This window comes from Oncorhynchus keta, chromosome 37 (assembly GCF_023373465.1).
Source record: "Oncorhynchus keta strain PuntledgeMale-10-30-2019 chromosome 37, Oket_V2, whole genome shotgun sequence".
Taxonomy (NCBI): Eukaryota; Metazoa; Chordata; class Actinopteri; order Salmoniformes; family Salmonidae; genus Oncorhynchus; species Oncorhynchus keta.
Window position 1 is genome coordinate 11,022,826 of NC_068457.1, and position 288,358 is coordinate 11,311,183.

The following is a 288,358-nucleotide window of genomic DNA, read 5'->3' on the forward strand; positions in this document are numbered from 1 at the left end:
ATGCTGTTGTATCTAACAAAAAAATACAATCTGCAATGTTTGAATTTCTAACTTTAATTACTGAACAAGTCCTTTCATTAAATCATGGCAGCTTTGCGAAACCATGTATAGCTTCGCGAAATGTTAGGCTTAACATGAGAAAAAGAATCACCAAATTGGCCTGCCATTAAAATATTGATCCAATAGTTAAAGTACGCACTCACTGCTGTACGCACTCACTACTGTACGCACTCACTGCTGTACGCGCTCACTACTGTACGCACTCACTACTGTACGCGCTCACTGCTGTACGCACTCACTACTGTACGCACTCACTGCTGTACGCACTCACTACTGTACGCACTCACTGCTGTACGCACTCACTGCTGTACGCACTCACTACTGTACGCACTCACTACTGTACGCACTCACTGCTGTACGCACTCACTACTGTACGCACTCACTGCTGTACGCACTCACTGCTGTACGCACTCACTACTGTACGCACTCACTACTGTACGCACTCACTGCTGTACGCACTCACTACTGTACGCACTCACTGCTGTACGCACTCACTGCTGTACGCACTCACTGCTGTAAGTCTCTCTGGATAAGAGCGTCTGCTAATTGACAATAATGTAAATGTAAAATGCCTAAAGCAAAGACTATAGGCTATACATGCCCTGGTACCACAGAAAGACCATCATCGATGCAAGTCTGGCTGACGCATTCCACATTATTTTTTTTATGGAGGTTGTGGGGGTCTAACCTTGTGCGGGGAGGAGGGGTCAAGAAAACTGTGTTACACCAAAACTAGTGCACTAGGTAGGGAGTAGGATGGGTGCCGTTTGGGACGTAACCCCAGAGCCTCGGAGTGGGTTGTATGTGGAATGGGCTGATTACTCCCCTGTCCCTAGTCCCTAGCATTATGAGAGAAATGATGCAGCTGACACCAGTAACGGATGAAGCTGTATTGATGAGACCTGCATGCAGATAGGAGGGTGAAGCAGGGGAAAGAGCAGGGCAGTTTGCTATAGGGGGCCTTTTCTTCCTCACCACTTATCCGCAGATTGCTATCTGTGCAATGCATGTGTGAACGCTTCACCATGGCATTGTCATGAAGAAATATTTTGAGGAATGACCTGGAATGATCTACGATGAATCGAGGCAAACAGGAGATTCGGGGCTGTTTTAAGTAAAGCAGTTAGTACATGTTGATGTTGACAAAGGCCAGGAGAACACGAGAGTGCGTACTGCTTGAACGTCTGAACCATGGCACAAACCGTTGTGCTGTAAGTGAAGCTGCCGTTTTGGAATGGGGCGTGCAGTCGGTCTATGTAGGAACGGAGGGCCGCGCTAGCGTTATTCTGGAGCTGTGAATGCCTGCAGCTGTAGAGGAAGTTGTGGCGTGTCGAAGGGAGTGTGTCTCTGTGATGTCCAGCATCTGTGCCCTTGAATTAAATTCAGCTGTTTTGAATAAGATGCACACACACTTAGAACACGCGTGAGGGTACCATGTCACCATAATACCCATGGACTGTTCAATTGTTCTTGTTGGCCGGCCCAGGCTCCCTGCACCTACAATTGTTACTTTGACTGAGTTCTGTGGGCTGCCAGAGTAGGCTGTAACTCTGTTGATATTGGATAAGGGGAGAGTGTAATTCTGTCCAGTACTTAGTTCATTTCTGGCCTGTAGTTTCAGGTTGGGTTTAGAGGCAGCTCCACTGTCAAGTCAGACCGACCCCGTGGCACACTGACCAACCAAGCAGGGAGCGGAGTCCATACGCTCACCCTCCTAGTGTGTCCACTTCGGATCGTCATCACAGCCCTTCATGTGAACTCTGTCTGTTACAGTGCATTCTCAACAGGATAGAGTACTTACTGAATTATCCTACTGTGGCGTGGGGCTATTCAGTGCTGTGTTGTCAGAGGTTGGGCTCTAATAGAAAGCGCTTGCTAACTAAAAATGTGAGTAGTTCAAGAGTTCCATCTAGCGGTTGTTTGATGCTACTACGTGATCTGTTGATGTGTCCACTGTTACCACAGCCGGAGGACTGCAAAGTCTTGGCAGTTTGAACTGTACAGGAGGTTTACATACTGTTTTAATTGCTTTTTCAGATCACTGGATCCACCAAGTACACCCAGAGCGCTCAGCAGGTATAAACCAGGTGGGTGACCCGTTTTGTCATTTGATTCCATGTTCGGGCCCAGGGCCGGCCTGCTCTTTAGGCAGGATTAGGCGGATGCCTATGGCAGGATTTTCTGAGTTAAACTGACCAGGACGCACCTCCATCAACACATAATTCTGCCCCCAAAACAATGACAAATTCTCTCAACCAGTGTCACTTGGGCTTTTTAGGTGAGCGCTGATGCCGCCCTGTGATAAGCAGTGTCCGCTTTGTCAAAGTCAGGGACGCAACATATTTATCTTGTCCATTCCCAGCGTGCCTCTCCAGAGTGCTGTCGGGGAGATGCATCGCTGCTCCTAACAACGTTCCATCAACAACAACAAAAAATGTAACATAAATCATGTGGAAAATAAAGCAAAGAGTATGTGGCCTTTTCTGTAGCCAACAGGCTGGAGATGAAATGGAAGACAATGTGATGAGACGGAAACGTCTACATCGTGTAGGTTTCTCAGATCAAATCGCCTAACCTACATGGCGCCCAATCAAATATAAAATGCGCGGACATGTTGACAAACAGTATATCCTAAAAACAGGACAGGTCAAAGTGAAATGGACAATATGGAATGGACAAGCAGGCTACTCACAACCGCTGTCCAGGAGTTTGGACCCCATGGGCTTAATTGTCATGATCAGTGGTTTCAAGTTTTGTATCCGTACCTTTTTAACAAGCTGATCACAGTGAAAATGTGAAAAATCCTGCTACATTTCCCGCTGTGTAAACACATTGCAAATAGGTTAATGTAGCTGATTTTCAGAGCTTTAATAGCCAAATTGATCAGGTCACAGGAATCAGGACTAATAAAGCCAAGGCAACGGCCTGTTTTACAAACGGTGGGCCTACCACATGGATGGGCATTCATAAAATGCCATTGTGGCCAACATGGTAGACTACACTCTGTCTTTTAAATGTCTTTTTTTAATCCTGACCCGATCGGCCGTCCATTTTTGTCTTCTTTTTTTGGTGTTTTACAAAAGGTTAGGCCTCCCACATAGATGGGCATTCCTAAAATTCAATTTCAGGCGACACCGTAGGCTATACCTCAGTAAGCACGGACTGACACTGATGTCATTTTTTTGTCCTGTCCGGATTTCTTTTTTTGGTGCATTCCAGACCGGCCTTGATTTGCACGTCCAAGGACGTTGGTTTTTGGTCCGGTCCGGATCAGATCTGAACCCAATCATAGGCGTCTATTTTTGGTTCAGATTTTGTCCGGTCTGGACCAGTCTTGATTTGGCTCAAACACATGTATATAAATGACGTCTTTTCAACTTCATTCAGAACTGAAAATTAACCTGATTTCAATGCCCCGAAAAATACGTATTTTCACCTTTAATTCAGAACCTAAAGTGAACCTGACTTCCAACATCTAGAAAAATACATATTTTAGGTGTCTTTTCAAAGTAATCATTTTTCTTCCTAGGACTATTCTAGTAGGGGCTGCAGTTTTTTTTGCCATGCTAGGGTGGCAAAACGGCTAGGACCGGCCATGCTCAGGCCACATATCTGTTGTCATTTTCTCTATGGATTAACACAATAGCCATTTAAATATATATATATATATAAATACAAAATGGATAATAAAAAAAGTGTTTGTGTCCCGACTTTGGCATTGTATAGCCAACCTATATAGAGAAATATTTTGTTTACAAGCAAATGTCATGTTAAGTCATACATACGTGTGCATGCTTGAGCAGCTAACCGATCACTGCAACTGTACATAGTCCATCGGTAAATAGCCCACCCATTTGACCTACCTCATTCCCATACTGTTTTTATTTATTTACTTTTCTACTCTTTTGCACACCAGTATCTCTACCTGCACATGACCATCTGATCATTTATCACTCCAGTGTTAATCTGCTAAATTGTAATTATTTGCCTACCTCCTCATGCCTTTTGCACACAATGTATATAGACTCTTTTTTTACTTTTTTTCTACTGTGTTATTGACTTGTTTATTATTTACTCCATGTGTAACTCTGTGTTGTTGTCTGTTCACACTGCTTTGCTTTATCTTGGCCAGGTCGCAGTTGTAAATGAGAACTTGTTCTCAACTAGCCTACCTGGTTAAATAAAGGTTAAATAAAATTAAAAAAATGCTAGCATCATAAATCCCTGTAGCAGAGTAGCTATACACTGATGTCGGGACCTTGACAAAACTTAGCAGTGAGTGAATGATTGCCATGTAAAGACATAAGACTGATTAGCTATGCTCAACAAGTATATTCTTCTTCTGGCTTTTTCTAGCTCTATTTGAGATATTTTACCTTGCCTCGCTGGTTTGCTAGGTAACCAATTATCCGTAGACATCTGCAATGTGGGGCGGCAGGTAGCCTAGTGGTTAGAGCGTTGGGCCTGTAACCAAAAGGATACTAGATCGAATCCCAGAGCTGACAAGGTAAAAATCTGTCGTTCTGCCCCTGAACAAGGCAGTTAACCCACTGTTCCTAGGCCGTAATTGTAAATAAGAATTTGATCTTTAACTGACTTGCCTAGTTAAGTAAAAAATGTTGCAGAGGATGGCCATCTTATTACGTGTTTGTTAACCCTTTAGACTTGTGGGAATTGGATGGGAATACATTGACATGTTTCTTACAGAAGAAATATGAAATGCATAAGCATGCACGCAATAGAAAGGGAATCGTTTGGGAGATTACGGGGAAATGAATAGAGCAAAGTTGAGGACCCACATGAGACCGAGTCCGAACGTTACACTGTCGATTTGATGTGCGTTTTACATTTGCTGTACTTTTTGCCACATTTGTTGATAACAAAGTCCGAAAATACTCTGGATACATTCAGTAACATGATGAGAATATCCCTGGAAAATGAGGGGTCGGTGCAACATAAGACAAACAAACGACAAGGGTTTGAGTGAGAGGACTAAGGGTTTTAGTTAGAGGTGGCCACACGCTTCTCCAAAGTGTGCCCGTGTAATTTCATTGCCCTTTTATGACTCAAAGAATAGTCTTTGGGTGCTTTTTTGAGGTCTCCTAGCTGTGCCGTGGAGGAACTAGAGCAAGCACACTTGTACAGTAGATGTTTTGTTAGGAACACAACCCTGCACCCCCCCATCACACATTTACTTTTGTTGTTTACGCAATCGAGAAAACGGCCCATTACAAATCGCAATCTGGGTCAGTTGGGCATCATCTGTGTAACGGTTTTCCTCCTCTTCTGAGGAGGAGTAGGAAGGATCGGACCAATATGCAGCGTGGTAAGTGTTCGTCATTTTATAAAACTGAACTGAACACTACAATACAAAAAGAACAACCGAAACAGTTCCGTCTGGTAACTAATACAAAGACAGAAAACAACTACCCACCAACCATAGTGAGAAAACAGGCTGCCTAAGTATGATTCTCAATCAGAGACAATGATAAACAGCTGCCTCTGAATGGGAACCACACCAGGCCAAACACAGAAATACAAAAACATAGAACAACACAGAATGCCCACCCCAACTCACGCCCAGACCAAAAATAGGGACATAAAAAAGGAACTCAGATCAGGACGTGACAATTTGAAAGCTTGTTCCATTGCCAACATGACTAGCTACATGATAAAATATCATCATTTTGTCCACACAGGGCATCTGAACACAAAATAAAACACATTTTGAGCTTTTGGGCGTTTTATTTTAACTTTTGTACATCTGTGGTGTTCCCGGTCAAAAATGACCGGTCATTAGAAATGAATGGGTGAGACTACAATTAGTGTATACAATTGAGTTCAGGCACATGCCCACTCATCAGATGGACACACTTTCTCTCCCAGACCCCTACATGCATGTGTGTTTGAGCACACACACACACACCTCACTCCACTTCTTGGCTTCCATGGCAACCCCCACAGAACCTTTCCCTAATAGAATCTTTCCCCCTTGGGAACCACACCTGTTGGCACTCTCACAAACAATCGCAACATTGTTTCAATAATATATAGAACTTTTCTGCAGCTCTGGTATATAACGCTTTTTTGAGGTCTTTGCTCACAATTCATTCTGTGGCAGCACAATATACTCTATGTGAGGCTCTTGATCATATCTTTGATCATGACCCTAATGAGGAGGAGAGAGTCCATGTTAAACTTTGACACAAAGTATTCTGTGATAAATAGCACAATGTGTTTCATCTGAGTATTTGTTCAAGTCAAAATAATCCACACATTATGCTTTTTTTTAAACTCAAAAACGAGTTGTATGAGCTCAGGTCAATGAGGCCTACAGGCCATAAATAGCAAATAGAAGTTCAAAACGTGTAATGTTCACAAGAACCCAAGTTGATCAAAAGATCTAACACAACATTAGGTGATAATATATGTATTACTATGGATTTATAATCAGCTATAATGGGCCGGTCATTTTGGACCGACCCCTTTAATTAACATGAAACGAACACAACAGGAGTGTTAATATACAGCATTTCCCTCAGTCAGACAACAAAACATTAGCAAAAGTTGCCCAATTAGCGAAAGGGATGGGGGCAACTTCTTGTTGCGTGCGGTGCTCAAGTTCAGAACGCCTGTCGGTCAAAACCCATACAGCGCTGTGATGCGTAGAGCCTGAGCTCTGACGTCATTTATAGCATGTTACTCTACAGCCACTGTGTTCCAATTTAGGCGCTTATTAGTGCCCAAATCTGCCATTTTCAAGCAGTATACAGGTACAAGTGTATTAACTTACGTGAGTTGCATCTGACGTTGGATGTGTCATGGTCACTTCAATGTAAAACAAGGCCCTTTCTGATTCGAAACTGCGTGCAACTTTTCATGACGCGACCAGGAAATGGGTCTATTGTGATGTTGTTCAGATGGACTTGGTTCATTTGAGGTGATACACCACTCCAAGACATGCCACAGGGGGGCAGTGTAGGCCAGAGAACCTGTATCTCATATGGCGTTGTTATTGCATACTATTAGTATGAAGATGCGAAGAATTTATTTATTTATTTGCAGGCCGTCAAATAAAAGGCACTCCTTCGATATAAAGTTATTTTTGTCGAAAATTAAAACGTGTCAGTTTGCCACTTTCATGAGGTTAGAGTAATAAATAACATGTTCAACGACTTAAGACATTGTCTATAATCTAGGTTGTGCCTTTAGATTTCGAGAAAAGGAACAGCTAAGTAAGGTAGAATCTTTTGACTTCTGAATGAGAGAACTTCCTGGTCTATAAGGTCTGTTTCGCAAACGTTCCCAGGAAGTCTTGCGATGTTGTGCCTCTGAGTTTAGAAACTCTGTGATACTATCGTCACGTTTTGGTTCCAAAATATCTGGATTGCGTTCACTGTTCACTGGGGGGAGACAGAGGTCCAGTAGTAAGTTATACCGTCTGGTATGTGTTTTCACGAGACCCACGACGCACTACTTGTGTTTTTCTTACTGTATGTATAATTAATATACAATTACAGCTAATCTCCCCCTCTTTATGAGGGTGAGGAGTTTCATAATAACCCTGGCCAGATTTAGCTGATGCCTGAATGATGGCAGACATGGACACTAAGTGGTGTGGCGCTTCTACAATACAGAGTGCTTAAGTCCCCCAGCCAGGAAGCCACTGGTGCATGTCAAGACAATAATTACCCCCAGGATTAGAGAGGTCTGGACTGGTGGAATGGAGTCTTGGGCTGCTGACACAGGGAAACGTACGCTGAGAGCCAGCTATGTGTCCATAGAGTGTGCCTGTGGAAATTAGTTTCCACCTGCCCTGAATACCTGAATGTGACACGGGGGTAACTGTGTCACCGTGACAGCAATGGGACAATATAGGTCCTTTGAATCAGTATGAATCAATGTTTCTATTTCTTAGATGGCATTTGTTGGCCATCTGAAGGTGAGCGTCATTGGATGGGGCCAGGTGTGTGTGTATGTGTGTGACTGTGACATGTGTCTCCTCAGATCACGAGGGTCCGTAAGGAGAGGGCGAGATTGGCTACCACTGGAGTGACGTTTGTTAGTTTTATGTCATTCATATAAAAGTACCGGCTGGCAAAGCTCATGACATCTGAGGGTGTGAACGACAGACAGGCGGAGGGAGGGTCTGCGCCTGGTGCCTGTACAGTACTTAGCAGAGTGAGAGAGGGTGGGGAAGTGCAGTGCCTCCTAGACTCTCTAGGCTAAAGAGAGCCTAGGGGCAACAGGGCAGCCTAGGGGGCAAAAGGACTGCCTCGGGGCAACAGGGCAGCCCTGTTAGGCATGGCTCTGTTTCTGGATGGCTCCCAGGCCATGGGGGCCGCGGGGGCCTATTACTGCTTGATCCGGAGGAGGTTCAAGAGGAGACGCAAGAAACGCTCCGAGCGCAAAGGTACTCCGCTCCAGGATGGCTCGGAGGGATAGGCTTTGTGTGTGTGTGTGGAGGGGAGTGCTCGTGTGGGCTTGTGTGTGTATCTGTAGGTCTGTGGCTTTTTTTTGTCACTGTACTTAACATTGATGGATTGGTTTATTGACTAATGCAAGGATTGCTCTGGTGTGCTTGTGTATTTGGTTACAGAGTTGTGACCAAAATACTGCGTATGTTGTCTCTGAGAATGATGCAGGCAGTTTTCAGATATTGGATACATGTCATTGAGTTTGGGATAACAATATGAGAATTCATGCATAGAAATGCACACTGCTGTGTGCTTCAAGAGCATGTTGAAAGTTTTTTTTTGAGGCAAACCTGTATTTGTAGTAGAATCGTGTTCCTTTATTTTCCACCGAAACATGAATTTGTGATGTCGTATTTGTGTTCGAAGGATCAAGAACTGTGTTAATATCACATGTAATCTTCCAAGAGTTTTCACCCTTTAAACAGAGCTATAGTTACCATACATTTAACTCTGAAGCGTACTGTCAGTGCCACTCAGACTTCACACACACTATATACCGTACACATGATGTGCTCTGTCATTTTCTATGACAGGATACAGGCTCAGTTCCGCGCCCGTTGCTTTGGGCGATGGCAATAGGCAGATATATTAACTTTCAAATTAACTTTCTGCAACGATGGGGGAACCGGTAGTCTATTGCAAGGCGAGCAGATAGGAGTTTCAATTCTGAGAGGTGTCCATGCGAAAAGCATAAAGCCTCCTTCCACTCCTGGGCTTTAATCTCTGGAGCGTGGATACAGCATGGTGATAGGCTGTTTGGTCTCTTTGCATACTGTAACGTCTCCCCGTCATACACAGTCTTTGAGATCCAAAGTTCTACTAGAGAAAGGGGAATCTGAAAGGAGATTAGGAATGTGATGGTTAAGTAAAAAATAAAAAAAAGATCTGATATGTTGATTTATTTAAAAAATAACAAAAAAATCTAATAATATTCCTGAAGTGGATGGAATATGTACACTTGTTTCTTCGTTTTTTTCCCCCCTATATAGAGTCTGGAAGGTATAGAGAGAAATAGCAATAGCGTCTCTCTGCCATGCGTCATTGGTCAAAGCCTATGGGCAAATGAATGGTAAACACAGGCTGAGATCGCATATGTTTTGTTCTATGAGATAATCTTCATCAGCGAATGTCACTTTTTGTGAATTTTTAAGCATTTATGTCATTTTTTTTAATGCACGCGAAGAACATAAAGGCTTCATAATTTATAAAGGCCACGTTAACTGACTGATATTATCTCATAGAACAAAACATATAAGATCTCCTAAACCTGTTGACTGGTATTATCTCATAGAACAAAACATATAAGATCTCCCAAGCCTGTGTTAATCCTCAGACCTAGTTTTGGCGTTTATCCCAAAACCCCAATCTTTCTCCATTAATTTCCCCCATGGTAATGGCTGAACGAACCAGAGGTAACTCATTTCTGTTTTTTTAGGAAAGGGAAAGGGAAAGGGGGATACCTAGTCAGTTGTACAACTGAATGCCTTCAACTGAAATGTGTCTTCCGGATCTCTGAATCAGAGAGGAGGGAGGGGCTGCCTTAATCGACATCCACGTCTTCGGCGCCGGGGGAACAGTGGGTCAACTGCCTTGCTCAGGGGCTGCATGCTGGCGAGCGCTGTAGACAATGTCTAACTTTATAAGAAACAAGATGAATCTAGTTTTCCCCAGTCTTCCAATGATTTCTCGAAGTGCTTTTTCGGAATCCTCAGAGCGACGTAATCTGTTGATGCATTATGAGGAAGGACGCCAATAGGGATTATTACATTGTTGCAATAATAGTCTGTCAAGAGGTAAACAATGAGCTGCCACCTTGGCATATTAATCATATGGATTAATTAAAGGGAAGTTCAGCAGAAGCTTTTAATTATTAGACACATTTAATATTCTGGCATAAAGCCGCCTCCCGTGACTGAATGAGTAAATCAAATCTATTGTAGTGGAACATTTAGTAAGTATATTTGGGACTGGAGATATTGTAGTCTCTCCGAGCATTATCTGTAATGTGCTGTGCTGCCTGCTGAAGTCATTTTTCTCATATTCTCGCTCCGTTGGGTTTAGACATGATTGTCAATGGCTGCTAATATTTCAATGGCTAAATAACTGAAGTTTACTCAGTCCCAAACCTCACATAATATTTGAATGCGGATTCCCTGTCTTCGGGAAACACTCAGAAGGCAACACAGCAATGTACTTGTCTCATTCTGTCCCGAGTATAAAATACATCAATTTGGCTGTAATCCAAGGTAAATAGTTCAAAAGTATTCCGAAGATTTTTTCCCCCACTGTTTACACCCTGCACACTGGGAAGTTATACGTAACATAATTTCCGCTGTACCTTCATGCTAATTGGTGTGCTGCGAGGTGAGGTGAAGTGTGAGTTTAATCTACTGGGGGAAGAAAGTGAACTCCAGACAAGGTAAACGGATGGATTTGCACTGTGAGGCGTACACGGCTGCTCTGCAAGACGTACCTCGCGTCCCGATGACGCTGAGGGATGTGTCTGTCTAGCCTGCCTGAGCATGAATCTCTGTCAGACCTAACAGTATCCTCTCCTCTGATAGGTGGGGGTTTGATAGTGATACTTGATAAGTGGCTCTGCTGTATCCAGATATTTCTGCTCTCCTGTGAGCCCTAAGATAGCTGCGTTCCGTTTTAGGTATATGATTTAATGAACATATGTTGTATTTTGGCTTTGGTACCACCGCCACTATAATCAGTGGTGTAGCGGTGCCTGGAGGAAGTGGTTATAGCCCAATGTTGAACACAAAACAAAAAAATCTATCGGCCCACCCAGCGAAGGAAAGTGTGAAAAATTGTGTGAGAAACGGTGACATACACTAAATGACCTAAATGGATAAATCCCGTATTGGTCTCTAACAGTCAGGCCAACCCAAGCTGTACCGTGCAAATAGGCTAATAGTAGGTCTATTATTGAAATAGATAAACGAGGCTGTTAAATGAGAAATTGCACAGGTTTCGCACTTTTTTTAATAGAAAAACAACACAATCGGATGTTCAAAGTCCACACCAATGCTTAAACCACATCAGGAGGACCTTTGAGGTCTATGAAATGTAGATTTTTTTTGTGTGCAGTTACCCTTTAATTGAAGTGTGCAGGCACCTAGCACTGTTTGGTTAGCGAAAACACTGTTGCACATTAGATAGAGTTTGCAAAACAATTGGCCACTGGATTAATGCAAATAATCATTATATCATTCTGCCAGGTAGGCATAGTCTACTTTGCAGTTGACATTTAATTGAGCAGGTTTTTAGGAAACCATTTTCATCTACCAGAAGACGGTTAGCGTCGCTGTTTTTCCTGTTCCTTAATTGTTTGAAACCTGGACGTTTTACTTCATGTTATTTTATAAAGACGTCTTACCTTACGTGAAAGTAGCCTATAGCCAAAATCCCACCGTCGAAATGTGGAAGCAATTATTTTTTATAAAGACTTCCTCATTTGCATTCTCCTGTTCTATTCGTTTTCTTTACACTTCCTTTCATTGTCTAGCAGGCATTAACCAAGACATATTAGTGACCCATGATCGTTGTTGCATCTTTAGATCTACATTCTCTCTACATTTCTAATTGATATTTCCATCTCTGTCCATGAAACCACTTGCGTGTGCATTTTAGAATGCGTTTTCTGCAAATTGCGTTTAGGAACATTTCTGCGCAAGCCTACTGCCGCGTGCACATTGCTGCGCTGAAAATGTGAAGAAATAATAGTTGATCAACATTTTAAGCTAAACCTTCTGATCTGCTCCATCAGCCTTGTTAATTGATATGGCGTATACCTCCGCTACACTACTATGACAGGCATCATGGGGATTAAGAAGTGAGCATACACAATGCCCACTGAAAAATAAATGGGTATACCTGCGTTTACCCTCCACTACACCGCTAGCTATAATGTTACATCAAGCTGACCCTCTCAAACAGGGGCCACCTCTGCCTCCCCATCCCCCTCCTCGCCCCTCTCCTGGGTAGTCGGCCTGTCTGTCAACGTTACCTCCAGACCTGGTTAAATCAGGAGCCGTGAGGTATGAAATTCAACATCTTCCCCTTCCCCTCTCTCTCCATTCCCTCCCTTCTCTCCCAGAGATAGAGGAGCACCTGGCCCGGCCTTGACGGCAGCGGCAGCGGGGGAAGACATCGATAGTCATCTGTTGTGAGCTACGGGGGTAGTGGTGCGGAGAGAATGGCTGGGGATGAGAAGAGAGCGGCAGAGCTAGGAACCTGGAATCTCTAATCTGTCGTAAAAATGGTGTGCCTCCTCAATGTACGGTGTGGGAGAGAGTACAAAATCACCTGCCTGAGTCTATGAAGGTAGCTGACTACATGTGACACAGTTGGACCGTTACATGAAGGGCATTTGCACAGTAGCAATTTTCAGCACTGGAGGCCAGGGACCAAAGGGCAACCTGTGATGGCGTTAAATGGATTTGATCTGACTGGCTGTCAGCCAGCTGGATAGGAAGGAAGAGGGGCTGCTTGGGTGGGTGGGTTCAGGACTCGGGGCGGCTAGACGAATTTAACAGTAATTTTGGCTTCCAGTCTAACGTGGTACTCCCAGAAAGATCAAATAATATACACTTGTGATAATGATTGTGTGTTCTGCCTTTGTCCTCATCATACCTGCAGACCAGAGGCTGGGAGAGATAAGCCTTATACCTGGTTTACCCTTGAGCATGACAGTGACAGGCCCCACTGCACTGCCTAGCCCCGCAGAGGGAACACTGAGAGGTGATAGAATAGTGTACGTTTGTGCCTGCGTGCGTGAGTTAGAGAGAGAGAGAGAGATGACCGAATACTGTGTATGAATGCCAGGCTGTCATCAGCGTAGATCTGAAGACTTCGCTTCCGTTGGAGAAGACCCACAGGGGGGCTGACCCTTGACCCTAGCCCGTTTAAGTGACACTGATTAGCGTGTGGAATATGTACAGCGTCCCTGTCGCCCACTGCGCCATCATAAAGATTGCATTGGTTCCTTTGGGGAAAATGGTAAAGGGACTGCAGCCACATAATGTCCTTGAAGACCAGGGGAGATTTTATTAGCTGTGCAGCAATGGCAGCACTGACCTATATTACCCAGGGCTAGCATTTACAATAAAATGGACTGGACTCACCCTTACTAAGAACGTTGGGGGGAAAAAATCTAAAATGCATTCCAGGTGACTACCTCATGAAGCTGGTTGAGAGAATGCCAAGAGTGTGCAAAGCTGTTATGAAGTCAAAGGTTGGCTACTTTGAAGAATCTTGAAGAACATTTTTTTGGTTACTACATGATTCCATATGTGTTATTTCATAGTTTTGACGTCTTCACTATTATTCTACCATGTAGAAAATAGTCAAAATAAAGAAAAACCCTTGAATGAGTCGGTGTGTCCTTACTTTTGTCTGGTACTGTATATCAGACAGATTGATATATACTGTAATGCTTTTTGATTTATTGCAATTCAGTATCAGCCCATTTCATGGTTTTGATAGGTATACTTTCTTCATTTGAGATTTTCATGTGATTTCGCCCTAAATGTCACATTTCCATCGACTACTGCAACAGTTCAGTGATTTTTTTCCATTGGGACTTTCAGGCTAATAGCCACACCATTTGTAACTGACAAACTGAAAAAGGTCAACCAATAAGGTTTGGTTGAATTTGCTTGGTAAAATTTCTTCAAATGGCCTTGGTGTTCAAGGCAATATTATGTTCCAATATGATTTACCCGATTGCATTTTAAGGTCAATAATTGTGGGATTTTAATGTCATTGTTAAATCTTCATTTAGCTCCCTCAGTTTGTACACTATTGCTGATGAAGAAAATAAAAGGAAAAGCTATGAACTAGCCTACTGCTCAGTTCCCTCTCGATCTGGTAGTTTATTGTGATTTGTTTTATAACCAATGAGGTACTATGTACTCTGATGATTTGATCTTCTAGTTTGATATATCTTATTTTTTTTAATTTATTTTACTAGGCAAATCAGTTAAGAACAAATTCTTATTTTCAATGACGGCCTAGGAACATTGGGTTAACTGCCTGTTCAGGGGCAGAACGACAGATTTGTACCTTGTCAGCTCGGGGATTCGAACTTGCAACCTTTTGGTTACTAGTCCAACGCTCTAACCACTAGGCTACCCTGCCGCCCCAATGTTATGTTTGGATTGTCTCTAACAACCAGTTATAGGAAGGCAAATAAAAAGTAGTGAGGTACAGACAGCTCCCGAGTGGCACAGCATTCTCAGGCACTGCATCTCAGTGCTAGAGGCGTCACTACAGTCCCTGGTTAAATTCCAGGCTGTAATACAACCGGCTGTGATTGGGAGACCTTAGGGCGGCGCACGATTGGCCCAGCGTCGTTAGGGTTTGGCCGGGGTAGGCCGTCATTGTAAATAAGAATTTGTTCATAACTGACTTGCCTAGTTAAGGTTAAATAAAAAAATGTAAAAAACAGAGTGCTCCCTCTGTCCGTTCCTTTCAGCTCTCACTTGCCTCTGTTTCCCTTCCACCATCCCATCACCTCTCCACGGCACATTGATAAGTCACGCCTGTGGCTTGACGGGGCCTGGTCGAGGGTCCTGTCCAGCGTGCCTAAAAAATGATATTTCACGGCGAGAAAATGGAGGGTGTGAGAGACATACGCCGCGCCGCCTCTGCTGCTTCCAATGTTCAAGGAAGCATTTGTGCTGGAAGGCACCAACACCTTATTTCTCCCAAGTCCGCCCAAACCCAGTGGATCGATCCATCTGCGTTAGGCCGCTGAGGGGTGGCTCTGATAGTTGGTTTCAGCATACCCCTCCAGCTATAGTACTATTCCACTTCTAGAACCAGAACTTTCCCCAACTTCCGTTGATCAATGTCTCCTCATGGGTTGTCTGGTTAGCGCTGACACCTCTGGCTGGTGTCTCCCGTCATCATCATCATCATGAGTTCAGCATTGTTTTCCTCTCTGATGGGATTTGAGTCGGTGGTTTATTGAGGGTATTACCAGCTCTTGACAAGGGTTGGTGATGGTCGACTACTGATTGAGAGCACGGTACCAGGTGGTGAAATACATATTGTGGTGAACTTCACCGTAAATGCACATCATAACATTACATTTAAAATTTTCTCTCCCCCAAAATTAGAATGGTTCTTTTTGATCACCAGAAAGTGTGGAATGGGTTTATCCTATCATATCAGGGGACAACACCTCAGATATGATGGGAAATCATTTTTACATTTCCATAATAATAATATTCTGATTTTCTCTTATTTTCATAGGTGTCATCAGCAAAGCAATGACAGAAGGTATGTAGGGTGCTCATGTTGTCTAGTTTTATGCTACTTTAATCCACTTTTAATACGGTCCTGCCATTTCACAGCACGCGCGTGTGCTCACGTGCAAGCCTGCTTGTGTGTACTGTACAGTATACTATGAGTACATGACATGATTTGCAAGATATGTTCCGCCTGTGTAACTGTGTGCGGTGGTGCGTGAATGTCTATGTATGTCTGAGACAAGAGTGTGCATTCTTTGAGGGCGAACGACATCGGGAGACATTGTTAACTAGTTGAAGGTCTCAGGGGTCCAGGCTGTGTGAGATACTGTCTGTTTCTCCATAGGATGTGAATGACAGGCTTCAGACAGATCTATGTATCAGACATACAGCTCCAGACTCTCCTGGACTCCCTATAAAACACATGTCTACACCACGCAGACAGCATACGCTGCTATAGATACGGTACTGCAGAACCACATATTTTTGATGGTGGACCAGCAATGTAAATATGGCTGTGGCAATCCTTTATGGCTTTCACACATTGGTCCTTAGGATGAAATAGGGTGCTCGCATTGATTTGCTAAGATCGCGGGTTGATATTCATAGTCCTAAGATTCCCAACATTGATAACTTGGGGAGAGTGACTGTGATTAACAACAAGCTCAAATGTGTTGATGCTGCATATCCTTGTAAACTCATGCTAGCTAAAGTTCTCACGAGAAAACCTCAATCATGTTTTTAAATGTGAAACCTTTTAACATGAATGGCTAACAGAGTCTACACAGGCTGTGGATACAATCCAGTGTTGATATCTGTGAGCTTTGACAGTGAACAGAATGCCACTCCAAATCCTTGACGTCTATCTCCCTACTTCCCTTTTCTTCAAACGTGTGTACACAAACTCACTCACAGATAACTACTTTTGTTGACATTTTCTCATTCCGCCCCAGCTAATTTCTGTCGCCCATTATCTTGGTAAGCGAATGGCAACCTAAAGCCTCGGTCTCCGTCAATCCAGCACACAAAGCAAGCAGCCGGCATTTCCAGCAAAGGCGCCAGGGCTCGGCGGCCTGATAACATTGTCAGCGCTAATGTTCGGGAGGAAGGAGTTGAGTGGCGGCGGGGGTACAAGGCCACTTCTTGTCACGCAGAGAGACGAGATTACACTGTTCAGGCTGAGAGAGAGGCTGGTTTGGTTAACACAAAAGCCGGCTCTGATCTTCGTACAACCAAAGCAGCTTAACAACAAGGCTTTCTTGGTTCTACTTGGTTCACTTATGTGATTTACTTACTATGATGTGCACCATTCACTGTTGTGTGTGTATAAATCTTGTGTGTCCTCCTCCTAAGACTGTCTAAAACCAGGCTCGTAGAAAAAACCCTGGGAAAGCTGACTGCCATAAAGAATATTAGTAGGCATATGGTTAACAAAAGCCCTGTGTATGTAGCACTGTGCAATACTGTGTCAAAGAAAGGAAGTTAAAGACCCTCTTCTCAGCCCTGTCCACCAGCTCCTAGCACTAAGAGCAGCATTCATAATCATGCTGATTTCCTTTCCTGGAATGTGCATTAACTACCCTGCTCATTCTGGTTGTTGTTGTTCCTCTTCATGGAATATTAGCTCAGCTATGGCGCCTAGTAGACTATAGCTATGTATGTGGCCTAGGGGTAATATGGCAACAGGCACATTACCACACCATGTGCTTACTGCTATGGTTCTGGCCAATTCAGTGGCCTGCTGTGCTGAGAGCTGTGCAGCACTAGTGCTGTCCATGGTGCTGACAAAGAGCTACTCAACAAAAAAAGAAGTGTCCCTTTTTTAGGACCCTGTCTTTCAAAGATAATTCGTAAAAATCCAAATAACTTCACAGATCTTCATTGATTTTGACCCCCCTCCCTGTTCAGGGACACATTATTCAATTTCAGTTAATCACACGTCTGTGGAACTTGTTCAGTTGTTGAATCTTGTTATGTTCATATAAATATTTACACATATTTGTATGACAGTGAGAGGACGTTTCTTTTTTTGCTGAGTTTATATTCCTCATGAAACCTGTACTGGAGGCTATGGCAGCTACGGCCGCTACCCTTTCTTTAATACCCATCTGGCTCCCTGCGCCTGGCCATTATGACTCTGACACATGTTGAGCCAACAGCCACGCAGTTGCCTCCAGCACCATGTTAGTGGAATAGGATGTGGTGCAGCTGGGTGGCTGTAAGGGGTCTGGATAGATGATGCCATTATAGCAAGATTGGATATCACTAGCTACAGACACCTTGGTTCAGTGAGAGCTCATTTTGGCGCCGACACATGCTTCATCACTCAGCTAAACTGATCTGTTCATGCAGGGCCAAGGCAATATGAACCATCATAGACCTGGTACTTCATTTAGTATTTGTCCACTTGAAAGTGAGAGCAAAACAAACAAAGATGACATTTAGACAACGTAACGAGTAAGACTGTAACTTAACCCAGACCTCCATTAATCTTCAGAGATGCAAATATGACACTTCCTGTCCCTTGACCTCTGACCCCTGTCATGGAAATGCCAGCAATTTATCCACAAGGCCACTCTCCAGGAAGTGACCGCTCAGTCCCCCCCCACAGCCAGGAAAGCAAGGTCCCTAATCTGTAGCCAAGAGTGTTGCAGTAAAAACCAGCCCGTCAACGTTCGTTTCAGCCCAGGAAGAAGCGTTGATAATTATCTGGTAATTCATTCATTATTTAATTTCCTGCACGGTGGATGACATGTAGAGTGACAGTTTGAGGATTAACCTAACGTGAATAACAGCAGGGTTGCGTCCCTTATCGTCCTGGAATGCGAACGCTGCTGTCTCACGGTGAGAGCTACAGTTTACGACTGGGGGGGGTGCAGGGGAGGTGATGGCTCTCTGACAGGCAGTCAGGAAGGGGGAGGCAAAAGGGGTATAGGAAGAAATGTGAGCGATGTCATTTAATAGCTTCGACTCAATAAAGGTGGCAGTTGCGGAAGCGCTGTCTAAATGAATGGTTTCTATTATCTACTATTATCTCCTCTGCTTTCATGTTGACTACAACAACAAACTTGCCGTTTGCTCCCAAATAGTATTGTCTTTTCTCATTGTCATTGGATGAGAAAAGTTGTTAAAAAGCAAAAACTTTTCCGTTTGACATTTTATGTATTCTATATCTAGTGGTGTCAGCACCCTCTCCTTCTTGAAAGTGTCATTACGGAAGTGATATGGATTTTTGTATTCCTCAATCACTCTGCCTGTAGTGGCTGGCCTGATTGGATAGATTCAGCAGGATGCTTTTCTGTGGGAATGCTTATCAGATGCATCCGCTTCAAAGCAAACGGCACCAAAGGAATGCTTCTGCGGCAATCACAGATCATCTCCATTCAACTCCCTCCATTTTCCCTCGTCTGCGGGAGGACTTTGCAATTGGTTGCTTTTGAGAGAGAGGACACCAATTATACTGTCCCGGTCTACGTGAAGTATTTATATCAAAATATTATTGTTTCTATTTGAAACCCTCAATCATTTATTCCCCCCCCCCCCCTATTTACCATAGTCCTTCAAGGGTCTCTCCCCTCTCTTCTGAAAAATAACTATGCGGAAAACACTGAGAGTTTCTGTAACACGCCAATGCAATTGGTTTATCCCCTCAGTGTTCCTATGAAGTTACTGCATCTCATTCTGTCGACTACTCTTCCCTCTACAGAGGTGCTATGTTGTTATCGCCACACCACAGACCATTGGGAGGGGGAGGGGGGGGGGGGGCAGAATACAAATCTAACACCCTATTTAATCCCACAGGGAGGAATAGAGAGCACAGACTACTATCTTTCCACATTTCTTGGCTTTGGTCAAGATAGATTGTGGAGATGAGTATTGGGAAAACGACAGTATGCCCAATACAAATACAGCTAGTATTGACTAATGTATAAACTGTAGATTCAATCACTAGTTAATTATATGGTTTCCTCGGGCAAATGAATATATGCAACAGCTTCCTTAGAGCTCTGTGACTGTAGGGTTGATTGGCTGGAGAAATGTCCTGTGCAAAATGGAACAGTGGAGAAAGATTAGCTTGAGGCTGTTTTTCTGTTTTTACAATTATTATATTGATTTACTCTCTGTCCTTTCTGCTCCCTCTCTCCCTGACTTTTCGCTCTGTCTGTTTGTGGGTTGATATAGTATCGGAGCTTAACACCATGAACTGTAGTTTCCTCCCGGTGGCAAGGGTATATCGCTCAGCCCGTTGCTTCCTACAGTTGCTGTCACCGTCATGCTCATTTGTTCTGGTTACACTTAACTTTACGCTCGGTAGGTTATTTTCAGACATCCGACACTCCATTTCCATCAGTGTGTTGCAATCTTATATGCTGCAGCATTGATACTGTATGTTTAACATGGACGGGTTTTTTTTTTCATGGCTGTCTGGGGAAATATAATTGAGGTATTATATTTCTGTAGACTTCCTGTGTATTCTCAAATGAACCACATAGGCTACTGTACTGTAGAGTGCGTGAACTGCAGCATTTTCCAGAAGTGCTAGTTCAGGGCTTCCCAAACTTTTTTGACCCACGACCCCATTTTCATATCAAAATGTTGTTGCGACCCCACCAAGTAATGTAGTCAACAACTAATGTTGACTTTTTAAAATTTAAATTTGGGCTATGGCAGTTTATTACAAATCAGCCTGACAGTACTTTTGACAGTATTTCAATCTGAAGGAAGTATAGTTTCAAGCGACTGAAATGCAACAGGAAGGTATTGAAAAGTTCAGAAGGTCGTCATGCCATAATTTTGTATGATCTTCTGTGTAGGAAAGAATGCACCCCCTGTCTGATTTGGTGTCTGGTCTTGTCCATTCTGAGTCCTTGTACAGCTTGTAGAGGGAAACAGAAGACACATACTTGTTCTGAGAGTCTTATCTTTCAGTGACGGGGGTCATACTATTTCCAAGCTTAAAACGCTTTCAAAGATAGAACCACATTTGTAGGAAGAAAACAGAAAATGCTCTGTTTATTACAACCATGTCTACAACCACACCAAGCGTGATTTAATTGATTTGATTTCAGTATGGGAAACGCTGAGCTAGTTGAAACCGAGGGCTAATGGGACAGATATTAAAGTCACAAAAGTCTGCCCAGACCAATATGGTCTGTCGGCATGGACCGGATTAGTCCAGATGCTGAATATGTACAGTACCAGTCAAAAGTTTGGACACACCAACTCATTCCAGGATTTTTCTTTATTTTTACTATTTTCTACATAGTATAATTGTATAGATATCAAAACTATGAAATAACACGTATGGAATTATGTAGTAACCAAAAAAGTGTTAAACACTTGGCTTTGCTTCATCTTGGCCAGGTCGCAGTTGTAAATGAGAACTTGTTCTCAACTGGCCTACCTGGTTAAATAAAGGTGAAATATATATATATATTTTTTTAAATAAAACATCTAAATATATTTGATATTTGAGATTCTTCAAAGTAGCCACCACCCTTTGCCTTGATGACAGCTTTGCACACTCTTGGCATTCTCTCAACCAGCTTCATGATGAATGCTTTTACAACAGTCTTGAAGGAGTATGCTGAGCACTTGTTGGCTGCTTTTCCTTCGCTCTGCGGTCCAACTCATCCCAAACCATCTCAATTGGGTTGAGCTGACATAGCTTGAGTGGATCTGAAGTGAAGAATGGGAGAAACTCCAATCAACAGATGTGCCAAGCTTGTAGCGTCATACCCAAGAAGACTCAAGGCTGTAATCGCTGCCAAAGCTGCTTCAACAAAGTACTGAGTAAAGGGTCTGAATACTTATGTTAATGTGATATTTAAGTTTTTATTTTTAATACATTTGCACACAAAAAATTGAAAAACCTGTTTTTGCTATGTCATTATGGGATATTGTGTGTAGATTGATAAGGGAAAAAACAAATTCAATCAATTTCAGAATAAGTCCGGAACGTAACAAAATGTGGAAAAAAAGTCAATTGGTCTGAATACTTTCCGAATGCTCTGTCTGTCTGTCTGTCCTACAGGTCGAGCTGGTGTGAAGCAGCCCCGTAACCAGCCAAGGTTCTTCACCATGGAGGGAGATGAAGAAGAGCGCATGAGTGAGTCGTCGTCGTCGTCGTCCCCCCCACCCCCACACTAGCTGTTATGCTTGTGAAGTGCTTTTAGACACTTATAATGTAATATCCCTAGTAGTGCAAAACTATTTACTTGGTTATATGCTTTCAAATTGAATACTGTTAGCAATAACACAACATTATTGGGAACGGAATCCAGAATTGTAGGCCTATAATGTATTACATCTCCTCTCCCTGATTTGTTTGTGTCGGATTGACCTTGAGGAAGTGTCATCAGACTGTGTTTCCTGGCTCAGGAGGGTAGGATCAGAGTTTAATCTCCCATTCAGGGGGAGATGAGGGGATATCTCCTGCGTTATTTCAGACCATTTTAAGAGACGGATTCTAAGCTTGACCCCCTGCTCCTCTTCTCAAAGCTTCTAAAACCCCACAGAGTACCCTCCTCTAGTTTTCTGAGAGCAGTTATAGTTCAGCCTTAAACTGGCTGCAACAAACCTGGGAGGGTTATTGAGGAAAATATTCTCTTTCTATAGTCAAAATACAGGGTTTGGCAAAAACAACAACAACAACAACAACTTCCAAGCTCAAGGTACAGAGAGAGAGAGATGGGCTGTATGTATCTATGCCCACAGTATGGAGCAGATGTTGAATTCATTCAGCGCATTGCTTTGGCTGGCAGTGCTTTGCCCCAGGACTGTCACATAGATCCCATTACACACTTGACAGTTATGATGTTAGGACATGTTATGTGTTAGGACAGCCCTAATCCTCCCGCTTCCCTGTTACACCAAACCCAACCCAGACGGGAGCTCACTTGGATTACTGTGTCGGTCAGGGACTTCCTCGCTGCACAGCACACAGGGAGGGTTGTTGGCAGGCCGACGGGCATACATTGCCAAGGTTACTCAAGGGCTTTCTGTGTGTGTGTGTGTGTGTGTGTGTGTCAGAACTGAGCATGGTTGGCGACGGACAGTGTTGTCATGGCATGGTCAATCACAACGCTCTGTTGTTCAATAATCTCTCTTTCCCAACAGGGTTGTAATCACAACTCCACTCCTGTTACGCTGGGCGCTAAGCAGCATTGTGTTTTTTACACTGTTTATATTTTCTCCTGCATGCTTGTTATTTTCTTTACCGCTATATACTCTGTACACTTTTGTTTTAGAAAATGATGATATACAGCTTGGTCCAGAGCTAAATTATAATGAAAATAAAATGGTTATTTGAATACGTTTTTGACTGCGGTGGAGCATGAAAATCCCAGAAAACACTTGTTTGTTTGTCTCCATTTTGGGGTGGCGGCGATATCCTTATGGTGTCCCTCTTCTTTCCAAGCCTCTTGTCGCTACCTTCTTCTCTGCTCCTGCATTTTGTACAAGGATGTATTTTATCCCTGAGCGCCGAAAGGAGTAACCTATCGAGCTTTTGCTGGAGGATGTTATAAATGAAAATTTACACCAAGTTCCATCAGCTTTATAATCAGGACGTGGCGATATGTGTTCCCTCAACCCCAGCTACATCTAATTTATTGACACCATGATAAATACAAGCCGTACAGTTAAATTGGTCATGCAGTCCTTCACAGGACGTGTTTCTAGAAGTTTTGAGAGCCAGGTCTTTAATAACACAGATGAGTAGATAATCAGGAGCCAGATGACAACACTGAAATGTTTAGACGTTTTGGTGGGGTTACTTTTGTATTTACACTGCCTAGGTCTTTGGTAGTGCTTATTCTGAAAAATACACGAATAAATCAAATCTTAAGATTTTCTTCAGAAGTCAGTCCTTTCATTAAGTGTTATTCAGCTCCCCCTTTGATTGTATTGAAGGTTTTGTGGCGATACTAATATTACTGTGTATTTAACATAGTGTTTTCTATAAGGACTACATCTAACTCTTTGCAAATATAACATACAAAGGAACACACATCACTTGTCCAGTTACAAAGAGAGATAAAGGAATCTATAAATTTTACATTTACAAGATCCTGCAACGAAGGCGTTGTAAGTTACTCTTTCTGGGCACCGCAGGTTCCAGCAGCACCGACGTTAAGGAAAACCGCAACCTGGACAACGTGGGCTCCTCCACCAAGGAGGGGTTGGGGGGTGAGGGGGCAGCTCACCTCCCTAATGGGGGCAGTGCAGGGTGTGGAGGGGGCAGAAAGCGTCCCTTAGAAGAGGGTAATAACGGGCATCACAATAACAAGTACAGGCCCAAGAAGCGTAAGAAAATGCCCGGGCCCATTCTGCCCAAAAATGCCCTGATGCAGCTGAATGAAATCAAGCCTGGACTGCAGTACAAGCTGCTGTCTCAGACCGGTCCGGTCCACGCGCCCGTGTTCGTCATGACTGTCGAGGTCAATGGGCAGCTGTTCGAGGGCTCCGGCCCCACCAAGAAGAAGGCTAAGCTCAACTCGGCTGAGAAGGCTCTGCGGTCGTTCGTTCAGTTCCCCAACGCCTCCGAGGCGCACATGGCAATGGGTCGGACGCTAACGGTCAACACAGACTTTACCTCCGACCAGGCTGACTTCCCAGACATGTTGTTTAATGGGTTTGAGACCCCGGCCCCTCCGGAGGAGTCCTTCTATCTGGGTTCTAACGGTACCAATGGCTCGTTCAGCTCCCTGGGACTAGTAGCATACCCCCTGCTAGGGAACTCAGGTGCTACCGCCCTGAGTCAGTCCTCGTTAGGCCTACCACCCACCTCCTCCGTCCCGGCCTTCGTCTCCCCCGCTATTGCCAAGAACCCTGTCATGATCCTCAACGAACTACGACCCGGGCTGAAATACGACTTTGTGTCAGAGAGTGGAGAGAGCCACGCCAAGAACTTTGCCATGTCCGTGGTGGTGGACACGCAGACGTTCCAAGGCTCAGGCCGCAATAAGAAGCTGGCCAAGGCCCGTGCGGCGCAGGCTGCTCTCTCTGCCCTCTTTAACATGCAACTAGACCAGACACCGTCCAGACAGCCCATACCCAGAGAGGGCCTGCAACTGCACCTGCCACAGGTAAGAACTACTACTCCCAACATCACGTTCACTCGGAGATTGTTGGATGACATGCTTGTTTCATATGGTTATTTGAAAAGCTTTACTTTGAATATAAGGCACAGAATAGCACATAGTAAACTCATAACGCAGGACAAACCCCCTCTCCCCATCGAAAATCTTGTGGAGCAGTAGAACAATTGTAGTAGTATGCAGAGACTCGTCTTAACTCTATCTGGGTGGTTTAGCCCCATGAAATAAGAGAGCAATGGTCAGATATGTCAGTTTGGTTCATCCTTCATTGCAGGCAGTGTTCAGTGTTCACTTCCTATGAACTATTCTCAGTTTAATTGACTTAATGGTTTAACCAGCTCATTATAAGCCTCTGACAGGGCTTAATTGAAAAGGAGACGAGGCTTTGAGACAGTGGTGCATTACAGCCTTGAACGTTCCACGTTGCATTGTGTACACTCAAATCTATTTACACGTCACTTAATCCCGTGCCCCTAATCCCTCCTGCCTGAGATAACGACTGACGAGGCAAGGTCAATTAAACTGTAATCTTAATTAACATCAGCTCCCGAATGCTATTCAAACATACCTATTGATCAGACAAGCTGCCTGTTTTTAGAACAGATCAGTCAATGAAGCGGACGGATGATTTGCGATGCAGCGTTTAAGCTCCCCGGTGTCTTGTCTGTCACTCATCCCCATCTAAACCCTGTATGTCTGATCCCTGAAGAAGTAGGCACCTCAAATCTATTATACTGCACGAGCCTGTATTCCAGTTCTGTTACCCGGGCTTCAGTTTGAGAAAGCAGTGTCTCTTAGGGGTACCCTGGATTGTCATTGCCCCTGTGATTTCTAATGTACACCTTCACGTGGAGGTTTCGGTTAGATTTTCAATTGATCATCGATCAGAGCTAATATGATGAAGCCGGAAAAAGTGATCATCATAACGTTTATACTTCCCCAGGAACTTCCCCCTCTCCTCCCTCCCCTTATCTGTGTATTGCCTTCTATTCTGTCTGGGTTTAGTCTGGTTTAAGGCCTGGGTTTTTCTTCTGATGTATCTCATGCTCTGCTTGGTGGTTATTTCAGGTTCTAGCTGATGCTGTGTCCGGTCTGGTAGTTGACAAGTTCAGTGAGCTGACGGATAACTTCACATCCCCTCACGCACGACGGAAAGTCCTAGCAGGCGTTGTCATGACAACGGGTACTGTTAGAATAACTTTATTTTACCCCCAAAAGGAACTTTTAATTTAACTTGATTGTTAATCTCTGATTCTCTGTCGAATCGAGAGAGCCCCACTGATGCTGCATGGATCACAACTGGGGGTTTCATTGGAGACTAATCACAAAAGATGTTTGTGTATTTTACATTGTGGAATTAGCTATCACTTCACGTCTCCTAGTTGATTTTATCACTTCATCATGAAACATTTATATATCATGTAAAAATATGATACACTGTATTCAGTAGACTATGTCATTTATGTACCATTGTAAACCATTTTTTGTCTCACAATCCACACATCCCACCCAGGCACCGATGTCAAGGAGGCACAAGTGATCTGTGTTACCACGGGGACCAAGTGTATAAACGGCGAGTACATGAGTGACCGCGGGCTGGCTTTGAACGACTGCCATGCTGAAATCATTGCTCGTCGTTCCCTCCTTAGGTACCTGTACGCACAGCTGGAACACTTTCTCAGGTAAGTCACTGTAACCATGGAGACTGGGTTAGTAGAAACTGACTGATCAACAACACTCAAAAAGTGACATTTTACCAGAAGAAACAAATGCCAATGTAGAGAAACGGGTTAACCTTTTCTTACCACACACCTGTCTGTCTGTCCATCTGTCTGCCATTCCATCTGTCTGCCATAGTAACAACAGAGAGGAGCAGCAGAAGTCGATGTTCACGAGGTGCGAGAACAAGCGGGGCTTCCGTCTGAAGGACAACGTGCAGTTCCACCTGTACATCAGCACGTCGCCCTGCGGAGACGCACGCATCTTCTCACCCCACGAGGCTGCCTTCGAGGGTGAGACATCTCCCTAGGCGGCTCTTCTTCGTCTTCATTTTAAGAATGCTTCTTCTTCACCATTTTTAATGCTTATTTTCTTTCCATGTCATCCACAGATCAGGGAGACAGGCACCCTAACAGGAAAGCTCGTGGTCAGCTGAGGACCAAGATAGAGTCTGGGGAGGGGACCATCCCTGTGAAAGTCAGTAACACCATCCAGACCTGGGACGGGGTACTGCAGGGAGAGAGGCTGCTCACCATGTCCTGCAGTGACAAGATCGCCAGGTCTGTGTCTGTCTTTGACACCACTCCTTGTTACTATGTTTACAGTTTAGCAACCAGTCAAACTGTCACCATACAGAAGGAGTCCAGTCATTTTCATGGAATGACGAATTTAAATGTGATATTCATAAAAACACCAACAATGTAAATCTACCATTTATGCCATTATTGTGAACGTCGTCCGACTTTTCACGAGTCAGCGATAGCCGCAGCTTGAGCGTGTCTTGAGCATGTCACACGGATAGAAGAAGCCCAGAGAACAAGCCTCGAAGAAACAATCTAAATCAACAATATTGTTCATGATTACACACCTGCAGTTTGAGCAGCTGTTACAGTTCCTAGGGCACTCCCAGCAGGGATGCCATTTCCGTGGAGATTAATCAAAGGGCTAATCACGGCTCTAGCATAATCACACCTGTAGCACTGCTCTGTTGGCAAAGTGATTGGGACTTGAGAGAGGGTAGCTAGCCTGAGGAATGCACCAATCAGAATCATTTGAATAGCATCTGACTCCAGGCAATAAAACACCCTTCATCACTAAAAGTGGAGCTTAGTGTTCGAAAAATAGGAAATGTCCAACTGAGAGGCTATTACATATTATTTTCTTCAACCCATGTTGCATTAATAGGGAGAGAAAAACAGGGCACAAGAAGACATTTTCAAATTCAACCTCTGCGTTCAGATTGATTTGAAATGTTCAGGGTAAAATCCAAAATGCCGAGATTTTTTAAACGTGGACTTGGGTCTTATCCGTATCGTGCACTCAGAAATGTCTGTGCTTTGAGGTGGTGAGACTCAAAAAGGTCATGTGACTCAAAAGCAGCGCCTCCCTTTGAACACCACCTCTCACTGCCGCCCTTCTCTCAGGTGGAACGTAGTAGGGATCCAGGGCTCTCTGATGTGTTACTTCACAGAGCCCATCTACTTCTCCAGCATTATCCTGGGAAGCTTGTACCACGCAGACCACCTCTCCAGAGCCATGTACCAGAGGATCGCTGACATTGAGGACCTGCCTCAGACGTTCAACCTCAACCGGCCACTTCTGAGCGGTAAGGGGTCTGTCTGGCTGTGGTCCTACCCATCCTACATCCTGCCCCTACTTAGTTTACCGTCAGACAACAGCCCCTGGATTGTCCTGACCACATACAGTACCAGTCAAACGGTTTGGACACACCTACTCAGTCAAGGGCTTTTCTTTATGTGTATTATTTTCTTCTACATTGTAGAATAATAGTGAAGACATCAAAACTATGAAATAACACATATGGGATCAAATAGCCCTCACACTGCCTGGAGGTGTGTTGGGTCATTGCCCTGTTGAAAAACATTTAAGTCATTTACATTTACATTTAAGTCATTTAGCAGACGCTCTTATCCAGAGCGACTTACAAATTGGTGCATACACCTTATGACATCCAGTGGAACAGCCACTTTACAATAGTGCATTTAAATCTTTTTAGGGGGGTGAGAAGGATTACTTACCCTATCCTAGGTATTCCAAATGATAGTCCCACTAAGCGCAAACCTGATGGGATGGCGTATCGCTGCAGAATGCTGTGGTAGCCCTGCTGGTTAAGTCTGCCTTGAATTCTAAATAAATAATTGACAGTGTCACCAGAAAAGCACCCCCACACCATCACATCTCCTCCATGGTTCATGGTGGGAACTATACATGCGGAGATCATCCGCTCAACTACTCTGTGTCTCACAAAGACATGGCTGTTGGAAACAAAAATCTCAAATTTGGACTCATTAGACTAAAGGACAGATTTCCACCTGTCTACTGTCCATTGCTTGTGTTTCTTGGCCCAAGCAAGTCTCTTCTCCTTTAGTAGTGGTTTCTTTGCAGCAATTTGATCATGAAGGCCTTGATTCACACAGTCTCCTCTGAACAGTTGATGTTGAGATGTGTCTGTTACTTGAACTCTGTGAAGCATTTATTTAGGCTGCAATTTCTGAGGCTGGTAACTCTAATGAACGTATCCTCTGCAGCAGTGGTAACTCTGGGTCTTCCTTTCCTGTGGCGGTCCTCATGAGAGACAGTTTCATCATAGCGCTTGATGGTTTTTGCAACTGCACTTGAAGAAACTTTCAAAGTTCTTGACATTTTCCGCATTGACTGACCTTCATCTCTTAAAGTATTGATGGACTGTCGTTTCTCTTTGCTTATTTAAGCTGTTCTTTCCATAATATGGGCTTGGTCTTTTACCAAATAGGGCTATCTTCTGTATACAACCCCTACCTTGTCACAACACAACTGATTGGCTCAAACACATTAAGAAGGAAAGAAATTCTACAAAATAACTGTGAACAAGTCACACCTGTTCATTGAAAAGTCATTCCAGGTGACTACCTCATGAAGCTGGTTGAGAGACTGTCAAGAGTGTACAAAGCTGTCATCAAGGCAAAGGGTGGCTACTTTGAAGAAGCGCAAATATAAAATTACTACATAATTCCATGTGTGTTATTTCATAGTTTTGATGTCTTCACTATTATTCTACAATGTAGAAAATAGTACAATTTAAGAAAACCCTTGAATGGGTTGGTGTTTCAAAACGTGTGACTGGTACTGTATATCTCACAAAGGAATCTTTTTATGTCACTTTCTCTTCCCTGCAGGAATAAGCAACGCAGAAGCACGGCAACCGGGTAAAGCTCCTAACTTCAGTGTGAACTGGGCTGTGGGAGACCAGGGGTTAGAGGTTATCAACGCCATGACAGGCAAGGACGACTTGGGACGGCCCTCGAGGCTCTGCAAGCACGCCCTCTACAGCCGCTGGGTGCGCCTATACTGCAAGGTAGGATACTTATTATTCCGCACAACACCTTTATATACAGTCGTGGACAGAAATTTTGAGAATGACACAAATATTAATTTTCACAAAGTTTGCTGCTTCAGTGTCTTTAGATATTTTTGTCAGATGTTACTATGGAATACTGAAGTATAATTACAAGCATTTCATAAGTGTCAAAGGCTTTTATTAACAATTACATGAAGTTGATGCAAATAATCAATATTTGCAGTGTTGACTCTTCTTTTTCAAGACCTCTGCAATCCACCCTGGCATGCTGTCAATTAACTTCTGGGCCACCTCCTGACTGATGACAGCCCATTCTTGCATAATCAATGCTTGGAGTTTGTCAGAATTTGACACAGGACTGATAGTAGCACTCACCTTGTCTTCTCCGGACAAGCTTTTTTCCCGGATGCCCCAAACAATCAGAAGGGTTTTCATCCGAGAAAATGACTTTACACCAGTCCCCAGCAGTCCAATCCCTGTACCTTTGCAGAATATCAGTCTGTCCCTGATGTTTTTCCTGGAGAGAAGTGGCTTCTTTGCTGCCCTTCTTGACACGAGGCCATCCTCCAAAAGTCTTCGCCTCACTGTGCATGCAGATGCACTCACACCTGCCTGCTGCCATTCCTGAGCAAGCTCTGTACTGGTGGTGCCCCGATCCCACAGCTGAATCAACTTTAGGAGACAGTCCTGGCGCTTGCTGGACTTTCTTGGGCGCCCGGAGGCCTTCTTCACAACAATTAAACCGCTCTCCTTTAATTTCTTAATGATCCGATAAATGGTTGATTTAGGTGCAATCTTACTGGCAGCAATATCCTTGCCTGTGAAGCCCTTTTTGTGCAAAGCAATGATGACGGCAATGATTCCAAGCACCACCCTCATTTTGAAGCTTCCACTCTGTTATTCAAACTCAATCAGCATGACAGAGTGATCTCCAGCCTTGTTCTCGTCAACCCTCACACCTGTGTTAACGAGAGAAACACTGACATGATGTCAGCTGGTCCTTTTGTGGCAGGGCTAGAGTGCAGTGGAAATGTTTTTTGGGGATTCAGTTCATTTGCATGGCAAAGAGGGACTTAGCAATTAATTGCAATTCATCTGATCCCACTTCATAACATTCTGGAGTATATGCAAATTGCCATCCTACAAACTGAGGCAGCAGACTTTGTGAAAATTAATATATGTGTCATTCTCAAAACTTTTGGCCACGACTATACTCTCAGGTGGCTGTTGCTATGCGTGGCTGGGTAGTTGAGACTTATTATGTTCCAAGAACTCAATTTAAAAGGTTTGACATCGTGTTTGTTCACTTGATTGTTGAATCACTTCTTACTGTGTTTTATTCTTGTCCAATTAAAACCTCTCTCTTCCTGCCTTTTAGCTTTCACAGACTCTGAGAATCAAAGGTGCCAAACCCAGCTTGTACCATGACGCCAAACAGGCAGCGTTGGAGTACCATGCTGCCAAGCAGACTCTGACCAAGGAATTCCACAGGGCAGGACTGGGAGCCTGGGTCAAGAAACCTATCGAACAGGACCAGTTCTCACTCCAGTCCTGAGTGGATTTAAAAAAAAATAGAAATAGAATGACTATGTTGTTCTAAAATGTGTATGGTTGTTGTCACGGGAGGAAGAGGGAGGCTCAGATGAAGATACTTCTCCTACCAGCTGTTTAGACTTGATTTGTTCTGTGTTTTGGATGATGCTCACCCAACTCTTGCGCCCTCTCCTGATCACTCCACTTTTGACCGTGAGACATTGAATTTGGTTGAATTTTGTCTGATCTGTTTTTCTCAATGACTCACTGTAAAGGCTTGTTTTCCGCGTCAACCAAATGACTGTTGTTGATGTTTTGTTAGTTTAGTGATGTTTATTCCACAACACTAGTAACCTAACACGTGACATATGACAGCTGTACAACTGGAAACCTGGGATTTTTTAAACAGATTTTGTTGATACATTTTATAAATCAGTACATGCAAAAATCAACTGAAATCAGTTGGCCATCTACAGCCAAACCTTGTCTACACTCACTGTATGTTTATGCCAAATATATAGAAGGCTTTCAAGCTCACCTCCCAGTAGTGGTCATAACAATGACTATTTTGCTGTCTTCTTCCTAAGTATTAGTGTTGTGTCCGTTCCCTCTTGTCTTGAAGGCGGATGTCCTCTCTTACACTTTTCATGCGCCGTCTTCTCTTTGTTTCTGCTGTGAGATATAAAGCATTGCACTGTCTTGAGGACGATATGTTTGTTTGTTCTTGAATAGTGATAGATACGTGTGTTTTTTGATTTTCTGAACATTTGTTTGAGAATGCTTTCTATACTGATAATGACATGTTTTTATCTAAGTCTATCTGAAGTTGGCCTAATTAACTTCTGAAAAAGATTTGATTCATGTTTCCCTTTACAGTGAATGACATAAATTATACTAAGGTACAATTTGGCCTTTTGAAATGTACATTTCTATGGAAAGATATTCTTGCAGGATGGCTCACACTCTTGTGGTTGCCAGACAGATACAGTGGACTTTATGTACTGCTTTTTATTTGAACACACAGACAACATTTTTGCTATCATCATGTGCCATTTGTTGAGAGCTTGATAATAAAAAAAACGAGCGAAATTATTTGAGCTTATATTTAGCCATGAGTGTTGAGGTGACTTGAGCTAATGTTCCTTGTCTGTCATCATAAGCCTTCTTACCTCACCAAAGATGATTTCTATTAGCTTTTTGTTTCTTTAATGTGTAATATTTGTTTGTACAAAGTTTCTGGTCACTTCATTTTGATTACTGTGTTTTATACTGCTCAATGTCATCTCTTTGGACTATTTATTTTGAAATGAATTGAAATGGATCCCTGTGTTTAATGTAGCAATTTAAAAGTATGAAACTATAGATAATTTTTGACCTGTTCTGTGTCATTTTTAACAATTAACAGGTTACCAAAAAAAAAAAATATATATATATATATATACCCAAAATGTATTTCTAACAGGCTCGGAAATGTTAATGTACAGTACTTTATCCTAGTGTACTCATTGGAATCGGACTACTCTCGTGAATAAGCCCATTTTGTCATTTTCCCCCTTCTGTATTGTCACACTTCTCATCCACATTTGGCATGTTTTCTTATTTGTTTATTTTAAAAAGAGTTGTAAGAATCCACAAGAATCAAGGCAATTGCAGTTTTTTTAAAGGGGACCAAGCACAGCTTGTGATGTTTAAAAAAAAAAAATTGGAACTGCATAAGTAGTGAATGGCTGGTTTAACCATTGTGAAGAACTTTTGATCACTCCGTCCCAACCTTTGGGTGTTATGAGGGGGTCTGCTCTACCTATGTTTGCTTTCTCTGACCAAGTTGTGAGCGTTGACTGTGAACTTTGACCGGGTCTTTTGCCGTCCTGTAATGGTTCATGCACCGTTTGATTGATGTGCCCAGTCCACTGTAGTCTCTAGAATAAGGGCCCTAATGCATGAGCTCTCGCTATAAAGCATGAGGAAAAATCAAATAAAACAAACCAGATAAACAAAAATCATACATGTAGAAAATGAGAAAAGACCTATAAATGAGAAATATAATAAATGGTAACATAGGTAGATGTTGTATATAGTTGTCTTTATTTCAAACACTATTTGCTGCCAAGTTCACTGCATTAAGTAATTTCTTATTTTATACACAAAGCAATTATATTGACAATACAATGCTTTTCAAAAAAATGCGACAGAAATGTATGGAAAGAAAAAAGTGGCATTATGATGATTTTATAGAAAATAGCGTAATAGCAATGATGCTAGGGAGCTGCTCTGTTTGCATTAAAGTAACTGTCCAGAGAAAATCCTAATTTTAAAAGCTTATATTTTGTTTGCTCATACCCAAATAATGTTGTTGACTCGTCCTTTTCTTGTAGTTGTGGACAAATAATACACTCAGTTAAACCCCATCTCAAAAAATGATTGAAATTTGCTTGGAGACTGACATCCTCCTCCTTGGCCAGGACAGGTCTTTCTGTGATTGGTCTAGCAGCTTTTTCCTCCCTCCCCCCAATTCTCTGGTGGGGAGAAGGAGTCTAAGGGAGACAGGCTCAGGAGGGTGCACAAGCAGCTGGTGTTAACAAACAGGACATAGCCTATATAACAACTATCTAGCCAGTCACTTCTATTTCAAATTTTGTAGTTTGTAAGAGTTGGCCTGCTGGCTGTTTAGAAGCCGTAAACTAGCATGCTAACTTTAGCTATCGAGATTAACTTAGCTAGCTGGCAAGCCAACAAGAAAGCAAACAAAAGTAGATCCTCATCTCGCCGTTCCCTTCTATTTTAAATCCTGTGGTTTGTAACTAAAAGTTGGATGTCAAGAGGAAACCTAGTTTGCCGTGATTGACTGATACAGTGGGGCAAAAAAAGTATTTAGTCAGCCACCAATTGTGCAAGTTCTCCCACTTAAAAAAGTTGAGAGAGGCCTGTAATTTTCATCATATGTACACTTCAACTATGACAGACAAAATGAGAAAACAAATCCAGAAAATCACATTATAGGATTTGTAATGAATTTATTTACAAATGATGGTGGAAAATAAGTATTTGGTCAATAAAAAAGTTTATCTCAATACTTTGTTATATACCCTTTGTTGGCAATGACAGAGGTCAAACGTTTTCTGTAAGTCTTCACAAGGTTTTCACACACTGTTGCTGGTATTTTGGCCCATTCCTCCATGCAGATCAAATCAAATTTATTTATATAGCCCTTCGTACATCAGCTGATATCTCAAAGTGCTGTACAGAAACCCAGCCTAAAACCCCAAACAGCAAGCAATGCAGGTGTAGAAGCACGGTGGCTAGGAAAAACTCCCTAGAAAGGCCAAAACCTAGGAAGAAACCTAGAGAGGAACCAGGCTATGTGGGGTGGCCAGTCCTCTTCTGGCTGTGCCGGGTGGAGATTATAACAGAACATGGCCAAGATGTTCAAATGTTCATAAATGACCAGCATGGTCGAATAATAACAAGGCAGAACAGTTGAAACTGGAGCAGCAGCACAGTCAGGTGGAACGGGAACAGCAAGGAGTCATCATGTCAGGTAGTCCTGGGGCACAGTCCTAGGGCTCAGGTCCTCCGAGAGAGAGAAAGAAAGAGAGAATTAGAGAGAGCATATGTGGGGTGGCCCGTCCTCTTCTGGCTGTGCCGGGTGGAGATTATAACAGAACATGGCCAAGATGTTCAAATGTTCATAAATGACCAGCATGGTCGAATAATAGTAAGGGAGAACAGTTGAAACTGGAGCAGCAGCATGGCCAGGTGGACTGGGGACAGCAAGGAGTCATCATGTCAGGTAGTCCTGGGGCAAGGTCCTAGGGCTCAGGTCAGTTGAAACTGGAGCAGCAGCATGGCCAGGTGGACTGGGGACAGCAAGGAGTCATCATGTCAGGTAGTCCTGGGGCATGGTCCTAGGGCTCAGGTCAGTTGAAACTGGAGCAGCAGCATGGCCAGGTGGACTGGGGACAGCAAGGAGTCATCATGTCAGGTAGTCCTGGGGCATGGTCCTAGGGCTCAGGTCCTCCGAGAGAGAAAGAAAGAAGGAGAGAATTAGAGAACGCACACTTAGATTCACACAGGACACCGAATAGGACAGGAGAAGTACTCCAGATATAACAAACTGACCCTAGCCCCCCGACACAAACTACTGCAGCATAAATACTGGAGGCTGAGACAGGAGGGGACAGGAGACACTGTGGCCCCATCCGAGGACAGGGCCAAACAGGAAGGATATAACCCCACCCACTTTGCCAAAGCACAGCCCCCACACCACTAGAGGGATATCTTCAACCACCAACTTACCATCCTGAGACAAGGCTGAGTATAGCCCACAAAGATCTCCGCCACGGCACAACCCAAGGGGGGGGGCGCCAACCCAGACAGGATGACCACAACAGTGAATCAACCCACTCAGGTGACGCACCCCCTGCAGGGACGGCATGAGAGAGCCCCAGTAAGCCAGTGACTCAGCCCCTGTAATAGGGTTAGAGGCAGAGAATCCCAGTGGAAAGAGGGGAACTGGCCAGGCAGAGACAGCAAGGGCGGTTCGTTGCTCCAGAGCCTTTCCGTTCACCTTCCCACTCCTGGGCCAGACTACACTCAATCATATGACCCACTGAAGAGATGAGTCTTCAGTAAAGACTTAAAGGTTGAGACCGAGTTTGCTTCTCTGACATGGGTAGGCAGACTGTTCCATAAAAATGGAGCTCTATAGGAGAAAGCCCTGCCTCCAGCTGTTTGCTTAGAAATTCTATGGACAATTAGGATGCCTGCGTCTTGTGACCGTAGCGTACGTGTAGGTATGTACGGCAGGACCAAATCAGAGAGATAGGTAGGAGCAAGCCCATGTAATGCTTTGTAGGTTAGCAGTAAAACCTTAAAAATCAGCCCTTGCTTTGACAGGAAGCCAGTGTAGAGAGGCTAGCACTGGAGTAATATGATCAAATTTTTTGGTTCTAGTCAGGATTCTAGCAGCCGTATTTAGCACTAACTGAAGTTTATTTAGTGCTTTATCCGGGTAGCCGGAAAGTAGAGCATTGCAGTAGTCTAACCTAGAAGTGACAAAAGCATGGATAAAATAAAAAAAAGCTTGAAAACAAGCCTGCAAGTTGTGACCGGAAATTACGTGAAAGAGATCTCCTCTAGAGCAGTGATGTTTTGGGGCTGTTGCTGGGCAACACGGACTTTCAACTCCCTCCAAAGATTTTCTATGGGGTTGAGATCTGGAGACTGGCTAGGCCACTCCAGGGCCTTGAAATGCTTCTTACGAAGCCACTCCTTCGTTGCCCGGGCGGTGTGTTTGGGATCATTGTCATGCTGAAAGACCCAGCCACATTTAATCTTCAAAGCCCTTGTAGATGGATGGAGGTTTTCACTCAAAATCTCACGATACATGGCAACATTCATTCTTTCCTTTACACGGATCAGTCATCCTGGTCCCTTTGCAGAAAACCCCCATGCTTCACAGTAGGTATGCTGTTCTTTGGATGCAACTCAGCAATCTTTGTCCTACAAACACGACGAGTTGAGTTTTTACCAAAAAGTTATATTTTGGTTTCATCTGACCATATGACATTCTCCCAATCTTCTTCTGGATCATCCAAATGCTATCTAGCAAACTTCAGACGGACCTGGACATGTACTGGCTTAAGCAGGGGGACACGTCTGGCACTGCAGGATTTGAGTCCACGGCGGCGTAGTGTGTTACTGATGGTAGGCTTTGTTACTTTGGTCCCAGCTCTCTGCAGGTCATTCACTAGGTCCCCCCATGTGGTACTGGCTTAAGCAGGGGGACACGTCTGGCACTGCAGGATTTGAGTCCACGGCGGCGTAGTGTGTTACTGATGGTAGGCTTTGTTACTTTGGTCCCAGCTCTCTGCAGGTCATTCACTAGGTCCCCCCATGTGGTTCTGGGATTTTTGCTCACCGTTCTTGTGATAATTTTGACCCCACGGGGTGAGATCTTGCGTGGAGCCCCAGATCGAGGGAGATTATCAGTGGTCTTGTATGTCTTCCATTTCCTAATAATTGCTCCCACAGTTGATTTCTTCAAACCAAGCTGCTTACCTATTGCAGATTCAGTCTTCCCAGCCTGGTGCAGGTCTACAATTTTGTTTCTGGTGTCCTTTGACAGCTCTTTGGTCTTGGCCACAGTGGGGTTTGGAGTGTGACTGTTTGAGGTTGTGGACAGGTGTATTTTATACTGGCAACAAGTTCAAACAGGTGCCATTAATACAGGTAACGAGTGGAGGACAGAGCAGCCTCTTAAAGAAGAAGTTACAGGTCTGTGAGAGCCAGAAATCTTGCTTGTTTGTAGGTGACCAAATACTTATTTTCCACCATAATTTGCAAATAAATTCATTAAAAATCCTACAATGTGATTTTCTGGATTTCTTTTTCTCATTTTGTCTGTCATAGTTGAAGTGTACCTATGATGAAAATTACAGGCCTCTCTCATCTTTTTAAGTGGGAGAACTTGCACAATTGCTGGCTGACTAAATACTTTTTTGCCCCACTGTATATGTAGCAGCAACTTGCAGTAGTGCCTAGAAACCACAAACAAAAATACAGGAATAGTGACAAAGCAATGGACAGAAACAACACACGCTTGTGAAATTATCAGTCTGCATTTATTGCTGTTATAGTAAAATTCCCTAGTAGCTCCATCATGTTTCCAAATCTTGAACATCCATACTAGCTATTTGCTAGGCTGCCCCATGTGGAGTTGGTAGCAAATGTTTATATCCAAGTGTATGCTCCACCCCCCCGCAACAACTAAGAGCATTGAAGTGCGAGGCTCAATTTCTCCGCTGTTTTGGTCCCGTGGCTACCACGCTGTACAGTGTACAAGCACAGATGCTGTGTGAGAGTGAAGTGTTGCATCTCGCTCATCTCAATATCTCCAGTGCTGCTCGTGGCAACGTCACTTCACTGAGTCTACTTTTAATTTTGGGTAAATATTTAATAGAAATCTGGAACGCAGGACAGAGACTAGATGTTATCTGGACAATCCCTAACACTTTCTCCACGTGAGGTGGTGCAGGGATATTACTTTGTGTCATATCAGCCTCTTGCACCTGTGCTACATGAGAGTCAGATAATCTCTGCATGGATTACTTGTCCTTTCTGCCTCAACAGGGAGCAAAACAAACAGAAAATAGAGCGAGAGAGACCTTCTCAACAATCAGGCTCTTTCCATGGCAATTCCCAAAAATTGTTTAATGGCAAATATGTTTTTTATTTTGCCCATTACAGGTAATGAATGAATGAAAATTGACAAATGAAAGAAAGATGCTGGGAAGTGGCTGTGTGTCAAGGGGAAGTGGGATTAGTGGAGAGTGCTCCTCATGCTTTCCCCACTTTCATGATTTATCTGCAAATTATGTTTCAGGAAGTTAAGTCTCTAAAAGGGGAAAATAAAACGGTTCTCCCTCCATGACCTTGACAGATGTGGCTGCTGGGAGATTTGTTGTAGCCCTCTCCTGCCTATTTCAGTTCATAGTATTGTAGAGACCGTTCTCCAAAGTCCAAAACGATACATCAAGTTATATTATTGTAAAAGACAAGGCTCTTAAGTTAACAACTGTAAATATACAGTATTATTTGGTTGTAGAATACAGTCAAAATGGAAGCTACTTTCTTGGCTTTCCAATAATATTGTGTCTATTAAATTGCATGACATTTACAATACAACATGGACCTAAACTTACGTTCATATAGCTTCAATTTATTTTTGTTATACATTGTGCACACTTTTATACCCCCCCACCCCTTTTAATAAAAAAATCCCACCCCCTGACTTGGATACAGTAGTGGTCCATCCTTTTGGACATATTTTCATTTGTCACAGCTCATTTGCCCTGACAATGACAATCAACCTCCATTACCCACCTAATGGAGCGCTGGACCCAACGTACATCCAGCATTAGTCCTTAACAGATGGTAAGGATACCGACAGAACTCTACATCAGCAGTGTTTATCCTCCCCTCCAAGCCCCAGCCCCATGCACTGCAAAATAAGACTAAACTGGAGTTCCGAACAACATTCAGTTCCTATAGTAACATTCCTAAAAGCAGAAGGACATCCTCACCAGCTGTATACCACCCAGCCCATAACCATGCTGCTGTGTTGGCCTAATGTTCATTTTGAGAGCATCTCATTCTGAACCCCAAATAGTGGTGATATAATGCTGACTTCCATACAGTACATTGGTCCAATTGGTCAGCAAAAGAGAAAGCTACAACAGAATGAACCAGTGTGCCATGCAAATAGCCTTAGAATCGATATCAGACGGCACATTACACGTTGCTTAGTTGTTTATTTCATAGAATAAGTCTCCGGAGACTCGAAGAACCGCAGAACAGAAGCTAATGCCAGGCTTTCTGCTGAGGCTGCAGAAGGAAACACATTTCTGCCATCAGGCCACACGAAACAGATGCTACTAAACTGTTTCATTTAAAATACAAGGACAGCATTAAAAGCTCTTTAGATTCATTCATTTACACAAACTGAAGATAGGCGACTTGCGTCAGAAAACAATAAACTACAATAAAAAACCTGCAACATTTAAAAAAAAAGATGATACAATCCCCAAGAATCGTTTTTTTTTTTTTACAAAGAAGGATGCCAAATTCTACGTTGCAGAGCTGACCTTGGCATGAGGTGATGTGAATGTCAGCTCTTGGCATTTGCAATCAGGAGGCAATTGTTTGGCGACATTACGTGGCATTTAACTAAATTTCAGATAACAACATGAGGTTAATTAACTAGTTCTTTGCAAAATATCTTACACTTTTAGAAGTGTAAAAGTAAATATTTAATGAAACATTGTTTTCCTCGAAATTGAAAGACATTTATTTATACGGGCCAATGTCTTCTTATATGGCTGTTGGTAATGGTGGCTATCCAATATCCAGTATCCACTTCGCTCACAGGGATAATTCTATATGAACCACCCATCTACCATGAATCATTCATCTAAGGCTGCGTTTACACAGGCAGCCCAATTCGGATCTAATTCAGATTTGTTTTGACTAATTTGTCTTTTGATCAATCAGATCAGCTCGGTTCTATTCCAGCAATAACAGAATTGGGCTGCCTGTGTAAACACAGCCTTACATCAACAGGATTCACACAAGTTCAAGGCTTAAATTTCCATTCAAATGTTCTGCTTGGTGGACTTGATGTACAGTATGGGGGGACAATGAGTAGCCATGGAGGCTCTTCAGACAGTTCTATTCCAACATGGTATAGGGAAGGGATGACCTTTCCTTGTATATTTTTTTGTACCTTTATTTAACTAGGCAAGTCAGTTAAGAACAAATTCTTATTTTCAATGACAGCCTTGGAACAGTGGGTTAACTGCCTTGTTCAGGGGCAGAACGACAGATTTTTAATTTGAAATTTTACCTTGTCAGTTTGGGGATTCAATCTTGCAACCTTTCGGTTACAAGTTCAACGCTCTAACCACTAAGCTGAATAGGTATGAACTCCAGTCTACCTTCCACAGGGAGGCAGGTGATGCCTAGAATGAATAAGGCCTACAGAAATTTTCTAGCTGAATTTGAAAGCCTGACAGCTTTCACACATACTCTAGGGATAACATATGGGATTTCTTAGATGGTTCAGCTATATTCAATAGTCTCAAGTGGCTGTTTGCTGTATCTGACCACTGTTTTTTTTCAACACCACATTGGCCAATAAGGGAGACATCAGGTAATGTAGAATATTCAACATTTTCTGCCTGATCAAAAGCCTGAAAAGAAGCAGACAGAGTCATTAAAAAAACACACCCTCTATTTAGTCACGGGCATACTGTATGGGTGATAGTGTGGCGGCTAAGATTTGCATTTTGACCTTCTTGAGACAATTACAGGTTTGCCCTTTCTCCAGTGTGGCTGTCCAGTGACGGGAGAAAGACATCAAATGCCACCAGCTTGCACCTGCTCGTGTGTAAGAGGTTGACAGATATCCTTTTAGTCTCTTTCTTACTGACAATATTATCTTAGGGCAGAGTGATTTTCAAATGTCCATAATGTGTTTTAATCTATGAAATGAAGGGTAAAATTCATACCTAGAAGTCTGTGGGGGCTGCTGAGGGGAGGACGGCTCATAATAATGGCTGGAAAAGAGCGAATGGAATGGCATCAAACCATGTGTTTGAGCAAAAATATAAATGCAACATGTAAGTGTTGGTCCCATGTTTCATGAACTGAAATAAAAAATCCCAGAAATGTTCCATACGCACAAAAAGCTTATTTCTCTCAAATTGTGTGCACAAATTTGTTAGCTCTAGGAAGAGTCTTGGTGGTTCCAATTCTTCCATTTAAGAATGATTGAGGCCACTGTGTTCTTGGGAACCTTCAATGCTGCTGAATTTTTTTGGTACCATTCCCCAGATCTGTGCCTAGACACAACCCGATTTCGGAGCTCTACGGACAATTCCTTCGACCTCATTGCTTGGTTTTTGCTCTGACATACACTGCCAAGTGTGGGACCATATATAGGCAGTTGTGTGCCTTTCCAAATCATGTCCAATCAATTGAATTTACTACAGATAGACTCCAATGAAGTTGTAGAAACATCTCAAGGATGATCAATGGAAACAGGATGCACCTGAGCTCAATTTCGAGTTTCATAGCAAAGGTTCTGAATACTTATGTAAATAAGGTATTTCAGTTTTTTTTTTAAGTATAAATTTGCTAACATGTCTAAAAACCTGTTTTCGCTTTGTCGTTATGGGGTATTGTGTGTAGATTGATGAGGGAAGAAATGTTTTTAATCCATTTTAGAATAAGGCTGTAACGTAACAAAATGTGGAAAGGGGGAAGGGGTCTGAATACTTTCCTAATGCACTCTAATTTAATGTTAAATTCTCTACCATAAGCCTCCTCCAAAGTCGTTTTAGAGAATTTGGCAGTATGTCCAACCGAAAGTGATACGGTATTGTTTCCTCAATGAGGACTTTTAGTGCAATGAGGAAAGACCGCGATTTCCCTGGGAACTTGGGTGGAGACCAGAGCAATCGATCTTAGGCTCATTGATTAAGAGCATTTAATAGATCACAGATGAACATTTTTACCCTTCCATTTGACACCACAAAATAAAGTAATCAATATGACGTTTACACATTCCTCTCACAATTCTTACCCTTTGTACGCTTGACGGATTTGAACTTTTTAACACAATTATATGAATGTTATCAATCTCTATCAACTAATACTGAATGCATGATCTTTTTAACTTTAGATGTTTTAAGATCCTCACATACTATGAACTTACTAATACTTTTTAATGTATAACAGGCTATGAGTATTTCCTTTAACCTGTCACATATGGCGTTGTGTGTGAGTGAGTGGTTTGCTGATGTCAATGTTGTGAACAGAGTGCCCCATGGCGGTGGTGGGGTTATGGTATGGGCAACGAACACAATTGCATGTTATCGATGGTAATTTGAAGGCAGAGATACCATGACAAGATTCTGAGGCCCATTGTCTCATTTCTCAAGGATCTGTACAGAATTCCTGAAAGCTGAAAATGTCACAGTTCTTTCACTGCCTGCATACTCACCAGACATGTCACCGATTGAGCAGGTTTGAGATGCTCTCGATCGAAGTGTACGACAGCGTGTTCCAGTTCCCGCCAATATCCACCAATTCGCACAGCCATTGAAGAGGAGTGGGACAACATTCCATAGGCCACAATCAACAGCTTGATCAACTCAATGCGAAAGAGATGTGTCATGCTGCATGAGGAAAATAGTGGTCACACCAGATACTGACTGGTTTTCTTATCCACGCCCCTACCTTTTTTTAAGGGATCTGTGACCAACAGATGCATATCTGTATTACCAATCATGTGAAATACATAGATTAGGGCCTAATGAATTTATTTCAATTGACTGATTTCCTTATATGAACTGCAACTCAGTCAAATCTTTGAAATTGTTGCATGTTGTGTTTATATTGTTGTCCCGTATATTTGATACCATTCCAATAATACCGCTCCAGCCATTACCACAAACCCTTCCTGTCCAATTAAGGTGCCACCAACCTCCTGTACAGACATTTATGATACACTGGTGTCATTTTGAGATTAAGTTATTTTGAGATTTATAGCAGATAGCTATATTCAACTGAAGCAAGTTTGACATATTATGACACGTTTCCCAAACTAAACTAAACTAAGAAATGTCCCTTTTTCAGGACACAGTCTTTCAAAGATCATATGTAAAAATCCAAATAACTTCACAGATCTTCATCGCTAAGGGTTTTTAACACTGTTTCCCAATGAACATGCACCTGTGGAAAGGTCGTCAAGACACTAACAGCTTACAGACGGTAGGCAATTAAGGTCACAGTTATGAAAACTTAGGACACTAAAGAGGCCTTTCTACTGACTCTGAATAACACCAAAAGAAAGATGCCCAGGATCCCTGCTCATCTGCGTGAACGTGCATTTAGGCATGCTGCAAGGAGGCATGAGGACTGCAGATGTGGCCAGGGCAATCAATTGCAATGTCCGTACTGTGAGACGCCTAAGACAGAGCTACAGGGAGACAAGACGGACAGCTGATCGTGGTGGTGGGTCCGTCATGGTCTGGGGCGGTGTCACAGCATCATCGGACTGAGCTTGTTGTCATTGCAGGCAATCTTAACACTGTGTGTTACAGGGAAGACATCCTCCTCCCTAAAGTGGTACCCATCTTGCAGGCTCATCCTGACATGACCCTCCAGCATGACAATGCCACCAGACATACTGCTCATTCTGTGTGTGATTTCCTGCAAGACAGGAATGTCAGTGTTCTGCCATGGCCAGCGAAGAGCCCAGATCTCAATTCCATTGAGCACGTCTGGGACCTGTTGGATCGGAGGGTGAGGGCTAGGGCCATTCCCCCCAGAAATGTCCAGGAACTTGCAGGTGCCTTGGTGGAAGAGTGGGGTAACATCTCACAGCAAGAACTAGCAAATCTGGTGCAGTCCCCCCCCCTTGTTCATGGATTCCATTGAGCACGTCTGGGACCTGTTGGATCCTTATTCCATTTCTGTTAGTCACATGTCTGTGGAACTTGTTCCGTTTTTTTCTCAGTTGTTGAATCTTGTTATGTTCATATAAATATTTACACATGTTAAGTTTGCTGAAAATAAACGCAGTTTTAAGTGAGAGGACGTTTCTTTTTTTGCTGAGTTTATTATGTTATATTCGACATCAGTAATTACCTGCGCAGGATGACTGCAATCAAACGATATGGAACATATGTATAAGGTTGCTATGTTACGTTAGTGGAACGCAGAAACCAAAAATGCCCATGTCTGAGACAAACCTGGATTCACCAATCAAAATCCTACATTTACTGTCCCTTACATTTTGCTTTATCTTATTGGTTGAAACGGACCACAATAAATCCCACTTTACTTCCGCGCTGTTTGTTTGAAATTTGAAACTGACATTTTTGGAGAAACCAATCATCACAACCAGCACATACATGGTAAATATGTTAAGTCCAAACGTTATTGTCGGAAAGAAGTATTCAGAATGTTTTATGAATTATATGTTTTGTTTTGCGAAACATGCAATACTTGGCTAACTAGCTATCAACGTAGATTGCTAGCTAGCTAACAGTAGATAGCTAGTCTATGTGTTCAACGTCACTGCTATCTCAGCTAGCTAGTAAACTAACCCATTTTCACCCCTGCAGGTGGAGAAGAGATGGAACAGGTATTACAACTATGTTTGTGTGTTGTCATGGTGGGCTCAAAGGGGGACCAAGTAATTTGATAACCCCATATAACGTTAGGTGTTGACTGGGGGAGGGTACAGTAGGACACAGTGTCACACACCGAGAGCCTCCTGTCAAATAGAAGATGGAGCAAGAGGAACGCTTAGAATGTAATTATCTCATCGGGAACAGACTTGGTGGTGTGTATAGCCTAAAGTGTATAACATACTGAGAAGAGTCAGCGTTAGCCAGAGAGGAGATGGATAGGAAGAACACAAAAGCTGTGTTTCATTCAAGAGACAAGACATATGTGTTTCTGTGGACCTACAGCCAGTTTCAGGTAGAGCGGAGCTCATATTATGCATTGTATGCATTTCAAAAAACAAAACAAAATGGGTACAAACTGCATCATACTCCTTTGTGTGTTGTATTGTAATGGACCGTGTGATGTGGTGGTTTTGTTGTGTGTTTGGACCTAGCAGCAGGAGCAGACAGAGTGGGATGCTGTGAACAGACTCCTCCAGCACCATGGGTTCAAGCCGGTACACTTTGCCGATCCCGTCGAGAATAAGAACCTTGCAGGTAATGGTTTAGTATGTTTTTGTATCATCTTCTTGCTGTAACATTCTGAACTGTCATATCTTAGCTAAATGTCTTAACTCACTTCTTGGATCATGTTGAACAATTCTATAAGGAGGAGTGTTAATGCTTTAGACCGCTCAACATGCTACTGTCTGTCTTGTGTTTCTGTGTGTGCAAATTATTTCATAATTATTGGCTCTAGGTGTGCATTGTCTCGTCTAAGTTAGTACTCAAACTCACCCCTCTGTGTGATGAGCCTTTCCCCAACTGGGAATCATTTGGTGCACACATTGCTCCTGTTCTGCTTATTGGCTCTCTATTTCCAGTAGGCTGCCAGCCAGGGTCTGAATGTTTCTGGCTACTTTTCTCAATGTTATTTAGTGAGGCACTGGTCATGGTACCCAAACAATATAGGTCTATAATTAAAAAGAACTAGAAGGAAAATGGACAATAAGATATTCTACTTTAATGTTTTGTCATTTTGCTCATAGATTTGGTTCTTCTGGAGAAGAAGTCTGCCCGTGACATCAGGACAATGCTGCGGACGATGCTTACAGACTCGGACAGGAGACAGACCTTGATTCAGGAGCTCATCCAGTCCAACAACCAACTTAAGTAAATAGTTATATACAGTTGAAGTTGGAAGTTTACATACACCTTAGCAAATACATTTAAACTCAGTTTTTTCACAATTCCTGACATTTAGTCATGGTAAAAATGCCCTGTCTTAGGTCAGTTAGGATCACCACTTTATTTTAAGAATGTGACATGTCACCACATTCCCAGTGGGTCAGAAGTTTAGACACTCGATTAGTATTTGGTAGCATTGCCTTTGAATTGTTTAACTTGGGTCAAACGTTTTGGGTAGCCTTCCACAAGCTTCCCACAATAAGTTGGGTGAATTTTTGCCCATTCCTCCTAACAGAGCTGGTGTAACTGAGTCGGGTTTGTAGGCCTCCTTGCTCGCACACGCTTTTTCAGTTCTGCCCACAACTTTTCTATAGGGTTGAGGTCAGGGCTTTGTGATGGCCACTCCAATACCTTGACTTTGTTGTCCTTAAGCCATTTTGCCACAACTCTGGAAATATGCTTGGGGTTGTTGTCCATTTGGAAGACCGATTTGCGACCAAGCTTTAACTTGACTGATGTCTTGAGATGTTGCTTCAATATATCCACTTAATTTTCCTACCTCATGATGCCATCTATTTTGTGAAGTGCACCAGTCCCTCCTGCAGCAAAGCACCCCCACAACATGATGCTGCCACCCTGTGCTTCACGGTTGGGATGGTGTTATTCGGCTTGCAAGCATCCACCTTTTTCCTCCAAACATATTAATAGTCATTATGGCCAAACAGTTCTATTTTTGTTTCATCAGACCAGAGGACATTTCTTCAAAAAGTACAATCTTTGTCCCCATGTGCAGTTGCAAACCGTAGTCTGGTTTTTTTATGGCGGTTTTGGAGCAGTGGCTTCTTCCTTGCTCAGCAGCCTTTCAGGTTATGTTGATATGACTGTGGATATAGATACTTTTGTACCTGTTTCCTCCAGCATCTTTACAAGGTCCTTTGCTGGTGCTCTGGGATTGATTTGCACTTTTCACACCAAAGTACATTCATTTCTAGGAGACAGAACGCGTCTCCTTCCTGAGCGTTTTGATGGCTGCGTGGTCCCATGGTGTTTATACTTGAGTACTATTGTTTGTACAGATGAACGTGATACCTTCAGGCATTTGGAAATTGCTCCCAAGGATGAATCCGGCTTGTGGAGGTCTACAATTTTTTTGAGGTCTTGGCTGATTTCTTTTGATTTTCCCATGATGTCAAGCAAAGAGGCACTGAGTTTGAAGGTAATCCTTGCAATACATCCACACCTCCAATTGACTCAAATGATGTCGATTAGCCTATCAGAAGCTTCTAAAGCCATGACATCATTTTCTGGAATTTTCCAAGCTGTTTAAAGGCACAGTCAACTTAGTGTCTGTAAACGTCTGACCCACTAGAACTGTGATACAGTGAATTAGTGAAATTATCTGTCTGTAAAGAATTGTTGGAAAAATGGTTTGTCATGCACAAAGTAGATGTCCTAACCAACTTGCCAAAACTATAGGTTGATTAACAAGACATTTGTGGAGTGGTTGAAAAACGTGTTTTAATGACACCATCCTAAGTGTATGTAAACTTCCGACTTCAACCGTAGTTATAGAATTCATATTAAATAGTTATATATTTTTAAAATCATTTGAGACACTCATAGACATGCAGAACATTGCTTTGCCAGTCAGTATGTAGGAAATCTTACTTCTTGAAGCCTAATATTTTTGAGCCCCCAATTATTTGATCCTGTTTCTCACCTCTTTAAACATTCCTCCATCACCTTGTATGATTATTAGAATAATCTCCACGTCAGAATGAAATGTTTTTGGCAAGTCTGTGGTTCATCCATCTACCTAATAATGTAGATCCATGATCATTTTTCAGCCAGCTGTTGTCACACAATAGTCTTGGTGGACATGAGTAGTAAGCCCAATACAGAGAGGGGTAAGAGGTAGACATGGGTCCGGCGTCCACCAGCTGCTCAGCCAGCAAGTGTTAACCATTGGGGCGTGACAGAGGGAGATCACCTAGCCTGAACATCAATCTATCACCATGTTAAGCCTGTCTGTCAGAGAACCTCTCTTTCGCCTGGAATTTAATCTGATATGGTATTTTTTCCCAAAACATCAGTTCGGATTCCAGGCTCCCTCACTTTAGCTTCTCTCCTGGAAAGATAATTGATGTTTTTTGCCTGTTTTTCTAGGACAGGTTATTGATATATCTGACGAATCAATATATGATCCAAGGTTGGATTTTATATTTCATATTGCCCAGTTGATCACTTGAATAATTATCTATATCCTCTTAACCATAATTTCCTGCAAAAGGTCTTCTGTTTGATATGTTCAATATGGCCCTCTTCAATTTATATTATCCAATTAAACAGGAGGGCGGCAGGTAGCTTAGCGGTTAAGTGCGTTGGGCCATTAACCGAAAAGTCGCTGGTTCAAATCCAGAGCTAACTAGGTGAAAAATCTGCCTGTGCCCTTGAGAAAGGCACTTCACCCTAATTGGTCCTGTAAGTCGCTCTGGATAACAGTGTCATAACAGTGTCTGCTAAATGACTAATGTAAATTTAGGATTACATAGAATTGAATAATCTTATGGACAATTATCTAGCATTTAGTAAGGGTTTAATTGTGTCCCAAAGGAATAGTAGCAATGCTTCAGTGTGACATTTCTGTCTTTGTGTTGCTTTACAATTATCTGTATTGTATCATAATCCATTAGACCTGCCAGCTTTAGGTAAAGTGTTGCCGGTGTTTGTTCCAGAGAGGAGGCTCAGCAGCACGTTAGCCGCGCTGCCCGTCAGTCCCAGAGGGTGACCGAGTTGGAGGGAGTTCTGGACGGGGTGAAGAGCAAGCTGCAGGACCTGGAAGACGGTTACATTGGCAAGGCCGCGCAGCAGCACAGCAAAGTGCACCAACTTCAGCAGGACAAGAGAGATGCACAGGTAGGTGGTGCCCTGGAAATAGCAGGGGCTGGTTTACCGGCAGACACAGATTAAGTCTAGTCCCAGACTAAAAAAAACGCTTTCAATGAAGATTCTCTATTCACCATGCTTTTTAGTCCAGGTTGAGGCTTAATCTGTGTCTGGGGAACTGGCCACAAGGGCTTTGTTGTTGTTTTTTTCCCAACAGCACATGGTACCCCCCGATTATACTGTAACTGTCTTGTTTGTCTTTTCTTGTTGTTTTGTTTGCCTGCTCTGCCGCTGGTAGAAACGCTGCCAGGGCCTGGAGCAGAAGCTGTCTGAGGAGAAAGATGTGACTTCCCAGCTGCAGAGGAAGCTCTACTTCACTGTGACAGAGGAAGAAAAGCGGGTTGCTAGGCAGAACCAGGTGTTTCAGCAGATCCACAAGAGATCAGCTCGGCCCAACTCACCAGTGGACCAGCAGTAAGATGAACCGCTGCTGTCGTTAAGACCATAGATTAGGATTCATAATACAGCATTTTACCCGTGCTTAACTAAATTATTATAGATTATGGCTGGAAGTTATAGGATTTAAAATACCTTTCTTTTCTATCAGGGTGTTGGATGTAATTGACATCTATGAGGCCCAAATGGAACAGCTCCGCGATGATATCAAGTAAATATTGCATAGAATCTTATTTTCAATGTTTTGCTTAGTTTTTATGACAACACCCTTTCTCACTGTAAGACTAAAGAAAAGTAGACAGATGTCCCTAACCAACCTTTACTTCTTCCCTCAGGTCCCTCAAAGGAGAGTCTGGGGGATCACAAACATCTGACCAATCGCAGAGCAGCATGAGAAGCAACACCGGGGTCTCCCCCAATCACAAAGCTCTCCTGCAGGTGACTTCCTGTACTTTTCTAACACGATGAACACCAGAACTATTCATGGTTCTGGATGACTTGTCTTGAACAGTGTAACGACTGTTCCTCTTCCCCACAGTCCATGATCATGATCTAAGTTCCGAATCTTACTTCTCCCCAATAGTCCTATCAGGAACAGTTAAAGGACACCAAAGCGCAGAGGGTGGAGCTTAGGAAAGAAATTCAGCAGTTGAAGCAAGACTTGGAATCTAGGCCCACAGTGAAAGAGCTGAAGTCATACAAAGAACAACTGAGACGCATGGACAGACTTATTCAGCGGAATAACATGAGGTGGGAAAACATTACGCAACTGTCGTCATTCTTGGATGCAACGAGCACCACAGCTTGACCTCACAGTTAACCCCTTCCTTACCTTAACCTAGAGCGCTGCCTGTCCTATTGGTAGTCATATCATCTCCTTTACCTCCACCACAGGTCTGCTCGGGAGTTTAAAGAAGAGGAGAGTGCTGCTCTGAGTAACCAGGAGGTGGCGAAGGCAAGGGCCTTGGCTGCCAGGCACGAGAAGGTACTCTGTTTATCTTCCCTTGTCTAAAGCAGGAGCGAGTATCAACTCACTTTACTTTGTTTTTGATTGACTTTGCTGGACTATTTGCCTTGCCTGACTTTCAGGTTCTGAATGACATCAGAGCGGTTTTGACTACTTCCGGGGCTCCACTGAGGCTCCATAGAGCGAGGCCATCAACCAGTCATCAGTTGTCCAACGGGGCCTCAGAGATGGTCGAGTTTGACGAACTCCTCTCATCTCTGGAGATGTGGGCTGACCAACTGGCTTCACTGAAGGTGAGAGCTGACTGACTGTCTATAAAGTGCATCTACCATGTATGCAGCCAGGTCCAATGGTCCAGTGTCAACTTGCCCTGTCACTGAAAGCCAGAGAGTTTAGGAGCTCTTCATATCTTCAACATCTCAGTTTTCTATGATATGTATGGCTAGAATAGGCTACTTTAACTGCGTACTGTTTACCATTCTCTAGTCTAGAGACCCATGTCTTTACTTGTCTCTCTGTGTGCTTAGGACCTGCACTGTGCCTTGAGTAAGTTGATGCTGAGACTGTTACCATGGCAGCCAGCAGGCGCTAATAGTCTTACGGAAAGTGTTCGAGTGGAGGACCTTATGCTATTGGTGGACACACTGCTAGAGGAGACCAACTCTGGGGAGGATAAGGTTGGTAGTCCTGGCTTACAGCAGTGGATGGAGTAACCATGGAAATTACATCTCAACTTTAGATAAGGCAAAACATTGTTTCTCGGATCATTTCTCATGTAAAATGTTTGTGATACAGCAATATTCTCAGTCTTTATGTGAAACTAACTCTAACCAGGTGTTGAGGAGCCCCACTAAGAACACTCTCCAGTCCATGGTGTCCCACTTCCAGAAGCTGTTTGATATAACCTCCCTCAGCGGGGTGTATCCACGCATGAACGAGGTCTACACCAGGCTTGGGGAGATGACCAACGCTATGAGGAACCTGAGGGACATCCTGGCCCTGGGTAGGACTGTCTACAACTCATTTTAGCTATTCTACAGCACCCTTGGGGAAAGGGGGATACCTAGTCAGTTCTACAACTGAATGCCTTTGTCCATTTATTTCCCAACCCCTCTGAATCAGAGGTGCGGGGTGCTGCCTTAATTGACATCCACGTCTTCGGCGACCAATAGCACATACTGTACTGGTCAATTCATGTTCTCCAGAACATAGACTGAACAACAATATAAATGTAATATGAAACAAGGTTTTACTGAGTTACAGTTCATGCAAGGACATCGTTCAATTGAAATAAATCCATTAGGCCTTAATCTATGAATTTCACATGACTGGGAATACAGATATGCATCTCTTGGTCACAGATGCCTTAAATGCACATGGTCTTTTATTGTCCCCAGCACAAGGTGCACCTGTGTAATGACCAGCTTCTTGATATGCCACACCTGTCAGGTGGATGGATTATCTTGGCAAAGGAGAAATGCTCACAGAGATGTAAACACATGTGAGAGAAGCTTTGAGCGTATGGAACATTTCTGGGATCTTATTTCAGCTCATGAAACCAACACTTGACATGTTGCGTTTTATATTTTTGTTCAGTGTACTTGGTTGAGGGATGTTATTCCTTTCCCACTTCTAAATTTAATTTCAGACGACAGAGCGCCCCCTAGTGAGGTGGTAAACCAGGTAGCCAGTCTAGTCAACTCCCCAGAGGCCACGGTTGGCCACGTCCTCCTGGGAACCAGTGATATTGACAGGTACCAGCAGCAAATCTCCAGAATTTATTTTGTTTTATTCTGTGTAATGTTGTCTTAATGTTATAAAATTAGCCTACTGCCTGGGGTTAAATATGTGCGCTTGTCAGTATTATTTTGAAGGTAAAGGAACATGAGGAGTTCTTCCCTGCATTCTACTTTTTGGTTCAGGAGCTGCTCCAGACTCTCGGTAAGGAGACGTTGCCATCCAATAATGCATTTTGTTTGAAATCATTTACTGATCATGTGGTTAGTACATCTATTTTGGTTGATCTTTCAGATGTTGACTGTCTGGATGACATCATGCCCGTTCTGAGGTCACTAAAGTCAAGAGCAGAGTAACACCGGTGCTTTGTAATTATGTTTTTGTGTATTTGCTGGAGTGATTTTATGGAGTTTCTTTTATTTTATTGTCCTTTTCTCCCCAATTTCATGGTATCCAATTGTTAGTAATTGCTATCTTGTCTCATTGCTACAACTCCCGTACGGGCTCGGGAGAGACGAAGGAAACACAGTGCACCTGGCGACCTGGTTAGCGTGCACTGCGCCCGGCCCGCCCCAGGAGTCGCTAATGCGTGATGAGACAAGGATATCCCTACCGTCCAATCCCTCCCTAACGGCTTGGAGTTGTACTTTTGATATGTAAATAAACAAGATTAATTAATACCTCTTCCAACATCTCTTCAATTGATTTGTACAGTTAAATAACGACATGTTACGACAAACATATGTTTTATTTTTGGTGATATAAACCCTTCACACCTAAGCACAAACGTTAGTTCATATTTGAGAGTTAAGAAAAAAGCTGTGTACAAAAATGCTTAAATTACACAAGTTATTTTCAAAGCTATCCTTTCTGAGAGGGAAAATATGTCTGGCAATTATAACGTCAATCATTCCACACACGACATACTATTTCTACGCAAAAAGAACCAAAGAAGTGTGGTTTATGGACAATATACCATGGCAAAGGAATGTTCATTGGTACGACGCAACGTGGAGTGCCTGGACACAGCCCTTAGCCGTGGTATATTGGCAATATATCCCGAGGTGCCTTGTGTCAAAACCATTTGATGTAGTGTTTAATTCAGAAAGGTCATTGAGCAGCTGCTTCATTCTTTAGCATTTGAATAAAATACAAGGTATGTGGCAGTAAGGCATACAATAAGTGTTAAAAAAAAGTAATTTCAGTGATTGGAATGTAACACATGCGTGGATATAACGTAGCTCTGGTTGATGGTGCGTGTTCCGCTAATGTAACATGTGAGGAACGTCCTGGACCAGAGTTCGGTATTACTACGCATGGAATCCATCCAGAAACTCATGAGTCTACAATAATAATGCATAGAATAAATATCAAGCTATATAATACACACTAGTGGTGAACAGCATATTTTAAAAGACATGCAAATATATATATTCTACTATCTGCAGAATTAAAGTCGAACAAGTTCAAGTCGAAACATTATCTGATATCCCATTTAAAAGTGAACACTTAAGAAAACCCGGTAACACAACTAATTCCGAGATTGGACAATTAAATACATCCTGAATGTCAATGTACTGTTGACCATCAAACAAATTGTATTTCTGTTTGGTGTGAAGTACAGTATTTTCAATGATAACCCTAACCAGACCGTGATCATTTGGCGCCCTCTAGCTGTAGAAGTGAAAAGTAAAGTAATACAAAAGGGTTACCAATATTAAAGAATTATCAATAGTCTGGCTGGAATTTAACTAACATTTGTGATTTGACTAATAAGCCAAAACAATGACGACTGTCGGTGAATGTACTCCATTTTGTATTTATTTCTCTTCTGTCTGATGGGAAGGGGTCTTTGTCCATTTTATTTCTTCACATGAACCCAGAGCTAAAGACCCAACGAAAAAGAGGAAATATAGAGTCAATAATTTAGAGATCTGTGTCACTACATCATAACACACATCTATACTCATTAACTAAGCTTTCCTATCAACTGTCAAATTAATAGTTTCCTCTTATCAAAAAAACAAACAAACTGATGTGTTCTTTATACCCTGCTTCCCTCCCTATCATCTCACTGACTTCACAGGTTTCTGAAGCAACTGTTGTGGTTTTGGTTAGTAGCCTCGTCACAAGTTAACTTAACATCCTTAGCTTCCATCTCTAGGCTCCTGTCAATCAGAAATAAAATCACACTGATGAACTAAAATGACTGTATAATGCCTGCAGTCCACACACAGTATACAATTCTGGTGAACATTTATTTTTGTTAGTCTCTGCACATACATCATGAAATTGAGAGGGGAAATAGGTTATGATTGAATTAGGATAGATGAATGTGTAAGAGAGCTTTGAACTGTCCAAAACATTTCAGCAATAAACATCTTGGAAGGGAATTAAGCAGCCGTTCTGAAACGTATTTTACAATAACATGCGTCTTACTTTTTACGGTCTTTGTCCTTCTTGAGGTTGGCGTTCGTGTTGAAGGACTGGCCTTGGAGCAGCTCGGCAGCTGTTTTCTTCTTGCTGAAGGTGTTGATCTCGTCCTCCAGAGACCTTCTCTTCTCATCCAGCTTGCTCTTCTCCTCAGAGTGCAGTCTCTTCAGCTGCTCAAACTTACCTTGCAACTGAGGGAAAACATCAAAACGTCAATTGTTTTTAATACCTCGAATTTCTAGTGCTTTTCTAAAAACCCAAAAAGACGCTTCTCACGTGGATCTCTTCAACCAAAAATACATTCATTTAATATGAAAGGTCATTGAAGATGGGTTTTCTGTGATGAACGTCTACACCTATATGTCGCTTGCTGACCTGTATAGCATGCTGTCACAGTAGGACACGGTGTGTGTGTGTGTCCAGTACCTCTCGCTCAGCTTCCTTCAGCTCAGTCTCCTTCTCCTTGACTCTCTGGACAAACATCTGCCTCATCTCCTCCTCTCTCCGCTGCAAATCTCCCAGGAACTCGTGACGCTTGGCTTCATAGGTCTCCTGCAGGCTGTAGACGCACGCGGTTTAAAACTAAATGTACAGCCTCCTCTCTCTGTATAATGTTAACATGTTTTTCCACAGACCTTTTAATCTGTGCACCTCATCTGGTTATCACAGGCCCAGAATTATGATAACCGTGCGTGGCACACCCTGCTCTCTCCATACCTGACTGGCTTGCTCTCCGGGTTTGTGTCCGTGAACCCCATCTCCTCCAGTTTGCAGCGGCGGTAGAGCTCGTAGTGGCGCGTGTGGGTCTGCTCCCTCAGGTCCTCCATGTTCACACAGATCAGCATCTCCCTCAGCTTCACAAAGTCACAGTGGTTCTCGTTCTCCACTGAAACAAGACAGACAGGCCTTTACCTCCTGGCATTTGTACTGCAGAGCCATAGACACTTCAAAGAAAGCAAGCTGTAAGCCTGAAGCCTACACGGTAAAACAGGTTTACCTACCTTGCACCACACCCCAGGGATACTGCCGAGCTTTGACCATTTTATTTCCAATCTTTACCTCCTCGGAGCTCCCCACAACAGCAAAAGGCAGGATACCCTGACATTAGCAAATAGATCATAGAAGACACAGAGTATATTTACATGCACACTAAGTCAATATTAAAGTGATTTTGGTAGTAGGTGAAGTATGGCATTAGTCATGTAAACACCTTACTCTGCTTATCTTAAAATCGAGAGTACGGTCAAAAATCAAAGAAAGCAAACGCTAGGGTTGGACGGTATACCCTTATTGCTACATGGACTGTTTTTCTTCTTCTATAACGTTATTTCAATGTTTGGTTTGTTAAAATGTGATATGCGACTCGTCTCCCTCCCTCACCAATATGTCGATGCTGTTTTCCACTTTTGCTTCTTAATATAAATCAAAATCAAACAAATGTGTATTTGTCACATTCACCAGCGTTCTATAATGACACTATTAGTTTGTGTATATTACTGTCTGCAAACAGAGTTTTCCTTTACTTAGCAAACATTCTCATTGTTAGACGCTGGCTAGCTAATAAATGTACTGAGTCAGAGCAAACATAGCCAGCTAATACACCCTGATATCAGTGCTGTTGTAGGCCTAAATCAGCATGTTTATTTATTTATTTTATTTAATATCTGAAACATGCAGTGAAGCAGCTCAACAACTACATCATACCAGTCATCCAACAGATTCCCATTCAGAGTGACACACAGAAGCATCCAGGGTCAATGCCCTGCTCAAGGGAACGATTGACAGATGTCCCACCAGGCCAAAAACCGTGAACCCGAACCCTCCAAGACCCCCCCCCCACAGTTCTCCAATAGCTGTCCCTCAACCATTCGAGACCTGTCCTACAGTCCCTCCCCAAGTAGAAAAATAAAAAATACAATCAATTCCATTCCCCACCCCCAAGAACCCCCCCAATGCACCAACAACCAAGAGAATGAACTAAAGAGAAAAAAAGACAGAAGACAGCAAACATTTTAAAACACAAAAACAACATCAAGGACAACAGCAATGCCAACTGTATATGTTTGTGTGCATGTCTGGCACTATTACATGTATGTGTGTGTTCTTGTATGTGTTTATTTGAATGAGAGTGTGTGTATATGCATGTGTACAAACACCTGCACGGCATCAGCCCCAGGCAAACCGGCATTAGTTGTAAAAACACTGCCCCCATTAAAACTGACTTTTTATTGTGTTTTATTTCGACTTTTTACATGTATCTCCTGCGCTACAACTCTAGTCCCACTTGTCTCCAATTCCACATCCCAACCCTCAGCGTCCCTCAGCCCATCCCACCTATCTCTGATGGCCCCCCTCTCCGGATTTCTACGCAACGCATATTTTTCAACTATGCTGTGATGTTTAACGTACAATTTCAATCTATCTAATCGAATAGAATCCAGATTACGAGTAGAAGACAAATATATTTACTAAGAGTATGAGTATATTAGTAATTGACTGACCCAGTTTCTCCAGATCTCCTAACAGTACTATTTCTAGGGTCAATTTTAGATCAATACTATGCATTTTCAGCCATTCCTGAACCTGAGACCTGAAACAGGCTACCTGAGGGCAATACCAAAACAAATGGTTTATTGATTCTGTATCCTCACAACAAAATCTGCAGAGCTTCGATGATTTTATGCCCCAAATAGTCTAACGTTTTGTTGGTGGCGAGAATTCTATATAATAACTTTAGTTGAAGGCACCGAAGTCTTGAATCTTGCGTTGTTTTGTATATCAACTCATACACCCTGTACCATGGAATCAGGTCATCAAAAATCTCTTCCCAACTATTTAGCAATCTGTATGGTACAGTTGTCAACATCCTGGTCCTCAAATTAAACTGGTATACTTTCCTATTTATGCTATTTTTATTCCTCCGCCAGTTTTGATCCTTTATATTGGGCAGACAGACCAGTTCCCTACCTCCTCTCGCTGCCACCTGCCTCCTCCCGCTGCCACCTGCCTCCTCCCGCTGCCACCTGCCTCCTCCCGCTGCCACCTGCCTCCTCCATTTTTTGGGGTAATGCTGTAATCAATTGGTTGTACTCTTGGATTGAGCAGACCTTCCCGTACAATTCTGATAACTCCATGAAGGACATAAATCGGCATGTTGTTTGTGCAACAGTATCGGGAAAAATGGAAGTAGGAATACTTGAAGTAGTTCTCATACAAACTTTAGAAGTCCAAACTTTTTCTAAAAAAGAACATGTCGCTGTTGTAGAACATTTATTTTTTATTGCATATCTTCTATATTGACCAAAGTCCCATCAGGTAGCCTGATTTCTGATGTATCCATGTAAACGGGATTATTAGGGAAATCGTTCTTCTTCCAAAGCATGTAAATGTTTTCATCACACTATCCATGCTCACTGAGGTGCACTGTCGAGCAGTCAAATTCACCACTGTGAGGTATGGAATTGGGCAGAGAGCCTGAAAGATGCCAATGGAATGTTAGACAACTCACATTCATGGCAGTGTTGATCTTGGAGACTGTCTCGTCGTCGGTAGGGAACTGGTAGATCTGGACACCGTTACTGACCAACTCGCTCATGATCTTGATCTTAAACTTGTGGAGCTCGCTCTTGGAGATGGTGTCTGCTTTGGCGATGACAGGAATGATGTTGACCTACAAATAAAAAATACACAGGTTGTCTTGTAAATAATACATTTTCTTTCCGAATTGACATTATTCCCTCAAGAATCAAACAGGACATATCGTTCATTTTACAAGTAGAAACAAATTCCCTTTTGTGAAAGAACAGTACTGAAAAACATACAGCTATTGGGCTCCCGAGTGACGCAGAGGTCTAAAACACTGCATCTCAGTGCAAGAGGCGTCACCACAGACCCTGGTTTGATTCCAGGATGTATCACAACCGGCCGTGATTGGGAGTCCCATAGGGCGGCGCACAATTGGCCCAGCGTCGTTAGTGTTTGGCCGGGGTAGGCTGTCATTGTAAATAAGAATTTGTTCTTATCTGACTTGTATGTTTAAAAAAAAATACTTTATTTAACTAGACAACTAAAGCACAATCAGGACAGACTTCTGTGATTGTCCAGTGGCTGAACTAAGTCAACATTCTGCTTTGTTAGGCTTGTTCAGTCCTGTCACAGTAACACAGTAATAATTACTCATCATGCAACTACCAGTTTTTAACCAACCGCCATGACACTTCCTAAACTGCCCAAATACTCCATAACACTAAATAAAATGAAAAACACCCTCTTAATTAATTCTACATTTAAACACAACAACAATTATGAAAAGAAAAAGTTCATATTCATAGACTAATGCTGTAGAACTGTGCCAGGGGAAAAAAATCGACCCCCCACCCCACCCCAAAAAAATGCAATAGTGACAGCTTCTTTTAGTTCTAGTCAGGCACCTTGCTGTCCAGTTTCTTCATGGTGACCAGGTCCAGGGACTTGAGAGAGTGTCCTGAAGGGGCGATGAAGTAGAGACAGGCATGGATACGGGAGTCGTGGTAGTTGTGGAGGGACCGCTTGATCTTCAACTCCTCCTGTAGATACGACTCGAACTGGGTGTCAATGTAGTCCACAACATGCTGGTAGCTGCCGAAGGAAACATTCAGAGAGCAGATACTCCATCAGAGTATGGTAAAACAAGTGATTCGTGGTGGATCGAAAGACAAAATAACGTGCTTTGTTTTGTCATTCAGCATCAGGGTCATATTCGGTAGGGCATAGGCTACGGTAGCAAAATGTTTACGAAACGAAACACTAAAACACAGGGTTTAAGTTATCGGACAAGTTCAGGTAGGCTGTTAGGTTTGGTGCCTAATGAATACGACCCAGGTTTATCATGACTGCACTTCTCTCACCTCTCCTGCTTGTTCATCTGGTCCCCAAAGCCCACTGTGTTGACGATGGTCAGCTTGAGTCGCACGTTGCTCTCCTGCAGGTCATAGGTCTGCGCTCGCAGCTTCACCTTGGGCTCGAAGTGAGATGACTCAAAGTTCTCAAAGTTTGTGTTGAACAGTGTGTCCATTAGGGTGGATTTTCCAATACCCGTTTCGCCTGGATAGTGGGGAGAAATACTGTTTGCTAATCTTAGTAACAACATTGCTTTGTGGGTCAAACTTTGGGTCAAACTTGAGGAAAATGAAAAATACATTTTAGACAGTTGAGGATTCTGGGCACAAGTCCAGAATAAATTAATTGAAAGGAAATGGGCCAACATTTTTTTTCCATCTAAAAAGGGGCTACTGGTCTGGTGGCTGAACTTTTAATGTAACATCACAGCGTTACTCACCAATACAGAGGATATTGAAGCAGAAACCTTGACATGTTGATTTGTTGACCAGCTGGTGAGGTAGGCTGTCGAAGCCAACATGGCCAGACAAGGACAGAGGCCGGGCATTTTTGTCCTGTTATAGGGAGACATAGCCTAACATTAGGCCAACTCAGTATATGACAATATCTGACAACAGCTTGGACTGGTTAACCTAAGTAAATAATCTTATATTCCTATGTTTTCATTGTGTGTACAGTCGTGGCCAAAAGTTTTGAAAATGACACAAATATACATTTTCAAAGTCTGCTGCCTCAGTTTGTATGATGGCAATTTGCATATACTCCAGAATGTTATGAAGAGTGATCAGATTAATTGCAATTAATTGCAAAGTCCCTCTTGAATGAACTGAATCTCAAAAAAAACATTTCCACTGCATTTCAGCCCTGCCAAAAAAGGACCAGCTGACATCATGTCAGTGATTCTCTCATTAACACAGGTGTGAGTGTAGACGAGGACAAGGCTGGAGATCAAATAACAGACTGGAAGCTTCAAAAGGAGGGTGGTGCTTGGAATAATTGTTCTTCCTCTGTCTACAATGGTTACCTGCAAGGAAACACATGCAGTCATCATTGCTTTGCACAAAAAGGGCTTCACAGGCAAGGATATTGTTGCCAGTAAGATTGCAACCTAAATCAACCATTTATCAGATCATCAAGAACTTCAAGGAGAGCGGTTCAATTGTTGTGAAGAATGCTTCAGGACGCCCAAGAAAGTCCAGCAAGCGCCAGGACCGTCTCCTAAAGTTGATTCAGCTGTGGGATCGGGGCACCACCAGTACAGAGCTTGCTCAGGAATGGCAGCAGGCAGGTGTGAGTGCATCTGCACGCACAGTGAGGCAAAGACTTTTGGAGGATGGCCTGGTGTCAAGAAGGACAGCAAAGAAGCCACTTATCTCCAGGAAAACCATCAGGGACAGACTGATATTCTGCAAAAGGTACAGGGATTGGCCTGCTGTGGACTGGGGTAAAGTCATTTTCTCTGAATTCCCTTTCCGATTGTTTGGGGCATCCGGAAAAAAGCTTGTCCGGAGAAGACAAGGTGAGCGCTACCATCAGTCCTGTGTCATGCCAACAGTAAAGCATCCTGAGACCATTCATGTGTGGGGTTGCTTCTCAGCTAAGGGAGTGGGCTCACTCACAATTTTGCCTAAGAGCACAGCCATAAATAAAGAATGGTACCAACACATTCTCCCAACCATCGAGGAACAGTTTGGTGACGAACAATGCCTTTTCCAGCATGATGGAGCACCTTGCCATAAGACAAAAGTGATAACTAAGTGGCTCGGGGAACAAAACATCGATATTTTGGGTCCATGGCCAGGAAACTCCCCAGACCTTAATCCCATTGAGAACTTGTGGTCAATCCTCAAGAGGCGGGTGGACAAACAAAACCTGGCAAATTCTGACAAACTCCAAGCATTGATTATGCAAGAATGGGCTAACATCTGTCAGGATGTGGCCCAGAAGTTAATTGACAGCATGCCAGGGCGGATTGCAAAGGTCTTGAAAACGAAGGGTCAACACTGCAAATATTGACTCTTTGCATCAACTTCATGTAATTGTCAATAAAATCCTATGACACTTATGAACTGCTTGTAGTTATACTTCAGTATTCCATAGTAACATCGGACAAAAATATCTAAAGACACGGAGACAGCAGACTTTCATTAATATTTGTGTCATTCTAAAAACTTTTGGCCAAGACTGTACACTACTTATCCATACAAGGCTACATGTTCATTTGTCTACAGTACACACAAACATCTATCTATTTATATGAATGACACTACCTGACCTGTCCATTTCTTTACTGACACAGATTGTGGATAGACGTGGAAAGGCTGGAGATGGCAGAACAGTTTCAGCAGCATACATTTGGCTAGATTTTGTAGCTAGCACACAAAGTTAACTTTCACTGGCTGCCACATCGGCAAACCGACCCATGCGTTCAGTAAAACCCTTCTTCTTAGAAACTCTGGTTGGAGCTACGTTGTTAGCCACATAGCTACCTGGATAGTGAAAAAGTTACTGAATCAGTTCCAGGTCGTCGTATTGCAATCCTGCTGTGCAGACGGTCAGATCTCACAACGCCCAGATAAGTGTTTACCTTTCAGGATTACGCAGCGCGACAGCAATAAAGTCGACCTGGAACGTAACCATGCTGACTAGCAAGCTAAACGTGTCGTAAGTTTTACAACTGTAGATATACATTATTTAGCGATTAAATTAAACACAATTACCCCCTGAGCAACATCCGACGTAGTCATCTCGGAATATAGCAGCTAATAGCTACAAATACTAACAGGCTGTAAAGAAAATAGGCTCAACTAAAAAAGTTGAAAAATCGACTATCTACGTAGCCATGAAAGGAATGTAGGCTTGCACACTTTTTTCATGGTTGGGGAGACACGAGTGACCGTTATATTTGTGTTTAACAAAATAAAGTATATATATTAAGTACTACATCTTCTGATTTTGTGGTATGTATTCAGCAAATTCTGAGTACAGAGTAGTTATTTTGAACTGCATGATTGTTAGTTACTATATAGCGACCCCCATAGAATGAATGGTATAAACCACTTTTCCGGATATTCGTTGGACATATATGGTGTGAAACTAAGTAGACATTTTGGTTCCTTGCGCGACTTTGACTGACCGACCACTAAATATAGATTCCAAAATGGCGTTTCAAGGGTCACAGTTTCCCAATGTTGTGGTTGCTATGAGGCGTGGACAGAGATACTTTTGGGGAGATGGGAAACGCCATTGGAATCTTATTAAAGCTCATTGTGTACGTTGCCCATGCATCGTCTGTGGACCACGCCGGCCCACGCGGTACATTTCTGGGACGAAGGATTGACTGGGCGTTAGCTCAAAAACACAACATTAGCATGCATTTAGTGAACAATAAGTACAACATAAGTATTTTCCGAGATTTGAGATAATTAACTTGTTCTCTGAAAGGAAAATAGGCAGGTTTCTCAACTCATACCCTGATACCCTCATACCTTGATTTTGATAAGGGATTATGAGAAGATGAGATTTGCAAGTGAACGCGATCGTTTGACATTCTGCTGTTTGGGGCGTTATGCCACGTTCAAGACAACTGGGAAAGAACGAGCTCCGACTGGGAAAATCGATTTGAACAGCCATCCAACTATGAATTCCAACTCTTCCTAGAGCTCTGACTTTCCGAATTTAAAATACAGACTTCTTTATTTGACCTCGTATTTTTCCGAGTTTCCGGGTGTTTTGAACGCTGCATTATACCACAGATAGACATTGAGCCAGATATTAAACCGGATGTATAAATGTGAAGCATCCGGTTGGCGTTTCCTGCGAGGAAGCCCAGTGACCGGCATGGTGAGAAGATGGAGTGAGATGGATTTTGGCCAACATTGTACTAATTTTCTAATCGATGAAACATTTGATCTCTATGCAGTTTTATGTTTCCAAAAATATAATCTATAACAAACAGAGTGGACTGCGTTTTGCGGACTTTACCCTTTACCCCACTTCATAGTAAGCGTTTCCTAACGAAAATATGCAAATAAATACTAGAACGTGCCATTGAGATCTCACTAGCTAGTGCATGGCTCTTCCCATCTCCTTGCTTGTTCTACCCACCATGATTAATTTCCTCCCATTGGAAACGACAGCCTCTGGTCTATCTTGGGTTAGTTATAAAAAATCTTTGGTTTTACGTTCATTCATTACCCAAGGGTGACTATCTCCTCCTTTCTCTAATGTCTCTGTAGTGGATCGCTGTGACCATAGAAATAAAACGGATAGACAGGTCTGCTTGCAAAAGTGGGTCCTTCCTTACTCAACTCTGGGTGGGGTGACAGTTCTATTAATTTCTATTCTGTATCAAAGAAGCACAAGGTCTGAGGATGATGTGATGAGACAACACCAACCAGGGCAGGTGAACATCGTATTTGTACGGGCTGATTAAACTCTAGCTAATGTATAAACATAAAAATGAATATATTTTTATTTATTTGATATGTAAGTGGTTTACCGTAGCCTTTTAATTAATTATTTGTTTTAATCAGTAATGGCGACCGAGTGCACCCAAGAAGCGGTTGTTCAATTTCTAACCGAGCGAGGAGGGAGAGTGAAAAACCAGATATTCATTGACTATTTCAAAGCTGTTTTCCCAGAAGACCCTGACCAGAAAGCAATTGTTCGGGAGAAATTCAAGGGATACGTGGACAATGTCGCATTTGTAAAGTTGGAGAATGGAGTGAAATGTGTATGTTTAAAAAAGAAGTATCGAGTTTCATTGAAGTGTACAGTGGAAAAAGGCAGCGAGTGCAATGGTAACGGGACAGGCACCTTATTGGAACAAGAGGACAGCGGTGCTGCTATATCAAAATCATATAAGAACTTGATAGAGGATTGTGCACCACAACTGCATCTGTCAGTATCATCTGCTGGGCGTGTGCACTCTTGGGAAATCACTGCAAACGAAGAGGCACAAGACATTTCACTTGGCTCAGGTTACGGAACTGACAATGCCACGAGAGCGAGACCGCCTGACATTTCTGGAATTATTTTGGAAGGTAAAATTGTAGAAAGAGCTGCGTCAACAAGGTCTGTAGTTCAAAATACTAGTTTATCAGACAATATGGGAAATGCGTTAGGCATTGGTGGTAATGCAGAGCAGGAATTGACCAAGGGGGACATTCATTGCAACCGCACGACATTGCAACCGCATGACATACCGCAAATTGCAGTGATTGAGGCGTCACCTTTACCTACATCCGCGGATGGCTCTATGTTCCCCTTACCCATACGTCCATTTCCAGCTAATGCACAGGACAGCCTGCTGTCCCGTCACCCTTCAACAGAGGACGGGGCAGACGAAAGCCAGTATTATGATTTTCAACAGAGCATATCTGGGAGTGACAGCTACACACCTAAGAGTAGCCGTAATAACTTTATTGAGCTCATGATGAACAGCTCCCTCCAGGTGCGACGCAGCATGGTGTTGAGGAACTCGGACTCCGCCTCTGTGGTTTCCTCTACTACAGACGAAGACGGTGCTTCAGTCACTCTGGACCCGTTGGAACACGAATGGATGATGTGTGCATCCGACGGCCAATGGGAGAGTCTCCACCGCCTCCTTTCCTCTGAACCGAACCTTGTCATGAAGAAGGATTTTGTGACTGGGTTCACCTGCCTGCACTGGGCCGCAAAGCAGGGCAAACAAGAGCTGCTGGCGCTTCTCGTGAACTTTGCCAAACAACACACAGTGCCCATCAACATCAACGCCCAATCAAGTGCCGGCTACACGCCCCTACACCTAGCAGCAATGCACAACCAAGTTGAGGTGGTGAAGTTACTGGTAGGAGCCTATGACGCAGACGTAGAGGCCAGAGATTACAATGGGAAAAGGGCGTGTCAGTATCTTACAAACAGTGTGGCCGTTGATATCCGTGACATCATCGGGGCGGGTGTTGGCGGCGACTCGGACTCAGAGAACACAGACTATGGGGATGGGGGACGTTGGAGGTTGTCTAAAGTTCTCCAGTCTAATCTGACGCCCCTCAAACTGCACAATCACAGCGAGGAGGACACAGGTGATGGAGTAGACCAGGCCAGACAGAAACCCTTGCTGAGGAAATCGTCCTTTAGCAAGATGAGGCCCAAACTCCAGAAGATCCGCTTCAGATCTTCACAGATAGTTCACAGCACTTCGTTCCCAGCACAATGTGAGACAGAGGAGCTTAACGGGTCCAGGAAAAGCTCATTTAAATCCAGACCCATGTCAAATCTGTTTGGCTGAGGAATAGCCCCTAAATTTACTCGACAAAGAGCAAATAAACTACTACAGTGCAGAATGACTGATGTTACAAGTGTTTGTTTTTTTGTGGCATAGGCCAAGTCTGGTGTTACACATACTTAAGGGTTTTCCTCTAGGCATTATATGAATATACTGAACTAACAGAATATGGTATTACATGATCTATTGAGTAACTGGCCAGATTGTCACCCCTGGTTAGGCTAAAAATATCTGTGATAACTCTCTTATCATTCCGAAGTAGCCAAGTAGGTCTTATTGTTCGTCTGCTTGAACCCTTAACGTACATGTAAAGCTGTCTGTAACCCACTGGGCAAAGATGTCATTTTAACGTCTTGTTTTGATTTCCATTTGGTTGAGTTGAACTCATTTGAATTCAGTGTGAAATCAACAAAAAATGACACAATGTCATTGGATTTAGGTTAAAAGTTGGGTGATTTTAAAAAGATACGATTAACTTACATTGATTACTTTTTTTCAAAGCCAATCAGTTTTCCACGTTGGTTTGATGCCTTCATATTGACTTTTTTGGGGGGTTGAAATGACTTGGGAACCAGGTTGACTCGATTTGTTTTTGCCTAGTGGGAAGTGTTTAAACGTCAAGTTATTTCACCACATGGTAGAAACAATGTCATTGATTTCACAACGCTTGGGAACAATTCTATCTTATTACTGTCAGACTGTTATTTGTTTATTCTCCCTTTTATATTTATGTTGCTTAAAGCACTTTGATTTTAAACTGTTATTGATCCAGCTTTCCTGCGGTTGATGCCATTCAGTCCACCTGAAAGACTTTGAGATGGGAATTTAGTTCCTCTTTGTGTTCAAGTGGACGATTGGAGGCCAACGAAAAGGCCTCTGGTCCTTTACGTCTGTAATCAGGGTCAGTAGAGGAGATTTGTGTCACAAGGTACGCGGTTGTAGAGTGCATGGTAGGCCGACTGTTTATAGTGATGAAAGATCAGGTTTCATAACTATTCACGTTTAAAAAGGTACATTTTTTTTGACCTGATAGCTCCTTATTTTGAGTTGTCTAAGGTTACAGTCGGCTGGTATCAAGTTGTAGGTTACCCTCTGTTCTGTTTTATATCAACAAGCTCAGGCTTGCTGACCCAGGAGAGCCTAGCTCAGCTGAGAGTGAGCAAGAGAGACTAGTGTACATTTAGTGCCTTCAGAAAGTGTTCATACTCCTTGACTTATTCCACATTTTGTTGCGTTACAGACTGAATTCAGAATTGATTAAATATATATGTGTTTCTCACCAATCTACACACAATACGCCATAATGACAATGTGAAAACATGTTTTTAGAAATGTTTGCAAATGTAATAAAAAAAAAAAAATGCATAAATATCTCAATGACAAAAGTATTCACACACCTGAGTCAATACTTTGTAGAAGCACCTTTGGCTGCTATTACAGCTGTGAGTCTTTCTGGGTAAATCTCTTAAGAGCTTTCCACACTTGGATTGTACAGCATTTGCCCATTTTTAAAAAAATGATTCAAGCTCTGTTCAAATTGGTTGTTGATCCTTGCTAGACAACCATTTTCAGGTCTTGTCATAGTTTTTCAAGTAGATTTAAGTCCAAACTGTAACTCGGCCACTCCGGAAAATTCACTGTTATCTTGGTAAGCAACTCCAGTGTAGATTTGGCCTTGTGTTTGAGATTATTGTCCTGCTGAACTGTGAATTCATCTCCCAGTGTCTGGTGGAAAACAGACTGAACCAGGCTTTCCTCTAGGATTTTGCCTTTATCCTGAAAAAATCCCAGTCCTTAATGATTACAAGCATACCCATAACATGATGCAGCCACCACTATGTCTGAAAATATGGAGAGTGGTACTCTGTAATATGTTATGTTCGAGGCAAATCCAATAACACTTTGTATTCAGGACAAAAGGTTAATTGCTTTGCAATTTTTTTTGCAGTATTACTTTAGTGCCTTGTTACAAACAGGATGCATGTTTTGTAATATTTTTATTTGGTACAGGTTTCCTTTTCACTCTGTCAATTAGGATAGTATTGTGGAGTAACTACAATGTTGTTGATCAATGCTAAGTTTTCTCCTATCACAGCCATTAAACTCTTTCACTGTTTAAAAGTCACCATTGGCCTCATGGTGAAATCCCTGAGCGGTTTCTTTCCTCTCCGGCAACTGAGTTAAGAAGGACGCCTTTATCTTTGTAGCGACTGGGTGTATTGATACACCATCTAAAGTGTAATTAATAACTTCACCATGCTCAAAGGGATATTCAACATCTGCTTTTTTATTTTTACCCATCTACCAATAGGTGCCCTCATAGCCGTGGGGAGTAAGGGTGCTGAGGGTGCTGCAGCACCCCCTGAAAAAACACTTATTTTTACTCTGCACTTTTGTTATTTGTTAATATAACTGGAGTTTATTTAAGATTTTTTTTTTTAGCAAATCATTGTCTCACATGTACTAGTCTAATTGTTTGTCTAGATTAGATTTAAGGCCTACTACATATGGCATTAACTGTTTTGGGGGAATTTAATGGTTTCTCAGTCAATGGTTTTTATTGCTGAATAGCCTACAGTAATGCTACGTAGTTTACTGATTTTGCTACTTGATTTTATTGTACAGTTTTGTATTCTTGCAAAATTAGCTCTTACCTTTTTATTATGCAATTATTATTTTTTGTTCTTTTATCAACCACCTGCTGCTAATTATGATATTCAAAGGGCTGGAACGGTATTTCTCTTGTCTGTCTGTACAATAAATTATATTATAGTCCTCTATTTGATGATCAAACAAAAGAATGTTAACATAAAAAAATCTGACATCTCACTGTCTACAATCATTTAAGATCCCATGTTCAATACTCTGTCTTCAATAATGTTTTCAAAGCTAAGTCTGTATTCTTATCATTTGGAAACGTATTCCTACATCTTTGTGTTGCTTAACAGAAATATCAAACTACTGTTAGCTCTGCCTTTACCCAACCTGATAAATAAACTGTCATACTGTCACTATTGAGATCTGTCTTGTTCTGTTTAATGCAGCAGTCTGTGACAGTAGTAACTAATGCACCGTGTCCATGGTTAGGAACATTTCTGCTCAACCAGTAGTGCACGCATGTATTTATTTACTTATACTGTGTGCAAGATGGCTTTTATGTTCTCTTAAGGGCTCTTAAACAAACATGGTTTTTATTGCCTGTGAATTTCTGTGCCCCAAAATAGGATGCCACGTTGGGTTCATTGTGGGAAATGAGTATGCCATGTTTTCATTGGTAATTGCTGTATGACTAATCTTAGGCAAATCTCAGCAGGTATTTTATTTTATTCCTTCATTGAGTAATGGAGTGGAATAGCATTGACACAACATTTTTGTTGTAAATCATTCAGTGAAATGAAACGGTACATATGGACCATCTTAGCTCCACTCTACAGAGAGATGTGTTTGTCCTTGACCGGGGCAATACATTAGTCATTACAACCTAGATGGATTGAAATTATATAATATATATACTGTACAGTGCATTCAGAAAGTTTTCAGGGCCCTTGACTCTTTCCACATTTTGTTACGTTACAACCGTATTCTAAAATCGATTTAAAAAAAATCTCTCTTCAATCTACACACAGTACCCCATAATGACAAAGTGAAAATGGGTTTTAAGAAAATTTTGCACATTTATACAAAAAGAAAAAAGAAATACCTTATTAACATAAGTATTCAGACCCTTTGCTATGAGACTCGAAATTAAGCATTGATCTTTGTGGTGTTTCTACATCTTGATTGGAGTCCACCTGTGGTAAATTCAATTGATTGAACATCATTTGGAAAGGCACACATCTGTCTATATATGGTCCCACAGATGACAGAGCATAAACCAAGGCATTGTCCGTAGAGCTCTGAGACAGGATTGTGTCGAGGCACAGATCTGGGGAAGGGTTTCAAAATATTTCTTCAGCATTGAAGGTCCCCAAGAATGCATTGGCCTCCATCATTCTTAAATGGAAGAAGTCTGGAACCACCAAGACTCTTCCTAGAGCTGGCCAATAACCCAATGGTCACTCTGACAGAGCTCCAGAGTTCCTCTGTGGAGATGGGAGAACCTTCCAGAAGGACAACCATCTCTGCAGCACTCAGCGGCCTTTATGGTAGAGTGGCCAGACGGAAGCCACGCCTCATTGAAAGGCACATGACAGCCCGCTTGGAGTTTGCCAAAAGGCACCTGAAGGAATCTCAGACCATGAGAAATAAGATTCTCTGGTCTGATGAAACCAAGATTAAACATTTTGGCTTGAATGCCAAGCGTCATGTCTGGAGGAAACCAGGCACCGCTCATCACCTGGCCAATTCCATCCCTACGGTGAAGCATGGTGGTGGTAGCATCATGCTGTGGGGATGTTTTTCAGCGGGATGGACTGGGAGACAAGTCAGAATCGAGGGAAAGATGAACGGAGCAAAGTACAGAGAGATCCTTGTTGAAAACCTGCTCGAGAGTGCTCAGGACCTTAGACTTGGGCGAAGGTTCACCTTCGAATAGGACAACGACCCTAAGTACACAGCAAAGACAACACAGGAGTGGCTTCGGGAAGTCTCTGAATGTCCTTGAGTGGCCCAGCCAGAGCCCGGACTTGAACCCCGTCGAACATCTCTGGAGAGATCTGAAAATAGCTGTGCAGCGACACTCCCCATCCAACCTGTCAGGGCTTGAGAGGATTTGCAGAGAAGAATGGGAGAAACTCCCCAAATATAGGTGTGCCAAGCTTGTAGCATCATACCCAAGATGACTCGAGGCTGTAATCACTGCCCAAAGGTGCTTCAACAAATACTGAGTAAAGGGTCTGAATACTTCTATAAATGTGCTATTTCAGTTTTTTATTTGTAATACATTTGCAAACATTTCTAAAAAACAGTTTTTGCTTTGTCATTATGGGGTATTGTGTGGATTGATGAGGGGGAAAAAACGATTTAATCAATTTTAGAATAAGGCTGTAATGAACAAAATGTGCAAAAAGTCAAGGGGTCTGAACGCACTCTATATATAAAACCATTTCAGGTTGTCAGTGATGTGCACGTCGCGGAAGTTGAAGCTTTTGACGCGCTCCACTGTGGCCCCGTCGATGTGGGGACGTGCTCTCTCTGCTGTCTCCTGTAGTTCACCATCAGCTCCTTTGTTGACTTTGAAGGAGAGGTTATTTTCCTGGCACCAATCCGCCAGGGCTCTCAGCCTTGAACTTTGGGGCTTATGGTGTATAGGGCAGCCTGACAACCTAAACCTCCTAACCAATAGGTACTGTTCATCCCTTAAAAGACAGCAAGTAGAACTTAGCTCTGCATCCCAAATGGGACCCTATTCCTTACATAGTGCACTACTTCTAACCAGAGCACTATGGGCCCTGGTCAAAAGTAGTGCACTGTGTAGGGAGTAATGTGGCATTTGGGACATATCCCAGGGGATAGAGCCCAGACAGTAGAGATAGAGTTGGAGGACATCAGAGAACACAGGGCTTTGTGGAATTGCGCACAGTTGGAGTTTGAAATTGAAACGGCTGACGTGGAATCAGAATGAGTCACCAGAGGCACTGCTCCCTTGCTATCTCTGTATTCCTCTCTCTCTCTCTCTTGCTATCTCTGTATCCCTCTCTCTCTCTCTCTTTCTCTCTCGCTATGTCTGTCTGTCAAAGGATGTTCACCTAGCTCAAGAATTATTATCTCACACAGGCCAACCAACAAGGTCAGTATGACAGTCTCTCTCCACGTATTTGTTTATGATTCAGGTTTTAAGCCATGTCTAAATTCTTCCACTGAATCCTGTCAGACTGATAAGAAGGTCTGACAGGATCCAGTAGATCTTTGATATGTTGAATGTCATTTTACTTCTGTTCAAGCCTCAGCCTGCTCATCTCCTTTGAATTACCAGTCCAATGCATTACATATATTGTTTGGGCGTTACCTTAATAGTCTACTCCACCTACATGACTCAAACCATGTGTTTTGGTTACCTCCAAATACAGACTTCCATCCAGTTTTCCATACCCTTGAAACACTCTTTACCACATAAATTGGTCCATAAGACCTCAAGGCCTTTGTTTTGCACAATCCAAGGTTACTATACTCAAGAGGTTTTTGTGACCTATTTTACAAATGAAACTGGTATTGTTGACATTTACAGTGAGATATAAATCTGACCTTGAGTTGGTGTTTTCTGAGTAAGACACTGAACTGCTCTAGCAAGTCCACAAGGTGGCACTGAATGGCAAAGCCATTCTCTCTCGCTCTCTCTGCATCTCTTGCTCTCTCTTTCCCCTCTCACTCTGTCTCTTTCTCCCCACCCCTTCTTTCCTCTCTCTCTTCCCCCTTTCACTCTCTCTCCCTCTTTCTCTCTGTCTGTCTCTCGCCACTCTTTCTCGCTGGTTAGTATCATAGATGAGATGGGAGTGTATCATAAATTCAGCGGGAGGTGTAATAAATCCTATGTGGTTTAGCCTTCACATTGTCACGGACAGTCGCTAGCTGTGTTAATGAGGACACTTAATCTGACACCGCTGGGGACTGAAATGGGATGTGGGCTACATGAATCAACCGCTCTGATGACCGTGCATCCCAAATGGCACCCTATTCCGTATATACTGCACTACTTTTGAGGGCTCTGGTCAAAAGTAGTGCACTATATGGAATAGGGTACTATCTGGGATGTTCACTGTGACCCTGACTAGACTAACTGAGCTATACCGTATATTCCCTTATTCGATTTCATCAAGTCTCTCAGATCTAAAGTAAAAAATACAATTTCATTTGTTGCCTTCTACCAACGTGTACGGCTTACCATTAGGCAGACGAGTCAATTGCCTCAGGCTACACATCATTAAGGGGCCTCGTGAGCTGGGCATAAAATAAAATAATTTCTCCACTTGAGGCTCCCCCATGCTCCACTCGAGACATAATAAAAAAAATCCCCCTCTCAATATTTTTTGTTTAAAGATAGAGATATTTTTGCATGGGCATGCCTTCCGCATCCGCGGTGGAAGGTGGTAGAGCTACAGCGGTGATTGTCAGACACAGGAGGTTGGTGGCACTTTACTTGGGGAGAATGGGCTCGTGGTAATGACTAGAGCAGAATCCGTGGAATGGTATCAAATACATCAAACACATGGTTTCCAGGTGTTTGATGCCATTCCATTTGCTCCTTCCCAGCCATTATTATGATCCATTCACCCCTCAGCAGCCTCCACGGTTGTCAAACCAGGAGATATCGCGAAAATCCGTCTTCTCACGAAAAGCGGTGGTGTTCTCTTCTCCCTTTTTCTCTCCGACACCCACAAGTGTCAACCTGGAACTGGGCCGAAAAATGAATGGATGTGAAAGGGCATTACCACGTCGAAGGTGTACAGGTAATTCCAGGGTAAAAACGATTTGCACATTTTTTTCCTGAGCGCTCTTATATCTCTCAGATATAGGACAGACACTTCAAAACATACTTCCTTTTGACTACATGTTTCACTATCTGTTTTTCCATGTATGAATCTGTTACTGAATGCGTTTCTATGGACTAATAGAAGCAAGGCCAAATTCAATGTCTCATCCAATATTTATTTTATTTTATATATATATATATATATACTTTTTTTTATACCTATAGGTGTCCTAAAATTATAAATCAAATAGCTAAGTTATCCTTGGTATGACCATCTTAAAGCAATTCCATATGTTACTTTAGTAGGAGTCTCACATTTGCCATACCTCCTAAATCACGACGCTCTCACGACTCCCTTGGAGGTTTGAATGGTACACAGGCTCCCAGCAGCAAGATTATGATTGGATGTAACTTTTTTTTTAAACTCCCCCCACACGCTCGTTGGCTCTTCGTGATATGCTCGTCATTGTTGTAAGACTAGAAAGGACACAGTTTGTACAGAGTTGGACCGTATGCTAGTTTGCAACATTGCAGAAAATGGAAGAAAACCTGAAGGAAAAACTGAACTGTGTTTCGTCAGACGTGTGCTCTATACACACATTCAACATACTACATTAACATATTTTGATGGGATTTTAATCAGTGAATTCCCGGTCATCCTCACCATAGACTGTCAAATGTACGACACTAATCTAGTGAGCACTATTGGCGCGCCGGACAAGCAAGGCATTTGATTGGTTTGGCGTGTAGCAAGGAGTTACTGATTTACACTGGGTCTACACCCTTGTTTAGCTATTTTTCTGCCATGAACGTATCCAGGCTTTCCTGTATTAGGGAAGCCTGGTTCTCGACGAGGCTAGCTTAGTAAAAACCCAGCCTCAAGGCCATTACACTCTAGGGCAGAACCCTGCTGGTGGTCCATGGGCTGAATTTGGCCCGCGGGTGATTTTATTTGACACCCCAAGTCTTCTGAGCAAAAAACAAACAAACTGGGGTCTCCCGGGTGGCGCAGTGGTGAAGGGCGCTGTACTGCAGCGCCAGCTGTGCCATCAGAGTCCCTGACGCACAATTGGCCTAGCCCGGGTTAGGGAGGGCTTGGTCGGTAGGGGTGTCCTTGTCTCATCGCGCACCAGGGACTCCTGTGGCGGGCTGGGCGCAGTGTGCGCTAGCCAAGGTGGCCAGGTGCACGGTGTTTCCTCCGGCGCATTGGTGCGGCTGGCTTCCGAGTTAGATGGCGCTGTGTTAAGAAGCAGTGCGGCTTGGTTGGGTTGAGTATCGGACTTTCAACCTTCGTCTCTCCCGAGCCCGTACTGGAGTTGTAGCGATGAGACAAGATAGTAGCTACTACAATAATTGGATACCACGAAATTGGGTAGAAAAAGGGGTAAAATTAAAACATTTAAAAAACTAAAAAATATATATATTGTAATGAAACAGGCAGGGAGCAGGTCTCGAACCATCGACCTTCGAGCCTGAGGTCCGGAGCGCTATCGACTGTGCCGCAAAAACATGCTCGTGGGGCAGAGTCGATTTCCGCGCTTATAAACCCAGGGTCGTTACACTACTCCCTCCTTTCAAAGAGCGCGTCCTCGCGACTCTACGTCTTACAGGTACGCGCTCACCGGCCAAGCACACGCACTGTCGTGGATGCAAGGTCCGATCATTTCTGACACCAATGTAATGAAACAGGCAGGGAGCAGGTCTCGAACCCTTGACCTTCGAGCCCGAGGTCCGGAGCTCTATCGACTGTGCCGCAAAAGCATGCTCGTGCGGCAAGATGACGATTTCCGCCGTTATAAACCCAGGGTCGTTACAATATATACAGTGCATTCGGAGAGTATTCAGGCCTCTTGACTCTTTCCACATTTTGTTAAGTTACAGTCTTATTCTAAAATGTATGACGTTTTTTGCCTCATCAGTACCCCATAATGCCAAAGTGAAAACAGAAGAAACAAAGTATTCAGACCATATGCTATGAGACTCGTAATTGAGCTCAGGTGCATCCTGTTTCCATTGATCATCCTTGAGATGTTTCTACAACTTGATTGGAGTGCACCTGTGGTAAATTAAATTGATTGGACACAATTTGGAAAGGCACACACCTGTCTAAGGTCCCACAGTTGACAGTGCATGTCAAATCAAAAACCAAGACATGAGGTTGAAGGAAATGTCCATAGAGCTCCGAGACAGGATTGTGTCGAGGCACAGATCTGGGGAAGGGTACCAAAAAAATGTCTGCAGCATTGATGTTCCCCAAGAACACAGTGGCCTCCATCATTCTTAAATGGAAGAAGTTTGGAACCACCAAGACTCTTCCTAGAGCTGGCCGCCTGGCCATACTGAGCAATTGGGGGGAATGGTCAGGGAGGTGACCAAGAACCCGATGGTCACTCTGACAGAGCTCCAGAGTTCCTCTGTGAAAATGGGAGAAACTTCCAGAAGGACAACCATCTCTGTAGCACTCCACCAATAAGGACTTTATGGTAGAGTGGCCAGATGAAAGTCACTCCTCAGTAAAAGGCACATGACAGCACGCTTGGAGTTTGCCAAAAGGTACCTAAGGGACTCTCAGACCATGAGAAACAAGATTCTCTAGTCTGATGAAACCAACATTGAACTCTTTGGCCTAAATGCCAAGCTTCCCGTCCCGGCCAATACCATCCCTACGGTGAAGCATGGTGGTGGCAGCATCATGCTGTAGGGATGTTTTTCAGCGGCAGGGACAGGGAGACTAGTCAGGATCGAGGGAAAGATGAATGGAGCAAAGTACAGAGAGATCCTTGATGAAAACCTGCTCCATAGTGCTCAGGGCACTCCCCATCCAACCTGACAGAGCTTAAGAGAATCTGCAGAGAATAATGGGAAAAACTCTGCAAATACAGGTGTGCCAAGCTTGTAGCATCATACCCAAGTAGACTTGAGGCTGTAATCGCTGCCAAAGGTGCTTCAACAAAGTACTGAGTAAAGGTTCTGAATACTTATGTAAATGTGATATTTCAGTTTTTTATTTGTTATACATTTGCAAACATTTCTAAAAACCTGTTTTTGCTTTGTCATTATGTGTTGTTGTGTGTAGATTAATGAGGGGAAAAACAATTTAATTAATTTTAGAATAAGGCTGTAAAACATAACAGAATGTGGAAAAAGTCAAGGGGTCTGAGTACTTTCAGAATGCAGTGTATATACAGTACCAGTCAAACGATTGGAGACACCTGCTCATTCAAGTGTTTTTCTTTATTTATACTATTTTCCACATTGTAAAATAATAGTGGAGATATCAAAATGATGAAATAACACATCTGGAATCATGTAGTAACCAAAAAAGTGTGAAACAAATCAAAATATATTTTAGATTTGAGATTCTCCCAAGTAGCCACCCATTGCCTTAATGACAGTTTGCACACTCTTGGCATTCTCTCAACCAGCTTCATGACCTTCATCACCCGGAATGTATTTCAATTAACAGGTGTGCCTTAAAAGTTCATTTGTGGAATGCCTTTCCTTCTTAATGCATTTGAGCCAATCAGATGTGTTGTGACAAGGTATGGGGTATACAGAAGATAGCCCTATTTGGTAAAAGACCAAGTCCATATGATGACATGAACAGCTCAAATAAGTAAAGAGAAATGACAGTCCATCATTACTTTAAGACATGAAGGTCAGTCAATCCGGACAATTTCAAGAATTTTGAACATTTGTTCAAGTGCAGTCACAAAAACCATCAAGCACCATGATGAAACTGGCTCTCATGAGGACCACCACAGGAAAGGAAGACCCAGAGTTACCTCTGCTGCAGTGGATAATTTCATTAGAGTTACCATCCTCAGAAATTGCAGCCCAAATAAATGCTTCACAGAGTTCAAGTAACAGACACATCTCAACAGCAACTGTTCAGAGGAGACTGCGTGAATCAGGCCTTCATGGTCAAATTGCTGAAAAGAAACCACTACTAAAGTACACCAATAATAATAAGAGACTTGCTTGGGCCAAGAAACGGGAGCAATGGGTGGAAATCTGTCCTTTGGTCTGATGAGTCCAAATGACAGATTTGTGGTTCCAACCGCCATGTCTTTGTGAGACGCAGAGTAGATGAACGGATTATCTCCGCATGTGTAGTTCCCACCGTGAAGCATGAAGGAGGAGGTGTGATGTTGAAGGGGAGCTTTGGTGGCGACACTGTCTGTGATTTATTTAGAATTCAAGGCACACTTAACCAGCATGGCTACCACAGCATTCTACAGCAATACACCATCCCATCTGGTTTGCGCTTTGTGGGACTATCATTTGTTTTTAAAAAGGAAAATGACCCAACACACCTCCAGGCGGTGTAAGGGATATTTCACCAAGAAGGAGAGTGATGGAGTGCTGCATCAGATGACCTGGCCTCCAGAATCACCTGACCTCAACCCAATTGAGATAGTTTGGGATGAGTTTGACAGCAGAGTGAAGGAAAAGCAGTCAACAAGAGCTCAGCATATGTGGGAACTCCTTAAAGACTGTTGGAAAAACATTCCAGGTGAAGCTGGTTGAGAGAACGCCAGGAGTGTGCAAAGCTGTCATCAAGGCAAAGGTTGGCTACTTTGAAGAATCTAAAAAACAAATCTAAAATATATTTAGATTTGTTTAACACTTTTGTGGTTACTACATGATTCCATATGTGTTATTTCATAGTTTTGATCTTTTCACTATTATTGTACAATGTAGAAACTAGTAAAAATAAAGAAGAAAACAATTGAATGAGTAGCCGTGTCCAAACTTTTGACTGGTACGGTCGTTGGACATATTTGTTGGACATAAAAGAATGTAAAAACACCAGCAAATCAGCTCCAAGTGATTTTAATTTTGGAAATCTGTTCCAAAGTATTCCCATGCATAACAAAGAGTTGTACAGTATGTGATCGTATACAATATTATATCCGTTTAGGCTTCTTGCGGCCAATTTATAGTTGACAAATTATTAGTAATTATGGTCCGGCCCCCTGACCATCCGCTCAAGAGAAACTCGGCCCGCGGCTGAATCTAGTTGATAGTCCCTGCTCGAGGGGGATACAATACACATTTATTTTGTAAGACAGGTGCTGCTGATAATACTGCTGATAATACTGCCATCGTCGTCAAGGCAGAGGACATGTATGTATAACCCATGTATCTGATGCTGTCTGGCCAAAAAGAGTATGGCAATGTCAGAGTATGGCATGGGTTTACATATAGTAAGACTGGGGTGCTGTTTCGCTTGCTCGGATTCTTTGTCCGGTGAGGTAGTTTCAGCCGCTTGCAAATTGACAGAAAGTCGGCGGGCGCACAGTTTGGATGATGGAATTATTTGGGATGAACGTGCGAAGGTAACCTACTCTTTTGATGTGATTTGTTTGACAATCAGATGAAAACATAATGACTCGTTGTGTTTATGGTACATTTAAAAAGGTAATATATTTTTTCAAAAAAAAATTAGGTGGGGGGAGCTCAGATTGGCCTCAAATCCAAATCACATGGGCCTCCCTGCCCATTCATCATAGTATCAATGGGGGTCATAAATGTCTAACCTAGGCTCTGTGTATGTCCATTCTGCTCAACCAGAAATGCACAATACCATATGAAATCCACAATGAGACCAATTCTGTGTCCATGTTCATTAATTATTCCGTATCATCACTGGCACAGACTTCAATACATCCTTGACTATCCGGTGCCCCCGCACATTGACTCTGTACCCAGTACCCCCTGTACTGTATATAGCCTCGCAATTGTTATTATACTGCTGCTCTTAATTATTTGTTACTTTTATTTCTTATTTAGGTATTTTTCTTAACTGCATTGTTGGTTACGGTCTTGAAAAGTAACCATTTCACTACACCTGTTGTATTCGGCGCATGTGACAAATAACATTTGATTTGATCCACCATTTACCTTACCATGACCTCCCCTTAACCTTAGTTGTGAACATAATGAACATATTGGATTATCTGTGAAATGTTCTCTGACACTGATGATTGGCAGAAACCAGAGCCACGAGAAGGACATACGCTCCTTTCCTCTAGACTTGAGAAGGTTCTGAAGCTGACTTAGGATATTAAGCCCTCAATGTGCCTGTACTGCATGTTCACTAACAGAGGGTGCTGTGGCTGTCACAGATGATGTGTACATCTATTCCCTGGATAACGACAAATCCTATTTTACAGTCTGGCCATGCCGTATTGAAATATCTGCCCGAGACACAATCCATTTCCTCTGAAAAGGCATCACAAGGGAGAGTGGTGTGTGTGTGTGTGTGTGGTGGATGGGATTTCCAAGAACAGTCTTTCAGCCACAGAATAGGCTAGACCCATTTTCTACATGAGCAGATTCATTATACTGCTATTCCTTGTTGCATTACACATCTAATTAACTTTAAATAGGCCCTCTACTCAAGTATGCTAAATTGAATCCTGAGCTGACATGGTTAAGTAAATCTCCAGTGGTTCAAGAGAACATTGCATAAATTGGAAAGAGAATGCATGTGAACGGCTGTGTCAGGATTGTTTAAATTATGGCAGAGTTTGTGTAAGTAATTGTAATAGGAAACAATGTATTGTGGATGTAATTAGTGAGGCAAGAATGCTGTTTGTGCGAGTGTGCTTGTGCAAAAATGACAGAGTTTTCTGTTTGAACTTAAACACATATATATATATATATAAAAGCATAAATGTTCATGCAAAGGCATAACTTCTTACACGATCATTGATGCAGAGGCCTCTTCTATAATGCTCTTCTTTAAACACATTGGGGCCGATTCCAACCCGAGTTAAGTGCAGGTAAATGGAATGCTTTTTTCTCTTTTTGTGCACTTGTTAATTCTGACCTTGAACTTAAGCGTGAGAACAGCATGCGTGCTATTCACCCGCTATTCGTTTTGGGTGGAGATTGAATAAATAAACGAAGGTGTGGCGGATTCCATAATAATTCCACCACCTTGGCGCACGAGGAAACCATGAATGAGGTCTAGTGAACCTACCAGTTTCAAGAGAAAAAAAGCATCCACCTAATTTTTTCCAATAGAAATAACATAATTCTCCATACCCTGTAATTTACAACTTGATAAGCGCTATCGATAAGAGCTAGGTAAATTAGTCATCTGTTTGGAGAAGGGAATTGTGAATATAAATTACACTTGTTTTTAGATCTATTTGACCGTATAATCGCTGGAGACGTGAAACCAGTCACATGGCAACAAACTGTAGCATATCAACAACAACAAACATCTTTGTCCAGTTTGAGGTGAGTAATCGCTGTTCTGACATCCAGAAGCTCTTTTCGGTCATAAGAGACGGTAGCAGGAACATTATGTACAAAACAAGTTACAAACAATGTTAAAAAAAAACTAACTAAAGAAGCACAGTTGGTTAGGAGCCTGTAAAACGGCCGCCATCTCCTCCAGCGCCATTATATGATATTATCTACTATCAGTATCAACCGTCAGTAGGCCTGTGACGTAGAAGTCCGTCACTGGCCGCGGGCAGCATTTGGTTCTTTAACGCACACACATATTCATCACTCCTCCCTGCGCCATTATAAGATAAGTTAACAATGTGGGTCGACACACAAATTAACTTCTGTCTTGGTGCATGCATTTCACACTTGTCAATGTTCATATTTGAGAGATACAATAATTATTATACTTATCAATGTTGTGGATGAGCGCCTTGTTTGTTTGTTCTGTTCCTCTCTCTCCATCTCTGTAGCTTCCGGGTAAGCTGGAAAAGGACCCGAGCTAAGGGAATTGGGTTGGCTTTATAGTGCCTGTCCCAAATGGCTCATTAATGCATATGGGCATATTGAAAGATATTGTCAGTAGTGATGTAATGTTGTAAATGTTATGTTGTGATATTGTTTAAAACCGTGTTGCAATGTATATCCTTTAGTATGTTTAGTTCATGGAAAATGTAGGTTTGTATTGTTAATTGATTAATTAATTAGGGTTATTTGTTCTGAGGGGAGGGGCTAGCCCTACAAAAGGAGCCTCTCTTTCAGTCATAGGAGGTTATTTTGGATTGAGCTGTGGATGGGGCAGCATTGTTTTTAAGCTGTCCCATAAGGTAGACGTTGATGGCAGTACTGTTGTTTTTTGTTCTGGAATTCACTTGTAAATAAACACCTTAGCACAGAAGAACTTTTGCGGTTCCGCCATCTTTTTATTTTGATAGAGGTTAGGTTATCCAGTTTAGCCTTCTGGCCTACTCTACGTGACATATGGTGGCAGTGGTGGGATGGCGTACCGCAAATCAGTGAATTCCAACAAGAGAGGTAAAGGAATGCGTACAGGATTGCGTTCTCAGCAACAGCATCAACTGTCAGAAAAGGTACCTGAAGTTGAACCGGGGTGGAATACCATGGAATCGTCTGGTGAAGAAGAGGTCAAGTATGAGAAACTAGGAGCCCGACCGCGGGGCCAAAGACAACCAGAACTGGGTGAGCTGCTGACTGAAGGAGCAGTTGGGGGACCAGAACCACACCCAACCATGGTAACCCTTTTTCAGCAACTTTTCACCTGCCTTGAGAGGAGGGACGAAGACCTCAAGCAGGAGTTACGTGGCCTACGCCAATCTATCCTCACAGCTCCCCACCAGGCGGAACTCGTCAGTGAGAGCCCAAGATTGGGTCTTCCAACACCAGGACGACAAAGGCTCGATGCAGCAGGGACTTCAACTCCACAGCAGGCACCCCAAGCAGTAATGAGGCCAGCACCAGGAGACCAGTCCAGCAGTGTTAACGTCCATCTTCCAGCATTCCTGAGGAAGGAGCCAAAGATGCCCTCATACCAGCAGGGGAGGACATTGAAAACTACCTGCTGAGGTTTGAGCGCATGGCTAAGACGTGGCAGTGGCCTGAGGTAGAGTGGGCCTGCAGGCTTGTCCCATTGCTCACGGGCAAGGCCTTAGAGGCTTACACAGCAATGGATGAGGGGCTGTCCAATGTCTACAAGGGCTTGAAGGAAGCGCTGCTGGTGAAGTTTGACATCTCACCGGAAACCTACCGTCAACGCTTCAGAGCTGCATCAACGCCATCGGGTGAGTCGCCGACAGAGACGTACCACCGCCTCAAGGGTCTCTACCGACGATGGGTTCGACCGGGGGAGAAGACACAGGACGAAATCGGGGAGGTCATCATCCTCGAGCAACTTCTACAAGTTCTACCACACGACATTTGAACCTGGGTCCGAGAGCACGAGCCCAAGGACGGGCTTATGGCGGCCAAGCTTGCACTGCAGTATCTTAATGCACGTAAAGGGGGCCCACCACAACCTGCAGCACCCGCTCCAAGGAGTCTCAGACACAAGGGGCATCAGAAACGCCAGAGATGGTGGAGGTAACTCTGGGGGTTATGTGTCTGGGAGGGAGGTAAGGGATCATGCAGTTCGCTCTGATGGGAGGGGTCTGACCTGTTTTTACTGCCGGCAGCAGGGGCACAAAGCTTCAATGTGTCCGCTACGTAAATCCAAGCTCTCAGGTTACTGTTATGTACCCAGAGAGGGGGATGGTGTTCAGAATAGACAGACTCGGGAAGGGTCATGCATGGTACCTGTAAAAGTGAATGGTAAAAGTCTTACTGCGATGATTGACACCGGCAGTTCCCTGTCATTGATCAGAAAAGGTAATGTACCTGTTAATGACATTGATTATGGTCATCAGACACTGATCCAATGTGTCCATGGTGACCAGTCACAGCAGCCCACAGCTGAGCTCTCAGTTGAGATTCAGGGTCAGAAATACCTCCTCAAAGTTGGGGTAATGGAGAAGCTACCTTTTGAGATGATTTTGGGGAGGGATGTGCCTGTACTCTCTGATCTGTTGGGAAGTGTGGGGGGTCAGCTATATGAGCAGTCAGTTTGCCAGTCTGATGTTCAGATGGCATGTTCAGTTGTCACTCGTGCCCAGGCCAAAGCTGGTTTACAACCTCTGCCTGACTTGTGTGATAGTCTGTGCGAAGGGGGAACCAAAGGGCCCAGAAAGTCACGCCGCCAGCGGCGTCTTGAGAAGTATGTGGGAACCCCTGTACCTGTTGCTGATGTGTCTGGGTTAGAGGTGCCATGGGATGTTCCACAAAATTTTGCTACACTGCAGAAGTCTGACGCAACCTTGAAATGTTTGTTTGACAAGGCCTTAGCTGGGGACAGTCAATCTTCATGTGGGGGGATTTACACAGTAGACAACCACATACTCTACCTTGGGTCAGAGGCAGATAGCAGGAAGTTGGTGGTGCCATCTACCTGTAGACCACTTGTTCTCAACCTTGCACATACAGTTCCATGGGCAGGCCATCTAGGGCAACATAAGACCTATCTTAGGCTAGGCTCCCGTTTCTTTTGGCCCTCCATGTATACTGATGTACAAAAATACTGCAAATCATGTGCCAGAAAACCAGTGCTGTCCGTAGGTCTGAACGGGCTCCTCTATGTTCACTGCCTGTTATCTCTACCCCATTCAAGAGAATTGCAATGGACATTGTTGGACCCTTGGAGAAGAGTAGTGCAGGTTACAAGTATATATTGGTGATCTGTGACTATGCCACCCGGTTCCCAGAAGCCTTCCCACTCTGTTCCATAACCACTCCAAAAATAATCAGTGCTCTTGTTCAGCTCTTCTCTCGTGTAGGAATCCCAGATGAAATCCTGACGGACCAAGGGACAAACTTCACCTCGCGACTGATGGTTCAACTCCACCGACAGCTGGGCATTAAAGGTTTGAGGACTACTCCCTACCATCCCCAAACGGATGGGCTCGTAGAGAGATTCAATCAAACGCTCAAGAACATGCTGAGGAAGTTTGTGGCTGACACTGGTAAAGACTGGGATAAGTGGTTACCCTTTCTGCTTTTTGCTTACAGGGAGAGGTGCCTCAGGCATCGACAGGTTTCTCGCCATTCAAACTCTTCTATGGATGGCCAGTGCAAGGACCACTGGACCTGCTGAAGAAGTGCTGGGAAGGTTCCCCAGTAGCTACCTCAGGACAGGGGATTGTCCAGTATGTCCTCCAGATGCGAGACAGGTTGGAACGGTACCGAGAGGAAGCTAGAGCAAACCTTCAGCAAGCCCAGAAGGCCCAGAAGAGAGGCTATGACCAGCACGCTCGCCACAGAGTTTGAGCCAGGACAGAAAGTCCTGCTCCTCCTTCCCTCGTCTACCAGCAAGCTCCTTGCGCAATGGCAAGGACCGTACCTAATCGGGAGGAAGATGGGCCCAGTGACCTACGAGGTGCTGCACCCGGACAAGGGTAAGAAGAAGCAAACCTACCATGTGAACCTTCTCAAGGCCTGGGAGGAGAAAGAGGAACTCTCCAAAGGAAAGTCCTTTCTGGTCCGCAGAGTAGAAGAGGATGAGTCGGATGGGGTCACAGAGGCATGGAAAGAACGAGCAGAAGTCATACTGGCTCACCTGGAAGAAGACAAGCAAGATGAGTTGAAGCAGCTGTTTGGCAAGTATCCGGCCCTCTTCAGTCAGAGACCAGGAAGAACCAAAGTCCTAGAACACGTCATTCGTTTGAAACCTGGCCAGAACCCTGTCCGCCAGCATCCTTACCGTGTGCCTGAGAGGCTGGTGGTAGCCCTCAAGGAAGAGGTCCACACCATGATAGAGATGGATGTTGTCGAGCCATCTTCAAGTGAATGGAGCAGCCCTATTGTCATTGTCCCAAAGAAGGATGTCTCTTTGCGCGTCTGCATGGACTTCCTTCCGTAAGGTGAATGCCATCTCCCAGTTTGATGCCTATCCCATGCCCCGCATTGACGACTTACTGGAGAGAATAGGTAGAGCTCATTACATCACCACATTGGATCTCTACAAAGGGTACTGGCAGGGTGGTACTGGAGATTCATTCCACAGTTTTCGACCATCGCTGTCCCTCTGACCAACCTCACTTCGAAGGGGGCCAGCAACCCTGTGAAGTGGACTGAGGAGTGTGAGGAAGCCTTCATGACACTGAAAAAACGACTGTGCTCATTCCCTGTTCTCCAGACCCCTGATTTTCAGAAGAGATTTCTCGTGCAGGTGGACGCTTCGGCTGTAGGAATTGGAGCTGTACTGGCCCAAGGGGAGCCAAGAGAAGAGCTTCCTGTGCTGTACCTGAGTCGGAAGCTGTTGCCCAGGGAGACCAGGTATTCTACAATCGAAAAGGAGTGCCTGGCTATAAAGTGGGCCCTAGATAGCCTCCGTTACTACCTTCTTGGGAGGGAATTTGACCTGCACACGGACCACAGAGCACTGACCTGGATCCAGACCATGAAGGACCGGAATTCTTGTGTGACCAGGTGGTATCTGGAGCTCCAGCCCTTCAGGTTCTGTGTCCGTCACAAGGCAGGAAAAGAGAACGTTACTGCGGACTACCTATCAAGGCTCCCGAACATGGTCGCTTCAGGAGAGGAGGAAGGTAATATGACGTAGAAGTCCGTCACTGGCCGCGGGCAGCATTTGGTTCTTTAACGCACACACATATTCATCACTCCTCCCTGCGCCATTATAAGATAAGTTAACAATGTGGGTCGACACACAAATTAACTTCTGTCTTGGTGCATGCATTTCACACTTGTCAATGTTCATATTTGAGAGATACAATAATTATTATACTTATCAATGTTGTGGATGAGCGCCTTGTTTGTTTGTTCTGTTCCTCTCTCTCCATCTCTGTAGCTTCCGGGTAAGCTGGAAAAGGACCCGAGCTAAGGGAATTGGGTTGGCTTTATAGTGCCTGTCCCAAATGGCTCATTAATGCATATGGGCATATTGAAAGATATTGTCAGTAGTAATGTAATGTTGTAAATGTTATGTTGTGATATTGTTTAAAACCGTGTTGCAATGTATATCCTTTAGTATGTTTAGTTCATGGAAAATGTAGGTTTGTATTGTTAATTGATGAATTAATTAGGGTTAATTGTTCTGAGGGGAGGGGCTAGCCCTACAAAAGGAGCCTCTCTTTCAGTCATAGGAGGTTATTTTGGATTGAGCTGTGGATGGGGCAGCATTGTTTTTAAGCTGTCCCATAAGGTAGATGTTGATGGCAGTACTGTTTTTTTGTTCCGGAATTCACTTGTAAATAAACACCTTTGCACAGAAGAACTTTTGCGGTTCCGCCATCTTTTTATTTTGATAGAGGTTAGGTTATCCAGTTTAGCCTTCTGGCCTACTCTACGTGACAAGGCCTAATAACCAAACATTTTCAACTGCCAATTTTCTGAATGAATCAAACCAATGTTTTCTTAATTGTGTGTGTAAAGGCTCTCCGGACCTGTTTTTTTTAATGATATTTAATTACTTTCCTAAACCTAAATAATATACAAGAGTATCTTTTTTATCTACCAATCGGTGCTAAAACAGAGACGAATATGCGTATATTTAGATGGATTTCTTTCATTGATCCCTAATTTTCTGAACCCGTTCTCTCGATATATTCTAGTGAGTCTGTCAACACAATTCTAGCTAAAAGCTACACCATATTTAAAGGGAGGGCTTTGGATAAATGCACTGAAACCACTATTCAATGAAAACTCCCATGAGAATCTGTTGGCCAGCAAGTGCGAGGGTCTTCAGCAGTTGAATTCAAATTATTCAGAGCACAAGGTAGCCACACCTGCAGAGCGTGTTACTTGTCTGAATACCAAATACTGAGAAGGGCGTAGGAAAGGCGTACATTTCCTATATCTGAATTGCCCCCCTAGTGACAGACTGTTGCCTATTGGAAACAGATCACTCATCATCACTGTCTATTAGCATTTGATCTGAGAGCTCCTCTCCCTCCTTTTTACAGAGAGGAGACAACGAGAGAGGGGACATGGGGGAGGAGCCCACCGTACAGACCACCCTATTGGTGGAATGACATGAGATTCGATGAGGAGATTATTAATTGTTGCAATACTTTCTGATTGACCTTGAAAAGCCTTGTTGGATGTCATTGTTGGGTGATAAACATTTTGAGGTCAGGGCTTAATTGTATGGCCTTGAAAATGTCATTATACCTACCTACCTAACTAACAGCATTTGTCAACATCTAATAGACCACAGGGAGGAAGAGGGTTTTGGTACACTTCATCATTGTGGAATTTAGCATTCACAGCCTGTTCAAAAGGGATGGATTCTCTTCCCATGACTCTAGGCTGTCTCCAACACAAGGATGTACTCAGTTGCCCTTTTTAAAAGGGGATTAATCATAATATAAAGTAAAGGTTCAGTCCTCAATGGATTGTACCAGTGACTCACACTATGGGCCGGAATCAGTCTGTGTCGCGGAAGATCCGCATTAAAATGTAAAGGTAATTTCCGATGCAACGTTTACTGTGCCACATTTACCGTGAATGCAGTCTCCGCAAACGCTGGAACATTGCCTTTAAATTCCAATGGAGCGATACTGATTGAATCCAGCCGTAAAACAAGTTACGGTACTGCCAGCGATGCAGCTAGCAGATTGTGCATTCTCTTTTTAAATGATGGTTATTTGATTGGGTGTTTTTCCATGACAGGAAATATAATCATTGAAGCTTTTAGCTCGAGCTCGTTTGAATAATCAGAACGGTAAGGTAGCTTCAAAACCCACAGGGATCTTTGTCCCAACTCGGCTTTATTTTCTGCTTGATTTTAATCTCACTCTTTCACAAATATGAGGAATGAATCAATAAAATGCCTGAATGAATAACACAGGGTTTAATCAGCCCTATGCTCTCACTAGGACTAACATCCACTCACACACAACAGCCATATTAATAATAATTAAACCAACAGCCACACAATACATCAGTGTCCCTTTCCTCCAGTCAAATGACATAGGGGCCTCATGGGTGGAATGTTTATATTTTTCATAATTTAATAATAAATAATTAAAAAACGCCCAAAATCCAGTGTTTCTATGTCAAATGGTTTTGTAATATTTCAGTCTTCTGTGATGTACATAAAGTGTCATATTGGGATGCAAACTCAAAATGAAATACCCTTCAACTCCATATCTGACATGGTACAGCAGTCTTCTTTTTTTAAGCCCATAATCATGTGTGTGAGGTGTATACTTCTGTTTCAAAGTAGATTTGTTTAAGACTACCAAGAACCCTGATTTAGCCCACTGCAGTGAAAGGTTAACAGGTTGAGCAACTCATGATAGAGTCACTACACTCTTTGCAGGTTAATTCAACTTAAACCTTAACTCAACCCTAAATTTATCCCTTAAACTAATCTAGCCATCTAGGATGAACAATGCATCTGGACTTTCCTTGAGCAAGAAACCTCACGGTAGAATAATAATAATATATGCCATTTAGCAGACGCTTTTATCCAAAGCGACTTACAGTCATGTGTGCATACATTCTACGTATGGGTGGTCCCGGGGATCGAACCCACTACCCTGGCGTTACAAGCGCCATGCTCTACCAACTGAGCTACAGAAGCACAGGGAAATGGAATCCCTCTCCTAACCTAACCCTAACCCTAGCTTCATGTCTACATCCTGGTTCAACCCTAACCCTAGCTTCATGTCCACATCCTGGTTTAACCCTAACCCGAGCTTCATGTCCACATCCTGGTTCAACCCTAACCCTAGCTTCATGTCCACATCCTGGTTCAACCCTAACCCTAGCTTCATGTCCACATCCTGGTTTAACCCTAACCCTAGCTTCATGTCCACATCTTGGCTCAACCCTAACCCTAGCTTCATGTCCACATGCTGGTTCAACCCTAATCCTAGCTTCATGTCCACATCCTGGTTCAACCCTAACCCTAGCTTCATGTCCACATCCTGGTTTAACCCTAACCCTAGCTTCATGTCCACATCCTGGTTCAACCCTAACCCTAGCTACCCTACCCAAAATCACTACAGTCAATGGAATACTATTCAGTACTCACTATATATCACATAGCACACATAAACATAGAAACACATCTGAACATGGGGTTAGTGATCTTGTGGCTCTAAACCTTTAGCTGTCTGCTTGAGACTGTAATAAATTGTACTGATGCAAAATAAAAGCGCTAGGAAAGGAAGCAACCTGATGCAGAGCTACGGGTCGAAGCGTCGTCTCCATAACACATGTATGGGATCACAATGACTTCCTTTTTGCTCAGACCTGATGCAATTCTTTCTTCTTAAAAATAAAGAGGAAGAAAAAGAAAAACACAAAGACCAAATAATTGACTCTTTATCCTCTGGCCATTGAGACATGGCTGTGCTGCTGAGGCCGGCCCAGTATAGTTTATAGATTCACACTGATATGACTCTCCTCTCTCAGCATGGATTTATAGAAGACAAATCCTTGTGTAACTCGTGAATAAAACATAATAAAACATTGGATTCCCCAACGTGTGTGTGTGTGTGTGTGTGTGTGTGTGGCCTACTCTACTCATGGTGCCTGAAGAGCACAGTGTTTGTTCTAAGCCGTCCTCTTTGACACACATTAGGTATGACGTGCGAGTCTGAAGAATGACAGATTGGTTTGTCAGATGCTTCGAAAAGACCGATGCCCTGCTTGCAAGCTGCAGGGGTAGTACTTCCACACAGTAACATAATACATGTCATGGCCTGTCACACACACACACAGAGACAGAGACAGAGACAGAGAGAGTCCCCGTGGTTATGAGAGTAATTGGATCCTTCTTACTTACCTTTACACAGAATGAATGTCCTTGAATGAATCATCTCCCATCATTCTGACAGTGCCTGTGTTTGACTTGAACAAGACACCCCCCCACACACACACACACTATTGTCAATATGTTGAACATGATAATACAATTTTGTCAATCATTATGCATTACTGCACATAGTAGATTTAAGATACAAGGTAAAAACAAATCGGGGATAGTAATTCATTTACAATAGATTTTTATTTAGATTTGTGTCCAATGTGGACATCCTTCTCTATGACATGAGTGAGGACAACACAGTCGCATCTAAGAACCACTCAATGACTTGAAACTCAAATGAATAACTACTTAATTACTTAGTACAGTACAACTAAAGAAAACTTGGAAAACAAGGCATCGTTCACAGTGATTGTGGTAATACAATGGACAACCGAATTACTTCAGATGAAAATGCCTTACTGAAATGTTTACACCTTGGAAGTATTATATCTAATGTTTACGGTGTTTATTATTTGTTATTCTTCTCTTACATTTTTGTTGTTGTTGGTATTTTCTTAAAACTGCATGGTTGGTTAAGGGCTTGTAAGTAAGCATTTCGCAGTAAGGTCCTGTCGTATTTGGCGCATGTGACAAATACAATTTGATTTTCATTTGGTGTCTCTTATGTCTGCCTTTTATCCAGCATTAGACTCATAACACGTGTTGTATCATAACAAAAGCAGGTGGAAGCTTGGAAGAGAGTCCTCTTCTCTTCAAACCTTCCACATTAGTATTCTAAAGAGCATGTAAGTATTGGCACTGTTGTTATTGAATAACTGTTGTCTTGGGGCATGTACAGAACTGAACCGTACACTGCTTAGGTATGCATACACACAAACAGTACTTGAACACAAAACACCTAAGACAAAACGTCAACGATATCCTGTATGAGAATTTCGACACGCACACCTACAATGGATTGTAGACACCTCGAAGAAGTTAGATAATGAAGATGTGCAGTCCCTATTAGCCATCGCAATTAAAAGGATGTCATAGCAAGTGTTTGTAATTCCAGCAGCCATCGAACACGAGCACAAATTACAGGCAGCGCCCAAGTTAGAACTCTCCACACTAGAGACATCTTATCATGAGAATCACTTACAGTAATTTAAAGATTCATAATCTAAGACTGAAAATGGCGTGTCTGAAAATACGATCCACCAACCATTAACATGTTATTACTGTTTCAGAACACAGAAGATGAGCATCATTTTGTCATCACAGTATGCCACAGACACATCAAAAATCACGACAACATTTCACAGTGAAGTGGAGATAGCAGGGCAGAACATCCCCTCTGGGCACAGTAAGTCAAACAAGGCAAAGGCATCTACTGTACTATGAGGAAGCTCGTTGTCAGTTTTTTTCCTGGATGACGACAACAACAAGGATTGGACACACGCATTAAATGAGGCAAGTGCAAATTAAGCGGGAATAAGGCTAACCAAGTTTGAGTCTCATGGTGGTCATTGTTAGCCCTTCACCAAAGCATATTTGATATGATATTTTTGATCACAGCTATGAGGCGGTACATCTACAGATATTTGGTCCAGTCCTTGATGGGAGTCAGGGGTGGACTAGGACCAGAAATGGCCTCTGGCATTATACTAACACAACATAATTTTTTCCCCTTTTGGCCCCCATTATTAGCCAGATAATGAGCATTTTGTTTAAAAAAAAAGATTTACACAGGCCCACTCGGATAAAAATGGACCAGCCCATCTGGCATTTACCCGAAATGCCAGATGGCCAGTCCGCCCCTGATGGGAGTCCAAGTACGAGAAAAAGAATGGACAGAGGGTCCAATTTTAGACAGAAAAAAAGATGGGTCTGTTTCGATGAGATATTAGTAGCTCCGATGTTGTTCTTTGTGTTCTTCAATGTTTTGTTATCTGCGATTCCAGAAGAGGGAGCTACAGTACCAAAGCTTAATACATTTGGCAGCAGAACGTGTATTGCAATATAAAAAACATCAATTCCATCACTCAATGTGCAGTTCAGCATGTGTTTAATAGAGCTTGCCGCATGGTAGAATGGGTGTCTTCAGAACTGTCGTTGCGGAGGAGGAGCTATGTTAGAAGATATGAAATGCTGAAGAGTCGATTCCAATTGCTGGTGTGTTACGCAGTACTGTGAGGACAGAGGTCAAGAGAGGACAGTTACTGTAGAGGCAACAACCAAGGTTTGTGCTGTAGCTAGATGTTGCTAAGTAATCAGGAAGCCTAAGTCCACAGGCTGTCGCTGTATGTAGTGCTGGCTGGGGCTGACTTGGGCTGTATCCCGACACTACTAAAATATGCACTTGTGCTCTCCTCCCCATGAATTTAAAAGCATTGGATTGGTGTCAGCCTAGGCTAGAGGGAGTTGCTACCATATTTCCTATACCAGTGCTTTTAAATCCATGAAGGGAAGGGAACAAGTGCACACTTGGGGCCGAAGGGAAGGCTTGAGAATTGGGACGCAGCTTGGTTGTTGTTGACGCAGCTTGGTTGTTGTTGACGCTGGAGGGAGGTGTCATGCCACTGATCTTGGCATACTTCTAAGATCATGGTTCCTGGTTCCTCCTCTAGGACTCCCGAAGACCAACCAGTGCACAGCTCTGTTTCCACAGCTCAGCCCTCACGTTGTGATCGTAAGTAATGTCAGCCGATTCAGTTCTCTCCCCGTTATAGAAGTAGCAGCCTCCGACCCCCTCCAGCTGCGAGGCAGTGGCAGCCAGGATAGAAGTAGACGCTCCCTCGGCTGGGGTCTGGAGATGACACAGAAATAACATTTTAAAAAAGAATGGACAGGCAGGGACAGGCTTGTTCTTCAGAAACATAGTGGTCCTCTGTTCCATTTTCAAAATTGTAAACTGAAGCCCAGTTCTATCAATCATTCGAACCGGCAACAACGCTTTCATAAACAGGATGGTGCCCCCTGTTCCATTTTCAAAAATGTAAAATACATTTCACAGCTGAATTGCTAAGCAGCTTCAGTTAGTTACACCTTGTCCCCAATTGCTGGAGAGGCGGCTGGGCGGACGAGATTAGAATTAGGCTATTTAGATATATGACAAACAGTTGTTACAGCAATCTAAGGCGTCTGTGAGCTCTCAGGTGAACTAACACGTCTGTCTGGCAGCAGCAGCCTGTGGTGAGTGATGTGCAGCAGGCCGGGCAGCAGCAGGCAGGTTAAGTGGAGGAGGTTAGAGAGGAGGAAGCGGAGCCAGACTGATCTATTGCAGGCCATGCCTACTGCTCTGGAAAGCCTGGAGCTTATATAAAGCGCATATGGCGGCTCCTAAATGGGCCCACTGCACTGGAGGAGAAACAAACGCCAACACAGAGCATTTAAACACTGCACTCGCTGCCCGTGGGAATCTGAATTCACGTCCCTCGTTTAAACACACAAACACAATCAACAACACATAGAGTGTGAGTGTCTTTGGAGATTGGGGACTTTGAAGAGTCAAGAAGAATTTGCTCCCCACAATATATTTGGTTCGAGAGGTGAGATTTTAGTAATCCAAATTGTTGTATGGCCAAAAACAGAGTCAATGTGATTAACACTGAGGATGTCCCTTGAATGGAAAATGTGAATGAAGACACTGGCAGACAGGCCGGCTTGATTTCCAAACAGCAGATGTGAAATAGCCCCTAATGAAATCCGTCGACAGTCCAGAAATGTGTATATAAAACGGATATTCGCCTTCGACAGCACACATACGTCTCACTTATAATATAAATATAGTACAGGAAAAGGGACGAACATTGAACGAAACAATATTTCATGCAGGTCCATATTTCTTAGGGTGATCATCACTTGTAATATGGACAAAGGATTGAGCAACCATCTGTGGCCAGTGGGCATCACATAGCTGCCCTCCATACTGCAGTGAGTTGACCAAACGAGTGCTGCAATACTAAATGCTGCAATACTTGGCAATCCAAACCTCAGTGGATATGAGACATCTTTCCAAACACACACAACCCGAACAATCAGACAGATAATGAAATATGATTCGGCGCTAGACCCCAGGTCCAAGATAAAAGCCTCCAAAAAGGAAATTATGACGGAGATAAATATCAATGTCTGACAATATCAACTCACCATCTTTGGAATATGAGTATTGAGGAAATGAAATACAGATGTTTTGCACGCTATCTTTATATTGTCACCCTTGAAATACTGTATTTTTTTTAAAACTCTTAAAGCCCAACTAGCTTAATTTCCCAGCACATTTCTCTGTGTTAAAAAGGACAGTCATCTAAATCTATTCAGCAAAAAAGCTAATTGTCTACATCCCTACTAGAATGCCATAATACAGAATGAATCTGTGAACATGCAATGTGACGTTTTAGAAGCAGATTCAAGGGTGATTTAAATAACTAGGAAATCAACAAAATTACCATTACTGCCACATGCATTTTGCTTGCAGCTAATTTGTTGTTTGCCGCTAAATTTTATAAGCAGGTTGACGTTTATTGGGACGAGTCTTGTCTTAAAGGCAGAACTGAGCGATTTCCGTAATATGGGCAAGTTGCAAAGCCAAAATTGGATTTATTGTAAAAATTCAAGAAACCAAAAAGTACATTTTTCTTCTTAATTTAAGGTTAGGGTTAGGCATTAGGTTTTAAATGATTTGATGATTTTGTGCCAGCTAGTGACCACTCTGTAGAGCTGCCTTCAGAACAAGATTCATGACGAAAAATGCTAAACTGCTAATGATAATGAGGCTTATGGCATCAAACACATGGCATTATGGCATCAAACACATGGCATTAAAAGCACCTGTAAACCATGTTTGATGCATTTGATCCCATTCCACCTATTACGCTACAGTCATTACCACGAGCCCGTCCTCCGCAATTACGGTGCCACCAACCTCCTGTGCCTCTCACTCACCTGTGGTTCGGGAATAAATTGACCACCCCATTTAACACACCATTTGATGCGACTATAATTCACATGCTTTTACTATCTCAGAACCCCAAGAATGCAATTAGAATCCTTTTTAAAACACCGGGATTCCACGGCAATATGATCAACAGAAAAAGTCATTATGAAGCCCGAGCAGTAAAAGCCTGGACCATTCCACATGTGTTGCACCTTATTAGTATTCACATCAATCACCACTGTTAAACTTTGGTCAAGCGTAGAAGCTTCACCTATTACCATATCTATCTTCGGTGCATTTTCCCCTCAAGTATGCCAAATTCCAAAGTAATTGTAAAGGTCGTTTACCGTACCCTTAACAGTCTTACAGAACTGTCAAGCATCGTTTATGTTATCCTATAGGGAAGTACAAGACAGTTTGGTGAAATACTATGACACTGTTGTTAGTTTTGAGATGGAATGTGGCCCATATCTACAGTGTATTTGATGCATTTTCCCCCCTCAGGTTCCTAACCCTTGGGTGGCCTTTAAATATTTGAATGGTCATCTAGATTAAGACTCTACTTTACCCTAAACAGCATTTTGGCAACAGGTTTCTTGGCTGCCTGGGCTGGAATACAGAGGTTGTTGTACAGGTCAGTGTCCACCATGCCTGGGTCTACTGTGTTGGATGTTACTGGGAACCCTCCTGCTGTTATCTTCTCCTGCAGATGGTACGTGAAGAGAACCAGAGCCAGTTTACTCTGAGAATAGGCACCATGCGCACTGTAGCAGGACCTGGAGGGAGGGAGAGAGAGGGATGGGGAGAGAAATGGAGAAAGAGGGAGAGGACGAGAGACCGTTTATCTCGGGTTAAGCCATGCTTTATAATACGATAATTTGGCAGTTTAGTTTGTCCAAAAAACCTAAGCGAATTAACATACATAACGTACTTATTCAGCATGTTGTCTACAACCTTGTTGTTCTCAATCCAATGCCCCCTACTAAGCTATCTGCATGACTAAACCCAATGTCTATTATACAGTGTCTGTACTGTACTGAATAGATGGACTTATTGTTAACACCATAAACACTGTTCAAAAGCAAAGCAACCTCTCTGTACAAACGCACTGTGAAGGTCATAAGAGCATCGGACTGTGAAATACCCAATCTATAATGTGTGTGTGTGTCCCCCCCCCGTTTCTTTTTCTTACAGCGTGAGATTGTTTCTAGATGGCACCGTTGCAGCTAGCCCTTGTAGCCAGCAGCATCATCCACTCATTTCTCCCAGATGTGACGAAGCCATCTGTCACATCTAAATTCGCAGGCGAGAAAGAGAGAGACACCGCTGTTCTGCCCTTGAGGCAAGGAGCCTCTCAAAACAGACTGTATAATAATGGTTTATCACACAACACTATCTGTCATCAAAACTAATAATGTTGTCCTGGTAAGAACATTTGAGAAAATGTTAGCGTTTTTAATGAGGTAAAATATTTTACGAGTATCAAAAAAAGGTTATGGGAAAGAAAAGGTTATGGGAATCAAGAGGCTTTGTCGGCCAATGAGATTCATTGGATATAGCTTGTGTCTTGAATTACTACCACAGTGGTAATGGTTTTAAATGTGCTACTTGATTGTCCATCAACCATGCCTAATACCAAAGAGATGACAATACCACGTCGGGATTTTGATTTCGAGAGATTGATTCAATTTCAGCAATCAATTGACACCTGAGAACAATGTTGGAAGCCATATCCCAAATAATCTGGGTCTGTGTTCATGAAGCGTCTCAGGGTAGGAGTGCTGGGATCATGAATACAGACGCAGGTCCTGGTCCCCTACCTGCCCTGTAGGTCTTCCATATTGAGTCTTCCAACGTAGTGTGTGGCGGAGGACATGGTGACGACACGGGAGCAGGCGTTGTGTCTCCCAGACCTCTTCAGTTTGTCCAGGAGGAGGTTTGTCAACAGGAAGTGTCCTAGATAGTTCAGACCAAAGTGCAGCTCGAAACCGTCCTCCGTCGTTCCCTCGGGAACCAGCATGACACCGGCTATGAAGGACAAGCAATATGACATTTCAATCAAAGTGCTTTACAGATACCCAGGCTAAAACCCCAAAGAGCAATGAAATGCAGAGGCAGAGGCATAGCGGCTAGAAAAAACACCCTAGAAATATTCAATCGATATGTCGACAAGATATAACAGCCGTCTATGCTGATATACTGTAACTGACACTTCTGTTGAGTGATTGTGAAAGGAGAAATACATGGTACTGCTAAGGTCGTGGGTTTGATTCTTGAAGAGATCACACATGGTACACATGCTAAAAAAAAGTATGTACTCACTGTAAGACATACAGTACAGTGAGGGCATACATTTTTTATTTGTGTAGGCCTAAATTCCTCTGGATACGTGGCATATATTCTTAATAAGTTATTATTAAAAACACTCCCTCTATAGACGCCACACCTCTAGGTGTGCTATAACACTTGCAGACGATGGTCAACAAGACCTGTCTGCAGATCAGTCTATCAGTCTATGGTCTCTCAAGCAGACACCTTCCCCTAATGCAGACTGAAACGGCTCATTACTCGAACTTAAACACCATTGACTACATGGTAATGGAGATTATAACAATTTGTTTGTCAATAACACTATTCGACACGCAATTAGATGTCTAAAGTGAAAGAGATACAAGGTGGCATTAGGCCTTGCTTTGCTTACTAAAGCATAGGGCATAGACAGAGAGAACTCACGGCGTGAAGACAACTCTACTGACAGGGGGAATTCAGGGAAATCAGAATGCTATAGGAGCCTACGTGCCAAACGGCACCCTATTCCGTATCTAGTGCAGAACTTTTGACCAGAGCCCTATGGGTCCTGGTCGAAAGTAGCACACTATACAGAGAATAGGGTGCTGTTTGGGACACATCCGGGGTCTGTGTAGCGATGACCTTTCCCTATCATTACTCTCTCAATGGGGTGGCACTAACGTCTGCACTACGTCCTTCCTTCGGCCTCTACCATCCGTTATCCATCAGCCGGGTGTGATAAGTGATGTTAGCTGCTGAGAGAATCTTGCAGACTGGTGAATTATTAATTCAGCCCGTTTGTGAGCAGAGAGTGGCTGACTGCTACCACAGCATGGAGCCCCCCAAGCCAGTCAGTACCGGAGTCTCCAAAGACCTTCTCTCAATAAAAGCTATTTTGTTCAAACAAACTGCCACGGAGGACTACACAATAGGGCTTCGCCTGAAATGGCACCATATTCCTATAGCAGAGCTCTACCTCATAGTGCTCTGGTTAAAAGTGGTACACTAAAAGGAATAGGGTGCCATTTCAGAGGCCTCCGAGGACCCGGAGACAGGAGGCTTGATTTTTCAGATGAAATAACTACGCTGTGATTCCCTTTAAAAGGTGAATGTTGTGGTATATTGAATAACGAGGTTGCTTGGTGTATACGTACCATTGTTGACAAGGACGTGAAGTGGTAGAGCCCTGGCTTTAAACCTGTGGACAAACTGCCGTACCGACTTCAGGGAACACAGGTCCAGGATCAGAAATTCCACTGTGTACAGAACACAAAACATACAAACAACATTAACACTCTTCTATGCCTAATTACAGTTGAAGTCGGAAGTTTACATACACTTAGGTTGGAGTCATTAAAACTTGTTTTTCAACCACTCCACAAATTTCTTGTTAACAAACTATAGTTTTGTCGGTTAGGACATCTACATTGTGCAAGTAATTTTTCCAACAATTGTTTACAGACAGATTATTTGACTTATTGTATCACAATTCCAGTGGGTCAGAAGTCTACATACTAAGTAGTTGAATAGTTGACTGTGCCTTTAAACAGCTTGGAAAATTCCAGACAATGATGTCATGGCTTTAGAAGGCTAATTGACATCATTTGAGTCAATTGAAGGTATACTTGTGGATGTCCTTAACGTAGGAGACTCTGCTAGCTAGCCAACAGCTAACAGCTAACAGCTAGCCAACGTCACCACACGTCTACTGATTCGAATTCAATCACCGGTCAGGGAGTATCACATTTTCATTTCATTACAGTACAACGGTTTGATTTGTTTGATCGTAGCTAGCTACATAGCTAGCTACATAGCCGTCTTTGTTTCAAAGATAATTGTGTAGTCTAGAGCGATTTCCTAGGTTAGCTAGCCAGCTATTGTCATTCTTTTAACTCAACGTAACGTAAACAACACTGCTAGCTAGCCAGCTAGCCCCGAATAGCAGCACTGTAGAAATTATTACACTCAACGGAACGACTTGATTAGTGTAGTGCCAACAACGCAGCTACTGCCAGCTAGCCTACTTTAGCAGTACTGTATCATTTTAATCATTTTAGTCAATAAGATTCTTGCTACGTAAGCTTAACTTTCTGAACATTCGAGACGTGTAGTCCACTTGTCATTCCAATTTCCTTGCATTAGCGTAGCCTTTTCTGTAGCCTGTCAACTATGTGTCTGTCTATCCCTGTTCTCTCCTCTCTGCACAGACCATACAAACGCTCCACACCGCGTGGCCGCGACCACCTAATCTGGTGGTCCCAGCGTACGACCCACGTGGAGTTCCAGGTCTCCGGTAGCCTCTGGAACTGCCGATCTGCGGCCAACAAGGCAGAGTTCATCTCAGCCTATGCCTCCCTCCAGTCCCTTGACTTCTTGGCACTGACGGAAACATGGATCACCACAGATAACACTGCTACTCCTACTGCTCTCTCCTCGTCCGCCCACGTGTTCTCGCACACCCCGAGAGCTTCTGGTCAGCGGGGTGGTGGCACCGGGATCCTCATCTCTCCCAAGTGGTCTTTCTCTCTTTCTCCCCTTACCCATCTGTCTATTGCCTCCTTTGAATTCCATGCTGTCACAGTTACCAGCCCTTTCAAGCTTAACATCCTTATCATTTATCGCCCTCCAGGTTCCCTCGGAGAGTTCATCAATGAGCTTGATGCCTTGATAAGCTCCTTTCCTGAGGACGGCTCACCTCTCACAGTTCTGGGCGACTTTAACCTCCCCACGTCTACCTTTGACTCATTCCTCTCTGCCTCCTTCTTTCCACTCCTCTCCTCTTTTGACCTCACCCTCTCACCTTCCCCCTACTCACAAGGCAGGCAATACGCTTGACCTCATCTTTACTAGATGCTGTTCTTCCACTAACCTCATTGCAACTCCCCTCCAAGTCTCCGACCACTACCTTGTATCCTTTTCCCTCTCGCTCTCATCCAACACTTCCCACACTGCCCCTACTCGGATGGTATCGCGCCGTCCCAACCTTCGCTCTCTCTCCCCGCTACTCTCTCCTCTTCCATCCTATCATCTCTTCCCTCTGCTCAAACTTTCTCCAACCTATCTCCTGATTCTGCCTCCTCAACCCTCCTCTCCTCCCTTACTGCATCCTTTGACTCTCTATGTCCCCTATCCTCCAGGCCGGCTCGGTCCTCCCCTCCCGCTCCGTGGCTCGACGACTCATTGCGAGCTCACAGAACAGGGCTCCGGGCAGCCGAGCGGAAATGGAGGAAAACTCGCCTCCCTGCGGACCTGGCATCCTTTCACTCCCTCCTCTCTACATTTTCCTCCTCTGTCTCTGCTGCTAAAGCCACTTTCTACCATTCTAAATTCCAACCACCTTCTCCTCCCTCCTGAATCCCCCCTCCCTCTCTGCAGATGACTTCGTCAACCATTTTGAAAAGAAGGTCGATGACATCCGATCCTCGTTTGCTAAGTCAAACGACACCGCTGGTTCTGCTCACACTGCCCTACCCTATGCTCTGACCTCTTTCTCCCTCTCTCTCCAGATGAAATCTTGCGTCTTGTGACGGCCGGCCGCCCAACAACCTGCCCGCTTGACCCTATCCCCTCCTCTCTTCTCCAGACCATTTCCGGAGACCTTCTCCCTTACCTCACCTCGCTCATCAACTCATCCCTGACCGCTGGCTACGTCCCTCCCGTCTTCAAGAGAGCGAGAGTTGCACCCCTTCTGAAAAAACCTACACTCGATCCCTCCGATGTCAACAACTACAGACCAGTATCCCTTCTCTCTTTTCTCTCCAAAACTCTTGAGCGTGCCGTCCTTGGCCAGCTCTACCGCTATCTCTCTCAGAATGACCTTCTTGATCCAAATCAGTCAGGTTTCAAGACTAGTCATTCAACTGAGACTGCTCTTCTCTGTATCACGGAGGCGCTCCGCACTGCTAAAGCTAACTCTCTCTCCTCTGCTCTCATCCTTCTAGACCTATCGGCTGCCTTCGATACTGTGAACCATCAGATCCTCCTCTCCACCCTCTCCGAGTTGGGCATCTCCGGCGCGGCCCACGCTTGGATTGCGTCCTACCTGACAGGTCGCTCCTACCAGGTGGCGTGGCGAGAATCTGTCTCCTCACCACGCGCTCTCACCACTGGTGTCCCCCAGGGCTCTGTTCTAGGCCCTCTCTTATTCTCGCTATACACCAAGTCACTTGGCTCTGTCATAACCTCACATGGTCTCTCCTATCATTGCTATGCAGACGACACACAATTAATCTTCTCCTTTCCCCTTCTGATGACCAGGTGGCGAATCGCATCTCTGCATGTCTGGCAGACATATCAGTGTGGATGACGGATCACCACCTCAAGCTGAACCTCAGCAAGACGGAGCTCCTCTTCCTCCCGGGGAAGGACTGCCCGTTCCATGATCTCGCCATCACGGTTGACAACTCCATTGTGTCCTCCTCCCAGAGCGCTAAGAACCTTGGCGTGATCCTGGACAACACCCTGACGTTCTCAACTAACATCAAGGCGGTGTCCCGTTCCTGTAGGTTCATGCTCTACAACATCCGCAGAGTACGACCCTGCCTCACACAGGAAGCGGCGCAGGTCCTAATCCAGGCACTTGTCATCTCCCGTCTTGATTACTGCAACTCGCTGTTGGCTGGGCTCCCTGCCTGTGCCATTAAACCCCTACAACTCATCCAGAACGCCGCAGCCCGTCTGGTGTTCAACCTTCCCAAGTTCTCTCACGTCACCCCGCTCCTCCGCTCTCTCCACTGGCTTCCAGTTGAAGCTCGCATCCGCTACAAGACCATGGTGCTCGCCACGGAGCTGTGAGGGGAACGGCACCTCAGTACCTCCAGGCTCTGATCAGGCCCTACACCCAAACAAGGGCACTGCGTTCATCCACCTCTGGCCTGCTCGCCTCCCTACCACTGAGGAAGTACAGTTCCCGCTCAGCCCAGTCAAAACTGTTCGCTGCTCTGGCCCCCAATGGTGGAACAAACTCCCTCACGACGCCAGGACAGCGGAGTCAATCAGCACCTTCCGGAGACACCTGAAACCCCACCTCTTCAAGGAATACCTAGGATAGGGTAAGTAAGGGTAAGTAATCCTTCTCACCCCCCTTCCCCCCCAACAAGATTTAGATGCAAGTGGCTGTTCCACTGGTTGTCATAAGGTGTATGCACCAATTTGTAAGTCGCTCTGGATAAGAGCGTCTGCTAAATGACTTAAATGTAAATGTAAATGGATGTATTTCAAGGCCTACCTTCAAACTCAGTGCCTCTTTGCTTGACATCATGGGAAAATCAAAAGAAATCAGCCAATCTCCACAAGTCTGGTACATCTTTGGGAGCAATTTCCAAATGCCTGAAGTTACCACGTTCATCGGTACAAACAATAATATGCAAGTATAAACACCATGGGACCACGCAGCCGTCATACCGCTCAAGAAGGAGATGCATTCTGTCTCCTAGAGATGAACGTACTTTGGTGTGAAAAGTGCAAATCAATCCCAGAACAACAGCAAAGGACCTTGTGAAGAGGCTGGAGGAAACAGGTACAAAAGTATCTATATCCACAGTAAAACGAGTCCTATATCGATATAACCTGAAAGGCCGCTCTGCTCCAAAACCGCCATAAAAAAGCCAGACTACAGTTTTCAACTGCACATGGGGAGAAAGATCGTACTTTTTGGATAAATGTCCTCTGGTCTGATGAAACAAAAATAGAACTGTTTGGCCATAATGACCATCGTTATGTTTGGAGGAAAAAGGGGGAATCTTGCAAGCAAAAGAACACCATCCCAACCGTGAAGCACAGGGGTGGCAGCATCATGTTGTGGGGGTGCTTTGCTGCAGGAGGGACTGGTGCACTTCACAAAATAGATGGCATCATGAAGCAGGACAATTATATGGATAAATTGAAGCAACATCTGAAGACATCAAGCATACTTTGAAAGTTGTGGCAAAATGGCGTAAGGACAACAAAGTCAAGGTATTGGAGTGGCCATCACAAAGCCCTGACCTCAATCCCATAGAAAATTTGTGGGCATAACTGAAAAAGCATGTGCGAGCAAGGAGGATTACAAACCTGACTCAGTTACACCAGCTCTGTCAGCAGGAATTGGCCAAAATTCACCCAATTTATTGTGGGAAGCTTGTGGAAAGCTACCCAAAACTTTTGACCCAAGTTAAACAATTTAAAGACAATGCTACCAAATACTAATTGAGTGTATGTACACTTCTGACCCACTGGGAATGTGATGAAAGAAATAAAATCTGAAATAAATCATTCTCTCTACTATTATTCTGACATTTCACATTCTTAAATAAAGTGGTGATCCTAACTGCCCTAAGACAGGGAATTTTTACAAGGATTAAATGTCAGGAATTGTGAAAAACTGTGTTTAAATGTAGTTGGCTAAGGTGTATGTAAACTTCCGACTTCAACTGTATACAGGCATCAACAAATTACAAACATTACAATTTTCCTATGCTATAATAAAACATTTTATTTAATTTTTGATTTCACCTTTATTTAACCAGGTAGGCCAGTTGAGAACAAGTTTTCATTTACAACTGCGACCTGGCCAAGATAAAGCAAAGCAGTGGGACAAAAAACAACAACACAGAGTTACACATGGAATAAACAAGAGAACAGTCAATAACAAAAGAAAAAGCTATATACAGTGTGTGCAAATGGAGTAAGGAGGTAAGGCGATAAATAGGCCATAGTAGTGAAGTAATTACAATTTAGCAAATTAACACTGGAGTGATAGATGTGCAGATGATGATGTGCAAGTAGAAATACTGGTCTGCAAAAGAGCAAAACAAGTAAATAAAAACAATATGGGGATGAGGTAGGTAGATTGGTTGGGCTATTTACCAATGGGCTGTGTACAGCTGCAGCGATCGGTGAGCTGCTCAGATAGCTGATGCTTAAAGTTAGTGAGGGAGATACAACCCTAACCCTTTAAAAACATTTTTTTATTTAACTAGGTTAAGTTTTCCAATGACGGCCGAGGAACAGTGGCTTAACTGCATTGTTCAGGGACAGAATGACAGATTTTTACCTTGTCAGCTCGGGGATTCGATCTTGGAACCTTTCGGTTACTAGTCCAACGCTCTAACCACTATAGGCTACCTTCCGCCCCAACCCTAACCCTAACATAGACGTCTGCTTAGCTACAGTAGTACTAACACTGGTCAGGACAAGACGTCCTCCTTTAATTTAGCTTTACATCAACCATTGACACACCAGTCCATAAATGGCAAGACAGATTATTGCAAAGGCTTTCAATGAGTAGAAACTTCTAAGTAAATATTATATGCATAAAGTCCTCTCTCCTCATACACATAAAGCACCCACCCTCCTTGCATGTAACATCTCAGGAATCCTAATTATGCAAATCCTAATCTTATACTTCCTTTCCCCCTGAAGGATAAACAGCTGTATGATAAGCCATGGTCTCATTCAGTAGTACACAATAAACCGTGAGACTAAAACTGAACAACGAGGTAGATTACATTATGGCAATACACTCAGTGACCTGGCATGAATTAAACATGATCTCATCTGCAGTGTAATAAAAGAGCACAAAGCACATGTAGATGTATATCCAATATGCCCTGGTATGGAAACTATAACCGACGAAACGTTACAAGAAAAGGTGGAGAGTTAATTGTGTACGCAGGAATCATTCTGATGGGCCAAATGACAGCGCGTTTATTTCCATCACCCACAGGAAGAGACAGAGTGGACAGAGTGCTTCACTGAACTTTACTCATCTGCATAACAGTGCAAGGCAAATAGATACCGTTTGTATCTTGATAACTGCTCCAACGTTTAAAAAAAAGAGAAAAAAAGGGCCACATTAAATCCTAATTAAATGAAGTCAAAGCATTTTAAAAGTCAACGCTATAATGAGACAGGAACAAGAATGTCATGACTGAAGCTCGCTCCATGGCTAGGAATTCAGGGTTTAACACAATAGTATTGAGTAATAACATTAGCCCCCCCCACACACACACGTACACGAATCAGAATGTCATATCTCTGAACCACTTGGTACAGCTTGTGGCGTCCCCGAACCAAGTGCTCAAGCACATAATTAAACAAATTACTGTCCAATAATTACTCTGCATTACACTAATCACGGGACTCTTCCCCACTGAGTGTAAAGAGTGAACAGTGTTTCAAGCATTGTTGAGCTGACGTATAAATGGCTCCATAAAATAAGAGTTGAGAAAGCTAGAGAAATCCACGATAAAAGTACATGTTCTGTTGGGAATGAGTACTACAGATTAAAAGATATTCAGCAACTCTTGGTAGGAAAATGGAAGTTTTCCTACCTTTTATTGTTAAAGTCTTTCTGTAAATGGCTTCATAAGGGTACTAGGAAAGACCCATAGGAGATGTGTGTGTGTGTGTATATACTAACAACCCATAACTGTACTGAACAAATTTGTGCAAAGCGAGGGGTCAGAGAGGTCAATTGAGGAAAGGACAGAGGACATCTCTCTGTAATAATCAGTGTGTCACAGTGAGTCAACAAAGGCCTTGCTAGCTAACGATGTCGTATCTTAAGTGGGAGATAACAAAGCATTCGCCCGGCTAATGGCTTGTATAAGGGCATCCCAAGAGACTGTGATTTACAAAGAGTAGAAATTGTCCCTTGTATGACTAACTATATGGTGGTTATATGCTTTAGAAATGATTGCAGTGGAACTCATCTAACACCGTACAGATATCCAAAACGAACGCATAATTATTCCCTTTCTCCCCCTTTCTTTCTTCTTCTCCAACACTTAAACTCTTGTAAATATCAAGCTCTTAGGATTTTACTGTGCATTTATCCTCCAAAAAATGAACATAGCCATAAAAAATGTAATAACCCAACTGAGAATGTGTGATCCCCAATAAGCTATCTCTATTCTAAATCACAGTCCAATATTGACCAATATTTGCATAGATTACAATAATTAATTGGAAAAAATACCCATGCTGTAGTAAATATTGTTCCAGTTCATCTCTAGTGCCAGAGCTTTGTCATGGTGCCAGATCTGTCATGAAGGAATGAAGGGTATCCTCCAGACTAGTCACAGTGCCAAATAGCCAGCTGGAGGGCACAGACTAGAAGGCGTCGTGCCATCTGAAAAATCAACAAAGATGTCTCATCCAAAGACGTGTTGAAATACTGAATTACATTCTCTCTCTGACCAGTTCTGACCGCTGCTGTACATAGACAAACTGACCAGCTGCTGTCCAATAACAGGACAGAGGAAAGGCAACAGGCTGGCTGCTAGTTTGACCATCCAGCGGCAACTCGGATAAGAGATTGATCATCCACAATTTCTAGGAGCTTATAGGATAGATTGACGCTGCTCAGAAAAAGGAGAAGGCGGATTGGATGGCAAATCAGCAGGATGTCCCATTGGCATGAGATTCATCTCTCACTCTCCGTTGCAGAAAGGAGGTATGGAAGTCAGGAAGTCGTTAAAGGAGATGGATGCAGCCACTGGTGTCGCAAACTAAAACGCTGGGCTGTCTATGATACTTTAAAAAAATAATGTCACCAACTTTCATTGCCGAGACCCTGCAGATGCTGTACGTTTCCAAATGACCGTAAATAACAGGTTGACTGTACAGTAGTACAGCGGTTGCGGTCCCACAGTGTTACAGCAAAACGTGTTGAATGGACAAAGGCTCAGACACGGCGACGGCAAACAGCTAAAAGCCGCGGTGTCTGTCCAATCGTTTGGCCACGTCGCGGTGTGTTATAGCATTCACCTGCTGGATTTTCAACTAGATCTGGCTGTTTTTGCTGGTTTGTAGAATCATCAGGGGAATTGACTGTTGATATTCTGGTCAATGGCACGCGGACGTCCATAGTTCTGGGCCCGGCTTCCCAAAAAACATTTTGAGGTTAAATTCATCGTTAGAACTTTGTCGGATCACCTTTAAATCTCGGCACTGTTTTACAAAACCGTGGGCACTACAGTTGCCCTTGAGAAACGCGTGTTCTGTAATGGCTGCCTCAGACCATTCGTAGAACAGACGAGTGCATTGTTTTTTTTGCCTGTCCGCATCACTTCAGACACAGAAGATCTCAGTGAACACAAAATCTACTTGTTTATCTGTCTTTCTGTGACCGCAGATAACTTCAGGAAGAATACAAATACAAAGTCGCCAATGTCTTTGCAATTGTTACAAACAAGCAAAGGATATTATGATGCTTCAAATGAAAACCGAGATAACTGTATTACAATATCCATACAGTAGGCTATATATAGGCATGTATTTAAATGATATTGAACTAAATGTAATGTTCATTCAATTTAGTTTTATTTAGCTACGCTACTGTCTGTAATGTTTGCCTCAATATATTTACCAATGTGTAGCCTAACATGTGCGCAATGATGTGCCAAATCTTGATTTAGTGTTTTGTTTAACTAGGCAAGTCAGTTAAGAACAAATTCTTATTTACAATGACGGCCTACCAAAAGGCAAAAGGCCTCCTGCGGGGACGGGGCCCTGGGTTTAAAAGTACAAATAAATTAGATAAAAACAAAACACACATCACGACAAGAGAGACAACACAACACTACATAAAGAGAGACCTAACACAACAACATAGCATGGCAGCAACACATGACAACACAGCATGGTAGCAAGACAACAACATGGTAGCAACACAGCTTAGCAGCAGCACAACATGGTAGCAACACAAAACAGGGCACAAACATTATTGGGCACAGACAACAGCGCAGGGGGCAAGAAGGTAGAGACAACCATACATCACGCAAAGCAGTCACAACTGTCAGTAAGAGTGTCCGTGATTGAGTCTTTGAATGAAAAGATTGAGATAAAACTGTCCAGTTGAAGTGTTTGTTGCAACTCGTTCCAGTCGCTAGCTGCAGCGAACTGAAAATACGAGCGACCCAGGGATGTGTGTGCTTTGGGGACCTTTAACAGAATGTGACGGGCATGACGGGTGCTGTATGTGGAGGATTAAGGCTGCAGTAGATAACTCAGATAGGGGGGAGTGGGTCCTAAGAGTGTTTTATAAATAAGAATCAACCAGGGGGTCTTGCGACGGGTACAGAGATTACCAGTTTACAGAGGAGTATAGAATGCAGTGATGTGTCCTATAAGGAGCATTGGTGGTAAATCGGATGGCCGAATGGTAATGAACATCTTATCGCTCAAGAGCACCCTTACCTGCCGATCTATAAATTACGTCTCCGTAATCTAGTATGGGTAGGTAGGTCATCTGAATCAGGGTTTGGCAGCTGGGGTGAAACAGGAGCAATTACGATAGGGGAAACCAAGTCTAGATTTAACCTTAGCCTGCAGCTGAGAAAAGGACTGTGTACCGTCTAGCCATACTCCCAAGTACTTGTATGAGGTGACTACCTCAAGCTCTAAACCCTCAGAGGTAGTAATCACACCTGTGGGGAGAGCGGCATTCTTCTTACCAAACCACATGACCTTTGTTTTGGAGGTGTTCAGAACAAGGTTAAGGGCAGAGAAAGCTTGTTGAACACTGAGAAAGCTTTGTTGAACATTTAACACAAAATCCAGGGAGGGGCCAGCTGAGTATAAGACTATCATCTGCATATAAATGGCTGAGAGAGCTTCCTACTGCCTGAGCTATGTTGTTGATGTAAATTGAGAAGAGCATGGGGCCTAGGATCGTGCCTTGGGGTACACCCTTGGTGACAGGCAGTGGCTGAGACAGCAGATGTTCTGACTTTATACACTGCACTCTTTGAGAGAGGTAGTTAGCAAACCATGCCAAAGACCCCTTAGAGACATAAATACTCCTTAGCATACAATAATGGAATAGTCAACCATATCAAAAGCATTGGCCAAGTCAATGAAAATAGCAGCACAACATTGCTTAGAATCAAGGGCAATGGTGACATCATTGAGGACCCTTAAGGCTGCAGTGAAAGCAGATTACGAAGACATCAAGAAAGCCAGTGAGATGATTATTGACAAGTTTTTCCAGCACTTTTGATAAACAGGGCAACATAGAAATAGCCCTATAACAGTTAGGATCAACTTTATCTCCCCCTTTAAATTGCTTGGTGATGATAGGGTCAGCAACCTTAACCTCTTGAACCTATAGGGGCGCTATGTCATTATTGGATTAAAAAACGTGCCCGTTTTAAGCGCAATATTTTGTCACGAAAAGATGCTCGACTATGCATATAATTGGCAGCTTTGGAAAGAAAACACTCTGACGTTTTCAAAACTGCAAAGATATGATCTGTGAGTGCCACAGAACTCATGCTACAGGCGAAACCAAGATGAAACCTCAAACAGGAAATGAGCTGAATTTTTGAGGCTCTGTTTCCCATTGTCTCCTTATATGGCTGTGAATGTGCCATGAATGAGCCTAAGCTCTCTGCCGTTCGTCCAAGATGTTTTCAGCATTGTGACGTATTTGTAGGCATATCATTGGAAGATTGGCCATAAGAGACTACATTTGCCAGGGGTCCGCCCGGTGTCCTTTGTCAAAATTGGTGTGTAATCTTCAGCTGCATGCATTTTGCCATGGGATTCAGAGGGGAAAGCACACTTCCACAAACAATATATCATCGAAGAGATATGTGAAAAACACAGTTTTTATAACTAAATTTTTGTTTTTTTTGGTAGCCAAACATGACGCAGAAAACGGACCGATTTCTCCTGCACAAATAATCTTTCAGGAAAACCTGAACATTTGCTATCTAACTGAGAGTCTCCTCATTGAAAACATCCGAAGTTCTTCAAAGGTAAATGATTTTATTTGAATGGTTTTCTGGTTTTTGTGAAAATGTTGCCTGCTGAATGCTAACGCTAAATGCTACGCTAAATGCTACGCTAGCTATCAATACTGTTACACAAATGCTTGTTTTGCTATGGTTGAGAAGCATATTTTTGAAAACCTGAGATGACAGTGTTGTTAACAAAAGGCTAAGCTTGAGAGCTAGCATATTGATTTAATTTAATTTGCGATTTTCATGAATAGTTAACGTTGCATTATGGTAATGAGCGTGAGGCTGTATTCACAATCCCGGATCCGGGATGGCTCGCCGCAAGAAGTTAAAGAAGAAAGGGACTAAACCATCTGACCCAGATGTTTTTTTTGGTTAAAGTTTAAGGAGCTCTTTTAGCACCTCAGACTCAGTGACCGTCTGCAGGGGGAAACTTTGTAGCGGGGCAGGGGGAAAAGAGGGAGGAGCATTGGGGCTAGTCGCATTAGAAGGGGTGGAAGTTGAGGAAATGTTGGACGGTCAAGGATGCATGGTTGAGTCAAAAAGAAATCCTGACTTAATGAAGTGGTGATTTAAAGAGCTCGGCTATGTGCTTCTTGTCAGTAACCACATCATCAACTTTAAGGGACACGGGCAGCTGTGAGGAGTGTTTATTCTCCAGGTCTTTTCCAGAACCGTTTTCCAGAACTTCTTGGGGTTAGACCCACAGAGAGAGAACTGCTTTTTAAAGTAACTAACTTTGGCCTTCCGGATAGCCTGATTGCACTTATTTCTCATTTGCCTGAACGAGAGTCAGTCAGCCTGAGTATGCGTGTGCCGAGCCTTTCGCCAAATGCAATTCTTGAGGTGGAGTAACTCTGCATAGATTACATAGGGTAAGCATTAGAATAAGCCGGCTAAATATTTGTTGCTATAGGTCAGGGTTCAACTAGATTTTTTCTTGAGTGGATGGCCGTAGGCCAGAACATAATTACAAATCATTTGAAGGCTACAAATTGACGGCAAGAAGCCCAAACATATATATTTGACTAAACATAATAATTTCAAACCTTGCTTACATTTGTATACCATCATGTGTCTCTCTATTATGAGTGGGAATACTTGGGAACAGATTTTCTTAATTAAAATCCCCTGGAGCCGATACATTCCATTTCTATGGGAAACCGGGCCCTGGTTGGTTTCCCCTCTTATGTAGACGTCTCTGAAGCGGTCAGTCTTGAATAGGGAACAAGGTTAAACTGTGGAGGGGGCTGAATAAATTAGGCTTAATAGGACCTGAAGCTACTGTCTCTAAACATTGTCTTGCCTGGCTGGTGATTTAGCAAACACATTCTGACAACACACAAATCTGTTCTATTGTCTCCGTATGCTGCTGATGAAGCAAGGTTAGACATTCTGGCCCTACAAAGGTCAGAGGAGAATTCCTGGTGACATGCCACACCAACATTTCCTCAACCATCCAATCTTAGACAGCAAACAAACACAGTGATATGGAGTATTATGTGTTGGGGAAATGAGGACAAACTCCGACATATAGAGCTAATAACAAACGTGCTCAGATATAGGAGAGGGCATGAAATACACATACAAAAATGAGCTCAGAAATGCATCTATATGGTAGACATTGTAATTGGCTCTCAGGCCGACTAGAACACACTATATAAGACAACCAGATATCCCTGTTCATGTAGGAACTCTTACCGTTTTGCCTCCCACATAACTTGTTAAGAGGTTTGCTAAACACTGCTTGCCTGACAGTACATGCCAGGGCTGGGCGGAGAGGGGGAGAAGAGGGGGATTCCAGGCACCAGGGGGACATTTCTTGTTTTTAATACAAACAAGCCCATTTCTCATTTCCACGTCTGTCATCATTATTCTGTGTTACCCTGGCTGACTGGAGCTGTCCTACGATCATTGTCATCTTAGCACCAGCGAGGGAGGGAAGAGAGAAGCTGCCTGCTTGGGATCAAAAGATGCTGTCTACCCTGCTCCTTTCCAAACAGCCTCTTTTTAAATCACATCTGCATGACAATGAAACTGAGACTGGTTGGCAGCAGTTCGCTTTCCTCCTCGTACTCAAACATCTCCCTCGCCTTTCCCCTGCTCCCATTCGTGTGACACGGCTTTGCTTTTATCAAAATAAATGGAAAAGGTAAATTTAAGGGAATATTTAGAGAAAACCTGCAGCCTTTAGATAATTGCCTTTGGAATGGACTTTGGCGTCCAAACCTTCTCTGACAAGGTGAAGGTGGAGTAGTTTACTCTTGCCAACGTGCACCCACATTTTTACCCAGGGAAACACAGCTAAAAGCCAGGGCACTCATGTACATAGGCCTATGTCTGAATAGCTTTACTGCCTGTGTATAGGAGCGGACCTATTTGAGAGGTAGCCTATTTATTCTGTAATGGCTGTGTGGAAACGATAGAGACAGAGCGGGAGAGAGAGGCTGTAAGGGAAATTGTTATGAGGAAATTACCTTTCCCCTCGCTGCCCTCTTCGTGGATCTTCTTCACAGCTTGCAGGCCTTCCTCTTCAGAGTTCCCAGCTGGAGGAGAGAGGAATGATGAGGGGGGAAAAAGAGGATGGAGGGAGGGATGAATGAATTGGGGTACTCTGGAGCAGCAGGTATCCTCCCCTCATCATAGAGACCAGGGAGAGCCAAGTGAAAGACTAAACCTACACTCCTGATTTGGGTTTCATTGATTAATTGAAGCAGTGACACTTACATTAATAATGATTTCCTTGCAATACCCTATTACATTTGATTGAAGAGTCAGATTTGATTAGGTTAGGAAATAACTGCCTTAGGCAGGGATGTGTTAGCAATGTTTCGAAGATTCCCTTATGGACTGTAGTGAAAATCAGTGCAACAGAAGCTACAATTGAACAAAACATGAACCTACGGATGTTAAGCACACAGGCTATATTAAACTATGTTGAATTGAGCATTTTAGAATGATTTGGGAGATTACTGAGTCATGACCAAAGGGTGTGTGTACAATACCTATAACCACATGCATGCCAAGCCTGGCCAGGTGTCTTGCAGTCTCATAACCCATTCCTCGGGCACCCCCCGTCACTATGGCAACCCTTCCATTTTGTGTGGGCAAAACTGTGTGAGGAAGAGAAAGCAAACTAAGGTCCATACGTTGCCATCGCCTTGCAATACAATGGAACATCTATGGGTTGATACAAACAGGCGTATTTATTCCATCCAGTCCAAAATATTACTGAGAACAACTCAATTACGAGCAATCAAAGCATAATTCCGCTAAGTGACTTCATTTTGTTTTGCCCATTCTAAAACACACAGTACTTCCATTTTGGGGCAATTTGTGTTGGAACAGAGAATACATTGGGTTATAATCTGCAGTTATTGAAGTGTACAGTGTGGGGTCGGACTGAAGTTGAGTGAGTCACAGGTAAATATGTCCGTAACGACCTCTAGTCCTGAAACACGCAGGGAGGTAGAACCCTTCAATATCGATGCCAAATAGATCCATTTTGCTTGACAACAGTTCCTGCCCCTGAAGATAAAACGACCTTGCGCAACAAGCACACAAAGCACAGTCTGCAGTGGCCAGACAGTTTAGCATGACTAAAATTAGAGCGGCAGTGCGTATCTATGCACTGAGGGTAATCAGGATGGTTGAGATTTCAACTCTATTACATTTCTCCCCATCAGATTTGCATCACATTTTCGAGTGGCGGCTGGTGGGTGGTTAAATGGGCAGTTCGTTGCTGATTTCCTTTCCCGAAACAACTGTTACACCGAGGAGAAGCCTATAAATGCAATTTGATACCTTAGTAGTCCCATCGAGACTCATCTGAGGAAATTGTATTGGACACATTGAACACAAAATGAACACGAGCAAGCAGAGATTCAAATGACATGGGTTATACTTTATGTTCTTCTGAGAGTTCAGTACAGATAACAAAGCTTGGCACGTCAAAAGCTTATCTCAAACGTACTGTAAAGACATCTTAAACAGTCTAAGGACTTCAAAGAGCAAAGCAAACAAGGACTCAGAAATTACTTGAACATTTGGGACATTAAAAGACATTTAGCCCTACATCAAATAGTTAATCAAATAAAATTGCAGCATGATCAGAAATAGAAAATTCACCAGATGTTACACTCACATAAATCCTTTTTACTAGTAGACAACATAAGAATATATGCTGAGGACATTTAGTTAAGTATTTCCTTTAGGATTAGGGTATTGTAACTGTTTGGTAGTGGGCAGCGGCCTGCCCAGTTATTCCATGGTCTGACCCAGAGTCCTGCTCCAGTCCCAAACCCCATTCCCCAGAGTCATCCTCAATAGGTTCAGACTCATGGCAGCGCCGTGAGTTTTCATAGAGAAACACCTGTTGGTCTACATGTGCCAGGGTGAGGTAGTTCCTCTTACCACAGAAGAAAGTCCCTGAGGAGCTGAATAGTCTGTGTGAGGGGACACTAGTGGCGGGGACACACCAGTACTTCTGGAGCACCTTAGGGAGAGTAGGGAATAAGCCCATACGGTCCGACCACCAATGGAGAGGGTCTTCGTTGAGACCCAGGAGCTTCTGGGATTTTATGTTGCTCAGCTCTTCCACGACCTGAGCGTGTAGCTCCTCTTGGTTCTCGTCATTGCCTGACTGGCAAAATATCACAGCCAAAGGGTTGCCTGCATTGCTACATGAAGGAAACGGTTTGTCAAGAGTCTGTTTTTTGTTGGGTGGCTCATCAGAAAGAAGAGCCAATTTATCTGTGACCACATTCTCATTCCTCTGTTTCTCAAGAATGGCTTTGGCCTCCTCAATGACTTTTACTCTCCACTTGGGAGCGGTCATGGGGCGACAGGAAAGGAAGACTCTTGTAACGGGGATCCAGGAAAGTGCCGACGTTGAGAAATGTTGCAATCTCAGACGTCTGCGGGTAGGTGCTGGACAACACCTTGGAGATGACCTCTTTGGCCATGCCAACCTCTTTTGTGTCCCCTTCTTTGGCCTTGAGGGTTGTGTTCAGCAGCATGCGAAGAACTGTCCTCACCATACTAAATGGTAGGATATCTACAGTCTGTTATCATGTCAGCTACCAGTTTGAAAGGTTGCAGAACTCCAATCAATCCCTCAACCATGTTCCATTCACTGTCCTTGAAACTCAGCTGATGGTTGTCACTGTCCTCCATGAGTACCACACTGATAATGGCCTGCTGCTCTTTCAGGCGCTGGAGCATAGTCAGTGTGGTCACCCAGGATCGGACCCTGTCTCTGATGAGGACACACTGGGCTAGGCCTTGCTGCCTCTGCTTCTCACACAGCAGATACATAGCCATCATGGACTGCTGGAAATAATCAAAACGGCAACGTCCCAGAAATCTGTTAACAGCTGAAAGGCCTTGTCCATCCCTCAATTTATGGTGTGGCAAAGGCAAGGCATCTGCACGGATAGATCCAGAAGAGAGCAAGCTTTCACAATGTCCAATGAACCGTTAATGGTGGCACCGTTGACTTTGTAAGTTATCCCCCATTCAACAAAGGCTTCGTACAATGGTCCGGTAATATTCTCAGCTCTGGAACTTCAAAAGTTTTCAGGCACCTGGAACTCATGGAGAAACCGGAACCTAGTCCGTTTTGGTTCAGAGTGCATGGACAGGGAGATAGTAGGTCCTGTTCTGAGTTTGGCTTTGCCAAAGGTCAGTTGAGACACCGCAGTTCACCACCCCTGCCACCTCACCCAGCACTGCACCTCGGATCTGATTGTACCTCTGTGGTAGGGCCTTCATTGCCACGTCGATTCTGCTAGGGGGCAAGTACCTTGGATCTGCAGTCCTTAAAAGGGCCTGAAACTGGATTCTTCCACCACAGATAAAGACTGAACCTATGCAGCAGGGAGCCATCCTATGAAGGGTACATCCCTTCACAGAAAAAGCTGAAGATCGCAGATGTCAGATCATTATGCCATCGGTTGATATTTTCAAATGCTGGGCTCTGCTTCAGGATGGCTCCCTACTGCATAGGTTCAGTCTTTATCTTGGAGTAGGCCGTTGCGACTGCCTCACGCATCTGCTCTGTGTTGCTCCTCACAAATTCACAGAACTCAAATGGGTGGTTCTTCTCCAGGTGGTATGAGAGATTGGAGGTGTTGCTGGAATATGCTCTTTTTTTACATTTTATATTTCAAGGAAATAGAGCCTGGGCGCGAACCCAGAGTCTCTGGTGGCACAGCTGGCGCTGCAGTACAGCGCCCTTAACCACTGCGCTACCCGGGAGGCCCGGAATATGCTCTTTTGAGCCATACATATGCGACAGAAGATCCTCTTCCAGTGTAGTATACACCCGTCTGCATCGGTGTAAAAGCCAAAATAACTCCATACTTTACTTTTTGCCTTTGGATGTGCGACCCAGTGAGGAAACAAAGTGAGGAAACACCTTTGGCCTCCATTTTGTTCCTTTGACAAATATCCTTTTAGGTGCCTTCACTAATTACTGGGTACCTAACAAAGGCAGTGAGATAAAGGTAGCGTGAGATTACAAAAGAAAACGTCAGACAGGGGCTTTTAACACATTAATTAATAGGCTATAACTACATATTTTCTTATTTGTAATTCAACCTATTCTCTGAATAAATTATTCTAAGAGCCAGTACAGAATTGAGCTTGCCTCTCCCATGCTGTGGAGGACATTGTGTATAAATCTAGGGGACACAATGCAATCTGCTTTGAGTATTGACAATTGTGTTTATCCAATCATCTCTCTAATTACTAGCCGGTCGTATCTTGATTGGGATACAAAAAATTCCCCGACTCTGTCTCTCACCATAAAGCATAGGGCCCAATTACACAAGCAAGGCTAAAACTAACTTCAGTTCAGCTTAGGCTCTAAATGACATCACTGAATTCTTAGCATGCTTTGGTATGATGGGGGTCAAGGCTAATTGGTATTTTCTATAACGAGACAATACAACATTGCTATTGTGTCAGTGCATAGGCTAGACTACAAGTTCACATGAGGAGTTCAACATTCAGACATGAGGTGAATAAGGAAAATGGGATAAAGGTCATTGATTACCCCTATCCACCCAAATGCACTATAGTTCACACAAGGCAATGAAGATATGTAGTGAGATTATCATGACATGTGATTCACCTTACAAAGAATGGTATTATGGCATACTATGAATTCTGAAAATGTGCATAGGTATATATATTTTTTAAACATTCCCATTACAGACCTAGGCTGCTCTTTTTGTAGAATCAGTGAGCATACAAACACTATACTTAAATTGAGGGTTAAAGTACCCTAGGTCTGGGTATGGGGTTGTGTGCATTTTTGAAAATAGAATGTTGATATTAATTCATATTTTGTGCTTGAAAATACTGGTTATGGAAAGCAGATCATATGTCCTAACAACAAAGGCTATAGGTACAGTAGTGGTGGACTACCACCAGACAGATCGTTATATTAATTCCTCGACAATTTGTTTAACAATGGTTGCATTTGACATTAATTCGTTAGCTAGTCAATTTCTCAGTCAATTTGGCCATTGTTGTTGAAAGCCTTCATTAGCTAGCTATGTAGTTACCGTTAACAGGCAGCTCTAGCCAGCAGCTAACGTTAAAGGCTAGGAGAAGTGATCACCACTCCTGCTGCATTCAATATCTGTAATGAATATGGGGATGAACAGAAGTCTAACCTGGTAACGTAAAAGGCTTGTTGAACAGTTGATACAGAAGAACTTTAACTCCCACTAAATACAACCTCAAAATTGGTAAAATGAAAGACAGTAGCCACATCTCTGTGGCAGGTCTCTCCGTGTGTGTCAGTCCTTGGATTCCGTGCTACTCTGCACACTTGTGCCTCGCAAAATTCCTCCTGCCCTGTGAGTGCGCTGAAGCGCGCTCCGCCCCTTGACATTAGTTTTGGCGCCTCAAATCTGCATCACGAGTAGGGCACGCAACTGGCAGGAGGCGTAGAGATGTGAGGAGAGAGAAGAAAAAAAGGCCTAATCTTATCCTCATGAATCTCATCTCACCTCACCGTGTACAGTGCGTCAAATATAATATTATCCGTAGTTTTTTTTAGACTTCTTACTTCACAAATCCAGTTATAACATTTTAGCCAGATACATTTTTATATATAATTTCAAATTAAGCATTGGCTTTGATTGTAAGGCTTTGACTAGTCGAAAATAGTTTCGTTATAGGGGAGAGTGGGGTAAATTGAGCCAAAAGGGGTAAATTGAGCCACTTGTTTCTAGAAAACCATACGCAACGTTTATAATTTGACCAAATATTAAGGAAGAGGTCATCATTTCATAGAGTTTGCGAAGGAAGAAACCTCAAGAAACCTCTAAATATTTTCTCCAAGTCAAATGAATGTATTGTGTTAGAGGTTTCATGATGCTTGTACTGTATCTAAACCCAATTAGATCATTTTAAAAGATTGTTCTATACATCAGTTGAGTTCTCTATAAGCTTCAATATGAGGTCCTAAACCTAGCATGAAAGTGCATCCTTTAAGCTGTGTGGGCTAATATGTTCAAATTGAGCCAATGGTTGAGCCAATTGCAAGCTGTGCAAATTGAAGTGTTTTCTTCCCAAGCGTAATGCAAGGCATTATCGCTGGGATGTAAGGTAATAACAGGGCCTAGCATTGGTTAAAAGTGTTTTTAAAAGTACAAAGTGTTTGTTAGGTATTAAACCTGTGTTAAAAAATGATTTAAATGCTTAAAAGTTTAAAAAGTGATTGTGTTGAATTGTTTTGGGGAAATAAAGATAGACATGGTTTTAAAAATGTAGTGGTAATATTTAATTCAGTAAAGAAATTTGTAGGCTGATTAATTTATCCTGTCCCTTCAATTTACCCCCGGGGTAAGTTGTGCCAAGAGACCACTTTCTTTGTACAAGCTATGTTTTCAAAATTGTTGTGTTTACATGAATTCTGATTATTTCCAGTGATACAAACATTCTGAAATATATGTAGATATCTTTGTTAGAAAGAATACTATGTTTCCCTTGGCGGTGTGATGCTGAGAAAAAAAGTGCTCAACTTACTATCATCTAAGGAAGGATGAATGTACATAATATTGCCTAAGGCCCAAGGGGTTGTGGCAACTCCAAGATTTAGTCTTTTGCTCAGTGCAACAAAGTCTTGAGTGAAGCAAATTACCCGGACTGATAGACCCTGTCGGTGCTTGCATTGGTGCCGAGATCATACAGGAGTCTATCAGTTTATCCCAGCTTTCCCAAACTAAGGGTCGCGACCTCATGTGGGGTTGCCTTATTTGAAAATGGGGTCGCGAGAGAAACTCTGAACTAAATGTTTTAAACATTGTGCATGGTTCATAGAACCGGGGTTACGTCAGTAACCTCTGGTAGCCGCTAGATGCAGTTGTAATAAACAGAGCGGTTTCTGTTTTCTTGATACAAATGTGTCTCTATCTTATGTTTCCCTCTACAATGCCCACAAGCCGAGCAGGACTCATTAGAACAGAGTGGACAAGACCAGGCACTAAATCAGACTGGGGGGAAAATACATGATCAATTAAAGCAGGAAGCACCTGTGACTCGGTCTACAAAATAAGTGGTCAGATGAAGCAGATGCTAAACTACAGGACTGTTTTGCTTGCACAGACTGGAACATGATCCGGGATTATTCCGATGGCACTGAGGACGTCATCCCCACAGTGACTGTACGTACATACCCCAACCAGAAGCCATGGATTACAGGCAACAACTGAGCTAAAGGGTAGAGCTGCCGCTTTCAAGGAGCGGGACTCTAACCCGGAAACGTATAAGAAATCCCACTATGCCCTCTGACGAACCATCAAACAGGCAAAGCGTCAATACAGGACGAAGATCGAATCGTACTACACCGGCTCCGATGCTCGTTGGATGTGGCAGGGCTTGAAAACTATTACAGACTACAAAGGGAAGCACAGCTGAGAGCTGTCCAGTGACACAAGCATACCAGACGAGCTAAATAACTTCTATGCTTGCTTTGAGGCAACTAACACTGAAACATGCATGAGAGCATCAGCTGTTCCGGACGACTGTGTGATCACGCTCTCCGCAGCCAATGTGAGTAAGAACTTTTAACAGGTTAAAGTTCACAAGGCCGCTTGGGCCAGATGGATTACCAGGACGTGTACTCCGAGGAAGCGCTGACCAACTGGCAAAGGTCTTCATTGACATTTTCAACCTCTCCCTGTCTGAGTCTGTAATACCAACATGTTTCAAGCAGACCACCATAGTCCCTGTGCCCAAGAACACTAAGGTAACCTGCCTAAATGACTACCGACCCGTAGCACTCACGTCTGTAGCCAGGAAATGCTTTGAAAGGCTGGTCATGGCTCACATCAACACCATTATCCCAGAAACCCTAGACCCACACCAATTTGCATACTGTACCAACAGATCCACAGATGATGCTATCTCTATTGCACTCCACACTGCCCTTTCCCACCTGGACAAAAGGAACACCTATGTGAGAATGCAATTCATTGACTACAGCTCAGCGTTCAACACCAAAGTGCCCTCAAAGTTCATCACTAAGCTAAGGACCCTGGGACTAAACACCCTAAGGGTGTGCTCAGTCCCCTCCTGTATTCCCTGTTCACTCATGACTACACGGCCAGGCATGACTCCAACACCATCCTTAAGCTTGCTGATGACACAACAGTGTTAGGCCTGATCACCGACAACGATGAGACAGCCTATAGGGAGGAGGTCAGAAACCTGACCATGTGGTGCAAGGACAACAACCTCTCCCTCAACCTGATCAAGACTATGGAGATGATTGTGGACAACAGGAAAAGGAGGACCGAGCACGCCCCCATTCTCATCGACGGGGCTGTAGTGGAGCAGCTTCAAGTTCCTTGGCGTCCACATCACCAACAAACTAACATGGTCCAAGCACACCAAGACATTCGTGAAGAGGGCACGACAAAACCTATTCCCCCTCCGGAGACTGAAAACATTTGGCATGGGTCATCAGATCCTCAAAAAGTTTTACAGCTGCACCATCGAGAGCATCCTGACAGGTTGCATCACTGCCTGGTATGGAATCTGCTCAGCCTCCGACTGCAAAGCACTACAGAGGGTAGTGCTTATGGCCCACATCACCGTGGGCCAAGCTTCCTGCCATCCAGGACCTCTATACCAGGCGGTGTCAGAGATTGTGAAATGACTCCAGCCACCCTAGGCAGATAACCCACTGTTCCCCGGGCGCCATGGATGTTGATTATGGCAGCCCCCTGCACCTCTCTGATTCAGAGGAATTGGGTTAAATGCAGAAGACACATTTCATTTGAATGCATTCAGTTGTACAGCTGACTAGGTATCCCCTTTTCCCAAATTGCATCCTATTCCCTACATAAAAACTCTGGTCAAAAGTAGTGCACTACATAGGGAATAGGGTGCCATTTTGGATGCAGTTAGTTCAGACTGCACTCTTAAAAATAAAGGTGCAACTTGGAACCAAATAAGGTTCTTGAGAGCGATGCCATAAGGAAACCATTTTAGGGTCTCTGAAGAACCATAAATGAGATGGTTCTTTGAAAAGAAAATAGAAATGGCTCGTCCCTCCAGGACCGGAATTGAATAGCCCTACTGTATGGTTTTATGCCTGACCTGCATATTTCCCAGGGTGCCTTTCAAGTTATTTTTTTTAGCAAGTGACAGAGACATAGGGATTGCATTCTTTCACATTAAGTCCTGTGGCCTTCATAAAGTGAAATCCTAAGTGAATATCTTGTCATTACAATTAAATACTTTAAAGATGCACTATGCAGAAATGGCCATTTCCTGATTGCTAAAATTCGAATAGGTTGCCTAATTTCAGTTTATGTCACAAAACAAGCAAGTATATCGTAGAGAATCATTGTACCATCTAAATCGTTGTGAAATATATTTTACACAACCAAAAATATTGTATTTTCAGCTGTTTAAAGCTGGAATACAAAACCAAAAGTGAAATACGCAAAAACAAAACATAAGTATGGGAAGCATAGAAATAGTGCACATAGAACAGATCAAAGTGGAAGAACCATTTCAGTAACAGGTGTAATAAGTCCAAGTAACATATTAGAATAGTTTAGTGTATGTTATTTATATTTGAGTAGCATAAGAATAACTAGTTAATCAATGTACATGCAAGAACATAGATATTGAAACAAAGAATTCTAAAACTCAACCAGCAATAGAGCATGCTGGGAAATATACTATATTTACAAAAGTATGTGGACACTCCTTCAAATTAGTGAATTTGGCTATTTTGCTGTCACGTGTATAAAATTTAGCACAAAGCCATGCGATCTCCATAGACAAACATTAGCAGTAGAACATCGTTACTGAAGAGCTCAGTGACTTTCAAGTTGGCACCATCATAGGATGCCACCTTTCCAACAAGTCTGTTTGTCCAATTTCTACACCACTAGAGCTACCCCAGTCAATTGAAAGTGTTGTTATTGTGACTTGGAAACATCTAGGAGCAACAACGGCTCAGACACGAAGTGGTAGGCCACAGAAGCAACGTCAGCACAACAACTGTTTGTCGCAAGCTTTATGAAATGGGTTTCCATGGCCAAGCAGCCGTGCACAAGCCTAAGATCACCATGCGCAATGTAAGTGATGTAAAGCTTGCCACCATTGGACTCTGTGGCAGTTTTAAAAGCATTCTCTGGAGTGATTAATTACTTTTCACCATCTGGCAGTCCGACGGACAAATCTGGGTTTGGTGGATGCCAGTAGAACACTACCTGCCCCAATGCATAGGGACAACTGTAATGTTTGGTTGATGTGGAATAATGGTCTAGGCCCCTTAGTTGCAGTGAAATCTTAATGCTACAACATACAATGACATTCTCGGCGATTCTGTGCTTCCAACTTTGTGGCAACAGTTTGGGGAATGTTTCAGCATAACAATGCCTCCATGGGCGGAGGTCCATACAGAAATGGTTTGTTGAGATCGATGTGGAAGAACTTGATTAGCCTGCACAGAGTCCTGACCTCCACCCAGTCGAACACCTTTGGGATGAATTGGAATGCCAAGTGCAAGCCAGGCCTAATCGCCTAATGCTCTTGTGGCTGATTGGAGGCAAGCAGCAATGTTCCAACATTTAGTGGAGGGGGGGCAACTCCATATTAATGCCCATGATTTTGGAATGAGATGTTCGACGACAAGGTGTCCATATACTTCTTGGTCCTGTAATGCATAGTTTTGGTAAAACTCAGGTTATTAACACCAACACTGGGGTCATTTTACACAACTGAGTGTTAATTTAACTCTAATTTAAATGTATGCAGGCTTCCATTTATTTCAAGAAGCTTTTAGAATTCTGAAGAACAGTAGATCCACATCAAGAACCCCACACTTAAATCAATGTTTCTTTATCCAGGCAAGATTTATCCAAGGAACCTTAAAAGCTGAGGAAAAAACATTTAAGAACCTTGTTCTTAAACGGTTCAGACTGAGTTGGATTATTAAATAATCATTGTTATTTATTAGAATAGACTACTGGGGAAGTAGGCCTAAATTATTATCCAACAATATGAATAGGTTATATGCTGAGTGTCTGTATCAAAAAGCTTTTTCTTTGAGTTCAATTCGGATATTTATAGAGATGGTTGGAATTTTGTTATAGAAATGTTATTACATCTAATGTTGAATAAACAGGACACCGTATAAGGTCAAATGAACTAAGATATCAAATCAAAGCTGTTTTAAAGGTTAGAATGTACAGGAAATTCCGCAGAATTTAAATATATTCATTGAATAAAATCAGTCCCAAAATCAGAATCAGAACCAGAATGATCCAATAGATTTTGAAGTGTTATTGATGCCTCATCATGTCTCTGAATTGTCAAAAGTGTTTTTGTTGGATGACCAGTAACCGGACATTTGCGAGGGGTATAAGGGTGACACGGATGTTTCAAAAACGTGTAGCCTGAACCTCCTTCCCGCCTTCTTTGTCACACTATAGCAGCTTTGTCACAAATATACGTTTTACTGAATTATAAAATATTATTATGACATTTGCCTAGAATGAATGCCAATAGAAATCAAGGGAAACATTTATCCTGATTTGCAATAGCCTACCTCATGCTAACACGAATGTGGCGCAACACGTTGGAGATATAATTGAATAGGCTATTCAGCCTACACGACACACATAAAAAGGAACTGCACATATTTTACTCAACATGAGCAACATATTCAAACGAATTCCATGATACCGTTGGTTAAATGATGCACCTTGAGCTCATGATCAGAGCGGTCAAGACGCGCCGGTGGACTTACCAAAGGGTCACCCTGGCGCGTCTCCGTATAAGCCAAAGTCAGGGTATCGTCTGCTTTTCTCACGACAAGCGTCAGATACCGTGGTCGCAATCCACGTCTCGGCATATATACCATAGTATTACATAAAGAATGAGTAAAATGGCAAAAATAAACAAAGCCACTAAGATCGCCTTGTTAAATGGAGACAAGAAAGAATGCATGTCAGCAGCGAAGCAAAAGAGGAGGAATAAGCGGGCTCTGTTGCTCCAGCTCTTATGAATGAAATGATGGACACGTTCTCTGCACTCTAAAGCACCCGAACTAGTCCTCCTTGGCATCTGCATTGATGCGTGCCAACTTGAAGAGTCAGACTGGCCGGCATCCGCTGGCCTGTACATTTGTCCTTAGAGATCTCAACATTCACTGAAGCAACACAAATATGATTATAAATCATTATAGATAGACTGCACTGGCCATGATTCCATAATCCTCAAATGTTGATAAACAGAGACGATTTCAAATGACAGTTCATCTTTTTTTATACTAAGGCAAACATTATTTCAAAATCGTGCTCTGTTATTCGATGTTGGATATTTCCCTAATATAGACTATGCATTACATCGATTAGGCCATAGCCTACTACACACTCTTTTACAAGACGAGAGGTTGTAGTATAGCTTCCAACTGCATTATTTCTCATTACCATTTTCACCATGGCCAGTTGCCACATTTTCTTCGCTTTTACGCGCACCGCACAAAATTGATAGGCACGTTACAAATGAAAGTGAAAACCATGACAACTCGCTAGATGGCACACTCGCCCAATTCAAATAGCCACGGTGTTATGGGAGTACCACACAGTTGGATCTGCTGAGTAGTGTTTGGGAAATGATTAAACGTACGTGTGTGCAGTTTTCTTTTATATTACACCATAAACATGCAATTGATGCAACATATCCTTTGTGTAGCCTATTACGCATATGCTGATAAAATAACGATTTCCCTTGAATAGAGACAGTTCAGATAGCGATAATTACATTAATTTTCAATCAATTGATGGGCGATAAGGCAACACGAGTAATGTAAATGTAGGCTTATGCCCCTCACTTCTCTCAGCTTGTGACCTGATGCGCGGCAAGGGTTACGCCTTTATTTTACGAAGTTACCACAGCACACCCACCCTGACTGCTCTTTCATTCTGTTGGAAAGTTGACTGCCAATCTGTAACTGGAGAACACTCGAGTGCTGCTAGACAACGAGGGGACAGCACCGCACATCGACACACCCTAAAGTTACCGATCTATTTTGACAAAGAACTCCGAGCAAAGAATTAGTTCAAATAACCATATCGATCCAGCATCGGATAATTCAGGGAAACTGTTGTTTTCTTTCCTATTCAGCAGACATGAAATCTTGCTTATGGATTGCCTTGCTTGTAACTCTTGTTATAGGGACGAAAACACAAGGTAAGGTTTTTTCCCCCCACCCAAGATACATAACTAATCCATTATTATGCCTATTATGAATAGCTATTATGATAATGATAATAATATTATGATAATGATGATCATTACTATTATTGTTGCTATTTACTTTTTAAAAACAATTGTATTTTTATTGACGGTAACGTAGGCCTATTTAAAGTTATACGTTTTGCTTAGGCCTATCCTTTGGACAAGGTACACACAGGATTGGCCTACAAGTTGTAGTAATACGATTATAGATTTAGGCAAGAAAATAGACGGGGAAACTCCATGTCTGCGTCCCCCTCCCCCATGTTATGAGTTATGTCTATTTGTGTTAGGGCACGTGCCTGTTGCATGCATTTGTTTCCCAGCTTGTTTCCCAGCTCAGTCATCTGCAGATTTTAGAGAATGACATGCAGTTACCTTAACAGAAAGGCAGTATAACACTGTTACAAAATTGTTGGCGAATACAACACTTGTGTACTTCTTGTACAGTTTTATAATCACTGCTCTCAGAAGAGGTCTGACTCATCTTAGTGTGGTAGTATATGACTCAAGGGTGTGTCTAGTCTGCTCTTCAGAATCAGGGCAGTGTCTTTGGCTCATAGGGAAGCACATGTGCTAACTGGCACAACTGGGGACAACTTTGAAAAGCAAGTGTGAAAGGCAAAGAGAGAGTGTTTTGTTTTCTCTCGCAGGTTTTAATTGCTGAAAGGTAAGGGGGTTTGCAGAACACAGCTCCCTGTACTGCATACTAACAACTCTCTCACTGAAGTGTTTCTTCTTTCAAGACACTTTCAAGCCAAGGCCCCCTCTGCCATCCTTATTTTCTTTGTAGGCTCTCTGTACTTGTGTGTCAGTTGATAAATAATACAAATCAAAAGTATCTCCAACAAATTTAGTTGGCAATACATGTTTCAGATCTTCTTTCCCACAATGCAATTTTGAAAATAATAATAAATGTTAAAAGTGTAGCGTATTTGAGGTTTTAAAAGGCTTCTGAAGCTTGTAATTTCCACTTGAGATTTCAGACTTGATTTTCCTTTACGACAAATATATCAACCCCTACAAAAATGCCAATTAATTATAATCCACATAATAATTCACATTTCCTGTTGCTGCAGGATTATTTTCCTGCTGTAGAAAACTGGCGCAAATTAAGATCCTACATCTGTAGGCCCATAAGATATTGGACTTTGAAATACTTTTCAGCCTCATAGCTCCTCTGTGAGTTATACTCAGCACCCATTGAACATAACATTCTAAATATATATCCCATCCTGTGAATGGCTGTGTCTCTTGGCTTCATATGTGAGGCTGCTCCAGGATTGGCTAGAGTTGACCACAGGCATGCAGCCCAAAACCCCTACCCAGATGGGTACGCTGTCTTCATGATGGCACATGTGATGCCTAGATTTAAAAGCCAGACTGAACTGATGAAAGACTGTTTTATATTACCCCATCATTGCCTCAAGTCCAGTACACAGTGAAAATAATTAGTACGAGTGGGTTATATTTAGTTAGTTGATCCTTCTTCTGAATGTACACTGTAAAACCATGAAACATGTGACACGATTATAACCTAAATGTCAGTGTTAAAAACTTAAACATTAGACATTTAGATTAGCCAATACGGGTTCTCATTTTAAACAAAGGCATTTAGAATGCAAGATTAAACACGATAGTCAGCTTTTTCCAGTCAGGAGAACGCATAGAGTTGAAGTCGGAGGTTTACGTACACCTTAGCCATATACATTTAAACTCAGTTTTTCACAATTCCTGACATTTAATTATAGTAGTAATTTCTTGCCTTAGGTCACCACTTCATTTCATTTTAAGAATGTGAAATGTCAGAATAATAGTAGAGAGAATTATTTATTTCAGCTTTAATTTCTTTCATCACATTCCCAGTGGGTCAGAAGTTTACATACACTCAATTAGTTTTTGGTAGCATTGCCTTTAAGTTGTTTAACTTGGGTCAAACGTTTATGGTAGCCTTCCATAAGCTTTCCACAATAAGTTGGGTGAATTTTGTTCCATTCCTCTTGACAGAGCTGGTGTAACTGAGTCAGGTTTGTAGGCCTCCTTGCTCACACACGCTTTTTCAGTTCTGCCCACAAATGTTCTATGGCAGGGGTGTCAAAGTCAAATGGACGGAGGGCCAAATAAAAAATTTAGCTACAAGCCGAGGGCCGGACTGTTCGAATGTTCATTGAAAAATTTTTAAATGACGCATATAGTCTAGTGAACCTAATTGAACCTACTGAAAACCTAACAAATATATTCCAATATGATCAGATAAATAAAGCAATATTTTCTTATGGCTCTGTCAGTAATCTTTAATTTTCAACAGACACAAAAGACAAATTTCCTTTATATAAAAATCCCCATAACATGAACATTAAATGAAAGAAACCGGTATTCAAGGCACCATCAGTAGCCTATATTTTCTATTTTAGCAAAAGTGGGCTAAATTTACTTCAAAGAAAAAAACAATAATAGCAATTTTCTATCATCCACTCAACTGAAATATTTTTAAAATATAATTGGATTGAAATACAATAAAATAAAGTGCAAAAATCTATTAATCAAAAACAACACTTTGTTTAAGGAGAAGTAACATGCAGTGAAAACAAATATTAAACTTTAACTTTTAAACTTGAACTGAGTAAAAACTCTAAATATGTGATTGCACAGTAATGTTCACTTGTTTGAGGTTGAGGGTGATACTTGGTGGTGTCCCATCTTTTCCACAAGTTCATCAATGTTCGGGGTAAGGCTCTGAGCTGAGGAAATCCTCAGAATTGAGTGGAGGTGTTCAGCAGTAAGTCGACTTCTGTGTGATGTTTTGTTCAAGTTCATCAAAGAAAACAGTTGTTCACACAGGTATGTGCTGCCAAACATAGACAACGTTTGAGCAGCCTGGATGCGCAGCTGGGGCATTGTGTCGGGAGGAAACGGGCGAACTCCGCAGCACCCACTGCCGCATATTTTGCCCTCAGTGCATCATTGCATTGGAGGTCAATCAACTCCATTTGGAGGTTTGGTGGTGAGCTTTCCACGTCAACAGCAAATGGGTTACCGAGCAGTTCCAACCTGCTTTTTTGTGCTTCAAAGTCAGCAAATCGGCGTCGAAAGTCAGCGGCAAGCATACCTATTTTATCAGCCAACTGTGCGCTCGGGAACGCACTGGTAGAGAGCTTCTCTTTCATGGTCTGGCAGCTGGGAAAGTGGCTTAAATTTTCTTTCCGCATCTGCGTCTCCCACAGAGTCAGTTTGGTTTTAAATGCCTTCACTGTACTGTACATATCAGAGATGACACGATCCCGACCCTGCAGCTGCAAGTTCATTGCATTCAGATGACTCGTAATGTCACACAGAAAAGCCATTTCACACAGAAACATTTCGTCTCGGAGTTGTGTTGTCTCTTTCCCTTTGCTGTCCAAGAACAGACAAATCTCCTCACGAAGCTCGAAACATCTTTGAAGCACCTTTCCCTGGCTTAGCCATCGCACCTCTGTGTGATAAGGCAAATCACCATGCTCCGTTTCTAACTCCGTCAGAAATGCCTTGAACTGGCGGTGATTCAAACCTTTGGCTCTGATAAAGTTAACTGTGCGCGTGATGATGCTCATTACATGCTCCATTTTCAAGGCTTTACCGCACAACGCTTCCTGGTGTATGATACAATGATAAGCTGTCAGCTCACCTGTCGCGTTTTCCTCTTGCATCTTTTCCCGTATCTTCGCCACCAGTCCGCTCCTGTGTCCACACATCGCAGGTGCTCCGTCGGTTGTCAAACCCACGAGTTTTTCCCAAGGCAGCTCCATCTCATTTACACATCTTGACACCTCTTCATACAAATCATGCCCCGTAGTTGTGCCATGCATAGGACGTAAAGCCAAAAACTCCTCTGTCACGCTTAGGCTGGAGTCCACTCCGCGGATGAAAATTGACAACTGGGCAATGTCAGAAATGTCGGTGCTCTCATCCACAGCCAAGGAATATGCAATGAAATCTTTTCCCTTTTTCACAAGCTGCTCTTTTAGATTGATGGACAACTGGTCTACTCTCTCGGCAATGGTGTTTCTGCTCAGACTCACATTTAAAAAGAGTTGCCTTTTTCTGGGCAAACTTCGTCACAAACTTTAATCATGCAGTTTTTGATGAAATCCCCTCCGTAAATGGCCGGGCTGATTTAGCGATCTCTTCTGCCAAAATAAAACTGGCCTTGACAGCAGCCTGGCCTTGTGATTTGGCTTTTTTGAACAGAGCCTGTCGAGATTTGAGGCCTCGTTTTAATTCCTCTGCCTTTTGTAGCCTTTGTTCCATGTCCATATTCTTGTTTTTGTCCGCGTGTTTCGTTTCATAATGTCGTCTCAGATTATACTCTTTCAGTACCGCCACACTTTCTCCACACAGAAGACACACAGGTTTTCCAGCTACCTCCGTGAACAAATACTCCGACTCCCACCTTGTTTGAAACCCCGGTTCTCAGTGTCCACCTTCCGTTTTGCCATTTTTGATGGGTATCTGAAAGTTAATTTTACTGTGATGCTGACAACTGCTGTGCCAATAAATATTGAAATGAAGCAGCCTACTGCTCGGTGCGTCACCGTTGCATTGTGGGAAATGTAGTATTGGTGCGTGTAAAAGATCTGCGGGCTGCCGGCTTGCTGCGGTCTGCGGGCCGGTTCTAATAATAAATCAAGATCATCCCAGGGGCCGTAAAAAACCTTCTCGCGGGCCGGATGTGGCCCGCGGGCCTTGACTCTGACATATGTGTTCTATGGGATTGAGGTCAGGGCTTTGTGATTGCCACTCCAATACCTTGACTTTGTTATCCTTAAGCCATTTTGCCACAACTTTGGAAGTATGCTTGCGGTCATTGTCCATTTTAAAGACCCATTTGTGACCAAGCTTTAACTGCCTGACTGATGTCTTGAGATGTTGCTTCAATATATCCACATATTTTTCCTCCCTCATGATGCCATCTGTTTTATGAAGTGCACCAGTCCCTCCTGCAGCAATGCACCCTCAAAACATGATGCTGCCACCCCCATGCTTCACGGTTGGGATGAGGTTCTTCGGCTTGCAATCCGCCCCCTTTTTCCTCCAAACATAACAAGTGTCATTATGGCCAAACAGTTCTATTTTTTTTTCATGAGACCAGAGGATATTTCTCAAAAAAGTACGATCTTTGTACCCATGAGCAGTTGCAAACCGTACTCTGGCTTTTTTATGGAGATTTTGGAGCAGTGGTTTCTTCCTTGCTGAGCAGCCTTTCAGGTTATGTCGATGTCGGACTCATTTTACTGTGGATATAGATACGTTTGTATCTGTTTCCTCCAGCATCTTCACAAGGTCCTTTGCTGTTGTTCTGGGATTAATTTGCACTTTTCACACCAAAGTACGTTCGTCTCTAGGAGACAGAACGTGTCTCCTTCCTGAGCGGTATGACGGCTGCGTGGTCCCATGGTGTTTATACTTGCGTACTATTGTTTGTACAGATGAATGTGGTACCCTCATGCGTTTGGAAATTGCTCTCAAGGATGAACCAGACTTGTGGAGGTCTACAATATTTTTTTCTGAGGTCTTGGCTGATTTCTTTAGATTTTTCCATGATGTCAAGCAAAGAGGCACTGAGTTTGAAGGTAGGCCTTGAAATACATCCACAGGTACACCTCCAATTGACTCAAATTATGTCAATTAGCCTATCAGAAGCTTCTAAAGCCTTGACATAATTTTCTGGAATTTTCCAAGCTGTTTAAAGGCACAGTCATTTTAGTGTATGTAAACTTCTGACCGACTGGAATTGTGATACAGTGAATTATAAGTCAAATAATCTCTGTAAACAATTGTTGGAAAAATTACTTGCACAATGTAGATGTCCTAACCGACTTGCCAGAACTATAGTTTGTCAACAAGAAATTTGTGGAGTGGTTGAAAAAAACAGTTTTAATGACTCCAACCTAACTGTATGTAAACCTCCGACTTCAACTGTATATTTGTTAATATTTTGAACACTGCTGTTTACTTTCCCATGCATTTCATCATTAGAAGTTGATGTGACTTTCCATGCCTTATTCAGATCATTGTTAGTAATGTCTGTCACCTTACTGGACATGACATTTGTTTCAAGAAATCTTTTCAATTGCATGGTTTGTTGCATTTGTTCTGCTGGAGTATTCCTGATTTACCCACTCATGTGTATTTTACCAGTATGGTCCCATGAGTCTTCTCAAGTCCCTTTGGATAGTCCAAGTATCCCCAGGGGTCCTCCTAGTACCCCTGTGGTTGGGAACCACTGGTTTAAGTTGTCTTGTTTATTAAGTCCTTCACCAAGGCAGTCATTCGGAATGTGCAGGTTGTGGGTGATACAATTTTCAGATTCTTGGATATCCTCCCGCTGTCTGGATTCTGATAGGAATTACTAATCACAACACAAACCAGCGTACTGTGACTTGCAGGTCTTATGTGGCACATAAGCCAAGATTTTCAGACTACAATGTAGAAGTTAACTAAGCTATAACTAACAGCCTTGTGAAACGTACACTGAGTGTACAAAACATTAGGAGCACCTTCCTACTATTGCGTTGCACCCCCTTTTGCCCTCAGAACAGCCTAAATGTGTTGGGGCATGGACTCTACAAGGTCTCGAAAGCATTATACAGGGATGCTGGCCCATGTTGACTCCAATGCTTCCCACAGTTGTGTCAAGTTGGCTGGATTGTCCTGGACCATTCTTGATACACACAGGAAACTGTTAAGCGTCAAAAACCCAACAGCGTTGCAGTTCACCTACTACCATACCCTGTTCAAAGGCACTTTAATATTTTATCTTGCCCATTCAACCTCTGAATGGCACACCATCCATGTCTCAATTGTTTCAAGGCTTAAAATCCCTTCTTTAACCGGTCTCCTCCCTTTCATCGACACTGACTGAAGTGGATTTAACAAGCGACATCAGTAAGGGATCATAGCTTTCACCTGGTCGGTCTATGTCATGGAAAGAACATGTGTTCCTAATGTTTTATACACTCAATGTATAGTATGTGATCATAAAGGGTTGAACTTGAATTGAAATACATTAACTTAGGCAGTCACTAGGTGAACGTTTCAGAAAATGAATTTATTGCAACAACCATGTCTCTGTCACTAACAAACACTGTCATGGGTTGGCATTTCTCACGTCCACTCGAGAGGTATGCTTGGAAATATGCAAATACGGCTTTACTCCCTACAGTGTTAAAACAACACCCCCAGTGTTTAGAGTTTAAAACCTAAACGCCTTGTGCTGAATAAACGTGTTCATGTGGTTCACAAGTGTTACAATGAATAAACATGTCCTGGTGTTTACAATCTAAACACTGTGATGTGTTTTCATCGAAATTCTAAATGCCTTGACTTGTGTTAAAAGGTGTCTCGGAAAAGTGTTAGTTTTGTTATGTGTTCAGATCCTAAACACTTGGTTTTACAGTGTCACTTGAGACCTTATTCTTATACAGTCAAAGGTTCAGACGCAGTAAGCAAATGTATTCAAACTGGGAGGCCTCTCTTTTAAGTGGGTTGGCTAATTAGGTAACTAGTTAATTAGCTAGTGTGCTAGTTCAGTCTTAGCCTGGTTAATTCCAAGGTTTTAACTACAGCCAAGGCAGAGTAGAGAAAGTAGAGTGTTCAAGGAGACAGCTCTCCGGTTTCAGCAACCTATGAGTCATTCAAACCTTCAAAACCGCAACTGACAGTAGTGGCAACAGACTGTATGCCTGGCAAGGTCTAGTTCCCTCACAACAAAACCACAACAGGCAACCAACGCAGGATGTACTACCTGCTGTTAAGTAGCACAAACACCGTCGCAATATCAAAGTCACGCACATAGCAACTGGTGGTTCCATGGAACTTTTTTTAGCACACTGTTAAAAAAGCTAGTTTGGTTAGTTGAGTAGAAAGTGGTGCTATCTAAGATGCGTAGACAGCCAGTGTTGTGGGTGTGTTGGCGTTGTCTTGGACATTGTGGCTGACCAATAGTATGTCATCTTTGTCCCACAGACTTGGATCTTTCTGATGCCTTTGATTTCGGTGAGTTTCTTGATCTTTGTTGCTGTTGTTGATAGGTAAGCCTACTGTCGATGTAGTTCATAATGATGAAACAGGCGTAATGGCTGTTCCTCACCGTGTTCAGGTGGTACATCTTCTCTGCCTATCTGTATCACTGCTCACAGCGCTGTCTGGCTCTGATCCAGTTGAATGTATATATGTTGCGTAATGCAAAGGGCTTAATTAGTTATTACTGAACAGGAGTTCATGTCCACATATAATGTAGGCCTTCTGAAAATATTTTATATATGATTAGAAATGACCATTTTAATTCGTAATACTCATAACACATGATGATCCTGTTGTTATAATACAGATTTTTTAATATATATTTTTTATATATATATATGTGACATCTCCAGCCTTATAGATTCAAATGTGTTGAATGATTTTCTGAAAGGCAAAAAAAACAACTCTCTCCTTGTTTAGATGACCCTAGTGACCCTATAACTACTATTCCAAAACAGCCAAAGGAACCTGCAAAGGATCCCAGTCCAGGTAGGGGAAACCTGTCACATAATATTACACTGACTGTGGGATGAAACCAACTCTGGAAGTCAACATGAAGCCACTAACTAGCAAGGGAACATAGACAACTCATTAGTCACAACTCACATGACTCAACATGAACCACATCAATAACCACTTTTAAAGAAACAGAATACGAGCCCGGCATGTGACTGCAGGGTGGCCCAGCCCCCGAAGGGGACTCTTATCAACTCTATGCAAGGATTTCCTTTTGTGTTGTCTTCCTCTGATCTCCCCGTCTGCATTCTGTCACACTTCTTCAAATAACCCTCTGCCTGACCAGATTCTTCTGTGTTGACAGTGTTATAATCAAGCATAAATACATGTCATTACATTTCTTCCATCTTCAGGAGGAGGATTTGATCTATTCGATGCTCTTGGTCCAGAAGGTAAAAGGGACACAATAATGTAGTGTAGATGGCTCCCTCTTTATCTAAGCTGGTGTTGGTTTTCCTCTTGGAGCTTTTCTATATATCAGACTTACATTTGGTTGCCCTTCTCATTCAACAGGTAGCTGTGTTTAAGTCTCTCATCAGCTCGTTGGTGCTGGGATAATAAGATTGGATCATTCCTTGTCTCGGATTTCTTTTTTCACTGATTTGCTTTAAGGGTTTCATCCAGTTTGCGATTTGGGTGATAGATTTATAACTGCATCCAATTGTATAGTTAAACTGTTGTGGTATTCAGTTATATTCAACCAGTAATAAACTGGCTAAATTAAATGCCCATCCCTTTAAATGCCCAAATCGCAACCTGGATCACCTTATTCTATTATGCTATATTTCTAATCAAAGTTTTCCTTTCCTGGCATTAAAATGGTAAGACTCAAAGGTTAAAATCCTGGGAATTATGGTTTAAAGTTGAGGCTTTTTTAATCTATCCTTCCTTGATTCCACCTTTCCTCCTCTTAGAGCCTGAGAAACCAGCTGGGATCCCTCCTAAAGAAGGTGGAACTGGTAAGGCATCTATGGCCGACAAAAATGTCAAATTAATGGATAGCTCACATGTATTTCAACTAAGATTTTATTTCTGTTCCCAGATGATTTTGATCTTCTGGATACGCCAATGTGTTTATTTACATCAATGTGTTCTAATAACTAAATATGTTGTCCAATCATTTGCCCAACGTGGAATGCAATGCTCTTATAGTTGATATACTTGATGCCCTTTCCAGATCCCAAACCTGTAGATCCCAAACCTGTAGATCCCAAAAAAACAGCTGAGGGTAAGTAAATTAACTCAACCAGCCGAAGTAACACTAATCACTTGTAATTACAGTATCCATCCTATTTTATCAGGATTCTAGCTATCAGATTAAAGAACACAGGAAGACATTCTGATCAGCGCATAAAATGAACATCTGCCACCCGCCAGATGCGGGTAGATTTAGGTATTGGCGGGTAAGAATGTCTATTTCACCAGCCACGGTGTTCAACTTGCAGGTCTCTACAGTGCGAGCGTTACATTTGTGAATAAAATAGTCAAAAGTGCGAGTTGAAATTTATTGCAGAAAAGTGCGGCAGTAGCTGTTTTCAAAGTATTTCTGCTGTTTTGTTTCATAGTTCATAATTGCACAATGAAATATGAATCCTCTATCCCACCTCGCGCAGCAACACTGCCTGGCAGGAGAGCTGTGCGCTCTGTGTGAAGTGCTGATAGATTCACTTTTGGAGGTGCTGCGCACAGGCATAAAAGTTGGTCTAATTTACTCAAAAGTCTACAAAGTGAGACGGTGTCCTTGTGTTTCTTGGCTATTTACATTGTTTAGTTCAGAAGCTCAGTTGTTTTTAAACGTTAGTTTGAGGCTGCTGCTTCAAACGGTAGTCCTAGTTGGATCGCAAATCTCACACACACAAAACACATGACACAACTCTGGTGTCACATTTACCAAGGTAACCTCCCGCCCTTAAAGGGGCAGCTGAAAAATATATCTCATCTGATATTTTGGTTAAAAGTCACAAAAATGTTGTGAAATTGAGCAATATACCACATTACTTCTTACTAATACATTTCTTGTTTTGGATACATTACAAAGCGTGGTCATCCGTTTTTTTTTTTATGTTAAATGCTTTGGCTGGTAAAAATTCTGAGTGGCAGGTACCTGCCACAGTTGCTGCAGACCAAATAGTCACTTTTAAGCCCTGGTTCTGATACCTAAAGCAAATCGAATATTGACCTCAAGATGGGAGATGTCATCCATTGCAAATGATACAATCATAGAATCCATATGTTTTCTGTTCTATTTTCTCTTCATAGATGGGATGGGTTTTGACCTGTCTGATGCCTTGGGTCCAGGTAAAGCCAGAGTTATTGTTAGGTTCTCAGTCTAGGGAAGAAGTCGTTCTATTTCGTGCAGGTCTATATTGAGGATTCCCTCTTTGTCCCTCCCTCCCTGTTTACTTAACCCAATCGATCAATCAATCAAACAAATAATCAATAAATCATTCAAATCAAGCAATCAACCGGGTGCGGCAGGTAGCCTAGTGGTTAGAGCGTTGGACTAGTAACCGAAAGGTTGCAAGATTGAATCCCTGAGCTGACAAGGTAAAAATCTGTCGTTCTGCCCCTGAACAAGGCAGTTAACCCACTGTTCCTAGGTCGTCATTGAAAAAAAGAATTGTTTTTTTAACTGACTTGCCTAGTTAAATAAAGGTCAAATCAAAAAATGGGCTTGTGATGAATCATACCTACCCACTGCTACCTATGATTAACCTTTACCTCAGCATCCTTTACATACCCAGCAAGCACCTTTTGTCTTGAGACGTCTTGAGACATGGTGATGGCTGGGTATGTAAAGGAGGTTCCCTTTGCTTTGCGTCCAGTGACTCTCACCTCTCTTAATAAGAAGCTGGGCCTCTTGAGCTTTCAAAACCTGCTAAACCAGACGGTCACTTTCCCTTAAGAGCTTAAGTGATTGAAGGTGCTGATATTTTCACATCTAATGTCGGAAGAAATGGTATGAGGGACTAGTGGCATGCTTCCCAGTGTGAAAACATGTTATAATGTTATTATAACGTGTTATAATGTAATATAAATAATGGTCCTCTTCCCACTCCTCTCCCTTGTGCTCTAATGTCTATCATCCATAGATCCCGTACCGGGTAAACCAGCTGTTGTTCCACCGAAAGATGGAGGCACCGGTACTAAGCATTGGATATATCCCTTCATTTCCTCTGTTTGATGATCATATACTATGTGTGTGCTACTGTGTATTGTTATTATGGACTCCCAGGACTCTCTGGAAAGCGGTGGTAATTGTTACCGACTCACCCGTTGCTATACTGTTTTCATCTGGAAGGTGGCGGATCCTTCGGAGACAATGACCTGTTTGATTTGAGCGATAACGATAACTACAAGCCTGATCCCGGCAAGGGAGGTGGAGGTAGGACATTTAATGCTTTTGTTATTGAATACGTTTAGATGCAGTGTCACAGACAACGGGTGCTGTTCATACAAATGAGTTAATGGGTTTGACTTCCAACAGTAGGCCTGCAATCTTACCGTCGAGGGAGAGTCATTTCTACTCAGACTAGCCTACGTCAAAATACACACAATAGAGTATGTCGGGGAGGCTGGGGACCCGACAGGAATTGTCCATTGTTGCCTTATTGAAGTTAATTGCAGTGCTAGATTCACTGTGGACTAAAACAGAACCGTTCTGTCTTAAAACTGTATGCGCATTTCCTCTTTCTTTTTCCTGTTAGTCACTTAGAATGGAAGTAATTACTTGTTCTTTACAAAAGAGGGAAGAAAAGCAAAAATAGGGAAAACCCCTCATGGTTACCAATGTAATTCGTGCCATATGCCTGTTAGTCTGATGCTATCCTGCATGATACTGTGGAGAGTCCAGAGGAGCTGGAAACAAACTGAAATAACCTGTCATTAAACTCCGTGTAAGGGGAAGGTTTCAACCCTCACAGTTAAAGACAACATGTACAATAAAATGAATCTGGAACTATTTGACCAACTCCATGAAGTCTTTATACAATAAATCTCCGAAGTCTTTGCACGTACATGTAAATAGAACACACAGGCCTCTAGCTACTTCTATGTACAGTATGTCTAGAAGTATATACTACAGAGCGAGTAGAAGTGTCTCACTTTGCTCTGTTTTTATTTTTATTTTTCATTTTTAATATATAGCACGTGCAGCTGACCCAGCGCCCTCAGATCCCAATGGTACGTCACTTATAGCACTACTGTTTGCCTGAAGTTTGTCTGAAGTTCTTGCGTGCTGCTAGTAAAACTGATCCAAAACAGTAATACTGCAAAATGAAAGTACACAAACGTATGGACTTATTGCTTACTTTCTCACTTTATTTTTCCCTTTTCAGGAGGAGGTGGTGCTCCTGCAGACCAACCTCAAGGTAAAACAATCAATCCATTTACTTATCAAGCGTCTCAGAGGAGGAATTATATGGGGTGCCGTTTTGTCAAGTTGAGCGGCTATTCCGCACCAGATTTAGGTGGAATCTTTAGTCTGTATTCGCCCACTGTACCCACACCAAGTCTTCTCATTTAACTCTCACCACTCATCTTCACCATGATGTCAAAGGCCTGCAGTGTGAAGAATCTCAGTGACAGTGAATTCTTACCACACCGTTTGAGGGACTAAGCTCCGTGCTTTTATAGTCATATCCGTTTCCTGTCTTTGAGGAAGTTGGCTGATTGCCCTGGTTTTAGTCTGTGCTCCTCACGGTTGGATTATTTTGCTTTATACTTCCCGTTTCAATCCAAACACAGCACAGACTCTGAAAATGAATAATACAACTAATGAAAGGGCTGCCCTGAGAGGAGGAGGTCTATCAAACTAAATGTGTTGAAACATGCTTTGAGGATTCCCTGATCAAATAGTGCAAGTGGAGGCTTAAGGATGGCCATTTTTTGTAGCAAGAAATATAGTTTAACTTCTGGGTAAATAAGTACAGTAAGCTTTATGGGAACATTGGGAACTATTGGTTTGGAATACAAAGGGGAATTAACTCTGATTGGCTTGAATGGGTGCACTCTATTGGCCATAGCCTAAACCCCGGGTACGATTCTGTGTCGTTGCAGATCTAGATCTACTGTGGGGCCAATTCCTGAAGATGCTAGATGCTAACATGCCAGAGGGCGCCCATGTTTGGCTTTCCAACATAAAGCAGGCAGTGGTGCCTCTGTTAGAGAAGGCCATGGAGCTTTTGAATGTGGGCAAATGAAGGAGCCCCCAGTGACTTTCAGGAATCAGGGAGACATCTATCCACCTATGTTCTGATTGGTGCTCAGATCTGAGGGAGTGTTCTGATTAGTTGTTTACATGGTGTTAAAAGGTTTGAGGTGCTTTAAAACACATCTCAGGGCTGATCTTACAAAGCAATGATTTGTACGCTCTTCGGGAAAAAATGGTTCCAAAAGGTTCATTCAGCTGTCCCTATAGGATAACCCTTTTGGGTTCCATGTGGAACTCTCTTTGGTTCTACCTGGAAACAAACAGGATTCTCCTATAGGACAGCCGAATAACTCTTTTAGGTTCTGGAGAGATCCTGTTTTTCTGAGTGTAGGCTCCAGTTTTCACTGGGTTAAAGCTAGGGTTAGTACAAAGTTCAGAGGTTTTATCCCTTAAGGAGTGGGTGTGCTCTCCATCCCCTCTGACACCCCACCCTTCTCTTTACTTCCTGAAGTCAGTTTCTGAATCATTCCTGTGTGTTGAGCTTATGGGATTCTGTTTGGTAAAATGTTACAGCTATAAGCCTAAAGATAGTGGTTACTGATATTATCAAGGTTGTTTTTATTGTCCCCCCCCCACCCGTTTTTGGGCTGCATATTTGGCCAGTTGCCAGTGGAAACCACATTTTCCACTGTTAGTATGGTGTTTGAGGCATTGTTATGCATTGCATGTAGTTGTTTCGTATGTGTGTTCCTTCTTATGTGGTAGTCTTTCCAAATGACATGGTAATTAATGCAAAAGTAATGAAGGTATATAAAGGCTAGAGAAGCCCTCTATGTTTACAATTTTTTGGACAATTATTGGTCATAGTCCAGATGTAAAACAGATGTCTGACACTCATGGGAGCTCTTTGTATGAATTTCTTCCCTGTCTCGCATCTTGTCATAGCATGCCCGTCGTTACTGTACCCTAAGCCTGTTACTTACGAAGGCTTTTGCAGCCTAGCCTTAACAGCCCCTCACAGAGGCCTAGTCAGCACACATTCCTAGCATAGCCGAACTTCACAGCACTCGGTTGTGCCAATGTGTTCTCGAACAACCCGACATGCAGTTCTCTCATATTCCAATATTGACTTACGTTAATGACTTATTCTGAAACACTGAAGAATACATGTGCTAAGCCAGTAGGGGTTATACAGGTTTAAAATAAATGAGAAAAAAAAATGTGCGTTTACAAATGATTTATGTATCGTGGTGAATGTTCCTGTAAGGTTGGAAGTTGGCTTTCATTGGGGTACGTTTCTTTGGCCACTTGCATTCAAATACAAAATCTTGTTTCCATTACAACGTATCTTACCATGTTAGAAGCATGCGGCTCCTTCTTTTTCTTACGATGTGTGTGTTACAACAGTGAGGTTAGCGATCAACACATTGCCATTGTCGTCTCTTTGTCTGTTGTTGTATTCCTTCAGATGTTAATAAAGCCTGCTGAACGGTGTTCTGATTTATGGTGTTCTGCAGAGGATCTATAACACATAGCGTGGTTTCTGTTGATGGAATCCATGCAACCGGCTCTTGAAGAATGTAGCTTGCATGTGTGACTGTGAGCGAAGGTTATTGGACTGAGCTGTACGATTGTAGCCACAGGCGGTAGGTTGCATTCTTCAGCAGTAAGTCACCGTTTGTTGGGGATTCATCCTGTTTTTACCCTGGGCACCGCCCTGTTTCCATGCATGATACACTGTTACTCACAGTGGTTCTCTATGGGAAAATCCAGTTTCTACTTGTAAGGTTTATTCATCAAAATCCAAGTGTTTGTTCACTGTAATCCCGTTGTGTATTTCTTTCTGTGTTACTTTCTGTATCCTTGGAGTTGGGTTCGTGTTATGTCCTTCACTGTATCACTGGGTTGTGGCTTTCTCTGAGGTTTCATGGTTTCATGTCTTTTGTCGAGATAGTTTAAAGTTTTGTTTTTAAAGAGAAACTCCGGAAAATTTGTGTTTCAGTCCCCATAGTATTTTGTTGCACTATTTTCCACCCAGTAACACGTTGCCAGCACATTACAACCAGAGGCCGTCATAAAAAGGCTCTCGACCACCACCTTGTGGAATTATGGTATAGTTCCAAAATGTTTTCCGTTGGTGTGCAACTAGACTAGAGCTGTATGTTTTTGGGGAAAAAAGGCATGTTATGCAACATGAATAATAGCCTCACTCACAAACACTTTCTTTAATATATTTTTCAAATAATTACTCAGAGAGAAAATATCTAGCGTAACCTTATCAACTAAACATTAACAATGGATATTTTTGTTGTGTAGGTGAAGAAGCTGGATCTGGTCAGATCGCTGGCATAGTGAGTGGAATAGGAGTGGCCCTCCTTGGTGCTGCCTCCAGCTACTTTGCCTACCAAAAGAAGAAACTGTGTTTCAAGGTTCAGGGAGGTGAGTGAATGGGACTGGGATAAGTACAGTACAGTACATGTGTAGTAGTGGATACAAGGTTGCCCTGGCTGTAGACCTCTGTATGGCACTTAATAGAAGTCTACAGACATGTCTCAGGGCAAGATACAAGGGTCTAGAGGTCCCACTATAAAGTTGTCTGTGGCATATAACATTTTCTTAAATGCAAATGCTAATGTATTTCTCCATTCAGGTGAAGACCCAGAAAGTGGAAAGAACGCACATGGAGCTCAGTCTGATCCCCAAGGTAAGCACTAGTTATTACACAATCTCATTAGTCTCTCTCTCTCTACTACTCCAATATACTACCTACTACTCCAATATACTACTTACTACTCCAATATCCTACCTACTACTCCAATATACTACTTACTACTCCATTATACTACCTACTACTCCAATATACTACCTACTACTCCAATATACTACCTACTACTCCAATATACTACTTACTACTCCAATATACTACATACTACTCCAATATACTACTTACTACTCCAATATACTACCTACTACTCCAATATTCTACCTACTACTCCAATATACTACCTACTACTCCAATATACTACCAACACTATCTACTACCTTACTATATACTGCCTACCTACTATCTCATTCTTCTATTCCTGTTCTGTTTTCCTGCCTTTTCTCTGGGTGGGTCCTGCTACTCCTCTGTTTCTTTACTTCTCTCTGTCCTCCTTTTCTTTCCTGCAGATTAGGGCAAGGGAACCCTCTGGAGAAAGGTCTGCTGAGTAGGCTTTTAAGTTATTTTAAATTCCAATGCATTGTTTAAAAAAACATATTGTTAACATAACCTTTATTTCTGTGCTTCCTCTGATTCCAGTGATGAGCAACTTGCTCAGGTCATCCTAACTTCGATCAGGTCATCCTAACTTCGATCAGGTCATCATAGAGGAACCTCACCTATAGCAAAGAAACACCTTCCATCAGCAGGTGTCAAACTGTCTGCTGGGGACATCAGTGGGCAAAAAGATACAATAAAAAAAAATAGATTTTTTTTCTCATTTGTCTTTCATTTGGAATTTAACTTTTGGAGAATGTTAGTTGTATGTTGTTGTTTTTTGTTGTTGCTTATCGAGCTGTGTAAAGACACTTAGATAGATTTACAACTTGAATAGTTGTGTTTTTTTGCAGTGAATATGTATTGACCATTTTCATTGTATATTGTTCAGTACCAAACACTTGTCTTTCAACATGCTGGGTGTGATTTTTCATCACTGGCCATTTACTTTATAATTTCATACTTTAGTAGGCCTAGCTAGTATCTATTGACTGCATTGTACATTTGACTGTGTTTACAACTAAACAAGTGCTTACGTTGCACATGGCTTTTTGTTGTATTTGTTTGACTTTACCTGCCTACACACATATTAACTTCTTTCATCAAATGTCAGCGCTTGTTTTAAAATATAACCCAGGCGAGTCTGTAGTTACACCAATTAAAACAAACCATGTACACAGAGGATACTTTTATAACATGGCGCACTCATGTAATTATTCATTGGATTCAAATTTAATAGAAGGATTTTGAACTTTTTTGTAATAGATGAAGGTATAATGAGAGCGAGAGAAAAAAGTGCCTTAAAGAGAAAAGGGATTATTTGGGTGGATATAAAAAAGAATGTGTCGGGTACTATTTGGAATGAGGAATGGTTTCAAGCTCAACCTTCAGCTGCATCACGTCTTCTGTAAGTTCGTTGTTCGGGGTGCAAGCCACTCGCTAGTGTTTATGTGAGGAAAGCTACCATAAACGCACATGGTAAATCCACATAGATGTTGTTGTTTGTTTTTTTTAAATGCATTGTGCATGTTTATTTGCAAAACAACATTTATACTGAGAAGTGGTTATTGTATGTTTTAAGTTATACTTGTTTAAGATTTGTATGTGTGATTGCTTGATTTCTGATGCAATACAGATAAGAATAGAAATTGATACCTGGGTTTGATACCAAACTAGTAAATCAGCATATTCTACCATGTCACTTGTGCTGTAAATACTAATGAAGAATGTGTATAAAAGCCCCGCTGCTTTTTTCGCTGTGTGGTATATTCCCTTTTTTTTTGTTCTCCTTTAACATTCAGTACATGTCATTAAAACCTTTTGAGTAACTGCAACTGAAGAAGTTTTACTGCTTGTTCTTTACCAATGCTGGAAATCATTTGTTGGCTGAGTTGATCGTAGTTAGTTTTTTTGTGTGTTTTGAAGGAGTTTGATTCCGTCTCTGAAAGACAATGGAGTGCCGTTGGTAATGTACCTTATTGTTATCAATAAAGTTAACTCTTTTTAAAAAAAAATTACAATTGATTGGTATTTTTTATTGAATGTATGTTTTCCATCAAGTTTTAAACATCGGCGTTGTTGTCCATAGTATAATTCATTTGTATATCATGAAGATTGAGTAACGGTTCTTGAATGCATCTGCACATAGTACTATGCCCTTAGTTCCAGGGGTTGGACTACTGCAGACTCTATAGAGTACAGTTGTTGAAGGTCCTGCTTAAACTCTGCAAGTTTTCATTTTAGTTGAATGACCCCAGTGACACATGACCGAGAACTCAAACAGAGAGACTGATTTTGCTCTTGGTCTAAAAAACGGCAGATTTATTTGTGTATCTACCAGCTTGAGGTTACACCCCCTGGCTTTAGATATAACCTCTCATAGTACATTTACAACTAATACTACTAAACTTTGAAATAGCTGTAATTAAAAAAACAACAACTTTGTATTGATCATTCTGTATCTACTGTTTGCGGGACAGTTACTACTACTGGACTCGCTGGACTGTCGGACTGCAGTATCAACATATTGGAGTTTCATTTTAGGGGAAACCAGTGCATTTTCTGCGAAGTCCTCTCTGCCAGTGGTGCGGGACCTGATCGATCACTTTGACACTTCTATTACCATCTATCACTTTTACCTCTGCCTCCAGTTGTTGTTCGTTTAGAGGAGTCGCTGTCACACACCATGCCAGGTAAGTTCTCATCATTATATCATAACCAGTTTAATATAACCTGCCAAGTGTCAAGTTGATTGACGTCACTCTCTTGCAATCTCAAGCAAGAGGAAAAGAGGAAGCGCTTGAATCTCGAGGAAAAACTTGAGAAATGTACTACTTTTAACTCTTAAAAGAACAACGCGGATGGCCCAGTAAAACTGCTCGAATCCCCTGCTGGGTGTTGGTCATCTATTTCTATGAATAACACCACCCACTCTTCCTTCCTGTGCCACCAGCGAACCAGGCCTTTGTCACCCTGGCCACCACAGACAGCTACTGCATGGGGGCTCTGGTGGTAGGACAGTGTTTACGACGACACAGGACCACACGCCAGACTGTTGTGATGGTCTCCACTAATGTCTCTAGCCAGGCACGGTGAGAGAAGTCCATGCATCTCAGACAGAAATGTAATATCACCGAGTCATGGAGAGTGATGCATGACCTATTAGAATGTGAATGAAAGTTATACTCTGTGACAGAGGTCCCGGAAGAATCAGACAAATGAAGTGTTTTGTCTCTCATCAGTTAAGGGGGCATTAGATTCACTGGATGGAGTCTTTTGCAGTCCTGGGTTCGCTGGGGTCCTAGTGTATTTCTTGTGTATTGAAGTCATGTAAAATCAGACTGTTAGTTGTAGTAAATCCTGTGTTCTCTCCCCAAAGGGCTGCCCTGGGCCATGTGTTTGACCAGGTCCTGGTAGTGGATTTGCTGGACAGTGGAGACCAAGCACATCTATCCTGGCTGGGACGACCAGAACTGGGGGTCACTTTCACCAAGCTCCACTGTTGGACCCTCACCCAATACAGCAAATGTGTGTTCCTGGATGCAGACACACTCGTGAGTGTACTGAAATCTCCCGAGACACCACTTGTCTCTCATATAAACACCCACTCAATCATCAATTTGTTTTAAAACCAAGGAAGCAAACCTTACAATGTCAAAGCTTGGTCTTTACCAGCAAATCAATTTTAATGTTTGAGTTGTGCAATTATGTATCCGTAACTAACATGGACCCAAACATAGTTATTCAAAGGTAAATCAGTACCTAACATGAATGTGACAATCGCCATGGGACAAACAGTCATATTTTTGATCTGTAAAGACAAGTACAGAGCGCTTTTTACGTGCTGCAGAGATGGGCGTATTGGGTTTGAGTGTCAAGTTCAAGCAAATAGACCTGGTCAGAGGGCTATGTAGGAAGTTCAACTGAAATTGATACAGAATGAGCACATCCAGTGTCATACAATAAATCTGAGCTCTCATTATAGAAAACATCCACAAGTATGTGCAGTACCTACAAACGGCATCATCACCCTTGATCTGGATCTTGACTTTAATCAAATCGGTGTTCATGTCGCAGAAAATGTCCAATAAATTAACTCTGTACAAACGGCATTAGAAACTAACTTCCTGTTTCCTGTTGACTCCCTGGCCTGTAGGTGCTGTGTAACGTGGACGAGCTGTTTGAGCGTGAGGAGCTGTCTGCGGCCCCTGACCCTGGCTGGCCGGACTGTTTTAACTCAGGAGTGTTTGTGTTCCGGCCCTCTCTGATCACCCACGGCAGGTTGTTGGAGCATGCACGACAACACGGCAGCTTCGACGGTCAGTCAGAACCCTAACTCTTGCTTCAAGTTCACAGCCCAGTTCAACCCTAACCCTAGCCTCAAACCTGCCCCTAGCCTCAACCCTGACTCTAGCCTCAATCCTGACCCTAGCCTCAGCCCTAACCCTAGCCTCACACCTGAGCCTAGCCTAAAGCCTGACCCTCGCTTCAAGTCCACAGCCCAGTTCAACCCTAACCCTAGCCTCAAACCTGCCCCTAGCCTCAACCCTGACTCTAGCCTCCATCCTGACCCTAGCCTCAGCCCTAACCTCACACCTGAGCCTAGCCTAAAGCCTGACCCTCGCTTCAAGTCCACAGCCCAGTTCAACCCTAACCCCAGCATCAACCCTGACCCTAGCTTCAAGTCCACATCCCAGTTCATCCCTAACCCTAGCCTCAACCCTGACCCTAGCTTCAAGTCCACAGCCCAGTTCAACCCTAACCCCAGCATCAACCCTGACCCTAGCTTCAAGTCCACATCCCAGTTCATCCCTAACCCTAGCCTCAACCCTGACCCTAGCTTCAAGTCCACAGCCCAGTTCAAACCTAACCCCAGCATCAACCCTGACCCTAGCTTCAAGTCCACAGCCCAGTTCAACCCTAACCCCAGCATCAACCCTGACCCTAGCTTCAAGTCCACATCCCAGTTCATCCCTAACCCTAGCCTCAACCCTGACCCTAGCTTCAAGTCCACAGCCCAGTTCAACCCTGACCCTAGCTTCAAGTCCACAGCCCAGTTCAACCCTAACCCCAGCATCAACCCTGACCCTAGCTTCAAGTCCACATCCCAGTTCATCCCTAACCCGAGCCTCAACCCTGACCCTAGCTTCAAGTCCACAGCCCAGTTCAACCCTAACCCCAGCATCAACCCTGACCCTAGCTTCAAGTCCACATCCCAGTTCATCCCTAACCCGAGCCTCAACCCTGACCCTAGCTTCAAGTCCACATCCCAGTTCATCCCTAACCCTAGCCTCAACCCTGACCCTAGCCCTTTAACTGTCTCTTCTTGAAAGACATTTGGAAAACACACCTTGATGTTCATTTAGGAAATTACAGAGCTCTACCACGCGGTTGAGTATACCAGCAATGCCATATTAGAATTGTCCATTTGCATAGCAACTTTACCTATCTCAACAATATTACATAAATGACTTTACTTCTTCATTGGCTCTTCCTTATGATCTGAGCTGACAGTAACTCTATGGTACGCCCTCTCTGTTTTCAGGTGGGGACCAGGGCCTCTTGAATACATTTTTCAGTGACTGGGCTGTTAGAGATATCAGTAAACACCTGCCTTTTGTGTACAACCTCAGTGCCATCGCAGTCTACACCTATTTGCCTGCTTATCAAGAGTGAGTCATATTTAACTTCAAGTGGATCATTTCAGTAAATATTACATTTCCGTGATTGAAGAGCATATTTTGACCACAAGCCTGACCCCAACCCTGCTACGTTTTTTTTTATGTTGACCATATTGTACTGTTATCCTGGTCCCACACAGATATGGTCACAATGCTAAGATTGTCCACTTCCTGGGTTCGGTCAAGCCATGGAATCTACGTTCTAACTCACAGACCAATCAGCACACCAACAGCCACCTGGAAGAGTTTGTTTACCAGTGGTGGATGGAGTACTCCTACTTACATCACCTTATAAAGACAATGTCCCATCAAGAACCTGCTCTGCCAAGCCAACATGCTGGGCCAAAGCTACATGTAAGACGTTGTAGAATTGACTCTCGTATTTTTCTCATACTGTATATGCACTTTTTAACATAACCACATGCAAAACAAAGTGAAAATGTCATTGCATTGCTGTTTTATGTACTGTATACTGCACCACAGCAGAGCGTATACAACATTTGAACATGTAGGTAAATGTTTGCATTTGACAGACTACGTAGTTGGACTACAAGGTACATCCTATAGAGAACATGTGTGTTTTCTCCTATGTCTGTTGTTCTTACGCAAAAGTACCACAGAGAGAGATCAGAGTCCAGTACTCTTGCCCCCTACTCTTCTTCTCTCTACACACCTATACCAATATACCTTAGGTGGTTCTCAACAGTACACACCATCACACTTCTTTCACAGAGCCAGGGAAGAGAAGAAGAGAAGACAAAGGCGAGAGAAGAAGAGAAGCCAAATTGGAGAGAAGAAGAGAAGCCAAAGGGGAGAGAAGAAGAGAAGCCAAAGGGGAGAGAAGAAGCGAAGCTAAAGGGGAGAGAAGAAGCGAAGCTAAAGGGGAGAGAAGAAGCGAAGCCAAAGGGGAGAGAAGAAGAGAAGCCAAAGGCGAGAGAAGAAGAGAAGCCAAAGGCGAGAGAAGAAGAGAAGCCAAAGGCGAGAGAAGAAGATAAGCCAAAGGGGAGAGAAGAAGAGAAACCAAAGGCGGGAGAAGAAGCGAAGCCAAAGGGGAGAGAAGAAGAGAAGCCAAAGGGGAGAGAAGAAGAGAAGCCAAAGGCGAGAGGAGAGAAGCCAAAGGCGAGAGGAGAGAAGACAAAGGCGAGAGAAGAAGAGAAGACAAAGGCGAGAGAAGAAGAGAAGACAAAGGGGAGAGAAGCAACAGTGTCGTTGATAGAGGACCTCACAGAATCATTATTCCGAAAAGCCAATCTGCTCACAGAGGAGAGGAAGAAGAGGCTTGATTCACCCACGCAGCCAGGAGAAATGGTTAGTCTTTAACAAAAGATGATATCGAGCTTTTGCCTCTGCATTATGATTATTAATTAGGTATGACTTAAGTGTCTGAGGGATTTTGGAAGTAGTAAGTATTAGTTGTTAATTCTGATAGCTCTTTAACCCGGTTACGAATTCTGATCAGCTTGACGGATTTTGCTCAACGAGTAAGAATTTAGAGAATTTAAGGTTATCGCAGTGGTTGTGATTCTAGAGGCTGTGCACACCCTGCCAGTGTCAATGCGTCATAGGAAGGAACAGTGTGAGAAAATGAATTAAATGATTTCTCAACACCTATTGAAATATTGCTGTCAATACTTGCAACATGGTGTAAACAATTCAGTGGGTACTAATTTACCACACTAATAGTAAATATATATAATTTATATATAACAAATATTAAAGTAGATGCTTGTCAAATACTTACAATTTTAGTTGGGTGTCTCTAGCTGTCTGTTGTTGTGGAGCGACCTATAACTAACTCCATGTGTGATTGGTCCCTGTCCTACAGCGTACCCAACGTCAGGGTGTATCCACGGGGAAGGAGGGAGGAGCTGGAGACAGAACAGCCAACCAGGACCCACCTGGACCCAGTGAGGAAGGGTCAGAGGTCACTGAAACAGCCTTCAACCCCATGGAGGATCCTGCCACTGAACCTGTAGGCCACCTGTCTACACTAATATACACGGAGTGTACAAAACATTAGGAACACCTGCTCTTGGCGTAGATTGACCAGGTGAAACCAGGTGACAGCTATGATCCCTTATTGATGTCACTTGCTAAATCCACTTCAAATCAGTGATGAAGGGGGGGAGACAGGTTAAAGACAATTGAGACATGGATTGTGTATGGGTGCCACTCAGAGGGTGAATGGGCAAGACAAAAGATGTAAGTGCCTTTGAACAGGGTATGGTAGTAGGTGTCAGGCGCACCGGTTTGAGTGTGTCAAGAACTGCAACGCTTCTGGATTTTTCACGCTCAACAGTTTCCCATGTGTATAAAGAATGGTCCACCACCCAGAGGACATCCAGCCAACCTGACACAACTGTGGGAAGCATTGGAGTCAGCACCCCTGCGGAACGCTTCAACACCTTGTAGAGTCCAGGCCCCGACGAATTGAGGCTGTCCTTGCAACTCTATATTAGGAAGGTGTTCCGAAAGTTTTGTACACTCAGTGTATATTTAAAGCCTACTATTAGGAACTGATTTAAGAAATGATTGATATGTCATTCCATGTTTAAATGATCAACATTACAGAAACTGTTGGCAAAATGCAAATTCCTACTGTAGTAACACCCTCTGCTGGTGCACAACAGTATTAACATATTTGACCTTAACAACAAAATATCAAACTTCGTATTGCTTCAAGGCCTCCCGGTAACCATTCCTTAGTGATTTATTTGAATGTTCCACATGTCTCCATCTTTCATTACTCTTCTGACTGATGGTGAATGGATTGGCTGCCTAATCAATTGTTTTTTATCATCTTGGTTATTTACGAATATAATTTATCATCTTGGTTCCTAATCTATTATATAATATTGGTCATTTGGAATCTATTTTATCATCTTGGTTATTTCCAATGTATTTTCTTTGAACATCTCGGTCATTTCCTTGTAGACTGCCGCCAAGACAGAGGAGGATGATCTGGAGCAGCGGAGACTGTGGGAGGAGGGCCAGGCGGACTACCTGGGCAAAGACGCCTTCGACAACATCCAGAAAAAACTGGACCGATTCTTATATTTGTAGCTTGTTTCGTGTGGCAAGATACTGTAGCAATAGTACTGTATACTCATGTTCATGTTGAAGTTTGTTATGTCTCTTAGCGTAGACCACCAATCTAATAGGGGTTTCTGTGTCCCTTTGCTGTAAAAAATATATATATATATATATATATATATATAAACTTGATTCCAATTTCATTTAAAAAATGTGCTCATAGAATTCATGTTGAGATGCATTCCTTATTTTGATGTTATGCTGGATATATCAGGAAGATTTTAAATTGTCTCTATGTTGCCACTTGAGGGCACTGTGGCTTTTTAAATAAAGCACTTTTCCTGGTCAAAGATGAAGTCACACGCGACTCCAACAGCCCTATAGGGGTCATGATAGTCTTGCGTAGACTACGGCAACTAGGGAAAGAAGAAGTAATATTGGCCTCAGGGATCCTATTCATACATGTTGTTGGAGCAATATTCATCTATAGGCTTATACACCACTATTGTCCTAGTAGAGAATGGTAGCCCTCACTGTGAGGGTCTGGGAAGGGCTGTGTAGACCTACCAAGGCTAAGGAGATATGAGATCAGCACAGAACTGTTAACGCTATCCTGAAAGACTAAACACAACCTCAAACTGAGAAGAATAATAACATATTCCAAAACGTATATAGGCTACTTACAGTAACAAGCCCACCTTCCCGCTCACTATCTCTAGTCCAGTCTGTTCCAGTCCTTCATCTTCCCATTTGGAGAACAGCAGCAGCCTTATGTAACTTAAGGCTGCACTTAAATGGACTAATCAGCCACACCTTTAAAATCAGGCAAGTGGAGTCATCTGGCTGTATTCTCTACCAGTTATTCAATAGCATTGACATCACAATAACCCTCCTAAAGGAGTTCACTACTGCCTGAGTCTATTTGCTTTGACAATCGCTTTCATTTGACACCAAGATGTTTTCTCTGAATTCCATAGCTTCGCTGTCAGGTACATTAACTGTGCTATCCACCGAGCCAGGTTGAAGATCTAGCAAACCGCATTGCGCTGTTAAAAACAGGAGCTTCAGGCAATAGTTTAGGAGGGTGGAGGCGTGAGGAGAGAAAAATACAGTATATTTCAGTTAGTTTCCTTTTGTTTACTCCCCCTTAAATGTGTTTCAGTGCTAGACACTGCGTCCCGAATGGGACCCTATTCCCTATATAGTGCACTACTTCTACTGGTTCTGGTCAAAAGTAGTGCACTATATATGGAATAGAGTGACATTTGGGATGTATACACTGATACCTCACAGGAAGAAATGTAGGTAATCATCTCGGCTCTTTCAGACGATGGGGGGGGACAAGGTTTTCTTTTCGTTGTCTGATATTCACCCAAAAAGAAAGTCCTCCAAGCTGGCTGCTTTTAGTAATAAAGCATTAATAACATTTCTAGGACAATCACAGGCCAAGAGGAGGTATACTGTATTTATATGTGTGTGTGTGTGGGGGGGCTTGATTACATTGAAATGAAATGTGATAAGTGCCATGAACCCCTATAAGCACCTCCATATGTTTTTGGTTAACGTTGAAGCTGACATTGAGCCTAACCTCAGAGGTGGCGTCCGAAATGGCACCCTATTCCCTTAAGAGTGCACTACTTTTGACCAGGGCTCTGGTCAAAAGTAGTGCACGACATAGAGAATAGGGTGCCATTTGGGACACAGCAGACTGTGACTGTGTGGCAGTGTTTGCATGACTGTTTGGATTTTTGCTTGCAATGCAAATTTGGTCCGTGGTTTGACCGATGGGGTATGATTCTATTAGTGCACAATCCCTCCCATAAGGCTAATTGAGAATGGATTGCAGAAGTAATCATATTCAGATGAGGAGAGAGACCACAGGAAGCAGATCTAAGAATGGTTGTATGCCAAAGGTTAAGGGAATTATATAGATTTTGTCATGTATGTTTTCAGACAGGGACCAGACACAATATTGTCTGAGGCAATATCGACAATGATATAGTAACTATAGTACAGTCAATCACCACAAAGCAAAAATCATAAGAAACTATAATGACTACATGTTGCAATTAGCATGTTGCAGTCTCTCAATACAGACTGTTGAGATGACCAGCAGACACGGCACGTTTGATTCTGGGTCCCCGAGATTTTGTAGCAATAAATACAACAACACTTGACTTAATGCTGGAGAACACTATTGTATGGTACTGTAATGCTTGTCATCAAAAAAAAAAATAAAAAAAAAAAAAGTGTCTGTTGCTGTGCTTCTCTTCAGGTTTACTATTAGATTTGCCTAGATTCATCCCCTTGACCAATCTCCTGGTAGAGTGTGGGTGTATCTCAGTATGCATTCTGCACAGCAGTGACGGCCTCCTTGCATAGGGGGTCCAGTTTCCCATCTCCTCCTGTGGAAGGCAGAATAAAGGACTGTTACTCTATAAACACAATGTACTCAATGCTACTGTGACATCATAATCAGTGACTTGGACAATCTGAACACTATGACGATGGCTCTAGAAGAGGGGCTTTCAACCTTTTCTTGCCCAGAAACCCCCTCCCAGGCAAATTGGCGACCCAGGAATCCCCATCCTACGTTATCAAAAATGTTTTGTCACCTCTTGTTAGGTGAATGATAATGTAAAGGACAAGTAATCGACATTTTAAAATGAATAGATTTGGTAGATAGTTTTTCATTATTTTGAAGTATGAGGACACCCCTTCAAATTAGTGGCTTCGGCTATTTCAGCCACACTCGTTGCTGACAGGTGGATACAATTGAGCACACGGCCAAGCAATCTCCATAGACAAACATTGGCAGTAGAATGGCCTTGCTGAAAAGCTCTGACTTTCAACGTGCCACCTTTTCAACAAATCAGTTTGTCAAATTTCTGCCCTGCTAGACCTGCCCCGGTCAACTATAAGTGCTGTTATTGTGAAGTGGAAACGTCTCGGAATAACAATGGCTCAGCTGTGAAGTGGTAGGCCACACAAGCTCACAGAACAGGACAGCTGAGTGCTGAAGCGCATAGCATGTAAAAATTGCCTGTCCTCGGTTGCAACACTCACTGAGTTCTAAACTGCATCTGGAAGCAACGTCAGCACAAGAACTGCTCGTCAGGCGCTTCATGGAATGGGTTTCCATAGCCGAGCAGCCGCACACAGGCCTAAGATCACCATGCGCAATGCCAAGCATCGGCTAGAGTGGTGTAAAGCTTGCCGCCATTGGACTCTTGAGCAGTGGAAACGCGTTCTCTGGAGTGATGAATCACGCTTCACCATCTGGAAGTCTGGCGGGAAATAATCTGGGTTTGGCGGATGCCAGGAGAATGCTACCTGCCCCAATGCATAGTGCCAACTGTAAAGTTTGGTGGATGAATAATGGTCTGGTGCTGTTTGTCATGGTTTGGGTTAGGCCCCTTAGTTCCAGTGAACAGAAATCATAACGCTACAGCATACAATGACATTCTAAACGATTCTGTGCTTCCAACTTTGTGGCAACAGTTTGGGGAAGGCCCTTTCCTGTATCAGCATGAAAATGCCCCCATGCACAAATTGAGGTCCATACAGAAATAGTTTGTCGAGATAGGTGTGGAAGAACCTGACTGGCCTGCACAGAGCCCTGACCTCAACCCCATCGAACACCTTTGGGATGAATTGGAATGCTGATTGCGAACCATGCTTAATCACCCAACATCAGTGCTGTAATGATGTGCGCTGAGAGTCAGGAGGGAAATTCAGGGAGTGAGTGTTTTAATAAATTAACACAACACAAAAATAAGAAACACGAACAATGTACAGAACTGACACAGAAACAGAAACAATAACGCCTGGGGAAGGACCCAAGGAAGAGACATATATAGGGAAGGTAATCAGGGAGGTGATGGAGTCCAGGCGAGTCTGATGACGCGCAACGATCGTGACTGGTGTGCGCCATAACGAGCAGCCTGGTGACCTAGAGGCCGGAGAGGGAGCACACGTGACAAGTGCCCAACCTCACTAATACTCTTATGACTGAATGTAAGCAAGTACACACAGCAATGTTCCAACATATATTGGAAAGCCTTCCCAGAAGAGTGGAGGCTGTTATAGCATCAAAGGGAGGACCAACTCCATATTAAATCCCATGATTATGGAATGAGGTGTTCGACGAGCAGGTGTCCACATACTTTTGGTCATGTAGTGTATGTCATTTTCTTAACCCAGCTAGTGACTAAATGACAGCGTAGGTTTCAAGTATCATGCTAACTAGTCTTGGGTGTACGCCTGGGAGAGACAGATGGGACGAAAGTAACACCTTGTAAACTGATGACCTGGAATCAAATCAAAGAACTTTTAAGCACAGGTCATTGTCTCCTCCAGCTCATATTGCTTTTATAATGTCAGCAAAATATCAACAAGTGACTGAATGTTTGAAAATGATATATAACATCATTAGAATTATGCCTTAATCAATTGGCTTGATGGATCAGCTTCTCACATAAGCTTTTATCAACAGGTTAGCGGTTAAAAAATATATATCTTATATATATCTTCATGATTCTGGGGGTCAATAACCTTGTATCAAGCCATGAAAATGTGATAAGCATGATGAGTTTGCCTTTTTAGAAGAGAATAAAGACATGGATTCTATCAAGGCACGAGGAGCGCGCCTGACATGGACAACTGGAGCATAGCATGACTAGTAATTGAAAATCATCTACTATATTCTCATTAAAGTGAGACTAGAAAATGATGCTTACTATAGATATTATGTGATCCATTTTAGTCCGATTAATATTGTAAGGCTAACTATTGTGGTTTCGCAACATTGCGATGTTGACGCATGGTTCATTTTCCTAAATGTCGAACCTTTGGCATTACTTATTCAAATCGGCACAAACATGAATTTACGGCTGGTAGTATATTGGTTGAAATTAACGAGCGTTTACAACCCAGAAACATGGAGATGAGACAAATATTGTGCACTTCTCGCTAGCTGTTACTTCTGTCCCAAGGCTGTGTTTACTCCCGCCCCGCCGGCAAGTACAAAAGTAACATTGCGGTAGTTTTGTTCTCAGTCTATTTAATTTAAACTCATTTACCATATACATGAAATTACAGTTGCTAATGGTAGAGGACACAGAAGTTGTTTATCATACAATATGGTGTCTCTAGCTCTATCGATCTCTGAGTAAATAGAAACAAAACAGCGTTACTTTCGTCACAGGCCTCCCCCTATGTGTAATTGGCAGTTGAGAAATAAAGTTGACATAATTAGAAATAAGATATTGTCCTATTTCCTACTGTAGGTATGTATTTCAAAATGTGTTCATTCTGTTGTTGCTTGCAATATTCATTAACAAAAATGTATCCACGTTTTTGTTGCTCTATTGATATATTTTCGCGGACCCCTAGAGGGGTGGCAGACTCTAGGTTGAATACCCCTGCTTTAGAATTATTATTATTATTTTTTTTACAGATGAGGTCACAATCAGAGAGTGGACAAGGGTTAAATCCATGTGCATTCAGTTACATGCATACCTCACTCTGTGAAAACGATACGTCATAATTGACCACAGAGTCTGTACACTTTGACTGAGTAATCTACAGTATCTACATTGAATTTACCAAACTCCAGTTGTTTTATGCTGCATGTGTAGACACATTCTCCATTGACCACAAGTTCCACCTTGTTCCAATCAGACATTTTCTCCAATACACTTTGATGTCCATTCTCTTTCAATGCAGCTAGGAAAGTTAGAAGACATAGTAGATAAGTGACATTATCGGGGAAACTAAATGGTAGGCTACTAACTGCTCACTTATATAAAACGAATACGCACTTTATGACGCTGCAATAGGCACACTTATTTGAATGTAGCCAAGGATTATATCTACCTTGGAGGCCAATCAGACGAAACGTTCTGTGGTCCACGATGCCACACGATTTATAAGGGCCGTAGCGCACGATTACTACTGCATTTTGAGGCATTGTAACTATTGCTGATAACGCCTATTACCAACTAAACCTATTCTATGTCCTGGATTAATTTCTAGCCTGTGTTACGCACAGCAGTGCCCCTAACGACGGGGCGCGACCGTCATCTCCAAGGAAGTAATTTGCTGGTTTGGTGTGACGTCACCTTGAAGCCGTTTTGTGGAGAAGTCACCGCTCAATGTAATGCCGCGTTTATTGACTAGTCAAAACGAGGAAACTGAAATGTCAGACTTGCTAACTGGCTGTAGTTATAACACATGACGCATTCATTCAGTTAGCAAGTCGGAAATGTACGAGTTTCCTAGATAAGACTAGCACATGAACGCGGCATAACACATGCTGCCTGCAAGATACAGTGTGAGTTATTATAAAATCATAGTTTAGTTTACGCGCAGACCGCAGAGTTTAACGCATTTATGACAGCATAGTGGCTGCACGTCATAATCAACATTATTAGCATATGGATGTTGCGGTCCTCTTTTGAAATACTCTTTACTGAGTTTTTGGTTAAACATTTCAATTTGGTTAAATTACCTTATGTCATGTATGGTAAAGTGATTACATTTGACACTGAAGAGGTTTGTGCATTTACAGGTGCTACATTTCCCTGTGGTACTAAAGTAATCTATGGGCCATATGTTATCCTGCAAGCTGAGACACTTAAGTTATTAAGGTGCTCTGGTCACACTCCCAAACACCTCCTGCTCTAGCCATAGGAGCGAATGACATCACCGCCCAGGCAGTCTTTTGAGTTGATTTTGGGTTTGTCTGTGGGTGAGGCAGGCAACTGCATCATGGGAAAAAGTTTGAGGGATGCTGCTTGTCCTGAGATTGAATTGATTGAATACCATGTTATTGGAGACCTTTGGCTCAATTTCATGAATAAGCAAAAACACACTGAGGCATACATCTTACACACATAGGCCTATATATATATATATATATATATATATATATATATATATATATATATATATATATATATATATATATATATACACAGTGTTGTAATGATGTGAAAATAGTTAAAGTACAAAATGGAAAATGAATAAACAGAAATATAGGTTGTATTTACAATGGTGTTTTGTTCTTCACTGGTTGCCCTTTTCTTGTGGCAACAGGTCCCAAATCTTGCTGCTGTGATTCACACTGTGGTATTTCACCCAATAGATATGTTTATCAAAAATGGATTTGTTTTTTAATTCTTTCATACATTTGGCAGAAGGCTAGGAAGTGCAGCTCAGTTTCCACCTCATTTTGTTGGCAGTGTGCGCATAGCCTGTCTTTTCTTGAGAGCCAGGCCTGTCTTCGGCTGCCCTTCTCAATAGCAAGGCGATGCTCACTGAGTCTGTACATAGTCAAATATTTCCTTAATTTTGGGTCAATCACAGTGGTCAGGTCAATTCTTTCCAATGTGTCAAGTAATTATCTTTTTGTTTTCTCATGATTTGGTCGGGTCTAATGGTGTTGCTGTCCTGAGGCTCTGTGGGTTCTGTTTGTGAACAGAGCCCCAGGACCAGCTTGCTTAGGGGGCTCTTCTCCAGGTAAATTTCTCGGTAGGTAATGGCTTTGTTATGGAAGGTTTGGGAATCCCTTCCTTTAAGGTGGTTGTAGAATTTAACTGTTCTTTTCGGATTTTGAAAATTATCGGCCTAATTCGGCCCTGTATGCATTATTTGGTGTTTTACGATGTACGCAGAGGATAGTTTGGCAGAATTCTGCATGCAGTCTCAATTAGGTGTTTGTCCAATTTTATGAATTTCTTGGTTGGTGAATGGACACCAGACCTCACGTCCATAAAGGGCAATGACTTCTATAACTGATTCAAGTATTTTTTAGCCAGATCCTGATTGGTAGGCCAAATTTCATGTTCCTTTTGATGGCATAAAAGGCCCTTCTTGGGTTGTCTCTCAGATCATTCACAGCTTTTGTGTAAGTTACCTGTGGCGCTGATGTTTAGGCCAAGGTATGTATAGTTTTTTGTGTGCTCTAGGGCAACTGTGTCTAGATGGAATTTATATTTATGGTCCTGGCAACTGGACCTTTTTTGGAACACCATTATTTTGGTCTTGCTGAGATTTACTGTCAGGGCACAGGTCTGACAGAATCTGTGCATAAGATCTAGGTGCTGCTGTAGGCCCTCCATAGTTGGGGACAGAAGCACCAGATGTTGTTTGTTTAGGAGTTCTCCAATTTTCCTAGAAGTTGTTAGATTTGATGGATTCTTCAATTACATTGAGCTGATTTCTGACGTGCTGTTCTTTCTTTTTCCGTAGTGTATTTCTGTATTGTTTTAGTGATTCACCATAGTGAAGGCGTAGACTCAGGTTTTCTGGGTCTTTATGTTTTGGGTTGGATAGGTTTCTCAATTTCTTTCTCAGGTTTTGGCATTCTTCATCAAACCATTAGTCATTGGTATTAATTTTCTTAGGTTGTCTGCTTGAGACTTTTAGATTGATAGGGAAGCTGAGAGGTCAAATATACTGTTTTTTATTTTTTTTACCTTTATTTAACTAGGCAAGTCAGTTAAGAACAAATTCTTATTTACAATGACGGCCTAGGAAGAGTGGGTTACCTGCCTGTTCAGGGGCAGAATGACAGATTTGTACCTTGTTAGCTCGGGGGTTTGAACTTGCAACCTTCCGGTTACTAGTCCAACACTCTAACCATTAGGCTACCCTGCCGTTTAAGTTTTCTACTGCCAAGTTTACACCTTCACTATTATACTGAAACATTTTGTCCAGGAAATTGTCTAGAAAGGGTTGGATTTGTTGATGCCTAATTGTTTTTTGGTAGATGTCCACACTACTTTCCTTCCATCTATAGCATTTCTTAATATTATTCAGTTTCTTTGGCTTTGATAACTCATGACTGAGCATTGCTCTGTTCAAGTAGTGTGTGATTTTGCTGTGGGGTGTCAGTGGACTGACTGTGAACGCTCTAAGAGACTGGGTTGAGGTCAGTGATAAAGTAGTTTACAGTACTACTGCCAAGAGATGGCAGTACCAGACCTACCATAGGAGTCCCCTCGAAGCCGACCATTGACTATGTACATACCCAGAGTCCAACAGAGCTGCAGGAGTTGTGACCCGTTTTGTTGGTTATGTTGTCTTAGTTGGGTCTAGGGGGGCATATGGGGGAGCGAATGCTGTCAATTCCAGGTAGGTGTTTGTCCCCCTGTGTGCTGAGGGTGTCAGGTTCTTGTCCAGTTCTGGCATTTAGGTCGCCAGACTAGTACATATCCCTGGGCCTGGAAATGGTTGATCTCCCCCTCTAGGATGGAGAAGCTGTCATCGTTAAAGTATGGGGATTCCATTGGGGGGATATATAAGTAGCACACGAGGGCATTTTTCTCTGTAGAGATAATTTCCTTATTCATTTCTAGCCAGATGTAAAATGTTCCTGTTTTTATTAATTTAATAGAGTGGGTTAGGTCTGCACTATACCAAATTAGCATACCCCATGAGTCTCTTCCCTGTTTTACATCTGGTAGTTCGGTGGATGGGACTTCCAGCTCTCTGAAGCCTAGAGGGCAACCAGTGGGTCCGTTTCCTTTATGCCATGTTTCTTTTATGATGACAATGTCTGTATTTTCAATTTCTTTGATGAAGTCTAGGTTGCTGATCTTTAGGCCAAAGGCAGATGACCTCAGACCTTGTATATTCCAGGATGAGATAGTAAAAGCTTTGTGTTCCATAGTGTCTAGTGTTGTTTTTGTGTGGTTTAGGCTCGGACCATCACAGTAGGTGTGAGCAGAGCATGTTGAGCATCTGATACATACCTCTTAGGTCGCAGGATGGAGCTTGGGTGGGAGTTGGGCCTGTTGCTCTGCTCACGGCCTGGGCATATGTCCTGCTGTCATGTTGAGGTTCTTGACGCAGGGGCGGGGGTAATGGGATGGGCAGAAGGAGCTTAGGTCTGATATGTGGGGGCCTTCAGTTGAATTCGGAAGTTTACATCAATCAAATTTATTTATAAAACACTTTTTACATCAGCTGATGTCACAAAGTGCTGTACAGAAACCAAGCCTAAAACCCCAAACAGCAAGCAATGCAGGTGTAGAAGCACGGTGGCTAGGAAAAACTCCCTAGAAAGGCCAGAATCTAAGAAGAAACCTAGAGAGGAACTAGGCTATGAGGGGTCGCCAGTCCTCTTCTGGCTGTGCCGGGTGGAGATTATAACAGAACATGGCCAAGATGTCCAAATGTTCATAGATGACCAGCAGGGTCGAATAATAATAATCACAGTGGTTGTCGAGGGTGCAACAGGTCAGCACCTCAGGAGTAAATGTCAGTTGGCTTTTCATAGCCGATCATTCAGAGTATCACTACTGCTCCTGCTGTCTCTAGAGAGTTGAAAACAGCAGGTCTGGGACAGGTAGCATGTCCGGTGAACAGGTCAGGGTTCCATAGCCGCAGGCAGAACAGTTGAAACTGGAGCAGCAGCACAGCCAGGTGGACTGGGGACAGCAAGGAGTCATCAGACCAGGTAGTCCTGAGGCATGGTCCAGGGCTCAGGTCCTCCGAGAGAGAATGAAAGAAAGAAAGAAAGAAAGAAAGAGAAAGAGAGAGAGAGAGAGAGAAAGAGATAAAGAAAAAGAGAGAGAGAATTAGAGAGAGCATACTTAAATTCACACAGGACACCGGATAAGACAGGAGAAATACTCCAGATTTAACAGACTGACCCTAGCCCCCCGACACATAAACTACTGCATAAATAGTGGAGGCTGAGACAGGAGGGGTCGGGAGACACTGTGGCCCCATTCGATGATGCCCCCGGACAGGGCCAAACAGGCATGATATAACATACATACACTTAGGTTGGAGTCATTAAATCTGGTTTTTCAACCACTCCACAAATTTCTTGCTAACAAACTATAGTTCTGGCAAGTCGGTTAGGACTGTGCACTTGTGCATGACACAGGTAATTTTTCCAACAATTGTTTACAGACAGATTATTTCACTTATAATTCACTGTATCACCAATCCAGTGGGTAAGAAGTTTACATACTCTAAAATGACTGTGCCTTTAAACAGTTTGGAAAATTCCAGAAAAGTATGTTAAGGCTTTAGAAGCTTCTGATAGTCCAATTAACATAATTTGAGTCAATTGGAGGTGTACCTGTGGATGTATTTCAAGGCCTACCTTCAAACTCTGTGCCTCTTTGCTTGACATCATGGGAAAATCAAAAGAAATCAGCCAAAAAAATTGTAGCCAAGAAATTGTAGACCGGGCCTCCTGGGTGTGGTTAAGTGGTTAAGCGCTCTGTACTGCACCGCCAGCTGTGCCATCAGAGTCCCTGGGTTCGCGCCCAGGCTCTGTCGTAACCGGCCGCGACCGGGAGGTCCGTGGGGCGACGCACAATTGGCCTAGCGTCGCCCGGGTTAGGGAGGGCTTGGTCGGTAGGGGTGTCCTTGTCTCATCGCGCACCAGCGACTCCTGTGGCGGGCTGGGCGCAGTGTGCGCTAGCCAAGGTGGCCAGATGCACGGTGTTTCCTCCGGCGCATTGGTGCGGCTGGCTTCCGGGTTAGATGGCGCTGTGTTAAGAAGCAGTGCGGCTTGGTTGGGTTGAGTATCGGACTTTCAACCTTCGTCTCTCCCGAGCCCGTACTGGAGTTGTAGCGATGAGACAAGATAGTAGCTACTACAACAATTGGATATCACGAAATTGGGGAGAAAAAGGAAAAATAAATAAATAAATAAATAAATAGTAGACCTCCACAAGTCTGGTTCATCCTTGGGAGCAATTTCCAAACGCCTGAAGGTACCACGTTCATCTGTACAAGCAATAGTACGCAAGTATAAACATCATTGGACCACACAGCCATCATACCACTCAGGAAGGAGACGTGTTCTGTCTCCTAGAGATTAATGTACTGTGGTGCGAAAAATACAAATCAATCCCAGAACAACAGCAAATGACCTTGTGAAGATGCTGGAGGAAACAGGTACAGAAGTATCTATATCCACAGTAAAACAAGTCCAATATCGACATAACCTGAAAGGCCGCTCAGCAAAGAAGAAGCAACTGCTCCAAAACTGCCATAAAAAAGCCAGACTACAGTTTGCAACTGCACATGGGGACAAAGATTGTACTTTTTTGAGAAATGTCCTCTGGTCTGATGAAACAAAAACAGAACTGTTTGGCCATAATTACCATCGTTATGTTTGGAGGAAAAAGGGGGATGCTTGCAAGCCGAAGAACACCATCCCAACCGTGAAGCATGGGGGTGGCAGCATCATATTTTGGGGGTGCTTTGCTGCAGGAGGGACTGGTGCACTTCACAAAATAGATGGCATCATGAATAAGGAAAATTATGTGGCTATATTGAAGCAACATCTCAAGACATCAGTCAGGAAGTTAAAGCTTGGTCGCAAATGGGTTTCCCAAATGGACAATGACCCCAAGCATACTTCCAAAGTTGTGGCAACATGGCTTAAGGACAACAAAGTCAAGGTATTGGAGTGGCCATCACAAAGCCCTGACCTCAAACCCATAGAACATTTGTGGGCAGAACTGAAAAAGTGTGTGGGAGCAAGGAAGCCTACAAACCTGACTCAGTTACACCAGCATTGTCAGGAGGAATGGGCCAAACATCACCCAACCTATTGTGGGAAGCTGATGAAAGGTTACCCAACACGTTTGACCCAAGTTAAACAATTTAAAGGCAATGCTACCAAATACCTATTGAGTGTATGTAAACTTCTGACCCACTGGGAATGTGATGAAAGAGATAAAAGCTGAAATAAATCATTCTCTCTACTATTATTCTGACATTTCACATTCTTAAAATAAAGTGGTGATCCTAACTTACCTAAGACAGGGAATTTTTACTAGGATTAAATGTCAGGAATTGTGAAAAACTGAGTTGAAATGTATTTGGTTAAGGTGTATGTAAACCTCTGACTTCAACTGTATATAGGGTGTGGCCAGGGTTTGCTTGGGGTGGTTTTGGGTGTGGCTGGCGATGCTGTGTCCTTCAGGAGGGGGTCTCGCTGGTCTGGGAGGTTTGTCCGTTGCTCTGTTTGCTGCTGTCTGAGGTGCTGTGGCTACCGTGAAATGCTTACTTACAAGCCCTTAACCAACAATGCAGTTCAATAAATGGAATTAAGAAAATATTTACTAAATAAACTAAAGTGAATTAAAAAATAAAATAATTTAAAAGTAACAAGAAAAGTACATAACAATAACGCGGATATATACAGGGGGTACCGGTACTGAGTCCAAGTCCTTGGTAGTAATAGTTCATTCAGGTCATTTTGTCCAAAATCAAGGTTTTAGGTCTGGAATTTGGATTTGGATTGAAGGTTTTGATGTTGAGGTTAGTATCCTGTAAAAGTCCTTGCAAAAAAATGCAAGTTTATCTACATTGATCCAACTCTATTTCTATCTTTTTGCAGAAGAACTCAGGAGCCCATGAGCTCACTACCTCTCTCTCTTTCTCTCATCCCCTCTCTCTGTCTTTCTCTCTCTCTCCTATGATGTCATCAGTCTCACTATCTGCATAATAGGGTATTACGTTAACTATGTTAGAGACAGAGCAGAGTGGAGGTGGAAAGAAAAAGTTCATATAAACGCAGCAAGACCGCACTACTTAGTGCTGATGACAATATGGTACTGTAATGGCAAATGGACGACTTCATCTCTATAGTCCTGGGACAGACAGGACCACAGGTGTGTCTAAGATGTGAGCAGCGTCCCTGGGAGGTGTCTGCTTTGTGTTTGACCTGGGCCTGGGGGTCAGTGAGAGACAGCTAAAGCCTTTATTTCTTCGATTATCTGAAACAAAAGAGGGAACATTTCATGCTCGCCTCCCTACCACTGAGGAAGTACAGTTCCCGCTCAGCCCAGTCAAAACTGTTCGCTGCTCTGGCCCCCCAATGGTGGAACAAACTCCCTCACGACGCCAGGACAGCGGAGTCAATCACCACCTTCCGGAGACACCTGAAACCCCACCTCTTCAAGGAATACCTAGAATAGGGTAAGTAAGGGTAAGTAATCCTTCTCACCCCCCCCAACAAGATTTAGATGCAAGTGGCTGTTCCACTGGTTGTCATAGGTGTTTGCACCAATTTGTAAGTCGCTCTGGATAAGAGCGTCTGCTAAATGACTTAAATGTAAATGTAATTTATTCGGGCTCAACAGCCAAATGTATGGGCCATTTAATGAAGAGCAGGTCCATCAATAGTCAAAGAAACACAGGCTCTATGTCATCCCTGTCGCAGCGGTACTGCACCACTTCAAGTTGTGAGCGGATTTCATAAATCATGAAAGCTGATTACAATTAAGTCTGTAGCGTTAAAGTGGGAATTCTTTCAGAGGGAAACCAGTGAACTAACAGGGGATTTCCCACACAACCAGATGGTTCTCCTTTTAGCAAGAGAGTGACCATGACTGTATAATAAATCCCAGAGCTACGTTTGAAAATGTTTACTCTTGGAAGACAGATGCCTAATCTGTCCTGACCTAGTTCTAAGTTCTTATCCCCTTCCCAAATTGCACCCTATTCCCTTTGTAGTGCACTACTTTAGGCCATGGCCCATACACTACGGCTGCATCTTAAATCACACCCCATTTCCAATATCGTGCCTTATTTGGGATGCATCCATAGTCTTTTCTCAAACGTATACAAGTAATATTCTACAAGATTCCGATGGATTTTGAGCTTCTCTTTATTTAAAAATGTGTAAAATTCCTATACATCAAGAGTCTTTTAAAGACAAATAATTTAATAATGAGGGCATGTAAAACCATATTAGTATTATTGTATGTGCTGATGTTGACACCTATGAGGGTTGCAATCAGATCTAAACCATATTGCATGTACAATCATCACAGTAAACGGTAATGTGCGAGTCTCTCCTGTAAATAGCAGGGTTACGAGTCCTTAAAAATACTTTTGGTTAAGATAGTAAGATGATATGGATGATTGGGAAACAGTTATTTAAACACCAGCCATTGTTGCTTAGGTCCCCTGAAATCGTCCTCATTTCAGCAATATTGGTTATTTTCTGTATCATTTTGAATCTTTTCATTAAATCGAACATAAGATATTTAGCTATGCTTATCAAAACTGTTTGACATAAATTGTCATTGTCAGCGCAGAAGATTTAAAGTCCTTCATAGCAAAGTCTTTTTTTAATGAGTGAAAAATGGCTGTGTCACAAAATGGTGGTTGAAATGCAGCTGAGACATGGCCTTGAATGATGTCACAGGACAGATCGCTACCAGTTGGAAAATGTATCTTTACTTTGCATTGACAGTGATTCAGGCTCTCCAACATCATGTGGATGGATGAAAAGTATTGGCTGTGCTCAGCTCCTTTGGCAGTTTCTTGGGCATATGATGAAAACTATTTGTCTAAGGCTAATCAGAACACATGTAGATAGGTGGCTTTAGTATCGACCCCTATCACGTTCCTGGCGGTGCATTTGTAGAAGCCCTGGTCTCTCTGCGTGGGGTTCTGGATGATGAGAGAACCTTGTGGGTGGAGATACTTGTTGCCAAAGAGGCGTGGCTGGGCACTGACCGCTAGCCGCGTCCGATCCGGCGTCTCCCAGGCAATCTCAGCTCGGGGGATCCCCGTGGCAATACAGTTCAACTGGACCGCCACGCCGTGCCGAGCGTATATCACGGGAGGCGAGCCATTGGTGATGCGAGGCAGGTACGCAATGACGATGACGGGCACGGAGAGCAGGGCGCTGCCGTACTCGTTGGCCGCTCGGCAGACGTAGGAGCCGCGGTCGTAGACGGATGCCTGCTGGATGGAGAGCGTCCCATTGGCTAGGACGGCGTAGCGACCGGCTCTCTGTGTCCGCCCCAGGACCACCCCACTGGGCAGGGTCCACGTCAGCCGGACAGGGTCCCCCGTGGAGAGACAGTGGAGTTGGAGGCTCTCCCCATTCATAATACTGATGGGGGAGTTGTAGCGGTTATTGATCTCTGGTTTCCTCTCCGGGGCTAAAGTAATAGTACGTTCCACTAGCCCGGTGACATTCCTCACCAGGCAGCGGTACATACCACTCTCAGAGACAGAGGGGTTAGTGATGACCAAGGAGCCGTCAGGTCGGTGGAAGAACTTGGAGAACTGGGCACCCCTCACGAGGGGGGAACCATTAGGGAGGATCCAGGTTACCGTTGGGGGTGCTGGGCCTCCTTCAAAGGAGCAGTTCAGGGTCATGGTACTGCCTACCGTTAGAGAGAGGCTCTCTGTTTTGGGCCCTCTGAGCTGCGGCCTCTCTACCATCTCTCTAATCTCCAGGTGGACCATCAGCCTGGCCTCCCCGCCCTCGTTGCGTGCGATGCAGGCCAGCTGAGCCGAGTCGGTCCCCTTCGGCGAACGTATATCCAACGTACCGTTACGATGCACCGTCATTCTGCTGCCGTAGTATGGCGCCGGGAGAACGATGTTCTCCGGTAACACCCACATGACCTGGGGGATGGGTGTCCCCACGGCCTCGCAGGCCAGCATGGTGCGCTGGTCCCTTATAGCCGTCACTCTGATCGTGTTGACCATACCTCTCAGTCCGTTGATGGTTGGCGGCGTCACCAGGACGTCCACCCTGGTGACTTTGCGGTCCTGGCCGGCACTGTTCCTAGCTGTGCAGGTGTAGTTACCAGCATCAAAGTGTTGTGCCTTCTGGACCACTAATGTACCATCATTATGGACCTGGTACTTAGCGGGGGAGGAGGCAATGGCCCGGTTAGTGGGGGAGAGCCACGTGATGACTGGGGTCGGCTCTCCCTTGGCGCTGCACTTCAGAGACACGGTCTCCCCATAAAGAACCCTGACGACTTCAGGGCTTTGAGTTTTGTCTCTGATGATCCGAGGGTCCGCCACCACCTTGACGTGAACCTTCATCTCATCCTTCCCTATCTGGTTCTCAGCGTAGCAGGTGTAGTCTCCTTCCTCTCTCATCCCCACATCGTTGGCGTACAATGTCCCGTTGTCGAACACCACGTATCTGGGAGGGGGGGGGTTGGGTGATTGTTTTGAAAATTGTACTGGGATCCTTATCGACTATGCAGTTAATGTGCTTCAATAACAGATTGGGTGTACATACTGTATTATGTGATTCAATAACGGTATGTGTGAAGTTGAATACCAAGTACCTGCGGGTACGCCCACCTCTAACCCTACTATCCGTCTGTTTCAGTGTGTTGATCATGGTGCCGTCCGGCAGAGCCCAGCGGATCTCAGGGTTCGGGAGGCCAGACGCTACACAGTCCACCTTCAGGTCTCCTCCATACATCACCTTCAGATTCAAAAATATTTATTGTTTATCCAATCGTACATTATACAGAAAATCAACCAAAATATTTGCATGACAACCATATAGTGCACTCTTTTTCACTAAGGTCCATAGGGCTCTGGTCAAAAGTAGTGCACTGTACAGGGAATAGGGTGCCATTTGGGATGTGGCCCATTATTTACATAGAAACCTAAGACAAAAGACAGACCTTCTGACTGGCCAGCAGCTGCTTCTGCTCGATCTTGGCCGGTTTGGTCAGCACGCTAACCCTCAGAAGCATGTAGTCGTCCCCCATCTTGTTTCGGGCCACACACAGGTAGTCCCCATCATCTTTCTCTGTCATGGCCTGGATGGCCAGAGAACCGTTGGTGAACACCTTTATTCTGGGGTCGAAGCTGAACCCCCCACCAACAAAAACAAGTTGTTATTGTTTGTGAATAACAGTATGTCCTGCTGTTAATAGCAACCATTTTAGGTATTTTTTTTAATGGTTTTTCAGCTAAACTTTAGGGAATAGTGCCTGTATGATTTCACAGTAAACCTTCTCATTCATGATAACATCTGATGATCTGACAGTTGACATACATTGCCATCAGAAAGTGTTCATACTCCTTGACTTATTCCACATTTTGTTGTGTTACAGCCTAAATTCAAAATGGATTAAATATATATTTTTTTCACTCATCTGCACACAATACCCCATATAATGACAAAGTGTAAAAATGTTTTTAGAAATCTTTGCGAATATATTGAAAATAGAATACACACATATTTAATTTACATAAGTATTCACACCCTTGAGTGTGTTAGATTCACCTTTGGCAGCGATTACCCAGAGTCTTTCTGGGTAAGTCTCCAAGAGCTTTGCACACCTGGATTGTGCAATATTTGCACATTATTATTTAAATAATTATTCAAGCTCTGTTAAATTGGTTGTTTATCATTTCTAGACAGCCATCTTGAAGTCTTGCCATACATTTTCAAGCCGATTTAAGTCTAAACTGTAACTAGGCCACTAAGGAACATACTTGGTAAGCAACTCTAGTGTATATTTGGGCTTGTGTTTCAGGTTATTGTCCTACTGTAAGGTGAATTTGTCTCCCAGTGTCTGTTGGATAGCAGACTGAACCAGGCTTTCCTCTAGGATTTTGCCTATGGTTAGCTCTATTTCCATCGCTTTCTATCTATGTGTTGTGTTGGATTTTCCCCAAACGCAACGATTTGTATTCAGGACATAAAGTGAATTTGTTTGCCACATTTTTTGCAAACAGGATGCATATTTTGGAACATTTTAATTCTGAACAGGCTTCCTTCTTTTCACTCTGTAATTTAGGTTAGTATTGTGGAGTAACTACAATGTTGTTGATCAGTCTTCAGTTTTCTCCTATCACAGTCACCATTGGCCTCATGGTGAAATTCCTGAGCGGTTTCCTTCCTCTCTGGCAAGGACGCCTGTATCTTCTGCAGTGATTGATACACCATCCAAAGTGTAATTAATACGGGACGGCAGGGTAGCCTAGTGGTTAGAGCGTTGGACTAGTAACCGAAAGGTTGCAAGTTCGAATCCCCGAGCTGACAAGGTACAAATCTGTCGTTCTGCCCCTGAACAGGCAGTTAACCCACTGTTCCTAGGCCGTCATTGAAAATAAGAATTTGTTCTTAACTGACTTGCCTAGTTAAATAAAGGTAAAATAATAATAATAATAACTTCACCATGCTTAAAGGGATATTCAACCATTTCTCTTCGCCGGACGCAGTGTTTGAGTCCGTTCACTCGTCCGGAGCAGACTGGATGTGGCTCTGTTAAATCCTTACAACAACATGACCATCAAATACTTTTCCCGGCGAAGGGATATTATTATTACTGCTTTTAAAATTGTTACTCATCTACTAATAGGTGCCCTTCGCTGCAAAGTATTGGAAAACCTCCATGGTCTTTGTGATTGAATCGGTGTTTGAATTTATTGCTCGACTGAGGGACTTAGTAGATAAATGTGTGGGATACAGAGATGAGGTAGTCATTTACAAATCACATTAAACACCATTATTGCACACAGACCATGCAACTTATTATGTGACTTTTTCCTGCTCTAACAAATGGGTTGAATACTTATTAACTCAAGACATATCAGCTCTTCATTTTTAATTCATTCGTAAAAATGTCTAAATACATAATTCCACGCTGACATAATGGCATATTGTGTGTAGGCCAGTGACATAAAATCACAATTTAATCCATTTTAAATTCAGGCTGTAACAAAACAAAATGTGGAAAAAGTACTGTACATACAGACAATGGTCTGAAGGGCATATTAGACAGTGAGTGAAAAAGATGCCAGAAGATGCATACCTGTACTGGGAATCCACTAGTTTCTTAGAGGGGGTCCTCCAGACGATCCTGGGCTCTGGTTTTCCTGTGGCAATGCAGTCGAGCCTCAGCAGCCCCCCATAGACCACGTCAGTCCTCTGGGGAGACGAGGAGGTAATCCTGGCCTCGGTGGAGGATGGGAGTCTCAGTACTGTCAGAACGCTGGTTCTCCTGGAGGCTCCTACCGCATTACTGGCCACACACTCATATCTCCCCGCGTCGCCTTTGCCTAGCCCACGGATGTACAGGGTCCCGTTGGGGAAGACAAAGAAATGACGGCCGTTGACGAACTGCGAGGTGAGGAGCTGGACTCCGTCGGGCGTGGTCCAGCGGATGATGGGCGTAGGGGCTCCTTTGGCGGTGCAGTGGATGTAGGCCGTGCGGCCCTCGGGGAGGGACACGTTCTCATAGCGAGGTTGCTGGATGACTGGAGCCAAGGCTGCCACATGGAGTCGGACAGAGACGGTGTCGGCTCCTGCCACGCTGCTGCCGATACATTTATAGATCCCTCTGTCTGTGTAGCTGGCCTGGGTTATCCGGAGAGTACCGTTACCGAGGAGGTCCACGCGCTTGGGGCCAGACTGAGGGCCGGCCTGGGGGCCACTGGCTGGGTTGGCAGGGCCCGGGGCTGGAGGGGCAGTGAGGTGGACCCTGTCAGGCAGCACCCAGGTGACCCGGGGCATGGGATGTCCCTGTACCTGGCACTCCAGATCGATGCCGTCCCCGTGGTACACGGTAGCATCGCGGTAGCGCGGCTGGAGCACTCTGGGATGCTGGGCCAGCACCATCAGGGAGACCACCATCTTGTCCACGCCATACTGGTTCTGGACCATACAGAGGTACTGGCCTCGGTCCTGGGGCTGGCTGTTACGGATGATAAACGTGCCGTTGGGATGGACCTCGAACCTCTGGACCCGAGTGTTCTGGGCTACTGTCGCTCCTGCATGAATGAAAATAACACATGTTTAAAGACATCGAGTAGATTAAAACAATGCAGATAAAGGATTATTTCTACAACATGTTGTCTGTTGAAACACAAGAAAGGAGCATAGCTTATATCATGACAAATAGGATTCTCCTTTTTTTGTTACATTAACAGGCTTACATACAGCGGTGTAATTCTGTAACAGAGAGTGAAGGAGGATGTTCTATGAAGAGGGGAGAACAGAAAAGGAAGTGCTGTTATACATACCAGTGGAGACTCTCGTCCAGGAGAGGAAAGGCCTGGGCTCCCCTACAGCCACACAGGGCAGCTGTGCATCCATCTCTGCATTCACTGTCACTGTCTGCACATCCACGTTGGTGATCCGGGGCTTCCCTCTTACAGCAGGATCTGCTACGGAGGGTCTCTGACCACCTCCCGACACCCCGCCTGATAACCCCTGTGTCTGGGTAGGGGTCTCTGTCCTCTGGCCCCCACTAGATGGATTCTGAGGCTTCGACCAAGACACAAATGAAGTCTGAGAAACGCTCATTGTGGTGGTGGGAGTGAGAGTGGTTGTGGTGGTCGTCTGTTTGACCATCTGAGTGTTTGCGTTTGTGACTGTCCTGTGCCTGTGGGGTGTTCTGGGTTCTGTGGTGGTTGGTTTAACACCAGTGACTGGATCAGGCTTGATGTCAGTTGACTCTAGTTTAGTCGTGGTGTGGGACTCGGCTGGTGGTGGTTGTCTGTTGGGGTCAGATCTGGTGATTAGGATGGAGTCTCCTCTGTTGAGGATCGGGTTGTTCCTCTGGTCGGGTTGGGAGATGAGGACTCTCTCTCTGTGACTGTCTGGGATGTGGTTGGAGTTGGAGGGAACCTCCACTGTTCTGGATGAAGGTGGGGTCCTGACCCTAGTGGATGGAGTGTTTTGTACAGGGATCTGAGGCTTCACCCTAGAGGGGAAAACTACAGATGTCCTCACTGATGTGGAGGTGACAGGTGACATATTTGGAGTAATGCCCTTTGTTGTCGTAGAAGCAACAGAAACCGCAACATTTTCCAATGGTGTTCGGTCTTTGCCTGTGGCGGAAGTGCTTTCTCTGACGTTATAGTGCCCATCAAAGGTTGTTCCGGGCTTAACAGTGACTGTTTTAGAAGGATCAGAGCCGCGATAAGAGCTTTCAGATGTCACCGGCATTTCAGTGGTACTAACCCGAGCCTTCTCATGTCCTGCCTCTACATGAAAGGGCTCTTTTGTTGAGGCACCCGGGGCGTGTGTTGTGCCGTGTGCACTGGTTATTTCATGCCAGATAGATGGGGACACGCTGTCAATCTCTTTCACCGGCACTTTTTTAACCTCAGTCGTATCTTCTGTATATCGATTGTCTGGTGTGTTGGGCTGTCCATCTGGTAGCACTCCCGGTCGAGTGTTGCGATTCTCCGGGGACTTGTCAGGACTTGGGACAGGGTGAAGGTCTGCAGTAGCGCTGCCTCCCCTTTGCGTTGTCTCGGTTGGTTTAACTGCAGGAAGGGGGACGCTTGTACATGTCCCCTGACTGGCTGTCATGTGCACATCCGATTGCTCTGGGACTGGGCTCTGAGTGTTCGGAGTCTGAGAGGCTCTTTCTGGGGCTGTTCTGTGATGGCTGCTCTGGGATGTTTGTTTATATGTTTCTGTTGAAGAGGTTGTGGGAGACGCCAGTGGGGCTGTTTTGCTCCTGAACAGTGGTTTGTCGTGTGGTGAAAGGGTGCCCTTTCGAGTTGTAGGCTTCACTGAAGGGTCACTCCTGTCTTGGTATAAAGAGACTCCTGTGTTCTCTTCATGACTCACTTGGCCTGATGACGTTGTTTGGCTGCCCGTCGATGGAACTGCGGTAATAAACCTGTCCGTCATGCTTTTGGCCTTGTCGAACGCTTCTATTTTAGTCCACGTGGCAGTGTTTGCCTTGGTAGTTGTTGGGAGCGCGTCCTTAGGTGTGGCTGCGGTTGTAAAATCACTTCTCAACGGACTATTAGGCTTTGGCTTCTTTCTGCCCATATTGGGCCGTCTTCTCCTGCCCCCGCCCCTCCTCCTGGGGTTCTGGGTTCTGAGTCGAGTAGCCAACTCCCCTGGAGTTTCCTTCGTCATATACACAGCTGAAGTGAGCTCGGCTGTGGGAGAGGGTGCGGTGAGTGGAAGATGGGTAATATTCGACGTCGCATGCTGCTTTAGCCGTGTACGTGTTTCTAGCTTAGCAGTTGTGCTCCAAGTCTCAGTGAGAGAGCGATCAAATTCATCGCTCTCCGTCTCTGATTCAGAGTACCCTCTAACTGCGGTGGTGGTGAGTGACGGGTCAAGTTCAGCGTCACCTCCTTCATTATAGCTGTTAAAAACACTGGGTTCGTTAGCGTCTTCCGCCCCCTGATTATCCTCAGACGTGGGTGAGATATCAGACTCTGTAATCGCCTCACCATCTGTAGCAGAAGCGGTGGGGGTGGTGCTTTGATTTTCTCCTTGTAAAGAATCGTGGTATGAAGAACTGGTCCAGACGTTCACACGCAGCTGACCCAGGATCTGGGAGTGTGTGGGTGTGACTGTGTGCCTGCCTGGCGTCTTTGTGTGTGTGACAGTGTTACTGGGCTGCTGGGGAACAGATGTGACAGGCTCTGTGACCGGCTGCGTGAAACGAGCATGATTTGTGCCTGTATCCGCATCGGAGTCTGTGGTGTAAGTAGTGTGTAGAGTGGGTGTATGCGGTATAATAGTGGGTGTGTATAGCTCTTTCTCCTCTTCCTCGTGGAGGTCGTCTATTGACCCCTCTATGTTGCCCGGAGACTCTGTCTGCTTAGCACTGGCCGTTGTCGTTGACTCCTGATTCTTCTTTGTGGTGAGGTGAGTTGAGCTGGGTGTTATGATAATGTTACCCTGTCCGTTCTTGTCACGGATTTTGGCCAAAATGTCCGCCCACTTCTCCGGGTCTATATTTTTGTTTGCCACGTTAATCCTCCTCCTCGTCTCCACTGTGTTTTTCTTGTATTCGTCATTTGTCCCTGTCGTGGTTGGTTTTCTAGGTGCAGCAGGTCGCCTCCATGTGTTTCTAAATGGATGTCCTCCACCCCTGTTTGAACCTTGACCTCTCCGCCGATTCATTAGCTCCACACGGCTCGGGGGTGAGGATGAGGAGGAAGAGGAGGAGGGGACTTCCTCCTGTGCGTCCTCATTGTCCCCTGATGCCTCCTCAGTGGCCTCCATGGGGGCTTTGACCCTGGTGTTGACCCCTGAGGCGGACTGTGGCCTCATTCTCCTCAGTGGTCGCATCTCTGCTCCTAACTGTCTGGTGAGAGTCACCTTAGTAGCCAGGGAATACACACCATGCTGGTTCATGGCCACACACTTATAATATCCACTGTCTGTCAGTCGACTCTCTGGGACTCTCAGAGTTCCGTTGGAATACACCAGCGCTCTAGAAGAGTTGGCTCTGTGACTCACTATGTTGCTGTCAGGAAGGATCCAGTTGATCTCAGGGTCAGGAGAGCCAGACACGACACAGTTCAGAGTGAGCGGGACACCGGTGAACCCCTCTACGAGGGTAGGCGCCGTCTCATCCCCTCCAAGAGGGGGAGGACTGGAGGACTCCGCGACCGTCAGGCGGAAAGGGAGGACACTGAGGTCGTCAGATACCTGGGCAATACAGTAATATATCCCTGAGTCTGAGTGTCCTACAGCTTTAATATCCAACCTGCCGGTGCTCGACACTGACACCCTGTTGTCTGGGTTGCTGTACGGTGCCTCCAGCTGGGTCCCGTCTGGCAGCATCCAGCGAACCGCCGTGTCTCCTGAGCTCAACACGTTACAGTCTACTGCAGCAGAGCTGCCCACTACAACACTCAGCGACGTCCTGGTAGTGTTTGTGTTCTCTATCATGACCCATGTCCTGCGTTGTCTGCGCTCCAGCTCAGGCTCCACGATCTGTGTGAGGTGGGTGCTGAGGATCAGCTTGACGCTCTTCCCAGTGGACTGGGGCCTGTTCAGCTGCAGGTCCACAGAGCTCTGCATCAGCCAGGATGGTTGAGCTACCATGTTAGCCTTAACCCCTGTGTAGTACAACGCATCTCTCTCCAGGTCCTGCCTGTACCTGGAGATCAAGAAGTTTGAGTTTATTAGAAAAAAACACATAACATAAAACACAACATAGCAGTATGAAATGAGATGCTCTATATCACGTATTGAACTCAAGGCCCATTCAATCCGGCCTGCGGGTGGATTGATTATTATTAATATATAGAATAGCAGTCAAAAGTTTGGAAAAATCTACTAATCTTTCTTTATTTTTACTATTTTCTACCCTGTAGAATAATAGTGAAGATATCAAAATGATTAAATAACACATGGAAGTATAGTAGTAATGTAGTAACCAAAAAAGTAGCCACCATTTGCCTCGATGACAGCTTTGCACACTCTTGGCATTCTCTCAACCAGCTTCGCCTGGAATGCTTTTCCAACCGTCTTGAAGGAGTTCCCACATATTTTGAGCACTTGTTGGCTGCTTTTCCTTCACTCTGCGGTCCAACTCATCCCAAACTATCTCAATTTGGTTGAGGTCGGGTGATTGTGGAGGCCAGGTCATCTGATGCAGTACTCCATCACCCTCCTTCTTGGTCAAATAGCCCTTACACAGCCTAGAGGTGTTTTGGGTCATTGTCCTGTTGAAAAACAAACGATAGTCCCACTAAGTGTAAACCAGATGGGATGGCGTATTGGTGCAGAATGCTGTGGTAGACATGCTGGTTAAGTGTGCCTTGAATTCTAAATCAGTCACCAGCAAATCACCCCCACACCATCCTACTTCCTCCTCCATGCTTCATGGTGGAAACCACACATGCAAAATCATCCGTTCAACTACTCTGCATCTCACAAAGACACAATGGTTGGAACCAAAAATCTCAAATTTGGACTCATCAGACCAAAGACAGATTTCCACTGATCTAATGTCCATTGATCATGTTTCTTGGCCCAAGCAAGTCTCTTCTTATTATTGGTGTCCTTTAGTAGTGGTTTCTTTGCAGAAATTTGACCTTGAAGGCCTGATTCACGCAGTCTCTTCTGAACAGTTGATGTTGAGATGTGTCTGTTACTTGAACTCTGTGAAGCATTTTTTTCTGAGGCTGGTAACTCTAATGAACTTATCCTCTGCAGCAGAGGTAACTCTGGGTCTTCCTTTCCTGTGGCGGACCTCTTGAGAGCCAGTTTCATCATAGCGCTTGATGGTTTTTGCGACTGCACTTGAAGAAACTTTCAAAGTTCTTGAAATTTTCCAAACCGATTGGCTCAAACGCATTAAGAAGGAAAGAAATTCCACAAATTAACTTTTAACAAGGCACACCTGTTAATTGAAATGCATTCCAGGTGACTAACTCATGAAGCTGGTTGAGAAAATGCCAAGCGTGTGCAAAGCGGGCGGCAGCGTAGCCTAGTGGTTAGAGCGTTGGACTAGTAACCGTAAGGTTGCGAGTTCAAACCCCCGAGCTGACAAGGTACATCTGTCGTTCTGCCCCTGAACAGGCAGTTAACCCACTGTTCCCAGGCCGTCATTGAAAATAAGAATATGTTCTTAACTGACTTGCCTGGTTAAATAAAGGTAAAAATAAAAAATAAAAAAAAAGCTGTCATCAAGGCAAAGGGTTAAAGAAGAATCAAACAAAGAATATATTTTGATTTGTTTAACATGTTTTTGGTTACTACATGATTCCATGTGTTATTTAATAGTTTTGAGGTCTTCACTATTATTCTACAACGCAGAAAATAGAGGGGGAAAAAGAAAAACCCTGGAATGAGTCGGTGTGTCCAAACTTTGACTGGTACTGTATATTTATATATTTTTGTGGGGAAAAAACAATCTCAATCATTATTTAAATGACTAAAACCAAATCAAGACTGTGTAGAAATAATAATGGACCTACATTTACAGTCTCTTCACTCTGTCCAGCTAGCTAACAGTCATCGAAACGAAAGCTAGACAGTCAGGGAGCATCGAAAAATAGAGTGAGGACAATGTTTTGCACATTTTGATGGCAAGGAAATACAATACATTTTAAGTGTGGCCCTCCGGACCTCAGTGAAGACTGAATGTGGCCCTTGGGGAAAATGAGTTTGTGACAACTGTGCTCTGTATTGAGGACCACTCTGAAATGAACAAATCAAATCACATACGGGCAAATCCTAACTTCCACAAACGTTCACGTGCATTGATCTCAATGCACAACTAAGTGAAACTGTTACTCAAGTCGAAGCTGGAATTTGGCCCATAATGATCAGTTAAAAAGCGGTTTCTTAATCCAGCCTACCTGTAGCTGGGCACCGGCTCCTTAGTCAGCATGATCTCTCTCTGCAGGTGAGCGGGCGTGTCGCTATAGTAGGCGATCAGCTTCCAGAGTCTCTCATAATTGTCCCTGTTGATGGGACACTCCAGATCCACGGAGATACTCACATTAGAGGCCAGCTGCAGTGGGTTGACCTGCTCCCAGCTGACCTTAGACAACTCTTTGCGGGGCTCTCCGACGCTGCACTCCAGATCCACTTTGTTCCCATGTTCGTCCGTCAGGCCTAAGGTCATGTTGCCAAATGGCCCCTTGAACTCCTCCAGGGTCACGACCTCTGTCTCTGTGTCCTCTGGGGTCATAGGTTGATCAGGGGAGGTGATAACAGGGCTGGAGCAGCCCAGTGTGTCCAGGCCCAGGACTTCTTTCATCCGTAAGTTCTTTGGGGAGTAACACATAAGGCAGAGCTGACCTCCTGGGTAGGCCCTGTCCTTTTTACACTTCAGCACACCTATGAAGAAAGGAAGACGAGAGGGAACATTAACATCATTATTCGATGTTTGTAATTCCGAGTGTGAAGTTTGGTTAGGTTTTGGACATACATTTTCAAGGCACAAATGTGTAAAATGACAGCTGCATTATGCTTTGAGCATTGATCCAATTGTATCTGCCATCACTGACAAATACGTACATTCACTGAGTAGCTGGTAAATAAAATACCTTACCTGGTGAGTTTTTGTCCCAGTCGGGGAACCACTTCATCCTGCAGTCACATGTCCAAGGATTCCCATGCAGGAAGAGGTTCTCCAGCTGGGGCATTCCTCCCAGCAGCTTCTGGGGCAGCGAGGTCAGGCTGTTCTCCGACAGGTACAGGTGCCTGATGAATCGATAAGGAGACAGGAGGGACGTTATAACGTTAGCTTCAAACATCTTGGCTCCATCTCAATTACTCCTTCCGTGATTCCTCACATCCTATTTCCTTGCCTCATTTTCAACTGCATTAGAAAAGGTCCCGCTCCTCTGACCTTCTACAATGGGTTTTGAGAAGACGGTGAGGAGAGAGGACGCAAAGAATCGAGGAAAGATGAATTGAGAAAGTGCCCGATACTAAGATAAAACGGATAAAATATTGTCCAGAGCATTATGGGTACTGTAGTTCATCATGCTCGGCTTCACCGGAGGGTGGAGACGTGGAAGTGTCCCAACATGGAAAAGGTGGAAAAAGTAGAGGGGTGGAGCTGCTGCAGTCTGTTCCCCTCCAGCTGTAGGAGACGTAGGGAGGTGAGGCCCTGGAAGGTGTCTGGGTGAATGAACTCCAGACGGTTGTGGTCCAGGTGGAGTCTGGTCAGAGACCACAGACCCTGGAGAGTGTGTCTGTTGATCTCCTTCAGTTTGTTATAGCTCATCTTCAGCATCTGAGGGGGAGAAAGGCAGAGGTAAGGGAGTTATCATCCTAATACAATAGAGCAGGGTTTCACAAACTTCAAATAACCAATTCATCATCAAGCTTTGCTTATTTGAATTCAGCTGTGTAGTTCTTGGCCCAAAAAACAAAACGTGCACTCAGGGGGGCCCCAGGGTGCAGGACCGAGTTTGGGTAACTCTGGAATAGATTATAGTAAAATAGAGTAGAATATAATAATAGAATGCAACAATTGCCTGGTACTATACTGTATAACCTACTTTACAGTACTGAGGTGATATTTAATGTTAATCAACATTTCCTGTTTATTACTGGAAGCACAGACACGAGCCTACCAGACGAGCTAAATTACTTCTATGCTCGCTTTGAGGCAAGCAACACTGAAGCATGCATGAGAGCATCAGCTGTTACGGATGACTGTGTGATCACGCTCGCCATAGCCAATGTGAGTAAGACCTTTAAACAGGTCAACATTCACAGACACAGTACTAGGATGTGTACTCCAAGCATGCGCTGACCAACTGGCAAGTGTCTTCAATGACATTTTGACTACCGACCCGTAGCACTCACGTCTGTAGCCATGAAGTGCTTAATAAGGCTAGTACTGGCTCACATCTACACAATTATCCCAGAAACCCTAGACCCACCATAATTTGCATACCGCCCCAACAGATCAACAGATGATGCCATCTCTATTGCACTCCACACTGCCCTTTCCCACCTGGACAAAAGGAACACCTACGTGAGAATGTTATTCATTAACTACAGCATAGCGTTCAACAACATAGTACCCTCAAAGCTCATCACTAAGGACCCTGGGACTAAACACCTCCCTCTGCAACTGGATCCTGGACTTCCTGGCGGGCCGCCCCCAGGTGGTAAGGGTAGGTAACAATACATCTACCACGCATATCCTCAACACGGGGGCACCTCAGGGATCCGTGCTCAGTCCCCTCCTGTACTCCCTGTTCACTCATGACTGCATAGCCAGGGACGACTCCAACACCATCATTAAGTTTGCCGACAACGATGAGACAGCCTATACAGAGGAGGTCAGAGACCTGGCCGTGTGGTGCCAGGATAACAACCTCTCGCTCAACGTGATCAAGACAAATGAGATAATTTGGACTACAGGAAAAGGAGAACCAAGCACACCCCCATTCTCATCGACGGGGCTGTAGTGGAGCAGGCTGAGAGCTTCAAGTTCCTTGGTGTCCACATCACCAACAAACTATCATGGTTCAAACACACCAAGACAGTTGTGAAGAGGGCATGACAAAGCCTATTCCCCCTCAGGAGACTGAAAAGACTTGGCAGAGCCTCAAAAAGTTCTACATCTGCACCACTGTAAGGTTGTATTCGGCGCATGTGACAAATAACATTTGATTTGTACCTGTAAGGACATGAGATCCTTAAAGGCCCCGTTGGGAATGTTGTGGAGATCATTCCCATGCATCATCAGAAGCTCCAGCTTCCTCAAACCAGCCAGAGAGGTCTGAGTCACATGGTTTATGGTGTTAAACCTACAGGAAACAACAACGACACAAAAGCAATTCATGACTGACTATTAAGGTACTTGACTTGTTCTTTGTGGAGCAAAGTGCCTTCATTTCTGACTGTATAAGAAGAAATGGCTAAAGACCTGACTGAACTTAAGACCTCTGGATCAAAACATTGTCAATGAAGGTGGCAGTTGGGAACTAATACAGTGGGCGGGGCTTTCTGTTATTTTTAAGAAATGGCTCAAGCTCATATGTAAAATGACTCAGTAAAAAGCATGGGGTATATAATAAGCATATAATACGATTAGATAAGACCTCACTGTAGTCATTTGCATTATGCACATTTACTTGTGAGTTGCAGAGAGATTAATTTCAGGCACATGCTCAGCACATGTACTTAACTGTAAACAATTCCAAAGGCTTCTAATGAAAAGTGAATATTTGATAGCTTTAAAAAATAATAATATTGGCCTACAATGCACATGCATAAATACAAATCGTATACTTTATGCACATACTGCATGTCCATAAGTTGTGCATGACGCTTGTTTTTTAGGCCTATGGTCTCATTGCGGGTCATTGAATAAAGTAAATCCAACAGGCTTACCCCAGGTTCATGCGCTCCACTTGTCTGGGTATGCCGGCGGGCACTGCGAGCAGGGAACGGAACGTGCAGTGCACCTCTGTGGCCTGAGGGCACGTGCACTGGCGCGGGCAGGGGAGACTTGTAACTGGCACCATCAGCACCGACAGTATCAATATGAATGCGGCGGAACGGTCCATCTTCAGCTGCGCATCCATCCACCACAAAAAAAAGGTTTCTACCTCCTATCACTGGAGGGTTACAGATTCATTTTGGTTCATTTCATAGTACCCAAACACAAATGAAAAGGTGAGCTCTGACAAAACACTTCACTGTAGTGAAAATCGTTTGACTATGCGCGAAATTAGTGATCTCTGTATGAACGCATCTTTACGCACATCAAACATGGCATGACCTGAACCGAAAGGAAAATGTTAAACATCTCACCTTAGATTTTTTTATAAACTTTTATTTAGATCCAGACTCACTGTATCCCATTTTACCATGGCTTTGGTGTCTCAACGCCACTCCTCACGAAGCGCATAACTCCATAGTTATACAGTCCTATAATTACAAAACTCCCCAAAGAATAAAATAGTTACAACAAATTCCGATGTCAAATCCGTAGACAGAAATGCGCACAGAGCTTCGATAGACTGTTTGAAGTATCCGTTTTGTTTCGTGTGTAGCCCCTTGAGAAACTTTGCAAATAAAATTTAACTTCTGCCCAAAACTGTACAGTGCAGGATGCGCCTTCCACCGACAGCGAGGGGTGAGTGAATGGCTAATCGTTTCCAACATACAGTCAGTCTTGAGAAGCAGAAGGACCCAAGGAGGGGTAATAAAATGAGAGAGACGTAAGAGACGGCAACTGCTGAAATCGGCTACAGTAGGTCGTTACAATAAGGATATCGTTTTTCCATTCAACTACGGGCATAATCATTGTGTCATCACATTGACAGTTGGCCCCTTCCAGGAATCGCTGCTTGAAGACTATCTTCATTAAATTCATGAATTCATTTATAAAAATGAAGGGAGATACCACTTCTTTTCTCGGTTGTACTTCTCTACTGTAGACCATCATGTGAGGTAACCTACTAAGTGAAGGGAGCAGACAGACCAAAGTAAAGTTTATGTTGGTTTTACAGCCCTGTCATTTAACATCTCACCCTCCATCACACACAGTACTGTATCAGCAAGAACATGTGTCATTTGCAAGCATTCCAGGAACCACAAACAGTATGTCACACTGGCCAATCTATCCCCATATCCCCTTAGTTGATTTGGTGTTAATAGGACAGCCTTTTAGAACATGTAAATCAGATCGTGTGTGTGTGTGTGTGCTTGTAGGGTGAGATCTATATACAAGTTCAGAAAACCTGATCCCTGGGGACTGACCTCACAATGATCCTTTAACCCACCAGCCTTGTGGCTGAGGGAGGCAGCGGACCCTATTGACCTGCTGTGTGTGATCATGCCAACCTTGAGGAGCGAAGAGTTCAATGTTTCCCAGGGAGTCAGAGAGCTGAGAAGCCTGTGTGTTTATTGAAATTATACCGTTCCCCCATAGAATAATTACTGGTCCAATCCCTTTGCCAAGAGTGGATAGATATCATTGTGAATTATGGCTATACACTTGCATTGCTTTGCCTTATGCAAGTTAATACAAAGTGTTATCTCTTAACATGCCATTAATATTATTTTTGGCTTTCTAGTGTAGAAGCAGATACAGCATAATTAAAACTCATTACTTGTATTTGGCATTTTCATTTTAAAATCCTGTGCTATGCAGAAGGCGGGGAAAACACACTGTATTTATGATACACAAAGAAATATCCTGCAGAAAGGTATTTTGCTTGTTTAATTAAAATAATTGTGTTTATTTAAGAAACCCCAAGTGGGTTAATTGTGTTTACAGTGTTTACTCTTTGAAACAGGACTTGTTCCTTAGTCTTTCTCGCGCACGCGCTCTTGTGAGGTCTCGCTCTCTCGCTAAAGCGTCGACCACAACAGGCATTCAGTTAGCTGAGTAAACAACATCAACATCTACCCTGAGAGAGAATCCATGAACCCCTTATGAAAGCTTTAATGCTGGTTAATTATAGAATAACTAAGATGTTATTAAGGAGAGGGGAAATCTATAGCTTTGTCGAAGAAGAAAACCCAGTAGCAAACGTAAAGGCCTTTATATACTATCATTAAGCACAGTGGGAGGATTAACATTATAGCATTATAATGAATAAATCAAGCTTACACAACCTGATCCCTGGGGACTGACCTCACAATGATCCTTTAACCCACCAGTGGGAAGCCTTGTGGCTGAGGGAGGCAGCGGACCCTATTGACCTGCTGTGTGTGATCACGTCAACCTTGAGGAGCGAAGAGTTCAAAGTCTCCCAGGGGGTCAGAGAGCTGAGAAGCCTGTGTGTTCGACCAATCGCCTGAGATTATATGTCAGACCGTGATCCTGTCCTGACATCCATCATCGTGTCACTTCAACAGCCAATAGCACACGGCTGCACCAAAGCCACATGTAGGTGCGGCCAATGTCAAAGTGCCAAGAAGAGGGGCCTCAAGTTCAGAGTCAACTCGGTCACGTACCACACACATTGCGTCCTCTTGACAAGCTGGCCCAAAAGTCAGATAGCTTGTGCAAGATATCCTCTAAAGAGCGTACATACACATATAGCAGATTCCATTTGATGAGGGTTAATGTTCTGGGAGTTCCGCTCTGGAGATCTGTAAAAGAAGATAAGAAATGTATCATGAAATTAATATTGTAAATACTTCATTGATGGCAATTGGGCCTGCCACCAAAATTATACCTTCCCCTCATAGAATAATTACTGGTCCAATCCCTTTGCCAAGAGTGGATAGATATCATTGTGAATTATGGCTATACACTTGCATTGCTTTGCCTTATGCAAGTTAATACAAAGTGTTATCTCTTAACATGCCATTAATATTATTTTTGGCTTTCAAGTGTAGAAGAAGATACAGCATAATTAAAACTCATAACTTGTATTTGGCATTTTCATTTTAAAATCCTGTGCTATGCAGAAGGCGGGGAAAACACACTGTATTTATGATACACAAAGAAATATCCTGCAGAAAGGTATTTTGCTTGTTTAATTAAAATAATTGTGTTTATTTAAGAAACCCCAAGTGGGTTAATTGTGTTTACAGTGTTTAATCTTTGAAACAGGACTTGTTCCTTAGTCTCTCTCTAGCGCACGTGCGCTCTTGTGCGGTCTCGCTCTCTCGCTAAAGCATCGACCACAACAGGCATTCAGTTAGCTGAGTAAACAACATCAACATCTACCCTGAGAGAGAATCCATGAACCCCTTAGGAAAGCTTTAATGCTGGTTAATTATAGAATAACTAAGATGTTAAGGAGAGGGGAAATCTATAGCTTTGTCGAAGAAGAAAACCCAGTAGCAAACGTAAAGGCCTTTATATACTATCATTAAGCACAGTGGGAGGATTAACATTATAGCATTATAATGAATAAATCAAGCTTACACATCGAGGCAGATTGGCAACAGATAAGTTATTGTCCATGCCATATTTGACATGACAATACAGTAGTGTGTCAGGCACGTGAAGGGGTTCTCATGTACGTTCTTTTGTGTTGGTTTGCACTTGTTCACTTCCTGATTTGACTGAATTCAAATCAGTCTACCCTGGTATTTAGTCTTCGTCTTTGTCCACGTATCACTGAGCAAGCAATAGGTAAAAAAACATTTATTTTTTATTTTTTAAATCCATCCATACGATGGCCATAAAAAAAACCTGGTAGATACCCATAGGGGCGTAGAGGTCGACTGAGCTAGACCAGTCATACACCATGACTGTGTTTGTGTGTTGAATAGACTCACAGAGAGAGTTAGGATCCGATGGATGCCAGACTATTCTAGTTCCACGACCATGGCAGCAGTGTGGATGGATACACAGAGGTACAGTGAATGAGCGGGGCGTACTGTACCCAACAAGGCACCATGACGAACGATCCAGAACATAAACCAAGCGGGAGTGTCTTTTTCACCGGGATATATGGCTCTCGCATGTGTCCTAGTTACACGATTCAGAATTACTCCCAAATAAAGCTTTGTGTCTCACTGGCTGCGTGTCTGAAATGGCACCCTATTCCCTATATTGTGCACTTCTTTTGGCCAGAGCAGTGCAGATCTTTAGGCCAGAGCCTAGGCCTTAGGAATAGGGGGATGTTTTGACACTGTCAACGCATGGGAAAAGCCTGTTAGAACTAGAAGTCTTTCGTAGGCGCTGTCCAAATGTAGCGCACTATACTGTAGGTAATAGGGTGAGATTGTGTCTTGTTAGAGCAGAATAATTCTCTTGGAGGCTACTGAATGTTTGTATTGAGCTCGGACATCACACGAACACCAGGGGAGAGGGCTGGGAGGCGAATGCTTGGAAAGAGACCTGAAATCCTGCAGTCTGCAGTCTCATACCTTTTCGTTGTTCCAAATGGCATGATGTTGACAGGGCCAGAAAAGGATCTATGACCTGCGCTATCCTTCAAGTCTTGAAGTAGATCTTCAGGGAAAGACCATGTGTATGGTTGAAATAGGGTCCAGACAAGACCTTGGTTCAACACTGTAGAGGTGTGCTTGATTGAGCTTTGCCTGTTGCAACGAAAACAATAGAGAGGTTGCTAACGCAAACGCCGAAAGTGTTTGAAAGACTTCAAATACTATTTGAACCCAGGTCTGACCGGGGCAGGTCCTTCCATGAGTTAAGTTGACTTTAACAAAAGGGCACCGTTCTTCAGACACTCAAACCTTTATATAAGCCAGAGCCCGTCTGCAAGTCTGAGTACGCAAGAGCGATGTGATTTTTTGTGAAGAAGCATAAGTCGCTACAGAGGCCAAGGTAAACTCTCCATAAACCTGCCATGTCGTAGAAACAGCCTTTGACTCATGGAGATAACAGAACCACAAGAGATCAGTGGAAAACTCTTGCTGACCTCCTCACGTTTCAGGAAGACTTTCACCCCCACGTCCACCTGCTCAACATGTGTTCTACCTCATCCAGAAAGGTCCAGAAACATCCCAGAACTGATTCAATTTCTCACTTCTTTCCTGTTTGGGGGTTGTGACCTCATGTGGAAAGTGTAAACCATTACCGACCACCCAACGACGTCCAGGTGTAATGGGGGTTTTGACAGGTGTCATTCAGAACAGGGAGCTGCTTTGTGTTACCTAGCTGCACTAAATTGACTGAGAGGATTTCCATTTGAAATGCTACTTAGTCTCCGACCTGGCATGCACCTCAGTATGTTCAACAACAACCATTCCACATGACTATAGTTAAATCTACTTCTAACCAGGTTGGCGAGTAAATATAATTAACTAAATAAAGAAGAAATCTACAATAGTGAAATGCTCTTGCTTTTTTTTATTTTTATGTAACACAATGTAGACCTAAGTTTGAGTATATTTTTTAAATGAAACTTACTGGGTGGGAAACTATTTGTATCACATTTTAATTAGCACTACTCGTTATTTAATCTAATGCATTCATGGTATTCAGTGACTAATTAGATTTCCTGCACACACCGTGTCTCTAAAAACCCTTCAACACGTTTCTCGTTCCCCCCCTTCTTTTGTCAGACAATGGCAAAGTTTCCACACAACAGGCAGGGCTCTACGGCTGCTCTATGAGCTTGAAGACCTGGGTTCAAATAGTATGCGTTTTCTTTCAATGTTTAAGCTACACTTGATTGAGCTGGCGTGGCGCAATTGAACCAACGGGGTAGTTCCAAACGTGTAAACCTCGTCTGACACCCCAGACAGGCTCGATCAAATGCTCAAAGAATTTGATAAAAAACAAATACTACTTGAACCCAGGGCTGAGCCAGACCCAGACTTTCAACCACTAAACACATGCTATGCTCTCCCCCAGGGGAGACATCTGCTGCCATGATCTGACCCACCAACCACACAGCTCAGAAAAAATAAACACCATCCATTCTCCAATACTATACAACCAAAGATTATTGCAGCTATTCATTCAAGCCGTTACAGTATGCTTTTCTTGCACCCATGACCTAATGCACCTAATGTTGTGTCTCGATTCATATGCAGATTATAATTACCAGTGCTATAATAACTAATAAACAGATGAAAATTATTTGTGGTGGGTATTTCTTTGTGGAGAGAAGACAGACAGGTTTGTAGGTCAGTCATTCCATAGCTCTGAGTCAGTATACATCCCAAATGGCACCCTATTCCCTATATAGTGCACTACTTTCGACCAGAGCCTGTAGAGGGGATATGGGCCATTTAGTCTGTACTACTGCCTCTTTCCTTTTTGTCTTCTCCTACTGGCCCAGAGCCCTGCTTACTTCACATGGCTGTCGGCCGGGACTACTCAGCGGTAACAACAGCCTGTTGGGCTGCAGCTGTGCTCTCCTCGACTCAAGACGGGATGGGCGGATACGCCACCTGAGGCTGGGGATGAGGTATAGGGTCGAGGATGTGGCTGGGAGGATAGTGTAGGGCTGAGGCTGGAGCAAGGGCTGGGGGTTGAGGCAGAGGCTGGACCTGAGGGGGTTGAAGCAGAGGCTGAAGCCCGGGCTGAGGCTGGGGGTCATTCTCAGCCCCAGCTGAGGTTAAGGCAGCGTCCACCCCACTAGCTGCCAGGTGTGGGAGCCAGTTACATGTCAGTAGTCTCCCTTCACCAGCGGATCTATGAATCATCTGTGAGGGGAGCCATCCCACCCATAGCTGTCAGTCGTTCTAATACCCAGCCACACACAGGGGACAATAGTGATAATGCCTATCCATCATTATCATGGCGATAAATCATTATTTATAGTTATGTTGGGAAATTATATCATACATCAAGTATGAAGTGAGCTCAACGTCTAAATTAATTGTTGCCCCGTGTTACACTAAAAAACAAGGAACCATCTGTGTGTGTGTGTGTGTGTGTGTGTGTGTGTTAGTACAGTATGTCCTACAGTTGAACAGGCCTACATCCAAACTACAGTTACAATTTCATTTCATTTCTGGTCTGCAGTCAAATCTCACATTTCCCTTTCTACCCAAAGTCATTTTGCATCTCAATACCACGGATGGAGAAGTTCATAGTGACACAGATTCCCCCTAGACTCTACTCTGGTTAATAATTCCTAGTTCCCTCAGAGCAGTCTATAGCTTTGAGTTTCTATCTATCTATCTATCTATCTATCTATCGTCCCCAGTGTACCAGCGCCTCTAGAGGTTTCCCTTCCACAGTGAGGTGAATAAAGGCTGATGTCTGCATCACAGACTGATTCTCCTCTGGAGACTAAAACCCTCAACGTTCTAGCACAGCTCAGGGACGACAGTATCCACTTCACCTTGTACCGCTCTAGGCTTACAGTAGTGGGTGCCTGTTTTCAAAGCTTATGATTTAACTGTTGGTTTTCAGGCTCGCAGAAGGATGTAATCGTTCCCTATGGCGTGTAAATGCAGAACACAGTATGCCGGCACGACTGTCTTGTTTTCCGTCGTGTGATTACGTTGGACCTCGCAAGCTTGAACCGGTCGTAGCCCGAGGTAATCGGCTCTGTTGTTTCGAGAACAGAGGGTCGTCAAACGACCCTTGTTGGTTCAAAGAGGCAGGGGATATCAAGCTGCATCCTCCAGCCCCTACTCAGATGAAGTCCCCCTTTGTGGTGTGTGTGTGTGTGTGTGTGTGCGTGAGCATGTATGCTTACATCTGTGTGTGTCTGTGTATGTCTCTGTGTGTGTCTGTGCATGTGTGTGTCTCTGTGTGTGTGACCGACCATGTGGGTCTGCCTGCAATCATTTTTTTTTTACTGCTAATGAACTGGCCTGGGGAGGTGGGAGCCACACCTGAGATAATGAAAAACACAAAATGATGAGGACCATCTGTGAAATGGCGGTTTGATGCATCACTTCCATTCCATCTCTGCCTAGTAAAATGAGGTTAGCAGCAAGAGCCTCCTCAATGAAAGCTTCTAAGAAGAAAGAAAAGAAGAATATCAGCTTTCTTAAAGCAAACAGGTTGAGTCAAGTTGGTTGGCCAGGGAAAATGTTTAATATTGAAGGAACTAAAGCTGCTGAATTGACACTGTTCTGCAGTGTCAGGTGACCTGAGGTCAGGGAGAGAGGACCAGAGCGAGGGGTCGAGAGATGAAATTGAAGCTATTTGAAAATAAATTTTGCAATAAGCTGCATACACCATACAGTATAAAGCATCCTATGTACAGTTAGCTGTTCTGCATGGTATAACTTTGTGCCACACTGTACAACCATAAAGCATCCCATTTCCCTGTTAGCAGTATAGTATGTACAGTACCAGTCAAACATTTGGATACACCTACTCATTCAAGGATTTTCTTTATTTTATTGTTTTACTATTTTCTACATTGTAGAATAATGCTGAAGACATCAAAACTATGAAATAACACATATGGAATCATGTAGTAACCAAAAAGTGTTAAACAAATCAAAATATATTTTATATTTGAGATTCTTCAAAGTAGCCACCCTTTGCCTTGACAGCTTTGCACACTCTTGGCATTCTCTCAACCAGCTTCATGAGGTAATCACCATTTCAATTAACAGGTGTGCCTTGTTTAAAGTTAATTTGTGGAATTTCTTTCCTTCTTAATGTGTTTGAGCCAAGCAGTTGTGTTGTGACAAGGTAGGGGTGGTATACAGAAGATAGCCCAATTTGGTTAAAGACCAAGTCCATATTATGGCAAGAACAGCTCAAATAAGCAAAGAGAAATGACAGTCCATCATTACTATAAGACATGAAGGTCAGTCAATACAGAACATTTCATGAACTTTGAGCATTTCTTCAAGTGCAGTCGCAAAAACCATCAAGCGCTATGAGGAAACAGGCTCTCATGAGGACCGCCACAGGAATGGAAGACCCAGAGTTACCTCTGCTGCAGAGGATAAGTTCATTAGAGTTACCAGCCTCAGAAATGTCAGCCCAAATAAATGCTTCACAGAGTTGAAGTAACAGACACATCAACTGTTCAGAGAAGACTGCGTGAATCAGGCCTTCATGGTCAAATTGCTGCAAAGAAACCACTACTAAAGGACACCAATAAGAAGAAGAGACTTGCTTGTCCAAGAAACACAAATCAATGGACATTAGACCAGTCAAAATCTGTCTTTGGTCTGATGAGTCCAAATTTGAGGTTTTTGGTTCCAACCATTGTCTCTTTGTGAGACACAGAGTAGGTGGATGGATGATTTCCGCATGTGTGGTTCCCACCGTGAAGCATGGAGGATGTAATGGTGCTTTTCTGGTGGCACTGTCTGTGATGTATTTAGAATTCAAGGCACACTTATGCATGGCTACCACAGCATTCTGCACCGATACACCATCTCATCTGGTTTGCGCTTAGTGGGACTCTCATTTGTTTTTCAACAGGAAAATGACCCAAAACACAGGCTGTGTAAGGGTTATTTGACCAAGGAGGGTGATGGAGTACTGCATCAGATGACCTGGCCTCCACAAATCACCCGATTTCAACCAAATTGAGATGGTTTGGGAGGAGTTGGACTGCAGAATGAAGGAAAAGCAGCCAACAAGTGCTCAGCATATGTGGGAACTTCCTTAAGACTGTTGGAAAAGCATTCCAGGTAAATCTGATTGAGACAATGCCAAGAGTGTGCAAAGCTGTCATCAAGGCAAAGGGTGGCTACTTGAAGAATCTGAAATATAAAAAAATCCATATATGTAATTTCATAGTTTTGTTGTCTTCACTTTTTTGTACAATGTAGAACATAGTCAAAATAAATGTTTGGCAACTGAACTTTCTCTAAGTAAATCTAAAGTATGGTCATTCTTCCTCTAAACTGGGTTCTTCAGAGTATCTAAACTTCATTAGAAGCTAGTTCTGCAATGCTATAGAGGGAGGGTCTGGCTTAAAGCCCCACTCCTGAAAAAGAAAGATCTAGAGACCAAGCCAGGACGGTTGTCTGGACACAGCATCGCTTGCATAACCATAACAGTAACACATTAATACAGCGTTTCATGACAAAATATGTGATTCCAAAAAGACTGATCGAATAGGAGCCCGGTGCATGTGGACCACAATGGATGCACCTTTCAAAATATAGCCACATGGGAGGATACCTCTCGAGGAGTACTGATGGGTGAGCATATGGAAAGAGGATTGTGGGATCAGAGAGAGACAGAGAGAGAGACACAGAGAGAGAGAGAGAAAATGGCCTTACGAATAGCCCTCAGCTGGAGAGTAACACTTCATTTACAGCTGACAGGTTAATGCTTTATTACTTGTTATAAGCCTGTATGAACCTTTATAACATCTTGTAAAGGTTTATAATACGTTACATGTTCTCCAATTTGATATCCCACTGGGCACAGACGTCAGTTCAACGTCCATTTACAACGTCTACTTACATTTGGTTGAGTTGTCAAATGTTATTTGTCACACGTGCCAAATACGATAGGTGTTAATCTTACAGTGAAATGCTTACTTTTACAACCCATAACCAACAATGCAGTTAAGAAAAATAAGTGAAGTAAAAAAATAAATAATAATTAAAGAGAAGCAGTAAACTGTAGTGAGGCTATATACAGGGGCTACTGGAGTCAATGTGCAGGGGCACAGGTTAGTCGAGGTAATTTAGGTAATATGTAGGTAGAGTTAAAGTGACTAATAAACAGAGAGTAGGAGCAGCGTAAAAGAGGGGGTGGGGGGGACGACAACGACGACAATGCAAATAGTCTGGGTAGCCATTTGATTAGCTGTTCAGGAGTCTTATTTCTTGGGGGTAGAAGCTGTTAAGAAGCCTTTTGGACCTAGTCTTGGCACTCCGGCACCGCTTGCTGGGTGGTAGCAGAGAGAACAGTCTATGACTAGGGTGGTTAGCTGGAGTCTTTGACAATTTGTAGGGCCTTCCTCTGACACCGCCTGGTATAGAGTTCCTGGATGGCAGGAAGCTTGGCCCCAGTGATGTACTGGGCCGTACGCACTACCCTCTGTAGTGCCTTGTGGCCGGAGGCCGAACAGTTCCCATACCAGGCAGTGATGCAAACAGTCTGGATGCTCTCGATGATGCAGCTGTAGAACCTTTTGAGGATCTGAGGACCCATGCCAAAATGTTTTCAGGCTCGTGAAGGGGAATAGGCTTTGTCGTGCCCACTTCACGACTAACGTGAAGTCAATGTGAAATCAACCAAAGCAATTCACCATGACATTGGATTTAGGTTAAGATACAATTCCTTTACGTTGATGAGTTTTTGCAAATCCAATCAGTTTTGTTGATCCATGTTGATCCCAAACAAAGAAAAACGTTCACCAAATACAGTATTAGAGCTCATAGACTGGCAATTGAAACAGGACGCCATCAAAAAAACCACATTGTTCGCCAGACAGGACAGACTGTCATCCCTTTGTGTCAGGAGAGATTAAAAAGTGAAGAACATTTTCTAATCTCCTGCCTCAAATATCTATTAATTAAGACACTCCCCAAATTCAAAAGTTCTACGTTCACAGAACAATCAAACAAAGGAACACTTTGTATATTTTTGGGGAAAGGTCTGATGTTACCGAGTTGGCAGCACGGTATGTCATAGCTTGCTACAAGCTAAGGGAGGAAACCTAAAATGTACTATTTTCTCCATGTATTATAAGTAATAGTCAAATGACACTGAGTTTTCCACGACTGACCAGATGAATCCAGGTGACAGCTATGATCCATTATTGGTGTCACTTCAAATCAGTGTAGATGAAGGGGAGGAAACTGGTTAAAGAAGGATTAAGCATTTAGATCATTCAGACACGGCTTGTGTAGGAGTGCCATTCAGAGGATGAATGGGCAAGACACAATATTTAAGTGCCTTTGAACGGGGTAGGTGCCAGGCGCACTAATTTGAGTGTGTCAAGAACTGCAACACTGCTGGGTTTTTCACGCTCAACAGTATCCCTTGTGTATCTAGAATGGTCCACCACCCAAAGAACACCCAGCTAACTTGACACACCTGTGGGAAGCATTGGAGTCAACATGGGCCAGCATCCCTGTTGAACACTTTCAACATCTTGTAGAGTCCATGCCCAGATGAATTGAGGCTGTTCTGTTTTTGTTGAATTAGTCTGAACGTTGACCCATTATTACATTTCTGTATTGTATATTTAATTGTTATATGTATTTTTCCAGTATTATTATTATTATTATTATCATTATATCTACTATTATTTTTGTCACTGTTGTCTTCAAGTTTTGTGTATCACTTTGCTTTGGCAACATTGACCTTGTCCTTCATGGCAATAAAGCATATTGAATATAAATATAGTAGAGACAGAGACAGAGTAAGCCACTCAGCCAATAATAACAGGGTGATGACAGGGAGAAGAAGTGTCTGGCTGCTTTGGGGAGACAAGATCAACCTGCCCAATATGATACAACTATACAGGGAGAGAGTTCACATACTGGTGTATACTACTAGTCAATACAAGCCCAAAGTTATAAACCTGCCACAACTCTACAAGAGCATTCTCAATGGCCCTAGCCCTCACCCTCCGATCCAACAGGTAGCAGACATGCTCAATGGGATTGATATCCGGGCTCTTCGTTGGCCATCTTAGAACACCTACATTCCTGTCTTGCAGGAAATCACGCACAGAACGAGCAGTATGGCTGGTGGCATTGTCATGCTGGAGGGTCATGTCAGGATGAGCCTGCAGGAAGGGTACCACATGAGGACATCTTCCCTGTAACACACAGCGTTGAGATAGCCTGCAATGACAACAAGCTCAGTCCGATGATGCTGTGTGACACACCGCCTCAGACCATCCCGGACCCTCCACCTCCAAAATCGATCCTGCTCCAGAGTACAGGCATCGGTGCAACGCTCATTCCTTCGACGATAAACGCGAATCCGACCATCACCCCTGGTGAGACAAAACCGCAACTTGTCAGTGTAGAGCACCATTTGCCAGTCCTGTCCGGCCCAGCGACGGTGGGTTTGTGCCCATAGGCGACGTTGTTGCCGGTGATGTCTGGTGAGGACCTGCCTTACAACAGGCCTACAAACCCTCAGACCAGCCTCTCTCAGCCTATTGCGGACAGTCTGAGAACTGATGGAGGGATTGTGTGTTCCTGGTGTAACTCGGCAGTTGTTGCCATCTTGTACCTGTCCCGCAGGTGTGATGTTCGGATGTACCGATCCTGTGAAGGTGTTGTTACACGTGGTCTGCCACTGCGAGGACGATCAGCTGTCTGTCCCGTGTCCCTGTAGCGCTGTCTTAGGCTTCTCACAGTACGGACATGGGAATTTATTGCACTGGCCACATCTGCAGTCCTCATGCCTCCTTGCAGCATGCCTAAGGCACGTTCACGCAGATGAGCAGGAACCCTGGGCATCTTTCTTTTGGTGTTTTTCAAAACCAGTAAAAAGGCCTCTTTAGTGTCCTAAAGGACTATGACCTTAAGGACTAAAGGCCAAATTCAATATTTGATCAAATAATGTTTAAAAGAAAAATAATATTTTGGGGATATCTAAAGGGACCCAAAAATTCAAAATCATACAGCTAAATGATCCATGGTATGATCGTATTAAAACAATTCCATATGTTAGCTTAGCTTGAGAGAGACAGCGGTAGAGGAGAGAAGGAGAAGACAGTGGGCAGAAGAGAGGCCAGGCAGGCTGTGTTTGGACCGGTTCCTTGCCTGAGGGATGATACATTTCCCGGCTGTCTTCCAGCCATCAGGTTTTGTTTAATGTTTCCTTCCTCCATGCCAGAAAGATGTATTTTGGAGATGATTCCAAATCATGCTTGACATTTCTACATTGCACCGATGCCAGGGCGGCAGCCAAAACTGCTTATTTAGTGTGTCAATAGGTTAAAAAAATAAAAAAAACTACACAGCTTTAACTTACAACAAGCATGTACGAACAACCAAACATTTCTACAGCTGCTGTCTGAGCACTGTCTAACGTAAAAACAGATAAAATAACCACTCAAAACGAATCAAAAATAGACCTCAACTAAATAAGGAAAAATATGCCAATATTTCAAAACACATTGAGATTTGAGGTATTTGGAGTCGTGAATGATTTAGCCCTGTGAAGCGCTCCAATATGGGCCTTCAGCACCAGAGGACGTAGCTTAGGGACAAGACTTTGTGAGACGCAATCACATCCAGCTGTTCAGCTGTTTTGTTGATGGATGATTTTTTTGGGAAGCATATGTATCCATTTACTAGTGAAAGGGTTAGGAAAAAATAGTTCAAACTTACAAATATGCTCTCTATCTCCTCTACCCCTCTCTCTCTCACACTTTGTTAGGATAGGAACACAAGTGAAGAAGAGAATGAGAGTAAATAAATATCAATAAATATGGTCAGATTTCAAACTATGCAGTAAGCAAAAAAACATCTACTGAACAAAAATATAAACACATGTAGTGTTGGTCTCATGTTTCATGAGCTGAAACAAATAATCACAGAAATGTTTCATTCGCCAAAAATGAAATTTCTCTCAAATATTGTGCACAAATTTGTTTACATCCCTGTTAGTGAGCATTTTTCCTTTGCCAAGATAATCTATCCACCTGACAGGTGTGGCATATCAAGAAGCTGATTAAACACCATGATCATTACACAGGTGCACCTTGTGCTGTGGACAATAAAAGGCCACTCCAAAATGTGCAGTTTTGTCACACAACACAATGCCACAGATGTCTGTAGTTTCGAGGGAGTGTACAATTGGCACGCTGACTGCAGGAATGTCCACCACACAGAGAATTTGTCAGTAGGTCCAACCGGCCTCACAACCGCAGACTGTATGGCGTCGTGTGGGCGAGCGTTGCAGATGTCAACGTTGTGAAAAGAACGCCCCATGGTTGTGGGGGGGTTATGCTATGGGCAGGAATAAACTACAGACAATCAACACAATTGTATTTTAAATCGATGGCAATTTGAGATACCGTGACGATACCCGAGGCCCATTGTCGTGCCATTCATCCGCCGCCTTCACCTCATGTTTCAGCATTAAAATGCACGGACCCATGTCGCAAGGGTCTGTACACAATTCCTGGAAGCTGAAAATGTCCCAGTTCTTCCACCAATTTCCTTATATGAACTGTAACTCAGTAAAACCTTAGAAATTGTTGCATGTTGAGTTTACATTTTTGTTCAGTATTTTCTTATCCACCAACCTCTGAATAATGATACTACCCGGGTTGTGAATCCTTGTAGGGAACATATGTAATGTAATTCAAATCCAGACCCTTCTTAGGCCATTAACCCCTTGGCTATAAGCCCAGACATACGCTACCTCTCAAATTAAAGGGGTTCCTGCTCCGTGCTCCCACTAAAAGACCTGTCATTAAGGTCATTTGCTAGCTCAGGTTCTCAGTCTCAGCTATTCTTTCACAACTGGCTGACTGCATCCATCCACCAATAGGAGACCTAGCAGCCATACTCAACTGCCAGGCTAAGTCATAGTGAGTGCACCGCTTTAGGCTACCATCCCCAGAGAGACAAGATGCTGAAGTCAAAACCTACCAGTCACTGACTGTCGCCTAGCATCCATGATGCGCTCATTCAGTGGTTAAGTCAAGTATTGCGCTGAGGGTACATGCACTTGTTAGCACCTCTCAACAAGTCCATTTCACAAGGCAATGCTAAACTGATGACAGGTGCCATTGACAATCTGACATAACAACATTGTTTAAAGTGTCGTCAGTACGGACCTCCGCTTGTCATTAAGGGGTGGGTGGGGGATGCTCGGAGGAGAGACTAGTCTTTTACTTGGTGGTCAGGCGTCCAGGCGGGGCTCCTGTTTACGGCTGCCCGGAGGTGAGAGGTTAACACTAAAGCGTGTTGTTAGGGCTCTAGAATTGTGACAATGACAGAGCAGAGGTACCTCACAGCATTTTTGTCCTAAAGCTTGAATTTGAATTTTAGGGAATGTAATCGTTTTTGTAAAAGGGTTTAATTCAATTAACTTATTCTCAACCACTCATAATGAGGAATGATTTAGAGTTACATTTCCTTCAATGCCCAATGGGCGTCTATTGTAAGACTGTGATATGGAGTCATTGTGGTCGACTGGATCCCCTCTCCCCAGTCAAACATGAGTCACCATTAGCATCTGCTGAACAACACAGAAACATAAATGGTAAACACAGATGTACAAAGGTCCATTACAGTAAATAACAGGACATGAGCTGCACTGTGCAGCAGGTGGAACATGTGATATTCCAAGAGGAACACCCCCCCTTTCCTGGGATGTCAGGGAAAGAGTGTTAGTGTCTCAAATGGCACCCTATTCTCTATATAGTGCACTACTCCTGACCCAAGCCCTATGGACCCTGGTCAAAAGTAGTGCACTATATAAGGAATAGGGTGCCATTTGAAAAACAGCCACAGAGTCTCAGTGGAGTCTCTCTGATCATAAGGGATTCATTAGTCAGTTATTACAGAGGCAGCTCCACTCTGCTGTGCGTCTCTGGAGCAGTCTTGGATGTCATCACCCAGCATGCAACACAAGGAGGTCCAGACAACACATGAGTCACTTTCCACTGTAAACACTAATGACTTTCTTGAAATAGGGCACCTTTAAAATGGTACCTTGGTGCCTGTAGTTCGTACAGGCACCAACTATACCTCTATACCTTTTAGATGAATTTGGATGAATGAGAGCCTTTAAGAGAGGGGATAATGAAGCTCCAGAATCAATGACTGATGTGCAGTTTAAAGTGTTCATGCACACACATCTCAATGTCAATGTTGGGTAGATACAGACTAGGCCGGTGAACTTGTAGACAAATTACCAACCGACGGTAACACTCCGAAAGTTCATTTGTCTGATGACTTGAAATAGTGGTAGCTAACACTTCTAAGGCCAGCTAAGAGCTATTGAACCATAGAGAAGATTAAAGGTTTTGATACTGTAATAGCATTTGGCCAACCAGACAACAGTCAGTCACATCACTTACATATTGTCTACATTAAATACAAAACCAATGTGGAAATAGGAAATCTCATCCTACGCTGAATTACAAATCTAACCCTGGCTCCTACCACCCCAAGTACTCTGGCATATCTGAAATGATTACATAGATGTAAGCAATATGGAGACAATTCCACCTAGCCTATCAGAAAGCAAAGTATAGCAATTACCAAATTACTTCCACTATTTATACATTACAATATATTATAACCACACTTCAGAGAGGAAAGAGAATCAGTTGTTGGGTCAGTGGATAGGAGGTGTTTTTAATCCTGGTTGTGTGGATCTTTTAAACAGTATCTGAAGAAGTTAAATACAATACTGCGACATTAACCATATGAAAAGGCCATGTAAGGTAGGCTGTTAAATAATGATAAAAAAAAAAATCCATACACTTTGACAAAAGGCATTGGTAAAATGGTATTGGGTATAAAATATATGCTTGTATTGACCTAAAAGTGCAGTATTTTTTCTTTCATATTTGTTTTCCTTTTGCTAATACATAAACATCTTTAAAAAAAAAGGCAAAAGGCTGAGGATTGTAAAGCAAATTCCCTAGAAATACACTTCACACTAAAAAAAATATAATTAAAACAAATACGTAAAAAAAGATATACAAACGGACTGAATAAACTCACACTGAGTTTTGTTCCATGATTGGTTAAGATATATACATAAAACATGACATACACGCAATCAAATGGTTCAAATCAAATCATTTAAGTTGACTAAAAGGAACACAAATGACTTACTGTTACTAAGTACGTTTTTCGAGAGACAGTTTGTGATTGCCTCATGATGTGCTTTCTACTAGCCAGTGATATGATTGGTGGAGAGAAGACAAGTTTATTGGCTGCCTGAAGCAGATGGCTAAGCATCTTACTGAGACTACTTCCTGCTTGGCTATACATGAAACCAGCTGGAGATCTGTATTCTACAGTTCTTTAAAGTACGTGAAAGAGGCCTAGAGACAAAGATAGACACCAGTCAATACACAGGGTCATTTTTTGTTACTGTGTGAACAGCAAAATGGTGGACGGAAGAAAGACGGGAGGAACCAGATTCCACATATAGTAGCTAGCTACACTTCTTCCACACAACAATTACTCCACATATATTATGATTAACAGTCAACGTTTTCAACAGCACAGCTCAAGTATAAACAGTGTGTGTTCTATAAATAAAAGTTGAAAAAGTACCACTAGCTTGTCAGGAGAAAAGAAGAAGACATACAGTATGTCACATCCAAAGGCACCTTTTACAAGAGCTTTCTGGTCTGGCCTTGATGCACACATGCATGGATATCCGGCCGATAGATAGCCAAGTACTTACAGCTCAAAATGACAAGTTTAACAGCCTATTTGACTTGCAGCCAGTCAATAAAATGATATTACAAAGCTTGCTTGGCATGATATTGTAGTACGTTCCTGTACAAGTTTCATACTTTCTCATTGACAAATGTCAAGTACAATCTACTAAGTATGGATGTAGTAACTACACATGTAAATTCCATTTACTGTACAGAGTCTACTGTATGCGTGATCATTTTCGGATCATAAGCTTTGCTCAGTTGGTTGAGTCCTACAAGTTCCAACAAAGAAAACTGGAACCTTTTTGGCCCAACAAAATACATGTAAAAAAATCCTGAATATTGCATTTTAAACATATTCATTTCAGTAACAATGCCCTTTGGTTCAAAGAGGACCATCTTTTTTTTTTTTTTTTTTTTGCATAACAGGAGAAGGCTCAGAGAAACAAAGAAACTGAGGACTGAGGTGTTAGTTAAGTGGAAAAAAAATGTTTTTAAACGAAAGGAAATTAATGCTAGATGAATATTGTGGCGATATGATGGCTCTTTTAGTTATTTTTAGGTAAATTCTGTCCTGCTGTTCCACCCAATGTGGAACACTTCAATGTCTTCAAGCAAGATAAAGTTCTGGGACTTGGACGCTTGGAAGTTCTCTTGCTGACCATACAATGGTGACATCTCAGATGATTTACCAGTCTTTCTGTTATTCAGCAAGATCCAGAAGTCGGTATTTTTTCAACATCTAGAAGTTTGACTCACCTTCTCCAAGGTCTAAAAGTTCCTGAGTCTCTCTCTACAAGACCTAAATGTTTTCAAAGTATTTCTGTCATTACTTCCGCCTTTCTAGAAGTTCTTGAAGATTTCCAAGTCCTTTGCAGGCACAGGTGCATCTTTCTTCCACTCGTCCTCGGGGTAGGCATCAAAGTTAGACGTGTCACCTTCGTGGGACACCTTGGGAACTATGGGTGGCTGAGGGAACAAAAATAACATGACTCTGAATACATCAAAGAGCTAAAAAAAAAGCAGGTGTTTTCTTTTAAAAGTACATCAACTCTAAAATGGTGAGTTGAATGAAAACAGTACATCCTGAAAATAAAGTGTACGTTTACATGTGTTCCCATTGATGTGTGTAATATCGCCAACGTGACAGACCTTCAGTTTTCTCAGAGGTACACCATCCCAGTCTATAGACTTGAACCATCTGTGCTTTTTCACATCGTCTGCTCCGTTCTGCAAGAGAAGACACTGTGCATCAGAGCCGTCCGCGGGCCCTCTATTCGACACAATCTGGAATCAAGATAAATTACGTTCTTCACGTCTGGAATAAAGGGTTTGAAATAATAACGACAATTAGAGCAAAACACTTCATTCTTTCTAAACACTTTGTGGTGTCTGTGGTGATTCCCCCTGTATACTGGGAGTGTGTGGCTAGACCACACCTAGAGTCGGCTAGCTAGTCAGCTAACTAGCACATGTTCCTCAGAAAACCCTTTGAGGCACAAGTTAATAACAGACCGTGTGGTGATTTATGTTTATTTAAATCATTGTGCTTACCAACAGTTGTTTAATTGAAAAGAGACATCATATACTCCCACATTGACTCTTATGCCTTTGAACAGTGTAATTCAAAACACTCAGAACTCATCCTTCGATTGAACGTCAGTGCCAGATACATATATGATTCCAATGAATTAATCATAAAATTGCGGTTGACTACAGGGACGAGAAGTCTGAAACAGATAAACACTTGTTTTTTTTCTTTCCATCTTTGGTGGCTGAGTAAAAGCCAGGCCTGTAGTGTTCCTGAGGCATACATACAAACTGCACAAAACGGAGGCAAGCAAACAAGGAATAATCAGTCCGCCATGAGAGTTAAGATGTGCATGGCGCCTACATTGGACCGCTCAGTGTCTAGTAGAAAAAATTAAATCCCGCCTGTTATGACGGAGAGACAATTCCATCACAGTGGTTCAAAAAATAACATTCATTTATTCAAGAGGAATTACGGATCACTCTACTGAGTGACACGGCGTCCCAAATGGAACCCTATTCCCTACATAGTGCACTGCTTTCGACCAGAGCCCCCCCCCCATGGGCCCTGTTCAAAGCTAGTGCACTTTAAAAGGGAATACGGTGTTACCAAGAGGCCCGTGTTCATTGTGGTGGGAGACTCCAGTTCTCGCTGTGCAAACACAGCTTCTCTGTTGCGTTCTACACATTTCCTGGGCAGATGGCTTGTGCATACTGGCTTCACTCCTACTACTACAGTGGACATCATGGCTACCAAAAGGAGCATCTTTTCAGCAAGATAGAATTGATATTTGCATAGAATGCCCAGTCATGTTGAAATGGCAGGACTAAGTAATGAGCCCGTACCCCATGTGATTAACTACTAAACTGACTTGTTGCCAGTGCAGGGGAAATATGTTTCTCTGTGATCCACCCTAAACCCCTGCTGCCCCCTCCCACGCCTTTAAGGGTGCAAACTACCTCTACAACAACTCCCTCTATGTATCCAGCTAATTGGAACCAAATGCAGACATTCAGTCACTCCCTAGGCCCTTTCCTGTCTCAGTGCTGAGACCGTGACGTCAAACTGCAAAAGACTCACTCCACGACCTGACGAGTCAACAAAATACTTTAACATGGGTTTCATTAGTACCGTGTATCTGTTCTTGTGTAATGTTTTAGTATAGCTTGGGATAATAAACCTTTATAAATCTGAATCATGGTTTGATCTTGAAACTCACCTTCATATTGCCTAACCTCCTGGCTCGGTCAATGACGAGGAACTTCTTGATGAGATCTCTGGAAAACAATAGAAAGACGGTCAAGGAGACAGATTGTTAGTGTGAACTCACTGTGACTGTCTCCAGGTCTGCAGTTTCAGTCAGAAGTCAAGAGGTCCGTCTCCGTCCAAAAGCTGACAAGATAGATGAGCTTGGCTATTGGAACAACAGATACACTGACAGACTCATAAAGGTGCCATGCAGTAACAGAGAGGTACATCCTGTGTGTGTGTGTGTGTGTGTGTGTGTGTGTGTGTGTGTGTGTGTGTGTGTGTGTGTGGTTCATCCAGGCAGAAACATCCTCTTGCTCTTTCCCTCTCCCTATTTTAATTGAGGGAAAGTGACAGGTTTTAAAGTGAAACTTTTCACAACTATGAAGACGCTGACGTAGGGATACTTTAGGGATGAATTTGGGATGATTCACAATGCCTTTAAAAATGACCGTGTAAGTTTTCCGATGATATGCGGCCGGCGCTGACAGAGTGAGCCTTCAATAAAGCTGCCGTATCTCACAACCAACGAGCTTGCCAGCGCAGGCGTAAATATACCAGCCGATTATTGACAGTGTGCATTTTAGTGTCTTAGACCCTCCCAAGTCACAACAACTTCACAATCCTAAAGCCTCCGCTCTCATTCAGTGGCTCTCTTTTACAGTCCCTATATGACAAGGACTGAAAATGGGGAAGCAGCCCCCCGAAGAAGAATAAATAAATACATATACTAACAATCCTACTCCTATAATACTCCCTTGGTCCTGGAACGAACTACAAAAGACTAAAACTGGAAGAGAGTGTCTGAGTTTAAAGCTCTGGTCAAAGAAAATATCACTGACCATTGTAATTGTATGTACACACGGGCTATTTCCTGCTGACCTCTCGCTAGGTCTCCCTCACAAAAGACATTTTTAACATCAATGCCCCCCCCCGGTTAAATAAAAATATGTCCATGTAGCCTGACTTATGAAACGTTGAGGGGAAATACAACGTTCCTTAACTCCAATTGGTTGCCCAATCTGAGACAGTTCTATCTTACGCAATATGTAAGCGATAAACAATGTCACTGTACGTTTCTATGGCAATATACCAGGCAGCAGAGCTTTTTTTCTGGATCAAAATGGGGCTTAGGTGGTGGGAATGGCAGGGGCGTGGCCAATGGTGAAGTCACCAACCAACATGTTTGTGGAATTCTACACATTTTGCCTTGTGGTAGAGATCATTATTTACTTGTTTTTTAAAGCACATTTCCTGCAAATCTACACATTTTGCCATGACTTATGCATGATTCTATGCTATCGGAATGAATCAAACATTTTTTTTTTTAATCAACGAGGCCCAATGCCATGACAAAGACTCATTATCTTTTCTTCATAGTTTCTATCTGGTTTTAGTTGTTTAAGTTGTTTCTTTCTTTCTGTTTGGAGTAAGGCGGCCTGAAAAAAACAACAACACCTTTCTATGCAGAAGGTCCTGCACAGTGACCTTACAGTATATTCTGAATAGCATACTTATTTAAAAATATATATTTCCCTAGGCAAGTCAGTTAAGAACAAATTCTTATTTACAATGACAGCCTGCCCCTGAACTACCTTGTTCAGGGGCAGAACGACCTTGTCAGCTCGGGGATTCGATCCAGCGACCTTTCGGTTACTGGCCCAACGCTCTAACCACTAGGCTACCTACCACCCCCTATTTGAAAGGCATATAACAAGTTGGTCTTACACATGTTCAGTAATACTGTAACACGTCTTATCTTCTCTGTGATAGAAAAGAGTTACTGCAATGGACAGACAAACACGGACAGAGCCAGAGACAGACAACTCAGGTTCAGGTTCTACCCATCAGTTCTGATGGATGGGACCGGGTCAAAGTGACAGTGATATGGCTGGAGGGAATATTTAAAAAAAAAAAAAAAGAAAACCCTTCTGTCTGTCTGGGGCCAAAAGATAGACGGCTTAAGTGTTTGGGGCTCTTTTGTTAGTGTGTTATGTAGCAGTGGGACTGTGTGTGTGTGTGTGTGTGTGTGTGTGTGTGTGGTGTGTGGTAGCAGTGGGACTGTGTGTGTGTGTGTGTGTGTGTGTGTGTGTGTGTGTGTGTGTGTGTGGTAGCAGTGGGACTGTGTGTGTGCGTGTGTGTGTGTGGTAGCAGTGGGACTGTCTGTGTGCGAGTGTGTGCGTGTGTGTGTGTGTGGTAGCAGTGGGACTGTGTGTGCGCGTGCGTTAGGGAACACTGGATGTGTGTGGCCCCTCCCAGGTATCCGGCTGGGCCAGTGTGTCAGGGCTGATTGAGTACTGCCCAGGTCCTCCTCTCCTTCTAAAGCCGGTAATCTCCTAACATTACTCCAGCCTCCAGCTGTTCTGAGGAGCAGTGTGATGGTTGTGACGGGTTTAAAGGACGAGTTCCAACTCAGCAGAGTGTGTCATTAGTGAGGGCCTGCATCCGACATTCAGCGTAGCTAGCTCTTCATCTTCTGCACGGGACGCTGATTGACCCTGCCGTTTGGGAGGATGGTTGCACTGTGTGACGCAGCACACACACACACACTGTCTGCGTGCGCAGGCAGGCACACACGTTCATCCACACATCCGGTGGTCACACACGCACGCACTGGAGAGATAAGTTAAATATTGGATTTGGTACATTCCTAGATGCACATAAACAACTAAAAGGTATTCACAATGCAGCCCTGCCAAATTCCAATTGTCAGGTCCTAATCATGAGTATTGGTAATGCATTTCTAAAACACACTATGGTTGTTATGGGTAGAGAGTGTGATGGTGGATGCGGGTGTGTTTCCAATAACAGTCTGGAGGACTTCTCAGGAACATTTTGTTTCCTGCACGCCAAGACCTAAATCTAAAAAATCTGATTGAAATGTGATGTGAAAACCAACATCCATACATTCTCCTCACAAGTCGAAATTTTATAAGATGGGCTTATCGAATATTATGTATCATACTGGAATACGTTTGTGCCGAGGTAGTGGTAGACTTTGGGGATTTTCCCTCCATTATTTCACCCACAATCCCCTGTGCTTGGATGTGTGCCTGGGTGCGTGTGTGTGTGTGTGTGTGTGTGTACGACCTACTTTACATAAAAATCCAGATGCCGCGGGAATTCCAGCTTCCCGGCGAGGATCTTCTGATAAATACCAAAGGGATTGTCGTCAAAAAACGGTGGGTACCTGGAGAGGGAAATAAAAGAACATGTCATATAAAACAGTCATCTCTCCTCAACCGGTGATATAACTTGTCAACTCCTTCAAAATGTTTGTTCCTATTGGCAAACACTAATCAAATTAAACCACAGAGGAAAAATAGAATCATAAAGCAGGTTTCCATCCAACCTATTTACTCAAGTCAAAAGCACGTCAGATTAAAATGTCACGACAGGCTTGATGGAAGTTTGTCGGTCAACTTTCCAAATGTCTGCCAGGATACGCTATACAAAACGGGGATCTTTTTGTCTCTGTAAAATTGATTATGCGAGAAAAGGCAGTGGAAATGCCTTTCAGGCGCAAATATTGACAACCATTATATTTGAAGTAAACTTAGTGTCACACAATTATATTTTGTGTGGTCCTGCGGAGCCCAGTTGGAAGAGCATGGCGCTTGTAATGCCAGGGTTGTGGGTTTTGATTCCCACGGAGGTCCAGTATGAAAACGTACACACTCACTACTGTAAGTCGCTCTGGATCAGCTGCTAAACTATGTAAAATGTCCTCCCACTACGACATGGGAAAGCATGCAGTTTATTAGGCTACAGATTAAATAAGTTGCGATGAACATCACAGGGTGGTGAAAGTGCATGGTGATGAGCTTGATTGGTGACATGGTGATCAATGCATGTCTGCTGTTTGACAAATCATCTGGCTTTTCGGTCCATAATAATCTCACACATGTAGGTAGCCTACCCACACTGTATCTGAGAGCTGTTGACTTGGGGGCAGGTGCCAAGACCAGAGTGGGCACATTTTCTATATAAAACAAATGTTATTTTGTGACAAAACCATCAATAGAGTTGAAAATGCAATGGAAACCCATTTACTAGTATTTTTTTCCCCCGGTACATGGGAATTTAACCTCAAAAGTTTTGATAAAAGCACAGCTTTTTATGAGCAACAAATCATTTTTGAAGGAAACACGCCTGTGGTGGGAAAACACACATATTTTTATGCAGATTTTTGATGGACGGAAACCTAGCTACAAAACAGGAAATTGAAAGGGCTGCAGTAAAGTACACGACAACACAACGCAGTGAAACACATGACCCTACAGTTTAATTAACTCATCTGGAGACCTGTGTGTGCTATTTAACTCTCTCTGTGTGTGTGTGTGTGTGTGTGTGACCTGTGTCTGTGTCTGTGTCTGTGTCTGTGTCTGTGTCTGTGTCTGTGTGTTGCTCCTCAGACCAATCAGCTGCATTCTGGTGACTGATGGTTTAATGGTGAACGCTTCCCCAGCACTGCTCCAGCCTGGGCAAACCATTAACCGTGCAGGCTGCTTTACATAACGGGCCAGGCCAGCCTAGCTAAATGCATTACACATGCAGCAGACAGGCGGATCATCACACCAGTTTGTCACAGGGGCTGCCGAGCTGAGCCAGTCAAAATGGAGACAGAGACCTCTGACTGTGGAATTGGGGCCTGGAGGCTGTTAGATGTGTAACACAGACCAATATTATTATTATTTTTTATGTAGAAGGTCAGAGAATTGTGTAATAGATTCATTCAAGTCAGACGGTCAGACGAAAGCCAGATAAGACAACTATCAAAAGGACGACTGCATCAGTGGACGACGGCACGCATCAGTCAAAACCTGTCAATAAACTGAAATGACTAAAACGGACAGGATAAGGAAGGGAGAAATAATGCCCGGTAATGATTTTTGGTCATGGCCTGAGATCAGAATAAAGTCCTTCAGAAAAGCTGCTTTCCAAGGGGAATGTAATGTCTTTAGCAGGGACAGGTCTCTACAGTGAATGTCAGAGCAGAAGGGAGGGGGAAAAAAAGAAGAGAAAGAGTCAGGGCGTTGGTAGAATACGAGGGGAGCCAAAGGATGAATCAACAGAGAGCTGCTTTCCTGATGGGTCCTCCTCTTAAAGAGGGAGGCCAAGTGCAGGCTACCACCATGCAGTCGTCCCCCCAGGCACGCCCGCCAGCCTGCCGGTAGATTAGTCTAGGTCCCCAGTGATGAACAGTGAGAGACTAGAGACTCGGCTCCTCTTATGCAACAGCAACCTACGGTTTACGTAACACCTGAGGTGTCGCCAAGATTCCACAGGGAGGAGGATGGGGAGAGGAACGGACGGAGGAAATGGTGAAAACAGGATAAATCAAAACAGGGAACGACTAACATGTTTAGCAGTAGGAGTTAGGATCGTCTGTACGCAGGAGTAGGCCTAGGTGTTTGGGAGTAGATTTAAACTAGCACGGCTACAGTAAGAATCGACAAGAATGCTCATCTTCCACAGATTGCAGAGAAACAGAAATTACAACGGTTTCTGGTTAGCATGGAACTGGAATAGGCTACATTGACCAGAGAAGATGTTGTGATGTGAGTGGGAGGGAGGACCACACACACACACACACAGCGGTTTTCATTAAGGAGAGCAGGCTCCCCCTCCAGGCAGGATTAGATACAGGATGATACAAGCCTACTGGACTGTCTGTGTGTGTCGGTGTGTGTGTGTAAGATACAGTGTAAGATATGTGTGGAGCTCAGTGCACAGGTGACCTCGTCATGATTATTCCCAGAAGTCAGGACCCTGGGGCGGATGGATGTCTGAGTGTGTAAACCTACCACACCTCGTAACTTTCAGAAGCCGCCCCCCCCCTTTACATTCCTCCACTACGGAAGCTACAGGACCTTTGACAAAACGGTTACACGGCAGGCAACCTTTAGGGCGCGTTGTTCTGAAGGGAGCTTTTGTCTCCTGGGGCGCTGAGTGTGTGCGCACACTTCAAAAGGCCAGTGTGACGGATGCTAAGGAGAAGGTCACATTTTTCTTCACCAGAAGCCCAAGGCCACTGAATTCTCTACTGGCACATGAATATACTAATATAATAATAATAATATAATAATATAATAATAATAATAATAATATAATATATATAATAATATATGCCATTTAGCAGACGCTTTTATCCAAAGCGACTTAAAGGTCGCTTTGGTGATGTGAGGAGGCACTTCTGATTCGCTGACAACTTCACTACCACTCTAGTACAGAAGCACATTTCTATATTCATACAGATTTAATCAATACGGTAAATAACAAAAAATGATTAATCAAATAAAAAAATGAAAATAAATCAAATTCATGTTACAGATGATATTTCCCCAACTGTTCTGCCACGTAGTGAAGAAAAGCAGAGTGATTGCTTTGATAGCTGCTAAGTACTAGGCCTATCAATATTCACTTTATTCAAAAGGCATAGATATGAAGTCAAATCTCTGATTTCACAACATTTTTACCCATTCTGGGGATAAGGGCTGTGCTCCATTTCCATAGCAAAACAAACAATACACACCCAAACCCATCCTGTGTACTGTGCTGAGGTTATAATAACTAGTGCCCTCTAGGGGCGGCTAATTCACATGATAGGCAGTGGATCCCAACCTTTTTTCGGGCTACTGTACCACCAACTGAACTTTGCTCTGCCTGGAGTACCCCTGATTTACCCCCTCATGAGTATTTTACCAGTAGGACTATGGTCTCATGAATCTTTTCAAGTACCCTCTGTGGACAGGCCAAGTGCCCCTGGTTGGGAGCCTCTGTGATAGTGTACTGAACATAACACTATCAGAGCCCTTCTCTCTTGCTGGGTGGTTCGAGCCCTGAATGCTGATTGGCTGACAGCCATGGTATATCAGACTGTATACCACAGGTATGACAAAACATTTTTACCACTCTAATTACGCTGGTAACCAGTTTATGACGGCAATAAGGCATTTCAGAGGTTCGTGATATATGGCCAATATACCACGGCTAAGGGCTGTATCCAGGCACTCCGCGTTGTGTCGTGACAAAGAACAGCCCTTAGCCGTGGTTTATTGGCCATATACCACACCCCCTCGTGCCTTATTGCTTAATAATATGGCACTTGGCAGACACTTTTATCCACTCACCGTTCAGTGAGTGCACACATAGGCTACACCCTACATATTGAGCCTAGTACATGGAGCCTATGTGACGCCTGCAGAAATGCATGCAGATTATAAGCAAAAAGCAAGCGCTTAACTCATGTGTAGGATGGGCTATATAGAACAAATCATTTAACTTGGTTCCCTCGTCTCAAAGAGGAGCGGAAGAGCAGCCGGCCACGTGAGTGATGCTATATGCTGCTAGCAGACATACACTCAGTCAGTGAGTCATTCATTCATTCAAGGCCAGTGCACTCCACAGAAGCACTGCTGAAATAGGATTTCTATAGGCACCAGGCCGCAGATGTACCATAGCTAAACGGCCCGGCGTCACTGACAGTGTTCCAAATGGCACCCTATTCCCTATGTCGTGCACTTCTTTTGACCAGGATTCTGTTCAAAAGTAGTGCACTGCATCGGGAATAGGGTGCCATTTGGAACACAGGCCCGGCGTCGTTAAGTTATGGTACAACTACGGCCCGTCTACAGAAATCATATTTGAGCAGTGCTTCTGTAGGCCTTGAATTAATGAGTGACTGAGTGGGGTTCTCAGACGAGAGAGCACAGCTTAAAGCCACCAGAGTTTGTTATCATGAAACCTTGGTCTCCACAGATCACACACAGGTGGGAATGTGTCAGAATAAGTTACTTTTGACCTTTCTTCAATCTGTAACCTTCATTTCATCCTTAAGACCGTCCACCTCTGTCATCACAGAAACACAAGGCAGACTGGTCTTGGAATTAAGCCCACTACAGAGTGACGTAACCTCATAAGGTCAACTCTGAATAACAGCACACTTGTCACTCCATTGACTCACCACAGACATTCTGCTGGATACTACCCACTGTCCATAGAGGATAGCCACTCTTCATACATACTACTACACTAGCACGGGATCAATTCTATCTCAATTCAGGAAGTAAACTGGAATTCCGATTCCAATATTTTTCATTAAAAAATCAAATTGAGGAGAATTGGAATGTTAGTTTACATTCTGAATATAAATGAAATTGAGCCCAACCCCTGCTACTACCACCCAGTCATCTTGTCCTCTGGTGGACTGGGGCCCCCTGGTGTTCAACCCTGCCCTGTCAGGAGACATGACACTAGTGTTCAGCTCAACACCAGTCCTTCCCATTCAGTCAGAGGACAGGACAATACTACTCACCCAGCCAGCATCTCAAAGACGAGGATCCCCAGGGCCCACCAGTCCACCGCCCGGCCATGACCTTTGCTCTGGATGACCTCTGGGGCCAGGTACTCTGGGGTTCCACACAGAGTCCACGTCCTGAACGGAGCGATGGAGAAAGAGACATTAAAGAGAAACAATATTAGGTTTGAACCATTTACATTTGAGATGTTACGTTACTACAACAGAACACAGGAACACGCAGACACGTACAACGTTTATTTGGGATGTGTAGCCGAGAATAGCTGACTGATGATCAATCCAAGCCTCGGTTTCCCCCAAGGGTCACCCTGTACGCAGCACACACTGCACATTCCAATGAGTTCACCCGAGAGAGAGGAGACTTCAATTACATTCAGGGAAAGACAACCCCAGTCAGGTAAAGTGCTCAACCTGCCGTTTATACTAGTGTCCTGTATGTAGGTTGCTCTCACAACAGTATCAGCGGTCAGTCGACTGGTCCTTCCAGTCAGTAGTAGTGCAGCCTATGCAGACTGATTTCACAGTAGCATGTACACTGACGTGGTATAACTAATACAGCGTGTGCAGCCTGATCTCACAGTACTATCGGGTGGTATATGGATCCAACAGAGTGACGGAGCTTTAGTTTGCTGGAAGTATTGGTTCTGGTTGTGTTATTGGTAGATCAATGTCTTTGGTTCAATAGTACAGCTGATTAACACTGTTTGGAGGACATATACAACCCTGGATCACTATTATCAGGCCAGCAGGGAGGGTATCTGAAGTGGGGAGCAGAATATGACACAACAAACTATAATTTTCATCTGATTTTTTTTATGTTCTGAAGAAGAAAAAAAACTGGCCCTTTGGAAAATAACTCTTGGACAGTTGCCGTGGTGATGGTTAATTTGTATGCAAATGGTTACTCTGTTTAAAGAGCAGGCTCGAGGTCCCTGATTTCATTCGTACATTTCCACCATTAGTATAGAGTTTGATGTGAACGACAACGGGACACTGGTCGCAATGTGGAAAATGCAGATTGCATTGTGCATTTTTTTTGTGGCATGCAACCTTTGTCTGAAAGGCATATCTACCTCAGACTCAGAGTACTCTCTGGACAGAGTGCTACTCTACGACTGACAAAGCTAGTCTAAAAAAAAACGGTAACCTCCGAGCACATCCCAGAACCAAAGCGGGTCCATTCTGCCATGAGGTGGCACTGTGGAAGCATCAACAGTGTGGTGTGGTATTGTTTCACCTTCTAAACTGATCGCCCGCGCACAGGAACACCACCAGTGGAAAGGCAGCCAACTCAGCTCATTCGTTTGTTCTTCACACCCTCGCCGCATTCGAGGCAATTCCTTTTGCCTTCCGTTTCTTTAAGTGGGTCACAAGATGCACATCTACTCCAAATCTGTTTTACTCTCCCGGACAGAGAAAATGTAATCTTAGTCCATTTTGTTTACATGTCAGTGGGTCAGGTTTGTGTTCAGCGAGGCTCCCTGCAAAACACTAGTGCTACTGCAGTCTCACTACACTACCGCAGTGCAGATACAACACCGTTTTAACCCGGAGTGCTGCAGCTTTCCAATCCTACGGAGGTTACTGAAGAGGACTAGCTGCTTGTAACGCAAATATAAAAACAAAATAACGGCAATTTCCATCGCATCTTTGCATTTTTTTCCGATTCCGTCTTAGATAGAGCGAGGATTCCCCTCCATACACTCGGAATATTATATGGGTGTAAAATGACAACTTCAGGAAGGATATCTATGTCCCTACTGTACCAATCAGGCAAATATGTCTGTATGGCTCTTACAATGAGACAGAAAAACAAACAGCATTCATTCCCGCAATTAACACGGCAGTCTAATAATATCCTGGTAATGACTTGTCAGGGGGCATAATATCTAACAATTAAGGATGTCCTAGCTGTGCAACACACCTGCTCCCAGATGGGATGATACCTGTGGGGACGAACAGCTCATACTGGGACGCTGCTCTGCGGCTGACCCTGTGCTGCTTCCAGTCTCTAGGGTGTGTGTGGTCTCAGGGAAGTTGGAAATATAATAACACAGTCCAAAGACACATTTCCGTGTCTCGATGGACAATAAAGTTGCACTCTACGGCATTACATCATACCTGTCCGAGAGCTTCTTAGCGAAGCCGAAGTCCGTGAGGCGGATGTGTCCCTCGCTGTCCAGCAGTATATTCTCCGGCTTCAGGTCTCGGTAGACGATCTCTTTGGAGTGGAGGTACTCGATGGCACACACGATCTCCGTGGAGTAGAAGAGGCCCGTGGTGTTGCTGAAGCGCCCGCGGCTACGGAGGTAACTGAACAGCTCCCCGCCTGGAACGTAGTCCATCAGCATGTAGAGTAAACGATCGTCATGGTGGGTCCAGAACCTGGAAGGTATAAACAGGAAATAAACACACCAGTACATTTGAACAAGGTGACTATAGTCAAACACAAATATTGGTCAGGTAACAGTGGTTGGATGTAGAGAGTTAGACCACACGGTAGTCTGGTCAGTGTTTGCTCAGCTTACAGTATGTGGCATGGACCTTGTCAAAACGGTTGTAGAGGACAAGTGGAAAGTGGCCCTGTGTGGCTTAGTGGGTAGGAACGCGGTGCTAGCAACACCAAGGTCATGGGATTCACCACCCCTAATCACACACATATTCTAGAAACGCATACACTCACTGTAGGGGAGGTCACCTTGGATAAAGACTTATGCTTAATGGCATATATTATTTATATATTAAATCCACTTCCAACAGATCTGTGGCTGACGATGGCGTTGAGGCGATCAGACAATAACAGTCTGATGAGGAAGGGGAGGTGGACTTCGGTCAGGACTTCCTTGTCTTTATGTTATGACAGCCACATTAGGCTATGTTTGGTGACGTTGTGTGTCGATGAGGTGATCAGACACTCACAGTCTGATGAGGAAGGGGTGGTTGACTTCGGTCAGGACTTCCTTCTCGTTGTGGACGTGCTGCTCCTGCTTCAGCCGGATCACGTCAGGGATCTTCATCGCCTTCAGAGCGTAGAACGCCCTGCTCTTCTTGTCTTTCACCAGGAACACCCTGCCAAAGGTCCCTGTGCCTGAAGCAACGAGAGAGAGAGAGCAACAGTCATTAGACAAGGCGTTAAGTTCTCTCTCATACCCCCCCCCCGAAAGGTCATAGAGCAAAATTGAATTCAGATTATTTCTGCAATAAATCAACCACCATCATTTTTTACTTCACACTTATTTTTCTTAATAATGCATTGTTGGTTAAGGGCCTGTAAATAAGCATTCATTGTAAGGTCTACACCTCTTGTATTCGGCATATGTAACAAATAACATTTGATTTGATAAATCAGGAACAGATCTCTGGATCAAGTAATTTCATGAAATCAGAATGACATTTCTTTTTGACATTCAATCATGCCTGACATGTCTTCCACCCTTCCATCAATTAAAAGAGGTTGAACCTGGAAGAACTGTCCAAGATTCCTTGAGTTGTCTTCTCACTCTTTTACAAGTCTGACCTCATTATTCCGGTCCCCAATTCAGAATGTTTCTCTATTCCCATCCCCAGGTCTAGAGGAGTACAAAATAACACCCCATGTCTAGTCATATTTCACTGTGAGTAAGGCGAGAGGGAGTAGACAAACAGAGAGATGGACTCACAATCCCAGATAAAGTTGGCTTCTGGCACGTTTGGGCTTACCTCGCACAAGGATTCTTTGTCCTTCCCTGTTCTCAGTCTCCATAGTAATCTAATAGGAGCAAGCAAAACAAAGCCCAACCCCTTTCTTTGTCTTCTTCATCATCATATCATAAGACAGAGGTTAGATAAATGTCAGGTTTGACTCTGAGCTCAAATGTACTACTATACCTGAAAACATTGCTGGTGTAATATAGCGCCTCAAAGCAGATACGTTCTTGTAAAGTCAGCACAATCAGATGGATATTCTACAGATTTTTGTCCTCTCCTAGTGGGCCTTATACTACTTATCTAGAGATTCCCAACAGGCAGTCTTTAGGCCTACACTATTAAAGCACGAAAAACAGCTAGAGAAAATCTTTTGGCAAACATAGTGAGCACCTTGCTCAATATAAGTGAGTTAATAATGACATTTGTGTAGTCTTTAGGCAACAGCTCAATCAATATTTTGTTTGTATTCAGAAGGAATCTGCTGCAGAAGCCAATCGTCTAGGGAGGTTAGGACTAGTACCTGTCGGCACAGTAAAGACATATGGTAATGTCCTTTTCCAATCACCGTTCGTTGCTCCCTCAAGTAGCCTAATCTTGTGGATGCAGCAAACTGATATTTTTCTTCCTCTAGTAGCTACTGTTGCAGTTGAAGTCGGAAGTTTACATACACCTTAGCCAAATACATTTAAACTCCGTTTTTCACAATTCCTGACATTTAATCCTAGTAAAAATTCCCTGTCTTAGGTCAGTTAGGATCACCACTTTAATTTAAGAATGTGAAATGTCAGAATAATAGTAGAAAATGATTTATTTCAGCTTTTGTTTCTTTCATCACATTCCCAGTGGGTCAGAAGTTTATATACATTCAATTAGTATTTGGTAGCATTGCCTTTAAAATTGTTTAACTTGGGTCAAACGTTTCAGGTAGCCTTCCCACAATAAGTTGGGTGAATTTTGGCCCATTCCTCCTGACAGGGCTAGTGTAACTGAGTCAGGTTTGTAGGCCTCCTTGCTCGCACACGCTTTTTGAGTTCTGCCCACACATTTTCTATAGGATTGAGGTCAGGGATTTGTGATGGCCACTCCAATACCTTGACGTTGTTGTCCTCAAGGCATTTTTCCACAACTTTGAAAGTATGCTTGGGGTCATTGTCCATTTGAAAGACCCATTTGTGACCAAGCTTTAACTTCCTGTCTGATGTCTTGAGATGTTGCTTCAATATATCCACATATTTTCTTCCCTCATGATGCCATATATTTTGTGAAGTGCACAAGTCCCTCCTGCAGCAAAGCACCCCCACAACATGATGCTGCCACCCCTGTGCTTCACGGTTGGGATGGTGTTCTTCAGCTTGCAAGCCTCCCCCTTTTCCCTCCAAATACAAAGATGGTCATTATGGCCAAACAGTTCTATTTTTGTTTCATCAGACCAGAGGACATTTCTCAAAAAAGTATGATCTTTGTCCCCATGTGCTGTTGCAAACCGTACTCTGGCTTTTTATGGCGGTTTTGGAGCAGTGGCTTCTTCCGTGCTGAGCGGCCTTTCAGGTTATGTCGATATAGGACTCGTTTTTACTGTGGATATAGATACTTTTGTACCTGTTTCCTCCAGCATCTTCACAAGGTCCTTTGCTGTTGTTCTGGGATTGATTTGCACTTTTCGCACCAAAGTACATTCATCTCTAGGAGACAGAACCATTCCTGAGCGGTATGACGGCTGCGTGGTCCCATGGTGTTTATACTTGCGTACTATTGTTTGTACAGATGAACGTGGTACCTTCAGGCGTTTGGAAAATGTTCCCAGGGATGAACCAGACTTGTGGAGGTCTACAATTTTTTTTTCTGAAGTCTTGGCAGATTTCTTTTGATTTTCCCATGATGTCAAACAAAGAGGCATTGAGTTTGAAGGTAGGCCTTGAAACACATCCACAGGTAGACCTCCAATATACTCAAATGATGTCAATTCGCCTATCAGAAGCTTCTAAAGCCATTACATCATTTTCTGGAATTTTCCAAGCTGTTTAAAGGCACTTAGTGTATGTAACCCACTTCTGACCCACAAGAATTGTGATACATGGAATTATACGTGAAATAATCTGCCTGTAAACAATTGTTGTAAAAATGACTTGTGTCATACACAAAGTAGATGTCCTAACTGACTTGCCAAAACTATAGTTTGTTAACAAGAAATTTGTAGAGTAGTTGAAAAATGAGTTTTAATGACTCCAACCTAAGTGTATGCAAACTTCCGACTTCAACTGTATATACTATTTTCATCATATTGAGTGATTACCACCAGAAATGTCCAGTGATTTCGTTTGGCAATGTGACATAGGTTTCCCCCAGCAAGTGGGTCAAGCCTGGTTTGTTCTTTTCTCTCCAATATAGCAACGCCAGAAGCAAAGGGATATGCACCAAATGCTGCACTGAATACTTGCATGGTGTACTGAATATTGTTTCCAAAAAAATAAAAACAGCTAGGCTATATGATAATAAATGGCACAAAATGGATGTTTCTCACAAAACCAATGTGAGGCATTTTGCATGGAAACAAACCAGAGGTCTAGCTAACTTGGAAAAGTGAAGGGGAAATGACTGACCTATTTTTGCTCCACAACTGAACTGAATCAATTAGAGGGAGAAAGAGTGACACCTGTTTTCACAGCGACACTTAAAGGTGTGCTATTTTGTCAGATTCTTGGCTTGCTGGATGCTAGCCTACATGTATTTGAATAGAATACAGAATGCTTCTTGTTCTAATTCTGTGGGAGCAGAAATAGATAGGCCTGTGTGTTTTATTTGATTTGACTGACACTACATATTTGACGGAACAAGGCCAGACGTGGACTGATAAGAGCCTAGCTTGTTGATGCTACTCAATGCACTTGGCTTAGGCCCCACCATTTTTGCCTCATCACCAAAAAAATGTTTCCTATGCATGAAAGATGGGCAAAATGCCTGTAATGACTGTAAGCTTCGAATGTCACGTGAGAGCGAGGCGCCTCATTATTTCAATGACCATTAGACAAAAGCCGTCCTCAAGACGTGTAACTGATTAGTCATAAGAAGTAAATCCCTCTCATCATCATCATCATCATCTAACAAAAGGTTTTGCAATTTGGATGATTTTATCTACGGCCTATAAGTTTCATCCTCTCCCTGATCGCGTGGGCTTAGAATGACGGGAATTCTCTATTTGCTAAGTGTCCTGCTCGTCATTAATCAAATATGAGAGTAAAAGATGAAGTGGTTTTCGTGATCAGTAGCCTGTGTTCAGTGTTGAAGTAGTGCATGTTGTTTTAACATTCTTGGTTTCTGGCATTAGACTCACCACAGAGGACTTCACCCATGTGAAAAAAAACACTGTTCAACAGCTGAGCCTGCTGACACATTACCCATGCAGCGAAAGGACTTACGTGCCCATACAAGAGTGAGCAGAGCCAAACACAAACTTTGACATTCCTTTGACATTCACAGGGCACTGCTCACAATAACAAAAAGGAACATCTGACACCTCACTAATATAGCTATTTCCTTTTTTCTTTTTACAAATAATACATACTCACCCTCTCTGAACTAGTCGAAAGGGTTTCAATGTTGCAAAAGTCTGATAGAGGGAAGTAAGAGTTTCCTCCATTAAGCTTTCACTTCTCGAGCTGGTTATTTCATGTATGCAATGTGACCATGTACCCTGCTTGATCCCTGAGATATACACAGATATTTCCCCTAATGTCATGTCAAGAAAATGTTGACCATCCCAGCAACTGTGTGGGCTGACGAATTCCTCAATGATTGGGCACAGGGTGGACGTTAAACCTATGGGTGGGCTTGACTGAAATGGAGAATGTTCTTGTCCCCATCCGGTTGACAGGTTAAGTAGCAGACCGAACAGGGTCATGACAGCTTTCTTCTGACTCAAGAGTTGAATGATGTTTCATATTCAGCACGTCACCATGTCATGATCTCATATCCCATGGAATGGCTCATCACATAGTCGCCTTGGCACGAGCCAAACATGTACCAGTAGTAGCAGCCTATATAGCTTAGTTGATAGGCAGGATAGTGTGAGAAGCCCTGTGATAGACAGACCAGTTATACCAGCGTGTGTACTGTAACATACTGGCTTGCTGCCTAAACTTACCAACTGTGGCAATGGTGTCCAGGTCATCGAGTGAGTATGTCCTGTTGTTCAGCGTTAACGATGCTGCTCCGGCCAACAACATGGGACTGCTCGCGCAGGTCTTGGCACTCTCGCGAATGGAGTTGCTTTCATTAGTTATCCCAACCTTTGCCTTTGTTGATGCCATTTTCCGTATGCATCCAAATGTAGCTATTCTAGCAATCACTTTAGCCAGCTAGTTAGCTACCAAACCGGTTTCGCCGAGGATAGATAGCCAATGACGGCTTACAGTAGCCAATTCTCAAGATCAGTGTCCGCCTTATTCCCGAATACCAACTATGGGTTTAAATCAAATGTGGCTACTTCCCTTGGACAAGCAAGCATCTTGTCTTGATAGCTGGAAAACAGGTGCCGATCGTATCCTGGCGGAATCGCATGATGTCTCTCGAGCGGTCACTGCTGTCAAATGCAGACGCTAGCTAGCCATAGCAAACAGAGTAGCTAGCAATTTATAGCTAACACAAAAGAAAACCATCCCACCGCTAGCGACTGAATGAATGACCAACGCTACTAAAGCTAGCTAATGTCAAACTACAAACGCATACTGCACATTTCTACACGAGCCGCCGCTTGAGTAGCTAGGGGGTCTCGTGTTGTCTCGCTAGTTTACCTTCCGTCATAGGAAGCTAGTTGGCTAGCAAGAAAGATATTTGAGACATTTAAATGATTTACTCATCCGCTTCGTTCGCAAGTAGAACCTCACCCAGTTCAACAACACACATACAGGGCAAAGGAGCGGTGGGGAGTGCTTTGTGTTGACAAAAAAACGACCAATGAGTAAACACCCCATGTGCAAATTGACCAATGGTATGATTAAAGGGGCGGAGACCCGTTTGACAGACAGCTGGGAAACAGCCGTAACTGTTCTTTCCACATGTACAGTTTGAAGACATGCCACTCAAATGAAACACGGTCTGCTTTCCACTGTGAGATTAAACTGATACAGACAGTAAAGAGTGCCAGTACACAGCACCAGCAAAATGTAGCCTAATATCAAATGGCAAGGTTTTAGAAAGCGGACTGAACTCCACTCTCTCTCTGTAAACCCTTGATACAGTAAAACCTGAAAGCAATGAGTAATGGGGTGTGTATTATTTACTCATGGGCTGCGGTGGGGATGAGATGCTGGGGTGTGGAGAGTGACTGGTGGAGTGCCTCACTACCTTCTCAATTTTCAGAGGAAACCCCTAGACATGTTTGCTAATGACCCACTGTCAAAATACCCAAATGAGAACAGCTGTTTCCGGGCCTCAGATGACTTTTCACGTGACACACTAAGGGGCCTGGCTGGCTCACAGGCTCTCTCTCTCTCACTCACACACACACACACACACACACACACACACACACACACACACACACACACACACACACACACACACACACACACACACACACACACACACACACACACACACACACACACACACACACACACACACGTAACGGATGCGAAGCGGCTAGCTTAGTTAGCGGTGGTGCGCGCTAAATAGAGTTTCAATCAGTGACGTCACTTGCTCTGAGACCTTGAAGTAGTTGGGTGGCTTTTGTGGAGCGATGGGTAACAATGCTTCGTGGGTGACTGTTGTTGATGTGTGCAGAGGGTCCCTGGTTCGCGCCCGGGTATGGGCGAGGGGACGGTCTAAAGTTATACTGTTACACACACACACACACACACACACACACAGAGTTATGTATGATACACCTCTACCCACAAGTATCATAGGAGCAATAAGTGTCTGCACCTGCTTTTTCCCCACATAAAAATACTACCGTTTACTATAGAACACTACAGTTTAACATAAAATACTACTGGAAGCAGAAGAAATTTGGCTTGTCACCTAAAACCCTCACAAACTTTTACAGATGCACAATTGAGAGCATCCTGTCAGGCTGTATCACCGCCTGGTACGGTAACTGCACCACCCACAACCGCAAGGTTCTCCAGAGGGCGGTGTGGTCTGCACAACACATCACTGGGAGCAAACTACCTGCCCTCCAGGACACCTACATCACCCGATGTCACAGGAAGGCCAAAAAGATAATCAAGGACAACAACCACCCGAGCCACTCTCTGCTCACAACGCTACCATCCAGAAGGCGAGGTCAGTACAGGTGCATCAAAGCTTCTATCTGAAGAGATAAAACAGCTTCTATCTGAAGGCCATCAGACTGTTAAACAGCCATCAATAACACAGAAAGGCTGCTGCCTACATACAGACTTGAAATCATTGGCCACTTTAATAAATGGATCACTAGTCACTTTAATAATGCCACTTTAATAATGTTTACATATCTTGCATCACTCATCTCATATATATGTATATATTCTTATTCCATTCCTTTACTTAGATTTGTATGTATAAGGTACTTGTTGTGGAATTGTTAGATTACATGTTAGATATTGCTGCACTGTTGGAACTAGAAGCACAAGCCTTTCACTACACTCACATTAACATCTGCTCACCATGTGTATGTGACCAATAAAATTTGATTTGATTTACAGTTTACTACAGAATACTACAGTTTACTTTAGAATACTACAGTTTACTATATAATGCTACAGTTTACTATAGAATACTACAGTAGTTCCTATATAATTATGTAGTAAACTGTAGTATACTGTAGAATACTACAGTCTTATCTGCAAAAACACTACACTTTTTACCTGTAGTAAATACTACAATATTAAATGTGCATATACCTGCCAATTTCCCTCCCCCATATCACAATTTGTACCACCCGAAAGTGAGAAACCTCCAGTCAAGTTTAGACCATATATTGTTTCCTATAGGTTATAGACAAGTGCAGAAGCTCTGAACTATCCATTTAGACCACAGTTCTACCTACAGCTTGTGGAAAATGTGCTCTTTTAGTATTTATCCAGGATGTTTTCTGAAATAGGAAGCATTTCAAAATATATTTATTTACAAAAAGGTAATATGTGTTTTTAATTCTGGTGCCGCTCTGCACACACAAGCTTGTTAGCTTGCTGTCTCAAGTTCTAGAATCTAGACCAACTTAGTAGACTTCGAACTAGAACATACAGTAGATCTATCTAGACCAACTATTTATTTCAAAAGCAATCACAAACAACATTTTATATGTAAATATAAATGTTTATTTTTGGAGAGGGAAGAAGAGATGAGATGGGCATATGAGAGGAGAGAAGAGGAGAGATGGGCATAGGAGAGGAGAGAAGAGATGAGATGGGCATAGGAGAGGAGAGAAGAGGATAGATGGGCATAGGAGAGGAGAGAAGAGGAGAGATGGGCATAGGAGAGAAGAGGAGAGATGGGCATAGGAGAGAAGAGAAGGCATAGGAGAGGAGAGAGATGGGCATAGGAGAGAGAGAGAGGAGAGATGGGCATAGGAGAGGAGAGAAGAGATGAGATGGGCATAGGAGAGGAGAGAGGAGAGATGGGCATAGGAGAGAGAGAGAGATGGGCAAGAGATGAGATGGGCATAGGAGAGGGAGAAGAAGAGATGAGATGGGCATAGGAGAGGAGAGAAGAGATGAGATGGGCATAGGAGAGGAGAGAAGAGGAGAGATGGGCATAGGAGAGGAGAGAAGAGATGAGATGGGCATAGGAGGAGAGGAGAGAAGAGATGAGATGGGCATAGGAGAGGAGAGAAGAGGATAGATGGGCATAGGAGAGGAGAGAAGAGATGAGATGGGCATAGGAGAGGAGAGAGAGCATAGGGAGAGAAGAGGAGAGATGGGCATAGGAGAGGAGAGAAGAGATGAGATGGGCATAGGAGAGAAGAGAGAAGAGAGGAGAGAGATGGGCATAGGAGAGGAGAGAAGAGATGAGATGGGCATAGGAGAGGAGAGAAGAGATGAGATGGGCATAGGAGAGGAGAGAAGAGATGAGATGGGCATAGGAGAGGAGAGAAGAGATGAGATGGGCATAGGAGAGGAGAGAAGAGATGAGATGGGCATAGGAGAGGAGAGAAGAGAGATGAGATGGGCATAGGAGAGGAGAGAAGAGATGAGATGGGCATAGGAGAGGAGAGAAGAGATGAGATGGGCATAGGAGAGGAGAGAAGAGATGAGATGGGCATAGGAGAGGAGAGAAGAGATTAGATGGGCATAGGAGAGGAGAGAAGAGATGAGATGGGCATAGGGAGGGAGAGAAGAGATGAGATGGGCATAGGAGAGGAGAAGAGAAGAGAGATGGGCATAGGAGAGAGAGAAGAGGAGAGATGGGCATAGGAGAGGAGAGAAAAGAGAGATGGGCATAGGAGGAGAGAGAAGAAGAGAGATGGGCATAGGAGAGGAGAGAAGAGATGAGATGGGCAGGAGAGAGAAGAGATGAGATGGGCATAGGAGAGGAGAGAAGAGATGAGATGGGCATAGGAGAGGGAGGCATAGGAAGGAGAGAGAGATTAGATGGGCATAGAGAGGAGAGAGAGAGAGAGAGGAGATGGGCATAGGAGAGGAGAGAAGAGATAGATGAGATGGGAGGGAGGAGAAGAGGAGAGATGGGCATAGGAGAGAGATGGGAGAGAAGAGATGAGATGGGCATAGGAGAGGAGAGAGAGGAGATGGGAATAGGAGAGAAGAGATGAGATGGGCATAGGAGAGGAGAGAAGAGATGAGATGGGCATAGGAGAGGAGAGAAGAGATGAGATGGGCATAGGAGAGGAGAGAAGAGATGAGATGGGCATAGGAGAGGAGAGAAGAGATGAGATGGGCATAGGAGAGGAGAGAAGAGATGAGATGGGCATAGGAGAGGAGAGAAGAGATGAGATGGGCATAGGAGAGGAGAGAAGAGATTAGATGGGCATAGGAGAGGAGAGAAGAGATGAGATGGGCATAGGAGAGAGAGAAGGCATAGGAGAGGATGAGATGGGCATAGGAGAGGAGAGAAGAGGAGAGATGGGCATAGGAGAGAAGAGGAGAGATGGGCATAGGAGAGGAGAGAAGAGATGAGATGGGCATAGGAGAGGAGAGAAGAGATGAGATGGGCATAGGAGAGGAGAGAAGAGATGAGATGGGCATAGGAGAGGAGAGAAGAGGAGAGATGGGCATAGGAGAGGAGAGAAGAGATGAGATGGGCATAGGAGAGGAGAGAAGAGGAGATGGGCATAGGAGAGGAGAGAAGAGATTAGATGGGCATAGGAGAGGAGAGAAGAGATGAGATGGGCATAGGAGAGGAGAGAAGAGATGAGATGGGCATAGGAGAGGAGAGAAGAGATGAGATGGGCATAGGAGAGGAGAGAAGAGGATGAGATGGGCATAGGAGAGGAAGAAGAGATGGAGCATAGGAGAGAAGAGATGAGATGGGCATAGGAGAGGAGAGAAGAGAGAGATGGGCATAGGAGAGGAGAGAAGAGATGAGATGGGCATAGGAGAGGAGAGAAGAGGATGAGATGGGCATAGGAGAGAGAGAGAGAGATGGGATAGGAGAGGAGAGAAGAGGAGAGATGGGCATAGGAGAGGAGAGAAGAGATGAGATGGGCATAGGAGAGGAGAGAAGAGGATAGATGGGCATAGGAGAGGAGAGAAGAGATTAGATGGGCATAGGAGAGGAGAGAAGAGATGAGATGGGCATAGAGAGAGAAGAGGATAGATGGGCATAGGAGAGGAGAAGAGAGAGATGGGCATAGAGAGAGAAGAGATGAGATGGGCATAGGAGAGGAGAGAGAGAAGAGATGAGATGGGCATAGGAGAGGAGAGAAGAGGATAGATGGGCATAGGAGAGGAGAGAAGAGAGAGATGGGCATAGATGGGCATAGGAGAGGAGAGAAGAGAGAGATGGGCATAGAGAGAAGAGATGAGATGGGCATAGGAGAGGAGAGAAGAGATGAGATGGGCATAGGAGAGGAGAGAAGAGGATTAGATGGGCATAGGAGAGAGAGAAGGAGAGATGGGCATAGGAGAGGAGAGAAGAGGAGAGATGGGCATAGGGAGAGAAGAGATGAGATGGGCATAGGAGAGGAGAGAAGAGAGAGATGAGATGGGCATAGGAGAGGAGAGAAGAGATTAGATGGGCATAGGAGAGGAGAGAAGAGGATAGATGGGCATAGGAGAGGAGAGAAGAGATTAGATGGGCATAGGAGAGGAGAGAAGAGATGAGATGGGCATAGGAGAGGAGAGAAGAGGATAGATGGGCATAGGAGAGGAGAGAAGAGATTAGATGGGTATAGGAGAGGAGAGAAGAGATGAGATGGGCATAGGAGAGGAGAGAAGAGGAGAGATGGGCATAGGAGAGAAGAGATGAGATGGGCATAGGAGTGGAGAGAAGAGATGAGATGGGCATAGGAGAGGAGAGAAGAGGATAGATGGGCATAGGAGAGGAGAGAAGAGATGAGATGGGCATAGGAGAGAGAGAAGAGGATAGATGGGCATAGGAGAGGAGAGAAGAGATGAGATGGGCATAGGAGAGGAGAGAAGAGATGAGATGGGCATAGGAGGAGAGAAGAGGCATAGGAGATGGGCATAGGAGAGGAGAGAAGAGGATAGATGGGCATAGGAGAGAGAGAGAAGAGATGAGATGGGCATAGGAGAGGAGAGAAGAGGATAGATGGGCATAGGAGAGGAGAGAAGAGATGAGATGGGCATAGGAGAGGAGAGAGAGAGAGATAGATGGGCATAGGAGAGGAGAGAAGAGGATAGATGGGCATAGGAGAGGAGAGAAGAGATGAGATGGGCATAGGAGAGGAGAGAAGAGGAGAGATGGGCATAGGAGAGGAGAAGAGATGAGATGGGCATAGGAGAGGAGAGAAGAGAGAGATGGGCATAGGAGAGAAGAGATGAGATGGGCATAGGAGAGGAGAGAAGAGGAGAGATGGGCATAGGAGAGAAGAGATGAGATGGGCATAGGAGAGGAGAGAAGAGATGAGATGGGCATAGGAGAGGAGAGAAGAGGATAGATGGGCATAGGAGAGGAGAGAAGAGATGAGATGGGCATAGGAGAGGAGAGAAGAGGATAGATGGGCATAGGAGAGGAGAGAAGAGATGAGATGGGCATAGGAGAGGAGAGAAGAGATGAGATGGGCATAGGAGAGGAGAGAAGAGATGAGATGGGCATAGGAGAGGAGAGAAGAGGATAGATGGGCATAGGAGAGGAGAGAAGAGATGAGATGGGCATAGGAGAGGAGAGAAGAGGATAGATGGGCATAGGAGAGGAGAGAAGAGATGAGATGGGCATAGGAGAGGAGAGAAGAGATGAGATGGGCATAGGAGAGGAGAGAAGAGGAGAGATGGGCATAGGAGAGGAGAGAAGAGATGAGATGGGCATAGGAGAGGAGAGAAGAGGATAGATGGGCATAGGAGAGGAGAGATGGCCATAGGAGAGGAGAGAAGAGGAGAGATGGCCATAGGAGAGGAGAGAAGAGATGAGATGGGCATAGGAGAGGAGAGAAGAGGAGAGATGGGCATAGGAGAGGAGAGAAGAGGAGAGATGGGCATAGGAGAGGAGAGATGGCCATAGGAGAGGAGAGAAGAGGAGAGAAGAGATGAGATGGGTATAGGAGAGGAGAGAAGAGATGAGATGGGCATAGGAGAGGAGAGAAGAGGAGAGATGGCCATAGGAGAGGAGAGAAGAGATGAGATGGGTATAGGAGAGGAGAGAAGAGATGAGATGGGCATAGGAGAGGAGAGAAGAGGATAGATGGGCATAGGAGAGGAGAGAAGAGATGAGATGGGCATAGGAGAGGAGAGAAGAGATGAGATGGGTATAGGAGAGGAGAGAAGAGATGAGATGGGCATAGGAGAGGAGAGAAGAGGATAGATGGGCATAGGAGAGGAGAGAAGAGGATAGATGGGCATAGGAGAGGAGAGATGGCCATAGGAGAGGAGAGAAGAGGAGAGATGGCCATAGGAGAGGAGAGAAGAGATGAGATGGGCATAGGAGAGGAGAGAAGAGGAGAGATGGCCATAGGAGAGGAGAGAAGAGATGAGATGGGTATAGGAGAGGAGAGAAGAGATGAGATGGGCATAGGAGAGGAGAGAAGAGGAGAGATGGCCATAGGAGAGGAGAGAAGAGATGAGATGGGCATAGGAGAGGAGAGAAGAGGAGAGGTAGGTGGCTGTTGGTTTTACACCTGCTGGAGGTGGGACCCCTTGGGGACCTAGGGGTGAAGAGGAAGGTGGTAGAACCAAAAGCTGCAACAAAATAAAAACAGGACATATGGGGGTTACGGTTAATACTGGGGTCAAAGGTGAGGGGTTACTGTTAGAATTGATTGATTATGTGTTGGTTTGGGGCTATAAAATGTTCTACTCCTGGCCTTAATGCTACGTAGTGACTGTCACTGTACAGTTTTATTTCTCTTTAATTCTCGACCATCCTACTCACCAGTCTCTGTCTCTCTTTCACCAATGCCTCTAACTCCTCCTTCCTCCTCTCCAACTCCTCCCTCATCCACTCCTTGCCAGTGATCAGCTTCTCTATCTCTCTCTCTTTGCAAGAGCGTCCTCTTCTCTCCATCTCCTCAACATGGACTCCGGCCCTCAGCCTCCGCTTCTCCTTCCCTCGGTCATCTCCTTCTCTTTTGCGAGCTGCACTCTCACCTTCTCCACCTCCTCTCCCACCTAGGTCTGAACATCCTCATTCTCCTCCCTGACAGCCACCCTCTCTTCCATCAGTCATTCGCTTTTCAGAACAATCGGATCCCTCTCCTTATAATCTTCTCTTTCCTTCCCACAGTCTTCCCCTTCCTCTCCATCTGCACCTCGCTCTTCTCAATCTCCCTCCTGTCCTCCTCCACCTTCTTTCAATCAAATGACACCTCCTTCCTCTCCTCTGCCAGTATATGAAATTAGTATTGGAACCCACTACAACTAACAACCCATAGAATAAGAATGAATTGAACCCATACATTTTTGCCATTTAGAAGAGACACTTATCCAGAGCTGCTAGGGTTGAGCGCCCTGCTCAAGGGCACATCGACCAATTTTTCACCTAGCTGGCTCGAGGACACTGTTAACCGCTAGGCTACCTGCCGCCCTACAGTATGAATCCTTCTAATTCTATGGGTTGATAGTTATAGTGGGATATAATATGTGTGAATGTATGCACACATGACTGTAAGTCGCTTTGGATAAAAGCTTTGGATAAAAGCGTCAGCTAAATGGCATATATTATTATATATTATATCGAATTGTAATGAATAGAACCCATATAATGAACTATTCTAATTCTATGGGTAGATTGTAGTGGGACAGAATATATAATTGAAAAGAAAAGAACCCATAGAATGAAACATTCTAATTCTATGTAACAATCTGACCTGGGTTCAAATGTGTGCTTGATTAAGCTTGCCTGGCCCATTGGAACAATTTAAATAGTCCCAGAAGTGCAAACCCCACCCATCTGGCACTCCAGAGAGGCTGAAGTGGATACATCTCCAAGTGTGGAGGTTCTGGCTCCACCACAATCACTAGCAGGCCCGCTAGTTTCCCGAAGCTCCACTACAGCTAGCTTCACAGTTGGGTGCACAGTTTGCATATGCCGGTGTAGGTTGTGCGTAGAACCGGCTTTATATGAGACTTTGTTATGGCAAATTCTACACTGTGCTCTAACATTGTCTACATTATTAAAATGCATCCAAATGCTACTGTGCTTCAGACTCATTTTCCAGCAGTTGTTTTCACAGCTGTCCTTCCTCTCTCTCCTCGGCTGCTAAGTGTGTGACTGTGAGTGAGTTGGCTCTGCTCTCAGAGCCGACTCCTTGTGAATGACCCATCACTAAATAATCCCCTTTACCACAGTTCTTAGCCACCTTGTTCCGCTTTGTCTTACAATTTCCCTCGCATAGTGAATGCGCAAACAATTAAAACAAAAAAACAACGACACAGACTGATAGGTTAATTGTCAGTTGCATGAAGTAGTCCAGAGATCCCACACCTGAGTTTCAAATTGAAGTAAGACACCTGAACACTGTATATGCTGCCACTTTCCCCTCCTAACTTGTCCCCTCTTGGTCTCCTGAATGCAACTTGTAAAATGCAGCTGCAAAGCATTTTTGGAGAAGTGTGCATTGTTTTATGTATATTTTGCACACTGCCTGTGACTGTTGCTGGTGGCGAGAGAGCTTTCAGTGAGCTAAAACTATTTGGAGGTCCACTATGTCCCAAGATAGGCTTTGCAGTCAGTTAGCTGGAAAGCTGGACTTCAAAGACTTGATCGGTGACTTTGCTTGCAAGAAGACTCGGCTCTGGGCTCTTGGCAAGCAAGGGCCAGTGATAACTGTTAAATTGCATGGCTATGGATATTGGATCACTACACACATGATAGCCACAGGCTGAGAACAAGACTGAGAACAGACTGAGAACAGGATATGTCTCATAGTAATGGCTGAATTGCCATAAAATGTGTTGTGCACAATCAAGACCCCAAGTGGAAGAAACCTGTTGATTTGGTGACCTCTTGACCTTTCCTCTAGCACCACCATGAGGCCTTTCCATTTAGTTTTCCATTTTCCATTTCCACTTTTACAGCTGTGTAATGCAGTGCGTGCTGGTGGCAGGGAAGTCAGACGCAGGAGAGTGAACTTGGCAAAAACATAGCTGTTTAATAAACATACAAAAAACCTCCAAATGCCAAAGTATACAAAAAAATAAAACATAATCGGTTGCAAAACCCATTACACACCAGAACAAATAACACACCTACATACAACAAACAATCTCTGACAAGGACATGAGGGGAAACAGAGGGTTAAATACACAACATGTAATGAATGGGATTGGAACCAGGTGTGTAGGAACAAAACCAAAGGAAAATGAAAAATGGATCAATGATGGCAAGAAGGTTGGTGACGTCGACCGCCGAACACCGCCCGAACTCCGACTTCGGCGGAAGTTATGACAAGCTGCTTATTTTATTATTTTCTTTGTTACATCATTCTATAGATGATAATGTTAATTTATTTGAATTGAAGAGGATAATGTATATTTAAGTTGTATTTATTTTTAAGTTATTCATTCATTTTCTATTCAAGAATTGTACTATTTAAATTACATTTAGACTGTAAAACATGGCCTTTAGCACATTTCTTATAGAGGGCATCAGTCTTGGATCAAATAGTGAATTTCACTGTATGCAGAATGTTGCATGCATGTCTGCACAGTGTTATATTTTCACAGCTCACGGTCAGTAAATATTGTACAGTAAATATTGGACTACAACAGGCGAGAAAAAAACCTTACCTATATGTAGAGCCCCATTGGAAAATCTAAATGGACTATTTGAAAATATACATTTTATGTGAATTATTTTTATTTTATGTGAATCACATTTTTATTTGGCGTACACAGCATTGTGTGTACCCAGTTTGGGAATACCTGGTCTAATAATATAATGGAGTAGTTTTAACTAACAGTTTAGAAACTAATACACAAAGTAAATAGAAAACAAAGTAAAATACAGAAACTTGACACTGATTTTAGAGACTGTCTGCCTCCACGACCTCCCCTTCACGGTCAAGACAAAATACCATACAAACGATAAACACCGAGTGCTCAAAACACTAGGAACACCCGTTGCCCTTAGAACAGTCTCAATTAGTTGGGGCATGCACTCTATAAGGTTTCGAAAGTGTTCTGCAGGGATGCTGGCCCATGTTGACCCCAATGCTTTACAATTGTGTAAAGTTGGCTGGATGTCCTTTGGGTGGTGGACCATTCTTGATACACATGGAAACTGTTGAGTGTTAAAACTCAGCAGCGTTGCAGTTCTTGACACACTCAAACTGGTGCACCTGACACCTACTACCATATCCCGTTCAAAGGCACTTAAATATTTTGTCTTGCCCATTCACCCTCTGAATGGCACACATACACAATCCATGTCTCAAGGCTTGAAGACAGGCTTTCACCTGGATTCACCCGGTCAGTGTATGTCATGGAAAGAGCAGGTATTCTTAATGTTTTGTCCACTTAGTTTAATCAAACAAAGAAAAAAATCGAAACAAAAAAAATCTAGGTAACAAATAAAATAAATAATATCAAGTAATAAAAGAGAGTAGAGTAAAAGAGAAATAGAGTAGGCTAAATAGTATTTTGTTTATTATCTATCCTGTTGCCTAGTCACTTTATCCCTACATATACAGTACAGTACATACCTCAATCTACCTGCTCATCGACTCGGTACCGGTACCAAGTTATTGTTACTCATTTGTGTATTTAGTCCTTGTGTTATTATTATTTTTCTATTATTAAAATAAGATATCTCTGCATTGTTGGGAAGGGCCCGTAAAGTAAGCATTTCACTCTTAGTCTACCCGTTGTTTACAGAGCAAGTGACAAATCAAATTTGATTTGAATACTTCCCAAGCATTCGCAAATAGTAGGAGATAGTTTTTGGTAGCAGTAACACTGGAATGTTTACACCATCCCTTGCCAATTTAAATGGTCATGTCACGGAGGTAAATCAGGATAGATTTATATCTGTGACGTCATCACAGTTCTGGAATTGCAAATAAAAAGAATCATTCATTTCATTTGTGAAGAACTTTTCGCAGACCCAAGGCGCAAAATAAATACAAATTAAATAATACAAATTCAAAACACAGAACATAGAACAAAAATCAAAGCTGTCGACAGATGTCACCTGATCCGAAGGACGTGAGAACAGAATTAGCAGAGGTTCTTGAAAGCTTTTCTGAAAAGCACAGTCTTGAGCAAATATCAATATGCCAACATTCTAGATGATGTAATAATGATAGGATCAGTGGCCTCTACAATGATAGTACTAATACATAAAACACTCAAAACAAACAAAATAAAAAAAAAAACCCCACAAAGAATCGACACAGTTCAGATCAGCTTTCCCTCCCCCAACCCCAACCCCAAACCGTTAATCGGGAAATGCTAAACTGACCACAGATCAGTGTAAGAAGCTATTTTCATTTAGTATACCCTGCAACAGCATAAGGATATAACATCCAGGTAACTTGGTACATGAGACACAAACAGTTGTCATATTTGTCCAGCACATGAAACTATTGGCTCTCTGACAGACCTATTTTCTGATAGCCTACAGGCTTTTCTTCCTCATACTTATACGCAGATACAAACTCAGAACGAAAGGGGACAATAGACATTACTGTATTCACCGGTGGGTGTGTTTGCATTGGTGTAGTAAAAAGCAACAATGTAACAACAATTGCATCGTAAAAGGGCATGGCGAGGTCATGCTGGAGCTAACAGAGAGACCCTGTCATCATAGAGTAATTTTCACCCTTCAGGGACTGGAAATATACAGCGCATAGCAAGACAGCACACTGTGTTATTGTATAACAACAATGACACGTTAACTGGGCTCTGGAATGGAGAGCGGAATGCTACAGTAGGTGGCCTTCATACATGCAAGCATGGACAGGAATTTGATAGATTAAAAAAACACAGTATAAAACTTTATAGGATCAAAAACTGGTGGAAAAATACAAACAGGGTAAAGGAACGACCTTGCATGTCTAGAAAGGGAGCTAACCAGCAGGAAAATGACCTACTGTAGTGTCACGATTGAGGTTTGTAAAAAGACTCCTGCAAGCACAAGGAAGCAGAGGAGAACCACTTCGCCCGATAACTGTAGTTGTTAGAGATATCTTCACCTGATGAATCTTATTAAGAGAGGAACACATGTTGACAACAGTCTGTTACAGTCAATAGTAGTGAGCTGCATCTAAGGTAACTAGAGAGAGCTGGGATCTCCCTACTCTTCAGGGCCTAATATCCTGCAGGGAATAGAGCTTTTTTTCCAAAACAAAAGGTCACCATACAGTAGAACAGGGGCTGCATATGCGAATCATCTTAGAGTAAGAGTGCTGATTTAGGATCAGTTTTTCATAAGTAATAAGATTGCATGAACAGGGGGGCCTGATCCTAGATCAGCACTCCTACTCTGACCAACACTAGCACTAAGAACAACTTGTGGGTTTGTGTTGAAAGCTCTCATAAATACCCATAAGATTAACTATAATATTCCTAAAGGGATTTTTAGGACAGCCACCAGTGTTTAAAATGACTGCAATTATCCCTCCTCTCTCAAATCCCTCTCACTGATATTATAGTCAATCGACTGTGTCGTTTGTCATCTTAAACTAGCTTGCTGTAAGTCTGTGTGTGAGTCTATGTGTGTGAGTATTTGTGTTTGAGCCTTTGTGTGTGTGATTGTGAATGTGTGTGTGTGAGCGAGAGAGATAAAGCGTCTTAGGAGTGTGTCTCCTGGATTCTTCAGACTTGGTTGTGTCTGGAAGAAGCCATATGTTAGCTTAGTTATGTAACTTACGTTGTTCTTAATACGGTTTCCCCCTAGATGGAATATTAGAAACTGTAGTAATGTGCTGCTCTTTTCATCCAATATAATCAAACATTGACCTGAGTCAAAAATGCCCAACTACGTGTCTGTATTGGCCACAGTGTTAGAGTTACCTGCAGCAGAACACTTCTTGTTCACCTTGCCTGCCCTCCCATAAGACACCAGTCTGTCTGTAGAAACAATGCGCACCAAACCAGTCTGTCTTCGTATCTCCCCATAGACCTCCTGACGTTATGATTGGTTGCTGCAACCAGTGGCTGGAACTGATAGAATGGATAAAGCTTCATGCACTCTCTCTGACTGTATATGCTCTAGTCAGAAGGAAAAAGTCCCATATGGGGTATTTCAAGCTTCGGAAGACATCTTATTCATGTGATTATGTGTAATATGCAACGTTAGATCCCTCATATGTGTGTGTGTGTGTGTGTGTGTGTGTGTGTGTGTGTGTGTGTGTGTGTGTGTGTGTGTGTGTGTGTGTGTGTGTGTGTGTGTGTGTGTGTGTGTGTGTGTGTGTGTGTGTGTGTGTGTGTGTGTGTGTGTGTCTGTGTGTGTATATGTATGTGTGTGTGTGTGTGTGTGTATGTGTGTGTGTGTCATACATAGCATCACATTGCAACATTCCCTCCTATCACTTGTGATAAATTAAACCACATTATCATTGACGGTTCAACCTCAGTAGACTAAGTAGGCAGTGAGGCTGATATGTACGTTACAGCCAAAAGGTCTTCTGTCATTCAAGGTTAATGGGTAATAAACATTTGCCAATGGACTGGTGCTGGGTGCTCAGTGTTTGCAGAAGGTAAAGATGTTGACTTTACTACACTGGATCACGTAGAGTTCAACATTTGCTTATAACCAAGGGTTTAGGATGAGCATTGAAGGTTGAAGTCCAGGTCACAAGTCTGGCCACATTAGCTTTTGACCTTTCAAATGCACTTTGCATCGTAGGCTGATGACATTTGCATAACATAGCCTATTCACTGTGAACTGATCAAACACACTGCATTCCAACTTCAATATTCATATGCTATAAGAGCAGGAGACAATAGATAATACACGTCCGTCCCTTTAATCCAAACACAATGCAAAATCATACACATTTTGTCTTAGTTCTTCCCTTATGTATGCTTGGTTACTACAGTACCACACCTCCCCACTTCTCTCCCTCTGCCATGCCCACTATGTGGGTGTGACAGTGGCAACTCTGCTCTCTGTCTGCAATAGACTGCAGACAAACACCAACACAGTAACATAGGCTACAGCTCAACACGTCGTCCCCACAGTGACTGTACGTACATACCCCAATCAGAAGCCATGGATTACAGGCAACATTCGCACTGAGCTAAAGGGTAGCGCTGCTGCTTTCAAGGTGCGGGACTCTAACTTGGAAGCTTACAAGAAATCCTGCTATGCCCTGCGACGAACCATCAAGCAGGCAAAGCGTCAATACAGGGCTAAGATTGAATCGTACTACACCGACTCTGACTTTTGTCTTTGTGGCAGGGCTTGCAAACTATTACAGACTACAAAGGGAAGCACAGCCGCGAGCTGCCCAGTGACACGAGCCTTCCAGAAGAGCTAAATCACTTCTATGCTCGCTTCGAGTCAAGCAACACTGAGGCATTCATGAGAACACCAGCTGTTCCGGACGACTGTGTGATCATGCTCTCCATAGCCGACGTTAGTAAGACCTTTAAACAGGTCAACATTCACAAGGCTGCGGGGCCAAACGAATTACCAGGGCATGTGCTGACTAACTGGCAGGTGTCTTCACTGACATTTTCAACATGTTCCTGATTGAGTCTGTAATACCAACATGTTTCAAGCAGACCACCATAGTCCCTGTGCCCAAGAACACGAAGGCAACCTGCCTAAATGACTACAGACCCGTAGCACTCATGTCCGTAGCCATGAAGTGCTTTGAAAGGCTGGTAATGGCTCACATCAACATGATTATCCCAGAAACCCTAGACCCACTCCAATTTGCATACCGCCAAACAGATCCACAGTTTACTTAATCTCTATTGCACTCCACACTGCCCTTTCCTACCTGGACAAAAGGAACACCTACGTGAGAATGCTATTCATTGACTACAGCTCAGCGTTCAACACCATAGTACCCTCAAAGCTCATCACTAAGCTAAGGATCCTGGGACTAAACACCTCCCTCTGCAAGGGTGAGGGTAGGTACAACACATCTGCAAAGCTGATCCTCAACACCGGAGCCCCCCAGGGGTGTGTGCTCAGTCCCCTGTGCTCCCTTTTCACCCACGACTCTATGGCCAGGCACGACTCCAACACCATCATTAAGTTTGCAGACGACACAACATTGGTAGGCCTGATCACCGACAATGACGACACAGCCTATAGGGAGGTGGTCAGAGACCTGGCCGGGTTGTGCCAGAATAACAACCTATCCCTCAACGTAACCAAGACTAAGGAGATGATTGTGGACTACAGGAAATGGAGGACCGAGCAAGCCCCCATTCTCATCAACGGGGCTGTAGTTGAGCAGGTTGAAAGCTTCAAGTTCCTTGGTGTCCACATCACCAACAAACTATCATGGTCCAAACACACCAAGACAGTCGTGAAGAGGGCACGACAAAGCCTATTGCCCCTCAAGAAACTAAAAAGATTTGGCATGGGTCCTCAGATCCTCAAAAGTTTCTACAACTGCAACATCGAGAGCATGGTTGCATCACTGCCTGGTACGGCAATTGCTCGGCCTCTGACTCCAAGGCACTACAGAGGGTAGTGCGTACGGCCCAGTACATCACAGGGGCTAAGCTGCCTGCCATCCAGGACCTCTACACCAGGCAGTGTCAGAGGAAGGCCCTAAAAATTGTCAAAGACCCCAGCCACCCCAGTCATAGACTGTTCTCTCTACTACCGCATGGCAAGCGGTACCGGAGTGGCAAGTCAAGGACAAAAAGACTTCTCAACAGTTTTTACCCCCAAGCCACAAGACTCCTTTAACAGGTAATCAAATGGCTACCCGGACTATTTGCATTGTGTCCCGCCACCCACCACCCACCAACCCCTCTTTAACGCTACTGCTACTCTCTGTTTATCATATATGCATAGTCACTTTAACCATATTGACATGTACATACTACCTCAATCAGCCCGACTAACCTGTTCCTGTATGTAGCCTCGCTACTGTTATAGCCTCGCTACTGTATATAGCCTCGCTACTGTTATTTTTCACTGTCTTTTTACTGTTGTTTTTATTTATTAACTGACCTATTGTTCACCTAATACCTTCTTTGCACTGTTGGTTAGAGCCTGTAAGAAAGAATTTCACTGTAATGTCTACACCTGTTGTATTCGGCACACGTGACAAATAAACTTTGAATTGATTTGATAGTTGGAAACACTGACAGCCTCACTTCCACCAGGAACTGAAATTGCAGCATGTTACACAATGATGACCTGTGTTTCTGTCACTCTGTAGACACAACATGACTGGGCTGTCAGGGCTGCATAGAGAGAGCTCCGCAGCTGTTTGGCTGGTGTTTGAAATGGGGAAAGCCACTGAGGTATTGTAGAAAATGTTGCGCCACAGTATTGTGACATGAGAAAATGGAGACCATCTGACCTTATGGCAAACACACATATGCACGCTTGCATGCACTGGCACCCACAAACAGACTGACACAGACAGACAGATGCACGCACACACTCATACATGCGCACACATACACATGTCTACACACACACGTACGTACGTACGTACAAACAAACAAACAAACAAAAAATTGATATATTGTCATAAAACACTATGAGCAAACAAAATTGATATCTTCAAACAAGATACTTCATGTTTTAATGAAAAAAGATCCAAGATGCATCAATAAACAGAGTCATAAAGCTGGGATAGAAGGCTCTGTGAGACTGTGTCCCTTTTCGCTATTTAGTGCACTACTTTTTGACCAGGGTCTGTGGAATATGGTGCCAATTTGGACGCAGTCACAGACACATATGCTCTTCAGAGCACACAAGTGCAGCGCAGACGACCTCTCGAGACCGGCGTTACTGATAAGCCTGAGCGTTTGATGGGTAAACGGTCTTCCTGCCTTTATCAATCTCAAACAGAGAGCTTCTCCCCCTCCATTATGTTGTGGCAGGTCTAACTGATAAGGTGTAGGTCCCAGAGTGCCCTGAAAGACTTTCCACTGACCAGCGTCCACCGAAACAAAATGTGACTGAAAAGCTAAGAGGGGAGCAGGAGGACGCATGCCTTGTGTGTATGTCCTGCTACTTTGTATGACTTCCTTATTCTAGAGTATTGAATTCTACTCAGCCTCTGATGCTTGTTCTAAGTGATAGGGAGCATTGTGGGTTATGGGCCTTGATGTCTTTTTTTGAATCCTTAATCTCCCACGGAAGAGACACTCATCCATAAAATGTACCTATGTTTGTACAAAATCTATTTGTCAAAGAATAGCCAGTCTTTGTCACGACTACTGTGCTTATCAGTCGCATTTTATGTCATTGAGATACCACATTATAAACGGTTTGACAATGCAAACAGGAGTCCAGTAAACAATGACATCAAGCTTTATTTGTCTCATGCGCCAAATGCAACACGTGTAGACCTTACTGTGAAATGCTTACTTACAAGCCCGTAGTAGGCAAAGAAATACAGTTTCACTGTGCACAAACAAGCTCCCTTTTTTGGTTCTCCATAAAGGAGAGAGAGAGACCTAAACTCTCGTTAATTAGCATCTGCTTTCTGGAACGAAACAGAATCTTATACTCCAGTTGTGACCTCAATCTCATTTACGGTGTAGTGTTTTTTATAGTATAAAACAACACCATCTTCTAGGCCTCTCTCTCTCTGGAGGATCTCGTTTCAAGAAACGTGGATGATTACTCGCCACATGAGTAAAAAAAACTGTGAGAGAAAACTGAACTGTGAAGGATGAGAGTGAGACGATAAAGATATCCAAGTGTTCTGGGGAGGGGGGTTTACGGTAACTCGGCAGAATACAGCTCGATACAGGAATCTGTCAGAGCCGGCTGAAGATGAGTAAAATATGAAGCAGGTCGGAAGTGTTTCTATCCTGTCCTCGTCTGTCAACGAAAAGACAGTGACAACTTGATAAGTGTCTGGTGCTAGATCCTAGTGTCGCTGTGCTCAGTTGTCACCATGCAGCGATGGGATCAATTACATTTCAATTCAGGCGGAGTGAAATGACAATTCAAGAAAGTCATATGTATTTTTGAATTGTAATTTCAACCCACTTCCTAAATTAACGGAATTTAAATGGAATTATACACCAACCCTTGAGGACGTAATATTAGTTAAACACATTTGCATTCACCAGTTGGGTAACACTTTACTTGACACCCAGCGTCACAACACGTTATCACACATTCATAACTATGTCATAATATGGCCAAAACACTGTCATGACATATATTTAGACCTGTTGTGACATATATTGTGTTATTATATGTCTGGTTATGACACCTACATCAGAGTGTAAAAACCCACAAAACCTACCATGGTAGTGATTTTATGGCTGGTTATGACACCTACATAAATGTTTAACTTCTATTTAACTAGGCAAGTCAGTTAAGAACAAGTTCTTATTTACAATTACGGCCTACACCGGCCAAACCCAGACGACACTGGGCCAATTGTGCGGCGCCCTATGGGACTCACAATCACGGCCGGGTTGGGATACAGCCTGTATTCTAACCAGGGTGTCTGTAGTGACAAATATAGCACTGAGATGCAGTGCCTTAGACCGCTGCGCCACTCGGGAGCCCAAAAGTATGAGTGTCAAAACCCACAAAACCTACAACACAAGGCAAAACATACGTGTTTTGGGCAAAGCCTACGTGTCAATCGTACGTAAATTGACTGTATTAAATTATCATTGTAATTGTGCACATATTGATGATAGACATGGACCTACCCCAATGCTCTGTTGCTGATGACTGGGATGAATGCAGGAGCAGATTTCAGGAGCAAGACAAGACACCCTCTCTTTGACTGAAGACTGATATGAGGGCATGTACGTGATAGGCCTATCTGGCTATATGATTATGATGAGCATAATGCTTCTTGACATTGTCACATTGTGTAAATATATGGGTCATTATAGTGTTATGATCATATGAAAGGTTAGGACAAGTTATGTCAGCTGTTATGACATGGTTATGGGTGTCAAGTAAAGTGTTTACTGGGTGTCAAGTAAAGTGTTCCCACTAATTGTGATAAAATAAGAGACAATCAGCCTCCTGAGTGGCGCAGCGGTCTAAGGCACTGCATCGCAGCGTTGCGGCTTCACTACAGCCTGGGGTTCGATCCCAGGCTGTGTCACAACCTACCGTGACTGGGAGTACCATAGGGTGGCACACAATTGGCCAAGCATCGTCCGGGTTAGGGGAGGGTTTGCCGGGCACCTGCAGGTTGACTTCGGTCATCAGTTGAACGGTGTTTCCTCCGACACATTGGTGCAGCTGGCTTCTGGGTTAAGCGAGTGGGTGTTAGGAAGCGCACGTTGGCGAGTCATGTTTCAGAGGGCGCATGACTTGTGGGCCCTTTCCTGAACCCGTTGGCTAGTTGCAGTGATGAGACAAGATTGTAATCATGAAATTGGTGGAATAAAGGGGGTACAATTGAAAAAATATTGATGTAAGAGACAATCTCCAGAAAATGTAACGGTGAAAAATATTTCTTTTTAGACCACAAAGACACTGAAGTAGGCTAACCAGTCTCTCTCTTTCTCTCTAACCATGACAAAGGCAAAGAAAAGCATCTCCTCTTTCTCTCGGTCTGTCTCTGATGTTTCTTGGGGTGGGGAGTAATTGACTACACGTAATCAGTTGCATGTAATACGATTACAAAAACCAGTAACTGTAATCAGTTACGTTACCAGCTAAAATATTGTAATCAGAATACAGATACTTTTGAAAAACTAGATGATTTCCTCTTGGATTACTTTTAAATTCAGAAAGGACGTTTGCGGAAAAAAAACACGGCACCTTTCTGTTTTCTCGATGTCATTCAATTCAGCATTGAATAAGCCACAAGTTTAGGTTTGTTCCACTTGAGCGAGTCTGACCACAAGTCAGAGACCACTATGATAACACACCAATTGCATTTGATGGATCCTTTTTGTCTTCTTCTAATGTCTCTTAACAGGAAAGTAATGTGAAAGTAACGGAAAGTAATCCGATTACTTTTGGATAGTCCAAAAGTTACATTATTGATTACAATTTTGGACAGGTAACTGTAAATGATTACATTTAGAAAGTAACTTACCCAACCCTGTTCCTGACTGACAGTACATTTATATGCTAGCTTTCTGTGAAATGGATGGAGTATGTTATGAAGGAAGGTTTACATAATATCTTCTGAGGCTCTGTATTTTAGCTAAACATAGCAAACCACCTTTGGCTATATAGCTGAGCTCTGTCTGCTTTAATAAACAGCCTGATGTTGCCTTTGAAAGCTCTGTAATGCTGCGTCCATCAATGAGACACTTCCCCAGATAACCACGTGGGGGCACTGTGGAACTGTCTCTGCTCCACACAGCATCCCTGTTGATTTTACTTTGCAGTGATGGTTTAAATTTAACATTAAACATTGAAGCAAGGGAGAGAAGAGTGGGAGTGAAATAGCAAGACATGGAGAGAGAGGAGAGAGGGAGAAAGAACAAGACATGGAGAGAGATGTGGGAGCTAGAGAGAGCGAGAGAGAGAGAAAGAGAGAGAGGGTGCTGGAGAGAGAGAAATTGAGAGATAGAGTGTGCAAGAGGGTGTTAATGTACCAAAGTAAGAGTGATGCGCTACATACCTTTATAGCCAGATCTACACAGAGTCTACAAAGAACATCTTCCTATTTAGTTGCACCCCCCACCCTTTTGCTCAAAGAACAGCCTCGATTTGTCGTGGCATTGAATCTACAAGGTGCCTGAAGCGTTCCAAAGTGATGCTGGCCAATGTTGACTCCAATGCTTCCCACAGTTGTGTCAAGTTGGCTGGATGTCCTTTGGGTGGTGGCCCATTCTTGATACACACAGGAAACTGTTGAGTGTGAGTAACCCAGCAGCAGTTCTTGACACGAACCTGTGCGCCTGTTACCTCCTACCATACCCCGTTCAGAGGCACTTAAATCTTTTGTCTTGCCCGTTCACCCTCATGAAGGGCACACATACACAATCCATGTCTCAATTGTGTCAAGGATTGAAGTGGATTGAACAAGTGACATCAATAAGGGATCATAGCATGGTCATTCTATATCATGGAAAGAGCAGGTGTTCTTCACCTCTACAGGATCGGTGTCCCTTAACCGGGATGGTTGTTGCTAACGTGCGCTAATGTGACTACAATGACGTTGTAACAGCCAACTTTCCAGGACATAGACATGTCTTATATGGGCAGAAAGCTTAAATTCTTGTTAATCTAACTGCACTGTCCAATTTACAGTATCTATTACACTGAAAAATGCCATGCTATTGGTTGAGGAGAGTGCACAACAACAAAACACTTTTAACACGGAAACCGGTTTGATACCTTCACCTCTGAAGGTAAATAATGTACTTACATCCAGTAACCTTGCTCTGATTTGTCATCCTGAGGGTCCCAGAGATAAAAGGTAGCATAGTTTTGTTTGATTAAATCCATTTTTCTATTCAAATGTAGGAACTGGGTTCTACAGTTTGAACACGCTTCATTTAATATAACAGGCTGTTGAAATTAAATATTGGTGCACAATTTCAACTTTTTTTTTTTAAATCAATGGACGCAAAAAAGGCACTCTTTCTTTCTAGTATGCAGCTCTCTTTATCACAACATTCCACATCTACCACGTCCAGGTTCACATGCCACATTCATTGCTGATTTGTTCCAGGAAATGCAAACGATTTTGGCACCAACCGCCGTAAAGTTGTACCAGATACATATTACACAATGCAAGATACATCCCAAATCGAAGCAATCCTGGATAAGGTTACATTTCTCTTTACATCCAAATAACCTTCAGTGAACCTGATTTGTTTGGCCGTAAGATCAAGCCTGTCTTCCCACAGTCTGTAAAGTCAAGACAATGTGGACATATATATATATATATATACAGAAATATTCAATCAAATGGATTCAAGTCTATTCATTGAAATAATACAGTAATAAACCAAACAAATAATTGATCAAATGTACAACAGATGTGCGATACAACAGAGCTTCACACACAGCGAAAATGTCAGGAGCGGTGGTGGTGATCGAGGTGGCAGTGACTCGGCGAGGCAGTGCGGTGACATTGTGGATGGATTAATGCAGTGCTGGGAGGCACGCAGTCCCCCTTTGCTATCATGACCTTGCCGACTGGCTGCCACTCCACTCGGCCCTCGGAGGGGTTACTGCTCCTTAGGTAGGGCCTCAGCCGTGTCTGTCAGTCCCAAATCCTGCTTCCTTCCTGGGCTGCTTCATGTAGCTGTCTGTCTGTCAGACTCTGGGGATCGGAGAGAGCACGTTGTAGTGCTCTGTGACAGAAGACTGTTTGGATTGACTGAAACTTGGCCAGCAGAACTTTTGAGGAGTTGATGTGACATGTCATCCTGGAACGATAGATTCAACCTTAATTAAAGCGACCATCTTGGATTCGTTTTTTTGTTGTAGGAAAATGCCAGGCCCACCACATACAGCTAAGTTTAGGGACTCTGTTCAAACTAACTTGTAGGAAAGGAAAGGCCTTTACCTCTTTGAGAGGTTTGAAGGACTGGTCTGGTGACACACATTGAAAGTACCTGACTACATGGAAAAGCGATGCTTTTGTATGAAAGTCCCGCTCACAAAAGGGCGCTAATAGACCTACCATATTTTGACAAACAACATGCGACAGCGCTTAAACACTTGACACGAATACCCAATTAAGATCCATTAGAAAGCATATAGTATTGCCTTTCACAACAAATATATCACCAAATGGTCTACTCTATGATAGCCCTGTTTTTAATTACGCAATTACATGGACCACTCACAACCGCCTTCCCTCTCTTCAGTGCGCCGTTTAAACCAGCCCCCATAGTCGAGGCCATTTGTTCGGCATAACGATAGCTTTGAACGTGCAGGGAAATGTTATGCAAAAATCTTCTGCTTTGAAGCGGAGCAAAGTGCGCTTATTGAACAATTAGCATAGTTATTCTGGTCTTAATCATCCGGAGACTACAGTTGGCAAGAGGGGGTTTAAAATAGAATAAAACATGTATTTCACAAGCACAACCTGATTACATGCCCTAAGGTAAATGCATTGATTACTGTGGTGTTCCCAAAATGACCCTATGGGGGGAATTGACTGTCTCTCTAAAATCTCTTTTAGGTGTTCCTGTAGAGCAGTGGTTCTCAAACTTTTTATAGTCCCGTACCCCTTCAAACATTCAACCTCCAGCTGTGTACCCCCTCTAGCACCAGGGTCAGAAAACTCTCAAATGTTTTTTTTTGTCATCATTGTAAGCCTGCCACACACACTATACGATACATTTATTAAACATAAGAATGAGTGTGAGTTTTTGTCACAAACCGGCTCGTGGGAAGTGACAAAGAGCTCTTATAGGACCAGGGTACAAATAATGATACAATAATAAATCTATAGTTTTGCTCTTTATTTAACCATCTTACATATAAAACATTATTTGTTCATCGAAAATTGTGAATAACTCACCACAGCTTAATGAGAAGGGTGTGCTTGAAAGGATGCACATAACTCTGCAATGTTGCATTGTATTGGAGAGAGTCTCAGTCTTAGATAATTCTCCACACACAGTCTGTGCTTGTATTTAGTTTTCATGCTAGTGAGGGCCGAGAATCCACTTATACATAAACTCAGCAAAAAAATAAAAGTCCTCTCACTGTCAACTGCGTTTATTTGCAGAAAACTTAACATGTGTAAATATTTGTATGAACATAACAATTTTCAACAACTGAGACATAAACTGAACAGGTTCCACAGACATGTGACACTTCTGTTAGTCACAGACATGTGACTAACAGAAATGGAATATTGTGTCCCTGAACAAAGGGGAGGGGGGTCAAAAGTAACAGTCAGTATCTTGTGTGGCCACCAGCCTGCATTAAGTACTGCAGTGCATCTCCTCCTCATGGACAGCATCAGATTTGCCAGTTCTTGCTGTGAGATGATACCCCACTCTTCCACCAAGGCACCTGCAAGTTCCTGGACATTTCTTGGGGGGAATGGCCCTAGCCCTCACCCTCCGATCCAACAGGTGCCAGACGTGAGATCCGGGCTTTTCCCTGGCCATGGCAGAACACCTACATTCCTGTCTTGCAGGAAATCACGCACAGAATGAGCAGTATGGCTGGTGGTATTGTCATGTCAGGATGAGCCTGCAGGAAGGGTACCACATGAGGGAGGAGAATATCTTCCCTGTAACGCACAGTGTTGAGATTACCTGAAATGATAACTAGCTCAGTCCGCTGATGCTGTGACACACTGCCCCAGACCATGACGGACCCTCCACCTCCAAATCGATCCCGCTCCAGAGTTCAGGCCTCGGTGTAACGCTCATTCCTTCGACGATAAACGCAAATCCGACCATCACCCTTGGTAAGACAAAACTGTGATTTGTCAGTGATGCAGCGATGGTGGGTTTGTGCCCATAGGCGATGTTGTTGCCGGTGATGTCTGGTGAGGACCAGCTTAACAACAGGCCTACAAACCCTCAGTCCAGCCTCTCTCAGCCTATTGCGGACAGTCTGAGCACTGATGGAGGGATTGTGCGTTCCTGGTATAACTCGGGCAGTTGTGGTTGTCATCCTGTACCTGTCCAGCAGGTGTGATGTTCGGATGGACCGATCCTGTGCAGGTGTTGTTACACGTGGTTTGCCACAGCAAGGACGATCAGCTGTCTGTCAATTTATTGCAATTTATTGCCCTGGCCACATCTGCAGTCCCCATGCCTCCTTGCAGCATGCCTAAGGTACGTTCACGCAGATGAGGACGGACCCTGGGCATCTTTCTTTTGGTTTTTCAGAGAAAGTCCTCTTTTGTGTCCTAAGTTTTCATAACTATGACCTTAATTGCCTACCGTCTGTAGGCTGTTTGTGTCTTAATGACCGTTCCACAGGTGCATGATCATTAATTGTTTATGGGTCATTGAACAAGCATGGGAAACAGTGTTAAAACCCTTCAAAAATTGAAGATCTGTGAAGTAGATTGTTTACTAATTATCTTTAAAAGAGAGGGTCCTGAAAAGGGGATGTGATAGATGAGATCGACCCAGGGAGAGTGCCGGAGCCCCCCTGGGATTCTCTGGAACAGTGCGAGGAGGGATGCCGGAGAATGGAGTTGGCACGGCGGTCAAGGAAGCCCTAGAGGCAGCCCCAAAAATGTCTTGGGGGTGGGCACACGGGGAGTGTGGCTAAGTCAGGTAGGAGACCTGAGCCAACTCCCCGCACCGTGTTATGCCGTGAGGCGCACAGTGTCCCCGGTGCGCAGGCATAGCCCGGGGGCGTTATATCGCAGTGCCTTGTATCGGCCGGGCTAGAGTGGGCATCGAGCCAGGTGCCATGAAGCCTGCTCAGTGCATCTGGTCTCCAGTGTGTCTCCTTGGGACGGGGTACATGGCACCAGCCCTACACACGGGATCCCCGGTTCGCCAGCACAGCCCAGTGCGGTCTGTTCCACCTCGCCGCACTGGCCTGGCGACGGGGAGTATCCAGCCAGGTAGGGTTGTGCAGGCTCAGTGCTTGAGACCTCCAGTGCGCCTCCACGGTCCGGTCTAAACGGTGCCTCCTCCACGCAGCAGGCCTCCGGTGGCAGAATTGCCCGTCACTCCGGCGTTGTCGGAGTCGCCCTTCACGTCGGAGCTGCCAGAGTCTCCCGTCTGTCCGGTGCTGCCGGAATCTCCCATCCCGTTGCTAGGGTCCCCAGTCCGAGTTCGGCGGTGAGGGTCGTCGCTCGAAAGGTGCCACGGAGGCGGGTTAAGAAGCGAGTAAAGACTATGATGGAGTGGGGTCCACGTCCCGCGCCAGAGCCACCACCGTGGACAGACACCCACCCAGACCCTCCCCTAGAGGTTCAGGTTTTGCGGCCGGAATCCGCACGTTTGGGGGGGGGTACTGTCACGTTCTGACCTTCGTTCTTTTGTTATGTCTTTGTTTTAGTATGGTCAGGGAGTGAGTTGGGTGGGTTGTCTATGTTGTGTTTTGAGTTTGGCCTGGTATGGTTGTCAATCAGAGGCAGGTGTCGTTAGTTGTCTCTGATTGTGAATCATACTTAGGTAGCCTTTTCCCACCTGTTTTTCGTGGGTGATTGTTTTCTGTCTTTGTGTATGTCACCAGACAGGACTGTTTCGTTTCGTGTCATTCTCTTTGATAGTTTTGTTTTAGTGTTCTGTGTTTAATAAATTCATCATGAACACGTCCTCCGATCCTTGCTACTCCTCCTCAGAAGAGGAGGAAGATGAACGTTACACTCTGAGTGCAGCCCAATCCAGAAATCTGGCAGTAGCTTCTGATTAAATTAAATTTTCACAGAACCGCTTGTTGCAATTTCAATGAGGCTCTCTTGTTCAGATATCGGTAAGTGGACTGGAGGCAGTGCATGAAAGGGATAAAGAATCCAGTTGTTTGTGTCATCCTTTTCGGAAAAGTACCTGCGTAATTGCTCACTCAACTCACTCAGGTGCTTCACTATATCACATTTGACATTGCCCGTAAACTTGAGTTTATTTGCACACAAAAAAACATACAATGATGGAAAGACCTGTGTGTTGTCCTTGTTAATGCTCCAACTTCTTAATCATAGCCTCAATTTTGTCCCGCATATTGAATATAGTTGCGCAGAGACCCTGTAATCCTAGATTCAGATCATTCAGGCGAGAAAACACATCACCCAAACAGGCCAGTCGTGTGAGAAACTCGTCATCATGCAAGTGGTCAGACAAGTGAAAATTATGATCAGTAAAGAAAACTTTAAGCTCGTCTCTCAATTCAAAAAAAATGTGACAATACTTTTCCCCTTTTAACCAGTGCACTTCTTCTATATGTTATAAAAGCGTTACATGGTCGCTGCCCATATCATTGCATAGTGCAGAAAATACATGAGAGGGCCTTGCTTTAACAAAGTTAACCATTTTCACTGTAGTGTCCAAAACGTCTTTCAAGATGTCAGGCATTCCCTTGGCAGCAAGAGCCTCTCGGTGGATGCTGCAGTGGACCCAAGTGGCGTCGGGAGCAACTGCTTGCACGTGTGTTACCACTCCACTATGTCTCCCTGTCATGGCTTTTGTGCCATCAGTACATATACCAACAGGAGCAGCAGCTACGTTTGGCTACATACAAACCTGTTAGTGGTATTCCCGCGAGACAGTAACGGTTAATGTGATTGGACGCTAATTATTTGACTAGGCTACCTGTATTTGACATTGTGTTGTTATTTCACTGAACACTAGATGGTTTAATTTGTTTTTGGGCAGTGAAAAGAGGCTACGCGAGAAAAAAACCTCAGCCAAATGTATAGCCCAGTTGGAAAATGTAAATGAGGAGCCTCCCGGGTGGCGCAGTGGTTAAGGGCGCTGTACTGCAGCTCCAGCTGTGCCACCAGAGACTCTGGGTTTGTGCCCAGGCTCTGTTGTAAACGGCCGCGACCGGGAGGTCCGTGGGGCGACACACAATTGGCCTAGAGTTGTCCGGGTTAGGGAGGGTTTGGCCAGTAGGGAAATCCTTGTCTCATCGCGTACCTGCAACTCCTGTGGCGGGCCGCGCGCTAACCAAGGTTGCCAGGTGCACGGTGTTTCCTCCGACACATTGGTGCGGCTGGCTTCCGGGTTAGATGGCGCTGTGTTAAGAAGCAGTGCAGCTTGGTTGGGTTGTGTATCGGAGGACGCATGACTCTCAACCTTCGTCTCTCCCGAGCCCGTACAGGAGTTGTAGCGATTAGACAAGTAGCTACTAAACAATTGGATACCACGAAATTGGGGAGAAAAAGGGGTAAAATTCAACAAAAAAAAAAAAGAAAATCTAAATGGACTGTTTGAAAATGTGTATCACATTTGTATTTGGCGTACCGCCGACATCATTCCACGTACCCCCAGTTTGGGAATACCTGACGTAGAGTAACTAGTTAGAAGGCCTTGCTTGTTGCACTACAGAGAGTGGGTTCCACTATACTTTTGGATGTAATCTCATCTTTATTGAAAACAGTTCCAAAAGATTGGGTGCATATTAACATCTATTTATGTGTAAAACAGCGGTTATATAGGCTACTAGTGGATATCATCTAATTTGACTATAAAACTACTAAACAAGACAATGCTCTCTCAACTTGTATTTTCCAAATGACAGTTCAATACTGCATGATGGCTGACTGCCTTGGTGGATAAATGACTGCTATAGAAAAGAGGGAATTAGAGGTCGGAGATGGAGGATGTCAGCTCGTCCTCTCACTACAGCTGTTACAGAGAGGGGGGAGAGGAGTCGGGATGTTCATTTGTCCCGTGTGGTTCAGTTGGTGGAGGACGGCAAATGCAACACCAGGGTTGTGGGAGCGATTCCCACGGGGGACCAGTACCAAATGAAAATGTTTTTTCAACACTCACTACTGTATGTCGCTCTGCATAAGAGCATCTGCAGAACAACTAAAATGTCAAAACAAATGTTGATGTTAGTCCTCTCTCTCATTTTCGTTCGTTTATGCGTTCCATATAAATGAGGTTATTTTTCTTCTTTTTCGTTCCCCTTCTCTGAGAGTGACTCATACAAGCCCTAGATCATTTTTAGAACATCACAACCCATTAGTGTCGCGGAAAGCCACGCCCACCTGTCACTGACTGGCTAAAGAAGCACAGACATTCAGAAAGGTCTTTCGAGTAGAGTGAGCTTTCGGATGCGTATAGACTACAGATGGTGTGTAAATGGATGGTGGACAGCCAGTCAGAATATAAGAGAATACCCAGGGCCGTGATAATCAGAGCTCTGCTGCTGATGCAACCGAGTTCACATGTTCTGTTTTTATGAGTTGTAAAGCTATAGCTGAGGATGACCTTGAGGGGGGCAGAAAAGTGTGTGTGTGTGTCTGTGTGTCTGAAGAGTCTTTGGGTGTGTGTGTGCGTGCATGTGTGACAGTGTGTGTCCAGTTTTTACAGCTTCTATCTATCCTCTTTTACATAAGCCTGCCATGTTTGGACTACATACTCTTGTAGTCACGGCAACACAGGAAAACCGAGGAGAAGTGCAGGCAGAATCCCTCATCATTGGAGAGACATTTCAAAAACATATGTTGTTGTTCTACACTCTTAGATAAAAGGGTTCCAAAAGGTTCCTGCGGGTGTCCCCATAGGGTTCTCCTATGGGGACAGCCGATGAAGCCTTATTGGTTCCAGGTAGAACTCTTTTGGGTAGAGTCCTCTGTGGAAAGGGTTCTACATGGAACTCGAAAGGGGTTGTTCAAAGGGTTCTCCTATGGGGACAGCCGATGAACCCTTTTTGGTTCTAGAGAGAGAAAAAAGGTTCTAAGCGTTTACATGCTCTTCTATTAACCAATCATTGTTCTTTCCGTTTACCAAGGTCTACAGTATGTCGGGTTGAGCCCTTGTCAGTTATCTTGGTGCCTTAAGTCAGCTATATCGTTAGCAGAGCCGTACAGACAGCCATTGAAATAGTACCATTTGAAACATTTGTTTACAATTCACAAGTTCACTTCATTTTGACAACTTGTCATAGAGACATAGTGCTGTTAAATTACAGTTAATCTCTCTCTCTCTCCGGTCCAGTGACCTGTGATGGCTCCGTTTCATCTTCACTACATAAAGCCTGATGTTTGCGAACAGTTAACTCATCACTTCTTATCCGAGCGCATCTCCTGTAACCGAGATTAATTACAAGAGGTCCCTCGTCATCAAAACTAGGGTGCTCCAGTCACAAGTGATACATCAGCTATGTACATGCCAAATACGGCACGGCCATGACAGCATACGTCTCCCTTGTTTTCTCTGCACTACTCTCCTTCTTCGCTGCAGCAGATGGAAAACAAGTCTTGCGACGCAGTCAGTAATCCTGTTGTCTGCCTCTGTGCTGGTGTGCCAGAGCCTGGTGCTCACACAGAGGGAGATGTAACTTCAATTATTGATTGCGGCTATTACCGACCACACCTCTGCCGGGTTCTTTTGGAAACAACATGGGTTAAACAGGCCGCAGCCTCCAAAAAGGACCCACAAGACCAGCTTGTTGTTTTTGAAGACATTAGCATTGTAGATTTGACCTCGGGGAGCCACCCTAACACCTGTCTAGTGATGCATTAGCACCTTGAAACAACATTTTTGTTTTTCAGAAGACAGCTACATTTTAATGGGTTTCTCACGCAAAGGCAAGCAGCTAGGTGCCAGGGCTCAGACTCAAGGTCATGCATTGGTTCAGCAGTCCATTTTATTCTTTTAGTTTGTATGCAGAAAATATCTATGCTCCAGCAAACACAGGCCTAGGGGCATCAGGTATGGCTTTTTTTCCTTTGCTAACTTAGGAAGCAAACGCTCCATTTTAATGCTCCATTTTAGGCAATATTGTATACATTTTTTACTGTCCTACTCCAAGTTGCAAGGGCTTGTTTAAATAATGCTAGGAGATAGACAGTAGCAATTTAGAAGCTCTCGTAGAGGACAATGAATTATTTATTCATGATCTAACAAATGAGTTTCTTTGAATGCCAAACGACAACAGTTGCAGTCCTTGATGTCGCCTATCATTTTTATTTTGCAGCTTATTATAGTTTAAGAGCTTCAATCTAGGTTTTGTAAAGGACGGGCTGGCCTGCCTGCTCTGCCCTGCATCCTCTGATGAACGGCGAATTGCAGGTTCCCATAGGCCATACCGCACCATCTGCTGTTCAGCCGTGGAGTGAAATGGGGGATGGGGACTGTACTACATTTTGCCTGCCATCAGTTCAGGCCCAGCACAGCACACACACCCAACTCCAGTATGCCTATTAGGTGTGCACCGTGGTGTGAAACAAGCTTTTGCACCTGTCGAAGTGATGCTCCCCTCCATCTCCAACACCCCCCCTGGGACACGCCAAGGTGAGAGAGTCTCTCAGAGTCCTCCGGGAGTGAGCTCGCTCACAAAGAAAACATTGGAATACATTTGGAACACAGACGTGTAAGTTATTTCTTTGTACGGCTTCTCCCCGCCTCCTTTGCCACCACCAGTACGTTGTACTCCTCCAGCCTACCACTTCCGCGAGTCAAGCTGTTTTTTTTTCTATGTCTAGGCTACCGCAGCAAGGTACCACCAGACTACGGTTGCAGGGCCTCTTCTAGCCCACCACCAAGCTCATCTTGCAGTCATGATACACCACATATCTCTGACCCTGATACCATCGTTGACTTGTTTAATCATTGAAAACAAAAGGCAAGATGGTTTCGAAAGGAATTCCGGAAGGGTCAGTCCCCTCCAATCCATTTCTCTTTTTCTTCTCGCCAGACTGCTGGAGTAATGAGGCATATTAAGTGGCTGTTCCAGATAAAAGGAGAACAGTCAGAGAGCGTTTAAGATCCCGATCTCATTGACAGATGTTTAGGGAGAAGTGTTGAGCCCAGATCTGGGATCAGAGATAAAGCTTCAGCTTTGATCTGGGGACGGGTCTTCTCTCTCTAAACTCTGGCACCGGTCGTGGAAGGAGGTAGCCATTTGCGACCAACCCCCACTTGCAACACAAGATGCACGCCATGTTCCACTATACTGAGAATAACACTGCTAGCAAGAAGACAGCAAGAAAGATGGACTTTGCTGGTAGTTACAGTAATCATTGTTTAACCCCACAACGTCTGTTACATTCTAGTATATTATGAGACTGATCTGACAGAGCTGTCTAAATGTGCCGTATCATTATTAATGATTTGTGTGGTTTTTACCTGACCTGAGGCCATGATATTTACCCATCAGATCCTACCTTTGGTCCTTTTAATTACTGTATGTTCCAGTCTCATTAGACCCAAACGATCTCACACACCACCGCACATTTGTATGCACACATTATTGAGTGGGATAGGGTAACTGCCATCCTAATTAGGAATCAGAGTGCACCAAATGACACACTATTCCCTTTGTAGTGCGCTACTTTTGGCCAGGGCACATAGGGGTCTGGTCAAAAGTGGGGCACTATATATAGGGAATAGGTTGCCTTTTGGGATACAACCAGTGGCAAGAAGCCTTTAAAGTATTATAGATTTTTGTAAATCGCTGCTGTGTCTTTGATTTCGGGGCTTGTCAAAAAATGCTGCAGAGGAAGTTTTTTCTCCCCCCACGGACAAATCCTGTGAACAATGATCGAAGAAGAGTTAATTTATGCAAATAGTCAGTGGAATGCCTCACCTTAATTACTTGTGATTGAAACAGTCAGCGAACCTTCTCTCTTCACTGTCTTTTTTTTTGTGTGTATGAGACCAGTGAAATATATTTACACGGCGTTAATGGCAGGCCCTAAGACAGATCAGTGAAGAAGGGTATTATTAACCTGTAGGCTTCCAACTAATCATATCACTGGTCTAACTGCACCTTTTTCGACACACAGGATGTGCATCCCAAATTGCAGCCTATCCCCCCATAGGGCTCTGGTCAGAATAAGTGTACTATATAGGAAGTAGGGGGCCATTTGGGATGCAAACGTGGTCTTTTAACCCTCACACGTAGGACATGCCTTGTTTTACTACATCTGACATCACATGCACCTATCCTATTTTGAAGGCCATTCCCTGTAACCTACACTTGCACTCAGTGAATACTCACAAATCCATTTAAATTGAGCCCAGTTCAAATTCAGGATGACACTCCCTCACACTGCCCCCGCATCCTAGAGTCCTGGCTAGCACTCACAATAATGACAGTCTGTCTGACACTTCAGTACACAGGATACACACACGCATGCACGCACACACGCACACACATACATACATTACAAAGGGAGGATGTATTACTGGAAATGTTTAAAGTTTACCAGTAAACTACCAGAATGTTGGTAGCTTTCAAGTTTTTGGGAGGAATTTTATAAGATGGCAGTAATGACAGTTTTTGGTACTTCAGATTATCACAGGTGTCTGTAATTATGTGTGGCCTATCACATGTGACAATATAGACAATAATAAAATAAGATGATAAAAAGCTGTAGAACATTATCCTATATATAAACCATCAACTTATTGCATACCATTGGGGTGTAATATGAAGGTTTCAGCATGACATATCCTTTATATATTTTTTTACACACTTTTATTTATTTGTCTATGCCAATATGTCTTTCTTGTTCATGTTTTGACACCAAACTGGTGGCAGTTGTAAAAGGGTCAATAGTTGGAGGAGTTGCAGAGTCCCTTCAATATAATGCCATTAGATGCTTTTAAAAATATTAATTAGGCTATTTTAAATATAACAAATGAATAAATGTATATGCATGCATTTTCTTTATTCAAGTATACTTTACCAAAGTTACCATAGATTACAATAATCATTACATGTTAATTACCAAAATTACTGAAAGGGAAAGTAACTTTGGTAAATTACAGCTAGCTTTGAAACCCTGCACGCACGCACGCACTCACTCACTCACTCACTCACTCACGCACGCACGCACGCACGCACGCACACACACACAGTGTGTGTCTCTCTGAGTCATGGTGGGGAGAACTCCTCTGACTGTCGAGGTGTTACACTAAAGAGTTTGAAACTCAGAAAGGGTGTGTGTTACTGTGTTACACCTCAGAGAGTTGGTACAGAAGCCAAAGCTGTCAGTTCAGACACCTTTTAACTTTCTACCATTTCCACAGTGGCTGCCTTCAGTGGACATCACCCAGGAAATGTATTTTGAACTCAACCTGTCTTGGCATATAGTAGGATGTGTGTGTTTGTTCGTACCCAATAAACATACCATCTGTGCTTCTATGGATTTCGACATTCAATTGTGTTTCCACAAGGGTAAATCAATGAATCATATGTACACACATTTTCTCTTAAGTTCCACTGCATTGGGTTCATCTTTTTTGACGTCGGCATGCGTTGGTGAGAAACTCTCCGGCAGGCAGCGAGCCTTCACTTAAGTCCTCCTGACGTTCAGGCAAACAGGAAATTAATTCAGATGATCAATATTGCCATTGACGGCTCAGGAGAGACCTGTCGTATAATATACTGTATATGCTTTCTCCCTGCTGAAGCCGCACTCCACCTAAATGCACACACACCTAAACACACACACACACAATGCAGCAGCAGCATTGTGTAAAGTTGACAGCGTGTTTTTTACCCGGATGATGTGGCAGACAGATTGCATTCACTGCTGTAAATAGAATGTGGAATCGTGCAGCCAAAGCAGGCCTGACAGCCAGACCATCTCATGTCACTGTGTGGTAAAACACAAACACAGCCAGGCACCACCGGTCAATATCAGCAATACATAACAATGTAGTGTTTCAGACCAAATCCACTCACTTCTCCTCAAAACAGTGCAACTGCAGTATTGGAAGCATGTCCACCACAACTCAGATTGTAAGTGTTGTGGTTGAATGACATACGTTAAATGTGAAGTTACCTTACCTTTGGAGAGCAAACTCATCTCGTATGCTAAGTGGGCTATTATGGGGTGTTTTCCACGTGGGCTGCGGCGTGATGAGGAAAATAGTGGCTGACACGTTGTAATGACATGACAGAGACTATCATTACGATACTTCCTGTGATAAATTAGTGCTGAAAGCATAACCAACAGAAACAAAAGCCTGCACGTCCATAGATTTAAAAAAAAATTGGCTCTCAAGATCTTAGGTGTAAAAATCTGTTCAAAACAATGGGGAGTATGGTGTGGGGGAGGAGGAGGAGTGGCAGGGAGGATGGGGATGAGGGTTGGAGGAGGAGAAGGTTTGTGGAGGAATAGGATGTTGTGCTATTTTGGCAATCACAAGCTAGCGAGGCCTTGGTGGACCTGTGTGCCCGACTGTGTTTCAGTTGCACCTACAGTATGTCGGACGGGCTTCCTACTGAAGGACAAGAGCAAAGTAGAGGACGGACAAGGAAAGGGATATAGCCTTTCTCTCTCTCTCTGCTTCTCCCTCTCTCCTTCCCACTCTCTTTTTCAAATTGATATTATATAATGGTATCGATCGTGTCTGGGACGATACCGTGTCCAGTCACATAACGATCGGCTACATTTATAATCTGGTAAATAAATCATTATGACTAGACTGATTTGGCTAATACGAAGTGTCTGGTTCATTTAGTTCTCATTCTGTTGTATTACTTTAGACGTCAGAAAAGATGACTTGCACTTTCTTCTAATTGGTCCACCGTTCCTGTTCTGTTATTTGTGTTGACCTTGCGGCCGACGGTACTGGCAGTAACCAAACTATCAGGTGTAGTGTAACGGTTTTCATGTGGTGAAGGAGAGTCGGACCAAAATGCAGCGTGTAGATTGCGATCCATGTTTAATCAGACAAACGTAACACGAATCAATACAAAAAAACGTAATGAAAACCAAAACAGCCTAAACTGGTGCAAACTAACACTAGCTAGTTACAAAGACACTAAGGACAATCACCCACAACCCAACCAAAGAATATGGCTGCCTAAATATGGTTCCCAATCAGAGACAACGATAAACACCTGTCTCTGATTGAGAACCACTTCAGACAGCCATAGACTTACCTAGAACACCCCACTAAGCTACAATCCCACTACATACACACCACATACAAAAACCCATGTCACACCCTGGCCTGACCAAATAAAAGAAGATAAACACAAAATACTTCGACCAGGGCGTGACATGTAGACTATTTCTATTGGGAAATATATAATCTCTAGTTTTGCCACTGATACAACAAAGGATGTGTCTTGCATCAGATAAGGTACAAAATAGTATGTATCCAAGGAAGTCATATATTGAGCAAGACAAAGACCATAGTGTTATATTTAATCATTGATTGGCGCTCCTTTTGGTCAGATTTAGTCAACAAAAAAAAACGAAAAGGCAAAGAATAAGTATAACTAAAGTCAAGACTGTCTTCTGTAGGCTGTGGATTATACACTTGTTTTTGGATACTGCAAGCTTTCCCTCTGCCTTTCTGAGAAGGAGCTGTGCAACTGCAATCCCCATTCCCTGGTATTTCCATCCCCTCCTGAATGAAGAGCAGATCCTTCAGCCTGTCCGTTGTCCCGCCCTGACCGTAGATTGCTTTGTATGTTTCTATTTTTCGTTTGGTCAGGGTGTGACGGGGGTGGGTATTCTATGTTGTATGTCTAGGTGTTGTGTTTCTATGGCAGCTGGTTATCGTTGTCTCTGATTGAGAACCATACTTAGGCAGCCTGTTTCCCCACTATGGGTGTGGGTAGTTGTTTTCTGTCTTTGTGTGTCTGCACCAGACAGAACTGTTTCGTTTGTTTCCGCTTTGTTTTTTTGTTGTTGTTCTAGTGTTCAAATCAAATCAAATCAAATGTATTTATAAAGCCCTTCGTACATCAGCTGATATCTCAAAGTGCTGTACAGAAACCCAGCCTAAAACCCCAAACAGCAAGCAATGCAGGTGTAGAAGCAGGTGTAGAAGAAGTTCAGTTTCTTTATTAAATTTACCATGAACACATACCACGCTGCACCTTGGTCCTCTTCACCTGCTTCCACCTACGACAGACGTTGCGTAGAAGGACACCATAGGTTCTGTGTCCATGGCCATATAGATCAAACTTATGGCAACTATAAATGCAACTGAGATTCCTAGAGATTCCTGTATTATTGACAGAACTTAATTTATTCTGTATCTACAGATCTTGCAGCGGAAGGGAAACCCTAGGGAGAAGAGTCCTTCATGTACTACATCATTCAGCTATGCAATGTTCTTGGCTCAGATGATCTGTCATCAAATATCTAATCATTGCCTCTTAATTCAGATGGCTCATGAAATATGCATTGTGGCAACTTTGGAATGGAGAGTGAAATGGTGCTCCCTGTTTGGCTTGAAATCTGGGCCAGATTTCTACAGCCGTCTCAGCAAGAGCCAAAAGATTGAGCCTGCCTGCCTGCCAGACCAATGGACGTACTCTAGATGGCACCGACACACATCAGAACTTCTTCCTTCCTTCCTTTCTTCCTTTCTTCCTTTCCTCCTTTAGCCAATTTGTTTGTAACACACACACATGCATACGCACGCACACATACGCACACACTCACACACAACATTGTGTGCAGTGCGACGACATTGAATTAGGCAATGCTGGACTGCCCTCCACTGATGGTCTGTGGTATACATTCCTGTATTAGCTGTCCACCCCAACTGTAAATACAAACCTCTCCAAAGTCCGAGGAGGGATTATTTATCCATTCTCCGGGGTTGTGCCCCCAACTGGCACCCTATTCCCTACATATGGCACTACTTTTGACCAAAGCCCATATGGCCCTGGTCAAAAGTAGTGCACTATATAGGGAATAGGGTGCCATTCGGGATGTGGCCATGTGTTACATGGCCCAGGGCCCAGAATATGGATGCTAAATGTTGCTTCTGCTTCATTGTTGACGGATGCATAGTCACCCCCATGCACAGAAATCTGCAGTAAGCAGTGTTGTCTCACTTTATAGATGGCCCACTAGCTAATACATTCTGCGGTGTTCTCACTCAGTACTCTGAGGTTGTACAGAACATATCAAATTTAATTTGCAAAGCGTGGCTGATAATTGGTTTCCTTCTACGCGCATCTATGCCTCATACAAATGTATCAAACTGCCCATTGCACACGACTGTGATATTGCATGAAAACATGGGTATGAAGCTTTAATATCGCTACATAGTTCAAGGGAAAACATCTCCAATTGGCTCAAATTGTGATTGTTAGATCCCTGAATCATTAGGTTCTTGTAAGTTAAGGAGGACGAGGATAACGAAGTACCACTCTGAAAAATAAACAGTGTTTGAATGCTAGACGTAATTGTCAGGCTAACAGCTGTACCAAACAGAGGTCCATTGATTTAACATAAGGAGCTTGATGTTATCAATTAGTGGGTAGATCACTGGTATAAATAGCAGTTGTAAATTCATCCAGGTTTTGAAAATTCCTATTCTATTTCTAATACCCTTGCCTGTTGAGAATGGTGTGAGTAAGGCTTTGCTAGTCACATTTCATCTTGAGATCCTCCATTAAATGTTAACGTGAGAGAGGGTTTGAGAATTCCTTGGCGCTGGTAATACTGCATGTTCTATGATATGCTTTCCCTGTGATCTGCTCATGGTAATGTATAACTCACTCAGTCACCATTGGAGAGCTAGCTGGATGATCATATTCCTGTGCTTGCATGCATGTTAAATACATTGGAAATGCGTAGTGTCGGGGGCTTGGAGCGTTGCCTATAAGTGATTGAAGAACCACCATGGTCGATTGTAATGACTTTTTATCTTAAGAGGGATTTTTATGTTTTTGTTTTTGTTGTGGAATTGCCTGTGCTTCAAAACCGAGCTTCGAGTCTAGGAAGTGTTTTTTTTTTTGTGTACTGTATAAAGGCGATCCTGTATCGAAATCACAACATTCATATGATACATTGACTAGATACATATCCCAACAGTTATCATCAGCTAGTTGCGTATGTCTCAAATGACTTAGCAAACTAACAGAGGGCGATGATATAATATATTGCTCACGGATATCTACACAGGCTATAGGCTTTTTCATCACACCTCAAGATGAGACCGCAGAACCAGAATAGACTTTAGAAGGCAATTGGACTGGTGAGCGAGCACAACTAGGGCAACTGGCAGGCTATTTGCTATTCCATCGGTGGGGAGGAACTAATGCAGAGAATAGTTTGGGAATAGGGAAGCACTTTAGAAGACCTGGTCCCTCAAATGAAACAACCTGCCCACTGTGTAAGTGGAGCTGGTTTAAAGTTCAGTATAGGTCGATAGCTAGCACAGTGCGAAATTACCTCCTCTTGCCACTGGCTCGCCTTGCACCACACACTGATATGTCACTTAGAAGTTAGCTGAAGGGAAGGGGAGGGCCAGGAAGAATCCTGGACAACGCTTGGAGGTCCCCCACACCCGTGTGATAAAGCCTCCTGACATTCAGCGCTTCTAAAGGAAGGCAGGGAGAGCATGAGAGTTCTTTTCGTAAAGTGCCAACGAGATTGAATGTCTGTCTGGACAGCACAGAGAGAGCCAAGTCAGTTACTAGAGGACTCTGGGGAGAAATGTTTTTTTATCGATTACAGCCATCCTCCTCTTTTCCTGACTGAAACCATGAGAGAATAAGAGGGAGCAAGAAATGGGAAAGAGAGAGGGGGGAGGAAAGAAAAAGAGAGAGAGAGAGTGAGAGAAAGAGAGAGAGAGAGAGAGAGAGAGAGAGGGAAAGAGAGAGGGGGAAAGAGAGAGAGGGGGAGAGAGAGAGAGAGAGAGAGGGGGAGAGAGAGAGAGAGAGAGAGAGAGAGAGAGAGAGAGAGAGAGAGAGAGAGAGAGAGAGAGAGAGAGAGAGAGAGAGAGATAGTGGTGCCACCTCATCTCAAAGCATTGTAAATATTGTGGTTTTCAATGGTGTCTGCTTAGACTATACTAACTCAATAGCAGTGTATTGCTGTCATTTAATCTCTTACCAGGTGGTCATGGGATGCCACTATGACAGGAAATACAGAGGAACGTTTCCCTCGTGAATTTTTTCTTCTTTCTATAAATATGTTGTTGGGAATGTATATATAAAAAATGTATATACAGTAATCCACCTAATGTGGATAATTGAGGATCTGTAATATATTGAGCTAAAACTATCATGTAAACCTAAGCCTTTTCTTTATAATATTAGTAAGTACTTTTATCTGTGTATCCCTTTTCATGCAGCAGTTCAAAGCTCTCTCTACACACTGAAAAAATATCACTGGATCAGAATGTACAAAATATATTTCAAAATGCACAAGCAGATGCTAATTGTTTAACGTGGGTGGAAGTGAGGTAAGTGGCACATCAGTGAAAACATCAGCCACACAACACAGTGCGGGGGAGATGCAGGAGCATCACTGTTATTCATTACAGTAGCACCATCACATTAAGCCCACCGTGTTCTACTCTTTGTTTTAGAGGGAACTGTTCATATGGTACATTGTTAGTTAGGACGACTGTTCAAAATTACACTCATCTTCAAGCCTTAATAAGGTAACGGCAATGGACTGTTCTCATGAGTATAAGTCTTACCATTGTGTAGAAAACCTGTTGAAGTGCAGTGGACAATGCTTACATCCTGACATTATTTCTGAATTGAAATGGTGCCATTAATCAGTTTCTTTTGAACTTGCAGTTCAAATTAATTAACCGTGACCTTCAGAAACACAGCACACAAGGAGTGGTTTGAGTGTGTAAGGAGGTGTCCCAAATGGCACCCTAATTCCCTTTATAGTGCACTACGTTTGATCAGAAGTAGTGGACTATAAATGAAATAGTGTGCCTTTTGGGACACATCCTAAGTGTTTTCTGGGCCTCTCACCAGTAGCATCTGTTCTTGTTAATAGGCTACCAAATAATTCACTATTAGCAGTGACCAGTGTATAGGGTGACAACCAGAGACCAATACTCATGCACTGTCACGCCCTGATCTGTTTCACCTGTCCTTGTGCTTGTCTCCACCCCCCTCCAGGTGTCGCCCAACCTTCCCAATTATCCCCTGTGTATTTATACCTGTGACCTCTGTCTGTTTGTTGCCAGTTCGTGTTTGTTCAAGCTTACCATCGGGTTTTCCTATCGTTTCCCAGCCTCTCTTTCCTCGTCCTCCTGGTTTTCGACCTTTGCCTGTCCTGACCCTGTAACCCGCCCGCCTGACCTCTCGGTCCGACCCTGTGCCTGCCTGCCGTCCTGTACCTTTGCACCACCTCTGGATTACTGAACTCTGCCTGACCCTGACCCTATGTCCGCCTGCCGTCCTGTACCTTTGTCTTACCCTGGATGTTTGACCCCTGCCCGCCTTGACCTGTCGTTTGCCTGCCCCTGTTGCTACAATAAACATTGTTACGTCGACAGTCTGCATCTGGGTCTTACCTTGATCCCTGATATGTTCGACCTCCACTCGGAATGTTAAATAAGGGCACAGGCTCCCCAGAGCAAATGAAATGGGCACACACACACACACACACACACACACACACACACACACACACACACACACACACACACACACACACACACACACACACACACACACACACACACACACACACACACACACACACACACACACACACACACACACACACACACACAGCAAGTCAAGTGTGTTTGTACGTGTCCCACACACACATGCACATAGGCAAGCAGGCAGGCGCACACACACAGAACTACATGCAAAGGACACACACGATACACATGCTTTGATGCTTCTCTCAAAATAGACTCGTACCCTACACCTTTAATATGCGGTGCTACATACGCAGACATCAGCAACATTCAAACAAGAGAGAAAGAGAAAAAGAGAGCAGAGAGAGAGAGAGAGAGAGAGTGAGTGAGTGAGTGAGTGAGTGAGTGAGTGAGTGAGTGAGTGAGTGAGTGAGTGAGTGAGTGAGTGAGTGAGTGAGTGAGAGCAGAGACAGAGAGAGAGAGATAGACAGAGAGCAGAGAGGGAGAGCAGAGAGAGAGAGAGAGGGAAAGCAGAGATAGCGAGAAAGAGAGCGAGAGCTCTGTTCATGTTAATTGCTGCGGCTGGATGCTTGACAGTGACGTATAGCCCAGTGCAGGCCAGACAGGCCTGGGAACTGGGATTGTTGATGGTAATTAGATAGGACCGTTATTATTATTATTGTTATAATGCTCATGCAAAGGCCCTGTGGGGCCACATACTGTACAGTCCAGCACTCACCATCATGCTTCAAATGACAGGCAGTATGCAGATGGACAGAGGGAGGGGGAGTGGAGGCCTGGAACGTTCATTTCCATCTCCTCACAATAAATACAAATTTTGCTGAGTGGTAGGCTAAGCATGCATCCCAAATGGCACCCTATTCCCTATATAATGCATTTCTTTTGAGCAGGGCCCTATCAGCCCCCGGTCAAAAGTAATGCACTATAAAGGCAATAGGGTGAATTTTCTTAACTTGCCGATGACTTGTCTTTCTGAGCCATAAATCCTAACACCTTGAATGCAAGAGGAATCGGCTTTATCCATGGATTGCTTGAGAGGCCTGGCTTTGTGTAAATGTATGTTCAAGTCTTAGTCTGGTGATTGATGATGGGTTGATGGGTTGCTGTTGTCCTCATGTATCTTTCATGCCATTTTTCAAGGAGAGCCTTCACCACTCAACATTCCCCTTGAGTTTATTTTATGGTCCTATTAATCACTCTCCCTCTCTCTCTCTGTGTCTACGTCCACCCTTAATCACATGGACACACACACACACATATTTACAAACACACACACATCTCTACTATGCCTCTGAAACTCTATTACTGTTTTTCTCAATCGCTAAAACACTAAAACCCATTGGCTGAACAAAGTTCTCAGTTGCCTGGACTCATTTAGCTAATTATGCAGTCTGTTGTCAATACCTTAAACCATTTCACATGGTAAAACACAATTTGCAGATCTCACTTAGACTTTTCAGCAAAACTCTAAACACATTCTCATTCTCAAAGCACATTCTGCATACTAATGCACATGTCATCCATACACAAGTGGCAACAATCAAATACAAATAGGGAACATACAGTATGTCATTGATTGAACACAACCATTCAAAATTGATTTAACCTGTTTCAAATGATGCGACACAACCAATATAAGCCAGTTCAGAGAGCAAACAGGTTGTTGAAGGTGGGAAGGAGAAAGTCTGAGAATGGATACTGAAGTACAGTGCATTGTAGGCTGTATACTGTACAATGGACAAATTGTATGGCCCTGAACATTGTGCTTTCCATTTATTAACAGTACTGACTGCTCAATAGATTTTGACTGGTTGCAGGTTCATAGCAACAAAGAACAAGAATTACAGTATCACAGAGACAAAGGACAAGTTTTTGAGATGCAGGGTACAGTACTGTAAAAATAGGGGTACAAGGAGGAGGAAGAACAAAAAACTAAATTGCAAAGCAGAGTAGTAATTTCTTATCAATTTTGAGCTAATGTGATAGAACATGTTTTCATTAATCAAAATAATGTTTTTTTTAGATAAAAAATGTACTTCTCCCTGAGAATTGTATGTTTTGAACAATGTGTTTTCTATTTTTTGGTGTATTGTTCACTGACTGCTTGAGAGTGTATATCATTTTGATCACTTTGTTTAGGATTTGATAGCAGTGTTTGATTTTGAACACAGGTAAAACTGTTTTGAGGCGAATGTTTCATTTTGCAAGAGGAGTCAGAGGTTATGTAAATAGTGCTTGAAGATGAGCTTTTGTGTTTAATGTTTTCAGGAAATGGAGCAAGGTTTCAGAAATTGTGTTTTAGAAATGGAGAAAAACTGTAATATACAGTTGTCCTACCCCACTGGAAGGGGGGGGGGGGTTACATTGTTCAATTCTACTTGTAGAGACAGCAGTGGCGATGTGTGTAACTCCATGTTGTGTGTTAAGCTTTCGTGCCCTGGCGGCCGGCAAGGCAATTATACTATAGAATAGATCATATTTAGGGTGGGAAAAAAATATACTCCCATTATCATGTAATCTAGCTAACACAAGTTCCATTTACTCTAGGCATTAGCCATTTATCATATTTACAAATCCCCCTATGCTTTTTTAAAAAGTAATTCATTAAATCTAGTGGTTTAAACACTTTGTAAGTGTCATGCCGTTGGTTCAATAGTTAAATAGAGTTTTTTTCAGTTCATCTCTTTCTCTCTTCCATTTTCTCTTTCTTTTATTTTAGGCCCCCTTAGCCAATGAAATGATCCACTTATGACAAGACAATTCATCTCTCTGATAAAAGATGCAGCAACGAAGATCTGACTCTGCAATGTCTAATTACTGAAGTGTAAATAAGGGAACTCGTGTTGCCAGACTGATACATTTAGCTATGGTAGATGTAATGAGGCAGACGGATATCAGATGAGGTTTTTTAGTTCCAGTTATTAAACAGTGGGAATGAAATACATGGGAATCAGCTAATTGAATAGATTCTTAAAAATAAAATAAAAACGTTTTAAAAATGTATCTAACACTATACACATCACTTATTGTAAATAGTCTCTGACCAACACATTTCTGAAGGACCATTATGTTCATTTGATGCAGTATAGTGTGTATATTAATCAAATTGTTGGTTATTATTTGATCCCTTACCTTCCTTCAAACACAATAAACATAGCCTTCCTTGCCTTTTGTTAATCGTTTCTAATTAGAACCATAATATTATTATTCCTGCACACCACATGGGGCATAATTTCAACACATTACATTGTGTCCAAAAAACCATGGGCTGTTGTGATTTCTCAACAAAGCTTTTGGACATCTATTTCCAACAGGACATTGGTGTGCGGCCGGTGTGCTGTTTATTTATTGTGAACGATAAAAGAGAGCGAGGGAAGTCAAACGCTTCACGGAGAGGCAAATAGCCAGGACAGATGCAATGACGTACGCTGGTGTGCCCAACAAAGATATGAATATTGGATTGGAGTGCTCAGGGGTCGGTGCATGTCATCCGTGACAGGCACGTAAATCAAGTGGACTATCAAGCAGACAGGGAATGTATTTGGAGAGCAGTGGACTGAAACCACTGTTTGTACTGTACAGAGTTAGCTGCAGTGGTCTCTCTCTCTCTCTCTCTCTCTCTCTCTCTCTCTCTCTCTCTCTCTCTCTCTCTCTCTCTCTCTCTCTCTCTCTCTCTCTCTCTCTCTCTCTCTCTCTCTCTCTGCAGACTTTCAATTAAGCAGCTTTCCCCTGCATTTGTAGTACAGTACATACCCACTACTCACTCTCAATGATGTGAGTCAGATTGTACACCATGTTGCCTTGGCACAATTACAAGAGCCGTCATCTCTGTGTACCAGCAATGACTGGCAAGCTATTGGGACTCATCGTAGAAGCGATAACAATAATGTCAAGTGTGCTATTCCGACAACAGCAATCTCTGAAAACAATCCACATCACCCCACGGTGGTTGTTACTCAGGGAAATAATATCTTATGCTGTTTCATGCAATATGTCTTTATTCACATGTTTTGTATTTTGTTGAGAATGTATTCAGCCCACATGTACAATTGGTAACTTCTCCCATTGCTTGAAACCAATAACTTCTTCTGCAATTCTGACCAATAGTGTTTAAGTGAGCCTTCGAAGCAGTGGTTTAGTCTAACTTTATGAAGGAAATTGACATCCTCATTGGACATAACCCTCTGTGAGATGTTTTTGTTTCAGTGACAGTTGTATTGATTTGGCTGCATTTTCAAAACAAACCACATACCTTGGTCTTTCATAGGGTGGCGTCTCAATTAACACCCTATTCCCTATAGGACACTACTTCGGACTAGAGCCCTATGGGCCCTGGTCAAAAGTAGTACATTACATGGGGGAATAGGGGCCATTTTGGACACAGTCGGGGGCTATTCTTGAATAGCAACATACTGTAGCAGAATCCACTATACTACCCATGTCTCTATTAAGGAATGAAACAGGTTTTGCACAATAACTAAAGCCACGTGTGGATAGTTCTGTTTACAGACATAATGCACAGTCATATTATCCATCCTAGGGATTCCCCTTTGTGATTGAAGTCACCTCAAAGCGCTCAGGTCCGTTACAGGGCGGCATGTTCTGATTCCACATTGATTCAGCAAAACAGACACCATCACGTTTAATTCCCTTCAGAGTAGCATTGAGAGAGATCTGTGTGAGACGACTTCAGTCGACAGCACCATGGCACCGATGATCATACCCTGACAGAAAAAATACAGGGATTTCACATGTGAATACATGTGAGGTGTTCCAAAAACATATATTTTCACGTGTGAAATTTCATGTGATATCATGTGGCTTTTCTGTACGGTTAATGACTGATGTCCAGCCAAAAAGACGAGGTACAATGTGACATAAATTAGTGGCGCTGTAGAGAAACACAGTGTTTACATCCGAATTTAAACCCTGTTCTCTATGTAGTGTACATAGGGCTCTGGTCAAAGGTAGTGCACTATATAGGGAATAGGGTGCCATTTGGAACACAACCAGTGAGAAGTGATTATTGTCCTCTGAGAGATATAGTCAAAGGTGGGATTAATTTCTCGTGAACAATGTCATGTCAATTGTTTGACTTTCCTTAAGTTTGGGAAGTATGCAATGATGATCATTATATGACTGGTTGATGTTGGAATGACCAAAATATAGACCTGCATTTTAGGTTTGCGGTTGATAGGTCAGCCTGTGTGGGTATACTTCTGACAACCAATATCAATGTAAACAATGGTTATTTTTGCCTGAGCAGTTACTATTTCAAATAATTTATTTTGTGTCCTTGTAGACATTGTAAACAGACAGGCAGCAGGGCATAGAATTAGTATATTACCTTTGCAAAACTCGTCTATCTAAACTGAGCGTGAATACTTGGTCACACAAGCAGTTGAAGCGTCCCTCGAAGTTGAAACACTTCCTGTCGACACAATGGGAGTGCTTGATATCTCAAAAGTCTAAAGACGCTGGCAAGGATTAACTCTTCACCTTGAGGAACTGCCTTCATCAATAGGCTACATGACGTGGATCTCAGTGATGTGATGATGTAATAGCGAGTGATTCTGACCGTGGGCCTCAAAGTGTTAGAGTGTGTCAGACCTGACTTGTAACCGTGGTAACCGACACTGACACCTATTTACTAATGGGCAATAATCTCAGCGTCTCTGATCTAGGATGAGTTTAGATTCCAATGAATAAGATAACATGGACGGGGGAGGGGGGGGGGGCTGATTCTAGATCAGCACTCCTACTCTGAGATGCTTTATAAATACGGGTTTGTAACCAACACATGGCACCTGGGCTATTTACCTCAGAGCACGGTTTCTCTCTTCTTGATGATGCATTTCCTGGTGTGTGTATTGCTTCCTGATTTGACATTCGGGAGATCTGGGGAAGATCTGAATACTTACAGTGCCTTGCGAAAGTATTTGGCCCCCTTGAACTTTGCGACCTTTTGCCACATTTCAGGCTTCAAACATAAAGATATAAAACTGTAAGTTTTTTTTGTGAAGAATCAACAACAAGTGGGACACAATCATGAAGTGGAACGACATTTATTGGATATTTCAAACTTTTTTAACAAACCAAAAACTGAAAAATTGGGCGTGCAAAATTATTCAGCCCCCTTAAGTTAATACTTTGTAGCGCCACCTTTTGCTGCGATTACAGCTGTAAGTCGCTTGGGGTATGTCTCTATCAGTTTTGCACATCGAGAGACTGACATTTTTTCCCATTCCTCCTTGCAAAACAGCTCGAGCTCAGTGAGGTTGGATGGAGAGCATTTGTGAACAGCAGTTTTCAGTTCTTTCCACAGATTCTCGATTGGATTCAGGTCTGGACTTTGACTTGGCCATTCTAACACCTGGATATGTTTATTTTTGAACCATTCCATTGTAGATTTTGCTTTATGTTTTGGATCATTGTCTTGTTGGAAGACAAATCTCCGTCCCAGTCTCAGGTCTTTTGCAGACTCCATCAGGTTTTCTTCCAGAATGGTCCTGTATTTGGCTCCATCCATCTTCCCATCAATTTTAACCATCTTCCCTGTCCCTGCTGAAGAAAAGCAGGCCCAAACCATGATGCTGCCACCACCATGTTTGACAGTGGGGATGGTGTGTTCAGGGTGATGAGCTGTGTTGCTTTTACGCCAAACATAACGTTTTGCATTGTTGCCAAAAAGTTCAATTTTGGTCTCATCTGACCAGAGCACCTTCTTCCACATATTTGGTGTGTCTCCCAGGTGGCTTGTGGCAAACTTTAAACGACACTTTTTATGGATATCTTTAAGAAATGGCTTTCTTCTTGCCACTCTTCCATAAAGGCCAGATTTGTGCAATATACGACTGATTGTTGTCCTATGGACAGAGTCTCCCACCTCAGCTGTAGATCTCTGCAGTTCATCCAGAGTGATCATGGGTCTCTTGGCTGCATCTCTGATCAGTCTTCTCCTTGTATGAGCTGAAAGTTTAGAGGGACGGCTCCTCCTTCCATTTCAATATTATCGCTTGCACAGTGCTCCTTGGGATGTTTAAAGCTTGGGAAATCTTTTTGTATCCAAATCTGGCTTTAAACTTCTTCACAACAGTATCTCGGACCTGCCTGGTGTGTTCCTTGTTCTTCATGATGCTCTCTGCGCTTTTAACGGACCTCTGAGACTATCACAGTGCAGGTGCATTTATACGGAGACTTGATTACACACAGGTGGATTGTATTTATCATCATTCGTCATTTAGGTCAACATTGGATCATTCAGAGATCCCCACTGAACTTCTGGAGAGAGTTTGCTGCACTACAAGTAAAGGGGCTGAATAATTTTGCACGCCCAATTTTTCAGTTTTTGATTTGTTAAAAATGTTTGAAATATCCAATAAATGTCGTTCCACTTCATGATTGTGTCCCACTTGTTGTTGATTATTCACAATAAAATACAGTTTTATATCTTTATGTTTGAAGCCTGAAATGTGGCAAAAGGTCGCAAAGTTCAAGGGGGCCGAATACTTTCGCAAGGCACTGTAATTGCGCCGCTGTGAAGGCAACAGAGACCAACTACAGACAGCCCTGCAGTGCGTTTGAAATCTATCAAACCTTTTGTCTGTTTAGTTATCTGTTACTTTTATTTTCAATTTTTTACTTAACACTTTTTTTTCTTAACTTCTTAAAGCCTTGTTGGTTAAGGGCTTGTAAGTAAACAACAGTCTACACCTGTTGTATTCGTCGCATATGACTAATAAAAAGTGATTTGATTTGATACTAAAGGGCACCAATAATAATAATGGCATGTCTGGTGGGATAACTGTGTGTGTCAGAGTTGTGTGCAAGTTGACGATGCAAACAATTTTGGATTTTCAACACATGAATGTTTCTTATGAAAATAAGAAGTGATGCAATCACTCAACTCTCAGCCAAGAGAGACTGGCATGCATAGTATTTATATCAGCCCTCTGATGACCACGAAGAGCAAAACGTGCTGCTCTGTTCTGGCCAGCTGCAGCTTAACTAGGTCGTCCCTTGCAGCACTGGACCACACGACTGGACAATAATCAAGATTAGACAAAACTAGAGCCTGCACAACTTGCTTTTTGGAGTGTGGTGTCAAAAAAGGAGAGCATCTCTTTATTATGGCTAGACCTTTCCCCATCTTTACAACCAGCCACAGTGGGGCAAAAAAGTATCACCAATTGTGCAAGTTCTCCCACTTAAAAAGATGAGAGAGGCACTGAAATCTAACAGTACAGCTCCCACAATCTTCTTATTGTCAATTTCTTTCAACCAATCATCTGTCATTTCGTGTCAGTGGAGTACATGTTGAGTGCCTGTAACGCTCCGGGTGTCGTGGGTGTGGAGTCAGATGCAGGAGACTGTGCTCTTTAATGCACAAACGCACCACAGGGTGCTCACAACAATAACGGCCCCAAACACGGGGGACGAAAAAATGTACCACTGAAATACACGACCAGGAACAAACACGTTCCTCTACTACAGAACCGAAGGTCACAATAATTAATCCCGCACAACAAACGGGCCGGCTGTCTAATAAAGCCCAACTAATCATTCACACACAGGTGCTACCAATAAACATACAGGGAGGGAGAGGAAAGATAATCAGTGGCTGCTAATAGGCCGGTGACGACGACCACCGAGTGCCACCCAACCGGGAAGGGAAGCCACCCTCGGTCAGACTCGTGACAGTGCCCTTCTCTATAAGCATGCTGAAAGTCTGTTGTTAATTTGTTTACAGAGAAATAGCATTGTATTTGGTCAAACACAATTTTTCAAAAATTTTGTTAACTTCTTGCGTCGAGCCATCCCGGATCCGGGATCGTGACTACAGCCTCAAGCCCATTACCATAACGCAACGTTAACTATTCATGAAAATCGCAAATGAAATTAAATCAATATGCTAGCTCTCAAGCTTAGCCTTTTGTTAACAACACTGTCATCTCAGATTTTCAAAATATGCTTCTCAACCATAGCAAAACAAGCATTTGTGTAACAGTATTGATAGCTAGCGTAGCATTTAGCGTAGCATTTAGCGTTAGCATTCAGCAGGCAACATTTTCACAAAAAACAGAAAAGCATTCAAATAAAATCATTTACCTTTGAAGAACTTCGGATGTTTTCAATGAGGAGACTCTCTGTTAGATAGCAAATGTTCAGTTTTTCCTGAAAGATTATTTGTTTAGGACAAATCGCTCCGTTTTCTGCATCACGTTTAGCTACGAAAAAAACCTGTATCCAGGATTGTGTAAATCTATCAGCAAGCTCATTAGCATAACGCAACGTTAACTATTCATGAAAATCGCAAATTAAATTAAATAAATCTATTTGCTCTCAAGCTTAGCCTTTTGTTAACAACACTGTCATCTCAGATTTTCAAAATATGCTTTTGAACCATAACTAAACAAGCATTTGTGTAACAGTATTGATAGCCTAGCATAGGATTATGCCTGGCATTCAGCAGGCAACATTTTCACAAAAAACAGAAAAGCATTCAAATAAAATCATTTACCTTTGAAGAACTTCAGATGTTTTCAATGAGGAGACTCTCAGTTAGATAGCAAATGTTCAGTTTTTACAAAAAGATTACTTGTGTTGACAAATCGCTCCGTTTTCTTCATCACGTTTGGGTAAGAAAAAAAAGAAAAAAAAAATTAAGTCATTAAAACGCAAACTTTTTTCCAAATTAACTCCATAATATCGACAGAAACATGGCAAACGATGTTTAGAATCAATCCTCAAGGTGTTTTTCACATATCTATCGATGATAAATCCTTCGTGGCAGTCGGCTTTCTCTTCTGAAGAAATGGAACGCGCATGGACCTAGAGATTACGCAATAATTTCGACACAGGACACCGGGCAGACACCTGGTAAATGTAGTCTCTTATGGTCAATCTTCCAATGATATGCCTACAAATACGTCACAATGCTGCAGCCACCTTGGAGAAACGACAGAAAGGGCAGGCTCATTCTTGGCGCATTCACAGCCATATAAGGAGACATTGGAACACTGCGCCTTCAGAATCTGGGGCATTTCCTGTATGAAACTTCATCTTGGTTTCGCCTGTAGCATTAGTTCTGGGGCACTCACAGATAATATATTTGCAGTTTTGGAAACGTCAGAGTTTTTTCTTTCCAAAGCTGTCAATTACATGCATAGTCGAGCATCTTTTCGTGACAACATATCTTGTTTATAACGGGAACGTTTTTTATTCAAAAATTAAAAGAGCGCCCCCTATCTCAAAGAAGTTAAGAGCTGGCAGCAAGCTTATAGGTCTGCTGTTAGAACCAGTAAAGACCGCTTTATCACTCTTGGATAGTGGAATTACTTTTTTATGCATGAATACAATTGCTCACTGTTCGTTGTTGGCATTTCCTGTCTAAGTTTGCCCACTTTGCCAATTAAATAATCAATAAAAAAATTGCCAACATCAAATGGTTTTGTGATGAATAAGCCATCTGATTCGATGAAAGATGGAGTTGAATATGTTTTTCTGCCCTTAATTTCATTTAAAGTATTCCAAAGTTTTTTATCCATAATTCTTTACATCATTGATCTTGGCTTCATAATAAAGTTTCTTCTTCTTTTTGTTGAGATTAGTCACATAATTTCTCAATTTACAGTAAATTAGCCAATCAGATGTGCAGCGAAACTTATTAGCCACTCCTTTTGCCCCATCTCTTTCAACCTTACAGTTTTTCATTTCCTTATCAACCCATGGAGCCTTAACGTTCTAACAGTCAGTTTCTTAACAGGTGCATGTTTATCACTAATTGGAAGAAGCAATTTCATAAATTCATCAAGTGCAGTGTCTAGATGCTCCTCATTAATCACATCAGACCAACAAATGTTTTTTAACATCATCCACATAAGAGTCACAGCAAAATCGTTTGTATGATCTCTTTTTCAGGCCCAGCTGTTGGAACTTTGGCTTTCCTGGATATACAGTAGCCCCTATATTGTGATCACTGCATCCAATGGGTACGGATACAGCTTTAGAACAAAGCTCTACAGCATTAGTAAAATTGTGATCGATACATGTGGATGATCTTGTTCTTGTTGTGTTTGTAAACACCCTGGTAGGTTGATTAATAACCTGAACCAGATTCCAGGCACTAGTTACAGTAAGAAGCTTCCTCTGGGGAGGAAAGCTTGATCAAAACCAGTCAATATTCAGGTCCCCAAGAAAGTAGACCTCTCTGTTTACATCACATACACTATCAAGCATTTCACACATATTATTTAGATACTGACTGTTAGCACTTGGTGGCCTATAGGAACACCCCAAAAGAAAAGGCTTTAGATGTGCCAAGTGAACCTGCAACCACAACACTTCAATAACACTTGACATAAGATCTTCTCTAAGCATTACAGGGATATTACTCTGAATATATACAGCAACACCTCCCCCATTGCTACTGTATCATGAAATTAATTATCTAAGTGAGTCTCAAAAATGGCTAATATATGAATGTTATCTGATGTTAGCAAGTTATTGATTTCATGAACCTTATTTCTAAGGCTACATATATTAATATGGGCTATTTTCAGGCCTTACCTGTGTAGCTTATCAGAGAGAGACATAATACTGAAAAGAGCAAACAAAGCAAGAGAAAAAATATACATTCAGCAGTCCATTAATTATTGGTGTGTGTGTGTGTGCTGGGCTTGGCTCTCATCCCTTCCAGGCTTCTGTGAGGGAGGGTAGACAATGAGCCTGTCATAGCGGATGTAAGCAATGTCCCCACCAGCTCTGACAGCTTTCATGGCTGGGATCAGTTCTTTCCTCTTCTGGCGCACAGCTTCAGGATAGTCCTCGTTGATGAAGATATACGTTCCTCTCAAGTTCTTGGCTCCCTGTCCTTGAACCTCAGGAACTTGACTACTATCGGCCTGGGCCTATCACCTGGGCCGGTGGTGGGTTTTCCAGTCCTGTGGGCGCACTCCACCTCAGTCTTCCTGTGGTCCATCTTCAATTTCGCAGAGGTCATTTCGGCAGGATCAATGGAAAGACACAAGCAGTCCCAGCAACTGATGCCAACTGCGTTGTGGGATCCAAACTAAGAAGCTAGATATCTACCAGAGACCAAGATGAGAAGTGCAGGTTCTCAAGTCTTTATTCACCAGTGTGTGTAAGATGGAATAAGAATAGTTCTACCTCTGTTATCCTGCTAGTTAACCAGATGAAACTCTTAAACCTCTTCTCCACCCCAGCCTACAGTAACGTTGCCACAGTCTTACCATAAACCCTGTAATTGAAAATCAAGAGAAGCCAACAAGTGACAATTGATTGCCTTGATCACCATTATTATCAACAGTGTGTAAATTAGAGCACACTTCAGTTTCAAGTGCTTATGGCCTCTGTGTGGCTAATTAGGCTATGGAAGGGGAAGAGGAAGAGGCTGAAGATGCTCCACAATCATTTGTATCATGCAGGCTTTTCTTAATGACTGAACAGTGAACAGAGTAAACAATTTATGCTCCCCAAATGGCACCCTAGTTCCTGTTTAGTGCACTACTTTTAAGTAGGGCCCATAGGGCACTTTACTGTATATAGGAAATAGGATGCCATTTGGGAAACAACTCATGTCTAGTGGTTCTAAGTGGAAGTCATATGGTCTTCATTATGATTCTGTGATTCAAACTTTTTCATTTATGTATTACAGCGGACCCATTTCCCCAATGGTATAGTATAATATGGCAGTCACAGGAGGCTGCTGAGGGGAGGATGTTTCATAATAATAGCAAATGGAGCAAATAGAATGGCATCAAACACATGGAAACTATGTGTTTGATGTGATTTGATACCGTTCCACTGATTCTGTGATTTGATACTGTACCACTGATATCGTTGTCACGGCCATTGGAAGAACTGGACCAAGGTGCAGCGTGGTGAGCGTACATATTATTTTTAATAGAAAAGACGCAGAACAAAACAATAAACACTACAAAACAAACCGTGACGCTAAAGGCTATGTGCCATGAGCAGAAACTTCCCACCAGAGACAATGATAGACAGCTGTCCCTGATTGAGAACCCTACCCGGCCAAAACATAGAAATACAAATAATAGAACATAGAATACCCACCCTAAATCACACCCTGACCAAAACAAATAGAGACATAAAAAGAATCTCTAAGGTCAGGGCGTGACAATCGTTCCATTATCACATTAAGATGTCCCCAACCTCCTGTAATTTTTAACAGTTGATCAGACTGAAAAATAGTATCGTTTTCATTCCATACAGCATGTCAAATTTCTAATGTTAGGTGTAGCCTAGGCTTCTGCAACATTTATGTCATGAGTTTTTGCTTGTGTCTGTCCGGTGTTATCATCTTTGCTAAATAAATATCCTTACTAAATATATACCGGAGGAAAGTGGAAAGCCTACCTGAGCGCACTAGAAAAAAATCTTCCTCTTCAATCTAACTTTTAATGGATGATGCGATGGAAGCTATCAAATCATTCGGAATTGTTTTCGACATCCCATCGACATTTCCGTGTACCCCAGAGAATGGAAGGAGTTCTTCAACAAAAAGATCACAACATTTTTGGCAGAGTTGGCCATTCTGTCAGAGAAAACTGCACACTGGTACTGGCAAAGTTCGATATGTTCAGCAAGTAAAGCGCAGTTACCTGCAAGCTCCTTATAGTTGCCTTTGTTAACGGAACTTTCCCTCTCGTTGTGTCCTCTAAAGGCAAACTCTTGCATGCCCTGCTTTTTATTTTTTTTTATTTAGCTGAACACTCAATGTTCTTCAGGTCACTGTACCTACCTTTGAAAAAAAACTTGAAGCTATCACGTTTCAGGAGAAGACCCAGTTGCAGACAGTATCGAAGTAACAAAAGTGTATTACTAGAACAGGCCAAGGGCAGGCAGAGGTCAGTAATCAAGATCAGCGTCCATAAGGTACAGAACTGCAGGCAGTCTCGGGGGTAGGCACTTGTAGAGGCAGAGGTCAATAATCCAGGGTGGTGTGACAAGGTACAGAATGACAGGCAGGGTCAGGGCAGGCAGAATGGTCAAAACTGGGGAAACTAGAAAAAGACAGGAGCAAGGGGGCAAAGCTGGTAGGCATGAAGACCAAAACTAACCGGCAACAGACAAACAGAGAACACAGGTATAGATATACTGGGGATAATGGGGAAGATGGGCGACACCTGGAGGGGGATGGAGACAAGCACAAAGACAGGTAAATCCGATCAGGGTGTGACAGAAGCTTGCATGTCCTTCCTACCATTTCATTCGCTCCTGACTGAACCCTATGTCCCAAAGCACATGCCTGCAATCGTTACATTGTAGCACAGCAGGAGAGAGGGGTTTCATCATGGTACCACATTCAGAGATCAATTTACAGCCATTCATCTAAAGTAATTACTACATTTATATAAAAAACATTGTTTTTCATAGATGGACAATACTATGAGATGAAAGGCGGGTTCCTAATGAGTTCAGGAAGCCAAGCTAGAGCTCAGTGAGACATTCACAGCAATGGGGGCAGACGTTTCGAGCAAGATAGAGAAAATGTGCATATTTTCTAAAGGTCTAACACTAAACATACTAATATGTATTTTACAGGTATAATAAATTGTGAAATTTTATAGTTAGTCATTTTATAATTTGATTATACTATATTTAGAAAGCATATAAGTAATTTCAAGCCTTAGTCATACAGTTTTGTTGAATAGGGAATACATCAAATAAAATATTTCATATTTTTATCATATTTGTATTGTGTACTTGAGCTTGTGTCCTCAAAAGTGACTACACTGCAGCAATTTATAACTATTTTTACCAGAAAGGTGAGATTTGACAATTTCTTTGAGTATCTAGCATTAATTACTTTTGGGGATTTTAAGTAGACATTTTCCATTACATTTAGTTACATTTTACTGCTCAAATCAGTTTTGTTTTTCAAATCTGTTTTGGAATACTGACTATCCAAACAGCAATTTGGTCACTTGTAATTTGCTGTTTGGACAGTGTGAACAAGGCTACGTTAGTTGTCATAGTAACGCTGTGTGTGTGTGTGCAGTGGTGTAGGCTGATTGGTGTTGGTGCAGTCAGAAGTTAAGTAGCAGGCTCAGGTGACAACAATGCCTGCTGTGGACTTTTCCCAGTTGCTTTAAATGTGCAAAATCAAAGTGTAAAAACATTTTTAAAGCCTCAAAGAATAAGATGGTAACTGTTTAGCTTTTTAACAAATTCAGAAATGTATTTGTAAACAATTAATAAGCTAGTTGGCCACCTATGAAGTGGTTTGAAATGTGGCTTGAAATATCCTATTCCTTGTACTTTTTGGTTGTTTAGTCCTCTGGAAAAAGAACAGATTCGAAAAGGGATATGCAAAAAACTTGGTTTTGAGTCACTTCAAGCTGCCAATGTGAAAATGGCTTAAGAGCTTTGAACACCTGGATTGTGCAATATTTGCACATTATTATTTAAACAATTGTTCCAGTGATCAACAACTTGGTTGTTGATCATTGCTAGAGAGCCATTTTCAAGTCTTGATATAGATTTTCAAGCTGATTTAAGTCAAAACTGTAACTAGGCCACTCAGGAACATTCAATGTCATCTTTGTAAGCAACTCCAGTTTATTTTGGCCTTGTGTTTTAGGTTATTGTCTTGCTGAAAGGTGAATTTAACTCCCAGTGTCTGTTGGAAAGCAGACTGAGCCAGGTTTTCCTCTAGGATTTTGCCTGTGCTTAGCTTTATTCCATTTATTTTTATCCTAAAAAAACTCCCTAGTCTTTGCCGATGACAAGCATACCCATAACATGATGTCGCCATCACCATGCTTGAAAATATGAAGAGTGGTACTCAGTGATGTGTTGTGTTGGATTTGTCCCAAACATAATACTGTATTCAGGACACAAAGTTAATTTCTTTGCCATTTTTTGGCAGTTTTACTTTAGTGCCTTATTGCAAGCAAGATAGATAGCATGCATGTTTTGGAGAAAAAAAAGTTCTGTAAAGGCTTTTTTCTTTTCACTATGCCATTTAGGTTAGTGTTGTGGAGTACTGCAATGTTGTTGATCCATCCTCAGTTTCTTCCTATCATTAAACTCTGTAACTGTTTTAAAGTCACCATTGGTCTCATAGTGAAATCCCTGAGATGGTATACTTCCCTTTCAGCAACTGAGTTAGGAAGGATGCCTGTATCTTTTTGTTGTGACTGTGTTTATTGATACAGCATCCAAAGCGTAATTAATAACTTTACCATGCTCAACGACACGTGCAAAACTCATTCCATGGAGGGCCAAGTGTTTGCGGGTTTTCGCTCCTCCCTTGGACTTGATTGATGAATTAAGGTAATTGATTAGTAAGGAAGAGTACTTAAGGCCAGGCATCACAGGCTAATAGAGATTTTCCCCTTTACTCTTATCAGACTGAAACTTTACCAGTTGAAAGTATATATAAATACAATATATTTTTGCATTACAAGTTGTATTATTATTAATTTAAAAAAATATATATGCAAATGAGGCAAAACCTCCTTAAAATGAGCTATTTTGCATATTACGAGAATCTTTTTTGCAACACATTGCTTCATGACAGATATATTATTTTAGTTTTATAGTGATAAGACACGAAATGGTCAGACAATTACAGAACAGTTGATTAAAAAAAATGTAATTTCATGGAACACTATTCACATGTATGACAGATGCATATTTTGCATATATTTACAGAATAAATTACACTTAAAATTGTCATGACGTTGGCCTGTGGGTAGGTTTATGACAGTCATATATACATCTTCCCCCCTTTTTGATTTCTCTACCCTACTGATGTTACATTTGCAAAACCCTTGGTTAACAAAGAGATTCTGGGAACATCAGAAGGTGGGGGGAACTTAACTATATTCTGGTAATGCGACCAATTGAACATATGCGGTGGTACTTAATGAATATGATGTCAGTTCGGTTGTCATCTGAGGCATTCTCATCAATGATAAGATGACAAACTCTACAGTGGAAAGTCTACACATCAGAGTTATCGGATTCACATGGAATTGTTGTTCAATTTAAATGTTTGAATATGAAATGATTTGTGATGGGATGAAATGTGATTTTAGCTTCTAAAATGTGAGATTTGGTTTTCATAAGATAGGGCTCTGCTCAATCAGTGGCCCGCGCCTGTGAAGGGATATGGGCTATAAAACTTTTCAAACACGCCCTCCACTCCTTTCCTATATAAGCCCTTGACGACAATATAACCTCCTGTTCCGAGGACGTGAGGACGACGGTCTGATGTCAGAATGGTTCAGATAATAACTACAGAACGAAGCCAACATCAGCGTGAGCTTTGTTTGCGAATGGAATGAACTTTGAACTATTATTCACGACAGAAGTGATACCTCCTAGCTGTTGAGTTAGCAACAGCCGCTGCAAACGAGGGTTAGGAAAGTACAGACAGAGTATCCCATCTATCACACAACGACGTTACTACAACATATCCAATTGACAACCAGAGACATTCTTCAAAGGATTCCGTTGGGCAACACGGCCTTCCATCTACCACCAACCTACGGAAGCGCAGCTCAGAGTAAATATTTATTGCATTTTCCTTTTCCAAATGGCGGTAATTTAGAATGCATAAGATACTGTATTTACGATAGCACAGCTTCGCCCTTTGTTCCTCAGTCTTCCCGCTCTTTCACTCAAACCCAGCCCCTTTTCTTTTGTGTAACAAGCTGTCATATCTGTCCCACCCATAATCAAGTTATGGTTTAATTATGTGTAATTCTGTGTGATTAGTTAGGTATTTAGTAAATAAATAATTAAACCCAATTTTGTATTGCTGATTCAACTTGTTAGCCAGGGTTTGTGCAGATAACTAAGAATTTACAACTTTCAGATGAGACTGAATTAAGATGATGATTAATATTGACTGCTATTGATGTAAAATATTACTAGGTCTTTAAGAGTTTATTCGGAAGATAACAGCTCTATAAATATTATTTCGGTGGTGCCCGACTCTCTAGTTAATTACATTTACATGATTAGCTGAATCAGGTAATATTAATTACGGATAAATTATTTTATAGAATAGCATGTCATATCACTTAATCCAGCATAGCCAAAGACACGACAAAATCAAAACGACACAAGATATTTAAAAAAGCCTCTGTAAAAGTCTGACGATAAGACCGAAGAACCTGTGTGTGGAATAATGTGAAAGTACGTTCTTTGAAGACAGAAAAATTAATTGGCTCATGGGAAACGTCATTTTGAGAAAATGGACGATAAAGATAGGCTAATGCAATTAAAATTTACTTCCCATAACTATGACCATTTATGTCACATTAATTAATCTCTTATTCATGTATCACTTCTAATTTGACGAATAAACATCCAATAAACCTTTTACAAATACATTAGCACATTTAACACATTAGTTTCAAGCAATAGAGCATATGCTTTGAATACTGGTCTGTTGGGTAAATCTGCAGTTTTGGGTAAATGATCAAATCACTTTGCTCAATTTCTCAAATACAAGGCTGTTATATGGCTGTTGAAATGTGCATTAATCAGCTATGTCTACCCCATATGTAAAGCCCTCTTTGAGTTGTTGCTGGTGCTGCTTTACTTTCTTGACCGTGTCCTGGGACCTGAGCCGACTCTTGCCACACTCCATTGAAGCAGCATCAGCTCTCCCGACACGCCTCACATTCTCCTTTCTCATTGCTTCCAGTGCCACCAAAGTGCTGTCAGGCCACAATTTGTCCATCACATTTGATATAGCAGTAGCTCCCTTGTTGAACAGTGGCTACTGGCTGCTGCGTCAATGTAGCTTTTGCCCACAAAGACAGTTTTGGGGCATCACGACCATATTACAGAGTTCAGACATTCATTTGCATTCTGGGTTCCTCTGCGCTGCATTCATTATCATTTGACATCCTATGATAGATATCCAGGTACCATTTTCTGTGCAACCTCTCTATTCAAAAATGTATGGCCTCCATGGTTTTTGTGACTGGGTGGATCTTCACTATTTTCCAGGGCTCGCTGGTACCAGCACCAATGCACACAACTATCCCGTAGTCTGAAGTGAATCCTCTCTTATACCAAGTGCCATTAAATTATCATGAAGGTATACATCCTTTGGCAACTCTGCTATGTCTCGGTCTACTGTATACTGTATCTGCGTATGCTCTTCTAATTAGCTTTGCTGGACTCTCCATCGACTGTAGCCCTCTCTGAATGTTTCTAAAACTAAAGTGTGTGGGGGAGTACTTATTATGTCTGTTGACATTAGTCATAACTGCAGGACTAAATATCAGCATGTTACCCTGTGTAAATATTAGCATATCAGCATGTATTTAAAAGCTAAATTCTCAGTAATCACAGTCCAATGACACTGTAGGCCTCTGTGACAGTCTCATTGTATAATTGTTTTCCTATCACTCTGTTCATTCACTTTGAAAACATTTGCTGGAGCAAGGAAATACATATTATTTCTACACAGCAAGTCACCTGACAATAATGGGCTACTCTCCCTTATTTACCTGATATGAGCTGAGAAGCAAGAAAGGAGTCCCTAGGACTTTGATTATTTTCTTTAGAGCTACATAACGAAGATCGTGGGCTAGAAGAACCATTCTCACATTTATATCAAATGCCACATCTCCCCTGCAGCCTGGGGGAAGTGTAAACACTCCCAAATGCATCACGATCACCTTCACAATGTGCACATTCTATCATGACAGAATCCCTGGTTGGTGGGCTCTATGGTGATTTTCAGTCCAGTGTTTCGATACTTAGGGCAAATCAAATAATGTACAAGTTGGTTTAATTGTGACGTGTGGAATAAAAGCCACTGCTGGATGCTGTCTGGTTGATCGTTGCTAGCTCTCATCTTCATCTCAACTCATTTGCGTCTCAATGCGCTGCTGTCGATTATCTCCTTTTCCTCCTCTATCTTTTCTATCTTTTAAAAAAATTTTTTTATTATCTTTACTCTTACTCAAGTATGACAAATGTGTACTTTTTTACACCAAGGAACTCCCCTCGCCTGGTTGTCTAGGTCTTCATTTATTAAAGAAAAGCCAAAAAAGAGCAGGCACTAGGCCCTCCATGGAATGAGTTTGACACCACTGCTCAAAGGGATATTCAATGGCTAACTTTTTTTCACCCATCTACCAATAGGTGAACTTCTTTGCGAGGCATTGGAAAAACCTCCCTGGTCTTTGTGGTGGACCCTGTGTTTGAAATTGACTGCTCGACTGAGGGATCTTACAGATAATTGTAGTCATTCAACAATACTTTTAGTATTACATGCAGTATTACATGCAACTTATGTGACTTAATAAGCACTTTTTATTTTTACTCCTGAACTTATTTAGGCTTGCCATAACAAAGGGGTTGAATACTTATTGAGTCAAGAAATTTCAGCTTTTAAATGTATTAATTTGTAAACATTTCTAAAAACAAAACATAATTCCACTTTGACATTAAAAGGTATTGTGTGTATGCCAGTGACAGAACATCTCAATTTAATCCATTTTAAATTCAGGTTGTAGCAGAACAACATTTGGGAAAAGTCAAGGGTTGTGAATACCTTCTGAAGGCACCGTATGCCTCACCACAATTCTATCTTTGAGATCTACGGACAGTTCCTTGGTCTTCCTAGTATAGTTTCTGCTCTGACATGCGCTGTCAACTAGGGGGACCTTATACAGTCAGCTGTGTTTCTTCCAAAATGATGTCCAAACAATTGAATTGGCCAACTCCAATCAAGTTGTAGTGGCATCTCAAGGACGATCAAAGGAAATTGAATGCACCTGAGCTCAATTTAGAGCGTCACATCAAATGGGTGTGAATAGTGACACAAATGAGATATTTCTTTGTATATTATTTTCAATATAATTGCAAACATTTCAGAAAACATATGTTCACTTTTGTCGTTATGGGGCATTGTGTGTTGATGGGTGCTAAAAACAATGTTTTAATCCCTTTTCAATTCAGGCTGTAACACAACAAAATGTTGAATAAGTCAAGGGGTATGAATATTTTCTGAAGGCCCCGTACGTATTTCGAAATATCTGCTTTGGCCTTGAGGTTAGAGTCCACCCTGAGATTAAAAGGTTGGGGGGTTTGATGCCCAGTTGAGAATGGGACCTGATGCCTCTTTGCTTGGCAAATCAAATCAAATGTTATTGGTGACATACACATGGTTAGCAGATGTTAAGGTGAGTGTTGTGAAATGCTTGTGCTTCTAGTTCCGACAGTTCAGTAATATCTAACAAGTAATCTAACAATTCCCCAACAACTACCTAATTCACACAAATCTAAAGGGGTGAATGAGAATATGTACATGTAAGTATATGGATGAGTGATGGCCGAGCAGCATAGGCAAGGTGCAATAGATGGTATAAAATACAGTACATGGATCTAGCTGATTCATGCTACAGTTGATAAGCTCTTGCCTCTATGGGCCATTCTGGCTCAGACAAGGGATACTTGTCCAAGGCTTACGTACTTTCTTAACAAGGCTTGTTTTATGCCTGGGCCTGGTTACGGATAAAATCCTATACAGACAGATTAGTATCAGATTTCTGCTCCATTTTTTTCACCAAATATTGACCAACAGAGCGTCTTTGAATAGTCCTTTTCATATGCACTGCAAAAACAAACACTTGTTTTTATGTTTTAGTCTTTTGTGTGGAAAACCAACCAAATAAAGTTTCTTCAATAAAAAAAAAGCTCTCTTTGAGGCTGACATTTTATTGGTAAAAATATTCACACCCATTACATTTCCTATACTGTCCTTAATACATCACTCAATTCCCCCCTCCCCCTATTTTTTCCTGTGTTTTAGGAAAGAGAGGCCATGAGTAATGGCAAACCTTAAAGGCCCAGTGCAGTCAAAATGCAGTATCATAGCAAATTTTGTATCATATATTACAACAACTGATCATTTCGATGTTAATTCCTAATAGTTGCTGGTTTAAAATACAATCAAACAGGACATTTTATCAGCAGATTTTGGAAGTACCCTTCCCCTTCCCGCTAAGACCACTCCCAGACAATCATAGTGACATTCTTGCTTGAGAAATAGCTTTTAGCAACAACAAACAACAATGTTAATTTTTGACTGCTTTAAAAAAAAAATGTATTTGTACTTTTTACCCCAATTGATAGTTGCAGTCTTGCCCCATCGCTGCAACTCCCGTACAGACTCGGGAGAGTCTGGCCGAGAGCCATGTGTCCTCTGAAACACAACGCTGCCAAGCCACCCTGCTTCTTGACTCACTGCTCGCTTAACCCAGAAGCCAGCTGCACCAATGTGTCGGAGGAAACACCGTACAGCTGGCGCCAGGCTAGCCACAAGGAGTCACTAGAGCGCGATGGGACAAGGACATCCTGGCCAGCCAAACCCTCACCCTAACCCGGACGCCGCTCGGCCAATTGTGCGGCGCCTCATGGGTCTTCCGGTCGCGGCTTGCTGCGACACAGTCTGGGATCAAACCCGGGTCTGTAGTAACACCTCTAGCATTGCAATGCAGTACCTTAGTCCTCTGCGCCACTCGGGAGGCCTCCTTTTGACTACTTTAATGGAAAACTATTAAAGTAAGGTACTTAATTGTTACCCAGACGTGATTTGATATTGAGATAAAAAGATCTGCGTTGGGCCTTTAAAAGGCAGGAAATTCATTTTATTTTATTTTTTTATCAGGGGGAGGCCCCACACAACAGCGTTAAAATTGGTCGCCCCAATGTTCAAAAACCAACTACGCCCCTGGCCTGCAATGACATTTATTTTGGGTGAATGAAATAGGACAATAACTTTGGTATAGCTTATACTACAATAAGCTTGTTAAATAACAACGAATTTAGCAAAAATAAATGCAAATAAAATAGAGCAACATTTTATTGGTCATGTACACGTATTTTGCAGATGTTATTGTGGGTGTGGCTAAATGCGTATGTTCCTAGCTCCACCGGTGCTGTAATATCTAACCATACAAAACAATACACCCATATCCAAAAAATGTAAAAAAAGGAATGATGAAATATATAAAAATTAGAATGAATCCCGGAATATAAATATACACTCTATGTACAGTATATGATGGTGTGTATAGATATTATGGACAGTATATGAATAGAAAAGGTGTGTACAGCAGTAGTTATATAGGATGAGCCCCGACTAGAATACAGTATATATATATATTTATAAAGTGTGTAAAAGTATATTAACATAATTAAAGTGTTCATTGACTATGTACACAGGGCAGCAGTCTCTAAGCTGCAGGGTAGAGTACTGGGTGCTAGTAACATGACCTGGATATAGAAGCTGTTTTTCAGTCTCGGTTCCAGCTTTATTGCACCTGTACTGTCTCCTACTTCTAGATGATAGCAGGGTGATCAGGCCATTGCTCGGGTGGCTGAGGTCCTTGATGATCTTCTTGGCCTTCTTGTGACACCGGGTGCTGTAGATGTCCTGGAGGACAGGCAGTGTGGCCCTGGTGATGCGTTGGGCTGAACGCACCACCCTCTGGAGAGCCCTGCAGTTATGGACAGTGCAGTTGCCATACCATGCAGTGATACATCCCGACAGGATGCTCTCAATGGTGCATCTGAAGAAGTTTGTGAGGGTCTTAAAGGCCACGCTGTTGTTCCTTCTTCACTGTCTATGTGGATGGACCATTTCAGGTTGTTAGTGATGTGCATGCCAAGGAACTTGAAGCTTTTGACCCTCTCCACTGAAGCCTATTGAGGTGAATGGGGTCATGCTCCCTCTGCTGTCTCATTAAGTCCATAATCAGCCCCTTCTTTTATTTTCCTGGCACCACTCCAACAGAGCCCTCACCTCCTCCCTGTAGGCTGTCTCGTCATTGTTGGTAATCAAGGCCTACCACTGTTGTGTCGCCTCCAAACTTGATTGAGTCGGAGACGTTCGTGGCCACGCAGTCATGGGTGAACAGGGAGTACAGGAGGGGGCTGAGCACGCACCCTTGTGGGGACCCAGCGTAGCGGAGCTGTTGTTGCCTACCTTTACCACCTGGGGTTGGCCCGTCAGGTCTAATCAGGGTTTTCCCTCTGCATTAGAGTAAACTCCCTCTGAATGTTCTACCTCTACTATGGTTTCATGCCTGGCCATTGTTGAACACTTACTCATCAAGGATATGGCTGAGTTCATGTTCGCAATAGGTCCTCTGCTTAGCTTTCCCCAGAGCAAACTCTATTGATCTTAGCTGCTGAATTTGCATTTCAGTTCACTTTTCCTCATTTAAAAGGGTGACTGCAAATATCTCGCAGAGGCCAAAAAATGATGGGGGAATTGCATCGAAGGTTGATACCAATCAGTCGCCCAAAATTAATGAGCTTATCAGCATAATGTAAACAGTGCAGATGTTAATTGCTTTAGACCTTCCCCTTCTATGCAAGTGTCATGTTTGTATCTGCAAGGTAATACAATGATTAGATAAATACAATTAACTTCAGTCTAAAATGTAGGCCTGTGAGAAAAAAGTGGCAATTTAGTTTTACTGGCCTATAACTGTATAGTATAAGGCTATAAAGAGTATCAAATGGTATGATTGCAATATATAGTAGGTAAATACATTATAGCAAAGATATGCATGTAAAGTTATGTAAATCAAATATTTAAAAAATGTTAAGGTGCCCCGACTTTTCTTCTTCCCTACAGTGCTCACTTTGTGAACGATTTGGTAGAAAGAGAATTGAGTGTTTGGTCTGAAGCAATTCACAAAAAGACACAAAGTTCTGAAACACAATTGGTAAAGAGAGCCAAACTCACTCTGAAGGACTCAAACAAAGAGTACGTCCCAAATAGGTATGGGCCGGGCCCTGGTCAAAAGAAGTGCACTATTACAGGGAATAGGGTGCTATTTGGAACCTACACTTTGTTTGAGTGTGGGCCTCAGCTCCTCCCAAATAGACCTGAATCCATAGCCTCATTAACTCGCCCAGGTTGGAGGACTCATTCCCCCGATGTCTCTTTCTCTCACCTTAACAAGACAAACATTGAGGATCCAATTATTCTGTAAAATGTGGCGCTAGAACACAGGTCCACAGGCTGTTAATTTAATCTGCAACAACGAATCCACCTGTATGGTGTGATATAGACTACCACCCTGGAATAAGGATCAATAAACTAACATAGTCCATTTTAATGAAAAATAATTAGGCTAGAATCGGCCTAGACTAGAGTCAGGGTTAGGTGTTCAGCTAGCTTATATTTATTGATGGTTTGCTTTAGGGGTGGTGTGCTTTAGGATGGTCTTTGATAGTCTAATGAAGGCTAGGCCTTGTGATAATGAGCCAATGACGGCCAAAAAAAGGTGCATAGTAACCTTTATAGTTTACCTTTAGTTAAAAAAAAAAAAAATCTCAATATGAAAGTACAGTTTTCAAAACTGTATCACAATCGAGGATTATTAACGTGTAGACAGAGCGCTGGGACTGTACACATTGACAGCGCCATCGTGGGTGATGAACGAGAGTTCATGGCCTCCCCGAGCCATCACCACATAATGCTCAATCATTTTTTATTACACTATGCTAATTAATTCATGAATTAAATGAAAATATAGCCAATATTTGATATTTTAAATGCTGCCCACAAATAAGTATTGACAAGTGAAAAGTAAGTCTACATTCAGCAGTTTACATCAATGGTTTAGGTCCAACACTGCGTTGTCTGTTTGAATCAACATTTAAGCACATTATTTTGTATGTGAAGTTATCTAAAAAATGAACAAATACAGACATGTGTTTTAAAATGTAGCAAATCACATTTAAATTAGGCCCACTACATTTCTGTAGATAAGTGGGATATTATGAGACTAATTCTTCTGAGTGAATAGGCAGAAGAGAGGCTTCTGAGCATAAAACTACATTGCCCATGAGCCGTTGCAAAATGTTGGCCGACTAAAGAATCACCATTATTTGCGACAGCATCATTTTCGTAAATCTAAATTGTAAGATTACTAAATTATTTTGATATTGTGTGATGTAAATAGGTTTATCTACGTTCTAGAAATGAATAAAATCATACATTTAGTTTGCTACTTGATAGTTATTGGCACTGAGACTTTGGTATCAGTTGTCCATCTTCCTACTAAATATAGCTAACGTTAGCCTGCTAGCTAGCTAGTGCTTCGATTTCAAGATTGGATTTTGTCGTTGTGTTGGCACCTACTGTAATTATGTCTACACAATCGATTTTTAAACCGGTGACCCATGTTCTTTTCGACATGGATGGATTATTATTAGGTTATTAATATACACTTTCTATTTGCATTTGAAACGATGGAATTATACATGCCGGAACAAACTGACACAAGGCCTTGCATTCAGTAACAGCTCATCATGTGTGTCAACCATGGTGAAGCAAAATTAACAGTAACGTTTGCTAGCTATCTGTAAAGAAATCTTTCTACAACCATAACATTCGCTAATCATTTCCATGTGCTGTCTTGCATAGTCTTCTGAATGTCGTGATTTAAAGCTAGAATCCTTAGTTAAAAGCCTCTGTTTCAGTAAAAACAAAAACTGAGGGGATGTGTGTGGATAAATGTAACCACTCAAATTCATAGAAATATGAGGTTCCAAGGACTGACCATCCATGATATCAAAATGATAGATTTAGACATTTTTTGAAGCTATACAGTTTTACATTTCTGTTCTTTACAAAACTTCTAGTAAACAAAGCCTATAATCTGGGTTCTGATGGGGTATGACAGTTGAACTAAGCTCATTATATTCCAGAATCAATGGGTATATATCATAAGTCCAAAACTTGATGTAGCAACTAAGGATTTTAGCTTTAAGTTAAACGTGTGGTGATAACAAAGCTATCTAACGTTTATTTTGCTCTGTTTTGAACTTGCAGATACAGAGAGGCTGTACACGGTGTCATACCAGGAAGTATGCGACAGGTTTGGAAAGAAATACACCTGGGACGTGAAGTCTTCTGTGATGGGAAAGAAAGCTATGGAGGCTTCCACCATTATACGAGACTCCCTAGAACTACCAATGACACCAGAGGAACTTCTCAGTGAGACTAGAAAAATTCAGGAGAAGATATTTCCTTCAGCTCAATTGATGCAAGGTAGCTAAGGTGTGTGTGTTACAGTTGTAGTGTGGTATAGTTACCATAACATGAACAAAATAGTTGGTTCTCACCTATGAAATATGAGTCTCTGAGTTTGTTGACAAACGAACTGTAATCCCATGTTTTCATTACTGTGTGTGTGTGTCCTGTATACATAGGAAGACTCTACACTATATTCAGAGTGCTAGTGCCCTCAAACTCAACTCTGGACCTTTGAAGCCAGTTCCACTGCATTATTTTAATTGTTCCCATCTAATCAGGAACAAATTTAGACCAGGGACACGAGGTGTGTGCAATTAATTATCAGGTAGAATAGAAGACCAGCAGGGTCCAGACCTC

General features: G+C 43.1%; 11 protein-coding genes and 1 pseudogene across 29 annotated transcripts in view; 6 read left to right on the forward strand and 6 right to left on the reverse strand.

Moving 5' to 3' along the window:
- The first annotated feature begins 8,179 nt into the window (after positions 1-8,179).
- On the forward strand, positions 8,180-34,581 carry LOC118370185 (double-stranded RNA-specific editase 1-like). Its single transcript, XM_052499113.1, has 11 exons — positions 8,180-8,473; positions 15,804-15,830; positions 21,834-21,908; positions 23,915-24,888; positions 25,969-26,083; positions 26,414-26,582; positions 26,758-26,912; positions 27,011-27,179; positions 28,044-28,225; positions 29,796-29,974; positions 31,356-34,581. Exons 1-11 carry the CDS (start codon positions 8,365-8,367, stop codon positions 31,530-31,532), a joined length of 2,331 nt encoding a protein of 776 aa, XP_052355073.1. The 5' UTR covers positions 8,180-8,364; the 3' UTR covers positions 31,533-34,581.
- Positions 34,582-44,862: 10,281 nt separating this feature from the next.
- cep70 (centrosomal protein 70) lies at positions 44,863-53,160 on the forward strand. Of its 5 annotated transcripts, none has more exons than XM_035755053.2 (16): positions 44,879-44,991; positions 45,202-45,221; positions 45,702-45,804; positions 46,296-46,419; positions 49,170-49,350; positions 49,619-49,794; positions 49,928-49,987; positions 50,112-50,214; positions 50,360-50,526; positions 50,671-50,761; positions 50,866-51,036; positions 51,271-51,420; positions 51,578-51,746; positions 52,392-52,497; positions 52,605-52,684; positions 52,775-53,160. In XM_035755053.2, exons 2-16 carry the CDS (start codon positions 45,213-45,215, stop codon positions 52,834-52,836), a joined length of 1,752 nt encoding a protein of 583 aa, XP_035610946.1. In that variant the 5' UTR covers positions 44,879-44,991; positions 45,202-45,212; the 3' UTR covers positions 52,837-53,160. The 5 variants fall into 5 exon arrangements, with proteins under 5 accessions (XP_035610948.1, XP_035610946.1, XP_035610947.1 ...); XM_035755054.2 differs by having other exon boundaries at positions 44,882-44,991; positions 45,705-45,804; XM_035755055.2 differs by lacking the exon at positions 45,202-45,221 and having other exon boundaries at positions 44,863-44,991.
- Positions 53,161-53,209: 49 nt separating this feature from the next.
- On the reverse strand, positions 53,210-62,752 carry LOC118370187 (septin-10-like). Its single transcript, XM_035755057.2, has 10 exons — positions 62,512-62,752; positions 60,231-60,345; positions 59,800-59,995; positions 59,344-59,530; positions 58,422-58,583; positions 55,915-56,011; positions 55,631-55,799; positions 55,340-55,472; positions 54,920-55,104; positions 53,210-54,365 (listed from the first exon to the last, which is right to left on the reverse strand). Exons 1-10 carry the CDS (start codon positions 62,536-62,538, stop codon positions 54,350-54,352), a joined length of 1,287 nt encoding a protein of 428 aa, XP_035610950.1. The 5' UTR covers positions 62,539-62,752; the 3' UTR covers positions 53,210-54,349.
- Positions 62,753-63,595: 843 nt separating this feature from the next.
- LOC118370188 (ankyrin repeat domain-containing protein SOWAHC-like) lies at positions 63,596-69,077 on the forward strand. The gene has a single exon (XM_035755058.2). The coding sequence runs from the start codon at positions 64,329-64,331 to the stop codon at positions 66,060-66,062; it is 1,734 nt and encodes a 577-aa protein (XP_035610951.1). The 5' UTR covers positions 63,596-64,328; the 3' UTR covers positions 66,063-69,077.
- Positions 69,078-90,282: 21,205 nt separating this feature from the next.
- Positions 90,283-124,533, reverse strand: LOC118370191 (dehydrogenase/reductase SDR family member on chromosome X-like). Of its 2 annotated transcripts, none has more exons than XM_035755060.2 (7): positions 124,275-124,533; positions 112,993-113,100; positions 112,465-112,533; positions 98,417-98,518; positions 96,794-97,001; positions 95,542-95,749; positions 90,283-92,843 (listed from the first exon to the last, which is right to left on the reverse strand). In XM_035755060.2, exons 2-7 carry the CDS (start codon positions 113,045-113,047, stop codon positions 92,661-92,663), a joined length of 825 nt encoding a protein of 274 aa, XP_035610953.1. In that variant the 5' UTR covers positions 113,048-113,100; positions 124,275-124,533; the 3' UTR covers positions 90,283-92,660. The 2 variants fall into 2 exon arrangements, with proteins under 2 accessions (XP_035610953.1, XP_035610952.1); XM_035755059.2 differs by lacking the exon at positions 124,275-124,533 and adding an exon at positions 117,670-117,842.
- On the reverse strand, positions 113,923-116,819 carry LOC118370189 (E3 SUMO-protein ligase ZBED1-like; annotated as a pseudogene).
- Positions 124,534-125,398: 865 nt separating the features above from the next.
- Positions 125,399-144,266, forward strand: LOC118370192 (CD99 antigen-like protein 2). 10 transcript variants are annotated; one of them, XM_035755062.2, is made up of 15 exons: positions 125,419-125,719; positions 133,769-133,798; positions 134,246-134,314; positions 134,695-134,733; positions 135,256-135,300; positions 135,519-135,569; positions 136,601-136,639; positions 137,434-137,484; positions 137,643-137,726; positions 138,488-138,523; positions 138,679-138,711; positions 141,810-141,932; positions 142,144-142,197; positions 142,665-142,693; positions 142,795-144,266. In XM_035755062.2, the coding sequence occupies exons 1-14, from the start codon at positions 125,659-125,661 to the stop codon at positions 142,667-142,669; spliced, it is 720 nt and encodes a 239-aa protein (XP_035610955.1). In that variant the 5' UTR covers positions 125,419-125,658; the 3' UTR covers positions 142,670-142,693; positions 142,795-144,266. The 10 variants fall into 10 exon arrangements, with proteins under 10 accessions (XP_052355081.1, XP_035610955.1, XP_052355078.1 ...); XM_052499118.1 differs by lacking the exon at positions 142,665-142,693 and having other exon boundaries at positions 125,424-125,719; positions 135,534-135,569; XM_035755061.2 differs by lacking the exon at positions 142,665-142,693 and having other exon boundaries at positions 125,425-125,719.
- Positions 144,267-144,511: 245 nt separating this feature from the next.
- On the forward strand, positions 144,512-152,450 carry LOC118370193 (glycogenin-2-like). Of its 3 annotated transcripts, none has more exons than XM_052499117.1 (9): positions 144,512-144,944; positions 145,205-145,343; positions 145,631-145,805; positions 146,408-146,570; positions 147,797-147,923; positions 148,073-148,286; positions 148,665-149,240; positions 149,758-149,992; positions 150,867-152,450. In XM_052499117.1, the coding sequence occupies exons 1-8, from the start codon at positions 144,938-144,940 to the stop codon at positions 149,950-149,952; spliced, it is 1,596 nt and encodes a 531-aa protein (XP_052355077.1). In that variant the 5' UTR covers positions 144,512-144,937; the 3' UTR covers positions 149,953-149,992; positions 150,867-152,450. The 3 variants fall into 3 exon arrangements, with proteins under 3 accessions (XP_052355077.1, XP_052355076.1, XP_035610960.1); XM_052499116.1 differs by having other exon boundaries at positions 149,758-149,904; XM_035755067.2 differs by lacking the exons at positions 148,665-149,240; positions 149,758-149,992.
- A 399-nt stretch (positions 152,451-152,849) lies between these two features.
- Positions 152,850-157,076, reverse strand: c37h10orf53 (chromosome 37 C10orf53 homolog). The gene is made up of 3 exons (XM_035755068.2): positions 156,843-157,076; positions 156,573-156,692; positions 152,850-153,370 (listed from the first exon to the last, which is right to left on the reverse strand). The coding sequence occupies exons 1-3, from the start codon at positions 156,934-156,936 to the stop codon at positions 153,306-153,308; spliced, it is 279 nt and encodes a 92-aa protein (XP_035610961.1). The 5' UTR covers positions 156,937-157,076; the 3' UTR covers positions 152,850-153,305.
- An 8,503-nt stretch (positions 157,077-165,579) lies between these two features.
- LOC118370195 (immunoglobulin superfamily member 10-like) lies at positions 165,580-182,192 on the reverse strand. 2 transcript variants are annotated; one of them, XM_035755069.2, is made up of 11 exons: positions 181,738-182,192; positions 181,315-181,541; positions 180,599-180,728; positions 178,959-179,197; positions 178,508-178,659; positions 177,810-178,293; positions 171,756-175,600; positions 170,546-171,503; positions 168,404-168,590; positions 168,056-168,198; positions 165,580-167,907 (listed from the first exon to the last, which is right to left on the reverse strand). In XM_035755069.2, exons 2-11 carry the CDS (start codon positions 181,506-181,508, stop codon positions 166,314-166,316), a joined length of 7,926 nt encoding a protein of 2,641 aa, XP_035610962.2. In that variant the 5' UTR covers positions 181,509-181,541; positions 181,738-182,192; the 3' UTR covers positions 165,580-166,313. The 2 variants fall into 2 exon arrangements, with proteins under 2 accessions (XP_035610962.2, XP_052355070.1); XM_052499110.1 differs by lacking the exon at positions 181,738-182,192 and having other exon boundaries at positions 181,315-181,722.
- Positions 182,193-198,517: 16,325 nt separating this feature from the next.
- On the reverse strand, positions 198,518-219,277 carry LOC118370196 (cAMP-dependent protein kinase catalytic subunit PRKX-like). Its single transcript, XM_035755071.2, has 8 exons — positions 218,508-219,277; positions 213,599-213,767; positions 212,801-213,064; positions 210,677-210,796; positions 205,454-205,549; positions 202,331-202,388; positions 200,733-200,810; positions 198,518-200,549 (listed from the first exon to the last, which is right to left on the reverse strand). The coding sequence occupies exons 1-8, from the start codon at positions 218,671-218,673 to the stop codon at positions 200,424-200,426; spliced, it is 1,077 nt and encodes a 358-aa protein (XP_035610964.1). The 5' UTR covers positions 218,674-219,277; the 3' UTR covers positions 198,518-200,423.
- A 67,745-nt stretch (positions 219,278-287,022) lies between these two features.
- The window catches only part of LOC118370198 (pseudouridine-5'-phosphatase-like), a 17,841-nt gene continuing 16,505 nt past the window's right edge, over positions 287,023-288,358 (forward strand). Inside the window, exons 1-2 of one of the 2 annotated variants that reach the window (XM_035755072.2) lie at positions 287,023-287,178; positions 287,798-288,016. In XM_035755072.2, the coding sequence (XP_035610965.1) occupies positions 287,112-287,178; positions 287,798-288,016 (286 nt within the window). In that variant the 5' untranslated portion in view covers positions 287,023-287,111. Of the gene's footprint in view, positions 287,291-287,797; positions 288,017-288,358 lie in introns of both variants that reach the window. The other variant, XM_035755073.2, reaches the window with a different exon arrangement.

Coding starts and splice junctions, on each gene's coding strand:
- cep70 (XM_035755052.2), top strand. CDS start 45,482: ATGGATAGGAAGAACACAAAAGCTGTGTTTCATTCAAGAGACAAGACA. Junction 49,988..50,111: donor CAGCTCCGCGATGATATCAA/GTAAATATTGCA, acceptor TTCTTCCCTCAG/GTCCCTCAAAGGAGAGTCTG. Junction 50,527..50,670: donor ATTCAGCGGAATAACATGAG/GTGGGAAAACAT, acceptor CCTCCACCACAG/GTCTGCTCGGGAGTTTAAAG.
- LOC118370191 (XM_035755059.2), bottom strand. CDS start 117,769: ATGTGGCTACTGTCTTTCATTTTACCAATTTTGAGGTTGTATTTAGTG. Junction 98,519..112,464: donor AGAGGGCAGCGAGGGGAAAG/GTAATTTCCTCA, acceptor TTCTGTACACAG/TGGAATTTCTGATCCTGGAC. Junction 95,750..96,793: donor ATGGAAGACCTACAGGGCAG/GTAGGGGACCAG, acceptor CCCTCCCTCCAG/GTCCTGCTACAGTGCGCATG.
- LOC118370188 (XM_035755058.2), top strand. CDS start 64,329: ATGGCGACCGAGTGCACCCAAGAAGCGGTTGTTCAATTTCTAACCGAG.
- LOC118370196 (XM_035755071.2), bottom strand. CDS start 218,673: ATGGCATCAACAAAGGCAAAGGTTGGGATAACTAATGAAAGCAACTCC. Junction 210,797..212,800: donor GCTAAGAAGCTCTCGGACAG/GTATGATGTAAT, acceptor CGCTCCGTTCAG/GACGTGGACTCTGTGTGGAA. Junction 200,811..202,330: donor GGAGGTTAGGCAATATGAAG/GTGAGTTTCAAG, acceptor CTTCTCTTGCAG/AACGGAGCAGACGATGTGAA.
- LOC118370185 (XM_052499113.1), top strand. CDS start 8,365: ATGGCTCTGTTTCTGGATGGCTCCCAGGCCATGGGGGCCGCGGGGGCC. Junction 24,889..25,968: donor TGCAACTGCACCTGCCACAG/GTAAGAACTACT, acceptor TGGTTATTTCAG/GTTCTAGCTGATGCTGTGTC. Junction 26,913..27,010: donor CCACGAGGCTGCCTTCGAGG/GTGAGACATCTC, acceptor TGTCATCCACAG/ATCAGGGAGACAGGCACCCT.
- LOC118370195 (XM_035755069.2), bottom strand. CDS start 181,508: ATGGATGCGCAGCTGAAGATGGACCGTTCCGCCGCATTCATATTGATA. Junction 178,294..178,507: donor CTGGGACAAAAACTCACCAG/GTAAGGTATTTT, acceptor CTTTCTTCATAG/GTGTGCTGAAGTGTAAAAAG. Junction 171,504..171,755: donor CTGGACGAGAGTCTCCACTG/GTATGTATAACA, acceptor TCATTCATGCAG/GAGCGACAGTAGCCCAGAAC.
- LOC118370192 (XM_035755061.2), top strand. CDS start 125,659: ATGAAATCTTGCTTATGGATTGCCTTGCTTGTAACTCTTGTTATAGGG. Junction 125,720..133,768: donor TATAGGGACGAAAACACAAG/GTAAGGTTTTTT, acceptor TTTGTCCCACAG/ACTTGGATCTTTCTGATGCC. Junction 135,301..135,518: donor TCCTAAAGAAGGTGGAACTG/GTAAGGCATCTA, acceptor TGCCCTTTCCAG/ATCCCAAACCTGTAGATCCC.
- LOC118370187 (XM_035755057.2), bottom strand. CDS start 62,538: ATGACTACGTCGGATGTTGCTCAGGGG. Junction 59,531..59,799: donor CAGATGAACAAGCAGGAGAG/GTGAGAGAAGTG, acceptor TTCCTTCGGCAG/CTACCAGCATGTTGTGGACT. Junction 55,105..55,339: donor TGAAGGAAGCTGAGCGAGAG/GTACTGGACACA, acceptor GTTTTCCCTCAG/TTGCAAGGTAAGTTTGAGCA.
- LOC118370193 (XM_052499116.1), top strand. Junction 148,287..148,664: donor ATGCTGGGCCAAAGCTACAT/GTAAGACGTTGT, acceptor CTTCTTTCACAG/AGCCAGGGAAGAGAAGAAGA. Junction 149,905..150,866: donor AGGATCCTGCCACTGAACCT/GTAGGCCACCTG, acceptor ATTTCCTTGTAG/ACTGCCGCCAAGACAGAGGA.
- c37h10orf53 (XM_035755068.2), bottom strand. CDS start 156,936: ATGCCTCAAAATGCAGTAGTAATCGTGCGCTACGGCCCTTATAAATCG. Junction 156,693..156,842: donor TCGTCTGATTGGCCTCCAAG/GTAGATATAATC, acceptor TAACTTTCCTAG/CTGCATTGAAAGAGAATGGA. Junction 153,371..156,572: donor CATAAAACAACTGGAGTTTG/GTAAATTCAATG, acceptor TGCCTTCCACAG/GAGGAGATGGGAAACTGGAC.